The sequence below is a fragment of the Patagioenas fasciata genome, chromosome 4, assembly GCF_037038585.1.
Source record: "Patagioenas fasciata isolate bPatFas1 chromosome 4, bPatFas1.hap1, whole genome shotgun sequence".
Lineage (NCBI taxonomy): Eukaryota > Metazoa > Chordata > Aves > Columbiformes > Columbidae > Patagioenas > Patagioenas fasciata.
The window spans coordinates 74,737,900-75,026,257 of record NC_092523.1 but is presented as its reverse complement, the minus strand read 5'-3'; the positions used below and the strand labels follow the sequence as shown (position 1 = coordinate 75,026,257).

Sequence of the window (288,358 nt, the reverse complement as noted above, 5' to 3'; positions counted from 1 at the left end):
TGTAGTTCATATTTTCCCTCCCTACCCTCAGTAAATCTTTCTGCATTCATTGTAGGTCTTTTCAACTAAGTATAATTTCGTAACACCATAAAAACCCTTCATTTTCACTGTACACTTATAGCTGTGCCTTACAGAACCTATATTCATTTCATAATGTTCACCTTGAGATACTTGTTTTGGTGAACTTTAACTGGAATATCCTCAAATCTCTTTTATAACTTTTGGATATATTTCTTTTGTTTTTCTTTTTTGTTTTCTTTTTTCTGGAAATCACAGTTTCTCTTTTTACAGTTCATCAAGGAATCAAAAACCTTATTAAAAACTGTCAAAATGGAAAAAACATGTTCTGTGAAGCCAGAATATCTAAGTGTTTTTATGGGCCGTTCTTCCTTTTACACAAGATCAAAGCATCAAGGGACAAGAAAATAGGGTGAGAAAAGTAAATTCAAGCTTGCAGAAATTCTGCTCAGGCCAAATATTTACGCAGTGATTCATCAAAAATGTTGCAAAATGTAGTATTGAATTTTTAATGATTGCAGGTTTCAGTGCCAGTTCTTGTAGGACGTCCTGTTCTGGTGCAGTGCTTTAACGGAAAAATATAAAGTAAATACATTAGGTCAAACCATTATTCAAGGAGAAGTGGAAGCCACTAATGGGGTGGACGTAGCTCATTTTGAAGCAGTGGTTTTTAAAAGAGTGTAAATACTTATATTGGTAGTGGTAGAAGACTCACATTTAATTTGATCATAGAGAAATTCCTTGTAATTGAACAAGTTCCTGTTTCTGCTCCCAGAATAAAAGGATTCCTCAAGAGCGAGGCAAGTTCAGAAAAGAAGTGGTACAAGCATAGCAACAGTCATCTCTCTCCTTTCAGTTCTGCTGAATTAAAAGGTGAAATTTCTGGATTTCAGACCATGAGATGGTGAACCACAGTTTACTTTTCAAAGGTCACTGATTTAGTTTATAGGGATTCTATTTAGTTTATAGGGGTCCTTGATGTGTGGAATGAAAGGATACACAGGAGAAGCAAACAAACCATCATCTCTGTTGGCACATCAGGCATTGTTGAGCAAGACACAGTGATAGTGGAAAACAGTAGAGAAAATGAGGTAAAGCAGAAAGATGTGAGTCATATCAAAGAAGCTGAAGTACAAAATGATTGTGAATTCTAGGCAAGGTCTTTATCAAGTACTATTGGAAGATGTGTGCATGAAATCTACTGTTTTGCTGAATTTTAACATGTACAAACCACTAATACAGAAGGGTTTGTTCCAGCAGTTTTTTCCTATCAGGAATTGCTATATTCTGGCTGCTGCCCTTGTTCCCTCCGGAGGGATATAGACCTGTTCTTTTTAGGTGAGGAGTAGCACTGCAAGAGGAGCTTAGTCCATGGAGAAGATGACTGGACTTGGGAGGCTTCACGTCCTGAGGCTCTTTCCCGAGTGCCTTTCCACAGTGCTCTGCATAAAAATAAAGCCAGTCCAAACACCACTATTTTTTCAGCCTAACCACAGGTACTTATTATTGAAAAACCGTAGAGACAGCAGAACGCATGTACAACCATATGATCTATAGATTAATGAGATAAGCATATCAATAGGAAGAGAAGTAGATGCAAAGAGGTAACTTCAGAAACTCAGGCTTCTGTTTGCAGAAGCAGAACTGCTACTGAAAATAAGTTTTGCTAACAAAGCATGTAGGATGCCTGCTCTTCAAACTCTTTATAGTGTGTCTGTATGAATAGCTCACTCTACAATTTATTTTAAAACTGATCCATAACCTTCTGTTCATATGGTTGTCTTAAAAGTGAGAGTATGTAGTTCAGTGCAGTGGACCATAGTGTACAACCACATGTAGCCACAAAGGTTATATACTAATGAAGGTATAAAGTAGAGAACAAACTTGGAATGAAGTGCATGGGAAAACTTTGGCTCTCATGCTACACGGAGAAAGGCAAGGAGAATTGTCTCTTGTGAAACATGAAGGAAATTATGTAACTGACATTTTAAACATAGAAGTTTCTTGGCTTTTTCTCCGTCCAAAATTACTGAGGTAATGAAGATGGGACTCTACTTGTACTTTTCAAAATGTTATTAATAGCCTTCCTGATCACCAATGGAAATATCTCTGCTGACTGCTGATAGACTCTATTCATTTCTTTTGTAAAATGCTGACTGTTCCAAATCATCTTAAAGATGCCCCTTCTCAGTCACTCCAGGAGACATTTTCCAGTGAAAAATACTTAACACAGAGTATACACCTGTGTATGTGTAAGCAAGGAGAAGCGCCCAGCCTCTCTAATGTGACGAGAAAGGCAGAGAAATGTGGCACTCACCCCCTTCTTTGGCAGCAATTTCACACCCATCATAGAAGATCAATGAGCATTATAGCTAATGTGGCATCTTAGTTTTGTTGTTAAAGGCATCAACGCCAGCAAAACATGCATTTTAAGGAAATGTGAAATTCTTACTTTACCATAGTTTTCCACATCAGAGGGAAAGGAAAAGTATAAGGAAAGTGGCTCAGACTGGGTAACTTGGATGGGAATTGGAGTGAAGGAAGAAGAGGGCTGATTTGCTCTCTTGGGCTAATCCTTAAATCCAAAGAGTGGAGAGAAAATAGAAAAGATTTGACAGAGAAGGGAACTTGATTCCCACAAGAAAAGCTACAGCATTCTTGCATTGTTTTACTTCAGATCATGTGCCAAGAGAATTCAAGGAAAGGTTGAAGAGTTTTAGAGCTCTGGGAGGAAAGTCCCCCCTCTTCACTTTTTTTTTTTTAAATGATTTTGTTAATACTCTTACAAATAAAACAGCAGAAAGAAAAGATGTGGTTTGTTTAGAGCCGTGCACAGAGGTATTTATTACAGCTGTAAAGTATCGACAGTGATGCTGTTACCTTTTTGAACCAGCAAAAATGTGGCTGAGTGGTGATTTAGGCTTTGATTCCTACCACCTGTTCTACACAGGTGATCACATCCAAACAGAGGTGCACCTGTGAGCTGCCCGCATGCTTTGGGAAGCCTTTGTTCCCTTGTTTGAGGGTGTGTGTGGGTGAGTTTAGGTCTGCTCTGTGTGGGATTTTCTTTTTCTAGAGAAGCAGAGTAGCCACTGATTTACAGTTAGTTATTTTAATTGTTTTACACTGCACATCTAAAAGAGAAGCTGACCTCTGATGAACAGCAGCCTCTTGGTTTCTGCATTGAATAATGGAGGTAAGTGGTGAGCTGCTGGACTGTTGAGGTGTGGGAGTTAATTATTAAGTGATAGAAATAAGAAGTTTTCGAAAAGTAGGTTGGGGAAAAAGGGCATATGGATAGTGATACTGGAGAAGTGGTGGTGCTTGATAGGTTAAGTGGAGGGTATGTGGATGAAATCCTGTTCCCTGCATATAGGTACACAAGAGAATCTTTGCAGCTCTGTATCACTGTGGCTATCTCAGTATTTATTTTTCAGTACTGGTTGCTTGTGGAGGAGACATTTGTTCCTGTTTATCTTAATATTTCTGTGCCTTTTTGCACCTCTGTTGAATGAGTTGGGATTTAGAGGTCTTATTGCCTTTTTCAGGGGCATCTGAGGCTCTGAATCTGATTAGTAAAGCTAGTTCTCATCTAGGCTTGGGAGCATTTTGGTAAAGCTCTTTCTGTGCATGTCTAGAAAATTCATTCACTCTCTGATTGCTACCAAATAGCTTCAGTCTCTGGAGATGTGTCTGAACTTGTGAGCTTTCTGGGGAAGCAGTTGTCAATTGGGTTGTTAGTTGGGCTGCTATGGAGAGATGCAAGTTGTCCAAATTTGGATCCAATGTGTATATGACCGGCCTTCTGGGGGAAAGCTGGAGGAGACAAAAGGTATAAGAAGCAAGAGAGTTTAATGCTTTCTGGAAAGGCTGGTCTACCTGAGAGCCTGGCTGCCATAATGTTGAACTGAGATCAGGTAGAGAGACAGGTTTAGGTTTGCATGAGGAATAGTGATTTATTCCTCAAGCTTTACAGCTTTCTGAGGTCAGTTGTATGTGCTGTGTAGCTTTAAGCCATACATGAGTTTTTGTTTGCGGAATCTCGGATAACCTTCCCGATATAGTTAAATGCCTTTCCTCAAGTTGTAGTAATCCAGAGATTAATGCAGTCCTGGGGATATGGAGTGGAAAGGGCTTTGTGGTCACAAGTATCTGTAGCTCTGCAGTGTGCTTTGTGTTTGCTGGTGTGTAGGGAAGAGAAAGCTGGTGATGCTGTGGCTGAGTTGTTGAGAGAAAGGTAGTTAATGGCTGCCACTGCAGTTCTTCTTGGTCTCTGTCTGTCATGGCATCAGGGGAGGTGGAGGAAAGGAGCTTGTGTGGGGGGGGTTAGTACTTTTCAAAGAATTCATCCTTGTCTGTTGGTGCTGACCTTAAAATGCCATATGTGAATGGGAAATGGTTGAAATACTGTATTAACTCCTATATTCAGTTCATTTCGAATGTATGCAAATAGGCCAGCTCCATAAGTAGTTCTTCCTCACAAAAAATAAAGAATTTCACCCCGTTTAAAAGAAAAAGAGAAATATATATGGAAAGCTTCAGGTTGGAGCGAATTAGTTCAACTGTTGCAGTGGTCTTTATTCTGGATGAAGTAGCACCAGCTTGAAGACCAATGCCAGACACTGGTGTAAGGCAGGTGTGCTGGTGGTTAGAGTGTGGATGTGAAGTGTGATTCTGCTACATTAGAGGATTCCACTAACTCCAGGAGGCAGAGAATTGGCTGTTTTGGGTTCGCCATCAAGTTGTCCACCTCCAGCTGGCTGGCTGCCTGGCAAATGGCTGGGCAGTAACCAGACAGGCAGGACTTAGGGGTACATTAGGAGACAATTTGACACAGAACCGAGCAGGCAGAATGGAAGATGAAACAGAGACTTCCAGAAGAAGGCATAGAGTAAATTACCAAAGCATTTCTCTTTTCCATGTGTTTAATTTGAGGTTAGGCTTCATAATAAGTGATTCCATGTGGTGCTTCCTTAAAGTAATACTTACCTATTGTAATCCTTTAAAAATTCTGAGATGCCTGAAGTATGAGGTCATTTTAATCTGTTACCTGGAATTTACTAATCGCATTCAACAAATTTTTGAACGGCTGTTAACTATTTCGGTATCGTTTTCCCTCCTCATTCCACTACTTCCCCCTGTCCCCTCCCCATCCTGCCAGAGCTGAAGATACTGCTGTTTCTGCAGTAACCCTGGCATAGATACATCACATGTAACCAGGTTGGTGGTGAATGGTGGTTAAACAGAATATTTTAGCTGAATGTGTATGTTTGGACAATATAAATCAATGGTCTAATATAGTGACTTCTCAGTTCTGGTATTTTTTTGGAGAAAACCTGACTATCGGGGGGTAACTTCTTTTATTTATTTATTTATTTTCCTTTTTCTATTAAATTTATTATAGACATAGTGACTGTTGCTTTTTACCAGACAACTTGTATCGCCCTGGCTTGACTCTTGATAAATGTCTTGAAATCTCACTGGGTTGGTTGTACTCATTTTGGTGATGTGAAATAAAAGGAACAGTCTTCCATGCAAGGAATAGCACTGAGAATGTGAGGAATGCAGGACTTCTCCAATAAAAACATCGTAGTAATTGCGTTAAATGAGTGAATCATACATGTAATCTTTGAAATATGTTGGCATGGATTTTGTTAAGACTGATTGACTTGGTACTATTCTATAGAAACATACCTATCTGATCAACAGAATTAGAATATTTAATGACTTTTGATTGGTGAGGCTGTAGTGTCTCATTCTCCACACCGATGCATATGCAAAACTGGCACCCTCAAGGACTTTTTCAATTGAGAAGTAAAAAGTATCACAGAGCTGGTGCCTTTCAAGGCTTCAGGGAAGGCACAGGTACGATAAAATCATAGGCCCTGTAATTTACTGGTTCTCATGTATTTCTTGAAGTGTATTTATCAAAGGTAGCTCTTGAGTGCTGGCCCTCTATGCATATGGGTATGCATATGCCAAAACCTCATTCCTCTTTTCCCCTCAAACTCCACGTTTTGCTCTAGATGCTTTTGACTTGGTGAGACACATCAAACTATCGTACTGCTGACACTTGTGGAAGGAAGGAAGGACAGTTAAACACATGCCAGTGTAGGTGATTTTGCTTGTGTTGGGAGGCTTCTTTACAGTAAACCCCAAAATGTAATCTGATTCTTTATGAATGTGATGGCTACATAAATGCTTCATGGTCATGATACAAGAACATATTCCTTCTGAATCTCCACAAAGAATGTGTGGCTGGATTATAGCTTGGGCTGCCTTTGTCCCTTGCAGCGTGAACAATTGCATGTTACAACACATTGAATTGTGGCAGTTATTGCTTATTAACCTTGTTTAGAAACAGATTTAGGGTGACTTGTAGCATTTTTAAAAAGGCAGAGAGTGTATTTCTTCTTGCACCATTCTGGTGCCAAGTACTTTATATGGCAGAGTAGTTGTTGGAAATTGTTGCTGCATTATTAGCTGATGTATGCAGCTGTAGAGCAGGTCAAATCAGGGGTAGTTGTCTGTGAGCTGTCTGCTAATGTTTGGTTCGTGCAAGTACTTACTCACACTGGCTTGGTTCATGGAGTTCCCTGCTCCCTGAATAGTTCAAAGAATTTCAGTGGCTCTCTAAATTGCCTGAAAGAATGCTGGAAAAACATGTCAAAACCCCATGTTAACTAGATTGTCTTTGTTCTCTAGTCAACATTATGTTGTTTCTAAGTTGTTCTATAGCTATGCAAACAGGTTGGTGCTTAGAAAGGGAAAAAATGATGGGAAAAGTTAACATGACTTTAGCATTCAGAAAGATGGAGTTTAAACAGTTGTCCAAACTGCGCAAAGACTATTCTGCATTCCAGTGAACTGTGCAATAGCGTTTTCCTTATGCTCTTCTGTCTTTTAGCGCAACAAATTCTATTTAGATTTTTTTTCATTTCTAAATATATACAGGAGAATTAATAAGAGATCTGTCTAGTTTTCTTGTGAATAAAGTTGATGAGAGAGAAAAAGAAGAAAGTGTAACAAAAGTGTTTTCCTTCTGAAATGCCCATGACTTTGTTTGTCTTGCATAATCAAAACAGGATGTTGTTTTTTTTAATAGGAAATTACGAAAGCAATCAGTGCATAATATGATAAATTGCTTTAGGACATGTTGAGAAATGCCCTAAGAATGGGTGAGGTCCTCTTGCTCTTGAAAAGCAAACAAAAGATCTGGCCCCTCTTGCTCCAGAGAACCAATGCAATCAGTTGCTGAACAATGGAGAGCTAAGATTGCTGTAAATTATGGATTCACTAAAGAGCAGGGGTTCCTATAGCTGGGAAATGAAGTAGGACTGCAACAGCCTCCTGAGTGCAATGTGAAAATGAGCGTTGCAGAGCTGATACTGAACAAGAGGCATAGGAGGGGCACTGGTATTTTTCTGCTGGTCAGGCTGGTTCCAGAGTGCCTTAATATGTGGTAAATTAGTTTTTTTAAAGAAAATACTGTCTGGTCCTTTTGATCACCCAGAAGGAGAGTGACAAGAATCCTGCAGTTAGGTGGCTTGTAGAGACCAACAGTGAACCTTGGAGAGAGTTTGGTGTTGACCAGCATGCATGAGGGTGTCCTGGAGCTGTGTACAGAGCCCTGGAAACACTTCTGACCATCTAGTTCCTTGGGGAACGGAAGGACAGAGAAGACAAGATAGAGTTAAGAAAAATGAAATATTAACTGTGCTTGCATTTTACCGTAATGTCCTGTTGGACAAAAATGCATCAGTAGAAGTGTGAGCCTTTCTGAGTGGGAGTGGGGGTAATGGTTCCATCAACTTCATCTCTTTGTAAAAAAACACTGATTACATTTGTTTGATAATAATTTTGAGGGGAAAAAATATCCCCAAACTCATATACAGGTTTTCCTCTTTTATTTTATTTTTGGCATCTTTAAACCAGCCAAACCCCACCAACAGTAACTTGCATGAATCCAGTTCCTGAAAAAATTACTATAATCGCAAGAAAAAGAGGCTTATTCTTAAATTTGACAAGCAAATTAGGTCAATGAAAGTTTGGCCAGTGTTACACTCTTACATTTAAGACTCAGGAATGTTAAAAGTAAAATGAGCCTTTAAACTACGCCAGATGCAGTATAAAATTATCTTACCCGTTTGGCTGCTAACCTGAAATATCTGAAGTAAATGGGTATATATTTTCAAAGCAACAGAAGCGTGTTGTGAGAGTGTGTTCGTAGCACTGATACACCGGGCTGTGTGCCAATGTCTTCTGGGGGAAATGTACTTGTAACCTTTTTTGGTGGTTGGTATAGAAGGGTGGCTTCATAATGAACGCAATTAATTGGATTTTTATCAGAATCAAAAATGCTACTCAGTTTAATTTTAATTAAGTAATTGAGGTGGCTTTAACTGGTGTGTATTGGTTCAGCAATGAGTTAAAGTGGTGTTGGCTGATGAGCCAACATTTAATGGAGTGAACTGATCAGGGAAGTCACAGGTGGTGGAAAGCAGCATCCCATCAAACCGGTGATCACTTAGTGTATTTTTTTACAGCTAGGTTGAGATAGGAATCATCTTGTCAGCCCACAGTATATGTACAGGTATGGCTTGGTATTTTAATGTCTCTCTCATGTAAAAAACACAAAGAACAAATGGATGAGGTCTCCCAGTACCATTGCCTTGTATAGCAGCATTATGAGTTACAGTGGAACAGTGGGTTCCTACCTAAAAGTCACAGCAGTGTTGTGTTGCTACATGGCAGGAGTAATTCCTGAGCTTCCACTAAATTCTTGGTCATTGCCACAAGCAAACTCTTCATGTTATCGCATATGAGCTGGACAAATCTTGCTTGTGATCAACTCCTGTATAGACTGTGTCCTCGCCACAGGTGTGCTTTCTTGAGGGATTTGCGTGTTCATGGAATACATCCACTCCATCAGAAAGAAAGGAAATGCAACAGATTTTGAAGTATCCAAGCTGCTATTGAGCAGCTTCTAGAAGAAAAGGGTAGCAACCTGTGAGGGAGAGATATTTGGAGCTATTGTAGAAACAGAGATGATAATCAATGCTATTTTGGCAAACTGATCAAGTAAGAGCATGGAAAGGAACCCTACTGTAAATACCAGATCTCTGGAAACTCTCACCACCCTCTGATACTAAGACAAGCTAATTAGTTAGGAAAAACAATGCGATTTTTGATGCAGTTGAAAGCAACCTAATGTCAGCTTAAATGTTAACTATTGAAAAAAATGATCATTAGGAATAATATTTTTTCTTTATATTGATAACAAGACAGGTTTAAAAAAATAATATAGAATTTAACAGCTGTGAGTGGACAGTTTTAACCACAACTCTTTCTTGATCTGTTCAGTGGTAAAGCTTAAAGACTTGCTTTAGCAGCGTATGACACGTAGATGAAAAAGGTTTGCTACTTCAACTGAAATGTTGAGGCGTTACCAATTCTGAATATTGCTCTTAACCCTCTTGGCATATCTACTCATATCCGAGTTTCAAAAGAAATGTATGTCACAAGTAATGTTAATCCAGGCAGTCATAGCCACTTGGAGTCTCATCTGAGTTTAAACAAACAAACCCCCCCCCCACTAAAACAGCATTTTAATTTTGAAAAGCACAAAATATTTCATATTACTTGGGAGAAGAAAAAGCAAGATGCCAGTTGATTCCAAAAAAGACTGTCACAAAGACTTGAGGTTTAGTAAATATACTGAGTGTTTTCAGCAATGCCTTTGAGGTTGACCCACTAACAGTACTTCTGAAAAATGTCTTTAAAGTCTGCATCTTATTCTTTTGATGGATTACCAGAATCTCAGGCTTATGCCTGAATTTAGCGCAACATAAACTGCAGCTAAGGCAGCGAAGGAGGAAATGAGATGAGAATGCCTGAAGAAACTTTGAATGTCCTTGCTTTGATGTATTTCACAATCTTAGCATGACTCATAGCCGGCAGTATGCAATATATATGAGACTCGGAGAGCCAGCGCAGCACAACAGCCCGAAACAGAACGATGTGTCACGTATCAAGAGAAAAGTGAACTAAAGATGTCAGGAGTAATGGCAAAGTTCAAGTGAATTTGTTGTGAAAGTGCTGATTGTGGCTCCATAGTTATGAATTGACTTGTTTTTCATTTCTGAAGACAGTAAGACCCTGTGATATCTAGACAGAATTAGAGCACTTTCATTGTCTGATTATAGCAAAGGATAAATAAAGGTTCTATTGCTTTTCTGTATAGCGTGTTTACCTGCCTGGGAGTTCTTGTGCCTTCTGAAATAACACGTGCTACTTATTGTCAGACTTGGGAGATTTATTACTTCATGTACGAACCTTGATATGCAAGTTGTAGTTACATCTAAGACTAACTGGAGATCTTGCTAGACAAACATGCTATGGACAGAGATTGTTAGACATCCTAAATATCACAGGAAGAAGAGTAGCCAGCTGTAACTTATCTTGCTATGTGAAAAAGTGAAATTGCTGTGAAATGAATGTTAAACAAATGTTTTAGTACTACTTTAGGGGCTTCTTTCAGACATATGTTGCTGTGATGAGTGTTTCAACCAAGTGTTTTGCTAATGAAGTTACACATCAGTGAGCAGTAGTAATGAACCTTGAATTTATTACATAGCTACCTAATCCTGGGATGACTGTGGACATTGTGGACTGTGGCCATTTGCTGTCACTGGTAAACCTGGTGTAGTCATGAAAGGTGCTTGGAAAGATTTCTTTGTGACTTGCCTGAAGGGGGAGGCACAGACAGAGGCATCACTGCTACTGCTGCCAAGTTCAGATCTTTGAGTGTTCAGGGTGTCTAAAATTCAGCTGTTTTAACAGCAATCCTGGCACATCATGCAGATATTGTTTTTCATCTGTACTTAGATCTGATTGCTTCAGTGAGAAAAATGTTGATGTTTTAACTACTCTTTAAAAATGCTTGCAAACACTAGAGAACCGGCATTCCTAAGATGGCAAGAAGTGGCTTCTTGACTATCAGTGGCAACTGTTACAAAATCTGTTAGCTCACCTTTGCACAATAGGATAAATTCTGGGAGCAGCTTTGGAAATGGAATTAGAAGAAAGGCAATAATTTGCCTAGCAGAATTCTTATTTGGCATACAAGGTGGATGATTTTTTGTTCTTTCTGCTTTCCTGTAAAGCCAACCAGTAGAAAATACAGCTTGATTTGGCAGCCTTAGAAATCTGATCTGGGATTCCTGTCGCTTCTTTTTTACTTTCCTATGTGTGTTTTTGCTCAAATGGGTGTTTGCAACTTACCCACGAAGTAGAGTGAAATGTTTTAATGGTAAAGGAAAAGTAAGGTCTGTCCTGATGACTTAAGTAGATGCTTCTCTTATATTGAAAGACAAAGGACTGAGATCTCTGCTGGTTTTACTTTATGGCCTACGGTTCTGTTTTGTCTGTAGACAATTTGGCTTCAGGAGGGAATGCGCGGTCCTGAAACAGCACAACACAGTGACCTGCACAAAGGGCTGAGGTGCGGTCTCAGAGGCAGGTCTGCTATTGCACTGTAAAGCTGGAATCCTCTTTTGCTGAAAGATTAAGATGCTGTCTGTTACCTCTTACAGCAGTAATTACACTGTGAGTTCCAGGTTCTCAGCCAAGTATCTGTTGTCAAAAGCATTCACGACTAAGGTAAAAGAATGAAGGGTTTTGCCAAACAAATAGTGAAAAATGAAAGACAATCTGTGTTCATTGTTGCTCCAGATGAAGATTATATTAAAGACATGTTTAGGTAGCGTGGTTAAACTTAGCTTTGGTGTTTTATTTTAATTTCAAGTGTATTTGTCTCTATAATACAGCTTTTTTAATTAGCTGATCACACACTGTGTTAGTTGTTTAAGAAACAATGTATGACCATTTAAGACAAGTATATGTAAAATCTTGAATGAAGCCTCCAGTCCCCTTACTTCAAGGTACTCTAATTCCTTAGGATCCAGTATATTATACTGATTAATGGGGGAGATGCTGAGAGATGCATTGATGAGCAAAGAGCTTTCTCTCAAAGGTAAGTAGTTTAATCGATGTTATGCATACTTCTAAATTTATAGCAAAGGTAGACAGAATAGCGTTAAGCTAAAAATGTAATCAGCATGGGCAGATAGTGTAGAGGCCTCGGCCAAGGAGGAATTTCTGTTTCTCAGAGGAAGGAGGCCTTCTTCCCTGAAACACAGGTGTTCATCTTATTTAAAAATCGTTAAGAATGCACTGAACTCATAGTTTAAGACTACTGACTCACCAATTGAAAATACAGCTTTCTGCCCTGTGGCAAATGTAAGAAGTTAACTGTATTTTGGTGGCGAATATTAGATGTCCTATTCCAAGAGAACATCAGAACAGAGCTCCCTTTTACTTGCTTTCAAAACACATCGTAACTAATTCTTCTCTTGCATAAAGCCCTCAAGCTCTGTTAGGCTTAGTGAATTGTGTGTGATAAGCAAGCAGTGCTGAGGTTTTTTCATGGAGAAGATGAGTTGATTCTCTTTCCCTAGGTTACCTTGTCAAGCAGGCAATCTTGACATCTACGAGGAATGCAGAATTTTTTTCCTGTGCATTTCACAGGTTCATTGAAAAAATTACGCTGATAAAAGTATTTGGATTCATGCAACAGAAGACCTTGACATTCAAAGCAGCCTTTGCTGGAAGTGAGTGAGGCATGTCTCTCTCCTTTCTGCTTCTGCCTGTATGTCTATAGGACTTAAAATACAATTGTTTTGATAATGAACACTGCTGGGTAACTAACATCTGAGACTAAAGTAAATTATTTGATGGATCTGACGTGGACTTAGAGTACATACAAACCTGGGTCCAGCAACCCAATTTTCAGTATAGCATCTCTGGATTAATTTCTTGTCTTGATAGTGATCATTCTTGCAACTAATTTCTCATAAATCACCATAAATTCCTTCCTGAAATTTTAAGGTTAACTTAAATAATACTAAACAACAGGGGGCAATTTGTTGGTTTCGGAACATTTTGCCTGTGCAATACTACTTTAGGATTTCCAAACTGATTCAGCATCCTTTGACAAACAAAATGCAGACTTGGTAAATGAGCAGCAAATCAACACAACTATCCTTACACTTGAACATACTCTGTTAACTACTTGACACTGATGTCAAATATTTCACTGACCCACTCAATATGAGTAAAAGGAATGTGCTCAATAGTTTTGGAGAAAAGTCCATGAAAAACTCACGAGGAAGTGTTGAATTATCTGACATGCAGATATGACTTGACTGAAGAGATAAATGAAACAAATGGTTGTGTTATGAATTGATGAAATGTCAGGATACGGTCTAGAGTGGCGGGGAATGTTTGCATGTACTCAGAGAATTGTGCCAGTTGCAGTTTTCAAGCATCTGTGTGGAGAGCAAAGGGCTGAGCTGATCTCAGAGCACCCCAGTGACTCTGAAGTGATGTGTGTCAGGTCTGGAGAGGGTGTTGGGCGGATGGTCTTGGTATGAGATGCTATACTACTTTCCAAGTACTAGTAGCTGTGAATGGCATGCTGGCAGAGGGGGTTTGCAGTGACTGATCCACCAGAGAAACAAGTGATGTCAAAAGTCAACTTGGAAAGAGTGGGCGTTTGAACCTCTCTGGAAAGTTTGCAGAGTATTTTAACTCTGAGTTTTACAGCAAATTTGGGTCCCTGTATTACTATTAGCTTCCCGGCCTTCACCATAATACACCATTTTGTGCACCTGAAATGTCTTGTATCATTTCATATGGCTATTTAGTATATATGCCCTCAGTTCATACCTTGACATACCTTTGACATCTCCCATTCCTCCATGCTCGTACTGTCTGATGTCTTAATCCTGGGTTCTTTCTCTATCAAAATGTAAAACCTCTGGTGGCAGAAAACGTGCTGAAAATTTGAATGGAGCATTGTCTGACCCCACATGCAATATTTGTCAGCCTCAGAGTGACCGTAATCACAGCTGCTTTCAAACCTGCTTGCTGTCAGAGGATCTCCCACGGGCCCTGTGAAAGCCTATGTTAAGACCAGAGCAGGAGCAATAAACTTCTGTCTTCCATGGTTATAGACATCCCAAAGTCTACTCAAAGGTGTCCTTAAACTGTAGCCAAAATCGTCACTTTTCAGTTGGAGTTGCAAAGGTGGAAAAAAATATTTCCCTTGATATTGTTAATGCATCAGTGTTGAAGAAATCTACGGTGTAGTGATTTACTTACTTGGTCTAGCAGCTTTCTTCATAATTCTTGTGCTTGGGAAATATTGATTACAGCTCCACTAGAGAACTTTTTGGGAGACCAGAGATTTCTGTCTGTAGATGTTGGGCCCCCTGTTTCCATTCTCATACTTGCAAAATTATCAGTGCTGTCACCCTGTAGTAATTTCACCACGCAGGAATGTCATTATTAGACCTGTGGATAAGTAGGACTCTTGCAACATGTTAAAAATATAAAACAAACCAGTTACTTTTTTTGAAGAACTTGTAAAGTTCAGACCAGGTCTTGAGAAATGCACGCAAATGTTTGTCCTTTTTTATGAGTCTAGTTTTAAAGTTGTTTTCTTTGAAGAAATAATAATAATAATAAAAAACCTAATGAAAAGGGATCTCTTTCTTTACAAGTGGTTTATCCCACTGCTAGAGACGATGTGATCCAGATGACTCTTTTGGGGGATAGGAAGGACTTCTGCCAATATTCCTGTATTGCTGAAAGATTCACCAGGCAAGGCTTCCTAGATGGGAGAAAATGTATTACTGCATCACTATTAGTTTTACCTCCATCTTCCCCCTCAATCCCCCTTTCTAAGTCTTTTGAGAAACAAAAAGGCAGCAAGTGTTCAAGTGAAGACCTTAAAAAGAATTCGTCATTAGTTTTAAAAGGTAGCTTTGCAACCCTTTTGTAAAGTAGTTAACTGAAACGTAATGTTACACAACTTATTTTCATTTAGTGATGTAATGATGTGGTGATAGACTGTTGCCATTTTACCAAAATGTGTCTTTAGCAAGAATTCCAATAGTTTTGATTTGAAGAAATAGGTTGTCCAAACGTAACATCTAATTATAAAGATTTTGAGTAGCTGAACTCCTACATTCATGTGATGTTACTTCATGGTTTTTTTTAATGCCCCAGATTTTATATTTTTGGCTTTATTTGTTCTGCACATTATTCTAAAGGTTAGAGGGGCCTTGTGGCTTCAGAAAATTATACCAGATGTTGCATCTTTCAAAAATCCACCTTTTCTGAATCGCTTTTGTGGTTGCATGAGTTGTTCAAAACATCGTGTTTAGCATCATACCTACTGATTATAAAGCACAGTTTAATCATCAGGCATTTCTTTGCTTGCATTTGATTTATTTATCATTGAGTATTGCCAGATTTTAGTAACACTGTGAAAATGTGCCTGACTAAAGCTTCTTCTCTTTGAAACGTAGACTTTAGACTAGTTGAGCAAAATGTGAATCAATACGTAAGTAATTTTGATTGCTTCACAAGTCCTTTGCTTCAGAACATCTTCACAGTTAAAAAACCCAACCAAAATGAACAAAAAACCATTCTGGTATCATTCGTTTAAAAAGGAATAACTTCTTTTTGCTCCCTGAAAGGATTCTCCTGTGCTAGGTACCTGCTGCCATAACAGCTGACACGCCAACAGTCATCACAGCAGAGTCTGATCCAGCATCTCTTCAAAAAGAACTGGTCTTTCTAGATGTTATCTGTGTAAATCTGGGTATTGTGCTTTAAATAATCGGATTTTATTTCATTCATCTTTGTAGTGTGTATGTACTTTCTCATGTTGTACAGCATTCTTTCCTATGAGCTAATCTATTGGTTAGCAATTAATAAAAGCAGAGTTCAAATGAATGAACGCTCACAATCTGGTCCTCTGTGAATTTCAGAGGTAAGATTAGCACAGATGCATATTCTCATATATCCGTCTCTCTACAAGTAGGCATTATATGAAGTATAGGAAACAAAAATATAGCTTTTGGGTGGTTCTCCACAGGCATCAACTAGAGTAGCACTGGCGAATATCTGCTTTCATTCTGCTATGAACTTGCAACAGCTCATGGACTATTTTAGGAACCCCCTTTGTATTGCCGGGGCTGCGTTTCAAATAGTGCTGCAAAGTATTGAGTGTTTTTGGCAGGAAGAAAGCTTCTCCAACTTAGAAGTGAAATTACACTAGTGTAATAGTGTTACAGCAACAAGGTTAATCAGGTGTGGGGAAGGATCATTAAGACGTCAATGCTAGAGATGTTCCTGGACTGCACACAGTGTAGACAGTGCTTCACTGAGAAGGAAGGAATGGGAAAGCCTGTTCTTCCTCAGCAACTGGAACACAAAGCACTGCTGCTGTTGTGCTTGTACATCCTTTTTCATTTAGCAGTAAAATTCTTGGTGAAGATCAGAAAACTCTTCAAATAACCACTTCCTGGTGTGTCCTTGAGTTGCTGATAGCTCAAAGGAGAGGCTTTGTTTTTAAGTGTTAATACGCTATTCTTGATCATGGATTGTGTGGGACTTTTTGTGGCTGATTAGTATGTATAAAGTGCAAGTAAAAATCTTAATGATTTGTGTATGTACAAAACTACAACCAAATGCCTTTTTCTGCTTTCAGATATTGTCATGCACTTAGAAATGACCACCTGCCTTAGAAAGAGACCTTGGCTCTCTTTCGTCTGATAATCTGTCTTCATTTGTGACTAATACCAGACTTCAGAGGGAGATACACAAAATTTTGTGTATGTTGAAATAGTTTCAAGTTCCTGTAATAATTCTTCAGCACTGGTTTGATAATTTTATCAGGCTTTACCCCTGTGGTTTTTCACCTCTCTGGATGAACAGCTGAGGAAGAACTGTACCTGTAGCATCCATAGCCACACTTGGATGTGTCTGGTTATGGCTGCACTGTTTCTTCCTTGATGAAATTATTCTTCTGTAGTACTAAAAGTGCACCTAAACTGCAGGTCTTCGGAGTACCTTCAACCTACCATGCAACAGTGTGTAGTTAGCTGATTTCAAGTGCATTTGGGGTAGAATGGTACCATCCCTCCTCCCTCCTTTGCATCAAAGAGTCCAGGCACATGGACCAGACTTGAGGCGTATGAAGTGTGTCCAGATTTAGCCTAAAAAAAATCACAGAATCGCAGAATGTCAGGGATTGGAAGGACCTTGAAAGCTCATCCAGTCCAATCCCCCCGCCAGAGCAGGAACACCCAGCTGAGGTTACACAGGAAGGTGTCCAGGCGGGTTTGAATGTCTGCGGAGAAGGAGACTCCACAACCTCCCTGGGCAGCCTGGTCCAGGCTCTGCCACCCTCACTGAGAAAAAGTTTCTTCTCAAATTTAATTGGAACCCCTTGTGTTCCAATTTGAACCCTTTACCCCTTGTCCTATCACTGGTTGTCACCGAGAAGAGCCTGGCTCCATCCTCCTGACACTCACCCTTTACGTATTTATAAACATCAATGAGGTCACTCCTCAGTCTCCTCTTCTCCAAGCTCCAGAGCCCCAGCTCCCTCAGCCTTTCCTCACACGGGAGATGCTCCACTCCCTTCATCATCTTTGTTGCCGTGCGCTGGACTCTCTCCAGCAGTTCCCTGTCCTTCTGGAACTGAGGGGCCCAGTACTAGACACAGTATTTCCTTTAAGGAAAAAAATCTGTTGGGTACTGGTTGTCCTACAGAGGCTCCAACAGTTCGTCTGGCAGCGAAGCAGGGAGATAGACTACAATAAAGTTAGCAAGTCCTAGAATAAGAGATTAAAGCTGAAGATAAGAATAATTTTCTCGTTATAGTTCTTCGGCTTCTTGTTTATCCATTTCGTGTCTCAACTGTAAAACTGTAATATGGTAGCGATAGGGATTTATGTTCTCCGTTAATGTGAGTTGCAGTTAAAACCTCACAAGAGTTGAAGGACAGATAAAGGAAAACCAAACAAACCAGGAACCTATTAGTGTTCATAATACAGTTGATAGCTGTAGTACTCGACAGACGATAAGAAAATGGAAAGCCAGGATTGCCTTCAGCAGACTGAGCATGGGAAGGGTAGAAAGCTACAGGTAACCTTGCATTTGATTGTTTTATTCTAAATTTGTATGTTGGCCAGAATCCCTGGTACAAATTCTTAACACTGGAAGAATGTTTCTCAGGGGAATCTATCTTATTACTTTTTTATTTTTCTTTCTTTTTTTTTTTTTTTTTCATTTTGATGAAAAAATAATGATGTGAAATGGAAAATGTCAAGTAAAATTAATCTAAATATTGGGCTTGTGTAACACAATAGAAAACACATTTTGCTGTGTGGTGGTGTTATTCATTGAAGACCTGAAGCAGAAGTGTGCCAAGTTGTCAGGACAATTTTGTAGAATTGATCCATTTTCCTTTGCTAGAAAATGGCTCAGGCCCTAGGGCTTGTTCTCCCCTCAGACCATGACCTTTTAAACACTTGCTGCACAAGACCCATCACTCCTTTCCTTTTCATACCTATACACAGTCCCAAATGGGGATATTTTCCACCTGTGTAGCGTGGCCCTATTACTGCAGTGCCTGAGCATCTTATCTGGACCGTTTCTGCTTTCTCAAAGACAACAGTGTGAAAGTGAGGGACTGCCACCATAGAGCTGTGACGACTGCATTCTAAACACAGACACAGTTTGTTTTTGTTGCAAGTCTACAGCAAATCTGTTCTGTGTGTGGCCTGTCCCCCGCGTCTGGAAGTGGAGCAGGAACCGGAGCACCAGCTGGAGGGATCAGTCAAGTCTGCAGCTGGAGTCTGAAGGCCGGGCTCCCTGAGGGGTCCCCGGGGACCTCACTAGAAGAGTTGTTTGTCAATGGGAAGGCTAAGATGCTATTGTTGTACTCCAAAACAGAGGGTTTCTTATTTTGTTAACTGGAAGGTAGAAAGCATATGTGCTGATGGGCTTAGATGCTTCCAAGTTAAGCAACTACTCTTTGATGAAAATTTGATGCTAAATTTGTTACCGAGCTTGATTTTTAGATTTTTTTTTTTGAATCCCTTTGGTAATGTAATCCAAGATACACTGGAAACCCTTGTGAGAGCAAGAAATCAAACCCATATTTGCTAGTCTTGGCCAGTTTCCTAAATGCTAGACTGTCCTCCCTATTGGAGTCTATTTTTCTGAAACGGAGCACTCCTAATTATGTGCTGTTTGGATGACAGCTTGAGAAATTTGTAAGAGGAGTGAAGGGTGACCTACTTGCATCTTAATTTTTTTCTGCGTTCGAAGTGAAGATGTTCCACTTTAGTAGTTGATTTTAACTTAGTCACACGTTGCCTAAAAGCTCTTTGTACCACAAATAGCTCTTTTCCAAGTACAAATCAAATAATTCTTTAAGTAGAATATGTTTATATTAAAACAACTCTGACTGTGTCCTGCAGTGCTACTTAGCTAATGCTGTTTCTATACAGTTTTCCATTGTTTTGAAGAGCCATCTTGTCTCTGGTCACCTTCAGTTCTCACTTAAGCATCTTTTTGGGCTTTCACTCTGATGGATATCAGTCTTTCTTAAATTTTAAACTTAATCACATCTATACATACACGTATTAATTGGGGTCAATGTCAAAGGTGTATTTTAAGAGTTGAAAATAGCATTGTGGCCAGAGTGTTTGATTCTTTCTGTATTAGAAGTATATGTACTGCTTGTCAGTTAAGTTCTCTGAGGTATCTTTGAGGTCCATGCGTTTCTTCATAAATGAACATCTCTGTGTTTATTTATCTATGTCTGCAGATTTTTGTCTCCCATTGGTGAGAACAGCTGGCTTACCTTCAATATACAACAAGCAGTCAACTTCAATACATCTCAAATTTGCTTCTCTTTCTCGCAGCTAATGAGTAGCAAGTGATTTGCCAGACCTAGTTATGACATTAATGTGTTTCGAAGAGACATAGAGACAATAAATGCCATTAAATTCTACAGTGGCTTAAAGCAGTTTGATGTAACTATATGAACAAAATGAAATGCAGCCTCTCTTTATTACGTGCAGTGGCTACTGAGGTTTTTTTGTATGACAAAAAGCAGGCAAACAATGTCGGATTAGAACTGTCCTGCAGAAAGCCAAAGCAGTAGTTTATTTTTATTTGATAATTTTCTTTTACAAACTCTTCAGAAATGCACATGCCAGTTCTCTGATGGTACATGATGCTCGAGGTTGTGCAATCAACTGTATAGAAAGTAGAATAAAACTCTGAGGTTCTTTGTTGCCTACGCTCAAGTTGAGGACCACAAGGGAAGCAAAGATGAGCGTGGGTCTTTTTAGTTGGTTGGTTTTTTGGTTTGTTGGAGTTTTTTAACACACTGATGCAAAATTGTACCAACTGACAATCACATCACCTGCAACTTGGTTACATGGCATGTGAACAATAGCCTGTGTAAGTACAGCAAATCCTTTCAGAGGGCACAGCTGGCTTGAAATGAGCTGCTGGAGAGGATTGTTGTATGGGCTGTTGCATACAAAAGTCTCTTTTCCTCTTTTTATCTCTTCTTTTATTGAAAACATATTATAGGCACTGAGTTTGAGCTTTCCTTGAAAGCTTTAAAAAAACCCTTATGTTCATATAGAGCAACTTATGTTTTCCTTATGTAGCTCCTGGTGCCAGAGGAATTTATAAAGTGCTTTTAGCAACTTAAAAGCCCACAAAGTGTAGGATAATCCCTCTTCGTCTTTAACACAGTCCAGTATCCCTTCATCAGCTGTCCTAGTGGGATGGCTCCTTATGGTAGTAATACGTCTTCTCCACTGTGCAAGTATTCAGGCTTGCAGATAGGTTGAGGCTTGTTCTGACAAATATATCTTATTTTTTATCTTGCTCTTCCCTCTAGAAGACTGAAATCATAAGAATTTGTCAGATCTTTGAGACTTAGCTGGTAGTACCAGTGTGATAAAGCCATTTGAGCGTACGCACCTGTGCATGGATTCTCCTTCATTTATCTCCATTTCTCATGACAGTTGACAGGCTTTTCAAATGCATGATCTGCTGACATGTACAACGCAGAAGTACCAAGTGTGCTGTGCTCCTTTGAGCTAAGAGCAGACTCCATCACTCACTTCTTCTACAGGTGGTTTTTGCTGCTGGTTCATGTTATCTTGGTTTAGCACTTAATTCTCTGTCCTATGCTTAATAGTTCAAATATCTCTAGAAAGCCACATACTTGTATTTTTCAGTACTATAGTGTGGATGGCCATAGAAGAAGCTAATGGTAGGGTAGAGCCACACTTGAAGATTCATCTCCATTGGTTTAAAAAAAACCCTTAAGACTGGAGTTTCACAGAAAGTATTTTTCCCAGTCTTGTAGGAGTTTCTTTTGCCTCCTTGTTACATGTTTCTTTCCAAGTTTCACAGACTGAAAGTAAAGCAGGTAAGGTAAAATTCTGGTCCAGCAAACCATGTAATACTATAAAGTATCTGGATTAGGATGCGAACCCTTAACTCCACTGAAAGTTTGGTACTTGGCCACCTTTTGAGGATCATGATGTGACTGACCTGTCTGAAGATGCTGCTGCTATAGCACCAGGATCAGAAGTTGGGAGGTTCTGGTCCATCCGTATCTGTTGACAGTAAATGATAAAATCTCTCCCCTCCCTGAAACTGAATGGTGATGATGTATTTGTCACTCCATATGGAAAACCCATTTCATGTTTTGGCTTACCATGTATTCTATACAGTGGCTGGGGAAAGACTTCAGAGTGGAAAATGCAGGAAAATTGGACTCCGATAGTGATCTGAACTGCAACAGTCAGGAAATACCATATTCTAAGCTTAGTGGGCGCTGACATTTTTTTTTTTAAGAGATCCTTAGTCCTTAATATGACCCATATTAAAAAAATATCCTGTTAAATTCATCAGCTGTTCCCCACATGGACTTAAAACACTTTCCAAAAAGGTATCTATGAACGTAACTTTTTGTTTGAACAGATTATTTAGTATTTTCTTTTATACATGTCTCAAAGTTGGGTGTTTGTCTGGAAAGGAAAAAACCTTCAATAGCAGGTGGTATTCCCAGGTTCAAATAACATTTCTTGATTTGAAACTTTATTCAGCCATGTAAAATAGAAGGATATTTACCAGTGTCAGATTTAGTGAATGGAACCTTTTCCTTTTTGAAATTTAAGCATGAACCATAATGTCAGGTTTTTAACAAATGAAGTTTCGGTGATTATTTGGAAGTAGTGTGTTCTCCTTTTGTCATGTTCAGCACTGAGGGGAAAAAAATCCAGTTTCTGAAATGAAATCTAGTTTTATTTTAATAAAGGGTTGCATTTCTTTTCTGGCTCAGGAAATCTTTAGGCAACAGATACACTTCAACGAAGTTACCTCCCGTTTACAAAGAAAGCAGCGAGTCATGGCCAAACAAGTTATGTGGCTGCTTTTTCTTACAGCTGTCAGAGGCTAAAATTCAGGAATAAAGCACAAATCTCTCAGCTCCTTTGTGTGTCACTAAACCACGGAACTACTGTGTCATCTATAGCATCTTCTCTAGCACCTTCCTTTTCACTGAACAGGAACATTAACCATTACCTGATCATCTGTTTGGGTGGTCCTTCTACATATGGCAGAGAGATAAACAATGTGAAAGTTTAGCTGGTTCAAGGAACTATATTATGTTACAATGCTTGGTTAGTTTAACTTTGGCACATGATCGAATACAAGGGGTAATTATATTCTGGAGTTATTCAATATTTGAACAGCTTGGAAAGAGCAATCTTCAGGGAGGTGGAGGGCTCAGTTTGATTATAGAGCTGCCTTATTTATGCCTTGTGGGACCACATTGTTTGCTGGCTTGTCTCTGATTTGAGGTGCAGAAGAAATAAAATACTGACATAAAGATTGAAGATAGAGTAGCTGAACACCAATAAGAGTATTTTGTTGCACAATAGGTTTGATGAGTAGTGTTTAGTCAGTTCCGCAACAGAAGGCATGGTTTCGCTGTTCCACATTGTGCAGGTTCTTTATGAGCATATGTAAGAAGAGTGAAATACTGTATACTGGTTTTACATTGAAAAATGATATAAGTGTTCATTCTGAGTGTATTGCCTGCCACTCAAGGTCAGCTTACCATTTCAGCTCCTACTGTCTACTTATGACAACAGTTTGCTGTAGATCTCAGCCTTGATCCATCGCTAGGAATTTATGGCCAGCATTTGACACATCAAACATATTTGAAAATTAATGAGTTTCTAAATCATCCAGGCATCTCTGAAATTCCTGTTCTTATTGTTTCTGCACTATTCATTATCCTAGATGTTTTAGATGATTAGATGATTCATTATCGAAGATGCTGTAGTGATGAGTGCCCGAGAGCCTAAGATAGATATCTGTCATCATTTGTCTTTCATTTTGCCTACATATGGTACATTGATCTGTTTCTGGAACTGTTTAATATGTGGTAATGTTCACTCCACTCTCCCAAGTTCCCTGAGGTATTGCTGTAAAAAAACAGGTTGTCACTTAAGAAACCAAGGCAGAGGAGTGTTTGAGGGACACCTGAGCTGTGTGGTATGTCCTGCAATGAACATCTGTCTCAAGATTCCCGGCATGCTGGGAATGATTGAGTGGTTTTAAATGTATTTCACTCTAGGAGTATCTGGCTGAAACTAAATGACCATCACCTTTTGTTCAAAAGGTCTCACAGCATATTCCTGAGCTCTGAAGTATTTACCTTGTTTTTTTTTCTGTCTATCTTCTAGCAACATAGTAATTTGAATATATAAATGCATAGCATACAGCATTGTTTTTCTCCTTGGGACTTCTGAACACAAACTTTGTGGCTGTGCAGGCTTGCAGGGAATCATTGAGTATAGAATATCACTTTCCAAGAAGGTCTGACATTATTAAGAAATCAAGAGAAAAATATTAGATCATAATTTGTCCAGGGATCCAGGTTCCTGAGAAAACAGAGATGTTTCCTGACTTGATTGCAGGTAAATGAGGATTTTCCCAGCACCTGAGCAAGTCACCAGTGTATAGCTATGGGCTGCTCTTGATGTAAGGAGCTCATTGGGGATGGATTTGCATGGTGCTGTTGTGCTATCCCAAGGGCCACGGATGAGGTGAGCGAGATGGCAGGAAGATGCAGGTAAATGTTAATTATCTTTTTAGATACTAGCTAGCACCTCTGTGGCTAACTCTACAATCCTCAGCAAAAAGGGTTTTGAGCAGCAGCCTCAAGGGAGGGCTACTCTGAATGGTGGGAGTCTGTGAGAAGGCATCAATGAAGAGGAGGGGAGCAGGGCCATGAGGAAGGGAGAAAATTCAGCTGCTTTATTCTCATAGTACTGCATAAGATCCAACTGGTTTTGTGTCTCATGCTGGTTTTGTAGGCATTGGTGAAACCTGGAAGGACAGATTGGAAAAAAAATAGAGTTTGTTCAGTATCTCGCTGAAACCGTTTTCAGGTTAACTGTCAGGCAGACAAGGCACTTAAGCTTGTTGATCACTCTCACCAGCTGGGCATTCAGACAATAGCTCTTCTCATCCTCTTGTTCTGAATACATAAAACGGGGAAAAGCTTTAATTCTGTGTTGACTGTCATTTTACTATATAACAGGCTCATCTCGCTGGTCCAGTTCCACAAATCTACTACAGATCTTTTAATTCCAGGAGAACAAATTAGCTCTTAAATGCTTTCAAGGATGGAATCCACGTTCTTGCTGTTCTCAGACCCAGTTTTGCTGTAACACAAGTGTGTCTAAGCGGCCTTAGGCTGCTCGAAAAAGAGATGGGTGATGCCAGTTGATATGGCCCATTGTATTCTTCCAGTTGCTGAGCTAGCCATGCAGGACTGGCAGTAGGTGGATCCCTTTCCTAAATCCAAGGGCCAAGTCCCCTCACTGGCACAGCAAGGACAACCCTTTCCTCCCAGGTGATGCTTTGTTCTTTACACAGTGGATCCTTTTCCACTGCAGGAGACCTTTCTGTGCTGCACGAATAACATCAAGACCGAGCCATCAAAATCAGCTTAAAGCTCTTAAGCCCAGGATGTCACATCTGCTTTACAGGAATTACAACAGGGAAACAACATGATTTGAAAAAATAAAAATAATTTCAAAATAAACATTGTAAAAACTTAGTGGAAAAACATCTGCAGTTTTCAGATCATTACAGCAGTTTGTCAGGAAGGTCATGGAGAATTTTTGTTTTGTTTTTTGTGTTTTTTTTTTTTCCTTGAATTTATTATTCTTGCTTTGTATTTCTAAATAACATAATTTCCCACCAAGAAAGGCTGAATTTATGCTGATGTCAGCAACAGCACGTCGCTGTTAGACAAAGTATACAGGGTGTCTGAAATACTGGGAAGCGTGTTTGCAATACTTTGGACAGCACAATCAATATGAAAGAGGTGACATTTACAAGGGTTTGTTGTTGTGAATTGTCTTGGAGTATGGAGATTCCTTGTGGCAAAAAACCAACAAACCCAAAACAAAACACACAACCGAACACACTTTCCAAGCTGCTAGAACAGTTATTAGAAGAAGCAGCGTTGCCTTTTTACATGCAAATAAAAATAGCCACTTTTTGGATCAGAAAAAAGTGTTGGAAGTGTGGATACTGCCATTTCTAGTGCTGGAAAAAATGTAGCTAAAGCTTCCTGGGCCTGGGAGAGTTGCATGTGCCAGCTAACTATGTAAAGAACCGGAGCTGAGCTGATGACACTGAACTTGCCTGCAAATGCTTTCCCCAAACTACTTTTGGACTCGCTTACAAAATCTAACAAGGTGTTGTACCAGAAATGCTGAGTAGGATCTCCCGGGTGCTGACACAGCTCATGCAGTTAAATGTTGGCCTGGTCACTGGTAGGTCTTTGGTCCCACAGACCTTCCAAAATGCTTTATTTCTTTATGACCCGTCAGCCAGCTCTGCAGATATGATCGAATGGCTAATTATGTTGCTGTTATAACAGAAGTGTTTGCTGTCTCCTTCTATTAATAGGTGCACAAAGGGAAAGATTTGGGAAATCTAGGGTTCGCAGAGAAGCCTAAACCAGAAAAGTAAAAGCATAAGTCACCCTTGGTAGAATCTCATGTCCATTCAAAATATGCTTTGTTGTCGTTAACCCTTAAATAGAAGCACTGTTACTGCAGGAGTTGATTTAGTTGTTAAGAGACAGTGTTGTAGTGACTGGCTTAAATCAAGTCTTTAAACTTGCAGTGTAACTGAATGCAAACCTGGCCCTGAATAACATTAAGCAAACTCATCTCTTCAGTTGTGATGTCCTGAAGTATCTGGTGTAACTTCTTATGAAAACACAAAATTTGCCTACTTTTCAGTGCCCAATGTCACATATGGCTTTTTGTAGCTGACAGAAGGCAGCTGCTATTTGTACATCAACTACAAAACTAAACTAGGATTGATTGCAGTGTGAAGGACCAGTGTAAGCTTTGCCTAGGGCCAGGTTATGAGAGTGCACTTTGAGATTATCTCCAGGTTCTTCCTCAGATTTCACATGGCAAGTGGGAGGCCTGTAACAAATCTAGTAGGCTGTGCTTTAGTTATTTTGCTACAAACAAAGAAAGTGCTGAGCCATCAAGCAAGAAAAACATGTCTGATGCTAGTGTTATATTCTATTGCCCTGCAATCAGCCTACACCCACTGATGCAAAGCTCTGACTTGGCATGTGCAGAACTCATTCAATATGTATCTGAGAAGGTCCCTTAAATTCAAGAGCAAGTGGGCCTACTAGGTTTGCCCAGAGTTACCCAGGTATTGCAAATGCACTCTGCAAATAGTTTGTGGTAGTCAACTTCCATACCAAGTAATGTAAATGAATGGGAAAAGATGGTAGCTCAGTCTGGATAATGCTGCTTAGACACAAAGAAGTTTCTCAGATACTTGCAATATGGCCAAATTGAAGTAATTTCTACCAGTTATTTCGTGATCGAGATGCTGAATTTCTCTGTGTGTGAGCAGGGGGGGAATCTGTACTCTGCTATTTAAAGTAGCTATTTAAAATTAAGTTAGATAAATATATATTTAAAATCTGTGAACATGCATAGATATTTCTTTGGTGGACATGGAGTACTTTATCCATTGTCCTCTTTTCAGGTATATGCTGTAAGCATTTTTCCCCTCTGATTTTAGGTACTCAAACCTATTGTTAAGCTAAGTGGGAAACCTGTGATCCACGTTCCGAATGGTGAGTTAGAAATGCTTCCGACCATGCTTAACGCATGGACTCTTTTCTCCTTGTATTAGAGCGCAAAGTAGCCCCTTGCTGTATGTTGGAGCGGGTGATCTGTGCCGCCTGTGAATGCAGTGCCAGTGGGCTGGGGATGGAAATGCTGTACCATTGTAGGACAGAAAAAATTACCAGCACTGCTTGGTGCTAATGGGAAACTCTGGGGCATTTCCCTGGGGCTGACAAGCAGCTGTTGCTCAGTGACAAACCAACTGCTGGGAGCCTGGGCGGGATGTGCAGGGTTTGCTGCAGCGGCAACCGCGTCCAAACGGGTCTGCCTCCGCTTGTAGTGTCAGTAAATTCCAAGGCAGAAGAGCAAGAGAGCAAGTTGATGATATGTGTACATGCATGTATGAGACAGATGTGTGTAAAGGCTGATTTTGGATGTTCCATGTATAGGGACAGACTAAGAACTTGGCTTGTTTGAAGAGTCAGGCAGGAAGGCTGGGAACCTGATTTTGTTCCTACTGAAGCTGCGAGAAAGAGCCATTGAGAGGGGGTTGAAAAGAGAAATGGGGAACCAGAGGAAATGAGAACTCACACGTACTCAAAAGTACATATTCATATCGCATGTGTGTCTTGGATTGCTGAAAACATTATTGCTTCCAATTAGTTTAACCAGTGTTTACTGGTTTACAGTAAAACATTCAAGTATCAGTGCCTCAGATATCAAAATCCATCATTGTGGTGTGCGTAATGGTACAAGCAAGCTAATGTTGCTGTTATGACTGCGTTGGTTTGGCCATTAGTTCTTCACAATCAAAGATCCATGTGCAAAGTCAGCAATGCAAACAATCTCTTTCCCAAAATGGAGAAAGCCCAGAAACTGCACTGAGTTGGTCTAGTTGTCAGGAAATTCTAACACACTTAACAAAATAGTTTTGTTTATCTTGATGCTGATAATCACACTCCTGCCAAAGGACAGACGATATGATGTCTATAGGGATGAAATTTAATGACAACCCCAAATGGAATAAAATATCACTTTGTGGTAAGTCAGGTGTTGGTGAGATGTGGTTGATCTAATTTACAACCACGTCTTCTCATTAGATAACACGATTTCCCCTCATACCAAAAATGCCCTATTCAATCTCCCCACATCTACTCTCATGTTCCTTTTCAATATTTTATATCCAGAGTTTGAATGGTGTAGAAATTGGGAATGGGCATCTGCCAAATTCTCTTCCTGTCTTTTTCTCCTCTTTGCCTCTCTTTTGTTCTCTCTCCTGGACTGATAGTGCAATCCACAGTCAGCAGTAGCTTGTAATGTTTTCCATTTCTGTGGTTTGGAAGTTCCCTTTAAAGGGATGTTCTGGAAAAAACACAGTCAAGGAAGAACCTGGAAAGAGTACTTCAGCAGAGTGCATTCTTATGGGGGTAACAGATGTAGCGAGCTGTAGTGCAGGTGATCTTTGCATCTAGTGATCCATCTGAAGTTGTAGGATGGAACTCCTGGTCTCTTTGGGAGGAATCGAATATACCCTCAGACAGAAAAATCACAGGAACACTCCACAAGTCAAAACTGGTGGAGTTTCCAACCTGCTGTCTGTGAGTTATTCCAAATGGAATCCAAATTCATAAGATTGCAGTTGTTCAGATTTTTTTCCACATACAGTTATTCCAGGTCCTTCATAGCACAGACGAAGCTGAGCCACCTGAGAGTATCTACTCGAAGTGAACAGATTCAAGAATTGGAAAAAAATGTACTGGAAACAATACAGCTGCTCAGCGTTTCCACAATTTACCTTAAATAAATCAAACAAACAAAATAACAATAGTAATAAAAAAATCTAAGATCTAATTTATGGTATAGGGGGAATGTACCAGGAACAGCATTGGAAGGTTGGTCTTGAGTAACAAAACCATCTGATATGCCATGTTATGTCTTGGGAAAATTATTTTCATGTCCTCTGGGTGTAGGGAAATGCTAATATCTTAAGATTCTCTTGTGGGAACTGTGAATCTTTAATTACATTCTCTATGCAAGGCCTATTAGTTGGATCAAGCTTGCAGTAGGTGCTCAGAAAAATGTCACTGGGTCCTGTTGAACTGGTGAGCTCTTCTTGGGATAGAGGTTATTGAAACCATAAATAACATACTAGCAATAAAGTGTACCGCTAGGGACTTGTGATTGTGTGGTTGGGTCTCGGTGCATGAACAGGTCAGCAGAAACAACTTTGAATCCTTTCTTGCCTTGTGAATCTCATCGTTTGTCTCTGGCTGTAGAGCAGTTTCCACATCTGTACTTCTGCAACACGTTGTGCCAAGTCCTGTGCACTCTGCTCGTGTGAGTCATCCCATTGACCTCAGCTGGATGGCTCCTGTGAGTAAAATGAATGCAATTTGGTCCCCTGCCAGCACGATAACTAATAGCTAGTCACTGTATCTGGACTTCAGTTTCCTTGATATTTCAAGGTATCTTATTCCAGCTGCCAAACATGGAGTATCTGAAACCATGTATGTTTTTACTTGAAGGCCAACAACCAAGCAGTTCCGAGGACTGTTGCACCACAATGGTTATCCCAGAAAATGTTCCATATTAGGCAAAGGCCAAATATTCCATGACTTCTGTTGTAGGCTCTGTTTCAAAGTATGTGTTTTATTTCAAGAAGACTATGTTTCCTAAGAAAGCTTTTAGTAACATGTTTATTTGTGTCGGTCAAATGAAAGCCACGTGGCACACCTCCCTTTCTGCTGTGGTGAGCCACACAGTGTTTGATATAATCCCACTATCTTATATGGAGGAAAAAAAAAAAGCGCCATGTTACACAAGTTACCACAATGCTCTGGTTTTATTTTGGAGCAATCCTCCCTTCAACTTTTTCCACTCTTTTTTTTCTTAGGCATGGGGTTAATCCAGGGCCTTTCCTGAAGTAACTGTATGAAAAGAAGGCATAGGCACCAGGAAAGCCACCCAAATGCCCTAACTTTTCACATGTTTCTAGGATTAGGTGTACTGACTGGTTACCTGATTTTATACTCTGGAGATATATGAATGTGATTTCTATAAGGGACTGTTCAACTGTTCTCTCCAATATGGGAAAGTCAAAACTCAAGTAAAATGCCATAGCTCCAAATCAGTACTTGAAAAATTAACATAATTAATTGCCTTTGATTAAATTTTACACTTATTTTAAAGTTAGCCACTGCCTCTAAAAACAGATAATTTGAAGACCTTTGCTTTAGTACAGGTAATGACTTGGTTGGGCTGTCCAGCTTTGCTTCCCTGCTTCCTCCCTACCAGCAAGAAAACTTAGCATTGAGAAAATAAGATCCTTTTTGTGCACATGCAAATACACACATAGTTGATCTTGTCACCTAGTAGACGCATCTATTAAGCTAATGAAGAAAACTGACGGGACAAGATGCACTCTGATATGCTATGAAACTGGGTAATTGCTGGGCTGATGCTGTTTATCAGCTTGATCTGTTACTGCCTATTTTTTTTTTTTAATATGCATATTTAACTAATTCTCTATAAAGTTAGACATTCAGTATACCATTCATAGTGGTGTTGCGGGGCTGAAGAGAAGTTCTGAGTGCAGCCAAGTGGCACCAACATGAAAATAAGTTGTTGGGTGAGTAAAACTGACCAGTGAATGTGAAACAAGAGTATCCCAAAATGATGGCTGTTCCAAACGACTAAAATGTAGAGTGAGAGGGGCTTTTTTATGAGAATAGGAGAAACATGCCAGGCACGTGAAGCATAATGTTGGAGAAGTGCATGTACGCAGAGGACGCTGATGCATGTGCTGAAGGGGCAGAGAATGGCTGTAGCCTTAACCACCCAAATTGCTCCACTGGTGTCTGTATTGGAGGAACAGCAGGGGAAGGACAAGGCTTGTTTGTGGCCTTACTGCCTAAAGCATGTGTTCACAGAAGGGACTGGATGAGCTGGTCAGGCAGGAGTGACACTTGTAGATGTAGTAGCTTTGGTCACCCCAGAAATCTGCATCTTCCTCTTAGTTATTTCAAACAAATTACATCATGTTTCAAGCTCTGTACAAGTGACAAGCGAGTCCATTTAGTCTTGGGACATAGCACAATATTTATTTCTGTGCAGAATTTGTCCAATGAGGTTTATTTCTAAAATATTTCTTTCAGACTTATTGCTGTCTTGTTTGCAATGGACATCCAAGTGTGAAGCCAGCAGGTAACAGTGCTTGACAACCTAGAGTACAGATGGAAAGTGCATTTGTTTGACCCAATGTAAAGATGACTTGCAGTTAGCAAAGAAAGAAGAGCTGTGCCATCCTGCTGCTGGGAGCTTCAGAAGAATCAGATGCAGACACAGAGGAACAGGAGAAGGAAAAAGGAGGGAGATCATGGGAACACTGAGATTCTGGTTCTGAATCAAGTCTGGTTTATTTCCTTATTCAAACCATGCCTGAAAACTTGGAAGTTTTCAAGAGAACAAAGAAATTAAGTGAACTTAAATACAGCTGGTACTCTAGGTAGCATTGGTGAGTCCACATCTGGAATATTGTGCCCAGTTCTGGGCCTCTCAGTTCCAGAAGGACAGGGAACTGCTGGAGAGAGTCCAGTGCAGGGCAACAAAGATGCTGAAGGGAGTGGAGCATCTCCCGTGTGAGGAAAGGCTGAGGGAGCTGGGGCTCTGGAGCTTGGAGAAGAGGAGACTGAGGGGTGACCTTATTAATGGTTATAAATATATAAAAGGATGAGTGTCAGGAGGATGGAGCCAGGCTCTTCTCGGTGACAACCAATGATAGGACAAGGGGTAAAGGGTTCAAACTGGAACACAAGAGGTTCCAATTAAATTTGAGAAGAAACTTCTTCTCAGTAAGGGTAACAGACACTGGAACAGGCTGCCCAAGGAGGTTGTGAAGTCTACTAATCTGGAGACATTCAAACCCGCCTGGACACCTTCCTGTGGAACCTCAGCTGGGTGTTCCTGCTCCGGGGGATTTTGGACTGGATGAGCTTTTGAGTTCCCTTCCAATCCCTGACATTCTGCGATTCTGTGAATACATTTCAGTATAATTTGTTACTAAAAAGTGGAGGATGTTTTGTTTGATAGAAAACAGACAAAAAGAGAGAATTAACATCGTAAGTGAAAGAAACATGCCCCATCTTAGCCATGGCATTGGGCCCCTGCCCTGTGGATGGGACTGTTGCGGTGTGTGGTGTTCCCTGTCCTGCGCACGCCCTGGTGAGCTCTCCTGCAGCTGACCTTTGAGCCTGGGATTTTGGCGGGAACCGCTGCCTCCCTGACAGAGGATCAGATATCAAGAGTGGCCAGGTGACTGCTGCCCTTTAAACATGTTTTCTCATTATCTTATACCTGCTTAAGCCAGAAATCTTAGGTGGTTAGCAATTTGAAAACACTTTTCTTTATGGTGTTGTTGCTTTCCTGTCCTCTTATCAATCTGTGTAGGCCACAATAAGTATACTAGTTAGTGCCGGTAAAGTACGCAGGTTTCTTCTTCTGTGAGAAGCAGGTGCTGACACCTTTACAAAGACCTTACCATTAGTTTAAAACTGAGCAGCCATGGGCTTGTGCTTTTAGGACTGGGGTTTTTTTTTCCCTTTTTTCCACCTCCCTGCCCACCAGCCCCTTGTGTATGACTCCTTCACTGGGATTACTCGCTCACTGGGCTTGGAAGGTGAGGGCACTGTACTGTTTGTGCAAAACTAAGCTATAGGCTGCTTTTTTCTATTGAGCTCCACAGAGGTAGAAGTGAGCTGATATAGACTAGCTGTAATATTTGAAGTACAGTACTGAGCAGAAAGTTAACTTTAAATGTGAACCTGTCACTTGGTCACAGAGCCAGGACATCTCCTGGAGGTCCTGTGGCACTAATGCCTCACTTGTGCAGTTACTAAAAGGAGTAAATAAGGTGCACCCACAAGCAAAGTTACCCAAATCAGAGGATTTTTGCTTTTTTTCAAATTGGAAAGCTACACTGGTGCAAAAATCAAGTGAAAAGATGTTTTATAGGTGGAAACATATCCAGAGCTGGATGACCCAGCAGCTCCATGAAGTCAAAGTTGCTGGTCCAATTTGGTTAATTCTGGAAATTCCTTTTTTCTTTTCCTCCTCCTCTCCTCTCCCTGCACACTTCATCAATTTCTAATATGAAAACAAAACCATTTCCTTATTTCCATCATCCAATTTGGAACTGAATGTGACTCTTCTCTGTGTCCTCAGAATGAGGAGGGCGGAAAGCTCATTTATCAAAGCTCTGCAACGAACAAAGCCAGAGCGGAGCAGCGTAGGCATAATTAGAGGGGGAAAAATGGAGCTTGTGGTTTGGTGTTGATGGATACAGAATGTGCCACAAAGGAAACAAAGCTTTGAGAATGCTTTGAACATAAAGCCATTCTCACAGGATCAAGAATCCCATGCCAGAGAGTAAATTCGGGATAAGGTTAAGCTCCACCGATCATGATGACCAACAGCCATACTGCTGTACTGGTGGAGGATCTAGGGGCTTCCTGGACATGTTTTGGGGTTGCTTGGAGAAGGAGGAGCTGGTTTACTTATTTATTTTCCCTAGGAATGCTCTAGTTGGATTGAGCATTATTGTTATTGCTAGATTTATAATGGCAGAAGTGTTTGTCACAAAGAGATTTGTCCATAGTGAAACAGCACATATTTGTCTGAGCTGTCATCACCTTTTCTCTGTAGAAGACCCTGAAGACAAGACAGATTGGCTTAGACAGGTTCTGTTTGCTTATATGATCACAAACCTACTGCAGCTTGTCATGCAACTGAGCTCAGTGTTATGGGCAGCACATCTGTCTTCTTACGCCAATGCTCCTTAGGAAAAGAAAAAGTAAGAGCAAATTCTGTTTAACCATCTCTATCAAAAACACTTCATAAAGGATCCCAGGAAACAAGCTTTTAAAATGCGTGTCTTTCCCTGGAAAGCGTTTCTTTTACCACCGTCATGTTTTTGTTTTCCTATTGACTTAGATGTCTTTAATACTCAGGTTCTGCAAAAATGTGCTTGTGTATTCCTAACTCTACAGTCAACTGTTGGAATAACTAGTAACAGAGTTTCAGCACATATAGTGAAAATTATCTTGCATAACATTAAATAAAACTTCTGTCATGAATAATAGGACAGAAACATGGACCTGCAGAACAGAGCTAGAGAGCAGGTTGCCAGTCGTGGGGCAAACCTGGCAAGATCGGTCAGGTTACTATAAACTCCTGTGTTTTAAAGATTGGTGGAAGGATTTAAAGCAACAAAAAGGAAAGGAAATGGATCTGAGTGCTGCATCTATATGAAATACAGCTGAATGGATTAAATACAGGGCTCTTTCTTAAATGTTGTAAAAGGTGAGGGATTAAATTACCCTACACTGCCTTATTGTTGGTGTCTTATTTTATATGGGTAACCTGCCTTGGTCAAATCAGCAAAACAAACATGATTTAATGAGCCTGTTCACATCGTTATGGACCAAAACATCTCATGATAGTGCAAGCTGGTTGAGGGTTGAAAGGTGTGTACAGACAATCAGAAGTGATTCTGTTACTGACTTTTTGGGAGTTACTACTACTCAGCAGATTTTTTCGTTGGCCACGTACCTGTTCTTTGGCTAGTGTGAAATCAAGCCAATATTAATTAATGGATTTGTATTTGTAGCATCTTAGGCCAACATATTTAATTCTGCAGTTTCAGTGAACTAAATATTTGCCGCTTAAAGCAGTAACATGGCACATTATGGAACTTTCCTGCTTCTGAATGCTTCTGAAACAGGATCCATTTTCAAGATAAATCACCGGTCAACTTCTATAAATATCTTAAGCATTACAATGTTTGTGTGTTACACTTGTTGGTTTGTAAGTATGTTTACAGATTACATGTGTCATGGAACTCAAACTTGAATTCTGATTAAATCACTGAAAGGAGCCTGTGCAGGACTTGATGATTCATTGAAGTCCAGAAATTTTCTTGTTGGCCTTAATGATGTAACTGTGCCATCTTCCTGCCTTTTTTTTCCCTTAAATGCCTTTAGGCTTTTCATCTATTATAAATATTTGTGAAACGTAAGCTTTCTGTATTTATTCACAGCTATCTTGCAATTGCAAATCTGACAGTCTATTTTCTTTTGCCATGTCTCTTTATTTCCAATTCCCACCAACAATGTCTTAAAAATTTCATAATGATTTTCCTAGTGTTTATTTATGGGTTTTGAGAATCAATGCAAACCATATGTTTCAGTCATCTTATATGATAGTATTCTCTCCCTTTATGCAAAACCACACAATTTTCAATTTCAGCACATTTCCACAACTAATGCTTTGCTTAAATCTGAATTCTAATAGTTGTATTATAAAGAATATTTGGAAAATCTAAGCCAGGAAGGTGGCGGGGAGGAAGTTAGGGAGAGAGATAAAAACCAAGCAATAATATCTGTCTGGTCACAGTTATTGTGTAAGCCATGAAATGTGAACTCTTCAATTTTTCCTTCATGCACCTCTGACCTGGGAAGATGACCACCTCTTGGTGAAGGAGATTTAATTTAATTTCCATTTATGTCAGCTTTCATTTCTCTGTAAAGAAGCAGCAGAGATATGTTTCAGATTCTGTGGGATCACGTATTTTGCTTTGGCATGGGACTTAGTCTAGACCACCAGGTTTCCTTTGCTTCAGACCCTTGGGTGGGCATGAAGCCAGACAGTGTAACTTAAACCAACGGGTCTTACCTAGTAAACTGTCCAGGTACTCGCTTAGTTTTCAGTTTTATTCTTTTATAAATAAAGTAGTATAGCAAAAGACCTCAGGAATGGTGGGGACTAGAGGAAAGGTGAGCAGGGTGGAAAAGAAATGGGAGTTGCAGGTTGGGTTTTCTGTATTGTAGTCCCTGTGCAAAGGAGAGGACTAAAAATTGCTTATCTTAAAGACTGGTGTTCAATAACTGGAAGCTGTTCAGAAGTGTTGTATGCTCAACATGATCCTGAAAGAAGTGAGTTAGCTGAAATCCCTTAGGGAAATTAAGATAATTTCATTACCATTCAGAGGTTGTTTGGGGTTTTTTGTGTGGTGGGTTGTGCTGGTGGGGTTTTTTGTGTGGTGGATTGTGTTGGTGGGGTTTTTTTGGTTGCGTGTTGTGTTGTTTGCTTGTTTGTTAATCATTAGTTTCTGCAATCAGTAAACCTTGCCAAACTGAAAATACTGCAGGTTTCTCAGATGAATTGTTAGATTCCTGGAATGAATTTGTCTTTTTCTTAATGTTCATAACTCCCTCTTCAATAACCTGAAGCTTTGCTTCCCTCACTTAATAAATGTTTTTCTAAGTACAGGGAACTCTGAATTCATTTTAAGGACTTGAAACCCCTCCCCCATAACAAAAATGTCATTTTCTGCATGAGTATGATTGTCTTCGCTTTAAAACATGCAAAGAAATTGCATATCTGGAAACACTGCTGTCTCTCCTCAATGAGAGCACTGCTCTTTATTGGGCAAGTCACATTTACTTAACTATGATTCTATAATTCTAACTAGTGTGTATTCCTGTACATGTCGTTTTGAGGACGTGGAGTAAACATCCTGCACTTCGGTCAGTAAACAAGATATGTAGGGCTTTAGCAGAGGGATAAGTGAATTCCTTACTCCAAGCACCAAGTTTCTGTTGGGGAAGGCAGGAGGAACCCAGAACAAAAAGCCCCAAACATCAGTTCTGTATTGCCTCCCTGCTTCCCTGACCAGTCCTGCATCTCCGTGGGAATTAGCACATCTGCAGGTGAGAAGGATGAGTGCAACTTCTGGAGCTCACCTACTGCCTCGCAGGTGAGGCTGTAAAGGTGGAGACAGGCTTGACAAGTGTAAAATGTCAGATGTGGCCATGTGTTGGGCATCTTGCAAGTGAGCTCAGGGTGGAGATAGAAGTGAAAATATGTCCGTGGTCTTCCAGAATAGCTTGGAGATATCTGGTTTGCATTTTCCTCCAACTTAAAACCTATTGCCTCGCATGAAATATGGGCAGGTTTTGACTCTGAAGACACTTGTCACAAGGTGATAAGCAGTACCTGAATATCAGCATTGACAGATGCTGCAGCCCTGTTTTGCCCCTTTTTGTCTTTAACCATTTGGTGGACCGTCACTTCTTTAGAAAGAAATGAGTTTCTTATCTCTTGTAGTAGAGTCTTTTCCTTAGAGTCATTCATGTAAAATAATAATATAATCAACCTTCAATACATAAATCCCTGGTCATTTTTGACTGTCTTCCTTTCATGAGGCGCATTAGGTGCTTGAGTCAGTAAAGTATAGATGCTGTGAGCACATGTCAATGCAGAAGAACAATTTTCCCCAGCAAATGAGGGTCTCCTGATTGTCATCCACAGGTACCTTTGGGCCAGTATAGCTCTAATATTTAGGAGTAGTGGAGCACTAGTGAGCATATTGATGCTATATTGTATATCTGATCCTAGAAAATAATGACCTGGGCTAATTGGAACAACAGCCAAATTCTAGTTGTGGAAATAAATGTGACTGCTTCACTGTCCCAGCTTTCTGTGGGTTCTAACTCTTGAAGGGGATTTTATTCTTGTAGAAAACTCTGTAAGGTGGCCAAATTGTCATCAGCCTGCAGCTTTATCCTGGGTGAATGTTTCAGCTGTCCTGAGAGTTACATAATGTACCCTTAATGCTATATTGACAGTAAGAGGCTGAGGTGCACCTGTGGGTGTTTGGTTTTTTGTTTTTTCCCCTCCCTCCCCACCTCCCTTCCCCCCTGCAAATTTCCTGGGAGTGTCTTGCATGGTAAATTTCTTAAGAGTTCAGAAAATATGTGTAAAATCTGATTAAAATGCTGCTGGAGACCGATAACTGCCCCCAGGCACAATGCAAACGTACAGATGTATTAGCAATCAGCCAGGAAGCAATAACTTGCTACGTTTGGAATGCACAAATATGCTGAGATCAGGTGTTCAAAGCATTGGCTGTTGTCTACCACTCCAATTTCTGGCTGTACCTGAACAAGCTTGCTCTGCGGGATCATGTTTTTGAGGGCCCACCAGTAACTGCAGGGCTGGGGTTTCTTGTCCATGTTCACACTGAAGGTCATGCTGCAAATCAGTGTGGGCATAGCACTCTTCTGTTATTTGGGACAAAGGAGGATTTTATCAGAAAACTCTGCTTTGTACTGGGGAAAGGCTTTTTTTGGCTTTTAATCTGAGTTTTACTCCAGTAATTGTAAGCCACTGTCACTCAGCATTTCTCCTCTACAGGCAGAGGACTTTAAAAAATTGACTTAAGTTTTCTTTGTGTAATGTACGGTTGGGTCATTAAGTCCTGTGAAGTTTTGCTTTCAGAGTTGCCACAGAGAGTGACAGGGATACAAATAAGTGTAACTGGAGTGTTATCTTGGCCTATAGTCCCTCGGAAAGGAAATAATTGATATATACATTAATTAGGGCTGACAATACTGAAATTGGTTTAATGATGTTTCTTTGATTATACAATAGTTTGATCAAAAGATCAGATGTTTTAGTAGCTCAGAGAAATGTAGAAAAAGGATATGAGTGACAATTTGCTTTTGTTAATGTCATTACTGAGTACCTACTAAAGTTAGGTTTGACCTGTTTTGATACTATTGTAATAATCAACAGAAACTGGATTTGTCTTATTAACTTCTTAATGAATATAAAGCTGTCAGGCCAGTAGTTATTTGGGAAAGATGTCTTCTGCTGAAAATGGCCAATGAGATGCCTGATACTGTATTAGTATTAACAGTAGTGTGCAGAGCACATCTAGTTTCACTGACATTTCAGGCTGTTTTTCTCAAACACTAGATAGGTATTCTCTAAGCTAGGAAACAAGTATGTTCTATGGGTTTTTCGTTTTTATGCTTGTTTTTTAATTGGATGTCCTTTCATAATATTATTAAAAAATGAAAAGCATGGGAGCTGTAGCAAGAAGAGTTTGAGATTAAATGAACTAGCCTTGCAAAAGTATTAAACACGGGACACTTCTGTTGGGCATTTGATCACCTTACTTTGAATTATTGAGGTCCTAGACCCATTGCAAAAAGGTGGGAGTTCCCTCTTTCCCTTCTCCCTTGCTCCAGCCAAAAAAAGGACATATTGCTGAAATACTAGTTACAGCAGGAGGTCAGAAGTACTTGGTGTGTGTAAATCCTTCATATTCATCTATGTATTGGGAAATGCAAGGCTGGAGCATAAAACTTTTTAGTGCTGGCCAAGCACGCACAACACCATTGAAGATTACATATTCAGGTGTGGAATCTGCAATAAAGGGGGAAACAAAAGCACAAGTAAAACCACATGAGACCGGGCTGTCTGTGCTCCAAGGCTGGCAGGACCGCAACTGCATCAACCGAGCGAGGTGCCTTTTAAGTAGTGGGCTGCCATCCAGGTTAAGATGTAACCCTGTTCTACATTAATTGAAATGTCATATTTTTATGGGATAGAATATTGTAAGACCATCTCCAGGTTAATGACAGAAATGCATCATAGCTGAGAAATGGCATGTTTGCGTGGTTTTTTTTGTTTGGTTGGTTTGGTTTTGTTTTTAAAGTTCTTTGAATTCCACTCAAGTGCACAACATCAGTCCTTTGATCAGCTCAAGTGGTAGGAAGGTGTTTTGATTTTGGTCTTGTTAAGGCACCAAACCCCTTTCTTGCAGTCACTGCCATAGTCTCATTGATTTGGCGCATTACAAGCAAATAACTTGGATGGCTCCACTTGCTGGTTCAGTTAGGTGGAGGAAATGGTATGTGCTCCGGAAGAATTGTTAAGGGGTGATTCAGGTCCCCCACTAGGGTGGAGTGGAAGGACTGCAGGACTGGATGTGCTCCTGTGAGCACAGTTCATAGTCATCCTGCTGGCTCTGCAGAAACGTTGGGTAGTGAGCAGTACCCTGGACAGCTTTGGTTCTGCTCAAGTATTCCTTCTCCCATCTTTGTTTAACCATAATATCTTAACACCCTGAAAAAAAGATCGGTTTAGAAGCATTTGCTCATAATCCACATACTTGATTTACTTTGAATATTCTTCCATCTGTTTAACCTGTAAAAGAAAACTAATTGGCTACAGCTTGTTAGTGTAGCTACAGCATTACAGTGAGTTCATTTTGAAGATGTATGAGTGTGTGTCTACAGCATTGACTGCACAGTAATAAGGTAAATGTATAGTGAAGTTAACTAAAGGGGGATTTCTTAAACAGGCCTGAGTTTTTTTATACAAGAAGAAAAAAAATATATATATGTATCTAAATATCAGCAAACTGTCCTAGTGTGGCAAGGGACTTTCTGAGCAGCGTGAAGAAAGATCTCATTGAGACCATACAGTGTCGTGTCTTATATCAAAGAGCCTTCCCAGAGCATTTAATCTTGTGAATTGATCTCTAGACCTCACAATGTTTCTTGCTGACTGCCTCTCTTATTCCTGCTTGACAATGATGATTGAAGGGTCTGCAGCTTAACTCAGCAAAGAGGGAATTACCCGCCTTGAGCACAGTAAATTTAAATCATGTACTCCATTTATCTTCTCCCTTCCAGCAGTTTTAGGTTGGCTTATATTTTGATGAAGCCATGTGTATTTCGAGGAAGCACAAAGATAAATTCAAGTACCTAGAGAAACTACTGCAAGCAAGCATGTGTTTGACTGGAAAGTCCTTGGAAGTGATATTTATTTCTGTGTTATTGTAGTTTTATAGTCCTTAGTAAAATGAATACACAGTGATGTGATGGTGATGTAGAACTGATGATGTTCAGTCCACCACAGAAGTGGTTAATAGGGGAGAAGAGTAGTGATGTCAATAGAAGTTTTCTTAATTAAGAAATGAGGAATTAGGCTATGCAAATTTGATAAATGTCCCCTTTAATGCTAGTATTATATTGTTTTCACCTGTGATCTAATTACATGACTTCTAAATAGCAAAAGGGCATTCATTCTCAAGACAAGTGGTGAGCACAGACTTTCAGAGCCATGGATGTGTGCATATCTCAACCTCCCTGTTCTATGGGGACAGCAGGGCAGCAAAGGGAATGGCTTTGTGATGGATCCAGGACAGATTGGGCAACCACCTCAGGTGAGACTGTCCTCCTTTTGAATAAGAAACATGACTTGTGCTGTTTCGTACTGTTACTATAAACACAGGAGTCTGCCGAACGTTTTTTTCCATCCCTGTTTAAAATTATGGGGCATTGCATGGAGGCGGTGTTTTGGAGTTTGAAGTTTTGTTGTTGTAAGTTTCTAGGTTGACTTTTGCTCCAGAGGAATTGTGTCTGAGACTGTCAGTTATTGAGAAATATTGGGTATTTCTAGTCTGTCCCCTTGGACAAGACAACTGAGATTCTTGCCTCTTGTTTTGTCCATCAGGAAATAAGACTCTTGAGACTTGTTGCTGTGAAGTAGATATTTGAGGCACAGAGGGCTTGACCTTTGTATATTTTTACATACTAATGTGTCAGCTTTTATCTTCTTTTATATTCTCTCCATGGTTTCCATAGGCAGGGATTTGATAATATCCTTCTTCCATCATTGTAAAATTATATTTTTTGGTTTTTTTCTATGCTTGCAAATTAATTCTTCTCAGTAATGCTTTTGTGGTTAACCTTAGCAGTAGCAAAGCACACACAAAACCTGGTTTTTAGAACCTGTAGCTTGCCTGTTGCAGCTCTTACAGGGTGTGCTGGCCACTCTTTAAAGTACAAAAGCACAGCTGTGAAGTTCAATTAGTTTTTTGTGGGATGTACTGAAATACATAGATTGTAACCACTTGTAGCACAGTATGTGACTAATTGCTCAGAGAAAGAATTTACAAACCCTCATAAGTAATGAAAGTCACTACAGAGATGTAGTTCAGAAAGTACAAGTTTCTGAAAAATGCACCGGAGCGGATTTTAAAACTATTCACATGCTACAATTTCTTATCAATGTCACAAGCACTGTTTCTTCATTACTCTGAAACGATGCCAAGATTGTGTAGAAGGGGCACTCGCTTTTCCCCTGTCCCTCCTGCAGCTGCTTATATGGAGTCAAAACCCAAATGGCTCGAGCTTAATGGTAACTTGAGGTCTAAAGAAAGATGCACCATTAAGTTGTCTGGCAACTCCTAATCAGTCCTGCCATCCTCAGAGCTGGGAACAGGGTGGCTGCTTTCCACTGGCTGCTTCATTTTAATTCCTGAGCTAAGCCTGGGAACCAAATAACCGGTTGAAGCTGTTTTTTATGTCTAACACCTGATACGTATGTCATGCATTTTCCTCAGGGGTAATGACTCCTCCTTATTTACTACTTAGGAGTGGATAATTAATTAACGGGGGTGAGAATGTGCACGCTTGACTAGACACTTAAAAATCATGTAGGTGATCCTTGGGATTGAATAACATTTTTTTAGTGTCACGAAACAGCCTTGAACTGGAAAAGTTCTACTGTCAAATGTATGTGCTAAAAGTTTTGTGTATGTCATAATTTATTTTTATTACAAATAGTGCTTCTCTTGCTCTATTAAGAAGGATATTGAATGTCTACCAATAAAATAGAATAAAATCTATGTTTATTGATGGCACTTTATTGCATTGAATTGTTGTTTTCTCACAAGTTGTCTTAGTAACTAGTTTAGGTGCATGGAGTTAGGTACATGAATAGGTGTTAAATGCCTTTTGTTTTCCTAACTCTTGTAAGATGATCTTGCTGAAGCATGTGGCTATTTAGCCAAGTGGACAAGGCCATCGGTTTGCAAGGTGGTGTTCCCTTTGTACTTACAAGAGGTTAAAGTTGGCTATATTTAAAATATGGGTACTAGAGCATTTATTGTTTACCAGCAGAATCATTGTCTTAATTTATAAGTAAAGCATGTTATGACTGACCAACTTCTTACTTTATTTGGTAGAATGCTTTGGTGATGTTTAACTTAAAAGCTACCGTATGGGAAATCAATGGAAGGTCTTTCTGTGAACGCAAGCCTCCTTGTCCTGAGCAAATTTACAAGCTACTGGTAACTGTTAATTAATATCCAAGACTCAGGAAGTCAGAGTCTGTGGCTGAAGACTAGAGTTCCACCAGAACACTGCGAATGTTGGTTTTAGTTAATTAAGCATAGTAAAATGTTGGTTTTAAACCTCATTGTTCTTGCGTGATCAGGTTTCATTGTTGCACTCTCCAAACATTCTCCAGAGAGCTGTATAGTGAGAGCTCGTCTGTGACACTTCTCTGGCTGCGTGTTTCCAAACAGCCTGCTTGAGCACGCATAAAAAAGCCAGGGCAAGCTTGCAGGGCAGAAGGTCAAGCACCATCAGTTGTGGACTTCTGATGAGAGAGTGCTCTCTGGGTTTGGCGGTTCACGTGTTGGGTTCCAAAAGGATCTGTCGCAGATGTTGCAATGGTGTTTATGACATAATATTTCTTCCCAACGCAGTCAGATCACTGAAAGTGGCCATCAGTAAGCGTATGTGTGGGGAACGCTTGCATGTGTGATTTCATGAGGGAGGCAAGTCAACCATCACATGCTGGAGGAACTTGGCCAAGTAATATACATAACACTGGACTATGTCTCGGTGCTGTCCCAAGAGGAACTGCATGCAGATGTTAGTGGGGCATTTGCAAAATGAAATCCCATCGAAGAGAACTAAATCAAAGCTGGACTGCTGAGACGTGAAGCTCAAGTTCTTTGTGGCACGGTTTCCTCAAGCAGTTTTTATAAACACTTCCTAAACGTTTTATGAGCTATGAAAACAGTTGGGGAAACTGTGGAGCCACAGAAAGGTCACATGCTAAGTACATTGCTGGAAAATGTTCAGTAAAGTTTGAGAACCAACAATTCACTGATGTTATGGACCTCTGACAAACTTCTCTGCGTTGCCTTCTGCTTAACTATCTTTATTAAGACTTACCTATTGGTATTAATTTCTTTAAAAACAATGCTTCACTTGATACCCACTTACCTGTATTTCAAGTTCTTTTGATTTGACACCATAAAATGTTCGGAATGTGAAGGTGAAAATTGATAGGTTTCTGTCTGTGCCAGTATATGGTCTAGATTGAGGAAGTATGGTTTATTAATAAATAACTGATTTTTTAAGTGTTACTTTCTGTATTTGATTTATGTTTGCAATTTCTGTAAATGCCAACAGCTTATATTGTGGTCTCCCGCTCTTTAAGTTAATGGAGTTTCGGCTGACTTCTTCTGGTTTGACTGTGAATATTCTTTGATGTAACTGTACAGAATTTATTCAGTGTGCCAAAGCCTTCGATGTGCTCAAACTTTGCTACTTTGCTCTGCTGAACAGGTGTCTTCTTCTAGACATCTCACTGATGGTCTGCCCATATCAGACAGGTCCAGTTCATTGAACTATGAACAAAGCTGTACCAATATATCTCAAAAGACTGCAATGCTTGGAGGCTTCCAGCTTGATCTCTTTTTGCAGTGCTGTCTGTACAGCGAACCTTGGCAAACCAAGCCAGCTCACCCTAGGCATAAACTGAACTCAGCGTTATTTAACTTGTCACATTTTATTTTAATAGAGAAAGACTTAAAAGCATCCAAAGCTAAGTACTAAACAGAGACAACAGACTATGTGCTCATCTGCCCTGTTTTCTTGAAGATAAGGCTTTGAAGTGGTGGTAAGTAAACTAATGATAAATCATGAGATGTTGGCAGTTTCAGGAGCAGCGGCTGTTAATTGTACTTTCAAGAATGCTTTATATTCATGAAAAAAGTTTATACTGTGAAGCTTGTGTGGTTAGCCATCACTTTCTCTTCTAATTTTTGGCCTTACTGCAGAAGCAGTGATGTTAGTTGTGGCCTTTCTTCACCTACAAAAGAAGGGGAAAGCTGGAGGAGGGCGAATAAACTGTCTTTTGGAGTGATGTGAGGGGAAACTTAATCATCTTCAGATCCCCACATAGCTTGGTGACTGCTATGTCAGCCTGTTAGTGATTAGGACAGACCCCACTTGCCATGCAGGATAGCTTTGGAGTGCCTGCTCCCCACCCCTGAGGAGAGCCGGCGTGGGGCCTGACGGATGCACAGCCACTCTACTGGATCTTTCTCTGAAGTTCAGATCACAATAAAGGAAATATTTGGGAAGGGAGGGGGCAGAGCCCTTCCCATAACATCTCTGAGGCAAAAATGCTGTCAAAGAACTATGCGCAGCTATTCAGGAAGTCATATATTTTAGACAACTTGGTCTCAATATTAAGCCCAAACAATATTGAATTTTTCAATAAGCAACTTCTGAAAGAGTCGTGTCACACCGAGGAGAAAGATGACTATACAACAAAGGCAAACTGAGTAGAGAGACTTAATTCCCTTTAATGCATAAACCCTCTCTTTTCCTTTGATTATTCTCAAACGTGCATATGTGTGAGAAAGAAGGGATATTTGGTCGATATGCTCATAGTTGCCTTGTTCCCTGTATGCTTCCTTTGTTCACTTTCCAGGTACTGTAGTCCTTGAGACTTTTAGTCTGTGAACAAGCAGCAAATGTCACATACTGAAACAAACGCAAGCGTATTTATTATATCCTCTGACTTTCTCCAAGATGTTCAGGCTTTACTTCAGCTCTTGCCTATTGGAGAGACTCATAAATCAAAGGAAATAAGACACTCAGTGGAACCTTGCTGAGTGGTTAGAAATCTCTAGGTGAATGCATGTGGGACTGAGGCATTTGGGAAAATGATTTTTTAAGCTGTGACTGTTGAACAGAAATTGAATATTGAAGATGCGCACTTGCACTTAACTCAGTCTTCAGCATCTCAGTAAAATCAATCCATTCCAGATCATCCCTTTTGGGCCATGAGGCACCACTGATACAAACTTTTAAGAGCCCAACTATGCTTCGGCAAAAGTTGATGGGAGAAAAGATCCTTAATCCACATTTTCAGTGCAATTAATAGGTATTGATGGGAACACATGCTAGCAGGATTTTACAGAGTTCTGTAATCCTACCCAAGGAGGTTATGTACCTAATTTCTTCTGAAATCAATGAGGGATTATGTATTTATGTCCTTAAATGTTTTTGGAGGATCTGAAAAGACCCCTTCCTGTAGCCGTGGGTATCTTAGTGCCTTTGAATGAAATTCTTAAAACCGTAAGGAGAATTTATAGAAGCTCTCACAAATATTTATGGACTCTGTCTCCTGCCATGTCCACAGGCAGCTTACAGTTTGAATGTGTTACCACTACTTTTGCAAATATGCGGGGAATGAAGAAAATGAGCAAATCCTGTAGTGGCAGAAACCACCCCTGGCAAGTCCTGCTCTTCTCTAGAGTCACATAAAATTAAAATCATGCACAAGTCTGTGTGTATCTATAAAGAGCCTGGCTGCTTGGATCCCACCACACAGGGAGAGGCAGGAAGCTGACAAACATGAGAATGATTTAGTGACAATGGAGTTGCTCACTTTTATAGAGAGGGTAAAGGGGAACACAAAAAATACTGCTTGAACACTTCTCTTCATATTTGACCTAAATTGAGGCTTGAATGTGCTCCCATTGACGTCAGTGAGTGTTTTATCATTGGCTACCCTGGGAGCAGAATAGTGTCTCCTATTTACGTGAAGTGTGGAGATATTTCTCCTCACTTTATAAGGTTTCTTTGTGGTCCTTCCCATAGCAGTCTGAGCAGCTCCATCAATGAGACTGGAGTGGTTCCTGTGCTGTGCCTGTGAGTCAGATGTGGTGGTCTGCCACTTCAGAAGATGTGAAGTGAGGCACAGAAGGTTTGTGATGCTGTCTTCAGTAGATTGCACAGAAGGGGCTGGACTGGCTCCACTTGCCTTTTTGCAGATCAAAATTGGCAGATTACTATAGTTATCCTCAGTGGAATTTAAATGTGAAAGCTAAACTTGGAGGTGAGAAGCCCTGAATGTTTTCTGTGGTAAACTCTGGATTGTTCACTTCATTGTTTAACTGTTGACTTCATTGCATAAGGAACTCAGAGCTCCTACTCCAACAGAACCAGGATTTCTCCCTAAAGATTTTGTTCTAAGCCCATTGAAAGAGATTTTTGGTCTGTTCAATTAAATGTGGGTCCAAAAACCCAATTTCATTTATTAGTTGGTTATGCTGTTTGTGCTCAGGCTGACGTTTGCTTCAGCTCTTTCTTAGTATATATTAAATTGAAAAGCAGTCTGTACTTTGACCTTTATTTGAGGCATCTAATTAAGGTCATTGAGACCTTGTGGCTTGGATAGGAGAATGCGAATTTGAAGACCCAGGCTTCGGTTTTAGGTTTTGCTCCTTGTTTTAGACCTATAAATAAGTTAACTTCAGATTGTTTTCTCTCCTGTAAACATTGTAAGGTGAGAGTTAAGTTTGATGCAAGCGTTATTTTCATGGCATTTCCTTTCTCTCTGATCACTTATTTTTGTTGTGATCTCCTCAGTAGGAAAAGGCACTTGACTCTTTGGAAGTTCAAATCCTTATAAAGCATTTAGCAAGACTCAAAGGTCTAATCTCAGCTCCGAGAAGGTGTTTCATTGCTAATGGCTGTTGGAATGTGTATTCATGCAGGAGATTCAGACCACAGAAGAAAGTAGTAATTTTAGGTGCTTTGCAGAGTTCTAGATCTCAAGAGACTGAGCCACAGTGTGAATATTTCAGCATTTCCTGGTTTCCATAAAGTCAACCATAACACAAGGGGCAGTCTCTTTTTGTGACTGATTTACAAACGGTGTTTCAAAAATACGGACCCCATGGCAAATCAGTATACAGGGTATTTCAAAAGCGTGGACCCAATTTGAACTCACTATATCTCTGCAACTGTGAATTGGCCACTTGAAAGGGGAGGGCATAGAGGCAACCCCACAACTGCTTTGAAATTGGGTCCATCTTTTTGAAACACCCTGTACTTCAGCCTCTGGGTGAAAACAGTAATCCACAACCACAAGAAAATGGCTGGAAAAGATGAACAAGCTACTTTGATATTTGTGGGGTTTGGAGAATAGAGAGGGAGATAACTTGGATTTTGTTTGGTTGCTAGATGAAGAGTCTTTATCCTACTTGCTTGTTTTGGCTGAAGGGTCTATAATTTTTTATTTGTTTAGTATTATTAACACCTTGGAAATCACTGTGACAAGACTTAATGCTTATTGGATGTATGGTCAAATAGAGTGCATACATGGCAATGCTTTACAGCTCCTTTGTGTGTATCTTGACGCGAAACATTTATGACCTTTATTTACAGCTCGTAGTTACTTGGTGTTCCAGACTCATAATTCAGTTTATCTGAGTGTGAATCAGAAAGTGCAATTCACCACTGCTCAGTTCTTCTTGCCTGATTTTTCTTTTGCCAGGAAGCGTCATTGCTCAATGGTCCTTGCCAAACCCTGGTAGCTGCAGAGAAGCCATTTGGGTCAATTGAAGGGTTGTCTGGTATAATGTTGGATGGGGTAATTTTGTGTGCATGGGGATATTTTAACTAAAAATATTTACAATTGATGCAACCAATATTCTTAGCCAGTTGGTGTGGTTGTGGGTGTTCTTTTTTGTGTGTGTTTGGTTTTGTTTCCCCCCTCCCCCAGTAAGAAATGGGTGCAAAATAGAGGCCTTATAAATTCCTTGCCCTTTTATATGGGCTCTGAATGCTTTACATCCCATGTGGGAAAGTAAAAAGTGTTAAGATATCAGGATAGTAAAAAGTATTAAGACAAAGTATCCAGTTGCTCTCCAGCCCTTCCATGAAGGAAATATTGTGGCTTTCCATCTGAATGAGAGATTTTTCAGCTACCATAAACTATCAAGAATGTCAACACTTGTTTGGTTTTTTTAAAAAAAAATCACTGCAAATGTAATTTTTAAATGACTTTGAAATATCAAACAACAGACACCCCACCTCTCTCAATACAGTTATTGATTTTTACTAGGGAATTCTTTGGTTGTTGCCTTTAAATATACATATATATATATATATATATATAGTTTTATTTTTAAGCAGAGAGCAGGCTCGCCTATCCTAATCTTGACTTTTTTAACATGTTGGCCAATTAATCTCTTAATTGAAAGAAGACATTACACAGAATTCATCACTATATTATATTCACATAAGTTATAACATATGCTGAATTAGTAACAGTTATGAGTGAACACTTTCAACTCTTTAAAACATTCAATACTTAAATTAACAGTGTCTCCAACATAATCCTGCCTTACCCACAGTATTAGAAGTTTTTCTTACAAAACCATACCCCGTTTAAGACAGAGACACCATCTGTGGTCTAATCTACTTGGGTAACTTTAAAAATAATGAACAGGTTTATTAACATGGACTTCAATTACATGAAAGCCAAAAAATCTGAGGAAAAGGGATTTTCTGTGTTCTGATACTCATCTCACATTGATTGAAAGACGAAATAATTCAACCACTATCAGTAGAAATGCCTCAGTGTAAACTTGGTGCAAGTTTCAAACTGGACCTTAAATCTTTGCATCAGATGTTTCATCGAAAACCAGAAGACACTTGGTAAGGCTCAAGTGCCTTCTTTTTTTTGAAGTGAAAACTGTTCTGTGTCATAAATGTCAGCTGAGCTGAAACACACTCATTTTTTGTGATTATTCCCAAAATAAACACCAAAACATGATGAAACACAGCCTTAAATAAGTTTCTCTCAAGCTTGACAAAACAGTGAACACTCGCTATCAAAATCCCACATGAACTGAGATGCTGTCATTGCCATCTGTAGCAGAGGAACAGAAAAGAAGGAATTCCCCAGTGGAAATTGGCTGGTTCCTGAAAAATGATTGAGAAAGATGAGCAATCAGACAAATGACGCAAACTTGCAAAGACACTGGGCACAGATGTTCGTGGTGTGGTTTAGAAACCGTGTGTCGTTCTTATTGCCTACCTGTGAGACTGTTAGTGAGAGCTGGTCTCCTGAAAGCTCTATCTATCACTACAAACATGCAAGGGTAAATGTCACTAGAACTAGGAAGGAAATTCTGCAGATGAATGTTTTGGCAGAATGCCTTATGAAGAAGGTATTAGCTGAAATATTAGTCTATAGAACTTCCTTTCCTCAGCTGTGTTCAGCCTGTTAAAGTCACTGTTCAGAAAATACCCAACCCACAATTCGCTGAAATCGAATCTGGAGACCTGGTAGTTGTATCTGAGTGGGTGCAGGGGGTGGAAGCTTTAAAGACTTGAAGAAAATGGAGGATCATGTTGACTTTCTGAAGAAAAATTAGTTTTCCACAATGAAGAGCAAACTTGGATTACTTAAAGGAAGCCAGAAGCAGTAATAGAAGTGTTTTAAAAACATGCTGGGAAAGTAAAAACTAAAGACTGACCTAAGATGTAAGACAAAACCTAGGAATAATGGTCAAGTTTACTTGCTAACTTTGCTGCATTTGACTTTGTTGATAGTTAACACAAAACCTGAGAAAACAAATGTTACAAAACTCAACATTTCCAAGAAAATGCTGTGACATTGTAAAATTCTCTCACCCCCTGCTTCAAGAGACTAGTTAGAACAGAATAGTGGTGACCCTGGTGACTCTTGGTTGCTCCCAGCTCTGACAGTGTACATCGTCACTCTTCCTATGGTACAACTGGGTTTCTGAACAGTCAAAGATATTAGAGGATTAAATGATTGCTGGTTAGGTCCGGAGGTTAATTTGCAGGATCATATCATTTCCTTAACCATAAGAGAAATCATCATGGAATGCTTTCCAAAGGAATGTCCCCTTCTTTGTGCCTGTAACACCACATGCCTCTTCAGTACCCCCTGTATGGGTTTTAGTCCAAGCCTCCTCCCCATTATTAATAGCCGTATCTTTAAAACCAGTGAATACCAAGCTAATTATTTTGCTGCACCCATGGCCCACACAATCTGAAGGATAAAGGGCAAAGGGAAAGTGGGGCGGGGTGGGGGGGAGGAAATCCTACCAGGACTGTGGTTACAAGAATGTTTGTAAAGGTCTTAATAACCGCTCTGACATAAAGCATTCTCTCTGCACTCACTGCAGGTGCAGCGTTCCTGCTCCCCAGAGAAGCCTGTCTTGAAGTCTTTTCTCCTTGAGTCTTTCCACTCGAGTGAGAGGTGGGAGGGACAGACTGAAAGTGTTTTCCCTTAAGACTCCCCCGCAAGGGTACAAAAAATGTTCTGTCTTCATGTTTGTCAGATGTTTTCCTTGGGCTCTTCCTTTGCAAGTTAACTGTAAGGTAGGACACCTGTTACTATGTAGAATAGCAACATATCAGAAGGTACACAAAGTGTAATGGAAAGGGGGAGGAAATGAAGGAAGATTTGATTTGTCATCCTGGATAACTGATGGAGCAGTCAGTTGATTTCCCTCTCTAGAAACAGGGCTTTTGGTAGGAAAGGGACTATTTGTCCCTTAAAACTCTGACCTTCTAAACTTCCTGTACTGGATGAACTTTGCCAGTTCTTGGCACTCTCGTGCGGATCCTTTTTTTTTTTGCCCCTCCCGGCTCTTTAATACCAAAAAGTAACAGAACTCTTCTTACTCTAGGAAAGGCAGTGGGCATGGAAAAAAACTTCTAAAAGGGAGCAATATATCTTACAAGATGCAGAATTCTTATGATGACTCGTTAATGATAATTTACCCCAGTTACTCCTTGTCTACCACAATAGCATGCCCTTTGTGAGAGGATTTTTACAATGAATCTTCATGCCTTTTTTCCCCTTAATAATACAGAACTGCAGAAAAACTTTGTCTTGTTTTATTCAGAGTTCCTGATCTGTTTGCAGAGGCTTGCCTTGAAAAGAGGTAGAAATGAATGGAGAAAGATAAGTTAAGGCAGAAGATTTCCTGTAACCTTTGGTCACTGCAGACATGAGAAGAGAAAAAAAGGCTTAATGATTAATCCAGTAAATCACTAGTTTTTCACTGGATATTGTATATATTTATAAAAGTTCTCATATTTAGTGATGATATTAGATCACTGGGAATTCTGCCATGGGGAATTTATCCGTAATTTCTGTAAGCTACCCATTAGCTGCTACCTTTAAGGAACAAACTTCACACCTTTCATCTTTTTGTTTGTTTGTTTTTTTGTTTTGTTTTACCTCTCAGTAGAATATAAATAATTTCACTGTCCGCTTGCATGTTTAATCCCACTTTTTGTTTTATCAACCTTCAGAGCCCTTTTTAAAGTATTATTGATTAATCTCTGTTTTGAAAGAAGAATATGCTGAGTTCTTTTGCTTTGTACCCTGAATAACCTGCCTATGGATATAGCCCTCAATACCAAGCTGATTGCAATCCTGAGTGTCTCCTTAATCTGTCCATACACATGTGGTGGAAAACTCTTGCAGAGAAGGATTTAGGAAAAACTCATGCAGAAAACATGAGACACAATGGGCAACATTTTGGAAGCTGCGTGTGTGATTTCATAGGTGCTAACTTGTTCTGCGTGGTACGTTTATTTTTAAGAAAAATTGCTTGGAATAAAAGTACTGTTTTCCTGCATGGTGTGTATCAGTATCTCCAGTAGAATACAACAGTGCAGTTAAAAGGAGGGTCATTATAGCGTAGGAGACTTAGTAGTGGTGTGAACCTGTTAGTAGTGGTTTTCCTCCCTTGTGGAAGTAGAGCACAGAGAATAAGGAAGGTGTTTTCCTCCTCTCCCTGCTCTGACTGATGCTCATGCCCTGTTGCCATCGGCAGCTTTCAGGAACTACAGAAAGGGGGTTAGCCTTGAAGTACATCTCCTCACTCCTGGAACAGCAACCTTCCTCTTTGCAATCGTTTGGCAGGTTACTTCGTGGTCTTGCAGGCTAGAGGGTTTTGCTGTCCATTCTGTGGTATCAAGACTTGGAAGGCAAAGTATTTGAACACTTTAGCTTACAATCTTTAGATCTCTAAGGTATTCGTATACTTATTTTTAAAGAACACTGGTAAATAAATGGGAACAACTATAGAAGTACTTCAGGCAGAGTTAGTAGGAACTCCAAATAGACAGCAGTTATGTTAAATTGCAGCTGGGATGGATTTCTCACAAGTGTGGAAGTATCAGATGAGGATTATCTTTCACTGGATATTAACCACTTGCTTGCTTTCTTGTGTCATAGACTGCAACACCTCATTTGTTTCAACTCACTTATCCCTGCCAAGATACATGTACTCTGTGTCTCTGCTGCCTGACACACAGTAGATGGCATTAGGACTCCTTTTGTAAGGTGACACAAGCAAACAGGTGAAAAGCTAAACAGTTAATGAGCACTGATGTCCCTGGAAAACAGGATAGTGAGCACATCTCACCGTAAGTTTTATCCAGTAAAAGCTGTGCGTGGCCTTCTGAGCTACTTGCATCCCCGGAGGCTGCAGATGCAGGTTCCCCGGCCAGACACACGGCGCAGTGAGGTTAGCCAAGCCCCCCACCGCTCGCCCTGGCTCTGCTGCCTGGCGTTGTACCGGCTTTCACTTTCACAGCTTCACGCTGATTGGGGATGAGTGGGTTTTAAATGCTGCCAGCCTAGTAATCTGTTTTCCTTCTTTGCTTTCAGCCTTCCCCCCCGCCCCACCAATATAACAGTAGCTCCACACAGCAAATGCTCAGAAAGTGCATCATGCTGACATTTCAGTGGGTCTTTTCCAGGGCTCCTACATTTCTACAACAACCCAAAGACAAGGATGACAGGGCTTCAGGATGCTGTGACAAAGGCTCTAGATCTTGCTGGCCATCCAAGCATGTGTGCAGCACCACCAGCTTCTAAGCCCTTAGAGCCCCGCATTGAAGTCCATGCTGCTGAGTAGTCGGTGCAGCTGCTAACTAGATCAAGTTATTGCAGCAGCAAATTCTATACTCATCCTTCTGTTTGTCTGTATACGGAGTGGAAAATAATATTCAAGAGAGACACAGCGTGCTATCCCATGGTCGTAACATTACTCTCTTTCTACCGGTGCCATTTCATTTCCAAATTTGAGATTTTCTTCGAAGAGTTGTTATAGTCTCAGCAAATCCATAAAATATCTATAATTTTTTTTTTAACATAGACAATAACAGCAGCCAAAGAGATTATCTTCCCATTCTGAAGGAGACATTCTGAATAAATTTATGCCAGAATAGCCCAGCTGTTTCCAAAAGTAAGTTACAAGGAAAGAAAAAAGTAAAATAAAACAAAAACCACAAAGAAACCAGCACCAAAAAACCCAACTGACTTCGGATGTTTGTGAACTGGAGAAAAATTAATGACTTAAGGTACAATTAACCTGTGTTGTTTTTAATGTGTGTCTACTTAAAATTTTCTTTTTAAAGGAAAGTAAGGAGGAAATCACTACTTTTTTTTTTTTTTCAATTTTTATTGCTAGTGTATTCCTACATTCTATAGGCTTTTCTTGCATGATTTAGAACCCTGTAAACTATACATACCCTGACTTCTTCAGGCTTTTCAATCTTAAAGTAAATGTTAATGCTTTATATTTATATCTCTTTATGCCAATGATATAACTTGGATAACATTCCATGTATATGGAAATGGGTTATGCTTCAATTTCTGCCTTAAAAATGACATTGGTTGCACTTTTGGAGCAGAATAAAAGTTGATAGAAGGTCATACGTACGACATTTTGAGGCACAGGACTGGAGCATACAGCCTTCTGGATGTCTTGAAGGGGGTAATTCAGAGCAAGGCAAGTTAGTATTTTAAAAATATGATAAAAGCCAAAATGTACATATTAAACCTTGTTCTTGCTGCAGTGATCTCTCAGCACTGTAGCAAGTGATTAATTTCTCAAGCTGTTGCAGCTCGTCTGCCCCCGGCCCCAGGTCTGTGCCCTGTGTTGTGTCTCAGCCACTTCTTACCTGTTGTGCACACCCACCACCAGCAGCTCCTGATAGAAAACATGTGGCGGTGGCTGTGTCCTTGCTGGGTTGGCTCATTGTACTTGCTCACAGCAGTTAATGTGGGCATCTTGTGCTCTGACCACCATTGTTTTGGCTTCCGCTGTAAAAACAAAGAGGAAAAGCAGCCAATAACCCTGTTCCTGAGCCAGGCACCAGCAGACGTTTCTGGGTGATTTCTTTGCTGTTCCTTGGCCCCCCAGGGATCTCCAAGGCTGTGTCCTCATGTGTGCTGTGTAGCTGTGCCAGAATGGTGGAAATCTGGGGAGGTACATGTTTACCTCAGGAGATGTTTGACCACAAACACTTGAGCCTTCAGAAAGTCTGTTGGGACCATTGTCCTTTTTGGACTCCTGTGCCCGCAGAGTCTTCATACCTGATACTACTGTGTAAACTTTATCAAGGGATAGGGAGCTATAGGCTAAAGAACTGCCTATGCTTACTATTGTGCATACCCAGAAAGTCTGAAACTCTCCCCTCGCCCCCCTATCCCTGCCCCCTCAACAGGGTCTTCAAACAGGGCACTTGCCTGACAACGTAAATTCAGAGCGACAACCTATTTTTCAGTTTTACTGTTGACATGTGGAAGTTTCATTCCAAAGCTTAAAAACACATCATTCTGAAGTTGCATAGGTATCCTTTCCAAAAATATTTCTTACTGACATTAATACTTTTACCTGCATTTTTGGAGTCTCAAGATACTTCCATTATTTATTAATTAATGTAGTACTGGGATGTAACGTTTCTTGTATATCTCCCTGGCTTTCCCTCCTCCCCAAGTTCATGTAAATCTTGATGTTTTATAACTTGGGGGAATTAAATCTGCTATTGAAATGGGCTTCCATCCACCCCTAGGAGTGCCATAAAATTTCAATGTCTTAATTATTTAGTGTGCTGTATAAGTCAGGAATAATTTTCTGTTTTTCACAACACTGGACAATTTCTTCAGCTCTGTAGGATCCCTACTCCCTACAGTGTTCCCATCTCCCCTAAATAAACTGTTGCTGTCTTGTGGCTACAAAGCTATGCTTCTGGAGACAGACAGTTTCACGAAGTACACAGTGTGTGTGGTTAATATTCATGGCACATACTTCATTCATAATTTATCATTAACTTATTTTAATTTCTTCCCAGTGGGGTTTCTAACACACCAGTGTTATCCAGTTTCTTTTTCCCTATAGCTCTGGCCATCTGGAACAGTCTTGCTGCATGTCTTCACCTCCACTATGCTTTCCCATTTCTTAAAACATGTCAATAAAAATTATCAGATATAGAGTCCTAGAATTAGATACCAAATAAAAATGGATTAGGTTTCAGAGTGAAGGCACTCCTGAAGTTATCATTGAAATCCATAAACCTGCCATGAAGTCCAGTAAGCAGTGAAGATGAAAGCTGCATATCTTGTGACCTGGAGGTTTTAAGCCCTGAAGAAGGCTTAAGTTGATGCTTGTCTGTGTTTAACATTTCCACTAGTGCATTAGCAAGACTTGAAGCGCACCCCTCGCTCATCCGCACTTAAAATGCATTGGTGCACTTTGCAGAACAGTCTGACAACATATGAACTGGATTTCCTTCAGCTGCAACTGAACCAAAAAATACACTCCAACCTGCTCCTGGGCATTCAGTGCACTGGACCAGACTGCTGGGAGTCACAAGTAGAAGCCCCTGAATGCCCAACAGTTGGAATATTTCATCTTCACTACCAGCCGCCTCACTCAATGGATATATTTTTACTGTGCTGCACCACTTGCTAATGTATTCTTAATCTATATTCTTATTACTACTATGAATACCTTTCAATAGTGCTTTGAACACTGAAGAAAACTTGGAGAAAAATATTTAGCTCCCTCTTTGCTCATCTAGCTAAAATAATCCATGTTGGTGCCAAGGGCTTTAAAGCAGTACAATTTCTGCTTGCCTTCAGAGCGTGTTTGTTCAGCACACTTTCCTGATTTTTCTGGGCTAATTAAAGGGCACTTGATTTCTCCTCAGCTGGTAAAATGACCAGTTGATGACAGTGTCTTAAAGCCATAAGGCTATTTTCCTGTAGAAGCATTAGTCCTCACTTCTGGCGGGGGACCTGGAAGTAAAAAAGATGCATCAGAAACATGTTATGAAGGATAATCGTGCTTTGGCTTAGTAAAGCCTATGACAAGGTGCTGCACTTCTTCACCATCTGTAAAGCGTATCTGGTTATGTAATTACATGTTTTGCTAAACTTCCTCTATGCAATTTGATAATTATATTTGGTTCCTCAAGATCTTCCTAGGTACACATGTGTAAATCCTACTAGGAGTTGATGCCACCGCACCTGTGCTGGTTCAAAACACCCCAAAGACTGCTTGCTTTTCCTGCATGGCTCACCCTGCCTGGGTTTCCTCCCAGCCCTCCTGTCACATAGATGGACTCCAGGTCTTTCCTCCCCAGGTCTGCAGAACAAAAGATTTTCACAGACATCGTGTTGTTGAAAGTCCTGTAGTGGGACTTGAAAAGGCACAGTCACAATGCTTCTTCAAGATGAAATAAAGACTTGTTTGGATGTGTTTAGGAATGCTCTTGTAATATTGGCCAGGAGATTTCATTCTTGAACTTCTGAAATATACCCTGGACTTTCCTTCAGTGGCTAGTAACACTATTCATAAGTTGTACATAACTACCTTTTGTTTTCTCTTGCTGGCTATAATGTTGTCAGTATAGAATCTCTATTTTAGGGCTGGTTTTTGCACATGTGGAACTTTATTGGATGATGACACATCTGGGGCACACTTTGCAGTGTTTCTGTATTTTTTTTTGTAAAAATAGAGGTAAAAATAAGGGTTTCTAAAAATGAGAAAAGGAGACTTTTTCTCTCCTATCTAATTGAAAGTAGGAAAAGAGGATTTTAATTAAAAATTTCGTATGACTGTTTTTTGCAATGTGATGTGTTTCATTTTTAAGGCACTTAAAATACAATGTCGCAAAGGTACAGAAGAAAGGGAGTGTACTTGCAAGGGCTATTTCAGCCAATACAGGCAAGGGAATGCTTCAAGGATGCTGAGTAATTGTGGACCATGGAGCAGCCAAAATTTTCAAAGCATCTTCAATGCAAGTTTCCTTTCAAATTATTCAATGGAACAAGTGAAGGAGGTTGTCTCAGGGAGCGACCACACGCTGCTGTGTGAAGACACACTAAATGATCCCATTTACTTAATACAGGTTAGCCCGAACAGGACCAGAGTACCTAGGGAAGAAGAGGATGGGAGCAGTTATTGGAAACCGGGGGGGAGGACACAGCGTTAGAAAGAGAAACAATCAAATGGTGTTGATGGTACACAAATAGGGGAGAAAACGGATGACATATAAATGCCAAGTTGTAGCCAGAGGAGGTCCTCAGAGACTAGTAAGAGCAGTTGAGGCAGCATAAGGAAGAGCTATAGTGGAGTCACTCTTCTCGGATTTCAGCCTTCTAGTAATGACTTAGGCATTAGGTTAGTCTGCAGAGGAAAAGACGACCCTCTGCAAGTGGGATTAGGACTGTTTTTTAAGAGGGAGAGTTGTGGTTGCAGCTGGAAGAGGAAGTGCAACGGTTACTGGCTGCTCATCACATCCTTCCTCCCAGAGGTTTTCATCCTCTTGCATCTGCCAGCTGAGTTGGTCATGTAGATGACCCCACACCTGGCTAAGCAAAAAGGATCTAGGGCGGGTTAATTAGTTTAAATTGCATGTCTTTGGTAACCTGTCTCATGTTGATTGAAAGTAGCTGGAGAATGCTCCTACAGGCTGATCAGTGGGAGGATAACTTCTAGCAGCAGTAGGCTGGAGGAAACAGTAACCTCTTCAGGTGCTGTGCTGCTAAAAACCCCAAGCAACTAAATGGATCAACAGCTGCATGGATGTTTATAGGCAAAGCAAAAGAGATGAGTTACTAGGGCAGGCAGGGGATGTAAAGAACCTTTTGGGGTAGGATGAGACAAGAGTCATTAAAGGAAGAAAACAGAGGTTAAAAGTGGGGAAATCAACCTGTGTTCTATCAGTGTGAGGTTTTGTTGCATCCTCTGCAGGGACAGCTCCTGAGCCTGTGAAAACTGGGATGTTCTTGTGGCTCATTGTAGTCACACATATAAAATATTTTCCTTTTTGAACTTGTTATATTAACATTGTCAATACTAGCATGACAATTGAAAATACTTAAAGACTTGCTTGAAAATGCCATAAGATTTACCTGCTGTCATCATCTGAAAACTCAAATTCCAGATCAACTTCTCAGCATTTGACTGTGATTAGGAGTTACATTGCTGTCTACCTGCTCTTTTTGCTAGTTGTGGGAAGCTGTTTCTCATCCTTCGCCTGTCCTGCAAAGCCACCCTCTGTTCTAAAAAGGCACGTAATGTCATAAGTCACTTATCTAGTCATGACTGCTCAAGAGTTAATTAACTCTCAAATATAATGAGCCAAAAAGGGGAGCCAGCACTGCTTCGCTCCATGTGCACACCTTGGTGGGTTTGAATCATTACAGTGCATCACAGGGGAAATGAGCAAAGAGCTGAATGAACCTTTTCTCTAAAGCTACAAATCTTCTGCAAAGTTTTAATCAATTTCTGTTCTGTGTTTTCTCCTCCAAATACCTTATGCACTAATGGGACCTATTGTATTTATTCAAATTGGACATTTTTACAAGAAAAGCTATTAAGGGGAAGGACTCAAACTCAGTCCAATTTACCGTGTATCCAGAGGCTTAACCAAAACTATTATTACATGAAAGAAGGGAGGAAATTAAGAACAGGGCCTTCAGAATACCAAATGCCAGTACAATTTTTTTTTTCTTCATTTTCTTTCTGTCTAATTAACTCTGTCAGGAATTTGAAAACAATTAGGCACTGAAAAGGAAAACGGGTAAAATAGTCTCACCTGATTCTTTTGTGCATGTTAAATACTTCCATGCTGCATTGCAGGTACCTTCTGGACTGAAAAAAAAAAGTAATTAAAAAATGGCTGACATGAACTGTAGTGGTGATTCTGGAAAATGTTGTCCTCAGTTACTGAAAGGTGTGAAGAGAGCCTCTTAGATAATAACATAGAGGGCTGCAAAGGGTAAGGAATGATCTGCTTTAGATAGTACCACTCTGAAGAATACAGCCTTAAAAAAGAAATACTTGTTTGGGTGATTTTTTCCATGGGTGAAAAATGTTTTTAAGAGACCTAGGATATTCTCTTTTGAAAGATTAAGCAAAAGTAAATTACATTAGGTAGAAATGATAGTATCTTGAGAGCAGATAACCTCTGTGTCAATGGGTTACTAATAACCTGGTTTACTTGGTAGTGCTGTTGTGATTTTCCTCCAGACCCTATGCCATATTTGCAGTCCGTGCCTCATACAATCTCAACATCTGCACCTACTTTGATCATAGCATAAAGATTGTGGACTTAATCTAATTTAGTGAAATTGTAGGGACTTTTGTGTGGATAATGATGAGAGCTGGTAGAAGAAAAGACTGTATGTTATCCAGGAGCCAAAACCATGCAATCTGTTTGAATGCCTCTGTTTTTAAGCTTGATGAAGTAGGTGAAAAATCTCAATTCCAGCAAGATTTTAATTACTTCATGAAAATCTGCCTCTTTGTATGAAGTTCCAGCTGGATATTGAAAAGCAGAGTCACAACTGCAAAGTTCAGAGGCAGTGCGTTTAAATTTGCTTGTAACCCTGTGCTTATTCCTTTACCGCAAGAGCAGCTGAGTATTTCCAACACGACATATATGTCTCTCTTCTAAATAAGGCCCAGTGACCTCTATGACAGAATGCTTCCTATAGCAAGCCTTTTCTGCTACTGTTTTCTGGAGCACTTGTGTGAGGTTCTGGCACATGGCCTTGAGGACAGAAGGAAAATGTCAAATGCAGTAGTGTTTACCTGTCAACAGAACTTCTCTTTTGCTCTACATGTTAACTAAGCATCTTGACACAAATATGACACTTTATTTTTTGCTGCTCACAAGCTGTGTTTTTTTTGCCTTTGGTTGGCAATTTGGAGTATTATTAAGTTTTCTATTTTGGCTGGGTTCAACCTGCTGTTCCCAGGCCACAGCGGGTTGAAGGTTTCCTGTGAAGAATTCTAGGGAAAATACGAAAGACTACAAGTTGCCTCAGCTGGCAACCTAACAAGAGCAAGTGAAATGTGATGGGAAGTCTTACTGCAATGCCACTGTGTGTTGAGTGCAGTCATTTTCATCTCACTGGATGTCTTTTTCTACACACCTGCTTTTCTTGTGTTGGGAAGACTGTAAAACTTTGCTTCTTGGACTCATTTCTGCAAAGTCTTTTTATAATGTTATGGACTGAGAACGTACCCTGAGTAGATGGTGCACTATGAAACAAAACAGAGCGGGATCACCATAAGGGTCACCATGTGGACCCAGTCTCCTTGCTGGGTTCAGTGTAAAGGTACTGACCCATGTAGTTTTTTCTCTTTTATAATGAGTCTTTATTTTGATTTTGCCTCATGGCACGTCAGAGTTATGAATTTTGCTAAGCTCTTAATAAAATTAGGAGGATGGCATTCATTTCATTCTCTGAAGGGTTTTACAGCCTAAATGGGAGAGATAAACAAAGGGAGGGATAGGAGATACAAGTCAAAAGCAGATTGATGGGATGTTGACAACCATGGGAGCTCCACAATTGTTCTCTTTTAATGTTTTGGTTTTCAAGTTTTGTACGTTTTGTGTGTTAGGCTGAGGATTAGAGCAGAAAAGAAGAAATTTGGGGGAGATGAAGGGGAACTGCTCAGTTCTGATACTTTATTATTTGGCTGAGACGTGCTGAGAAAGTCTCTCCAGCTAATTAAATAGCTAATGAGAAGTGTTTATCCTGTGCTTCTACTTCAAAACACATACGATATCAACCATCTGCATATGTTTGACTTGGAAATTTATTTCAGGCTTGTGATTACAGCACTACTGTAATCTTCACAACAACAAGCCATCACTGCTTGGACTTGCTTTTGGTGCAATTCCTTTGACAGTGGAGTCCTGAAAAATCCTCTGCCAAGAATAGATTCACAGTGGTCTACCTAGCAGTAGAACATAGTCTTGGAATAAAACCAAATAAAATCCAAAACCAAACAAAAATGTCCAGCTCAGGGTGTACAAACATGCAGTGTTTAAACACATTACCTCAAAATTATTGTCTACAGCTACACACCCTTCATTAATTCAGAACTAGAACTTCGTAGCAGGACAAAGAGTGGAGATTAATGATCTTATAAGCAAAATCCTTTTAAAAAGAGGATCTTAAGGTAGCATGGTACTTGACAGTAACCAGTTTTCCTTCTGTTTTGGTAGAATCTTTGTTTTGGCTTAGCAAATAAGTATTTAAAACAATATTTCTCCATCTTCTTCACGTCTGACAAATAGAGTGTTAGTACATTAATTACATGAGAGGTTTTAGTTTGCTCAACAGAATAAATGTGACCCTGAGTGAACATTGCTATTTAAATGTCAACAATCTTCATCTAAGTTTGAATAATAAAAGAAAGATACTGACAATTCTTAATTGTCTACTAAGCTGTACATTTTCCTTTATTGTCCAGTAACATTTTTATTGCTGTTTTAGTGATCAGTTTATAACTCTGTGTTAACACAGTCCATCAAACTGAGAGCAGTGCTTTATCGTTGTGAGGTCTTTGCTGACTCAAAAGCAAAGCCTCCTTACAGATTTTCCCACTCTTCTCTCTTCCCTGTATGTTGTTTGGAGGTTGCCCTTTGAAATTTCGACTATACATAGTAGTAGCCCATATGTCTAACAGATCGATCTATGCTTTTTGAAAAATAAGGAGAAATGGTAAAAATAAACAATCAAATGGGCTCAAGAATTAAGAGAGTCTGTCATGAACCCATAGTGCTTCTCAGCTGATGGACTTAGTCATTACTGTCCTTTAACTGTTAAACCATCCGTGCTTTATGGAAAGGAAAATCTTGTCATCTTGAAGTATTTGCACATCCACATAATATGTGAAGGTTCAGAGTATATTGCCGAATTTATGATGTACCTCCAGTATCTGTTTCAAAACTGTCACCAAAAAATCTTTGCTCTTGTGGTTAGTATCCAAATGAAACATACAGTAACATTTATCGCCAAACCATTATTTTCATGGTCTATGACGTTCCAGGTTAAGATGATTTAAGGTTCTTGGAAGAAGGTCTTAATTATTGTGGCTTCTACAGTAATGATATTTATTGCATGAATTCCTAGATTCGATTCCTAAAACATTTTAGAAACTTGCCAAATCAGCTTGGGGTGGGGGGAAGCTTTCTAACTACATCAGTGCCAGCTGAAAGCTATGGCTCAAGGAATAGAGGGGCACCAAGGATCAATTATTGATGCCTGAATTGGATTTTAATTATCTTTGCATCTGAGTGTTGAGTAATTTCTCAGTCCTCTGTACAGATATTTTCATTGGCTGCTAAACAACACTGTTTTCATTTATGAACGGTCACAAAAATTGTTGCAAAGAGGTCACAAGATGTTTCTGCAGCTAATTGAATAAGAAAATATTTTCCTTTCTCAAGGAATATCTGGGAAAAGTATGCCGCAACATTTAGTCTTTAAAAAGTATATGAATATATGTGAATATATACAGTAGTGTGCATTGTGAAAATCTTCCTACATCTCACTTAGCATATGTGATTTGGATGACTTAACTATGTGCATGATGTGATATAGATTGATGCGTGAGCTCCATAAAAAGACGCAAAGGGATAAAGTGGAACTCACAACAGCCAAAAGTCTTCCTGAGTGGTTATGTGTAGAAACACATCCAATAGACTTCATTTTGCTCAGTTTCATCACCGGTATTTTGAAAAAGATCAAGGACAAATAGTGTATGCTAGTGGGGATGAATTTGGGGTATTTTTCTTTAACTTTACTCAGGTGGGTATTTCTCAAGAATAGGGATTGTGTGTGTTCTAACCTGTAAGGAGGAAAATGTGTGTTCTGTAAAATACTCAAAAGTATGAAAATTTCTCTTTTCCTCCCAGTTCTGCATGCTGGATTGCTCTTGCATGTTTTGTACCCCCTTTCTCTAAAGAACCTCCATTTCCATCAATACATTTACTCAGTAAAAGGAGAACCCAGGAGAGTGCACTGCATGATTAACATTTGCCTTTTTTTTCCCCCAGAGTTGAAATGGGTTACTGATGAAGTCCTATCAAGTTATTCCAACTCTGAGGTTCCTTTTCACTTTGTCCCCATACATAGAAAAAGAATTCAGATGCGGGTCTAATAATTTGTGCTGATATTTTTACAATAATCACAGTCCGATTGCAAAGGACCCTGGTTAAAATCTGAAATATAGAAACCTGTCCTGATCCACAAATCAGAACGTAAATAAGTAACCTATTTCTTTTGTCCTGGTAGAAAGCACTCAGCAGCTCCTGCTAAATTATTTGGCAAGTAGGTTGTTGGTTTCCTTGAAAAATACCCACTGCCTCAGGTAAATTAGGAACGAGCTTTTGAACACATGCTAAAGTTCTTCACTGTATTTGCTATTTTAAAATGTTTCCTCAAGAGCTCTCATGACAAAGTGAAATTATTTCAAATATTTTCTCTAGGAACACTTGGTTTATTTTCCCCGGCAGGCAGAGTTCAGGGGTTTACCTTGCATTAAAGTTATAGCATAAAGCATTGATGTGATGCTGTATTTTTGAAAAATAGAGGAGTCATGCCAAGTGTAGGGATGAGGGACAGAAAGCTCCTCAATCAGAATTCATCAACTGGAAAATAAACTCTGTCTGAGCAGCTCTAATGGAGAAACAATCCTTAAAAATGGAAAATAGTCTTTGTTCTTTTATTGCATTTAGTTTACAAGATGAACAAGAACCAACAGAGCAAATAAGAACTCTTAAGCGATTCCATTTGCTCTATATTTATAGTTCTGTAAAAAATACAAATCCCTTTGGGAGGATTTACGTAGCCTCTTGCCATCCCTTGGGCAGCTATAATATGTTACACACTATCTTACCCTTTCTTGGCAAAATTTGCTGTGCCTTAGTCCAACAATAAAACAAAGGGTAAAAGCAAAAAGAGTGATTTCTAGAGAATTTTATTCTGCAATTAATAAAGTCTTATTCTTTTAAAAAGCCTCCAAAATTTAGAACTCCCACTCTGAAATCAGAACTAAATCTCATGTTAGATATTAATTTCCACTGAAGTTAGGTTTTATTGTTTCTGGGGATTACAGATCCATATTTTCCATTTTTTCAACAAACTTACTTATGGATTCAACTTCTTTATTCTTTCTGCCAATGACATAACTGCAGGAATTCCACTGTTTTGAGACTTTTTAATTGGCAACACCTGATGCATGGTATAAAATCCTGGCAAAATGGTAAACCTCCTTTGACTTACTGAGCAGGGTCTGAGTTTTGAGGTGCTAGGTCTGGCCATGCTCTCTTGATGAAATAACTTCACAGGTGCTGTGTGGGATGACTGCCCACCCTGTTTTAAGGAGGCTGGAAAAATCTGATAATGATGTTTAGCCCCAAACAAAGCAAAGGTGGTGCAAAAAAGACATGGATAGGGGATGAGGCTGACCTCTCTCTTTCAGGCCCTGACATTTGTTCAGATGTGTAGCCTTGAGGAGTTCATGAGGCCCTTTCTGCTGTAGCTTGAATGTGTTGGAAACAGCATTATTTCTTTACCATTGTTCACAGTCGAAACTGGCCAGGAGACTGGTGGTTTCTCTTAGGTGTGGATCTCGTTACTGTAATCCATATGTATGATACCTTAAGACAAGATAACTCCATGTAGAACATAACCATAAACCTCTCCAAATATGAGCTGGTAGTGGTACAGTTTATGAGCACCATATGTGAATGGTGCTCTGTGATATGTGTCATCTGCCTGGGGTTTGAGTGCTGTTTGATTTGGTGCTTTGTATTGATTTAAAATCCATTGCTTTTGAAATATCACTGTTTCTGAGGCTGTAAAGCTGCAAAGAAGTTTGTGTCAAAAGTTTTACTCCTCTCAGGATCATGGTGTTTGTACTGTTGTAGATTAAATACTCTGGCTCATTGAAAACACTCTTGCTCCTTCTGCGAGGAAGAATTAGTCTGAATTTGACAAACCAGTGAGCATGTTACATTTAGGAAATTGTTGCATCCCAGTCACAGAATAGGTTCCTTGAATTGCCACTGATTTGTCACATTGTTATAGGCATAAAGAACATACCTTATATGCAAAGCCAAGAGTTTACCATTAGTATGATTGAAATATTAGCTTTCTAATTAAAGGATTATTATAATTATAGTTACAACAATACTGACACATACTTCAAAATAAATACGACTAAAATGATGCATACATGTATTTTCTATTATGTAGCCCTTTCTCTAAGGTTTTACTTCCACTTCCACTGGCACTCTGGGTCTGAAGGGTCAGTATTTGCCCTCTGGGTGGAAGGTGAAGTTTCTGGTGAGTTGTGTGCAGCCTGAGTATTCGGAGTCCATCCTTGGGAGAAGCTTTACCTCCTCACTTCAGGATCTGTTTGCGGGCATTTCTGTGTTTGCTAACGTGGTCTGCAGAAATCTCATTCTTCAGTGGTCTGTAATTCCACATTAAATTTGAATTTACTATATACGGTGGTTTTGCTGTTTGTTTGAGACTTGTTCTTTGCCCTCTTGGTTACCCCTACAGCTGGTTTTATCTGGTTTCCAAGGACTCATCCCTCTCCTGGCCAGTCACTGACCACTGGTTGCCAGCAGCTTATAGCCTTGGGACCTCATTCTGTGTCTATACTGACAAGGCCACGCTGCTGTCCTGTGGCATCCGTGTTGCTTTTTGGTTTAGGATCCCAAGCAGTACCTGTTATTGCTGTCTACTACCTAATAGTAAGCCTTGTACTGTGCTGTTGTACAAAGGTAAGCTACAGACTAAAGGCAAAGTAGGTAATAGTCACCTAATGGTTCTTAGGTAATTGCTCTTAAAACTAAACAAGCTCAAACACAGCTCCAGGCAGGCCCACAGGGACATATCCGCAGGTAGCATAGTGCAAAACTAAGAGTAACAATACACCTGTTCCAAGCAATGGTAACACCATATTTACTGGGCAACAGGGCTACAACAGAGTTAAGAAATGACAGAAGCCGTGATGTTTGGGATTGCTGAGACGGAAAGCTGGGTCAGGTGAGGAAGGAGAAATATGGGGCTGATTCAACACGTGAGGGGTGACCACGGCATGAGGAAAGAAATAAGGCATCGACTTCAGTTTGCTTTTGTATACCTTCAGATGTGAAAGTGTAAAGGTGTAAGCAAGAATTGTCTTAGTGTAGAAGCTTTTCTGGTATGACCTCTGCTTTAGAAAACAGGGGTTTTGATGTGTCTCAGTTACAGGACTGTGGGTTAGTGAGATATGGACCAAATACTGAATAACAGCTGGTTCCAGAATTTTTTAAATACTGCCTTCAGCATGGCTTGTCACCAGCCAGTGCTTCTTGGAGAGCCTCCCCTTTGTGTTTTCTGTAGGAGACAATAGCAGGTCTGTGATCTGCTGAGACTTCATCCCATCTAGGCAAGGAAAATGATCCCCACGGGTCCTGTCCCATCAATTACACCAGAAAGCATGTTTTGCTTAAGAGAACTACTTTAACCAAAGCAATCACCAAGGGCTTGAGACTTTTAAAAGTACTGTAGGTCTTTTTGACCTCTGAGTACTATTGCTCTTCACCTATTTTTTAAATTTTATTATATTTTGAACATAATACCAATTCCACTGAAAATTTGGTTAATATTTGTAGGAAATAGAAATATTTTCCTTGAGGTAGCTTGTCCACCGTCTCTCTCAGGTGAAAAAATCTGAAAACCCGCTCACCATATTGGGTAGGGAAATCTCTTCAGGAGTGTTGCCACTGGTTTAATCAGTCCTGGTTTCCAGAACAGCTTCAGCCAGAATGTGGTTAGCCTGAAGTTCTTTCTATTGCAATAGGGTTTTCTATTGCAATAGAAATTGGTAGTTTAAAGAGCAGCTTGGTATTTAGGAGACCAGGCTAAAACTCCCTGTTCTACCACAGTCTTCCAAAGTGCCTCAGTTCCCTATCTGTAATATATGAGAAACTGTACTTTTTTACAACAAATTTTTTGTAGGGAAACAAGAAAATTATTAAATATTCTGAAAATTGTGGTGGAAAAGAAACCATAAAACATATTTGATTGGAATAGCTTTCTATTTTTTAATTAAAAACAAAACAAAACAAAAAACAACAAAAACCACCAAACAAAACAAAATATCATCAACAACAAAACAAACAAACCAACCCACCAAAAAAACCCGGAAGAAAACAACAGCTTCTGATGAAATTAGTAGAGATGCTTCTTTCTCTTGGTGTTTCCTTTTTCCCCCCTCCCTCTCAAAGAGTCATTACGTCAATAGAGTTATGGCCAAACTTGGACCCACTATGGAGAAACTAATGGATGGTGGAGTTGAACATTTTTTTAGAAAACCAGGACCTGGAATTCATCATCACTAAATTATAACCCTTTCAAGAAATACTTTGAGAAACATGGGAACTGATGAGGCTGTTCTTTAATGAAGAAAATCAAAGATGATGAGTTCTATAGGCAGTATTGAGCTAGTTGTCAGTAATTAGCTTCAGATGAGATAGTTGTCTTTAATGTTTCTTGACTATTCTTGGATGAGTTGGAACATACGATGAAAGTGTAATTACAGCCTTTGATATTTTGTTGGATGTGCCAGTGCTTCCTGGAAATAGTCCAACAGGTTGTTTGACCAAGTGGTTTATGGAGTAGCCAGTTGCCTACACAAATAAAGGAAGAAAGGGAAAACTGTTTAATTGTTCGTGCAGTAAATGGTGTCCTCACATACATTTTATGATGTGGTATTTAAATGCATCTAAGGAAAAGTCAATCTAATGAAAGAACAAATGCTTTTTGTCTTTTATGTGGATTGTCTTACTTGTATGCTTATTTTCTTTTGAAAGTTCAGGCTTTTTAATGCTAATTATTAAAACAATAAGTTCAGTGTGTCTGGAGTGGGGAAAATGAACGCTTTAAAGAACACAGTATGTGAAAGTGGATTCTGATAGGATGTATGTTGGTTTTGTGCTGGTGTAAGGACTGCCACCCTGGGATTTACATCAGTATATTGCAAATGTGAATCAAGGCTCTAGTGTTTTAAAAAGAATCATATATAATTTCAATCAATGATTACAGTTTAGTGAAACTTCAAGCAGTTTTAAAACAAGGTCTTGAACTTAGAGTCACTTATAATTTTGCATTTCTCTGCGAGATTCACATTTAATGAGACTTCAAATAGGATATCAATTGGAAAGTGTGGACTAGGTCTAATAAGTTGTAGAAAGAGAAAAAAATATTTCAGAAACTGGGAAAGATAGTAGCAGATGTAAAACACAAATATCTGCTGTGATTGGGTGGAAAGGATCACGGAGTATCGTCCCAGTTTCTCTTCTACGGAAGATCTATGAAGGCACAGAAGAGATAAGAAATGTCTCCCCTGGGTAAGCTACCTCAGAACAGCATAAAAATATTTGGGATGTAGATATCCCCACCAAAACATTAAGTTGGCAGCCATCACCTCATTATGAAGGGCAACCTCAGCTCTTCAAGTGTCAGTAGATGGACATCTGGAGAAAAAAAACCCAAAACTTGGTTATATTTAAGGTACAGTAAGTGGGAACTGTGAACCCACCTGATGCCAACATGTTTGAAACGGCATTCTGGAGACCTTTACCCATGATATGTTTTCCTTATGCTTTGCTGAATATCTGTGGAGGAGATGGAGTGAAGATTGTCTGATGCAGGCTATTTTGGGGCTTTAACTGGTACACTTCTTGTAATACCCAGCACATACTGACAAGTATGCCTTGCACATTGAGCTATCCTTGCCTTCTCTGGTGGCCACACCTTACGCATCTTCTCACTTGTACAGAAAGAATAGTCAAATGCTGAAGCAACGTGTTTATAACCTGGGTCACGTAATGAAAATTTCTGCTCCTTGCTGCAATAAGCAGCTTAATCTTTGTGATAAATCCCTTGTCAATAGAATTAGTGTCGCTGTTTTGAATTATGCCTGTTTAAAACAGTTCTCCCCTAATACTTGAAGTCTAGGTCAATAAGTTCTGGAGGTTTATTTTTACAACATAAAATTTAGACAATTTGTCTTTGTCAATTTGAACACAATTGAGTGACCTCATGGGAATCAATCATAAGCCTTAATTTCATCTGTGATTAACTAAATTTTCTTTTCATAGTACCTTTTGATAATTGACACGCCTGAGCTATTTGGAACAGCAGATCCCTTCCCACAGCAATTCCCACTTCCATCTTACAATTCAGGGGGAGAGTGCAGCACCACGCATTCCTCACTTTATATTTGCAGGTGGCAGTTCGTAGCTTCAAGAGTATGGATGAGTATCTGGGGTCAACAGCCCATGGTTACATTTTCCATTCTAAAAGGTCAGAAATTTTCCAGGTCTGTTTGGTAAGAGAATTTACCTAGGGTGTGGATCTGTGGTAATGATTACTATTCTAATATTTTTAAAAGGATTTTTCTTGCATTTCAAAAACTACATCATGCCACTTTCATTGGGCAACATCTTGTTTCTTGCAGTAATTGCCCAGGCATGGGGGGAAAGAAAGAGGGAGAAGGGTTAATACCTGGAAATCTTAGCAGAAACTGGAATTTCCTGTGGACTTAAGCTCAGCACGCCTTCTCTTCCTTCCCTTCTGTACTCTACCTCTTCTTTTTCAGATAAGTTTTGAATACAGTATTTTGGAAAGTCTGTGCCCAGTATGTGCATAGCTCTGGAATGAATTATCTTTGGGTTTACGTTCCTTAGATATTTCAAGTTGTCATTTTCTCAAACGGACCCCAAATCTGAAACTTTTTGTCTGTGGGTAACGATAACAAATATAAAAGCATTCAGGTAAGATGCAGAGGGAAGAATTAGGAAGAACAATCTACAACTCAGTTTTATCTGTAGAGGCTGAATCAGTGAAACACGTCAAATGTCACTTACATAGGGAGAAGTTTGTAAAGTTCTAAAAAAACCTCTGAGATGCCATTTTCAAGCATTGCACTTCCATTGACATGGGGAGTGAAGTGAGAAATGAAAATGAAATTAATAGTTGTAACATTTTTTGTAAATATTTCAGCTAATGAAAATAGGAAAGTGTTCTATATGTTTTGCTAATTATGCTCATTGGATCTTTTGTTAAATAACATCATGTAATCATGGATAAATGTGTACTATTATATTTTTGTTTGCTCATAACTTTACTTTTCCTGTACACATGAAACAAGTTGTTTGAGCACGCAAGTTTGCTGATGAAAGAAAGACCTCTAAACTCAAATTAGTGATGAAATCAAACAGACAAAGCAATTTAAAAGACAAGACCTTACAGTATGTATAATAGTTTAATTCATAGCAAAAATAAATTCTCACAGTAGGTGCAGTCACCAACATAACATTTGTCTTTGTATGGGACTGGGAGGTCTAATAAATGACTAACTGTTTTTTCTTAGCCATGTATATGGTGGTGTCTGTGCTGGATGCCTTTCATTTTTCTTCCTTCTTGGACTGGAAGATGACAAATAATGCACCCTCTTGTATGAATTTCTATTTCTGTGTATTTGGCACAATACAGGAATCCTAGAAATGAGTGATCATTTTTCACACATCTGGAACATGTCTAAATTATCACCAATAATGTCCCCACTACCAATGGCCCAACAAGACAGTAAGGCACTGTGTCAAATTTGGTCTAATTCCTTCTGCCGTTAAATGAACAACCACCAAAAAACTGAAGGAGTGACTGTTCCTAAAGTCATATTTAAAAACAAAGCAACCAATTTGGAATAATGGCTAGATTTTAGCTATAAGTTGGCTTGATTTTAAATTGGTTTCAAGAGAGCCTTATCCCCTCTGCTCAAGCCCATACATAACAGATTACGTATTCTGTAATAACAGCAGCGTTTATACCCTAGTGTTGTTTTGCTAAAATGTGTCTGAGATCTCATGGCTGTGCTTAGTTGAAGTCATTCAGGCCATGGACTTGCTTAGAGTCAAAAAGTATTCCCATCTCCAGAAGCACAGAACCATGCCTAGTGTTCCTCCTACCCTGCGAGCAGGTGGCCAGCACATTGGTGCAAAATGTCCAGCCACGCTGCTGTCTTCAATTAGGATCTGCTCAAAAATGACTCATCTGTTACTATGAGGCTCTTGTCAACCTGGCTGCTTTCAACCCGTAAGCGTTAATGTGTATTTACCGCAGTGCGGTTGTCCGTCATTCACACCGACACCCTCATGGCAAGGATTTGCCCCATAGGGTTAGCAGTGGTGCTGTGGGGATGGGACTGCCTCATCCAACCTGGAAAACTGAGGGCCACAGTTTTGTTTTGTGCATCTGTTCCTTTTATTTTCCGTGGACTGAGTAACAGTTTACCACCCAAAGAGATGAAGGGGTATATCCCATGCCTGTTGTGTTTGGATACCAGCACAAAGATGAGATGGTCTGTGGTGAAGTCTTGTGGTTTAGGAAATTGTACTGCCTATTTTATTTTTCCAGCAGGGTAAATCAAAGAAATAAATAGAAAATAAGTTATTATTTTTTAAAAAAATTTATTTTCCGTAACCAAGGTCATACTTGGAGTAATTAATGAGCATTCTGTAATACTATGCCCTCCACCCCCTGTGAGGTTTGCTGCTCTGTCTCATTTTTAAGGAGCAGAGAAATAGGGGCTGGTTGATTTTGTGGACTTAAACCCATTCTCTGGAAGCCTTTTTACTACTGCTAGCACCCCCTCTTTCTGGTGTAGATTCATCACAGCTGTTTGTGGCACAGCATCAGCCGCTGCTCAGCCCCTGCGGTTGAAAGCATGCCCTTCTGCAGCCCAAAGGCAAATTAGTCCATCAACTTAATTCTTATGGGATTGTGGCTCTTGATTACTGGGCTCCTGCCACAGAGGTGATTTAATATCTTTTGAGTCTATGTGGACCAGGGTTGATGGAAGGTCATATCCCAACTCAGTGAGAAACATGTTTTTTTTTTTCTTTCTCCCCCCAGTTTTAGGCTCTGGTGACACTGATGCAATCCTCACCTTTTATTTTCCCTTCCTGTTCCCCACTTCTGGCTCTTGTAGCTTTGTCTAGACTACAGATATGGATGGTGTGGGAATAATGGGCAAGCGTGCATGTGCATGCATGCACACATTTTGTGTCCTATAAACTTTGTATTACCTATGTGAAGTACTCTTGCCTGAATGAATAGCGTTAAATCAAAACAGGCTGTGAGAGGGGAACAACAGGAAATGAAAGAATGGCTGAGATAAGGTATTCAGCTGCATCAACTCGTTTAATAAAAATGTCGCTGGTACCTCTCTCCATATATGCTTTGCCTTGCCTCTATCCGTAGCTCATCACAACTAGGAAAATGTGGTGACTACAAAGCACATTGGGAGGTGGATTCAGGGGGAGAGGGTTGTACAGCAAAGGAAATGTTACCTAAGCAATTCTTTCAACGTGCTGAACCCCTCAGAAACACCACGGCCCGTAGCTGCCTGCTGTACCTTTATGCTCAAGCACCATTTTTACTTCAGCACAAGTGCTCATTGTGGCTTTGCAGTGAGAGGGACTCACCACAGACAACGTGAAATGGCCTGTGGGCCACCACCGTGTGCTCTGTGCTGCTGCCGCTGAGAGCGCAGGGTTGGCCGGTTGGTGCAACGGGGTTATTCATCTGCTGAAAGCAACCAGCAGTGTTTCTGCTGGCTTCGAGGGCTTGTCCATAGCCCTGGTTTCATTTCTATGACACCTTTCCTTTACTGACTGCATGAGAAATAGCATTCAGATCATTTTGATCTTGCTAGATCACGTGTACACATGCACACACAGACAATATTGTCTTCTCATTTTCATCTTCCATAGTATCTGCCATGATTATGCTCCTGTAGGTCTAGGTCTCTCAGAGATATAGAAAGTGAGATAATCTAGTGACTCCCAATTAAACAGACAAGCTATTTTCAAACCCAGGATTTTTAGTGGTTTATACTTAGGTTAGGGCATGTGCTTCAAGTATAATTTCACAGGAACGTGAAACTTTCATAAGCCTCTGCACTTCTACTGCAAAGTTAAAATGCATTTCTTCAGCTGGTTTTGTCTTCTGCATTGTGTGCAAGGGTGGGAAAAACCAAATCCTGCTAACACAAAACATACCCTACACACTCACTTGTTCCCCTGGCAGCAGAATGAGAGAATGAACAGCATATGACTGGTATTAGTCACACTGATTACTGTGTCCTACTGGAAGGTATACTGCTCTGAAGAGGCCATTACAGGGAATTACACCCACATGGAGCAGGGCTGCACACCCCAAAATATGAGGAATTTTGCCAAGTCTAAGAGAAAGAGTAGTAGAACCAAACTAGTAAGAGCAGAGTATTTAGGACTGATGCTTGTAAGTTTTACTAGGTGCTTATGCTGGGCTTCCATTAGTTGCCTTCTCCATTTCTTCTGTTCTCCTTTCAGTAGAGCATCTCTCTACGGCCACTTCTTATTCTTTTCTAGAGTTTGCCGCTCTCTTTGGATCTACTTTATCCCAGTGTAAATTATTATTGTTTAACTGCTCTCTCTGACTTTCTGCAGAGTGCTATTTTCTGTCTAGAGCCATTTTTACTCTGTTAGTAGAATGCCTTGCACAGTGGGGTCCTCTCTAGTGGTGGGGCTCCAGGGCTCAGTGGTAATGAAAATAATAACGGCATGATACTTCATCATCATTTGCTTTTATGTTGTTGTCAGTAACAGGGCAGTGTACTGAGCAAAAAAAGTAGACCAATTGCCATGTTTTGATGCTTCGAGCCTGGTTTGTAACAATTATCTGGCAAAAGAGCTTTATTAATGCAGGTTATGTGGAAACCACTTGGCTGACAATATTATCAGACCCAAAGAAGCCAACCTAATGGTACCCAGATGCTCCACAAAATCATTGGGCGAGCTGAGTATGATTATACAATAATTTCTTCCATCTTAACTAGCCTGTGACTGAATATACTCTTTGGTGATCTTCCTTGTGGCACAGCTACGTACAAATTCCTGGAGGCTGAAAAGATTTTTCCCTTGGTGTAGGAATAAGTCGCGCACAAGCGGGGCATTATTGTGCTGTAGGTGAGTCTGCCAGGCTGGATTCTTTGCTGTGGTCTGGTTGACTTGCCACAGCTCAGTGTTGTGAAACCAACTCTTCACATGGTTGTAGCCAGGTGACCTGAGAGAGGTTTATGGCTGCCTTGTGCTCCCAAAGTGCTGTAAATCAGGCACGGTGAACTAATATAGTAGTGAATCTAACACAACACTTAAAAAGTGACCACAAAAGCCATTTTGTCATGCTGTGGGGTTTGAGGTGGTTTTATTTTTTTGTGAAACGTAGCCATGTTGATGTTTGTTCTCATCTGACAGCTTTTAGTATAATTACCACCTATAGTAGTGTAAGCTTGGTATTCTTAGCCAGTTAAATCAAAAACCTGAACTCAGTTCTGAGCAGGTGGAACAACAGGTGAATTGATTTTAATTACAGGGCTTTTCAGTTTCATTTAGGTTTCAACACTCAGACATAATTTACTGTCCTTTAGGTCGCATTTAGATTTTTAAGCAACTAATCTAGAATAGTTGATTAGTCAGAGATCTAAATTTAATCGAAGTTTACTTCTAATATTTAAAAATCTCTTAATCTCTGTGGCACTGCAATCTGGAGGGGTATTTTATTTTAGAGTTCATTGTATCGTCTGGGTTAAAACAAACTTTGTTTTAGGTAACTATGAAAGTATATGAACATGTGAGTGACTTAAAAGTGTGCATTAGTTAGTCATGTCTTTCCATCACTCTGCGCTGGTATCCACCAAAGATTTCATTTAGAAATTGGTATCTTGGGGTCTCCATTGACTCACTAAATCTTTGTTTTCATGAGTACTTCAACTGTCAGTGGTTACATGGAACTGTTTACTTATTTATTTGAGTAAAGGCACAAAAAATAGTTGGTTGTAATTGTTATTCTGTTTTGAAAATGAGGAAAAAACAATCACAGTTTGGTCAGACGCCATATAAAAAACTAGTATATACTGTTGAATTTCTTCTGCATCCCTTTGGGCATCTGAACCTGCTACTAAATGAGTAGAGTATCGTATGAGAAAAGACTGCAAAATGAGATTCCATGTATTAAGGCTAGATAGATATAGTAAGAATAAAACACAGGGAACATAAAAATAAATGGGAGGGGCAGGATGTTATGTTCCAAAAAGGGAAAAAAAGCTTGCATTTCCATAGGGCTTGACAGGATAACCTTTCCTGAGCCTAAAAAGTAAAACGATAAAAAAGCAATGAAAATATAGCCGTTTTGTGGGTTTATCTCTAGCTGTGCTGGTTGGATGTGGAACGGACTGACAGAACATGAGGAGATCCCTGAAGGTGCACAGTTTTCTTCCCAGCAGGATCTTTACCGCTTTCTTACCTGGACTATGATTACGTAGTCTTTTTGTTGTTTTATTTTTTATTTCACAACAAGGATGGTGAGACACTGGAATAGGTTGCCCAGAGAAGTTGTAGATGCCCCATAATTAGACATGTTCAAGATCAGATTGGAGCGGTCTTTGAGCAATCTAATGTATTGAAAGATGTCCCTACCCATGGGACATTTGCTGGCTTCGTAAAGATGAGGACACAGTCACATACCACGTAGAAGGTAGCAAGTTCTTCAGAAACTTGCATCTTTTCCATGTCTGTGTTTTTTTTTGGCAAGCTGTTCTTAACATTCAGTAGCCTGCAGGTGATGTGAGTAGATGAGGTTCCCGTTATGCCCATGAAGGATGTGGGCTCGCTGGTTTGCCGGGTGAGGCTGAGTTACCAGCCCTGCGCTGGCCTGGGGCAACTAAAGGAAAAATGTTCACATAGGAGTGGGATGAATATAAACTGGGAAAAGATTGTTTGCACCTATTTGTACCTATGCCAACAGGGTCCTGAAAAGCTTTTCTGCCCTGCTAGTGTTAATCTCTCTGACTACTTGCAGAGGAAAATCAATATTTTTATTTTTTAAATCAGCTGGAGAAATCACCCTGTTTTTTGACATCCTCACCCTGTGTTCTCTTATTTGTTCTGGTAGCTCTGTTCTGGTTTAAATAAATGTTTTATGAGCTCGCCTGACAGTAATTGTATGCAGTCTTCCAAAAGAGGCCTTGTTAGTGTTTTGTACCCAGACACAAATGTTTGTGTCTGCTGGAAATTCCTCAAGGTACATCCAGAGTTAGATGGCATAAACTCATGAGATTCACCCATGCAAAATGTAGCCAGATCATTCTGCCCTCTGCCATTTCAATCTGTGCAGCTATCACAGTAGAAATCTAGTTACCCTGTTCCTGATTTTCTGCTTTTTTGCCTTTTTTTTAATCTTGTCTATCCTACACCTATGCTGCTAGAAGGCTCACTAGTCAATTATTCCTATTTGTGAAAATGTCACTATATGAAAACAATCGACTCCAAGACTGAACTCTTGGGGAGTTGTACTAGGAACTTCCTTTTGGCCTCGTAGTTTCAATACTTTACAATTAGTAGTCATGTCTACTATCTCTTTACAGTGCCAATCTCCACTTTTACCAGCTGAATTAATAACTTCCCATATGGCAACATATCAAATGCTTCAGTGGAGTCCAGTGGATTAGATTTTCTGTGTCTCTTTTGTCTAGAGAATGAATTACCTTATCAGATAAGATAAAGTGCACTAGCTGTCTGAAATGTTTATGAGCTTGGCTGAGAAGCCACAGGGATGGTGCTACCACCTGTGGGATTAAGACTTCTTACTGCTTTTTGGATAAGAACTGTCTTCAAGGAAAATACTTTACATTTTTGTTATTGCTATTGCCTAAACATTACCTGTAATCTGCTTTTATTATATTGTCATTTTTTTTACCCTTACTAACATTGGTTAACCACTTGAGTTCATTTTCATGGAGTTTTATGTACTCCATGTTAAAACTGGATGTCCAGTGGCAGTATGATAGTAACTGCTGCACAAGTGGAGGAAAAATATGCAAAATGTTTAGGAGAGTTTCTCTTAGTTTACTATGCGATAGAAAATAGTCGTTATTATTATTACTTAGACTATAAAATAACTACTAAATACTACTTGACTCCATTCTTCTGGTTTAGTTTCTCTGACACCGTTTCTAAAAAGATCTGCATTGTAACTTTTGTATCATCTGGTCTAGTCATCATACCCTACTATTTACACTGAAGTGTTTATCAAGGGGCACAGTAGTTATTTGTCCTAAGGCTGCACAGTCTTGGCTCTCAGTCCTTTAACAGGCAATATCAATCTGGTAGGTCTCAGTAACAGAGACAAACTTCTATGCAAAAAAGAGAAGAAATTATTTCCACTGTATATCTGGGATTCTTTAGTAGTTGTTTGCAATTATCAGCTTGGCAGTAACCAAGGATCATACTGCTTATTCTTTGAAAAACAAGTGTTTATTCATAAAGGTCTGAACAGAGTTGCATCAGTGTAATGTGTGCAAACAATGGAAATACTGCAAGTATACTGAGCCTTCCTTCCAGGGATTGATAAAACAGTAACAACCAAAAAATCCCACAAAACATCCTATCACACTTCAGTGAACAAAACAAGAATTCCTTTGAATAAGTGACCATCAGGTAAATTACCTATTATACCAATAAAACCACAAATTGAAGTGACCTCTGTCACCAGGATTTTTCTGAAGAAGAATTGAGCCAGTTGTTATATTGGTGCAAATTAGTCTGGAGAAATTAGATTTCAGTGATAATCTGTAATTTTTTCATCCAGGACGAAGTGGTATAGTGTTGTCCAAGCTGCGAAATCATTTTTCAAAAGATTGTTACATTCTCCAACAACTTTCCAATTTTATTTTTTTTAAGATCCAAATTTTCATGGGAAAACACTAATGGTTTGTGCAGAGAACTAAAACTGGATGCAATAGAATTCTTCTTGCAAATACAGTACTTACCTCTCCATGTGCATCAGCTTCAACAATGGGAGCATTGAAAGCTCCTTGTACAAGTGTTAAGTGTGAAAACCTACTTGGCTTTTGCACAGGGTTCCCCCTACATCCACCTCCTGAGATTCAGAAGCTGACAGCTGGTTTGGTTCCTTGACGGAGTATTTGGTTGAGATACAATCAGTAAAGAATATCATTCTTTATCATTTATTCCTAGTGGTAGTTTGCTGAATACAAAAGCACATGCAGTTGTCCGTATGACTGAATGCTAAAATAGTTAAATATTGAACCGCAGAGAATCATTAAACATGAGCAGATGTAATACCTAGAGGTAGACCTGCATATTTGAGGCTGGAAGGTATCTCCTTGTGTGGATGTAGACGTATGTTTGTTGCGGGGAGGCAAGTTGTACTTCTCTGGACAGGCTCCTTACCAGATGTTTCTTACTACATCAGATGATTGAGGAACCAAAGTACATCTGGCTATTAAAATATTTTTATATGGTTACATGATTTATTCGGAAAACATGGTTGAAACTAGTAAGATTACAGCCATGTGAATAGCTCTTACCAGTACCTGGATAGAGATAGTATGCTTTGGAACTTAAATTAGACAACAGTGCTGTTCTGTGCTTACTTACGAGTCATGTTTGTTTATTTTTAAGTTTATTACATTCAGGCAGCCTTCTACGTACTTATGCTATTTTGGTATTTTTGCTGGGAGTCAAGAGACTTAAATAAACCCAGAGTCTCTATGGATTATAGTTATGTACTGTTTTATACATGCTGGAAAGCCATAACCCTTCAGGCTGAGATAACTGCATAATAAACATATATTTTATGAAATAATACCTTTAACACATGTTGCTTAAAAAAAAAAGAAGAGGAGGAAGGGGAAGACAGTTCATCTCTGTCTGCCACAACAGGCTTCTCTCAAGAATAAATGGAGAAGAGTTCCAGTTGTTGTCCTGGTTTTGGAAAAGAGATGGTTTTACTTGAGGCTTCCATAAGGTAGCAAGGAGCACTTTTGAGTATGTTTGTCGAGCCCAATGACACTGTGAGATCCAAATTCAATCAAGCTGTCACTCAGAGGGGAAAGAGGAGGTGTCATTGGGAACACAGAAAGGATGCTTTGCATTTAAGACTTCGCATTTTACCTGTCAGTGATTCCCACTGATGAAGCGTCAGGTATTACTGGATTTTTTGTTTGCAAGGATGTAATGTAATTCAGTATTCTGGTACAATTAGTGGGCAAGTATTTGATCAATAGATAATGCTCATTAACAGAGTGGCTCAGTGTTCCGTTTACTCTGAAATACTCACTGCTTCAGGTGCCAGCTCTGGACTTGCAGATGTTCAACTTCCTCAGCTTTGCTCACTCTGTTTGAAAGGAAAATGCCATGTTCTCATCACCCCCTCTGCGCAATTTTGAATATTGTTCCCTTTCTGATATCCCTATATTATCAACAAAATAGCCTATAGTAATTGTGTATGGCATATCACAGCTTGCGTGGCCTCATGTATAACAGCATTGTTGCAGCTGCAAGGGTGTTATTTTGCCTGTCTCCAGTAAATAATTAAATGAAAATGTTGACTTTTATGTTATTGGTTATCTTAGCTAAAATTCATCAAAATAAGTTGCTGAAGTTTGTTTTTCAGAGCTTAGTTTCTCCTGCAGATTCAGGTAAATCCCAGTGGGGCTGATCAAATCGACATTTTCCTTTAAAGTGCTTGATTATAAACATAATGGCCTGCAACAACTCCTTTTCTGGATGCTGGCTTAAATATCGAAGGAAAAAACTCACTTCTTTTTTGACTTTATTCGCTTTTGATATTATATTTAGCCTTTGGCATTAATATTTGCTTGTATTTCTTTCCTCCTTTCATCTTGATATGGTTTTAAGAAATTCTAAGTTTTGAAGCAGATTTCCTGTCCCGCAGATTAAATTCTACTGAGTAACTTAAGAGGTAATCTTTTCCTGAAAGAAAGGTGAAATTTTACTCTTCTGAATCAAAATTTCCTTTAGCTCATATAACATGGCCTCCAACACAGTCAATCTAGAACTATAGAAAGTAATTCAATCTGTCCAAAAAAAATGAAGTTTGTCATTTTATTGCCAAAAGAGAAAATAAAATAACAAAGCTGAGAATATTTCATGTTTTGACTAATAGATTTTTCTGAAATAATGCCCAATTCGCAAGTAGAAAAAAGTACTTTGGCTGTTTCATGCTCTCTTCTCCTTTACGGATTTGGTTTCTTGGTCATACTACAAAATTCATGATAAATCAGGGCCACTCTTGTTGGTGAGAGGAACAGATGTATCATGAGCGACGCGGCCCAGCCTGGAGAGGAGTGTGGTTGGTACCTTCCACGAGGCACAGTAACATATATATGAACACATTTAGATTTGCTTCTTGCTTTTCATTTGTTATGTGTTCTAGTGACCTATCAGTATCTTCCCTGGAAAGATGATGGTTTTTACAGAACTGTGTCCATTACTTGGAAAAACAAACTTCTGTCAGTGAGACTTTTAAGGCTGAATGAATGTTTTTCCATAAGAAATGTTGGTCTTTTGGAGTCAGTTTACCAAAGTAGATAGCTGCATTTTATGCAGACTGGAGCTTCTGTATACAGGTAGTCCCAATGAAGGCATAAGGATAACATATATTCACACAGATCCACCTTGATCTATAGCTCGCACAGCCCTCTCCAACTAAAAGAACATTACATTTGATGTAGGATTTTCTTAGTTTTAGTGAATGTTAGACTTACATTATTTATTTTCTTAAGTGACTTTTTATGGTCTTATTATTTTGTTTGGTTTATCTAGATATATAATTTTTCTGTTAGTTTGGGTTAGCAATTAAGATGCATGTTTAACAAAACCAGAATTTGAGATGCATACAAAAACCTGTGGCCAGATGGCATGGACACATCCAGAATTGTACACATCACCATTGCATCTCTGTGGCTTTTTGGCAAAGTGATTTCAGAGTGGGAAACACTTTAGGCTGAAATCTAGGCTTTATAATCTGTGTGTTTTTTCTAAAAATGCACTTTGATGGGTCTAAAGAAAATAGACACCACAACCTGTTAGTTTCTACTTGTTTCTTTATACTGTCCTTTTTCTCTTTAAGCATTTTTTACTGAAATTTTGTTTACCTCAGTGTTCTAATGTCATCTTGATTCCTGGCATAGCAGCTCTATATGATCACACTCTAGACCTGCATGCATGAGCATAACCAAAACCCCTATTTTCCCAGGCTGTCATTACTATGGAATTGTACATACTCATTCCATTCCCATTTACCATGGGCATCTTGCACTTGACGTTGTTTTTTCAGTTTTGTTTTGTTTTTCTTATTTCTTAATGGTGTAGCAATGTTACCAGTTTTGGTTCCTTTTATGGGAAGGGAAAGGAAGGACTAGCTGGACCTATACAAACATCTGTGCAGGAAAGCAGCAAAAAAGTTGCTCTTCTAAATTGTATAGCTATGTATATCCCAACTCTCCTGATGTATGCATGTATTTATGCATACATACTGAACATTTGGCCTTTTTTTTTTTTGCACAGGAGGAAACATTTGCTGCCAGTGCCACCACTGTATCTTACAAAGTTATTTCAGCTCCACCGGTGAAGAGCAACTTGTTGCCAGTGTAATTAACTGTTGGCATAGTACATCCCTAAGCTCATTAATTTTGCTTGGAAAACATTTTATGTAGACCAGGTTTCAGATGCGTAAACATTTTGTGATTGTGTATATTAAAAAAAACAACAAACAACACACACAAAAAACCAAAACAAACAAACAAATCCCAAAATCCAACCCCACGCAACCCTACAGGTTAAGATGTATTAAAATGGCTGTAAAAATGCAAAGTATGAATGAGGGCTAGGTAGTGTTATGAAATGTTGGAAATACTTAGGAAAGTACAAATTCCTTGAAGCTGCTTTAGCTCCTTTTACACTATGTGTGTCCTAATGGGGTGGCTACTTATTCAAATACTCCTATTTTGATTGGGCTGAAAAAATGATGGGCCCAGACAGACTGCCAATAGCCACAGGGAGGAGGTATTTGCACCTCAGCCCTGCACTGATGGCTTTGCCAGGAAGGCCTGGATGATGGCAACCGACCTCCTCTTCCCCACTGGCACCCCCTTAGAAGGGACCCCGGCTCTCAGCATCCAGCCATTGCCTTTGCAATGCATGCTCTGAGTTTTAATCTCTCGGGACTGGAGAAACATCACACGGCTCGCAGGCGTGGGCTCAATTTAAACAGTCCATTCATTTTGCATTGTAATAACCTGCTCGTGCCCTTGACATTTGCAGTGAATAGAGAATTGGGACATTAGCAGTGACTAGCAAGGATGAAAGGAAATACCTCACCTCAGCTGTGGAAGCACCAGCATCTGTTATATTTTAGGTGTTATCTTTGGCCGGGGGACCTATAACTGATACCACAGCTGAGACAGGAACCATATGCATAAAGAAACTCATTTTAACCCTCTCCTCACCCGTCACTCATGGGTGCTCACTGCATGTGTTAATGTGAGAGCCATTAACCCTCCTTCATCAGGAAATGCCACCTAATAGGCAAAGGGTTAATGACTAAATGCAGTATTTCTAGTGATGACGCAGGAAGAGATGTGATCACACATCTATATGTGATCACACAGCAGTTCGATTGAAAGATCTCATCCAAATTAGGTATCTGACATATGCTACGTGTAGCTATACCTGCTTCTTCCCAGCTCTGTCTGTAGTTTCACCTGATGTTTCATCTACTCTGAGGACCAATAGTAGCCAATGAAATGACCTATTTAAGGGAAATTTGGGTGAAAGGCGATTTGTTGGTTTTAATGCTACATTGGTGGTTTAGCAGGTGGCTGATGTGTTGATAAATTGGCAAAGTGTTTTAAAAATAAGAAAATCCACGATTTTCTCAAAGCCACAAATGTTGTTAGCAATATGTCGATGTTGCTAGTAATTTCTGTATGCTGTGACTGTCAAATGAGCTGTGAAATTAAAAAATGAAAGCAAAATATCACAACACTTTCCAGTTAGAGAGACTGGGTTTTGTATGGTTTTGTACTCCCATTCTGTTTATAATTTCCCACACCATATAAGCAAACAAATAGAATCTACTCACCTTAAAATTACCTTGTAATTGTCAGTCAAGGAGTTTTCTTCAGCTTTAACTTGATGTAGCCGAAGCCAACAACCAGCTCTACTAGAGATGCTGCCAAGAATTCATTTGGGAAAAAGAGAAGGGGGGGAAAAACAAAACAAACCCAAACCACCTGAAAGCTCTTTACAGGGCAAACCTGATTAACGTTGATGAGATTTTGTTTCTTTCCATTGTAGTCTGAGAGCAGCGTTGCATGCTGTCTTGAGGCAACTCTGTACAAGTCTGTCCTAAATGGTGAGGGAAAACAAAAACAAAAGCCTAAGGCAAGCCAAAGTAAATATTAATTTTGAAACTATGAACTGATATCCACAATGAAGTAACTTCTTTGGCAAACACCTGCGGTTTTACTTACAGTGTTCATGCTTGTAGTGAATAGGGAAAGAAAGGATATTTGATAATTGGGATGAGAAGCAGTGATATGAAACACACTGTAAAGAGTTTTCATGTGCAGTGAATTAAAAAGTAAACTGGTTATATTTCCAGTGTTATGATTGACACATTCTTTGGCTTGAGTGTGTAATCTCTATTTGTACAAACACCAGATTAGATACCTTCTTTTTGAATGTTCGTAGCACTTTGCTAGCTCTCACAGCTCTAAGAAAAAATTGCAATACCAGTGGGTAAAGTTGTTTCATTTAGACGGTAATACCAAGCATTCCCAATATATTGTTTCTTCATGTGGCTCTAGAAAATATCATTAAAATTGTAAACATTGTCCAGCCTATGAAACTAGTGCTAGACAAAGCAATAGCCTATGCATTGCACTAATTTTTTTAAGTTAAAGCTTAAGGCAAAATGTGCTTTCCAGGTGTGTTCCTAGTAAAGCAACAGAGCACACTATGTGGCATGCTAAATTGCTTTTTGATGATTGAAATTCATCACCGGTTCCTAGAATTTAGGAAATAAATTAGGCAGTTTCAAATGGTACAAAAGAATTCTGCTCCTGACATTCCTAGTGTGATGTTAACAGTAGTAAGGAGATGTGCCTGCCTTTCAAATAGGCTGTTCATAGCCAGTTTCTGCGCACAAGACAATAACCACATGAGAAAATGATTATTTAAAGTTACGTTTCAGTATTGGCCATATGTGAAATGTAGTGTGTCAAAGAAAACTTAATTTCTTAAAATCCTACAGGTATTGTGGATTCAGGGGAAGGAAATTTGCAGAATCTGAAGAAAATAAAACAAAACACACAAATAGCCTAAATAACCAGTTTCCTGCTTCTCTCTTTCAGTTTGCAAAGGTAAGGAGGAACAGGCTGCCCAGGGCAGTGGTGGAGTCACCATCCCTGGAGGGGTTTAAAAGGCATTTAGACAAGGTTCTTAGGGACATGGGTTAGTGCTGGAGTTTGGTTGTGTTATGGTTGGGCTCAATGATCTTGAGGGTCTTTTCCAAACGGAATGATTCTATGATTCCTATTAGAATACCCTTTTGGTAGAGACTCTTTGCTAAACTTAAGACTTCTGAGTTGACATTCCCAACCTGTTCCTCATTTCTGACCTTCCACCCTCCTTTCTCAAGAAGAAAAAAAAAAAAATCATGAAAACTAATTCATTTGTTCCAAAACTTAATTCAAGATTTTCAAGACTGAATGTTTCCAAGGTTGAATTAAGGTAAAACACAGTATTTACTTTTGTTAAAATGACTGATTCAGCTGCCAACCAAGCTGCTGAGAAGGATGATCTTTTGAGAAGCTACTAGACATAAAAAATGAAAGCAGAAGTAGCAAACATTTGCTCTGCTGACACCCAGGCAGTCTGGCAGAGAAGATGGAAACTGCTGTACTGAAGCCCAGACAAGTCAGGGGGCAGATAGAGACAGAGTCTCTGGATAGCAAGAATATTCCTTCTAAAGATTATTTTTAAATGACAGGAAATTTTAATGTGCATTTGTAATTCAGCAAGGGAAAGGGGCTGCTGTGTAGAGGTATCAGTGTTACATCATGTTATTGCAAACCTTTGTTATTCTTGCCACTATAAATGACTTTGAAAAACGGATCTAATGTAATTAAAAAGAGACTCTGAGATACTGAGCACAAAGGCTAAGGTTCAGTTGTAAAAGGTACCCAATACCTTTGAAATCAATGACAGGTATTTACAATTTCTTCCAATTCACACTCATGTCCCACCCTGATTAGTCCTAGAATTAGTCCTACCAAGGGAACAGACAAGGATTTAATTTCAGCTTATATTAAAACTAAATGAAAAATGTAACTATTATTTTCAGATAAGTTTGTTTCCTTTGGTCACTGTGCCAATATATAGCTCAGCTAAGCCTTAGGATTAAAATAAGTGATCCATGATGCTAATTAACAGATTTATAAATCATTCAGTATGATCAAGCCATTCATAATCTTCCTGTCGTATGTGGAAAGGCATGTACAGTTGCCAGAAATGTATTACAAGCGTAATGAAAACAAATAGTCCAAAATGCTGAGAAATCAAACCAAGTCTTGTTGAATAACTTCAGTCATGGATCTAAAAAAGTAATACTTCGCACAGTTCCTATACCCCACACCACCTGAAAATTAGGTAATGTTTAACATATGTCAGATTGTAGGCCCAAACCCAAAGTCAATTGTTGAAGTCTTTGCCCTGGAGGTAAACCATAAATCAGACAGGATATGAGAAATGGCGACTGACTTAATGGTGCTCAAGGATCAGGACAGACTGAGGTGTTTCTAGCTGGTAGACTTGGCAAAGTGAGTTGGTCAAAAGTATTGTGTAGAAGTGGCTTCACCACTCGTAGTGTAGATGTCATGGTGAGTATGTGCACTTGTATACAGAGAAACGACCAGGCTTTAGAGCAAGGTTTGGATTTCTTTAAAAAATAAATAATAGAATTGTTAACTCCAAATAATCTCTTGCTGAAATTCAGCCTATTACATTTGAAATAAGTGTAAGTTCATTAAAGGGCTGAAATATTTTTAACTGTTTCAGTGGGAATTTTTTGCAGTTGTTCTCTGTGATTCTCACTTTGAAGCTAGTGACCCTCGATGTTGGAACTGCTAGATTGCTTTTGAGGCAAAGACTGAAAAGAACAACTTTACTCAGCACTCATTAGACCACATCTGGAGTACTTGTGTCCTCCTTTGGGGCTTCAGGACAAGAAAGATGTTAATAGAACAGACAAGTTCAGCTGAGGGCCGCCAGGATGATCGGAGCACTGGGGCAGGTGCTCTGGGAGTGGCAGCAGAGGGACCTGGGCTTGTTGAGCCTGGAAGAGAGGCAGCCCTGGAGAAGCCCATAGCAGCCAGTGACTACAAGGAAGCTACTGAGAAAATGCCACCAGCCTCATGAAGGAGGTGCGTGGCAGGAGGAGGAGAGACAGTGAACATAAATTGAAACAGGGCAGGTTCCCATTTGCCACAGAAAAGAGGCTTTTACTATGAGAGTCAAGCACTTGACCAGAGGCGCTGTGTGGTCTCCATCCTTAGAGAAGACTGAGTTGGAGAAAGCCTTGGGCAATGTGATGTTAATTCAGAGCTGGCACTGCTTTGTGCAGGAGGATGACCTCCCAAAGTCCTTGCCAGACTGAAAGGCCCTCTGATCCTAAATGAGGACGGCAGAAGAGAGAGGGACAGCAAGTACGGGGTGAACAAAATGGCTAGTAAAACTCATGTACCTCGTTAAAACCAAATAGTTTGATCTGTTTATTTTACTTAGTAACCGAAAGTACAAAGTGACATGATTGATTCTGACCATGACAATCCCCAGGCTACCACAAAAATTGCAGCTCAACAAAGTTTTGCAGTATGTAATGTTGTAACGCCTTGCACTTGTGCAGAACTCCTATCCAGTGATCTCTAATCCTCTACAAACTCAACTAATGAAGACTCAGTGCAGTCCTTTGAGGCAAAGAATATATTGCTGCTAATTTCATTTCTGCAGATGCAGCTTGGAGAAAATTATCTTGACTGAGGTTGTACTGGGTTTGACTGTAAATTTTTGTGGGGTCAGGGGAACTGGAACACATCAGATGTACTGAGAGCACAAAGCAATGGTCAGCTCTCCACTTAGCAGGCATGGAATATATTTCTTTTTCTGTCTGTCCTGGAGCAGCTGATAAATTGACATTGAGCCTTGTTTTACTGGTGAATGAGTAGTGGATACAAAGTGTGGGTCCCTCAGCTTCCTGCCCACCGTACTTGCAGTTGGAAATAATGGGTATAACCTTAGTGTATTTCTCAGTGATTCTTGACACAGGCTGGCCAGTGCTGTGCAGAACAGATGGAATTACGTCTCCTTTTCCTTTCCAGTCAAAGAAAGGAACCAGTGCAGTTTAATCTACAGAAAGTTAACACCAGACCACACTTCCTAGGTGTGAGCTTTTACTTTAAGAACAACTTGTGCATTACTTGAGCAACAGCAAGTGAATGCTTTTTTATTTATCCACACTTTCTGTATAACAAAGACATCTACTTTAGGTATCAGTAGTTTAAGGATTTATAATCTCATGATCTGTTTAGGTTATTTTATGTCTATCTCTTTACATCATGACAGATTGTTTAACTACTTTGGGAAATCTTTTGCTTAGACCAGTGTACCCGTCTCCACACAAAAATATAGTATTGTGAAAAAGCATAAAATACTTGTGAAATATCTTCTGTTTAACTATGAAAAGACTTTAGGTACTTTATTAATATTTACCTGATAAACACAATTTGAATCTCATCTCTCTTGGCTTTCTGGTTAGGCTTAAAAGTCAAGGAAAAAGATATTCCTGATTCATCCCCTGCAAAAACAATGGGTGCATCATCACAGGTCTTCCTCTGCTGGCAGGCTCTGCCTCCATGCAACCTACCAACATTAAAAGAAGCACAACCCAAGCAGGCGTTCCCCACCATTCAGAGATACAGATCCCCACAGACAGCCATGTGAGTCCACCCAAGAGAGCACTGAGGTTTGGGTTTGGTTTAGTTTTTGTGTCTTAGCTAATCTGACTTTATTAAGCGGGGGAGGTATCATTAGATGAGCTAATAAGGTTGGAAGAAACAAACAGTTCTCCTGGGTGCACAGTCTATTCTCAGAGGCCAAGGTTGATGATAGAGGTCAAGGTTAAAGCAGAAAAGTGAAAAGTAACTGACTGAAGAGCAGGGCTTTTTTTGATCCCAATTTAAAATGCACAGAAGGCAATAACATCCTTGGCATTTGCTTAACTTAAGGACATAATAGTGCTGTTTACCTCTCCTCTTGCACCAAGCAGGAGCCAACATGGGTTGTGTTTTGACTCAACTCTCATGGACAGAATTTCTTTTGTGATTTCAGAGTCTGAGTGATTCTGATCTTGCTAAAATTACCTTGTGCTCCAGTTTCAGCTTTGTCAATCATTACACTAAAATTATCTTGCTCTTTGGCCTGGAAATGGCCTAAAGATGAACACAGGATCCATTTGCTTTATTTTTTGAAGAATAAGACTGCCTTTAAATGTGTAGGTGTGTAGATACAGGGTGAGCATAGCTCCATTTCCTGCCGATCCTTCTTCTGGTTATCTCAGGCAGATCGCTGCTTCTGAAGCTGGATCAACCCTAAGTAGACAGTGTAAGGAGCTGAAATTTGCTGTTTCACACCTGAAGTTACTGTCCTAACCACCAACCTGTTAGATTCAGTTCATTTTGAAATACAAAACCTTAAATGAGCAATGTCCATTTTGTATGTGACTAAATGAAATTTACGCAGAAATGTTCCAACTAGCGCTATTCCTTGAATGATAACACTGTGTAACCAGATTATGAAATGCTGGCTGTGTCCCTAAACTGACAATGGGAAGGTGAACAGAATCTCTTAATTGCTCTTTTATTTCCCCAGTCAACTTCCATTCCCTGAAAGCAGCTAAGTGGTTTGTGCAACTTTTTATTAGAGATGCAACTACCTTTTTAGAACATGGCTTGGGTGCTTGCTTGTTGTCTTAGTTATTTTCATGATCCTCCTTGAGTAGAAAAATAAATCAAGCATTTAATACAGTTTTAAAATTTCATTTGTTTTATAGACGTATTGTGATTTGCCTCAGTTTCCTTTTATATGTAGAAGGGTGTAAACCACTGAAGCCAATGTAACAATCCTCAAGTCTTATACTAATAAAACAGTGTTAAGCCCAAGTAAAGCCAGACTGGTGGTTTCTGTGGGTGGGCTGGCTGGAGCCTGTGCTGGTGCAACGGGGGCAGAAGTCTTTGGGGCTGTCCCAGCCGAGAGCTGTAGCTGTGTTCCCATCTTATTTCCTTCCTCTTGCTTGCCCAATTATTAGGCTTAGTCTTAGGCCTTTGAGAATAACCCTCATTCTCAGCACAAGAGCATGGTGCAGTACTCTTGCGGGGAATGTTACCATCTGGTGTCAGCAATTCTTGTTGTCCCAACTCGTGGAGCAATTCATATTTTCCGGACACACGGGTGGCAGGATTTTCTGTGGCGGATTTCTTTTGTCTCTTTAAACTCTCGTTCTTCATTGCGAGCCTCACGGGCAGCGGACTCCCCAGCCAAAGCACATAAACGTGGAGGGGGACTTTTCCACTGGTAAGCTTTTTACAATAGATGTCTATTATTCAAAATAAGGAAGGCAGTTTTATAAGGCCTGTGAGTGCACATTTCCCAGTCTGCTGCTTCTTAAATTACCAGGAATGCAAAAATAACCAATAGTTTGACCTCTTAAATCACAAATTGGATAGGCTTACCATTAAAGGACATTGTAAATGTGTTTCCCATTATTTAGTTCATTTGGTGTGTTCAGCAGTGAGCTTTTGGATGTTTTGGGGTTTTTTTTAATTCTTTACAGAAATCATATGATAACTTTCTTTCCTGGAGTTTGATTAGGTCCTATGGACCTACAATAAGAGAAACTGAAGACTTTATAATGAAGGTTGGGTAGAGTTATAATATTCTTGCTATAAAAACTGATGGGTGCATGTTATAAAGTATGGTTATCATGAATATAGTGACCTTCATAAATAAGCTCTACGTATCTTTCATATTTGGTTGCTGGAGACAATGATGATACCAGAGAACTGTCCCAAATTGAGACGTACCATACACAGTTTACCAGTTTGCCTAGGAAAGAAATAATTTTCTGTGAAGTTTCTGCAGAAGGTGGGATCTGTAAAAATTCTGCACGTTGGTCTGATCTTGTTCCCAATTTAAATTGATGATGATGTTGTGCACTCCCTGTGGAAGTCCTGTCTGAGCAATGCAAGTATGTATCTGTTTTATTGCATCCTGTAAAGTTCCTGCTTGTCATCCTCGTGTCTCTTCTCATTTTTATTCACTGATTAAGTTTTATCCTTTAGTAGATCTTCATAAGTCATGATTGGCTTCTTAAGAAGCAGAGGTCCATTCACTGCGGACATTGCAGTATGGAAGTAATGAAAGTTAGGGCATTGCTCCGGTTTTATAAAGTGTTTGCAAAAAGCTTTTTATAAGAGCGTTCACAAAATTTTTCTGTCTGACACTGGGCTTGTTTGGAAATATTTTCATTATTTTTATCTTATAAATCTTTTTGTTACTTTTATTTAGAATTTTCCTATCTGCAACTGTAATTAATTGCAAATGGAACAGGAAGGAATTTTACTGGAACAATAAAGTTTCAAATATGTTATTAAAATAAAATTCCTGTGCTTCATTTCAGACTTATCAGGCTCCATATAAGGAGAGAAAATGTGTGTCTTCTAAGTCATATCTGTATTCGGGGTGTGAGTTGGGAGGATATAAAGGTCTGTGTATTGTTCAGACTGTGGTAGGCTTGGTCCTGTGCGCACTGCTTGTGGGTAGGTTGTGATCACATTTTGACTGTAATCAGCCCTGATCCTGCAAAACCTTGAGTAGTTGCCTTTGTTTAGTCAGACATGTGCTAAAGCTTTTGCAGAGTTAGAGCCTGATGTCATACTTGTCTTTCTTGCATCTGTGTCTTGGTTGAGAGGGTAGGTATGAAGTTCCCAACTGACAAGGATGGTGATCTTCCTTACCCTTGCACCTCTCACATGGAGGAGATGTGGCCAGCAGCTCTTAGGCTTGAAAGGAAATAGGTGGCAGCATCACAGCCATGACTACACTTTAAAAATATTCAACTTACATAGCTTAATTGCTACCCAGTTGTCTAGAGGGGCATCAGTGCAAAAGGCGACCTTCTGTTGATTGATCAGGCTCTGAAAGTCCAGTGCATAGGAGCATACAGAAAATTAAGTCCTGATTTTAAAGGATGAAAACAGTTTACCTTTATTTTTCTTCTTGGGGGCATATGGAGTGGCCTGCTGTCAGGCAGAGGAAATGAAAGAAGGATGAGATAGACAACTGGAAGTGCAGGTGGTTTTACTGCTTTTGTGATGAAATTGTCTCCTGCCTTTGATTCTTGTAAGGGGAGCACACAGCACGGCAAACCCCTACTTGATTTCAGTGCATGCAAAGGTAAAATGTGTTTCATTAAAATGTGCTTCTAAATGTGTTTCATTAAAATAAGATTTTGAAAAATACTTAGATGATGACGACTAGATTCTCAAAATTGGTTAAAGAAATGTGCGGAGCATTCTGTGAACAGATAAAATGTCATCTGCAATTCTTTTGATATACTGCCTGTAATATGCACTGTCATCCTCTGTTTTAAGTCTTATCAGTAAAACATATAGAATAAAATTGTTATCAGTAACAGAACATTGTTCTAAAATGACTTTGTCTGTCGAATGAAAGGCAGGACCAGAAATAGATAATATTTAATGGTGCAGCTGCTTTTAATGGAGATATGCAAGCAAAACTCACATAATGAATGTTCCTAAAATTTTGTTGGGCTGTTTCTAACTTTTTTAAGCGAACATATTTGTAGAAGTTGTAGCATAGATAAACCTAAAGGTTCAGGATTCCACCTTAAGTGGTTCCATAGGTTGAAAAGCTACTGATATCTTATGGAGTAGACAACTCTATCTAACAGATCTGTGACCAATTCAGTCTAAGATACTGGATAGAGGAGGCAAATCTCTGAGGTGCATTAAGGAAAGTAGCAGTTTATGTGCATATACAACACAGAAGGCTGCAACAGCAAAACTCCTTTATTTGACTGGGTTTTCTCTATGTGTTTTTTAGTCAAACAATTTGAATTTTCTATTTATTAGTAATTCATTTGGCCTGTACACCCTAGTTACTCAACGTGTTCCCATTGCTTGAAGTGCAGCAAAATGCAAACCAAAAAGACAGCCTGTGACTCTAAGATTTTATCACCTTTGGAAAAGGCAAGGAAAAATGTATGTGCACAGTAGAGGAGAGTAATAAAAGCATATTTGTCTACAGGACAGCAAGTGGTCTCAGCATGCAAGCAACTTAACTCTTGTCAGATTATTTTGGAAGAGTCATCTGTAAAAGAGGGATATGAGCCTTGTGATATGCGTATGCTGAAATCCTGTGTTGTAAATACCAAGGTTTCAATGCAGCCTGGCTACTCAGGTAATAAATCTCACTGGAACACCTTTTTTAGCCTATAATAGCTCTGCCAATGAGTAGAACTAGAGTTTGCTGGCAGCTGCTGAGCATAAGTCTGTTGAAACTAATGACACATGATTAATTAATGCCAGATATGTGCATTGATTCAAATTAATCACACAAGCCTGTAGCTGTATTTGTATTAGGATGTATTTGTTGTTTTGAAACTATTTTCTCTTCGTAGGATCATTGCCTATGGGAGCTTGTGACATACCTGTCTGTGCCCAGTTACACTGCATTTCAAACAATAAGGAAAGTTATGCAGCAGGGTCCTCACCAAGCTGGTTTCCATGCAGAAGAAAAATGGTGAGCAATGGAAAACTGAATGTGCATATGTTGTTAAAATCACATTTCATTAGGGTATTGGCCAAATATCTACATAAATGTTTGCGGTTTTTGTTTGTTTGTTTAAAAAAAGCACTGAGGCAAATATTACAAAAATAATTAGGGTGGTGGGAGAAGGGCCAGGGCTGGAATTTACAGTAGGGAGCCCTAAATAAAGGCATTGGGAATTAGGTTATTGCAGCATCCAAAAGAAGGACAAATGGAAATTAGTTTTTTATGGCCACAACAGGTGAGTGCACTTCAAAGCATGGCACTGATTATATGGAAAGAGTAAAAAAGGCAGGCTGAGGGTTGTCTTCTGAAGCAGAGAATTCCCATTTCAGCCTGAGGAGACCCTTTCTGGTAATATCCCTGGTGGCCTGTGAAGCTTCTCTGTCAGTGGAAATGTCAATAGGGGTGAATGACCTACAGCATCACCTGCCTTTGCTTTCAGTAACAGATGCTAATGTGCAGCATCTTGGTGGATAGAGGGAGGTGTAATTCACACTTCTGCCTCCCAAAGTGATTTTAGCCAAATGTCTGTCATTATCAATACAGCTGTCACACTGATCCTTGTGGGTAAGAGCTAATGGTGGGTCTTCGTTTGCTTTATGGAACTTGTGGGGGGTTTATTGCTATGTTTGTTTTTTATTTTTTAAAGAGACTACTCAACAATTCCCTTTATAGCCAAGCAGCACATTAGTGCGTAGAGTAATAGTGCAATCAAATCCTTCTATGAGGCAGCGGAAAGCAATGCTGCTTTTTTCTAGGAATTTAGCAGCATCCAGTAATCACAGTGATATATGCGAGGTTCATACGTTCTCCCAGGGAGATAAGGCAAGGGAATAATAACAGATGCTAGGCTGGGTATCAGTCTCTTGTGATAATAAAAACAACATTGAAGGTTTCAAGTGGGGAAGGTCTAAATGCAGCAAGTGTTGGAAGATCTGGTTGAAGATTAGTCTTAAACCTCACGTGGGGGAAAGGGAGGTGAAATCTTTTTCATAAATCATCCGGATACTTAATTTGATATCAAACATGAACCTTAACATGTGTCATATAATCTGGTTTAATACACATGGGTCTTATTAAAATAGTGTGAGCCAAGGACTGTGCTGATTTACACAAGTTTGAACAAGTCCATCGCAAGGCAGAAAATGTACCTTAATCTAGAGTGCTTTCATTTAGAGATAGAATGTAGGATGTTTTTAGAAATTCTAGTAGTTTTCCACATTAAGGGGCTGATCCAGTGCCTGATGGTGTTGTTGGAAAGATTCCTATTGCTTCACAAAGGGAAACCCATCCCCTGAGAAGCGGGTGGTTATCTGAGGCATGGTGATTAGGCAGAAAGAGAAGCACCGATGGAGCAACTGAGACCCCTGAGTCCAAACCTGGAGCTGCTTGATACTGGGGTATAAAGCTGGATGCTGTCAACCCCTTTCCCTGTCCCTTTCTTCCCTGTTCCTTTCCCTCTTTTCCTCTTCTTCCTTTCCCCTCTCCTTTCCCCTCTCCTTTCGCCTCTCCTTTTCCCTTTTTTCTCTTTCCTTTCTTTTTGTTTTTTCTTGTTTCAGGCCAGATGTGTAAAGGGTTCGGTTCTGAGCAGGGAGAAATAGTTGATGCTTGGAGTAAGCACACCAGTTGTGTTGTAGCTTTGTGACTGGTACCAAAAATCAGCAAGCTGAGCAGATCCCCTCCATGGAATGAGGCTCCTCCATCAGGATTACCAGCCCCACTTCTCCTGTTGTGCACTCGGGGTGGGCTCCAGGCTCTACTTCATCAGTACATCATTAGTTGTCACTGAAAAGATACCAGTAATTACGATGTGCTTAATAGGCTGGCAGAGGAATAGCAACGCACAATGAAAGTGAAGGAGGCAGGCAGCAAAGTATGGTTTGAACTATCAACTATCAGGCAAGCCTTAAAATAGCAAGAAGAATAACTAAATTAACATATACATAGAGAGTCCATTTTTATCTTCCTGAATTTTCTTGCAGTAATTTTGGTATCATTATCCACGATTTATATGGTGTCAGTTAGATCATACTGAAGTCCACTGCGAGATGCGGTGGTTGGGTTTTTTTTCCAGTTAAATAGCTCAAAAGTGTATTTGGGAAGCTAAACAAATAGGCATGCAAGAAGATGTGAGAAACTTCTGAGGCTGAGTGAAAGGGGAGGATCCAATCTGCAAAACGTTCTGAAGCACAAAATGCATGTAAAGTATTTGTGAAGATATGTCAGTTTGTAAAATAGTATCTGTAACAGCTTAAAAATGAAGTGAAATTAAGGAATACAGGAACTGCAGGAATTCCTTCAGGAAGAGAATTGCTGGTTGTGGTTGAATTTAGGAATTTTCAAGCTGCTCTGCTCCACTCAAAGGACAGAAATAAACTTTTGTTATACTCTGACATTTTACAGAATTCCTACAGGAATGCTCATTTAAGCAAACAACAAAAAAAAAAGAATGGATGATGATTCTGGCACACTAGAAAAATCTTAATCTGACCTATGAGAAAAGATTCCTGAAGAAAGCTGGAAATGACAAAGATCTTAATTTAAATGCAGGAAAATTCTGAACTTCTGTGACCGAGGCAGAGGGAACTCAACACTTTTAAAACCATTTCTGTGTTAAAAATACGGATGATTTATTGCCGTTGTTAGACATACAGAAACTTTAATCTTCTGGGATACCAGATCTTTGTTTCTGATTAACCAAAACAAATACATAAAAATAAGGTTGTATCTGTACAATATACCTGATCGGCAGTATCTTTGTCCTGTTTAAACCTTCATATTTTATTTAACTCCGTACATCTTGAAAGTATTTCAGTCCTTTGTACAAATTTTTATGGCACCGAGAGAGTTGTGTTTCCCAAGTGTTAATCATAGTGAATAATTTGTCTTGTGACAGGATATGATCCCACACTTAACCTAAGGAAGGGGTGCAATTTCATGGAATTTTGCTCCAGCTGAATCAGGCTCAAAGCATTGCAAAATTGGACCTTCAGCAAACACTTCACAGTGGCTTTGAACTGGGAGAAAAATAAGAGCTATATTCTGGTATCTTTCCTCCAGCAGAACAGTTTTCTTTACTCCGCAAAACGTGGCTTTAATGAGACTTTCCATAAAGCAAAGTATTAACATCAGGATTATAACAATGTCTCATAAATTTGATCAAAACTTACACACAGAAAGAACAAAGGTGGGTTTTTTTTTTTTTTTCAGATTTAAAACCAAAGCCTTAATTGTTCTACAACAGGGCTGGAACTGCTTTAATCATATCAGTTACTATCGCAGGGAGTCTCGCAAACATCATTCACGTGACTTGCGGGGTAATAGCTCAGTGTGGTTCAAAAAGGCCTGAATGGTACCATTTGGGTAGAGCTAATTCTTCGTAGTTTCTTTCTGCTTAAGTATTTTCATTGAAGTGGTAACAAAACTAAGTGTATTGTATTTAACTGGAAGGTCACTGCCTCAAATAGCTGACTAAACAATCAGTTTTCTCCACCAAAGAGACTGAAGATGAAAATGTCAGAGCATGAGCATAATATATTAGGACACGTTCATTTTAGAAACTTCATTTATTTTGAGTTAGTAAAAAGTGGGAGGAATTACAAGTTCTCCTAAGTAGGAGAGAACATCCATGTAGTACAGGGGTGTCAAACTCATTTTCACCTGATTTCACCCTGATAGAGTAGATTGACCTTTTAAACCAGATTAAAACCCAATATAGCTTGCGTAGTTTTCTTGATTGAAGGAGAAATACAGCAGGTTACATTTCCCTTAGCTGCGTGGCTCCTTCATTCTACCTAGAGTGCTGCCTGCTCTCTTTTTCTGTCTGCATCCCTGTCCAAAATATATGCAATATATACTCTTTAATTCCTTCACAAATACTCTATTCAATGTTAGTATATAACTCCCACTCTGAATCGGTTTACCTGAGTGGCTTTTCAGACACCTCTTTTGGAGGGGTGGGACATGTGTTTGCAGTTTTGGTTTAGAGACTTAAATTTTCTGAAAACACTTAATGTTTTTTCTTATCTGAAAGCAAAGCAATCTTTACACACAGCAAGATCAATGGGAGAACTTTGGTGAAATCACAGAAAATGCAAACATTTGGAAAAAATATAGCAAAAAATAGACTGAGAAGACATAATAATATTTAAACTTGAGTTCAAAGTTCTTTATTTTTAACAGAGGATTTGTAGTACACATTATTTCCAATACCTCTAATTCAGCTTCTGAGAGGTGTTTTTTGGTTTTAGGAGGAGTGTTAAGGCTCTTTTAGTAATTATTGTCCTTGTAATATGAAGCTCACCAACTGGTGAAATCTTGTCTAATGAATATTACATATGAACATGAAAATATATGACAGCTAACAGTTGTAATTAAGGCTCAGTAATTTTTTTTTCACTTCCATTCCACAGTTAAAGATAAAAAGAAACAAATAAGATGCTGAAGGTATTCTATTTTATGGTGGCTGTTAGAGAGCAGGGAACCTTGCAGATTCCATTTCATGGGATGAGAAAACAGCAGTGATTGCCTGTTTGCAAATAGTGTGTTCAGACACTGGCCTTGATTATTTATTCATGTTGATTGTGTACCCAGTCAGGTCTGTTCAGAGGATTAATTCTTAATTTTTTTGAGCGTAAATATCTGGAGAATCAGATCCACTGAATAATAATTTTACTCCCCTAAAACTGATTTAATTGGTGACAGAGTTTAGTTTATCTAGGTGATTAATTTCACTATTGGTTGAGGGAGAGAAAACAGCTACATAGTAAAAGTACAAGTTGATCTCAATTGATCTGACTCTTATTCTTACAGAATACCTTGCACAGGAATTTGATTTGTGTAGAAATTCTGTGTTTTCCTGAATGTTTAAATGGGCAATTAATCCTAAATACATATCTCTTTTCTTGGATTTTGAAAGGAGTAGTTATGTGCTTGATGTAATGCCCATGCTTAGTTGCACTAAACCCCTGTACTTCAATTGACTATAATTTTAAGTAGTAAGAAATATTACTCAAAATTTCTTTATTTCAATATATCACTGAAAACGTGATCTGTAGAAAAAGATTTTAAGTAGTTTACTGTGTGGATTTTACAAGTTCATTACGTTACAACTGTTACTTATCACCCTAATCATGCTGTAATGAAACTTGATAAAAATAGCAGAGACAAAACAGTCCAGTCTTTAAAGATGCTCATTGTCGTAAGTGTAAAGATTTGCTCTTTATAAATCCACACAGTTACCATTTGGTACTTATTTCACATTCAAATATCTAACTTTCAGACCTTGCAATTCTTAGGCAAAATCTCATCAGTTAAAAAATCTCTGGCTACAAAATACATTAAATCCATACATATACTTCCGGTGTTTACGTGTGAAAACTACTACAAACACACACTCATACAAAGAAGATAATGCACAACTTGGGGAGTCATACTATAGAGCCATTCAAAAAATGTAGGTCCTCTTGAAGGAAAAAAAGGTTACAAAATTTACTAAAGATTAAAGAAAGTTATCCTGGAAGTCTAAGTTCTAGGGCTGAGGAGCAGAGGAATTGCTTTTGGTGGATGTATTTTTCTTAATTTGCATTCACTGTTGAAGTATTTATCAAACATAAAATCTAGATAACTCAGGAATTTTATAGCAGAGTAGTAATCTCATTGCATTTTTATTAGTGTTTCTTACTAATGCTGAAATTAAGGCGTATTAACGTTGACTTAGTAAAAATCTGCATGCGCTATTTTAAGAGATATAAAGCATTCTAAATACAAAGCTAAATAATTTGGTTTATTTTACTATTTTTTGTTACACATAATTAAAATTCCTCTCCGTAATTGTACTCTTGAACACTTCTTCTATATGCTTAAATGGTTGGTGGAGAGATTTACGTTTGTTATTTATACTCTACATGCTTTTCCTGAATTGTTTGTCTAAATTATGTTAGATGCAGTTTACTATTTTCAGTGGGGTAAGCCATATATCATCATATACATACATATATCATCAGTTCAGTAAAGTTAACAATTACTTTGTTGGTTTCACAGTGGTTCAGCATGCAGACAAGAGAACACTAGAGCACAATTTTACCGTGAATGTGAGCAGCTAAAGTCTTTATCACATAAATCCATTGCGCGCCTTCTGAGCTCATGCTTCAGCCTCTTTTCCCGCTCCAGCAACAGTTTTATTCTTGCTTCTAATCCTAAACTGAACCTCTGTTGATGGCTGGTTGTTGGAATTTTTATTTTGCTTAAAATGATCATGTTGGGGGAATACCGTCAGTTTACATGAGCTTAAATTTTGACCTGTGGTTTATGTCCCAGTGTTACTACTTCTGCTTGAGGCGTAGAACTGAGGATTAGAAAAGCCTCAATTGGGAGGGAAGAACATTCCTTTGGACAAATAGGTTGTCCGTCTTTTTGCTTCTCTTATTTAACTTGCAAAAATGTCATTGAAAGCACTTAACTCTCAAACTTTTTTCAAATAGCACTGTATTAGAACATTACTTTTAAAAAATGCAGCATTGAATCCACTTGGCCTCTGGATATGGAGTCGGCCAGCAGTTCTGCAGCAGGACTTCGCTACGAAGCCTTCCTTTACGTACATTATGTTGCAGCATAAATGAGGCTTTGCATAACCATCCTTTGGCATATATAGCAGCACAGAGCACTGAAATAAACTCTTCTCTAAACTTGGTAAGGCAGTAAAAAATACTTTTCCTGTAGCTGCTTCTGCGTTGGAGGCATTTGTAAATTTGGAACAAAAAGCTTCTTTAGGATTAGATCCAAACAGATAACAGATTATAATGTTGCTTAAAAAAAACAAACCCATTTGTAACACAGTTGCCAAGTTTGAGACAGAGCCCAGTTAAACCTATTTAAGTCCTCTCTCATATATCATTAGAGATTTCCCATTCAGAATCTCTCCATTAATGTTATTTATGGACCATTCAAAGTAATATTATTTTATGTTTGGGGGAAATAAAACTTTGGGGATTAAATATTTTACTTGTCAGTGTTCATTACAGTAAATATATTTTTCCCTAGCTAAATCCTAGAGTTCTTAAGATAATAGCTTGCACTTGTAAATACTTGTATCTGTGACCCTGATCTCTCTTTTCTCATCAAAAATGAAATAATTATATTTCACAAATAGGTCAGCCAGCCAACCTTTGCTACATTGTGCCACCAGTTCTGTTTCAGTTTTGCTGTAACCCGAAGCTGACATTTTATAGTAAAATCAAGAACACAGCTATGAAGAATTGACTCCTGCTAGCAAGTTGCTGGCTATGACTTTATAAAAGCAGAGATAGATTTGATTCAGTTACATGCCATTCACACTTGATCAAATCCTGGTGGAGCACAGGTTCACTCGTGGGTGGGACTGGTACTACTGAACACAGTTTCTCCTGGTCTTCACAGATTTCAGAGCAGCAGTGGCTGGCCTGGCTCCAGGAGTCATCATCCAGCTCAGTGTTTTTGTAGGGAAATCAGTTATTCCAGCTCCAGCCCTTTTAGTTATGGTCACCTCTGTTAAGGATTAAGTGACAGTTTTTGTTGCATTATTTTTGCCTGTTATGTATAATTATTTTCTATTTCTGTCAGAGACACCCTGAACAAAAATGTAGGTGCTTGTGTTGTGTGGGACAAGACCAGCAACCTTTGTGTGTCCAATGTATGTAAGAGTTATTGTATATGCATGAGTTTGTACATGCAGATCATCCCTGCAGGGTGTTTCTGATGAGTCCAACAAATCCAGCGTGGGACTGAGTCTCTTGTCACCGTGTGGGGTTCATGTTGATGTACAGAGGAGCCTCAGCACACGCCGTGTGTGCTGCACTCCCTGCACGGTGCATCGTGCCTGTGCATGATCCACGGTGCTGGGCTGTGTGTGAGCAGCAGGGATTTCTTTAGGGCTCAGTCTGACAGCGGAGAGCCAACTGAGCACCAATGTGCCTCCAGTTTCAAGTTCAGTTTTTTGTCCATTCTGTAGTACAACACATTTATCAAATAACAAGTAATGAATGGGTCAGAAAAGCCTTTCCAAACTACATATATAAGCAGAGAAAGAAGATATGTTTAATCCCATGATTAATCATTCGATGCAAAGAACCTGTGCTCAAAACCCAACAAAGTGCAGGTTGCTTTATTGATGTGAAGCAGATCTGTGACAGTGCACAGTTCAGGAACAGAGAAATATAAATTCTAGATTGATTTTACATTATGCAGGTTACTGGGAGGAAAAACTATTTGAGCTGGATAGAGATCTTTCATCTGTTATGTTACTATATATAAGATTTTTTTTTTTCCTTTGCATACTGTGAATGTATTTTGCATCATGACATAATACATTTGCGTTGCTGTGGAAACACAATAATGTTATTTTCGTCGTCCTAGGAAACACAGAAACAACACCTGACAGCAGCTGTCATACCCGTTTGGATGAATGATCGTTTTCTCTTCTGTCCAACAAAATCTTCCATTCCCAACCGTACCTGAAATAGCAGAAGTTCTTGTGACTATTATCGTTACCTTTAAGTATCCATTCACACAAAATGGGACACACATTTCATGCATGAAAATAGTCTCTACCATAAGGGCTTTTCAGTCTATGGCACTGGTCCAGCAAGTCACTTTTGCCCTTGCTTAACATCAAACCTGTGAGAAGTCCCACGGAAATCCATGGGACAGCTCATGTGCTTAAGCTTAACTACACGCGTAAGTGCTTTGCTGGACTGCTGCCGAACTAAGAGTAAATGACTGGTCCGTGGTTCAAAATGCATGTTTGAGATCTGAGAAAGCTTGCGGCTATTGGTTTTGCTTTTAAAATGAGAGACGATGTATTAGCTATCTGTGAGCTTCCATGTTTCGAACAATGCAGTTGTGAAGGAAAATTTTATCATTTGGGGTGAAAAAAGAGTTAGAAAGTAAAGTTGAGGGGCAGTTGTACACAGGGCAACAGGATGCCCTATACCATGGGAATAATGCATATGTGTTTGTGGGGTTGTGGTGGTTGTCTTCTGGGTGTTTCAGCAATAATTCAGTTTTTGTCTTTTCTGCTGCTGTTCTGTGAAAAGGGAAGCAACAGGCTAACATTATTACGTTATTAATTACCAGTGTAGTTCCATGTGTAATTTCTAGCTTTTTGACCATATGCAAAGGTATAGACAGAGCTTTGATTTTTGTTGCCTGTATCCCTATAAAATGTTTTCATGGAATCCTATCAGTGAATAATTATCTTAACTTTATAAAAAAACTTAGATTGATTTTATAATACTGTGTGCAAATGTCGAATGTGTAAATATAACTCCTGAGTAAAATCAGGTTCATACTCTGTTACACCTGGATAGGAAACAATTTCTTTGCTTGGACCGTAGATCTGTCTCTCATATACTCTTGCTCATATGTCCATATATACTTATGACTGTATTTGAATGCCTGTGGCAAAAACAAAAGCCAAGCATTTCAGCATGTAAGAATACCTTTAGTCTGTATTTATATATGGACCAAAGCTCCTGGAAGAAAAAGTTGATAGGTTCAACCATGAGTCCAATATAATGATAAATTTTGACTCCTTATAGATTACTTAGTGCTGAAAGAAAAAAATACCCTGAAATCCTGCTGACCTTTTTCCCAAAGGGCCTGGCCCCAGTTACTCCCAGTTACTAGCTCCATATATATTACTGTCAGGAAAAATAACTGCTTTTTATTCTGTGCAAAGCTTTGCAGTTTACCCAAAGTAAAGTCTGTGTGTGAGAAATAGAAGCAGGCAGCAGGGAGAGGGAGCAAAGAGGAGTGGCTGGACTTGTACTTCAGTAAATGGTTTCTTTTTCTTTCTGGAAGTCACTTCTTCCCTTATTATTGTTCCAGTTGTTCTTTCCCTATAACCATTGTCATTTCTTGCTTGCTGTAAGATGAGCTGTGTGTGAAATGGAAGATGGACCCATGCAGTAGCCCAAATATAATTCTTGGAAAAAATATCAAGTGTCTCCAGGAATAAGTATTTTTCATTTGAAACAGCGTTTGGTGGGGCCTTCATTCAGGTAAACTGACCTTGAAAGGGAAGAAAGGAGAAATGGAGAAAGTGGTTAATAAAACCTGTAATTCTTACATGTTTTATCTGGTGGAGGAAGGGCATAGTTGTCTAATTTTTCAGAGATGGCTTGGGTGTGGTGGACACTTCTGGCTTCATTCTTAGTGGATGCAGCATTGGGTGTCCATAGCACGCAGAGCAGCACATCTGCATTTTCTGGCCCAGGATAGTTTATTTCATGACTACATCCATTTGGGGGGAGTAGAGAGAGAGTGAATCTGCTCTTTAAGTGAGGGAATTCAATGAAACGCTCGTGCCAGAGTTGTTCTGCACTGAGCACACAAGCTGCATAATGCTCCAACCATATAACTGAGAGCTGACTGCCGTTCTCTTCCATATTAATTTATGTAGGTTTCTTCATTAATGCTTTGTTTTTTTGTTGATTCTGGATGATGTTTCCTAGTGTGGACTGAGCAGTTTGCCAGCAAGGCTAAATCCATTGTTAGGCTTATGATGCATGTACCGAAGTGGAAATCCAGACAGCCCTGAAGCTAAGGGCAAAATCATTGGGCTTCAGTCGATGCTTCAGTTACACTGAGATGAATTTAATCTCCTGTTAGCTTCAAGGGGCTTGGGGCACACATCCCTAGAGATTATTTACTTGCTTTTTCCTGCTGACTGTCAGTAACTTCTCTCTGATTTGTTTTCTCTCTTTTGTAGCTTAACATCATTACTGTGCTGTCCCACAGGATTCCAGCACTTTCAGTTTATCGAGAAACAAGGAACTCTCTTTGTGTCTTTCAAACCTCTCCTTGAAACAACTTTCTTCTGTACAAAACTTCCACAGTAAATCTGTTTCCATCTGTGGTCTTATACTCCTACTTTAGGGTTTTTTTACATTTATCTAGTGAGTGAGATGTGACAGCAGTTTTGATTGTAGTGTCTTGAGGCATAAGTCTCTATCTTGCTTCTTGCTGAAATACTAGGTACAGTTACATTTCTCTGCTCTCTTTATTTCTTGTTTCTTTGATTTTCCATAAAAGCAACTCCCAGTGTCAGATCATTATGACAATCAACACATAGTCTATAAAAAAAAAACATATCCTAAGAAAGGGTTGGTTTCCATTGTAATCAAAGGAAGTCTTTAGTGCCTTGTATGGGCATGAATCAAGATCCAAGATTTTTATGATCTATAACCTTTACAATAGTAATAGAGGATGTAAAAAAATACCATTTTAGCCTCTGTAACATTTTGCTTTTGTTTTTCTTTTTGAGTGGATGACAAAGATTATAACATTGAAAACAACGTAAGCATAAAACTGAAAAAACCCCATCATAACCAACACCTGACACATAGTTCTGAGCTGATGCTGTCAGAAAAGTGTCAGGAAAGTTTGGTATTCGTATTTTGTTCACCAAAATTACTGTACAGCTATATCACACTGAAGTGCATGCTGGTATGTTCTTTGGCTTCATGAAAAGGTGTGTTTCCTTTGTGGGTATTTATTTGTCCTTGAAGTAGTGAAAATGAAGAGTGCCTCTTGGGTAACTGATTTTTACCCAGCTGTGATCTTACTCCCTTGCAAGGTTCCTCTCATCTCTGTTTCTTTCCACACTGCCAAGTAGCGTGTCCAGTAGAAGTGGACTTGTAGAACAAACCGGTGTTGAGGATCTGATGGCCACAGTTTAGGGGGCAGAGTTACTGTGAACAAGCTGTAATTTGCTCGTATAGACTGAATGCCCGTTTGCAGCTGGAGTACATCTGCCACTTCACTGTCATCCAAAAGGAGTCCAGGTTGTTCTCAGATGTGAACTGAAGCACAAGTAAATGCTTCAAAAGCCTGCTCCTGAGTCAAACCATGTAATGGATGTGCGTATGAAAACTACGCAGACACACCACTTTTTGCCTTAGAGAAGTACTTTCTGGTAGGATTTCTTTAGTTCCATCCTCTTTCTCTTCCCATCCCCACCTCCCCTCCCATCATGTTACTGTCACCTTACTGTGTAATTCCTTTGCTGGTCTTTTCTCAACTGATTTGGGTAAGAACCTTACCCTTTACCATAAAAAAAGAGGCATTTTTAATGTATGGCAGAAGATACATGATCTGTTACATCATTGTTGCTCATGCAAACACATATTTCTAGTCTGTAAATTGATCTTCTTAATTAGAAAAGCACCTGTTTCTATTTTCCTGTGTTCACTGAATTTTTTTTTGTGATTAAGATCACCATTAATCCATACGAGAACTTGACTAGGTATTATGTTGATGAAATACAATCAATTTACAGGCATTTAAGTCTCACACGTATTGAGGACAAGGTTCTGTTATGATCATAAAGAAGGTGGATGTGTTTGCTAGGTAAATGGATTGGAGTACAAGACACCCTAAAACTTTGTTGGATATTTATTAAAATTGATTAAGTTATTAACATAACATACTATTAAAATAGTTTATTAACCTTCATGTAGTTTAATATCTTATGCATTTATTATCTAGATATTAACATAACACAATATATTAACATAGTTTATTAAACTATAGTATGTTTTATGTAGTTTATATAGTCTAAATGTGAGCACTATGCAGAGCAAAAAGCAGATCTGCAATAAAATGTAATGGTGATAAGCAAAAGGACAAGTTTAAATGAAGGAAAACTTTATGATTTGCACATGTAAGAGTGAAGCAATATGTTCAGTGACCAGAGAATATGAAGGACAGCTTAGAAAAGTGCTGTTGCTGAAAGAAAATTTAAGCAAACCAACAGACCCCAGTGTCTTCAGCCTGAGACTGGCAGGAGAGCTGCAGCTTGTCTTCATTTTCTCTGGCTATCTCTTTCTTCTACAAGGTCGTGGTTTTTTCTGTCCCTCCTGTACCTTGGGAGTTAGTAAATGAAGTATCATCTTGCCCAAGGGAGAAGCAACCTGCCATATCTAAAATGAAGAAGAGGGGATCGTGGATGAATTAGCAGTGATGAGCTGAAGGCACAGTTCTTCCAGATGAGTTTAACATTTGGGCTACTTACCAGCGTGGATGTGCATTTACAGAAATGCAGCTAAAGGCATGATCACCTGGGGACTTAACAGGGTTTTACTCATAGAAGTTTGGCCTGACAACAGGTTGATTTGGGTCAAGTGTTTGTCTTGCAGGTCATACAGGTAACTCATGAAAGTGACAATGACCAGGCTTGCTAATTGGAAGGTTCCAAATATGGCAAAGTGTGTGAAGGCATGGGTCTTGCCATTCTCCTGTCTCAGGGTACCCATCTTTGTGTTTCGCGGTACCTTGCTGGTCTCCACCTAATAGCCAGGAAGCAGCTATTAGCTTATCATTATAATGAAAATTAATGTGGAATGAGAATAAACAATACACTGTGGGACTCATTATTTGTCTTCCAGATGCAGGAGGTGAAGAAAATTTGGGAGTTACTGTTTACCTTACAAATACTCGTATTCTAATGGCCACAGTCCAGGCCCTGACTAACGCTTTTGAAATGCCGAGGACAGAAGTTAAACAGGCATCTAGATCCTGGACCCCACTAGGGAACCCCTGATTAGCACGTGGAGGGCAAAAAACAAGGGAAGTGCTGAAAATTGGAACCTGGCCAAGAGCATAAAACCCACAGGACTTGTGGCTCTTGCAGGTACTAACAAAGAGATGGTGTCTGTAGGAGGGTAAAAGAGACAGTTCAGAGAAGGCCAAGTCAAGAAAGCAGAAGACTGAGGGGGCAGATGGAGGGGTCTGGCACGGAAGGGTTTGCTGCACATTTCAGTCCTGGCTTAGGGAAGGCGGATGACTGAGCGATGGATCTGCACTGACACTCGCTGATACCGGCACCTCAAGCATCGCTGTGTAGGATCATGCAGGAGAACGATGGTCGATGCAAATGGAAGCCCTGGAGAGCTGTAAGTGCCTGTTCAGAAAGCGAATGGGTGAGAACATTACAAAACCTGGCCAGCGCTGCTGGGAGTTTGTTTTATAGCTTTAGTGAAGGAAGTTTCCCATGTTTCCAGAATGCTGTGCTCCTCTCATACAGTCTAATTTTTCATTATGCGTCTTCCAGAGATTTCTTCAACAATCTGGCAAACTCTGGTGATTTTTGGGCAAAAGCTCTGTAGCACTCTACTAATCTTTGGCTTTACTCGACATATGTTTAAAAGTAGGTTATTTTTAAGTTTCTGTAGTAGAAGAATATGCCAATAAGTGTATCCCTGGCACAACTGAGATCCATCTGAGGTGTTGCTATAATTATGTTAAAAAGATTGTATGGATCTTTGAGTAATTATTCAGTGTAAAAACACCAGAGAGCAACAACATGCAGGAGTTTGGGACAAATGAAAATCTGGGTTGTAGTCTATTTTTTTAGGTTTGTAAGAAACCCAAGTATTGTAACTGTACTATCTGAGTAGTAAGGAGAAATTCAAAGAGAAAAGGTAGTAAACATCAGAAATGGAAGCATCTTACTAGGCCAGGAGTGAAGAATTACAGCCTGTGTTAGGCATATAGACAGCTCTCCTATTTAAGTCAAATGACTAATGGTATGAATTTGCTATGTGGTGAGACCATGATACTTTCCGTCGGAGCTCAGCTTGAGGAAATATCTCATCACTGTCAAAAAAGTCCTGGAGAGAAGGTTTTCTTGCTTTTCTTCTTGCAGAGGTTTTGCCGATTGTGTTATTTATGAGAAACCGGATGAAGTCAGGCACAGTTTGGTGAATACTGTGCGAGTGGTAGGGGAAGAGGCCACCTTGCTACCTTGAAGAGACAGTATATAAATAGACAAAATGGGAAGGGAAGGAATGGAAGGGAAGACTGCAGGACCTCTTCTCCAGCTTGTTTCCACCTCAGGCCTCATTATGACTAAACAAGGTTTGCCAGTTGGACCCAAAGCTGAGCTGAGCTGGGAACTCTACTTCTTGAAATAGGTCCAAGACCACCAACCACCATGCGTGGAGAGCATTTTACCATCACGTCATCAGGACAAGCTGGAGTCCCCTTGGCCATGGCTGGACTTGGATCAGGGTGCTTTGGGTGAAAGGTCATGGGTTTTAAAAGTGGCTTGACAAAGTGCCCCGTTCTTCCCCATTTCTTAATTAACAGTCCTGTCTAGACCCTTCTCACCATCAACTCCTTCACCTCCTTAGCTGGCCAAAGCCTGCGCCTGTCCTCATGCCCCTTAGGACGCTGTTTTTAATTCACAGCCCTGAAATCTGCCTTCCATCAGTCCAGTGTTAGGTTGCTGCATTTTCCAGGCAATAGATAAAAAAATAAGATTGAAAAATGAGTTTAGCATATGACTGTCACGCATCATTTATTTAAAAAAAGAAAAAACTAACTGCAAGGTCCATCTACTGCTTGTTTGCCTTGCTCATCTGGGAAATGGAATTTAAATTACGGCATCAGTTTAGGAGCAGTTTGTAATCCCAGTATAGTGAAGTCATACATTTTTCATGGGATGGGAACAGCAGATCATAAGAGTTTCTGCAGTTAGGCTGATATCAAGTGTGATGGCAAGGTATGCTTTAAAGTATGGTTGTTGTAGGTGGGAATGTACAGCCACAGCTACAGCAGCTCTGCTGTGTCTGGGAGAAAACACTGTGGTGCTGTCATCTGCTTGCGTGCATTTGCAGCTTGAAAAGATGGAATAACTTCCCAGAGCCTGTAACAGGCTCATTGTTACGCAGAGTATGTGGGTTTTCACTCTTGGTTTCATACAGAATTTTTCTACCGTCTCTTTGATTTGCAAACTCCCATTTTTTTCCCACCTTACCCATAACAGGTATGCTTTCTACTTTAAGCTCTCTGAACACAGGGGTTCCATGGACCACAAGCTGAAAACTGTTGTGTGAGGCAGGATAGTGCTGTGTTTTCTTCTTGCTTTTGTGTGATGCTGATAACAAACAGAACGAGGAACATTACAATCAGTTTCTCATTGCCAGTGTCACCCTCCTAAGAATGGGAAACCATTTCTATGATGGAAGCTTAGACAGGGAGGGCTGCAGTCTACACTTCTTGCTATGGCCTGAGATGCAGCACTAACAGTGAACACTTTGCTATTATAAAATATATATTTTATCTAGACCTGACAAAACATTAAAAAAAAAAAAAAAGACAAAAAATGTTTTCTACCCTCAAATAGAAGCAGAGAAAGAAAACTAAACAAATTTTTCCACGGGTCTTCCTACCAGCTTTAGTTCTGATGAGCTTTAAAATACAGCATTTATTTGTGTGTCTCCACAGGTACTAATTTCAATGTCAACAGAGCTGATATAGGCATTGAACTGCTGATCACTTTAGCAGTTACTGTGTCTGTCCCAAACACTCCCACCAATTCCCCTGGATGCAAAAGCCCCAGGTGTCCCTAGTACAGCTGTCAGAAACCTCCCACTTCTCGCAGGCTGTTCTATAATGCTAACACATGCTTTCAGCAAAAAGGACAGTCATACAAAGGCTGATAAGAAGATTGAAAAGCTTTCAGTGTAGAAATAGCTTGATGAGGAGCAATTAGTAGGTCTCCTTCATCTGGCAAGGGAAAAACAAAAAAAGATAAGCCAGATATATTTAAATATGGAACATGCCACTTCAAATTCAGTTCAGAAAAGATACTGAAGTGCTGGAGCAGGTCCAGAGAAGAGCAACAAGACTGGTGAAGGGACCTGAGCACAAGACCTATGGGGAGAGGCTGAGGGAGCTGGGCTTGTTCAGTCTGGAGAAGAGGAGGCTTAGAGGTGAGCTCAGCACTCTCTAGAACCACCTGAAGGGCAGTTCTAGCCAGGTGGGAATTGGTCTCTTCTCCCAGGCAGTCAGCAATAGGACAAGGGGCCATGGGCTTCAACTCTGCCAGGGGAAATTGAGACTGGAGATTAGAAAGCAATTCTGTGCAGAGAGAGTGGTCAGGCATTGGAATGGCTGCCCAGGGAGGTGCTGGACTCACTGGCCCTGGAGGTTTTTAAACTGAGATTGGACATGGCACTTAGTGCCATGATCTAGTAAATGGACTGAAGCTGGACCAAGGGTTGGACTTGATCTCTGAGGTCTTTTCCAACCCAGTCGATTCTGTGAAATATTATTTAACGTCATGTGCAAGTGGTGCTTTAGGCAAGAGTTCGAGACTGTGTTTAAAAGGGTTAAAGTGGGTAAAATACAGTAGTTTACTATGCACAGGAGTATTGTGATGACCTACCAGTTTCTTTCTGATATGAAGAATTATAAATTTTTGCATTAGTTTACCTTCTCTCAACCTCTCATTTTTTTATAGTACTTCATCATCACCTTCACAGTAATCTTCTTTCTAAAATAGCCAACAAACCCTCGACCCCTGAACCAGCACTCTGTTAATCTTTTCCTCCGTTTCCCATTCCTGCACTGTTGTTACTGTTGATCTCTGAAGTCTCTTCAGTCCTTCATTGAGTGTTTTCTGGTTTTGCTTTTATTTTCGAGGAAAGGTGACCTGTGCCACACAGTGACTCAAGGACATTTGATAACCTGCTGCCTCTGACTTCTGTAGGAGTTTCTGCCTATTGAATCGTGTGCAAATCAGCATCTATAAACTCCAAGTATTTATGTTTCAGAGAGATATTTAGGAAATACGTAACTGTACTGAAAGAAGCAGGAATTTAAACATTTATTTCAAGCTGTTGCAAAGTTCAACTCATGTTTCCTTGATAGTTTGTCTACACGGTTTGTTAGTGCTCAGTAGATATTAGAAACAACTGTTCAGTTCTGCTTTCTTTTACATTTCATGCATTTACTTTGATTTAAATTCTGCAGTTGGGCAGTTAAGAGGTGGAATATTTCTGAAAGAGTCTGCAAATTCTAGCAGTCTATTTTTAAAAAGGCAGAAGTGTGAATTAATAACCAAAAATAGAATTAGATTTTAACTCCTGCATGAAAACTAATTCCCTGTGTTATTTCTAGGACATCTAAAATTACTCTGATAACACAGCCGAAGAGTTCATTAAATGCTTTTCATCGTGTACCAATGAACCTCTTTCTTCAGATGGGGAAGGCAACACTAGGGAAGCTGACGATTATTAAAGGTAAGACACCACTTAAGTAAGTCCATATTCTGTTAAAATGTTTGCATGAAAACACGATTTCTTCCTGTGATTGTCTTCCTGTTAACTTATTCAGAGAAGTTGTGTCACCAGTGGTGCTAATGACAATCAATATATAAATTATACAGCCAGATTTATGGCACCATGATGGAAATAGTCTGTCTGTAAACACTTTTTTTTTCAATAAGTAATTATCACAATGCATTTGGGGTGAAATCCTATTGCTGTACATGCTGAAAGGTATAGAGTGGTGCAATGTGGAGCCTGATGACAATATTGTAGTCTTGGTGTTGCTCAAGCATTGAGGTGAGTTCTACTGAAGCACTTACATATTTTTAGTTTGAATCATTAAGATAACAGTCCCTGTACCACACAAGAGGAGTGCTAAATGATTGCACTCTGTTGTGGGTGACTTTTAGTCTTCAGCATTAAACTTTAGAGAAGAAATTTCTTCTGTACTTATTCCATGCATTGCACAATATGATAAGTAATTGCAATTGTATAATCGTGTAATTCTACAAGAGTTTTTAATAAGTGAATCTCAAAATATTTGAAAGTCGGTACTTAAATAAACACAATGAATTTTGGATCCTGCTTCAAAGCTTCTGAACCTTTTGAATGTATGTTTTGAGCTGTAAATCTTATGAAAACAACCTCTGCAATGGGAATTATTATTGTAAGATTCTGTTTGTTGTCAGGCAGCAGGTAGTGTGAGAGGCATTTTCCCATCTTACTATGGCAGAACTAAAAATCCAGAAGTGCAGAGAAATGACAGTTAATCTGATAAATTCATAGGTTTTGGTACATCTTTTGATCTCACTGAGTGCCGTGGTAGCAGAGGAAAGGCCGCTTGCTTTACAGTTATTGACAGTTATCCTGATGGATTTCTAATGGAGATTGTTTATGGCTTGCAGACTGTTCCCCCCATAAACATTGATCTCCACACAGGTGAGAAGGCAGCTCCAGGATAAAAAGCACTAGCTTCCAAGTAATTATAATGTTAGAACATAACTTAATCCAGTAGTTCTCTAAATTCAATATTTGCCAGTTAACAGTGTGCTGCACTGAGAAAGGCAGCATCACCCTCTTCTGAACTTAACAGAAGAGTTAAATGTTATTTGAAAGAGAAGAGTTAGCTGTTCCTTGTGAGCACATAGATGAGGATTTTATTTTATCCTCCATTATTCTAAAGTAGCATTGCTACAATATCCTTAACTGCTCAGATAGTGACACAAAGACATTGCCCAAATCATTTGAGGTGGATTTTTCTAACACTTCGGGTGGTCATTGGGTTCATTAATGTGATGCATTCCAAAATTCCTGGCAAATTTATTCTAGAACCATATAATTCCTGACGTTGTATGTACCTATATACCTTGATGGCTCCATTAAAAATTACTGTCATTAAGGAAAGAAACTATCTGTGAGCTCTATGCTTACTATTGTACGGTATTATTGAAGGTTTGATTAATTTTTCTTTTAAGTTTGGAAACCTACTGTGTGAATATTGATGAATAACTTGTTTTCAGAAATAAAGAATAATAAAGAATATTTAATATAAATATAATAAAAATAGCTTATAAGGAATGGAAAACAAGAATATACATGCCACAGCAGCCCCACAGGTATATGTTTCTGATTAGTTGACGACTCTTTGGCCAACTTTGATAACAGCAGTTGAGAATTATGGCATGAGTTTTGCCAAAGGTTAAGTAAGATTTATGTCGGGAAAGCTTTTTGTATTAATTATGTATTTTTCCTTCTCCTTTTCTAAACATTTTTTTTCCTGAAGAGAGAAGGAAAAGAAAAGGAAAGGGAAAAGGAAAGGAAAGGCAAGGCAAGGCCTGTATGTTTTAAAATGTTATTTTCGTCTAAAAATTATTTCCTCTGTTTCAGGAAGTTGGTGTGCAGCAAACCACTTCTAAATCAAGTTGCGAGCTGGTACTGTAAAAAACAAACACTTTATTGGTACCAGACGTTTGTAAAGAAGTAATTGACACTCATACTCTAACAATAAGCAATTCCATAAAAAAAACAGGGAGCTACCAGAATAAACAAGTTTGCAATGATGTCCATCCAATGCTGCATATCAATCAGGGTCAGCCCCATCAGTGGTGGTCACAGCTCTGGGGCCAACTGCAGTTCTCCTGCTTTTGTCTCTTCCTTCTTTCTCCGCAGATAGCAGTGGGATCCCCAGCACGGGCAGGCTGTGGTCTGAACAGGGTGTCTGAGGGCTGGCGAAAAAGCCAAAGCCCCTAGAATTGCTGTGGTTTGGATGCGCAGGGGACCAAGGTGAGAGGCACGCTGCTGCCAGGGGGATGCAGGGTCAACACTTCAGCTTTTGGGGGACCAGAATCACTGAGTCAGGCCTCCCCGCTTTGGGTCAATGCTGTGGGGATGTGGCTTAGGAGCACCCAGAGCACGTTTGCCCTTCCTCCATTCTTGGTAATTGCGTGGGATACAATGAACATTAATGGTTTTTGCAACAGCAACTTGTTACATTTTGAGGTAGATTACTCCCTCTGTCCGTCATTTCAAGCTGGTTCTCTCCAGTCCACCCTTCCCACCCCACCAGTTCTTGTGTTTTACCTCCTGTATCACTGCCTTGAGTATCTTGAAAAGCTGACAGAGCAGTACGTTCAGAGGGGACATCTGGCACAGTTCAGCAACTGATAAGTCAAGTATAGTGGAAGGCAAAACACAAGGTAAGAACGGGTATAGTTTCTGTGTTGAACTGTTGAGCACGCTTTGGTAGCGGTGGGCATGTTAAAAACTGTATTGGAGAATAAGGCACTTGGGCAGAAGGTTTCTGTTCATCTCAGTGAGGCGTTATGATTTAATTGAGGGAGCAGAGACCTCTAGACTAACTCTAGTCCTTCAGTCCTGTCTCATGCGGCTTCAGAGGCCATATATCAGACTGGTGAGCTGGGTAAGGAAGCATAACTCTATTATTAGTGTGACTTAAAACCAAAATTAATGATGGTTTTGTGCGGAATGAAACTGTGCCTAGTGCAAAAAAACCCCTGTGTTCTCTTTCTGAGGGACTACAGTTTAGATTGTTGGGGGTGGGGGGGGTGTTTTTTTGTTACCCCTACACACCCCGTGGACATTTATTGACTGACAATCCAAAGAGCTAGGTTTATTTTTTGTAAATGTGGTCACGTTGTCTATGTAAACCTCTTAGCAATGAAGTTCTTGAAAGTTAGAGGAAATACATCTCGACTCCTAAAAGCCTAGAGTAGCTGCTATGTGAGTTTCTGCTGGTTTTGACCTTCAGGATATCTTTTTTTAAATGGCTTTCCTAGAAAGAAACAAAACTTGAGAAGGGGTGAAAAAAAACATACATTTTTCTTTGCTAGCATTTACCTTTCCTGTTGGAGGTGATGATGCAGGGCTTGGAAGCGAAAGCAGAGAGGGCTGGTGAATTGGTGATAAAGAAGTATTTAGTAATGTCTCTTCTCAGCCTCTCCCCAAGACAGTTCATGGTGCTTGGTGGGTTGTTTGTTTTGTTTGTTAGTTTGGTTTTGCTGTTGTAGAGACAATGAGCAGGAATGTCAGAGCACACAGAAGATGATGGCTTGAATTCCAGTGAATTGTGTTTTAGGTGTCGGATGTATGCTGTCAAAACTGTTGTTATGTAAGTAAGTAAGTGCATAAATCTATTTCATTTGCTTTCTTTAAAAAATTATTGAAAGTCATAAATATCATAGTTTGTAAGCAAAAAATAGCAAATAAGAAATAGTACAGTAATAGATACATACCTACATTTATATTGTAAATCAAAGAGACGCTGTTATAGAGTAGAAATTCATTATTTTTAGGAAAGTTCATAAGTATTTCCAAAGAGATGTTCATTGCTGAGGCTATTCTAGAGTAATAGGAAGAGTATTTGAATTGTTCAGCAATGATCTCTTCAGTACTTGTCATGACAGATTTCTGAAATGTTACTGAGCCAAAGTCACTCTTCATTCCCTTGATGAGTGAGACAGTGAGAGCAATTATCCCCAAATTTAGCTGTTCTTTTATTCTCAGTGATGTATATTTTCCCAAAATATTAACTGAATGGCTTCTAAACCATCAAACTTCAGTCTTGCGAAACTGCTTGCATGCGATTCAGTTCAGCTGTGTTGCTCAGTGTTTGTGGTGTGCAACGAACTGCCTATTGTTTTCATTCCCAGATTAAATCGCCGAAGGCTTTGGCAGTCTTGAGCTCTGTTGAAGTTGTTGGGATCTGAAGATGCTCACAATTATTATGGTGGTGGTAAAAGACTTTTCAAAGGCCTACCCACCAGATGTTGCATATAACAGTAGCAAAACCTTTTAATTTTGTACAAACACTAGTACAACTTGGAGACAATTCCGTCCTCCAAATGTACATCTGGTTGAGCAAAGGGTTACTAGAAAGAAGACACAAGGTTATTGAGACCCTTGCTCAATAACCACAGCCATTATTTTGCAATATTTATTGAGCTCTGCAGTGGTTTTCCTGGGACCAGAACTTGGCTGGTTTTAGTAGCAATATTTTCAGTTGTGTCATAGGGATTGTTCAATGTTATTAGAGCTGAATACTTTGATCTGCCATTTCAGAATTGCTAGTTATAGATCTTGCAGCTATGCATTTGCATGCTGTAACCTACAGAAAAATGTCATGTAATTGGAATACCAGCTTCACCCCCAGTGAGTCCCTCTGGTTTGTATCACCATCCAGAGAATGTGTCTGGGCACCATTCCTGTTTAACCTGGTTGACTGAACATTATGTGCTTCCACATAAACTTGTTCCTGAACGTTTAGGTGTAAACTGTCTCAAGAGAAACATATGGATAATTGCCACTTAAACCAGCTTTGCAGAAATAACACATGGGGATTTTAAGATGAACTTTCACATGTCTTACCAACACTCAGTCTACATAGTGCTTTGACATACAAGTGTACGATCAGATTCTTTTTCTTGTACAGCTAAAATATATGTATTTTTTTTTCAATAGATTTGCATATCTTTCCAGGAAGAACTGCTCTTCTTAAACAGCAGGTAAGGAAAAGAATATGGGTAAAATATTTGGGGAGGAACGGGAAAGAACATTTAATATATTTCATCTTATTATACATTTTTCTACATTGAAGTAAGTCAACAGGCTGCAAATATATTCTGCTACAAAGCTTTGTGTAAGAAATATCTCTATAAGAAAATACATCTCATTAAACATTTCCTGTAAATAAATTATCCCAAATAACTGTTTTGCAAGAGGAAAATGGGGGGTTAGGCCAATGCTAAGAAGAGTTAAAAACAGCCGAGAGCCTCTTTCTGCAACTCCCCTGCTCAGACCGGGTATCATTTTCTTTAATATAGAGTCACAATGAGAGCAATAGTGTGCCTCTGCTATGTGCTGTGTCAGTGTACGTAACACTTGGAAAGCTGGTTCCTGGTTCTTGAAATTATGCTATTTCTGAGCCTTATTCTTGTTTTGGTGACACTGGAAAAACTCTGAAATAAGCAGAGTTGGTATGACAGGACTGCAATATAAAACTCTGACTTGTAATAAACAGAAGACCCTGTCTGTGAGCAATCTCTCTGGGTCAATAAAGACTAATTCCAGCAGGGAAAGAGGCATGTGAAATACTCTTCTTATGTAGACTCTTACAAAAGATAAAAGCAACATAACTGAGGTCTGTGTTCTAATAAGGAAGTTTGAGTCAGGTGGTGTGGCTAAGCTGTAGCTTTTAACCACTGCTGGAAACACATAACTGGAGAAAGGTGGCTTAGGTATGGGTGACGTGGTCTTCAAAGTTAAACTACATACTGGTGTACCCGCATTGCTCAGAACTGACTAAACAGATAAGGCACGTGTATTACGAAACATGAAAATGGGTAATTACAACTTAGCAGTAGATCAATTATAGAATCAGACTTCTTTAAAGAAATAGCAGTCTCTTTACCAATGTCTACACAAAGGAATACTTGCAAATAAGTAAAATGAAACAAGTTTGAAAAGACCTGGGAGATGAGTGAAGGGATAGAGCCTGTCCATTTTCTAACAACTACACAAACAACGTAGAGTTTTGAGCTGTTTCCACAGTCCATGTACCTCCATCATTCCTGGCAGAACAGGCTGGACTGAGAGGACATTGAGTTCAGACTGAGTCCCAGCTGAGGCTGGTATGCTGTGACATCCCATGGTGTTTAACAACCCATTTGCGGCTGTACCATCTTCTTACCTCCTTTTCTGCAGGAGAGGAGGTACTCAGAAGAGCCAACTGCTTTTCCTTTGCTGCCTCTAAGAAACAAATCCGTTATACTTGTGCAGAGTGCCAGCAGTAGCCAGTTGCTACTAATAAAATGTCAACGTTTGAGTTTGTAGCACTATGCTCTAAACACCTCAACAAATGTCTACATCATCTAACAGCAAGTGACCCAACTTCATAGTTCTCTGTGTTAGACACTCTGCTGTTTGTTTTGGAAACATCTATAATGCAAGTCTGCTTAGGCAAAGAAAGTATATTTAGGACTAATGAGCAACTGCCTGTACATAATTCTGGATTCAGCATACACATATTTGCTTCATCTGTTCAACCCAATGTATACTAGCAGTAAACTGAGGCAAATACAAGCGATTAAGAGCCATACTATGACATTGAACTACATAAAGCATTTCAATTTACCTATGTATAGGAAACAAAATCCTGTTTAAATGCCTCCTCTTACAGAAACTGATGCTTTTTTGAAATTGTGAGATGGGAAGTTTCCACCTCTCTTACGAGGGCCTGCAAAACATGGCACTCTTGTCCTGCAGGAGTGCTTTCTTTGCTGAAGTGTCAGCCCGGAATGACAAGGGCATGTGGACATTCACAGCAACTTCATTTCCATTTCTCACACCTGCAATGCGGCCAATCAGGTGTTAACAGATGGGTCTTCCTGGCATGCACTGCTTGCTATAGGAGTACAACGTATACAATTTATTTAGCAGTCATTACCATGCTGGAAAACCCCTGCAGCCCTAACACTGAACCCCTGAAACATCACAGGGCAATGCAGCAAGGTAAGTGACATTAATTTCCACTGGACTTGTTTGCATACTAGCATTTGCCACAAAGTGTAGAAGTTATTTACAGAAGAGCTGCACAGTAGGAGAACTCCAGCTGCACTTGTTTTTACCACCATCTTAAAAAGAAATGCATTTGGTGTGACTTCTACTCCTATCCTAACTGTTACCTTAGCCATTCTGCTGTCATTTACAGTCCGCATTTCCCACCATGCCATAATGCATTAAATACACAAAGCCACAGTCACTTAATACTATTTTCCCAATCCTCGTTCAGATTTTCTGGCACACGTGGAGTCTTGATTTAGAAGAGGAGGTTGCATCTTTCCATACTTTGCAAGACAGCCCCTTGGCACAGTCACATCGTTGGAAAATCTCCAGTCCATGGGAGCCTTTCTTGCGCTGTTTGGTGCACACCTCCCCCTGATGCAACACAGGCTTGCAAATTTTGGTCCAGAAATGGCGAGCACAGCAGTGTCCCTCGATACAGTCTGATGACCGTAGGCAGGGGTCGCCTTCATGTCCTAAAAAGAGCAACCAAACCATTTTACCTCATGGAAAAAATGTGAAAGCACAGATTCAATGCAGATTGGTGCAAATGAAGCTCAGAAAAAGTAGAGATGGTTTTTGCATCTGTGGCTACATAAAGGATGTAAAGACAAGGGAGGTTATGAATTAGGCAGGTTCAAGGGGGTAATTAGTGACACCTGCCATAAGACTTAGTAAGGAGAAATTCAGCTACAAGATTGTAAGCAGAAATACAATGCTTAATTAAATGACTGTTACAAGAGGAGGATGTGTGCAATCTTGCACAACTGAAAAATGGATTGTCAGTCCACTTCTGATACAGAGAAAGAAGTAGATGCTATTTCAATCACAGGAACTGTTGGTTGATGTTACATCACCTTCTGAGTCATGCTGTGAATTCTCATGACAGACATCCACTTCCTGTGAAACTACCGCCTATTTCTGGTTTGCATTGATGTATCTTAACAGCAATAACATGATTCATAGGATCATTTAGGTTGGAAAAGACCATTAAGGTCATCAAGTCCAACTATAAACCATTTATAACATGAAGGAACAAAGCAATGTAATATAACGTGATCTTACCTTTTAGGTGTGACAGCTTGGAGCGTGGCCTCCCCAGGTTTTGCCATCCCAAATCCTTGCTGGCATAATGACTGTTCTTCTTGTTGCGTGGCCCTTCCAGAGCAGGGATGTGAGGTGTAAGGATGCTTTCAGTTACTGGTATGCAAATACCTGCGAGGCAAAAAACAGTCAAGGATTTGAACAAGAGGAAGAGCAACCGAGAGTCATAAACAGATCAGGATCAGGAGCATGGAAGTGCTGAGGCTTGGCCCCAATTCACACCTCCATCCCTGATACCTGGCACTGAACTGCTCCGCAGCTCTGATTCACTCCTCATGGTCAGGCTGTCTTGCTGTCCCTCTGGCTTTATCATCTGAGCCCCCCACCTTGAAGAGATTTCTCTCTCTGCACTCTCCAGAGGGGAGTATGGGAATGCAAACAGGATGGTTACAACACCCTCAGGCAGAACAGATTAATGATTCATTACGTCTCTTTTGCTTCCTTAAAAATGTGGGTTCTGTGCAGTCTTCCAGTGAGTCAAACCACACCGAATGTAGCACTGTGAGTTCAGGCAGCAGCATTTTTGGGTTTCCCCACCCCAAAATCAGAAAATATCTGGTAGTACACAAGTCTTAAGAATAGAAATATTATTGAAGAAAATGAAGTGGAGTGGAATGAAGTAGAAAATGATGGTTTCTTGGCTTACAAAAACAATGCAGTCACCCAGAAAAAAAAAATACTGTTGCTGGGAACACTCAGAGAAACAGATGCTATCAAAATGCTGATTTTTATGAAGGAAAACTAAGAAATGCCTGACGTACCATTGTTGCAGCGGTTCCCGGGGCAGCACATGCCATCCCTGTGGCAACGCTTCTTCTTTCTCCTGCACAGCATGCATGCAGACGTTGCCTGATGAGGACTGTGACAGTATCGCCCAACTTCACATTCTTTATCATTGGTACAAGGATAGGCCTGGTGGGTAAAAGAAAGGTTTATAGTGAAGCACTGCTTTGTACAAGGTGTGTATGCAGCCTATTAAAAAACATACCACAAAAAAACCCAACCAACCAACCAAATAAACAACCACCACCACCACTACCACCAAAATCTTCAAACAGAGAAACAGAGAGTTGAGATGCTGTTCACCATGGCCAGGAGATGCAGGAAAGGATGCTTCACTGCAGCCATATACCAATTTTAAAGCTGTGTCTGCTTAAAGAATCAGGGAGATACAACCAGCTCCCTGGCAGTTTCATCTTTTCTTGCCTCAAACATATATTGATACAAAAGAATGCGTATTTTTGTGGGTTAAGGCTTCTGAGTCATAGACAAGAGCTTAAAACTTTACAGTGAAAAATCATCAGAGCAAATAAAAATTGTGAAACACACCCTGCAATAGGTAACGTTTTAGTTTGAGGGATTTTCCTTTGATAGTTGTCAAACACACCGATAGATAATAAGTTCAGTGTTCTCAGGGTGAATATTTACACCGCACTGGTACAAGTTCCTTAGCAATTGCACCACTCCCCACACCAGTCAGACTCCTTGGAAGTGAACTAATATCCCGGTCAGCATTTCACTTTGATAACCTTCACTTAGAGGCTTTATTATACACCTTAAATTTGCCACTTGCTAAATAACACCCTACATTATGCAGCACAGAATCTATTATAGAGCACAAACTGTCTTGCGCATATAATTCCCTATAAGCAGAGACACACATATACAAATTCTCCTATATTAATCAAAACCAGTATTCTCTTCCAGGAAAACTGTTTTTTAAAAGAAGGGAGTGAAAGCACTGTATTCTCCCATAAAGAGGGACAAAGAAGAGCTTATTCCTACAAAAAGAAAAGACTCAATGCTTTAAGGAGACAAAAACACAAACTGCCACATTCCAGGATCCTTTCTGCCGACTCCCACACAGCTACAACTATGCTCCCTGTCTGCATCTAATTTTACTGCCTATTAAATTAATCATAGATTTTTTTTTAATTCCACAAAATTATACTTGAGGTATTTGTTTAGATAAAAAGATGAGAATAAATTCGGGGCATTTCCTGGAAAATTATGTTTACACTTCCTCAACTAATTTTCTCCAGCATTTTCAATAAATCAAAGTATTGCTTTTAGGGTTTTCAAAATTACTCTTGCAACTAACTATTCGCCACAAACAAAAAGCTCAACTGACTAATTTTCAATGTAGGTTGCTTGCTTTACTAGTAATATTTTAAATCAAAGCTTAATTATACTGCTATCAGGGGAAAAAAACACCAACATCAACCACCAAACAAACAAACAAAAAACCCACAAAAACAAATCCCAAAACAAACAAAAAACCCCCACCAAACTTGGAGGCTATTGAGAATTTGCTCTGAAAATTGTCTTTAGATGGTGAACTTGTTTCTCTGTGCCATTCTGTTGGGAATTGCAGAAGAAACAAGAGGTCTGATAATAAAATGAAGCAAGTTTCTCTAGTGCCATTAGTGGGAGAAAGGACCAATTTCCCACGTGATTTTATTACTTGTTTTCTTTGTCAAAAATTACTTTACAGTGGCAAAAGTGCTGGCTGGATATTCCCTAGTGCTGCTGTGCCATTACTTCTGCCCTCTGAATATGTGTCTTTGAAGAATGATTCCAGAGCGCAGCTGTTTGGAGTAACCTGACGTATGTGTAAGTCTTTCTCCTTTAAGAATAAACATTTCCTCTTGAGTTCATCCTCGAGAGGATGAACATCAAAGGCTGCCAGATCTTTTAAGCAGGAGCAGCAATAAGAACAAATGCAAGCACTGCCCTGTTCTGTATTCTTAAATGGGTTCCACCTATTCTAGCAAAGTGGAACTAAAGCCTTCTCCCCTCAATCACATCACTCCTTTCCCTCATTGTTCCAGCAAGAAATCATTAACGCTGACTTATGATTCATGATATAGTCACCATAAAAGTAAGGCTTCCCTGACTTAAATGACACCTCACTAAACTAAGGATCTTACAATACAGAAAAGTGATTTTTATATAGACCTGTGCATGGTTATACTGAGTTCGGAAAATAGTAACACTGCTAGCTGGGGGAAATGCAAATAAAAAACAGATGAACTAGCTAAAACCTGGAGATGAAGGCATTTTAGACCCTTGTCTGTCATCAAGACCTTCACAACCGCATCTTTTTTCCAATATGGGCATGTGGTATACACCTGCAACTTGTCAGCAAGAAGCCTACTTGCAGTTTTCTTTTGGTTCCTCAAATAGTTCTTAAAAAAAAAGAGTTCCTTGATCCCGAATAGTGTTAATGAATGCTCTCACATACTATTTCTAGCGTATGTTTTACTTTTGGCTTTTAGGCTGAGTGATATGTAAAAGATATTTTAAGATACGCATCTAATCGCCAACTCTCAGCTCTGTCTTTAAGAACAGTGAAAGCAACCAAAGACAATTCAATATGAAAAACTGGTAAGGAAAGTGACATAACTCAACCTTTATTCCCACTCTAGACACCCATCCAAATAAAGACAACACTTTTGAAAGGAAAAAATACACCAAAACATTCACCCACCTAAGGCAAATGACTGTATCACATCACGTTGTGTTACATGTATCTCAAACAACAACTGGCAAATCCAATCAAAACCTCAAAAGACCAGCTGCCAGCCAGCTATATGAAAAACCCTCTTGCAAATGCCTGATGCTGCCAATTGCCTTGATCTTTCTTCCAAAACCACCATCCATTTGATATCCTAGCTATCAGTCACAGAGAGCTTGAAACAAAAGCGTCTACATTGCTTTGTGTCTGTCTCTAAGTCACTTGGCATTCATTGCAAGAACTCCTGCTCCCAGTATTTTCTATTACTGCACAGCATTTAGTGTTAAAACACAACAATAAAATAATACCGTGTGTACGTAGCCCTGGCTAACAGGAGGGAAAGATGTTCCCATTGTTGGCACTAGCTGAACTAATCTATGTATAAATATGTGTATATTTTCAAAATACAGGACAAAGAAAACATACTTGTAAAAATGTACATGTTAACAATTGCCTATGCATGAGTCAAGGTTTTCAAAGTCTCTTACACTGCAGTGCCTGAAACACAGTCCTTACATTTGGAGAATTGCAAAGAACATTTCCTATATACAATGCAAAGACACAAATCAGTCCCAGATGGAGAGGGGAAAAGCAAGCTGTAAACCAGCTCTACTTCCCCAGCAATGATAACTAATTCTACAAGGCACATCATCCCTTCACATTCTTCAGCTATACATATCATTTTCTGGTCGTAAATCTTTATCCACTAAACACAGCTTTGATATTATGGGAAACCAGATGAAACCAAGATAAAATACGTAGCACTCCCTGAAGCTGCATTTAAACAATCTTATTTAATTTTTTTATCCCAGATTACAGGCAATCAAGTCACCCATAGCATGACAGAAACTAGATTTGCCTGTGATAATGAGTTGCATTTTCAGAATTCATTGTCTGATTAAGAGCATTGCTTGCTGGGATATTTTTCTTCTCAGTCGTTCCAATTACTTTTGTACCCTTGTTGAATGCATGTCCAAAAATGTACAGCAAATATGCACTGGGTTTTTCGCAATATTGGAGGATTCAGGCTAGATGTTCAGATGAGTGCTGCTCATGCTGTGCAAGGATGTTCCCTGCATCGGTCCACCAAGACGAACCTTGGCCAGCCAAGTCACAGCAACATCTAAATCTTAAACTTTTCTTTTTGAGAGAGAGAATATGAACCTTCGTTCCTGCCCTTCCTGAACTTACATTGAAAATGCTGAGAGTGCATGATAGAAATACTCAAGGAAAATGATACAGATGATAGAGAAGAAAAGTTGGGGGGGTTTTATAGTCGAACAAGCCCTTCCAGGAATACTATGGAAGCTCTTCCTTTTGCATTAACTTCACAGTGAGGCTGAGGAAGGGACAGACTCTCAACTGTTTTAAGTGGCCAACGCCATTCCCTTGATTTGAGGAATGTACAGGAGTGAATTTTATTTCGACCTTTGTTTTCCATTTTTGGCAGAGGAGATCTAACTTAGCACCTTTTCTTGGTGTAATGAGGTTTTCTTAATATTTCTGCTGGAGTCATTTACTATCCAGCATATTTTATACAGTCAAGCTGACTCACAGAGTTTCACCGCAAGCTGGAGCCACACTAAGTGATAGGACTGTTGTGCTATGGAGTCAGAGTCTCTCTGTCCAGCACGATAAAACATAATGGAGAAGCACTCCAGTGGGAGGGTAAGACAGATGCTATAATGTGCTGAAGGCTGAGCAAGTAGACTGATGGCAGACACACTTTATTGAGCTTTGGGAGATAAGGGCTTGAGTTTCACCACAGCCTTCAGCAAATACTTGAAGACAATACTCCCGGCAAGTGCCTTAGTCGCTAGGCTCTCATTTACTCATATTATCATGTGTCACTCGGTTTTATGCTGAAGCTACTCCACGCCGTATTAGCTATGTCAGAGAAAGGCAGGAAGAGCCACTGGCATTTTCGCCAAGGCTGTGTCATCACTTACCCAGCACAAGCCGTCCTAGAAACTGCTGGCTTCAGACTCACCTTCAATGCTGAGAGGAGCTGTGTCTAAATAGATGGTTTGGTGGGATATCAGTAGTGACTCCCCCGGAAGCAGCTAACTTTTCTATTTTAAAAAAGAAAACACATCATAAAGTCCAAGTGCAGAGTCGATCCTGGCAGGAGATCATGGCTGCTACCACTCCCAGCAGAAGAAACAGCATGGAGGTTATTCATTACCCTTCCACTGTGGATTCTGAGCAGCACTCAAGAAGAGAACTGAAGTCTTATATACCACATAAATGACAATATCACTGCAGTTACTGCACTGGACACTTGGCCAGCTTCTGTCCCATACAATGGGGACTGAGCTGGAGAACAGGACAAAAGCCACAGTCACTTGTACAGCCAGGAAGCAAGAGCATGGTGGAGCTACCAGGTCAGCCTTTCATCGCTCGCTCTCACCTGGCAAAGAGGCAGCAGCTATTATAAAGGTGAGACAAGTGTCTCAAGAAATGAACACGTACATTGCCCTAGAAATGGTCTTGCTTCCTAGGTACCGGTGTGTTAGAAATCAAATTTAGGCTACTAATCACAGTCTTGTACATACAGAATCCTTAGTTATTAACATCCTATGCAAATACCTTTGCCACTAGGTTATGCTATCACATCCAGCAGAAACATCTGTTTCTGCTGTCCAAGGACTTCCCTTCGAAATCACACCTTTGTAATCGTTCATGTTCACACTGTGCCTTTGAGACAGTTTACCATCAATGAATTGGCACTACAACTCAGTTTATTACTCACTACATACAGAAAAAAGGTTATTTTCTCTATTTTAATTACTTATACTTCCATAGATTTTAAACTGAGGAGGTGGAAGCTGACATCTCTATGGCCTGTGTGCTAACTACATCAAAACTGGCCTGAACTATAGGCAAGGGGACAGGAGTTTCCACCCTCCACATAAGAGATGAACAATAGAGCTTGTTTGCCCTTTAGTCTTGGGACTGAGCACATTGCTTAATATTCCACAGCCATCAGGCACGATGAAGCAACCAACTGGCTCAGTCATGGTGAGAGCCTCTCCTTCCCAGCATCCTGCTTTGGACAGCACAAAGCTATCTTTCTGAGCAAGGACTGGGTCCCCATAGAGCAAACATATGAAATAGCCACAGGGGTGCCAGGTCTGCTTTTGCTTTTCTCTCTCTCTGAAGAATTAGTTAATCCAAAGTAAAAGCATGCCAATAAATTAGGAAATGCAAACATATGCTTTAAGCAAATAGCCTGCTGTCAAGACTAATTACAAAGAACGCAAGTCATTGTTTGGCTCCTTGTTTGGGCCTGATTCTGAGCTGGGATCTCAAATTTGTTTTGGCTTTTAGAAGATCAACATTGGTGGGACAATTGCATGCAACATGTGCCTGTAGAGCTAGATGAATACATCACATGTGGGATTTGTTCCACTCGCCTCTTTGGAGACAGAATGAAGATTCTCTCGGTGAAAGTCAAGAAGAACTAACATCATCTCATAGGACACAAACCTTCGTAACAATGGAAATAAGAGCTCTTCATTCAGAACCACATAAATGTGATATGGCAAAATGGAAGGGAGAAAGGGAAAGGCAAAGCTTTTTAACAATCGAACAAACAAACTCCCAACTCTTTGTGGTTTTTACTTTCTGATAGCTTCTCAAGTGTATTCAGACAAACCCATGTCTAACTGGCAAACTTCAGCTTAGCATTCTCCTAGCAAACACATACATTAAGATGTGGATGGGAAATGACTGTCATTTACCACTACTTTGTTTTAAATCACAAATGAGAAAAGAGTTTATCAGCAGCCATCTGGAGCAATGCAGTTTTCCCACAGCACTGCTGATGTTGCTTTTTTCTATTCTTAGCTCGACACAAGCATAGATGATAGCGAGGGGTCTCACTGTGCACAAGCAGAAAGCCATGGTTAATTTATCCCATGGAGGAAATCATGCTGTGCTCTCAGACAGCTCCAGACATGGATCCTGTCTCAGACTGATCTCACCAGAAACTCTCAACTCTCAGTGACTGCTGTGGCACAGACCATTCCTGAAAGGAAAATTCACAGTAGTTGCAATGAAACAGATTTATTCTGTTCAGTTGCCATGACAAGTTTAACGATTCAATTTTTCTCACCAAGCCTCCTGCTTGTTAAAATAATACATTTCTGACCCATTTCTCTGTCAGACAGAGAAAAGCGGCATCTTCCGCCTCTAGATTAAGCACAGGCACTTTCTTCTAGCAATAACTTATTTTTAACTCTTCAACTTAAAACACTGCCGTTCATGAGATCTGATTCACAGAGTGCTACATCGTGGATATGTACATTGCAATCTCCAAAGATCATGCATTCAAACTGTGCAGCTATTAGCCCCAGAAGCCTGCATTATTGAGACAATAAATACTCGTGTTTCAAAGTAATACTCAATCCACTGCTAGACCACCAGGGGAAGAACATTTCTAAAACGTGCAGCAGTCCAGCTCTCTTGATTTGCTAGAGCCAAAGAAAACTCAGGTCTTAACAACCAAAGAACAAACCTCACTGAGGGTTGTTTCACCCCTCTGAACTGCCAAGGCTGCAGGACTCATGTGGGTCCCCACTCAGGCTTTCCTCATCCCAACAAAAATGCCACGGAAAACAACTTCCCATTCTTTAGGCTTGGTGCTGGATTTGAATGAGCATTTTAGGTCTACTGCGGAACATCTTTAATAGCTCACAATTCAACACCTTTTCTTACAGAACTACCTACATTTTGTGTCCTCCTGGAAGGAGGCAGTGTCTGTTTAAAGCTGGCCTTGGCTTCAGGAGGACATACGGAGTAGGTAATCTGAAAGACTGCAAGTGGATCAATTAAATACCCGGGTAGGCACTGTTATCCGAATTAAATTTGCATTAATTTAGTGCATTTTACATGTGTTATGAAAGTATAAACTCAGAAGTTTAAGGTGCTTAAAGTAATCCATCCTTGCGAGTTTATCCAGTTTAATTCACCTTCTAGCTAAATGATTCCTCATCTAGCTAAAACCCAGAATGAGTTACATTTACAACCAAATTACTTAAAGGGCAGCACACTATGCTCCAAATACACACAGACGTACGTTGTTGATACCACAGAACAGCATAAAAGTATCACTAGGACGCAACATTTACATGGTAGTTCCCAAGGCGGCACAGCTATTGGTGTACCTGTACTATCACACCTTTAAGGCAAATTATCAACCTGTGATCTGTATTGGTGTCACTGTCCTGAATTCTGCCATTTCCAAGGAAGCTTGTTATGCTTCCTGCCCCACGCACACTGTGCACACACGGGTGTCAAATTTTCCCTCCCCACCTCATATCATGGCCATGGGATTATACAGCAGAGATTCGTTCTCAATATTTGGACAGAGCATGAATCTCCTACACTGCTTGATTTTGCAGGAGGCTTCCCTGCTCCATGGACCTGGTGCCTTACAGAAAATGTTTAAAGAAGGTTCAAAAGTTTGGTGAACAGTCAGTTTGACCCCAAAATTTTATGGACTTTGTGTCAATGTATATGATTCATATTGTCTGGTGAACTATCAGCAGCAGCACTACAACAGAGAGCACCAAAACAACGTTAGGTGATCTTTGAAGTTGACAATGTAGTAATAAATCAATGTGACAGGAAGCCTCTAGGTCTTGATTTTATGTCATTTTTGAAGGCATCACCAAAGACTGCTCGAAGAATAAAGGTTTGTTAACATGCACTTTGTTCTATGTCCAGCCTTTTCAGCAGACTGTTCTTGCCCTTTTATCTCTGCCTTTTCCCCACCCCTTTTCTGATGGTTTAGCTTTTTAGTTTTGTCTCTAATTGACTACTTATCTTCTGTTCTGAGTAAGATTCTTCTGGCTTTTTGACCAACATGTTTACTGCAATGGATGAATAGTGAGTTACCAAAATCGGTTTGCCCCCTGAATCTGTTAACTCTAGAAGTATGGAGGTTTTGTGGGTTTTTTTAATCTATGAATACTATCCAGATGGAAACAGCCAGCAGATCCTATGGCTCACACAGCACCAAGCATAAAACCACAGGTAGACACTCAGATATTGTGGTTTGGAGTAGAATAACACTACTGGGAACTGGCAGTAAGTTACTGTTCCAACACCTGGGGCTGAACACCCCCAAATCATGACACACTTTCAAGGTGGGGCTTCTATTGGGAACTATCTCTGCAAGCTTGTATTCACAGCAAGAAAAATGAGATGACAGCATTACCTTCTGTAGTGTAGCCACTAAGGAAGTAAGTTTCTTTTGCTTTTAAACATTCACAACATCTAGAAAAAGGGATAAACCCTGTCTTATTGAAGTCAGTGCAAAAACTCCCTTTTGTCTGCTACAGCGCCTGGAGAGAGAATGCTTCCAGGTTATAAACATTTGCAGTCTTCACCCTGGAAATTACTCTAAGGTATTCCTTGCAGAATATGCTTTGCATTGCAGAATGCAAAGCAATTAAGACTCTGGCCCTCATGTTTAAAAGGACAGCCCTGAAAACATGAGTTCGTGTCAGTCGGAGAGACAGCCAGATGTCGTATGTCTGAGAAGGACGAACCACAGTCTCCACCTCAGCAGACTGCCGGCTCCAATCTAACATTGTTACCGAATGTCAGCGTTATTGTCTGTCTCCCTGATGGTCATTTATGTGAGAACACCTGGCTCATACTGCTCTTTCAATCCCCAGTTCTTTCTCCAGGCATCAGAAACCACCACTGTCATCTGATATTTAAAACACTTCCCTTCTTTTCCTGCTCTACGTAAGCCCCTCTGCAGCGTGACGGCTGTGACCGATCCATTGCAAGGGAAACTGAGAAGGACCAAGACCTTTCAACTCCAAAGCACCTACAGAAAATTGTAATCAAACAAAAATCAGCCAGCCCACCTTTAAAATCAGAACAAATAATGCCGGGGCACCTGCACCAGCTCGCGCTCCCCAGTCTCACGCACTACAGAGAATTCAGAGTCATGAACACAAAAGTTCACAAGTTTTAAGGACAAACAACAGGAATAATTACAATATGAGAGAGCGGCACCTCATCCTGACTCATTGTAGGTGCAGTGATGATTGTACGAGGAGCCAGTGAGGCTGATGCAGCGGGACCACCTGCAGGAGAACAGCTGTCCTGGGAAAGGGTTGGTCACAGCCCCCTGAGGGCACAGGCAACCTCTGTACAGTGCTTAGATTCATATTGCTATTCAGCTGACGCCTCGGTAAAAGGAAAAATTATAACAGTATGTTATTAAGGCAAATTATCACACTTTACTCAAAGAAGGTCAAAAATGGCATAAAAGAAAGGACCTCTAACAGCATCATTTAAAAAGTCATTGTACTTTTATTATACGGTTAAGTTAGAGCTGCCTGCCCAACTTCAGCCTGTGGTAAATAACGTAGCAATCAAGGTTTCAACACTATTTACCCTTTTTTTTTCCTTTTTCTTTTAAAATGCTCCTGGTTAATTTCGCACAAACAAGAAAACAGGAACAACACAGCAAGGCAAGAATAACTTGTGAGTAAAACCAGATGAACACTAATATATTTACATCGCGTAATGACTCCACTATTAATTCAAACAAACCCAGGCCCCAATTCTCAGAAGAGCGAGCTGAACACATGCAGTCCAGGAGGCAAGAACAGGGTGGCTTCACACTACATTTGTGTCTGTGGCCCTGAGCTAGTAGGGACTGCTCTTAGTTTCAGTCTGCAATAGCCATGGAGGGACCATCTCTCATTCCAGACGTCGCACTCTGACTACACCCTCTTCTCAATCTTAGGAGCCCCTTTCCATTTTCAAGCAAGACTCCCTTCAGTGCTAGTCACTGTAACGCAGGAAAAACAACAGGATTTCCAAAAATACCTAATTCATAGGTAAAACAAAACAAACCAACAAACACAACAACCCACTTAATGTCATAGAAATGAGAGAAAAAAAAAAGAGAGGGGAATAAAATCCAGACTCAGGTCCACTACCCATAGTGGACAGTCATTTCTTGATAAACGTACCAAGAAAAAAAGAAAAGGCCAAAGAAACGGGAATAATCCTTTACAATTTCTGATTCAAGCCAAAATGGACATTGTGTTGTTCTAGTCATTGTCAGCATGCATTTACCTAGGATTCTGGCATTTAACATTGAATTAACTATAAATCCGTTCTCCACCTCATAGCAAGCTGTTCTGCATCTGAGACTTGTATTTACCCTCTTCCCTGCTATGTTTTACCATATCTTCTGAACTTATGTTTTCAAGCACTCTCTTCTTGTCTGAAAATAATATTCTTTATGTGGAGTTACAGAATTTCTTCTTTGTTCCTAGATGTCTTGGATGTTGATCAACAAAAAGTCATTAAAAAGTTTAATCCTCTGTGCTTGGCACTACATCAGTCTGAGAGCAGTGGCTTTGTAACAGCCTTTGGAATAAATAGCCATTAAAGATTTTATTTTTCCTTATACGGGTCACCCACACTTTATAGTGGGTGGCCCTTTCATTTATCCCATTACCGTATTTCCACTTCTAAAGATAGGCCAGATGCAGCAACCTGATACTACTTTTGAGTTCATGCAACTTTATTGTAACGAAAACTTTGGCGTATATCTGATACTTGTTAGGAAAGCAAAAAAACCAGGAACCGTGGTAATACTGCACCACCTTCTTGAAAACTTTTATTCTGCGTGAGTTGGATTCTCCAGGGTGCTCCACGCTTCGTTAGCAAGCGTTTTTCACAGAGTCAACCCATATCTGAACTCCTCTTCTTGGTATTATATCATTTGCCTTATACCCATGCCCAGAGGCAGTGTCTAGGTGCTATGCTTTCTTATAATTCTGCGTGATCAGTTCCTTAACTGCTAGACGGGCTACATAAGCAAGACCAAACGAGGGCAGAAAATATTTTAAGGGGTTTGGTTGGTAGGTTTTTCTTTCAAACAGATGGACACAAGCTAGTGGAGATTAAATGGCTTGGCTATTCGAAAGCCAAATAAGAAGTCCAGAGTACACAAGTCATTTTCTTCAATCCTCATCAATTTAACTGTATGTCTTTCCTTTTTCTAAAGTCATACCCTTCCTTTCAGATGTTCTAAATGTGACTGTGTCTTTAAGCATTCTCTCCTCTATACAGGGATACAAACACAAATCAAAGTGGTCCCATTTACCAGACGAGCATGAACAAATGCAGTCCTATTTTCTATTCACACTCGTGGAAGCATATTTTACATAAATAAATAGATTGCCTAAAGCATGTTTTACAGATGAACTTAGCCTATTTACCAACTGCCGAACAATTCTTAGAGCATGGATATCTGCAAAACTCTCAAACCCCATGCTGAAACCAGTCATTGAGCGTGGCTATGTGATGATAATGGCAAAGGAAGATTTCCTTCCTTACCTTTTTGGTAGAGTGTTGGCTGGAAGATGTAATGAGGTGTCATTTATTGTTTTCCCTTTACTTCAGGAAGGAAGTTTTAATTAGGCATCTAAAAATATATATAACTAAGTCTCGGGTAGTTCAACTAGCAGCGGTGGAATTATCCTAATTCTTGATGTTATTTATATGTTTATGCTTCTGAGACTATAAGCATATTAGTAATCGTTTACTGTACACAAAGCATGATTTACCTCTTAGATTATTTTCCTAGTTACATCGCAAGAAGGCAGAAAAGCAGACTCAACTGACATGAAAGAACAGTACTTCATCACAGAAAAGTCATATAGAAACATTAGATGGTTTTCCTCAGTCAGGAGCAGAGTATTTCCCAAGTCAGCCAATTCTTTTCCCTTTTCCAGCTCTTCAAATTCACCGGGCGACAGGACTTTGCACTTGAAACAAGTGAGATGGCGCTTTTCCCCAGCTGGGAGCCCTTTGCACTGTGTCTGTAGCTCTGTGCTCTGCAGAGCACTTGGGCTCAAGGATTCCACTCCACCTGCGCTGAACCAACAGCTACAATGGTGCTGACCAAACACCTACTGTGCCGAAAGAGCTGCAACAACCATGAGGCAGCTCTTTGCATATGCAAGTGTCTAAGTTTACCTGCCTCATTCCTGCAGGAATTTAGCTTCCTTGGAGTCATGCAAAATGGTCACCAGAATACAACAGATAGGGGCTAAACGTCAGGTTTTGCCATCATTTCCAAAGCCAGTCCCTTGCCAGCCTTCCTACAGGCATAGAAAAGGAAGAGAGGAGAGAGTACCTAAGACCTCTGTAGTGCTTTGCTGCTGCGACTTCACATTTTGCCCCCTGCTCCTCCCTGGAAATGCTGAAATACCATTTTCATTGCTATTGGTTTTCCCTGGTGTCAGTGGCACAGAAGGCAGGAAAGTGCTCTACCTTAAAAGGTCAACAATTTGGATTTATACTGTAGACAGGTAAGCTCTTTCACTAAAGGAAAAGCATACATTTTCATCAGCATCATTAAAATGATCAGTCAAAAGTCTTGTTTTGAGGGTGTCGGGCTATCTTGAGCTGTAACAACAGGTCATATGAATTACTTAATACTTAGCTTAAGTTTTAGATAGCACATAGTGTACTTACAAAGACTTCCTTTAATTTAAGTACTTTATCCAGGTTTATTCAATAGAAGACACTTTTTTCTCAGTTAAGCCAATGCAATCATGCTGAAGCCTACAGGTTGAACGTGTAAAAGAGCACTGGGATCACTGATATCACTGTAGACACTGAGAGGGTCCCTCAGTAAGACATATCATACAAGTACTGCTCCTCAGTTGGGCCTCTGTGTACTTCAGAATATACTGGAACATGCAAATACAACTACATTGTTATTTTGATGTTTTTCTAGAACAGCCTGAGAGAACATAATCACTCTATTCCAAAACATTCTTCTCCAAACCTTTTTGCATTTTTCCTCGTCTTCTATTAATAAAATTTGCTATGCTTGATCATGAGATCTGGAAAAATAAAGGAAGAAGCACATGCTAATGTGCTTTGCCCATTTTTGTTTGAAACAGAGGACAAGTCTGTCTACACACACACCTTCACAATCATAGACCTCACTATTTCTCTTCTGTATTTTTAAGTTCTCATTATAAAACTCAGCGAATGGAAATTGAAGGCACTGACAAATATCAGCATTAGCAGCAGTGCAACAATCTGTTACACCAAGAAAACCCAGGTGTTTGCAGAGCGATGGCCAGTAGGGACTGTGTGCTAGGAGCAAAATACAAACGTCTGGATCCTCCCCAGCACCTCTTCTAGCTATTTATGCAAACCTTTGCCAACCTTCTTTCCTCCTTTCTTTTCAGAGTCAGCTTCTTTCTACTCACAGCTAAGCCACAGTTGTTTACCATATACCAAAAAGTTCATTTTCTTAAAGTCTTCAAGTCAAAGTACATCTGGATTGGAAATGAGAGTCTGTGTTAGGCCCGTCTTTCATGTAAATACACACACACACATCTGAATGGAAAAGTGCCCGCGTGTAACAGATTTACTGAGGAACGTGCAGTAGTACCCTTATCGTTCCTATCGGGTGTCAGTCAAGAAAGACTCTTGAAAAGTTCAAAAGAAAAGCAGCAAACTGTTGTTTTAATGAGACTCCATTAGGCAGAACTCTGTTCATGCCTCTCCAGGATCATTGTTTTCATTAGCGAGATACGTGAATAACAGCAAAGCTATTTGTGCGGCGCTGGTTGCTCGGGTGCCGGCTCCCGCTCTGCCAGAGGGCTGGCTGTTAGATGTTCCATCCAGCACTGCTGTTATCTGCTCTGCGAGAGAAGAAACTGATGCAAATGAATGGAAATGTTGTGGCTAGCCAACAAAAGAGCTTTCCCAGCCAAAATCAGAACAAAGGTTTTAATTTATTCAGGAAATCAAAAGGCTAAAAAGGCATGATCTTGCAATCTCTCCCTAATGTGAGTAGTCCTCGCTGTGATAAAGAATCTGATGTTTTCATTGAGCTTCACGATCGATCTACTCACTAAAGACTTAGAACATGAGTAAAGACTGGAAGAGCAGGTCATCAATACACCACAGCATAGAAATATTATGAAATGTAAATTGTGCTTTAGTTGGGAGCATTCACTTTAAGTTGGTTTAGAGCAACCTGGACAAAGTCTTGAAAAGAGGCATATAAATGGTCTGGTTTGTTCACAGAAAAGCTAAGACTGCGTGTGTCAATTTTTTTGAAACATCTCATCCACCCATTTACCCACAGAGTAATATCATGGTCTGACAATGCTGTCAAAAATCAATTTGGTACATCTGAAATGAAACTCTTTCAAAGCTTAAATAATCTGCTTTTGTAAACTAACCAGGTCTACAAATATTTAAGTCATTAGACACATTTGCAAATCTAACAACGCTTTAAAAACCATTAGTGCATTCAGAAAAAGCAGCTGCAGTAGAGCACTCCATAAATCTACTTTTTCTGCTTCCTCTGAGCAAAACCTGTTCCAATTTCAGAGTTAAGACTTCAGTTCAATACTACAGAACAAACACATGTGAGAGAACAAACCAGATTACTTTTTGATCCCAAGCCTCTCTCCACATGTAACCATGGCTTAGACAGCTTTTACACTTAGGCCTCTCCACACAGCCACCAAACCTGCTCTAGAAAACGATCTAAGTACCTATAAAGTGATCTGTACATGCACAACCCCATCAGTTCTGATGGGATTACTGGTGGTGGGTTTTGTCCTAAATGAGGGAATATAGAAGCTCTATACTTCGAATATTAGGCTGCTTGTAGTGAAACAGAAAGGACCCACAGGTTTGTAGTCAAGCCCCAGTTGAGAAGGGTGGTGGGTCTCTAAACCTAATGTCAGCTCTAACTTCAGCACACGGTGTCTATTCCCTGCTGGACGCCTTCCCATGGATCACACAGGAAGTCTCGACTACAAACCTTTTAGTTCTCCAGCTTCTTCCTAAGTTTTGTCCAAAAAAAGGAGGCCTAAAATGACTGGTAAAACTTCTGCCATTGTTTGAGAAGAGTTAAATCTATGCTTTTCCCCCAACAGGAGCTCTGGGGCTCGCACTGGCAGGTGGCACCTCCCGAGCACACACACAGCAAACATTGCTAAAAACACCTCATTTCCCCAAAAGTGAAAAGCTGTGGGTAAGGTACAATGACTTTTCCTTGCTGCCTTTCAATTAACTGCTGAATCCCATTTTCAAAATTCAGGAACTAACACACTTCAGAAAACAAATATATTTTACAAACCACACCGCTTCTTACCAAAGAACTTGCAAGAAGCAGCGCTACTGAAAGGCTACCAACAGTCCCATGTGGAGTCTTGGAGGAGAACCACCAAGCAGCACTAGCAGGAAAATAGTTGTGGTTTTTTGTGGGTTTTTTTTTGGTTGGGGTTTTTGTTTTTAAAGGAAAACCACAACAAAAAGTGCTAAGAAGCAGATTTGGGTACCATTTAGAGACTGGTGTGCATCTGTAACCAGGACTAGTGACTACCATGAAGCAGGTCATCACAGATTCTATATGAATTCTGCCATGTTCAGGATTTTAAGAGAAGGTGACATACGCTTTCATGCTTGAAAACTGTACTGCCTACTTACACCACATACACGTGCTAAAACCTATACAGAGATGTGCTGATGATTTAATTTTTAAAATTATTTCGCTTACCTAGATATATGTCACATGGCTGTATAGCAGAGATACAACACGGGACCATGCTGGCATATGGCAAATGATAATAGAATATAACAAACCTCGGTTACAGACAAAACCTGCATTGTTCTAAGCAAAGCAGAAATAGGAATTCCAGTGTAAATGCCAGAAGGGTTCAAATCCAGCTCTGTAGTGGATTTACAAAGGGCTGAATGACGTCCAAAGTCTTTTAGGATATGTCAACAAATCAAATCGAAAACACAGCTATTCCAACAAGGGATCTGTGCGTACTTACATACCTGCCATGTAAGAACTGGGTTTAGTTAACATAGTTAGGAAACTCTTCATTTAAGTTTTATTTGCTTCTCCCTTTTGAAAACAGCTTACTATTTTCTTTTTTTCTTTTATGGGCCACCAAATTACATGTGACCAAATGTACCTATTTAGTGAAAATGGGTTCCATTAGTATGTAATCTTATCCTTGCATTGTTTTCTTCTGAAGAAAAATAATGGAGAACAGGTGGTGATGCTTAGCATCAAGCTCCTGTTTCTAGAATTACAATCTACTGGGAGCCACCAGCAATCTCTGAAAGCTGTCATAAGCGCTGAGGAACCAGTATGATCCACAGCACACTCAATACATTAAAGCGTCTTTTTGAAAATTTAAGTAGGTGTGACAGGAGAAAACTGGCTGAATGGCGCAGGGATTCTAACGTGTCCCTGCAAAGGGTCGTGATTTCCTTCTGCAGCCCACAATAAATAACTCAAGCTGGCCTCCATTTCCACAGCAGAAATTAGACATTTAAAAAATTCAAATAGGTACCATATGTACTATAAACCTTTCTGGTTTAGCATTCAAATGTAGCCGCATTCACATTGTTGGAAAATATGGCATTTAAATTCTCCTAGAAGAACATTAAAAAGCTGTTCCTTTACACTTATTTATTTTCTCAGTGTCACACACACAAAAAATGCAGCGTTGATAAATATCTCCTCGATATAGTTTGAAAATACATTGATGTCACACCACACGAACATTTTTATCCAGCAAGTCACAAACCCCACAATTCAAATTGATATTTCTTTGTTTCACCATGCCACCCTTACCTTACCAAGTAGGAAGATGTTTAAAACTAATTCTATGTAACCGGCAACAGTGTTTCCCAATGCATTCTCATGATGAACAGGAGACAGAAACAACAGAAGCCAACAGACCTATAGAAGCACACAAGCCTTACGGCTGTTTTAAAATTTGGCTCCAAAGCTGAGGAGTATGACAAAGACAAAATATATTTGTGCGGCGATTTTAACTGGCATAAAATTTGACACAACTGAAGGCTGGCTGATATCCCTAACTACTGGTTTGTGTCAGATATGCCAAGACAGCCACACAAGGAAATAGTTAATGTAGGTTTGTTTTGTGGCATTATATTTCAAGAAAGATAAGTATTAAAAGATTAAGTTATTTGCCGGGCCAGATTTTCTGTTGGTGGAAATTGGCAATCTCCCACTGATCTCCACAGGAATGTGTCAAGTTGCACCATGTAGTAAGATGCTACTTCATATTCCAGATTTCTTGCACAGCTATTCGAGATCAATGTGATTATTACTCTGGTTATTTCTTTTGGGAGATTTTAGTCCAAGTGCTCCCTACAAGTTGAAATCTGCCCCAAAGCTTGTAGAAGTTAACCTTGTGTCAACTGATTTCAACTTCAGTCTCACCTGTGTTGACTTTCCTCTAAAACAGCAGCCAGCGCAATAAGCTGCAATTCTATAGAAATCATATTCTGATTCCACAGTGCTCAAGAAATTCTTTTACTGCTTCTGGTTTTCATCAAAGTCTTAATGCGGAGAAAATGCCCCACTCCAACGAGTCTCGTGTGTCCCTCCACTTGAAGCCCTGTGGCTATGACAAAGAAAATCAGAAGCCACCCAGTGCTGTGAAGATGGTACAGAAGGAACCACCTTACACGGGCAAGACGAGCCCAGCCCACAACACTGCGAGACATCACAAGAAAAAAGTATTAGGGGAAAGATAATGGTAAATATTATTTTTTCTTTTTGCCATCATACTAACAACAAAGTTTTTCTAAGATGAAAAGCACAACTGTTATCACAGGTTTGGGTTTTTGCTTGGTTGTTGCTTTTTTTAACCTAAGTAACACTGGTTTTTTTTGCACTACAAAAGCTCTTAGACTTTCCACTTGAAATCACGTTGCTGAAGTAAGGGATTGTGTTAGATTATCCCATCAAACCCATATAGAACCATCTGGTTCCTGAATTTCCTTCCTACAGTAAATATTTCCCCCCATTTATCACTCTTGTTAACTGGGATCCAGCTAAAACAACTGAGAGAGAGGAATTCTTGACCAAAAGCATTTTAGCGATGAGTGAACCAGAAAAAGTACACAGCCTGATCCCAGGAAAGGTTTCATCTCCAACAGATAAAATCATCCTCATCCTATTTGTGAACTGACTACATTTAAATATTGGGAAACAATACACATGAAAGTGCACTATGCCACTTTTAAGGAGCTTGTTTCACAATAATTTAATTCTGAATTTCAAAATCATCTCCAAAAGATATTTAGAAAAGGAAATTTTATATGCTTTGAGCAGTGAATAAGATGGAATAAGGAAAATTAGAACAATGAATAATTTCATTTTGAAGCAACCTAATTTCTGGAAGGTTTTTCCCCCCTAAAAAGAACTGAAGGTTTTGTGTGTTTATCAAAACTTCTCAAGAAAAAATGTTCTTTTACGACATTTTCCCTTTTCCTGGTACTAGGGACTGCAAAGAAGTTATAAAATCAGAATGTTGGTTAAAAACCAACAAATTATAACTTTCCTGCTTAATTGACATACTCAAAATCTTAGTATTTATAGGCATATGTGTGCAGATATATAAATCAGATACATTTAAAAAATAGCATGCAGGTCCACATTAGGATATACTGTTAAAATAAGAAAGCCAGAGACATTCTCCTTACTATATCATCCCTAAAATTATGCCCTTGTCCAAAATCCTGAAAGGCCTTTAAAGGCAGAAATGCTTTAGTTACTTTCTGGAAATCCTCTTCCACAGTCCAACTTGCTAAGCCGATTGCAGCACAAATTCACCTTAGCCTGGAGCTCAAAGATTTTGGATTTAACTCTTGCAAGTATCACAAACAAGTATTGCATTGCTGAAATTTCCTTTCAGTTCAGAGGACTTGCACAGGTGGAACAGAATCAGTGCAACTCAGGGAGAATGAGGTTTTCCAGGTTATATTAGGTGAGAGTGACTTTTTTCTATTCAGAAAGAGAACTTTGGATTTCAAATACACACGGTTGCTTGAAGAGGCAGCAGAGTTATAACACTGCATTTTAATAGGATAACTGGCCATTAAGTCCCTACATTTCTTCCCTTTCTTCCATGCTTGGATAACTTACTACTACTACTAAACTTAGCACCATAGTAGAAGCAAACTATTTTCCATGTGAAAGCAGACTATTAAGGCAATGATGATTAATTTAACCAAGGAACAACTATGTTAGATCAAAAGATAAACAGGGAACTGAATGCTTGATTTTCTCAAAAGTCTCATTTTGTGCTCTATTTTTGTTGCCTTCTAGACATAATGATTTGTTTTACCATCTTTCTTCAAAGAACAGAAAGCTTCACTTTCAAAATACTGTGCTGCCAGATGAATCTGTCCTGAACTGTCTCATTCTGAACTACCTGGGAGCTGGTACATATACATGAATTGTATATATTACATGAGGGATACTATTCATGGCGCCGTGATTTCAACAGTTCACTGATAAACAAACTATTTATTTTTTGTGCAGACTGCACTTCTCCATAAGCAGAACATTAGTACCTTGGGGCAACACACTTTGCAGACAAACTGCATTTGACACAGTTGTTCACCCTTCTCAGTTTGTAAAATCTGGATCCAATTTTCAAATGAAAGATCACTTTGCTCAACATTTATTTTTCCTGTGGAACTACTTTGCCAATGTTTGGTGAATAGGCTCTTTTCAACCTTGGGGGTTATTTATTTAGATTTTTATTCTCTTCAAAATGTTGGTGGAAAATGTTTGTCTGCTGGAGGGGCACCACATGCTTCTGATCTGAAGGTCGACTGACTTCCACTGCCTAAAAAGCAACGAGTCAGCAAGTACAAATGCAGACAGGAGGTTAAACCATCGTCAAGTATCTAAATGAACTGGGAATTACAGCCCCAGTTTCAAAAGTCTGTCAGATGAATTGAGTTCCAGTCTAATTCAGAGTCCTGGAAACTTAGATTTCTATACGTTCGAGAGTTTACTAAACTGAACAATATCGCAAAGAGATAGATAAGTGAGCACGAAAGCCAAGAAGGATCCAAATGAATGCAGCAGCAACCTGCTGACTCAAGAGCAAATGGAGGTTCCCAAAGCAAATACTTTTCCTATCTGTAATAAATGGTGATATTTTTCTGCTTAGAATTTGTACAAATTGTGACTAAAGCACTTATTTTTCACCGAAGGATTAAAAAGAATAAAGCAGCGTTTTATTTCAAGGATTTTTATGGGTAAATGGAGCAGTTCTAGTGAAATCTTGCAGATTCCATTACATTTTCTTCTTCTTCTCAAGCACTAAAAGCACTCACTAAGTTCTAATGTTTCCAGGAATTCTGGAATCAGGATAGTCTGTCAAAAAATGGAGTTCCAAAAGCAGAAAATATGTTGGATGTGCAGCTTTTCAAAACAAGTATTTCTAAGGCAGATTTAGAAAAACTACTGTTTAAAGGAATATTGATTTGAGCAGTATCGTTTTCAACCTGTATACTTCCTTTTAAACTTTATGACATTTAACACCATTCCAGATTAACTGCATTTGTCTTTTTTCTCTGAAAATACTCTACTTCCCATTGTATAAATGCATTGAAGTTATCATCTTCCAAATGTTTTGAGTTCCTTAAAACATCATATAGTTGTTTCAGAGAGAAGTATTTCCACATAATGGGGAAACTCAGATGACATACAATGACAATGGAATCAACACCGTAAAAGTTTAGCGTTAACTGATGACTTATCGGACCAAACATTAGACTAAAAATGGCAGGCACCCTCTCATGGGTGAACCAAGTGGTTCCTTCACACTTTTGAATGAGACATTAATTTACTGAATAAAGCTCTTACAGCAAGTTTCACTGCATTCAGTTTAATTTACACCCACATAACAGTGGACCATCTTGGGAAGGTAATTTCCACTCTTTCCCCAATACTTTGCGCACTTAGAATTGTTGGAATGACTTGGTCCTTCTATTTCACTTTAACTTCTGCTTATGCACCCTTTAATACTAATAATACAATGCTTTGAGGGTAATACAATACTCTGAAGGCAAGAAGAAATATTTTAACTATGTAGGAAGTCTTGATGAATCATAAGAAGAGACTTAGACAAGCCTGGACAGATACCGGATAGATAGATGTCTTTGGGAAAAATAGAGGTGAGATTCTGCTCTAAATGCAGGGAAATTTAGTGCCTATTTCCTATTTCAGATTCTGCATCATAAAAACGATATCTAAATTGTCTTTTTTTAAGTAAAGAAATGCCATTGCAAACCCAAAAACTATCTCAAAAAAAACCCTCAAACCCAAACACACAAACACAAACCCAATACAAAAACAAATCTCAAAAAAAAACCCAAAAAACCAAAAAAACCCCAAATCTATATTGTGCTCAGCAGTGCATTTCTATCAGCAACAGCAACATTGTGGCCTCGAGATGCAAGTAGCAAACCTATGTTTTTATTATTCACGTCCAGTGAACCTCTATTAGCTTGGGTGGCTGATGGTGCCCAGGCTAGAAACACGGGGAACTTCTCCATTCAAGAGCACATCAATATAGAGGAGATACTTTATTTTTTATTAGATATCTAATACAAACCCTGATTTTTTTCTTTAATGTATTTGCGCAGTGTTTGTCTGCACATTCTAATTTTATTTACCAACAATTCTTTGTTTTAAATGATACCATCTTGCATAATATCACTGTCTTGAGGGAAGGACTTGAGGAAAGAATTTGGAGGTTTTAATTGATTTTTTAAAAGTGCTGAAATGAGAACTGACACAGACAACAGGGAGGAGCCATGAGCCAGGTTCTCTCTAGATTTCTAGATAAGAGGGCCGATTTTCCAAAGGGACTAAATACCGAGTACCTTTAATCTGCAAGCTGTAAGGAAGCTGGAAGCTCACTTTGAAAAATCAGGCTACATTCCTAAAACTGTAAAAGAGACCTGACAGCTCCACATTAACCAGAAAAAACCAAAACCTACCAATGAAACTTGCACTTGTGGCCCTGTAAATGCTATGTCCATTAAAAATGCCATGAGCAATAACCATTGTGCTACATGAACAAAACCAGCAGAATAAACAAATACATATTATACAATTACTTGGGATATTTTCCTAGCAAAAATGGTGTTGAAATCAGAGATTTTAACACGCAGTCAAGTTTGGGACAGCAAGCTCCTTTACATCCTTGCTTTAAAGAGGCAACAGACTGGACTTGGCCACATCTATCAAAAAACATGTATGGCTTTAGACATAAATGTTTCAAGACTCATCATGTCAATCAACTAGTCACAAGATGTCACATCTTGCTCTCAAGTGCCGTGGAGAGGCAGCAGCTCTGCCAGACTCTGAACTGAGATTGGGTGGTTTGGAATCCAGATTTGAATGTCAAAGCATTTTAAACATTTGTACTGACCGTGGTTTTTAAATGGTTGGGAGCTTGCAGCTGGAAGAGGAGGTCAAAGGAGTGTTCTTAAAGATTTTTAATAACAATATCCCTGAAACAGAGTTGGTAACCACAGACTGAAGCTAGGGGGAGCAGCAGAGGGAACACAACATTTTTAGACTGTGTAAATTCCCACTTTTGCCTGATGTGGAGGGAGATCTGAGGAAAGACACTCCTTCCACAGCACTTGTAACACATCGACTTTTATTTAGGCTCCCTAAAATCTCTGGTTAAATAGATCTGAAAGATAAAGTAGGAGATTCTTGGGTTGACTGTAATGCTGAGTTGCCTTTTGTTCTTAGCTGTCTGTATATATTTGCAGATGGAGCTAACCAACCCTGTTCTTCTCTGATGTGAGAGTGGTTTCCATCAAAACTGCATCAACTTTGGAACTGTTAGACTTTTCAAAAAGCTGTAAGGTTGTTCTAACAGCAGAAGTGATAAATATAATTTCCACTAGTAAAGCGTTCTATTAATGCATCACTGAAACACAGAGTATATTTAAAGGAGAAAAATCTCACTTTTGTCTTCCAGATTAATGTATTTTCATCAGCCTGGGACAGACTTCACCCAGAGGCAGGAGGAGGAACCGACTGCTGCTGCTATGAACTCGCGAGGAAGTGACACCAACTCAGCTATGGGGTCCAAGCTTGCTGACCTTGCCTATGGTGAACTCTGCCTTCAAAGACATCTGTGCATATAGAAGGGCTGAGCAGGAAAAAGAAGGCAGATTCTGAAGGTAAATTTAAGTCAGTTCACAGAGTTTACCATAGAAGCTCACTACAAAATCACAGGATGTATTTATGAAGTTTCTAGAAGGTAGAAATACACAGCCTGACATATATAATGATAAGTTGGGAGGGAAGAATTTACTCAGGAGCAGAACTAAGCCTGAGGAAGTAACAAAGGAAAGCAAAAAGACCCCTCAAAACCAAAAACCTTCATTCAGAGTGATGAATGACTTGAAAATCTGACCCTTTTTTGAAAGTATTTACTAAATGGTAGCAAAATTCTTTGAAAAGTCTCCCCTGACTTGTGCGTGCTACATACTTTGTAAATCTGTCCTGAGCCTCTTTGTCTATTTCTTCGTTTTTCCATTTCCTTTTCACTATAGTCATGTTTTCCATTTGCCGCAGCAATCTCTTTGGGATATTTAACATTTTGCCTAGAAACCTCTCTGAATAACAAACCCACACTGAAGTTCCTGGGAGTATTCACACTGATTTCAATGGGCATTGGAGAGAATATGAAAATCTATGCCCACTGTCACAGACCCAAAGATTGAGTCCAGCAAAGTACTTAAATATTTGCCTAATATTTATATATGCACATCCTAACTGAGGTAAGCAAGATGACATGACTGCTTATGTTGAACCACATATGCTTAAGTTTCCTGATAAACTGAGGTAACAAGCTGGGTTGTTATTGATTATACTGATAAAATATAATTTAATAATCATTTATTATGTTGATAAAAATAATAAGTTATTGATAAACTACGTAAGTACACAAAAGTTGCCATAATGCAAAGTGGTCAGTGTCCTGCTAGTTGCAAATTCTCCAAGGAGTAAGAAAATAGGCAAGTACAGAAGGATTTCTCATTTCTCCCAGCTACATTCTCCCAGATTCAGCAAACAGCAGATCAGACACATGTGAAGCTGAAAGTTCCACCACTGTTTAGTACCTACCAGTGCAGCGTCTCGTCTCTGCGTCGCTCTCATCTCGTCTGAGCAGTTCCATATGGCTCCCACAGCATCGTGGGGAAATGAGCTATACAAATGAAAAAAATAGTGCCTGGCTGTCTGATGATTTCACACTGTTTGCTCTTGACTCTTCTTCTAGAGCAAATACGGAGTGATTGCTCCCCACTAACCCTTCGTTATTGCATATATTTCTGTCCTGTTCTCTCACGAACATCCCTTTTCCAAAGTGGGGCATTGTGTCCTATTTAATTTCTTCTGTGTTAAAGCAGTTCTGCTGCTCTGATCATCCCTGCTGTCCTCCTCCTCCATCTAATCCTGCCTGCTTCTATAGCCTTTTAGCACTTATTCAGGATGAGCAGCACCAGGAACTTAGAAGCAGTGTAAAAATGCCCCGTTTTGTTCTCAGTTCCTCATATTCTGCTTGGCTTATTTTTCTTCCTCCTCTCTCTGCTGCTGCTTCAACATTAACTGATAGCTAAAGTGACTCTAGTTTAGAAGTTATCACTGTATGTGCCTAACTGCCGGCACATTATGCCACATACATTGCTTAATACCTATAGAAATGGAATTTTACCTGTGGGTTTTATTTCTCAGGTGCTCAGTGTACGGCGATTTGCTGCAATTCTTTGTGGTCCATTTAAGTTCTTCCTGTTCTGAATACATGTCATTAAAAACTTCTGTGCCTCAGTAATACCCCATTTTCCAGATAATTTACCAACAAGTTGAACAGCATCAGTCTCTAAAACTTTGCTTATAGCCTCCCTGCATTATGAAAGCTGGCCATTTAATCCTGCTTATTTTTTCTGTCTACTGATGAGTTATTAGTTATTCTAATCAGTTATGAAATGGGTTACCCCTTGGCAATTCAGTTTCTTTAATGTGTTTTTTTTACTTGAGCTATAGCTCCATTCACACACATTTGAAGAGCAGTGGTAAATTACTCACCAGAATTGCTGCTGTTTGATTTTGTTCTGTCATTAGCCTGGTAAGAGAGGGATGGTTTGAAACATTAACCTTAATATTATCTTTAGAAATATGATTAAGGCTGAGTATTGAGAGAGGGTTTTGTGAGGCAGGCTGGAAGGAAGAGGGAAGCCTCAGCCTCACACGTGTTATCAGGACAGCGCAGCATTGAGGTTTTTTGTTCTGGAAGATATTCAGGTGAACACACTGTGAAAATAAACTTTAGAAGAAGCAAATGTTCACAAAATGTCTTCTAGTAGCTACTGGTTAAATTAATTTCCTGCCAACAGGCTCATTTAGGGCAGAGGGGGATCAAAAGTAAAAGCAGTGTGAAATTTTACTAACAAGCAGTCAAAGTTTTCCCAGCATACGATCCCAAAGACTTCCAGTGAAATCAAGAGCACCAGTGCTCCCCGTCCTGCGGTAGCACAGACACGTGTTGTGCGACCAACAGCACACAGACCGTGATCGTGGCTGGTCCCATCTGCTTGTCCTATTTCAGCAGCACAGATCACCTTGGCTGAAGTTCAGCCCCATGCCACTCAAACAGCCCTTCAGGCCCTCTAGCTGGCATACTGCAGAAACTGGTGTGTCCTTCAGTCAACAGGTAAAACTCCAATTTAAAGTGCTGCATCACTAAAGTCTTACATTTAAAAAACACCCAAACCACACAACTCCCCCCAAACCCCAAATAAAAACCACCCCCCACAGACAAACTCTACAACTTGAGAACCAAATACTGACCAACAGCCAGAGGGAGCACTGAGGGTCAAACCAGGGCAAGAGAGGAAATCAAATCCAGAAACTGAGTGTCAGTCTCTGTTGTGCAATCTGTTTTCACAGAGTCAGCTAAATCTGAATTAGTGAATTCCACTTCAGCTTTTGCTCCTACCGCTGCTCTATTCACCGTATCTGGGAAACGACTTAGACACATCTCTGGAGAACAGCATGGGTCCGGTGCTTCCAAAAGGCCAAAGTCAATACGTTCTTCATGCGTCAGATACATGTGCCAGGGTAGCCATCCCAGCTGCACAACACATGATGTGTCAACTGCTTTACACAGGGTGGGTCAGGAAGAAGTTCATTAAAGAGAAAGGCTACAGTTCTGCTTGCGACATCTCTGCATCCTTGTCCAGTTTTACACTGAAAAATAATTACACTGCTTTAAGAAATGGGTTGCTCTGGATGGAAACCAAAACCCATACAGAAGGGCTAGAGGAACTGTGTCTGGTACATTAGATACAGATCTGTCACCAATTGTTCATATCGTTCTTTCATCTTTGAGGGACTAACTTACATTATTTTAACTTGTTCTGTAATAATAATTACAACAAAGTATTCTGATGACCACATTCTGACTATCTTACACAGGTGACCAAAACCAAGAGATCTTCTTGTCCCTGAGCATGCTCTGCAGCAAGGGAGTCTGAGCTGAACTATTTCCTCGGAGCTGCATTTCTCTCCTGCATGAAAAGGGCCACGATCCCACTCCCTAAAGGCCTGCAGAACCTAGTTCTCACTGAAAACATTCCAGAGTTAGGTACATAAATACCCTTCAGATTCATCCTAACGGTAAAACAGGGCCTAACCTTTGAGATGGCTTTCTGCACAGTAGCATGTGGCACCTCCTGGATAAGACAGGCGAGACAGCACACTTTGCAGAGCGAGGAGCTGAAGTATGGCATTTCTGGTGCATCTGCGGGGAAACAGTGCTGGATGGGAGTGACTTAGATCACTTCTTTGGGTACTGAATTGCCACCACCATTATGGACGTTTCCCTCACTGAACCTGAAAGCTGTTCCTAAATGAGTGGAGAAACCATCACGTGGCTGTTACAGAAGACAAGAAGTTTTCTCTCATTTTTCCCCATCCTTGACCCTTCCATTCTGGCCATTTAGCTACAAAACAGAGTTCAATCCCACCAAATCCAAGAGTGACAACTGCACCCCAGACCTGGAATTCATACACTGCTTATCATACTTGTTCGTACAATGTGTGCACCGGCTTCTATTCCTGTCAAATCTTTAAAACAGAGATCAGGCAGTGCTATGCTGCTCTTCGTCTGTGTGTTCCTATTGGAGGGGGATTTTGTGGGTAACTCACTGAGACAAGAGCCTGAAAGTGGATTCCCCTCCAGTGCTGAATGGCATCTTGGTTAGACGAGCCTGTCCGTGGGACATGCGAGCTCAGAAAAACACAGTGCTAATCCTTGTTACACAGACAATCTGCAGCCCATTTGCTATTTCTTTTTGGCTTTATTTTTAACAGGGCCTTAAAACATATTTTTCCTTAAAATGACAACATTCTTTTCTGCCCTCTTTGTTCCTGGGGCTCTGTGTGCTCATAAACAGTTTAAGAGTTCCCTTCACACCTGTGGTGCACATGTGTGCCTGTAGTGAAGACTCTCTTATCTATCCATTGCTGATAACTTAAGAGAACAGTGTTTAAGAAAAGGCACCATCCTTGCAACTGTAATGAACAAAACCAAACCCAAACCCCAAACCTACAGCAGCGACAGTAAGGCCAGCGTGCCTGCGGAAGGAGGGAACCTGACACAAGCATCTCATTAGAAATCTGCTTTCCCAAGAACTGAGGAGCGTCTCTGGTTTTGCTGTCCGATATTTAAACCCTCCATAACCTGAGTCCATTGAAGTGCACCGATAACAGACAATGCATTTCAAATTAACGTCTTCTGCCTATCAGGCATCTCCACGCATGAATGTCTTTCAACATTTTACAAATGTTTGTTGATAAAGCCATTGGAAATCCCTGTCAAGCACAGGGCCAAATACGTACTTCCCAGTTTGGCAAACCAGGAAAGCAAGCGGGGAAAAGCTAAACATGAAACTCTGACTTTCAAACTTATTCTTCCAACCACCTGATAGCCTCCCCCCTTCAGTACTCCAGACAGTTGTTTCTTCTACACTTCCAATGAAATCAAATGATAAAAAAAGCTGTTGCATTTTCAATAATAATAATAATGATGATATAACGCATTTTAATTTATTATCTCTCTACTACTGTTGTTGAGATACTTAAACCAAGATTTTCCTATGCATATAGACAAACATAGGCTAAGAAAGACTGAGTTCCTCTGAAATCCTTAGAAAATGTTTTACTATCTAGTACATTTTACATATTTGTGCAATACCAGAACTTAGAAGCTCCTATTTCTCACGTAATAAGAGACGCATCTTTTTTTCCCATTCTAGTCACTTCTCTAGAGAAATAAAGGGACAGAGTCTTTATCCTCCATGCTGGCCCTGAACTTGGAGCAGAGAGGCTGAGTCACCTTTCTAGCTGGCAAACCCTGCTCAAAGACACAAGGAGACAGCCTGTACCAACCCATGGTTTTGCTCCATCCTTCCTTGACCTCCCTGGGCTCCGCGTTGCTTGTTTGGAAAATCGTGCTAAAAATGCTTTCCAATTAGCACAATCTGAGCTATGCTAAAGCTATGCTGCTACTCAACAAACAACTTGCTCAGAAAATGCCCCCCCGGAGACTTGTTTACGCAGCAGGGAGTGGATCAGCACGCATGAGACTGCAGGGCTGAGACTTCTCGGCTGCCTCGTGCTGGTTTTACTCTGCTTGCGCTGACTTCGCTGGCCGGGGCCCGGCGCTGAGGTCTCAGTGGAAGGAAAACCCTAAGCCAGCCTAACCACAGGACAGTTTGGGATAAGCATGACTTTCCAGCTTAAACACTGGTACAAAGTCTGAGAGATATTTCCCTCCACAGAGAAAACCTTAATCTTCTGGTTAGACAACACCACACACTACAATCTGATACTTAATAAATTGTCATGAAGCTATAATACAAATATTCACTTGGTCACTTATCCTTTTAGCAATAAAAAACAACTGGGACTGAAGTTCAGTTGCAATTTGTTGCAGCTGCTGTGGCAAGGACCCCCTCAGAAAGCAATTTCCAGAGGGTTCTCCCTGTTAAAAAGCCATTTCCTTGGCGAGGAGTGGGATGTCTGGAAGATAGCAACGGGGAAAAACCAAGCACAGAAGTTTACAAGCATTCCTGAAAAGCATTTTTAAAACCCTGTATTTATTCAAACAATTACAAAAACATTTTATACAGCTAAGCAGTTTAGCCTCTCTAGCAAAATATAAAGTACACTTTTAAGCCTAACTTTTGATAAGCAGCTTTCCTCATTAGCCCTAAGACAACACATGAGGCAGCACCACCACCTGGATCCCCCCTAGAGAAGGTGTGGAGAGAGGATGACAACCTCCTCATTTCCCAGCCCATCCACAGCTCCCAGGATTTTTGTTCTTCAGCTCTGACCCACACCCACTCTCTCTCCCCACCACAGGAGTTGGTTGAACTACTTGGTTATGAATAATATACATTGCAAATTTAGCTGTGTTGGGAGTATCATGAACCGAGAGGGCCTGGAAGAACAACTTTCAGTCTCTCTGGCCAACCCCATAGTGTTCAGCTCACACATGTGGTTGGTGATGTGGGTCAGATGGTATCATTATTACTACCTGAGTGGATATCAAACTGAAATTTGAGAATGACAAGTCTGGTAAAACTTACAGGCTACACTAAATATGTGAAACAGTCTTCACTTTTACTTGGTGGCTCCCATCATCCCAGGGAGTTGAGATATTCCTCTCGCAAAGAGAAGACTAATGATGCCAGCTTGTTTATCTCTGTAAACTTTCATGAATTTATCATCAGATCACACACCAGCCATGTCACCTTCTCTAGGCTGCCAAGTGGTCACCCTGATCCCTGATGCAAACACAGGATAGTAGCCAGCTTTTTCTTTCCACTTCTTCCATTATTATTTCTTCATGTTACGTGCCATATGGTCTCTCTCTATGTGAAAACTCTATGTTAACTATTTAATCACAATTTGTAACTCCTTGGTAAGGAATGCAACTGTCCCATCTACCTCTAAAAGAGGAAACGGCCCTTTGACACCTCTCTCCTTCCCTCCTACCTGAAGAATGACAGGGAGATGATGTTTGAAAAAGAAAGTGTCTACCCAGTACTCCTGCCAAAGAGGAGAAGTAGGAGACTCACAGCTCAGTCTCTGTGTCCTGGACAACTTAATGCCCCACAAGACAGAGAGAAACACAAGCTTCTATTTTTTGAGGTAGAAAATGGTATACTGAGTCTCTCGGGAAATTAATGATGTACTGGGGCACAGGCTCTGCTCTCTTGTTTTCAAGCCAAAAGAGAAGGCACGAAGAAATTTGGCAAGTTCTGCAGGTCAGGCCAACAGAAGCTTCATTTGGCCATTTCTCACTCAGCTGCTACTGAAGACACGCTGCAAAGACAAACCGTCTGCCAAGGCCGAGGCTCCTTAACGCCATCTCTTGCTTGCAGCTCCATATCATATTGGACAGAGCTTTTTCTCCTTTTAAACCCATGCTTTATGAACACTCACCCTGAACAGCGACCCTATAAGGCAAAGCACCTCTGGGTTACACCCCACGTGAACACACCCAGGGTAAGAAAACCACAAAATCCCTCAGGCACACCTGTAAATCCAGCCATAAAAGCAGGTGGAGTCTTCCTTAGAACTTGCAACATTGGGAAGCCCAAAAATCTATTTTTAGTAGTGGCTTCAGAAAACAACCTAAACTATTTGAGGTGAGACCCAAGGCCCAGTTAAACACAGGACTTAGATTTCTATGGCTTCTTTTGAGTTGACATGGATACTTAGCACTGGCCATCCAAAGTACCATGGCTGTACTTCATGAAACACTAGAGTTTTGCTGTAAAAATACTAAAAGGAGGGGATAAAGTCCCATGAAAGCAAAAACGTGAAATGGAAGACGGTAGCACATCCATCAGTACCTTTTTTTTGGCACAGCCTAAATCTTTCAAGACACTTCTGAAAATGAATTGAACTAACTTAACCCCAACAAGATTAGCTAAGTTTAGCATTTTGTGTTTCTGTTAGTGGTTTCACATACGGTTATCTCCCCTGCCTTCCAGAAACCTTGTTTGACAGCAAAAGGTCCAGCTTGTGGATCTTTTCAGACTGTAAAGAAGAGGTGCACCATTTTCTGTAGGAATACATAGCAAAATAATCAATTCTGGAAACTACCCCGCTCTATACAGAAGGAAAAATAAAGGAGCTTTTCCTCAATCAGATGCATTACTTTTGCTGATGCTGTTCTATAGCTAAGAATGAGATTCCAAGAAGAAAAGTTTCGTGCAGCAACACAAACATATTCTGTTTGCAATTCCTTTTAAGAGATCTCTACTTCAGGCATTTCAGACGTGCAGAGAAGAGATCACACTGACAGCAAATCACTGCTTCGCTCAACGCACGCTGCCAAAACACGTAGAACTGAACCTTGTCCTCTCTTTCACTGGACCGATAAATACGCGTTTAAAAGCATGCACGGCCTGGTTCACACTTACATGATGCACAGAGAATGAGGCAGAGGGCTGTCAGAGTGAAGCAACACCTCATTCCCGAGCATGTGCAGAGCAGTCCACCTTCGCTTGCTGCTAAAAATGCTAAACCCCTGCCATTTGCACTACATATGTGTAACTTGCATGTCTCCAAGATTCATTACTGAGCACAGGAAAATTCAATCGTATCAAACTTCAGCTTTAAGAAAGTCCCAAGGGGCTGAACCGTGTGCTTGTGCACTTTGATGGGGAAAAAAACAACTCGTTTTTTTCCTTTTTTTTTTGTAGCATTGCCCCAGTATCTCCTTTAGTAAGAAGAAAATAGCTGCTAAATGAGTGAACCCCATATTCCCACTGTGTGCTTATAGCCATTCATTTTCACAACTCAAGTTTTCTTTGTGTGAACATGAATATATAAATCACACATGGATTTAGGGTTGATCCTAAGAAAACTGTAACTAAGATGAACAAAAATCACTATTTTATTTGAAAATTGCTGTGCTTTTGTCATTTAGTATGACCACATGTGTCCTTTTATGCCTCTAACACTCTTTTCTGTAGCTCATTAGAGAGCAAAGGATTCCGCAATGAGCCTGGAAGTATCGCAAATTCACCTATTTTCACACCTCATTGCAATTTGAAAATTGCTTTGTGGTCATGACATTTTCCATTAAAATAAATCTGCAAAAATCTACTGAAGAAAAGTGACAGTTTGGGAACACAGATGGTCATTGCACATCCTAGACTTGATCAAAAAAGAAGAGATGAATGTCCATGTACTCTAATGAAAATAAAGGCTTTTGCAGGCAAAAAAAGTAACAACAACAACAAAGTAACAAAACAAACCTCCTGCTCTTCTTGGCTTTGGTATGGGCCTTTCACATCCATGGATATGAAGATCATAGAAGCTAGTTTCAACTTAAAGGTATCAGAAACACGACCTAAAGCACAGCACTGAAAGACAAGGATTTCTAGAGAATCATCCTCAGCTCTCTACAAAACAATATCTAAATAGACTTGGATTTTTACTGACGCGGGAAAAGAAGAGAGGCGGCTTCATGGGCTCCAAGTCTGGCCCATGGTGCCCTGACCCTTGCCAACCATGTGTTGGCAGGGAATTCCCCAAGCCAAGCAGTAAGAGAGGGTCTCTGCTTTGAAGGTGTTCTCCAAATTAACACTTTCACATGTGTATAAAGCTTGTTTGGATATACTTTTAAAAAATCCTCAGATATACAGAACCTGAAGAGGAAAGCAACGCTTGAAACAAACAGAAGCAGGAGCTTCACGGGACTGCTTTTCGGAGTTAAATTCCTCCTGCACAACATTTGCAGGGTGAGGCATTTGTAAGTACAACTGTAAAAGGACCAAAGGCTTGACTGACAAACCATGAGATATGAAGTGCTTGCAAGATACATCCGGTGTTGAGATAATTAAAATCAAAATTTAGCTTGTGCTATATTTGCATCTGCAAAGCATCAGTTAATCAAACATAATGAGTTAATCAGACTCCTTTTTTTCTGAGGGCAAAATGTAATCATCCTTCATCATCTTTTGTCTTGTCCTTAGATTCTGACAGACTTTCCAGACTCTTCCAAAGTATTTGCACACCCAATAGCAAATCAGAGTCCTGGAAGTTTTCTGGGCATTGTTGCAACATTAATAGGAAATTGTTGTAGTAAAGCCACTTCATAGGAGCTTTTGCTCTATATTAAGAAGTCAAATAATAATAACAAATTGAAGAGAACACCAAGCACAACCCAGGAAGGAGATAATACTCTGCATCCCATTTTTGCAATCGAGAGACAAGCCACTTGGCTATTTTGCAAGACTGCTGCCAGTAAACCAGTGTGTCTCCCAGATTCCTTACAGCAAACAGCAAGAGCAAAGAATACATTCTCTGGTAACCTCTGAAGATTTAGCAATTCTGTACTTACTATTTATTTCATTAGAAAAAAAAAAAAAATAAAGCAGCTGTTGCTGGATGTAATTTCTAGGTATTGTAATTAATTTATTTTCAATCACATGGAAAAATAATTTATGCTGTTTTGGTTGCTAGCTATTTGAGATATTGTGGTTACATTTTTGGTGTCTTTTGTACATTTTATTGTAACATTCTCAGGGCATTGCAGTCAATTACTACAGCTCATGCTGTTTTACTTGCTACAAAAGCATCATCCAAGCATTTTCTAGCAAGTCCTTGCGGGTAACTGTGTCTTGTTCAAGAAACACATGCATGTCCATACACTGATAGGTATGAGATCAGAGTCAACTGAGCCATTTGGATTAATACCTTTTTAGTTTGGCTTCTGTGGTCTGAAGCCTCTTAGCTCAAGCTGGAGTTTAAAAAAAAGATTAAAATGCATCAAATACATCTGGAGAACAAAGGCTTATCTGAGATGTGTCTATTGTGCCTCTGCAGTGCTAAAACTTGTTGCAGCTTTTCGCTCCTCTCTCCCTTTTCCAGACCTTGTTATCTCTTCTTCAGTCCCCGAGTTGTGCCGGTCCCCTCTCTTGGCTGTCCCAGTTCTTCCCTGCATTGCTGCTGCTCCTGTTGTGCATGTCGGGGAAGAGGGAGGGATTGTCCCAGCGGGGAGCACAAACCCAACCAGCTACGCAGCAGCGAAGGGAATGAGAGACACGTCTTACTGGGGAAAGAGCCAAAGCAACGGCTTGTGGCCAGGACTCAGAAAGGGCAGAAGATAATAGTGCCCACAGATTAAAGAATGAAAACGGCTGGAAATAAAGTTTGGTAGGTCTCAGCCTACCAGGTTGTTCAAGGTGGTTGGTGTGAAGGAGTGCAAACCCCAGCACTAAAAGAGAGGACAAGTCTCAGAGAAGAGAGTGGACTACAACCTAGGGGCAAGAAGTCAAAAAGACAGTGAAGTAAATTAATGAGGCTACAGAGCTGTCATGCAGGAATCTATGGAATGGCTATGCCTTTCAATCACAGATACCATACGTGGGATTTTCCCTTTTAAGTTGCATCTCTATAGTTGAGTGTGAGCACTCATGTGGGAGAGCTTGCTCTACCATAGTGGAAGCTGTAGCTAACACACAGAAAAATTAATTCACCGTCATTGCTAATCTGGCTTTTTTCATTTACGACTCTATTCACTGTGTCGTATTTATTTAGAGAGATGATATATCCAGAACAATTTCCCAGAGAGGCTACAGTACTGAGGTGTTAGTTGTTCCTAGAAGCCATTTCTCTAAATCAGGTTTTGAAAGGAAATTGATGGCAGACAATATATAGTACTGACCCCCAAAAAGTAACCTAGTCTAGCATGCACTGCACAGTCCTATTTCTGAGCATATTTTCCCATTGCGCAAATGCTGTAGATACTTTCGGACTCTGTGAAAATGGGAAAACATCACCAGTCTGCAGAAAGGGGAAAACAGGAGTGACAGTGAAGAACAGTGAAGACAGTGAAATCTCACCGATTTAGCACGTCAGTGTTTCTCATTCTCTGCTGATCCAAGGCAGTAAAGGGAATAAGAACAGAAAATAAATAATGTTCCTCGGAAAGATATAAAAATGTAAGTCTTACTAAGATCCACGTTTGCCTCGCCAGTCCCTCCAGGAGCCGATCAGCTTGCTTTGCTCATGTGAGTATTCTCATTAATTCGAACTGGAACTTTGCCTGCCAAAGGAGCGCTGGATCTTCCCTTTCTGGGCAGAAGCACTGTAACTACCAGCTGAAATACATCAACACTCTAGATAAGCCATGAACTATTGTATCCGTTGATTTATTGCTGATTGAAGACTCCCAAGTTGCTGCTAGTCCCGAGAATTAACATAATTGAAAGTGTTGCATTAACATATTGGAGAAATATGCTTAAAGTGCATTAGTTTACCAAGCTGAATAAGCAAATATGTTGCTGGCTGATGGTCCTTTCATCAGTTTTGGTGAGAGCCCCCTGATTTCTACCACATACATCTGCAGAGAGCTGAATGCACAGCTTAGAACAATCACAACAGTAAAATTCTGTTCATTTTCCTTTAAGTCACCTATCCTTAGTCCTTACTAAGATTGTTTTCTAGTTGTAAACAAGACACTCAGCTCACAACTTAATGTTACCAAGACATAAAAGGCACTCCTACTTTTGACACATCATAAGTTCCATTAATGCAACAGATTACTTTAGAAAGAAAAGCACAGGCCTATTCTTTTAGCAAATAATATGCAAAACCTCAGCACAAAGTCCCATTATCTAAACAAATCAAGTACTAACCTAATAAGAGAGTACTTTAAAAAAATCACGAAAATGTTATGTCTTAATTGGTTGAGATGTGTGACGCTGCTGTTAAAAACCATAGCGGCTTACCAATCCTGCAACTAGAACTATTGCCAAAGATAAAACATTATCACAAAAGTCACTTTTCTTTTTATTGTGATTCTGTGTTAATTGTGTTCCTTCAGGCAGATGGTTGAAAGTAGAATCTACAATTACTGATAGCAAATCTGAGTCATTTTGAGGGACTACATCTTTATGAGACTGTGCAGGAGCCAGGGATGGAGTCTGAGGGAGAGGGGGTGAAATCAGCACCGACGGCACTGACGGGAGGTCCAGCTTTGCTCCCTTGAAGCCAAAGTCATTGATTCTCCAGGGATCTTTGCTTGTCCTCCAAAGAGGACGTCTTAATGTGCATGCCATCTCTTCTGCCATTACAGATACTTACAGTGTTGTCTCTAACTTGAAACACACCTTGTGAGTTCATGTCATTAATGAGAAGTCCCCAGCCAACAATGCAGGTTGGCAAGTAAGGGGCAAATCTTGCAAATACAAGTGGACAGTGCAATTTGTTTTCCAGGAACTGGGCGAGTTATAATCAATCATTCTCAACATTGCACTGAATATACATTGAAGTGCTAAGGATGTTGTACATAGGGAAATGTGGCAAGACTTCCCCAAAAGGCAAAAACTGTATATTGTGTTTGGAGCTTTACAGCGCAGCCCCACAAGTACCTGCACTGAAACTCATGAGACTGAGATAACGCTCAGTGGGAAAATAGGTCCTATAAATTACCTTTTTGCAAATACACAGAAAACAAAAACCCAAGGAGAACATAATAAGAAAGTGTATCATGCTCCTATATTTCCTCAAGGTGATTTAACATAGTAATTATTACAATGTGCACTAGGAAAGAGCACAGTACTTTAGTAATATGAAACTTCAGCACAGCATCTGTTACTAAACTTTGCTCAGAGGTGAGGAGAGGCGACCAAATTCTGGGTAAATTATAGAACAATTGAATGACTAGAGAAACAAAGCTTGGAGAAGTTTAAAACCAAATTTCTCACATGCAAAACCCAAAACTACCACCACTGTTATTATGCCCGCACACAAAACCAAATTATAACATTCAATTATTAGGAAGCTGATGCGAAACACTTTAGCAAATACAGTGGTTTGCTTGAAATTGCAGCTTCTCTGCTGCTTTAAGAAAAATGTAGGGAAGATACAGATCCTTCAGGCTCTGGGTTTTTTGCCTTTTTAGTGCTAAATGGTGGTAGTTCCCTTGCTGCTATGCTGTTTGTTGCTTATGAAAAACAGCTGTATTTGGAGGTACTAATAATACCCAACCATATAAAATCTATATTTTCTGAAGAAGTCTACCTCTTTCAACACCACAACGCACAACATTCATACCATCTGAGACTTGATAGGGAAGTAAAGGACTGATGGCTTACAATGCTGTTTTATAGTTTACAACAAAGATAGCTAAACGAGCATCATTTTCTATAAGACTTTGAAGTTTCCAAGCAGGATAGAGAGGAAAGAAGACTGCATAAGTAAGTCAGGGTCCTTTTTTTTAATAAAATATCTATGACCTTTTATTTCTTCCTTGCACTCAAACTTCATATTCAGGGCTGTTACTCCCAGTTTATCTCAACTGGATGTAACCAAACAAAACTTCCACAACCACCGCACCGTATTCTGGACAAGAAACCTAGAGTTTGTTTTCTGTCATATTAAGCAAATGAATGTGCCTTAAACTATACCACTGGGACAGAATGCTTTTTTATCCTCACCATGGAGAAAGATAGCAGAGATCAACTTGCTAGGTGTGATTTTTAAAACCAAGTTTGTTTCAGTGCTGTAAACACAGTTTTTATTCAGGCTCAAATTTTCCTCACTTATTCAAATTCAATTAATTTAATGTCTGAGAGTTAACAAGAAATGTCTTCCTTTACTTCTAGCAGCCCTTTGAAGAAGTCAAACAAAGCAATGCTGAAGATGATATATTTTTAGATTACTCTTTCTTCCACCACTTATTAATCCTTCAGAGAAAAATGAAGTGTTTAAAACCTTCCAACTCCCACTTGCACAATTCTTAACACCAATTATGAGATTACATTGTCCCAGACAGCCCTGATGAAGTAAATTAATTAATTAAACACAGTAAAGCTTTGAACACAATATGTGGGGAAGACTAGCAATTATTTGCATATGACATGCAGACGGACAGACACTCAAGCAATGAATGAAGCGACGTCCTACCTCTCCTTGGCGGTGATAGTGCTTGGGAGGCTTTTTTCCCATCTGCACTAGCATTTTGCCCTTCTTGCTGCTAGCAAGAGTCAGTCCCTGGTGGATGCCTGCGGATCTGTTGGTTGCCTGAGTTGGAGCCTCCCCCATCAGGGTGGACTTGATGGAGTTCACCTTGGAGCTGGCGCTGTCTAGCTGGGAGCTCTCCACGATCAGGACCGCGGCTAGTAAGAGGAGACAGCAGGAGCACTTATTCCACATCAGCACGATCATCTCCCCTCCCCCCAAAAAGAATTGGGTTTTTTTTCTTTTTTTTAAGGCAAAGAAAACAAAAGAGAGGGGGGAAAAAAAAAAGTTTTAAAAAATATCTCCCAAAGTTGTGAACAAATCAATGGATTTCAATGCCACACACTCAAGGAGCTGCTGTTCTGAGAAACACGGGAGAAAAATAATTTAAAAAAGAATCCCCTAGACAAAAAAAGATGTCAAGTCTAGAGGCACTGAGCATCTATCGGGTCTGTGAAGTCTCCTCCGGGTCCTCGGGAAGTCCAGGCAGTTCTTTAGTAACTGAGAGCAATAAGCTACGAGACAACTGCACCCGGGGCAGCTCCCCAGCAGCACGTTTCTCCAGCTTCAGAGGCAGAGCGAGTGAGTTACTTCCCCCCACTCCTCCTCTCTTGCTGCACAAGCCAGCAGAAAGGAAACTCAAACCAGATCCAATCCAAGCAGCACCGGCAAAAGCTGGGCTTAGTTTTCATTCACTCTCTCCCCCCTCTTTACTTTTTATTCCCCTCCTCCTTTTTCTGTCTTTTGCCTCAGCCTCTGCAGCCAGAAGGAGTGAAAGCGCCCGGTCTCCTCCTCCTCCAGCTCGGCCAGAGGGGCAGACCCCGCGATCGGCTTCCCCTGCTGCTCCCCTTGCACTCGGGGTCCCCAGCAGCCTCTCGCTGCCTCTATTATCGTTTATTTTATTATTATTATAGCTGCCGGCAGTGTGTGTCCCTTTGCCCACCCCAGCCCCATGGAGGGACACGCTGTGCAGCGACTCTCGCCCCCTCTGCCCGCCACCTCTTCGGGGCCACTCTCTCCCCAGCCTGGAGGGGACATCCATGTTCTGTCCCTCCAGCCGGGCCACGCACAGCCCTGGACATGCACACCACACTTTGGGCCGTCCCTTGCTGCCACTTCGGTGCCCAGCTCGCAGAGGGAGGTTAAGTCTCACCAAAGGGGACGGGGACCGCAGGCTTGCACACAGGCTCCCCAAATTGTGCTGCCGGAACAAAGCACGTGTCAAGGTGCTGCAGCTCCCTGAAATGCTCAGAAGCGCAAAGCACATTAGTCCCGCAGTGCTGTGAAAGTACAGGGCTGACGAGGAAACCCTGCCAAATCTTAGCCTGAGATTCCACATCCCACTGCCCAGGCAAAGAGGACGTTCAGCCTCTAATGCTGCACCACACTAGTCCTAAATGTGACAGTTCTGAGTGCCACAGTGCCACTAGCAACCCGAGAGACTTGTTTTGTATTTATCTTCCCAATTTCCTTGGCACAGGCACACATCAAATTGCTGTGAAACATCCAGGTGCTACCAACTACACCCATGCTCCCAGGTACTTCCAGCTCCCTGCCGCAGCACCAAACCACTGTGTTTCAGAAAACGGAAGGTAAACGGGGTCACGGAATGCAAAATCAGCAGAACTGGGGTAACCCCAGCCCTTCTCTTTTCTCTGTTACCTGCAAAAGATTTAGTGCAGAGAGTATCACCATGGGGCACTGCAGTGCAGCAGCTGCAAGCCCTTGTCCTTCCCCTGGGCATGTGAAAGTGGGCTGAAAGGAACAAAACGGGGTGAGAGGAGCAGCCCTCTTGCAGTCCCACATGTTCTTGTACAACTGATACCTTGTCAGAGAAGATAACAGGGAATTTTCACGTTTGCCCCCTCTCTCCTGAAGGGTCCCTCCTCTAAGCTACCAATCCTTTCCAGTTACTCTACCTCTTTACACAGCAGAAGGGGTGAAGAAGAAATGCATACTTGAAATTTCATCGGTTAAACTAACAGCTGTGCAAAAGGAAGTAGCTAAAGCAAAAAAATACCAGGGAGGAGTAGCGTGCTCTTTTGGCCCCCAGCGCTCCCAGTCCCAGTGAGCAGAAGCCCTCCTGGGACACAGGAGCTCTCTGCTGGGAATACCCTGTGAACCACACCACCTTGGATAAGTGTTTTTAAATACTGTCTATCAACATGTGGCTGCTAGCAGTGTGTCCTGTACTGGATTAAACAGAGCATCTTGCAAAGAGTGGTTTAACTTAAATAGTTTTCCGCAGCTCAAACCTTAGACTTGTTTGGGAGGACTTAATCTTGTCTCACAGGGAAGGTTGGTTTTGGTTGCTGTTGTTTGTTGTGTTTGTTTGATTGTTTTTATTAACAACTGAAATGACACATCAGCCCCCAAGACTGGATTTTAAACTGTTCTACAGAGCATGGCATTTGCTCTGACTTGTGTTCCATATGAGTCCATGTTTACTGATTTTGAAGTTGGAAGCAGTTTTAGTAGCACTGAATTTCAGCCTTAAATGGATAAAATTAAGTAGCACTTCATTTTAGTCTTAATTTTACGCAGCCTTAAAGGTATTAAAATTATATTTCTGTCCTCATCCCTGAGAATTCCTGAAGACATTTCTAAGGAATTGCTAAAAGATCAGAAAGCAATCTGCTGTTTCACAAGAAACTGCTAAAAGCCAGTTCTCTTCGATTGCTTTGGACACCGAACCCCTCGTGGTGTTTCATCGCTCCCGAACCCAAGAGCAAACAGCTATCAGGAACACAGGAAAAGCTCTAACAGCTCATTTCATAGAAAACTGGCAAAAAGCCATATTAACACCACATACACAGAGAAAATGGGTAAAATCACAGCCATGGAGAAACACACTGTCCCCTCAGATGTTATACGCAGTGTATGTACACATGTGCATGGGCAGCCTGGTGCACAAACACAGGAGGGCTGACGTCCACCCACCCGTTCACATCGGATCAAGCTGAGATGGAGAATCACAAACTGGTAACAGCTCCCTGATTTCTAATAAGAAATCAATGCTGTGTTGCCTTTTCCTATTACCATGGGCTGCCCTAGTCACATTTTGTTTTCTTGCTGGGGATAAATGCCCTGCAGAGAACACTTAAATTACAAATTCACAGCTCTCTTCCTGGTATTTTCCATTAATGCCACCACGAAGCCCAAGCCCTGATCTGTCCTACTTCATGGATGGTACCAAATTTGTAAAAACATGAGGTCAGCAGGTTTTGAAAGATGACCACAAAAATTGCACAAGCAAAATGTCATTTTCTCACCCGTAAGAGACTGGATAAAATTATAGCTGGGCCTGGACAGTTGGTCAAAATATAGGGGAGGCTCCATTAATTCACACTTCAAACAGCTCCCTTCTCCAAAATGCTTTATACAACTCAGAATTTACAGTGTGTTTAATTGAGCTCTGATTCTATTAACTGACTTGTTTGTTCACTTTGGTGACAGCAAGAGCAGCCCCCACTCAGCGATAACTTATCTCTCATGTGCAATGAAGAAACACCTACACCCACTTGTCTTTTGCTTCACTGAGGGCTATAAGTTGGTGCATTGTGTTAGTATGTGGCTATGACAGATACTCTCTAAAAAAGCCCACAGAAAATATCCACCTGTGTTTCTCTTACACAGGAAGGAACAGAAATTTATAAGTCATTAATGGAGTATTCTCCACCAGAGTTGCTTTGAATAAAGGGAGAGAACAAAATAAACTGATGATACATGCAAAGAGAATCCATGGCAATAAAATACACAATATGATGATTTCATGCGAATATCATTCAGCTCTTCTTGAAATAGAAAGACGTGTAGTATTAAAGAGAGACACACAGCACCTAAAGGACCAGATTGTAAGTAGACTCTATCTAAATTAATTAAATGTATATCTATGAAAATATTGTTAGAATAATTACTTACTAAAAGTAAAAAGCGAGCCGCATTCCAAGCCCTTTGACATATAACGAAGTCCCCATGTATTCATAACCTCTAGAAATTTGAAGAAAACTAAGGAGGAATGCTCAAAGCTTTTCAGATATTTAAGCACAGATGCCCAAACTCATTGTTTAAGATCAGTCTGGATTCAGCTAATACGAAGTTTATCAGTCAGCTGGATTCAACTAAGTTTCCAGACATTAATTTAAATTTGGTGGGAGTACAATTGGATATCTTTCCAACAGGGCAAGATCGACCTGGTCACTCACTGAACTAAAGGAAAGACAGTTTGCAGCATCCCTGACAGATGTTTCTCTCCAATGGAAGCAACAACCCACTTCACTGCAGGGCAACTGCTGCCAGATGGACCTGCTGCTCAAGACAAATGAAATCTGAAGTAGATGGACAGAACACTAAACCTCTGTTGGGGAGATTTAAAAAACCAAACCACCTTATTTAAATAATCCTGATATAAAGATATACTTCTAGAGAAAAAAGACTGATTGTTTGTTCTGGTTTTGTTTTTTCATCGCGCCCTTCAAACTGATCAAACACAGACTTCCAAACCTAGGTGCAGATTTCCTATGCTCCTCATTGCAGCAACTCTTAGGTCCTTTAAAAAACACGTATTTACTTCACAACAGATGGTATGGAGGCAAAACCACCAGGAACCATCTCTGGTTTTCAGATTTATGACTGTGCCACTGCAACCTGGATGCTGAAAGACACCAAGAACTTCTAAAACACTTCAGTGCCATGGGGCATCTAGCAGAGGAACCAGCTACAAAACGCAGTGGTTGTTAAGTGCCCAAAGTGCACTAAGCAGAGTCTGTCACGTTGCTCGAAATCAGGCAGAAATAGAGTTTACCACTAAGTTCACCACTATGTTTGGGTGCCCAGTTTGGAGAAGCTAAGTCAAACATTTCGGAGCAATACAGTATTTAACAGCTAACCATGCAGAATAATGGAAGAAGAATTACCCCAAAAACCACAGTCGCTGGCAAATGCCACCTAACACACGGGGTGGTCAGTAGAAATCTCTTGAGTACCATATTGCAGAGAACAAATCTGTTCCAACCCATGCACACCAAGCGCCACAGTCAAGAAGACAAATGCTCATTAAACACCAGTGAGACCTCCAGCTGTAAACACTGAGAACTACATCAGTGAGCCGCAAGTACTCAGTCCTCATTTCATCTTTAAAACATATGTATTTCAATAGAGAAATATACACCTCGTTGGGTCTAAGTTAGCATGCTTTATGTAAAAACAAGTAGGTTTTTCATTTGTGTTACTTGCACTCATAAAGAGGGGATAAACAATGGAATAAAGCTTGCATTGATTTCTAAATCAGGTTTCACAAATGTTGGACATTTAAGTGCTCCGAACACATATTTCTGTTTTACAAATGCTTTGGCCAAAAAACCTCAATTTGTCAGTATTTTAATTGAAAAATATCAACATTTTAATTTATTTTCTCCTATCCCTTTATTTTTCTGTCTACACTCCCCCCCTATATTCTTTGACAGGGAGTTCCATTAGATTAATTGTAGCCCTTTTTTAATTTTTCTTGGAGGAGAGGGGATTTTATGGAGGCAGGAAAGGCATGGAAGAGTAACCTTTTTTATCTTGCCTTTTTTGTTTTCCCCTTTGTCTCTGAAACGGAAATGTTTGGAAAAGCCAGAGTCCAGCACAAAGCAAGAAAAAAAGCAAGAAATAAAGGAACACAAGAAATTAATATGAAAAATTTAAGGACAAAAAGGGTAATACAATGCAAATGGGGAGATGCTTTATCTAACTTTCTCCAAAGGCCACAATTACATACTGTAAATGCAAAATATTATGGAGCAGATTACAATCCTGTGTATTTTACAGCATCTATTAAGCCCCTTGACTTCAGTTGAGCCGGTTTTGATTTATACCAGCTTTAGTCCAGTCTAATCTCCTATGTTTTTCTTCCCTTAAATAAACAAAATTACCTGTTCTGCAAATTAAATCTGTTTTTAATTTTATATAAAGCATTTTAGGATACTTGTTGTATGAGCGACATTCTATAACACAGAGGTGTATTGGGTTTTGCTATTATTTTTTAAGTTCACCAGCTGCACTGAATTTCCATTGCCCTTTACAGCAACTCTTACAACTTGGATATGGCCACATCTCCCTTAGCACTGCCCCTGGGGCCTACTCTGTCTTTTATTTAAATTCTGACCAAAAACATTCAATCAGGTCCATCAAGCAATACCTAGTTCTGCTAAGGTTGCAGCTCAACAATCCAGCATTTTCTTATAAAAAAGCATATTTAAGGAGTTCCTTCCTCCCTTCTGCCCTCTAGTTCTCTATAGGGACACATTCTGGATTAGCTTCTTTCTTTTTTCACCATTTTTGCATTCAACTCACATCCAAACCCCCTCAACCAACTTCTCCCACCACCACAGAGAAGGCTTTATGTGGCGGTACAAGGGCAGGAGAGATCAGGCACTGCTTGTAGGATGGGGACAGAGAACAAGGGAGTCCCCTCACTCCAGCATTTCCACCAAATACTTCATGTCCTGGGGCTGTGGTCCCAGCAAAGCACCCAGAGGACAGGTTCAGGGATGCGATACCCAAAATCAGAACAGGCGGGTGTCAGCTCCAGAAATCCACACTAAGGCAGTCTACGGCCACCGCAGAACTCTCTGCACAGATAATATGTCTATGTTACCAGCAGGAGAACCACTCAAAAGAGCTTATGCCATGTTTCTACCAGCACTGAAGTCTGTAGGTGTGACCGCTGCCGCAAGAGCTGGACACATGAAAGTTGCAGCCATACCCCTGCAACCCAAAAGTGTCAGACACCCCTTGCTGCAGCTGCTGGGGGGGGCTGCCAGGTGTGTAAGGCTCTTCCTCCTCCTCAGCCTTCATCCCTGCTGCCAGCACAGCGTGGGGTGGTGCAGCTTCGCTCCTGGGGACTGCGCATCCCCTGCAACCAGAGCCAGCCAGCGCCACGCTCGCCACAGACAGCCCTGCCAGGGGTCTGGCGCTGGCTGCAGAGCATCCCCACGCTGACATCGCGCCTGCCTAGCCCGGCCACATCAAGAGCTTCCAGCCCACCTCTCCCTCTAAAGGTTTCCCTCTCCCCAAAACTGTCAGCAGGCACAGCCGCTGCTGTAATTGCCGCCTGGCCCAGCTGAGCCGCCACGGGTGCACGACCGCAGCGCGGGGAGAGGCAGGATCGCAGCGGGCAACCCAGCCATGGAGACAGGAGAAGAAATGTCACATCCTTTGATTTCTGTTTTTGGGTCTAGTTCCTAATGCCATGCTCCCTCATGAGCAGGAAGACAAATGATGGAATAAAACTGTTTTGAAATCCATATTTATGATTTTTCTCCTGCTGATTTTTTTTTTTTTCAAAAAGACGAGTACTGAATGTTTGTGTTATTCGTCATAAATAACTCCTTTTCCTGATTAAAGCAGTCCAGGATGGTGTCACAGTTAATTAACAACACTGTGTGTCAAATGGCTTGGTTGCTCACAGTTCATGATTTGAATCAGCCCCTCTGACAACAATTAACCCTTCGGAGTGGGAATCACCTACTTCTCAAGAAGAACAATAAAAGCAAAGGGAAACACACCTAGCCCACCATAATTAATAACCACTGACAAACATTGCTTCAAAAGCCAAACATCACAATCAGTAAATTTAAATTACTTTCAGACGCTTCATTATTTTCTACGAAACATCCTCACTGTGTCACTGAACTGAACTCAGCCTGACCACGCTCCCAAAGCAGGATACATTTCAGTATAAATCAGAGAAAGAAGTACTTTCCAAAAGGAAAGGTTTCAGCAAAGGTGCAGGTTCCATGCCCAGGAGGCCACATGTTAAACCCTGTGGTCTCCCTGATGGGAGTGAGGCACAAGTGCAGGGCGAGAAGAGCAGCGATGCTCAGGTGGTATTTTCTCCTCCTCCTCCCGTGTCCCCGCACGAAGACGCACGTGAGCTGCGCTGGGTGTGCACAGCACACAAATCACAACACTCAAACCAAAACATGAATACGCGGTAGCCCAGAAGGATGGCCGACTTGATATGGAAAAAGCTGGAATTTCAGCCTCCCTCCCCGAGCTGCCTATGTTGAAAAGTTGTTAAAACAATAAAAGTATTTATAATTAGCAAGTCTACATACACCCATTTTCTTTGCAGTATTCTTGGCAATATTGCAGCCAAGTTACTCAAACTTTCCAAAGAAAAATAACCGTAAGGAAAATTCCCTTCTCAGGAATGAAAGCAGCAGAAAATTATGAGGCTGAAAAGGGAGTTAGAATGGAAACCATTGTGCAACCTTAGCTATAATAAGTACTGAAAAAGCTGATTGCTGTTTATTACATTTATCTTGTGTTTTCTGATAAATGCTGTCACATCTGAAGAATGTATAAAATAGCAAATGTAAAAATATTTTAAACCATTTGCTTTGGTTTGCAAACCTACCTTAAACAAATGGAGCTACAATGGTGTATCTACAGGCTGTAATAAATATCCCGCTCTCAGAAAAGAGCAGAGCCTCTCTTTGCAAAAAAGGGAGTTAGGGAGGTTGTTTCCTTCACTGTATGATTCCTCAATTTTACTCCCTGTCTTTATTTAAGAAAACAACTAAAAGACAAAGAGTGGGGTTTTTTTAATACAAGTATATTGCTGTAGAATCAGGAGATAATATGACATGGCAAAAATTCCTTATCCACAATCTAAGAACATAAGCTAAATCATTTGTTTATTACATAGAGTCAAAATCTGTCTTACTAATAGGCTAATATAAGTGCATTTGATAAAACAAGAATCTGCTATTGATCACCTGGGAGCTGCCTCTCCAATTGAGCTGTGTTCTAAAAAAAACCCAAAACTGTAAACTTCATAAAAAACTGTCCAAAAGAAGGGACATCACACTTCTCTTCTTAATGAAATCATGTTTAGAATGTGATTTCTGATCAACCCAGTCCTTTCATTCCAATATGCTTCCTTGTTCCTTTAAAAAGGAACATTTTGGTTTTCAAATGGATTTCATTTCTGGGACTTTTTTAAAATTCTGTTTTGTTTCAACTGAAACAGTTTTTCCATTGAAAAGCCAGCTTAATGACTGCTTTGTGATCACCCACAAAGGTGTGCTTTGCAGGGGACATGATATTTGTGGTGACAGAAGAAAAATGACATTCCATATGCAATTTTCATAAAAGTGGGAAAGGAACAAATTAGTATCCCCACTCTTGCATAGCAGAGAAGAACATCATCAAGCTAGCACCAAAGATACGCTATCTCTTTGCTTGATCTGTTGTTGAAAGCTAACAGAAAAAAAGAGGATCAGTCCATATTGTTTTAAATACATTGCCTACGTGACCGCTAAGTAAAGTAGGAGCAAAATCTGGAGTTATGGGTCTTTCTCCCCCCCGAAAAAATCTTAAACTTAAGATAGGCATTCCACAAGCTATGCAGGCTGCATTCCTGGCTATGGGTACAGGTGATGGAGAGCAAGTGTGAAGCTCAATAGTTACAGGCAAGAATGACGTGTTGGAGTTTTCCTCTTGTAGGTGTTTGCTTACATGCTGTTCCTGGTTGCAGTTGTTTCTTCATTTTTCTCTCAGTGTAAGAAGATGACAAAAATGACCAGAAGGGGAAGAAAGGGGTGGGAGCCTCTTTTTGCTGAGCAGCCGGTGTGACAGAGAGAAGGGAACTTGCTTCCCTGCTCAACACACAACTACCCCAGTGAGAATCCGAATTTACTCCCAGTCTGGCATTTGGTAACTCAGCCCCACTCTGGCCTTTGGTAATTCAAAGCCAATAACTACATAAACCTCAGTTTCCTTCCCAAAGCCTGGCTTTTACTAGCACTGTGCTCCAGGGCCTGCAGGAAGAGTTAATCGGACCTTTCTGCCAGCTGTACTCAGCAGCACTTTTCTGGGAAGAAGTTACCACTTGAACCTCAAGTGGTGGCTCAAAGACCCCTGTCAAATGAATTCCTGCCTTAAGTCCATTGACACCGATGGAGTTACATGAGGAACAGAACTGGTCCTTCGCCTTTTTTGCCCTTATCCACAATAGGCAACACTATTTTTCTGCATAACAAGTCCCAGAATACTGAATGTACTGGCTGCCAAGAAATGCAGAACAAACAGAATTACATGTTTTTCCCTTTATTTCCATCATCTGACCTTTGCTTTTTATGTCTTAGGAGCAAGCTGCAACTTTATTTACATGTATAATCTAGATGAAATGCTAGTTCGTGTGCAGAAAGCTATGTGGACTTTGATCTTTGAATTTGATTTTCCATTTTTTTTCAAAGCAAACAATAATGAATTAATGGAAACATGGAAATGTTAGGTTTTAGAATGGTTCTCATTTCATGTTTCCGATTCTTTCAGCCCCGGCTAGATCTTTCAGGCTTCCCTAGAGGCTTGACGCTTTAGTTCATAGTCCAAAATTGTAACTTGCATTCTGACGTAGTAGGTACTGAAATCACTCATATTGCCAATTCAATAATGACTTTGAATCCTTATAGAATTACTTGACTGCAACAAAAGGTGCTACTAGCCACCGTAAAATTGTATAAAGTACCAGTAGTAAGAGAAAGAATGATTAAATTATTAAAACAGTGGAATTCAAATTATGAGAAAGCAAGCAAACAATAACAGGGAAAGGGAACAAACACTAAGAGAGTCAACAGGAAGATGTAAACCACATAATAATATAGGAATATTTTATGGCTATTTTTTAATAGGTTTTAACTCAAGGTTCCAAACCTGCAACTTACTTCATTGACTGTTTGTTCATTAACCAGTCTGGTCAATTTTAAACATTACATTTATACTTTAAAATCTCAATATTTTTACTTCTGTGTATCTGTCTAGACTTGGCGCCAACTGTCAATGTGCAAAGATTACCTCACTTCTACCCCATACTGTATGTTTGGGACATGCAATCTTCCTCATTTTATATTCCCCAGGAAAATAAGTTGTTACTGATACGTGCTAAATCTTAATCTTTCTTGGTCAGGAATTTTTCACAAAAATACAGTAAATAGCCTGCAATATTGAGATGGATGGGAATGGAGAAGAAAGAAAAACCGCTAACTTCTATGTGTGGGTTCTTATTAAAGAAATGCATTGATTCTGCTATTTATTTCAAAATTCTGTATAAATTTACTGAAAAAAAATTTCTATACTCATGTGTCCAAGCATCCCAAGAATACTATTGTGATAAAACCATAACACTTTATCTAAAACTCTAAGTGAGAGAAGGTTCTTCACAGACATTCTGTAAGGAAACAAAGGGAAATTAATATGGGATTACTGTTACAATATCTGCTTTATTTTTTTAACATAACAAAAAAGACATAGTTAGACAATCTGTATCTATGTCTCCACTGGTTGACAGATGATCATGAACAGCATCACCGGGGCAGGAGTATCTTTGTGGAAATAACTCCCTCCCAAGTTGCATGGTATTATTTCATGAGCCGGTTAAAGCCTAGGAGACTATTCTTTTTATTTGCCACCACACACAACCCACATTGTCAGGAACAACCCATCAGAGCAATCCAGAAGGTTACTATCAGAGCTGGGTCATCTTCAGGAAGAAAAAATAATAAATAAAAATAAAAGGAGCGAGAATCTAGGACACCATCTACAACTCAAGAGTTTCCCACTGGAGCAATGGTGAAAATAACAATTAACTGTAAGGTAAGTGCCCAATGCAAAGCAGCTGGGAGGTGGAGTTCTGCTGCTTCAGTGAAAGCCACTGCCTGTTACCATACATTCATTATCAAAGAGACAAAATTCCCTCCCGAAAAGAAAAAGATCAAGACAATTAGAAGCTCACTCACACACACACGCTCCCTAACTCCGACTATAATATTATAAAAATTACTACTCAGTTACTAAACATCAAATTTACAGATGAACAGCCAATCACACCAGCATTTGACAGCATTTAATCCTATGGCAACATGGATACCATGCCTGGTTTTGACTTGGAGGTTGTGTTATTTTTTTTTTTATTGTATTGATTAAACTGAGAATAAACTTCATCTATTCTAGTTCTAATTCTTCATATAATCTTAGGAAATAGGGCTACTTTGTCAAGACTATGTTTTAAATAAGTTCTAGAGGACATACATTCCTACTGTTCTATTGTTCTTTTCCTATTCCACTGTCCTTTTCAAGGTGGGGAAAATGATTAATGTTTCCAGGAGACAAGTGGGGCAGCTGGCGATGTTTTTACAGCAGAAATTACAGTTCAGAAATTAACTTGTTTTTCAAAATGCTCCTGGGATGAGGAGAGCAGTCTCAAAAAGCAGCTCCCTCTCAAAACTGAGGGAGAGAAGCGCATGTCCCTGTCTCTTTTAAAACCTCTCAGAATTGCTGAACAGACCCCCTTGTCAATCTGTCAGATACCAAACTTCCCAAGACAAATGAAACTATCTCTGTTTCACAGAACTTGTAAAGCAAGAACGTATGTAACCCGCTTTCTCAAAACACACGTGCTGCAAATAAAGATATCAAGTGTACTGACATTTCTGCATTACAGCTTAAAATAACATCCTGTGTGATGCCTATATGCTGTGCTGTTAGGTCAGTTTTGGATTTTCTAAACACTGGGTTTGCTTTCAAAGAATAACGCTCTGGTTCCTGTACAATACATGAGTATATTGGCTCTTCAGCTGGGAAAAAAAGTTAAGAATGTGTGGGGTTTGGCTTCAAAATTAGCCATGCTTTAGTAATCTAGTATGCTAAACTGTTTCTTATTAATGTATCATGCAAATACTCTCCAGTCCTCCCACAAGTCTGACACTTTCCCAACATATCAATAGCAAATGTTCTGTGAAATGCAACTTTTCTGATGTAGGCCACCCTGACTTTCAGAGTGATCTCAACCTACCATCCAGATCTTCATGGCAGACGGAGAATGGGGCTCTTCTTTAATAAGGGAAGCAATACTAAAAAAAAAATAATAATAATAAAAAAAATCTTGCTAGTTTGATGCATTGAGTTTGTTTTTCTTCAGTAAAGAGCCAGCTGCCTTTCTTTTTTTTTTTACCTTTTTCTATTTTCCCCCTAATTATGGCTGAACAGAGTTAAGTGTGCTGTGATTACCCAGTCAGAATGTAAGGTAATTTAGGGGGTTGGTTGGTATCAGTCCCTTATTAATGCAACTATTTGATTTAAAATTCAATTTTGAAGTCCCCCAGCTGTGTTCACTCTTAATGTAGATAAGACAGAGGATGTACCCAGGGACTTGTGTTAGATGATGAATGAGCTTTGCAGAGGCTCTGTGACAACTGTCCCCATGTCCCAGAGGAGGGTTTTATCTAATGTTGCCAAGTCACCTGGCAGCACCGGCCAGGTTCACATCCCTTCTCCAGAGGGTGGATGTGACTAAGCAAACACAGGGTAGCATCACATCAAGCTACAAGAGCTATTTTTAAGCGAGTTGGTTGCGTGCTGGCTGCAGAAGACAGCAGGTTAACCTGCCCTGCAATTCAAGCGGTTTCGTGGCTTGCCCTGTGCTGATATCTGCCTCCTCCATTGCTGCCAGCACCGCAGTGACACTGATGTTCACCATTTCAAAGCCACCCCCGCACACTAGACTGCAATCTGCAGCACAGACATCATCGTAGCTTCTGGCCCAAACAGGAGATCAGTTAAAACTGCAAGTGAAGGGTAAGGGAGGAGTATATAGCCATTTATGTTTAATTTTCATATACTTCGGTTTTACATCTCTTGCACTTAATTAAAGCCATAGTGTTATTTAGCGTCCTCTGTGCCTCAGCCATATAATCTTTCAGAGGCTTTTTATAGGCACAGTTGCAAAAGAGAACCTTGAGGAATGATTAAGAAGGATAACTTATTCTCATTTTTAGCTACTACATGCCTGATGTGCAGCTTTTTATCTCTTTCTGTTTCGAAAATTATCTGCATACACGTACTACATCTTTTACCCCATAAAACATACAGTTATCAGTTCCCAAAGGGAATCCTAACAGTGCAGGAGAGAAAAGCCATGTGAGCTGTGCAAGGGCTGATCAAGGGTGTCTCAGCAGCTGAGCAGAGGAGCAAGCTCAGAGAAATAAAGGTACATGCATCAGGGGTGGGATGCAAAGTGAAAAGCTCTGGTAGCTCAGGTGGGGCTTGATGCTGACCAGACACCGGTGCCCGGAGCACGCAAATGAAAAGCTGAAAGCAATGGCACAATCGGTGACATGAGTCAGGGAGAAAAATTCAGCAGATGTGTTTCAACTGAACTACATGCCAGAGAGGACCCGGCAGGTTTCAGCGGCCACTTTTGGACCACACAAACATTTCACCTCTTGCCTCTTTAGGTATGGATGAAAGATGCAACAAATGACCTTAACAAACAACGAAGTTACAGAGTCCCTCTGGGGCTCATCACTGCCAACTCCAAGAGAATTGCTGCACTTATTATTATTATTATTATTATTCATTATTATTATTATTATTTTGCTTTGCTCTCTTAGATGTAGCTCATGAAGATAGGAGATCATGAACAATGCTTAGGAAAAAAACAAGCTACTGCTCAACCAAGTTCTGTTTGTACCAGTAAGAGTTAGAACTAAATCAAAATCTAAGTAAAGAAGTCTGGAATTTGGCCCAGGACTCCCAAAGCAATGTCTTCTGCCACATTTCATTCACCATCTATTCTTAACCAACCACTACTATACCTTTGTCCTCTCACTTCAGCAAACAAAAAGTTGTTACACAGCTGTAAGTCACATAAATGGCTTTGCATTCAGGCATATGAGACATGATGAAAAAATAAGGGGGGAACCAGTTTTGCTAGATTTATTTGGATTCTGCATTTTTTTAACCCCAAAATTGAAAGCAACTGGAAATACTTAGGAAATTCAGGAGATTTAGGGGTTGTTTATATAGCACATGAAAACAACTGACCTGAATGCCTTTATATTTTAAAGCTCCGAGGTAGGGGAATACTTTATATATTAAAAATAACCAGGTCCTCTAGGTTCTATTGCCTACAGAAAACTTAAGTCTAAAATAATTGTTTTTTAAAATTGATTTCCTTTAACATGTGTACAAGATTAAGTGGTTACAAACAGAAATGCTAGATATTCTGAAAAATTTATTGTGAATGTCTGAGTTGCTTATACTGGCACCTTCCATAAGAAAGGATCAGTACAGTACCTATATTTTTTTCCCCCACAGAAGCATTCAGAAAAAAACAGTAAGAACAAAGTTGATAAAATGAATTCAGAGTAAATTACAGGGCATACCTCTCTGCCTCAGTTCCCTTGTAAAGAAAAAGCACTATATGCACACCACAAGACTAAGCTAGACTTCGTTTGCAAACAATGTACTTGAATGAATAACTGAAATAAGTGGGCTGCAAGTCTAACATTTTCTATTTGCAAAGCGGCTATATCCGATTTATACCTTTTTTTTTTCCTCTCTCTCTCTCTTAAGTCAGAATTTCTTAATCTTTGGGATTATTATGCACTGCCACAGGCCCTCTAGTGAGCTACACAGCAACTGCATCTTGCTAGGTGAGGAACTATCATCTTATTTAAGAAATGCTTCTTTACACTACCACGTGCTATTTTTCTCTCAAAGGTATTCAACACGTTTTGAGCCTTCTCATGTAATTCCCCATGAGTCTTTATTTTGAGGATAGGAAACAAAATGTCCTGACTTAGGGAACACAAATACTTGGTCCAGGGAGCAGTATTTAAGGCTAAACTTTGGAACTACAAAAATCCTGTTGCTCCAGTTAAGTATCAAAGGCTCAGCTTATGAAGAACATTTTCATTAGAGTTTTCATATTGCTTGGGGGAAAGAAATCCTAACATGAGAAATACATGCAGAATATGTTACTGATTCAGAAGCTGGAATAATTATACTATTACACACTCTACTGTTATGGCGTGGATGTGCTTTTCTGCGTTTTGGAAGTAAGCTCACACTACCTCCACAGCACTGAGTGAAGCAGACTGAGAACCACCTCCCAGCACGAGGCCCTGGGGAAGGATCTTCTGCATCATGCCCTTTTACACTGGATCATCTGTCCACTTTTAGGCAGTAGATATTTGGAAAGTGAGCCACAGGCTGGCAGCACCCGCTTTAAAGCAACGCTCTCATTCTGGCTGGATAATTCAGGTCTCGGTCAACAGCTTCACCATTCACACAAGTGAAGTTTAACATAGACTTAAAGCTTTACAGGGTTGGACTCCAACACAACACTACTCGAAGCTTGACACAGTTCCTTTTTGCTCATTTGTGCCCCTCCCACAACGCATCTTTACCCACATCCTTAAAGAGACTGACTCTGTCATAATACATAGTGTTTGGCCTGATAATAATCAAACCTGATTCATATGAAAAGAATAATCATGGTTGTTGCTATTGCTAACGGTAATAATGAAGCATCCTATTCACTTTGTACAAATTACAGATGCACAGAACATGTGATTCCTATTTTATGATAATGATTATCATTCTCCATAATTAATAAAAATTACACTACAATTATTCTGAAAGTAACAGCAAAAAATACAGAGAAGTTTAGTATGAATCCTGTTTAGATACACTCAGAAAATGACAAAATACATCGGCAAAAACAGCTGCCGACATACAAATTAAATATTACATTTGGAATGCCAATGTCATCTGAAAAGTATAAAATAGCTTTTTCAAATTTTAATTGAATTTTTGGTGACAAATGAGGAACTGTTGTGTTCAGGTTATGCACTGTGACTGCTTTGCTATACTATCAGCTTTAAAACCAAAAAGCAGTATAGCAAATATATTTTCCAATCATTAGGCTTTGGCATATTTTCCACCCAATAACTCTTGATGCATACACTTCCATGAAGTCCTTCTTCGGCTATGCTAGGTTCAGCTGTGTGCTTAGCTGGTGGCTTAAATCTATTTCAGCCTGATTTTATGGGCGCACCTACCTAAAGAGACACATTGGTCCTGAAATCTCTTTTCCATAGGGAATAGCTGCAGATTATAAATATGTTTTTAATGTAAGTCTATCTCCTCTATGTAGGAGTTTATGGAGGAGTTACTACTTTCTGAAAACCTCATCATCCCAACTGGAATAGTAGTTTGAATTTGTATATGTTGGGCAACAACAAATGATCTTCATATGAAGATTCTTATCTGGATGCAGCAAGGTAGTTATTCTAGGGGAAACTGTGGCTGACAACATAACAGAGTCTGGTTAGTAATCCATGTGACATCTTGGAATATGTGAAAGATTAAGTAAAAATGCCTGGACCGGACCAGATCAAGATAAATCAGACTCCAGTGGGACCTTTAGTGGCTAAAAAAGCACTGAATAATCTCAGGAATCCATCTAAAGATTCAAGATAAAAACAACACCATTCATTTGCTTATATCCGCTTGGTCTGGTTCATAGTTTTGTTGTTGCTGGATGCCTATGTCTTTAGCCAATGTCTAGCCTGGATTGTTAACCAATAGTTTATAGCAATAAAATATATTATTTATAAGAATAAAATCTATTTGTTAGAAACAAAGCCTGATTCTTACCAAATATGGTCTCCTTTCTTTATGTAGCCCATCATGGGTCATAACCAAATGAAAAAACCCACAAAGTTTTACTGTTCACATTAGAACCCTTTATAATGGATGAATGTTTATTTCCAAAGCTTTCACCCAGAAGTAGAGATCAGAACGTGTGGGGGGAGCTTCAACTATGTTTATACTTGGGAAGAATGAGAACCAACCCTTCTGTATTGACAGCGGTCTGCTGAATTTCCTTACCTACCAGGTATCCCTACCAAACTAGAAAGTTCACGATCCTAAGATAACTCAGTGCATTTGGAAATCTGGCCAAGAAAGCCTCGATCTGGTGTATGCACACATCGTTTTTATGAATATGTATTTATTTTTAAAATCTTGCTGTCTCACCTTTGCACCCAAGTGAGAAGAGCAGCTCTGGAATTTGTCACTATGTCCCTATTAGCTCTCTGAAAATATTCTTCCCATGCTAATAAGGCTTTACTGAGGACAATAATCTCACCTAAACCTTCAACGAAGCAACATAATATGGCAAAATAACTAATTTGTAAACTGCTAAATAAAACAGCACAGCAACTACCATTCATCTCTCTGCCCTCTAAAACCTTGTACCCCAGACTTTCTCATTAATTTAATGTTTAGTAATCTGCTAGCACCATCTCCCCACTGTTGCAAAATACTTTTAGGGATGATAATTCTCAAATACCCTGAGCCCAGTAAGCACAATGATCTTGGTAACTAAGGTAACTTGGACTCAACTTTCAAAAAAACCCAGATAGATACTTCCTCTGAATTACTGTGGTATTTTTGTCCATGTCCAAACTTAAAGAATTGTGCATGGAGGTTTCAGAGCTCCTGAGGAAAAGCTCAACCTGCTTTCAAGAAGGTCTTTCCATAGCTCTGACCTAAACATATTGGAGAAAAGCAATAATAATAGTGAATCTGAGTGAAGATTACAATTGGAGTTCCAGTAGAAGATAGAACTTACAGCTCATCCTCTCCTGAGATGACTAAACTATGTTGCAGCCTGTGGTCGAGTCTGTACGTATTTAAACTGCTTAAAGGTAGATAGGGGTTTGTGGATCTTATGGACCATCACTTGGTCTGTACAAGAGACATTTTCTGAAAAACTAAGGGAAATATTAGAACCTTTGTCCTCTCGATCAACTCTTTCAGGAACTGTTGTCCTGATTAGAGATGATGCTGGCACAGGCTCTCATGCTGCGTTCTGGATAAGAGAGATCATAAGGGCAGATCCTGAGCATCTCTGAATTAGGTCTCAAGAGCAGTCCTACCAAAGTCTTGCAGTACAGGACAGGAAAGTCTCTGAAAACACCCTCCCAGGCAATAAATGATAATCAAACATACTTCAAAAGAAGTTAAGCAGAGCTCTGAAGACGGAACAAGAAAGCAGTCTACATACACAGAATTCGTACTGTGTCATAAATCTAATCTATGTCTCTCATTCAGAATTAACTGCCCTGCTCTTGCTCTAATGAAGTACAAGGCCAACATATTCTACCCACCTTCACTGAAAGTCAGTAATAAAGCTGCGTGTGTCTCTGTGCAGCATCAAAACAGATTTCACATGATTGTTTTAAATAGCAAGAGGACTGCATGGAAAGACGTCTGTATTTTCTTAATAGCTGTAACCACACTACATAGCACATGTCAAAATTCTGAAAAGAGAACAGATTCCCAATGCTTTGTACAATGTATATAGTTTCTTTGCTTTGATGTCTGCTTCTTTATTGTATTAAATTATCTGGATTTAAAAAGACAAAAAAAAAAAAAAAAAAAAGGTTGTCTTTTGTCTTATTACTCAACTGTCAAACATCATTTGAGCTAAGAGAACAGCCAGGGCCTCCAGAATAATTTGGGGAGTGGAGGAAGGAAGAAGGAAAGTTGTGAAGTATCCTGCCTCTTTGCACAGTTAGGTTTTTCAGCCACAGAGATTGCAGGGGGACTACATTGTTCTAAAAGTTATTGCGACTTGTAAAACCTACACAAAAATGGATCTACCCTATTACTCTCTAGGGGAGTCCTGTGTCCCTTCCCCACTTCCCTTTTCTGCAGTTTTTCTATGTTCTCCAGAGGGGCTTTTGCACTGCAGGATGAAGCAGCGATGGCAAGTGTGCCTGGTCATTGCTCTGGGGATGGAGGTGAGATTTCTTCGTGCTTTTTCTTCTAACAAACAAGCCTGACAGAGAGAAAAGATCCATTTCTCTTTTTTTAATATCTAGGGGAAAATGCCTGCCAACAGGAATCATATTCCTTCCACTGGCCTTTTTTTTCTTTACCTGGAGCATCTTTAAAATCAATACCAGCTGTTGCAGAGAAGGATTTTGGTGCCCTAAACAGAGATTTATGACTTCAGGAGAAGGAAGAAGAAGAGGAACACAGGAATCTCATAGAGAAAAGATACTGCTGCCATGGCAGAGAGCTGTACATCAAATAGAACTGTTTCTGCAGAGGAGCTGAAAAAGTGCTCCTTCAAATCACCCATGGGATTGTAGACCTGGCTAAAAAGTGTGGCCCTTTGAAGGCAAAGGCAAAACTCCAGACGTTTTTAGTCTGGCCACAGTTTCAGCTTTTGACTCATAGAATCATAGAATGTCCTGAGTTGGAAGGGACCCACAAGTATCAGTCCAATGCCTGTCCCTGCATCTGACAACTCAAATTTGAATGCAAATTTAACAAATCACCAAGCATAACATGGTTCTGGCTATATTATAAAATAGACGCAGGAGAACTGTGGCAGATCAGCATCCCATGTTCTGGAGTGGACACTTCCCTTGCCCTTTGCTCTGGCTGATTCAGTGGGAGTTTTCACATGCTCTTCTTGCTGCGTAGCTCAATAGAGGCACAAATCCCAGCCTGTAACCCTGAAAATACGAGTCAGCTTTCATTGAACTGAATGGTTCCATTTGTAAAAAGAGCCCCTAAAGTTCACATTCAAGAATCTGAGAGACTGGGATCTGCTGACCTGGCTTGAGATCATCTAAGCCCTGGACATGCACAATTTTCAGAAATATTCAAATGCTAGCAGATGGCAGTACATCACTATTTCAGGTCACAAGAGGGAGAATTAAGAGTTTAAATGGAAAAGTGTTAGTGGAAGTGATGTGAACTTACAGGTCTGCAGCTGATCTTTATTAAATAAAGGTTCCTCACATGTTTCTTGATCCAGAGCCAATGGCTAATATTAGCGTGAAGAAATGTGAGCTCCTCTACCCTCCATGTGCTGCTTCTGAGCCATAAACAAGGTCTAACAAAGAGTGGAAATGGCTAAGGCCAATATTTAGTCCTGTAGCACAAGCTCACCATAGAGTATAGGCCAGGGAGTGCAATTTCTTGGGGCAGTGCAGGGTGAGTCAGGTCTTGGATGGCTCCACACAGCAACGGCTGGGCTGCTTCTTATAGGTCAGCTGCTTATAGTTCAGCTGCTCTCCTCAGTGCAGACAAAGCATACATTTGTTTTCTAGTTTCTTATGTAAAATCATTGATATGTAAATAAACAGAGCTAGAAAGATGACCTCTAGGCAACAATATCCAGGAAGCTCTAGAATTTTTTCCTTTGAGTTCCAATACTTACAAGAGTTTCATTCAAGATAGGGAATTCACATATAAAAATCATAAGAATGTAAACCAATTTTATGTTTTATATGCTCTACTTTAATGTCTACAAGCAGAGTAGAAATGTCATTAATAACAGTTGGAAATAAGCTCAGATCATACATGAGGCAGAGGAAGTCACTGAATGTTGGTGGGCCAAAGCAGGAACAAGGAAACTGGAAATTGTGACCTATACACCCAAGCTCCAGTTCCAGCCTTTCATAGGTTATTATCAAGGCCACTTTAGGCAACTCTTTCCTCTTGCTCCTTTCTTCCTATGCCACCTCTCAGCTGAGCTTGGGCAGCTGTCCATAGGACCACACAGAAAACCAGAGGAAGGAACTAATCGTAAACATAAACATGCACAAATGTTTACAAAAATAATCTTAGACAAATGAAAGCAAAAAGGGTTACTTGCACCCAGAGCTGGCCAGTCATGTCACTTGCTGTGCCACACAACAGCATTTCTGTGGACCAGCATGGGACTGGAACAAACTGCTGAGTGGGAAGAACAAGCAATGGGTGGCACAGAGAGGGCTGTCTGCAACCAGGGGCTCTCAGAAAGTTAATACTTGTTTCCCATTGATAAATCAAGTCCCATGAACACCTCTGACAGCAGAGCTGGGAGTGCTGTGAAGGTCTGATGTTGGGCACTGCTTAAAAACCACCCAAGATACCTTAAAAGATGAAAATTGTCAGCTCTGACTTTAAGAGGTGATGGCCAGTGGTGGTTCCTCACTCTGGTAGCAACTCTGACTGCACCTATTACATGCTTCGGTGTATCAGATCCCAGTCACAGCTGCATGTATAGACTAATACTACATTTAATCCATTATGGAAAAAAAAAATCAAGGTAGGAAAAAGGTTTAAATGCACTTCTAAAGGTGTGTTAGACTTGCACCAGAACTGACAATATACCTGAGAGCTATCATTTGCCAGGTTGGAATTATGAATAATTTTGGAGCCTGCTTTAGTGTAGGAACAATTTTGCCAACAGTAAGTGTGTTATTTAAATACTGTGAAAATAGAATGACTTGACTAGATTTCCTTCTAATGAGACCAAGAATTATATAATTTCTCTTAGTAAGAAGCCTAATTAAACAGAAGCTGGAGAAAGGTACATGTTTTTTCTAATCTTCTTTTAAATTATTTTGCCTTCTTACTTGCTGAAGCCCCTACAATCTAATGTAAAAAGACCTGTTTCTATGCAAAGAGTAACACTTGCGAGGTCTCAACTTTATTTGGTATCAGAATAAAGTCACCAATAGATCCATTCACGTTAAGAAGTCACGTAAATACTGCCTCATAATTCCACATGTAACTTCAGTCTAACTTGTGGTTTAACAAGCACTTCATTTGCCATGGAAAATTGAAGGACAGTGTATGGCAGCTCACACAGTGTCTATCACCTGAATATACATATGACACAAAAAGCTCTTGGCCAAAGCAGCAAGAATTTGCTCAGCAATCAGATCATGGTGCATCATTTCAATGTCCTGAAGCTGAGTTCACAGCAACAGCCCTTAACAAAGGCAATTGCTGAGACAAACACTTTTCTTCTGCCGTACATAGGAGATGGACACAATAGCCATGGGGAAATTCCAAGATGGAAAATCACCCCTCGTGGTTTTGGCTTCGGCCACATCCTGCCCCAAGGTATAGGATGGGGGCTGAATGCTTTTGTGGAGGGGAAAGCAGGACACAGCTGGGGAACATACCATCTGTTCTAACAGGGAGGAGCAAAACCAGAAGTGACACCACATGGCATGTTCTACCATGCACGTAGGTAAACTGGTTGTTTTTTAATGTACAAACAGAAAAACAGCACAACAACTGCCTCTGCAATTTCAAATATCAGGAAAGAAACCAAACATGAATTGTCTTTGTGTCTCATGATTCGTGAAATTGCAACAGTAGCAATACCAGCAATTTTGCCCAGAGCTCGGCTCCAGTTTATGACAGGATGTACGCAACTGTGGGAGCTCATCTCTTCAGGAACCAAACAAAGCAACACACGGCATCTTCCCACCCTACCATCCATCCCCAGACTCAGTAACCTCAACATCTAACACTCTGGCATAATGGGGAGAGAAACTAGGAACACATTTGTTTACTTTTGGATGTATCTTCAATATCAAGTGATGCCTCATGCTTAATGCCTGAGACAAGACCATTACCCTGAGCTGCAGACTGGAAAACTGACAAGGGAAAATTTGAATTCCGTTCACTGAAGTGATGAATTAAAATCTTATTAACTGTTGACTAGTAACCCTCACCAAATCTAATATCTACAGAAGCTCTCTCTTCCTGGCAGGATCCACCAATGAACACTTTCTGCCTACCACAGTGACCTTTCAGAAGACGGTTTTTACCTTTTAAACTGACTTATTTTTTCCTTTGGTGATGAGTTCAGCACAAAAAAACATCACTCAGGCAACATTATTTAAAGCAACCTCTAACTTACATCTCTTACTTGAAATCTCCTCTCTTTACAGAAAACACCTATCTTACTCTGCAGTAAGGATCTCCATATGATAAATGTCTGTCCCATTCCTACTCAGTTATTTCTACTCCCACTGTTCATGCTCTGCAGTCCTTTTAAATAAATACTTCCATCAGATATGGGTGAAAAGCATACATTCTTTTATAAACGGAAGTGACAACAGAGATCATTATATGAAGAGTGCACATGGAAGTCTTTCCTTCCTATTAAGATCTTCCCGTATTTTTTTTCTTAGCTTTATGCTTTACCTCTTCTTGCCTATTTGATTCTGCCTGTGGTTGTACTTATTGAAACAGTGTCAACGCTCTGATTTGTCTGTGTTCATTCTACTCCGTCACATCTCACCTGCAAAACACATCTCTTTGGGAGAGCTTAACTCTCATTTTGGGACTCAGAGAGCTATCTTACCCACAATATTTTCCTCTATCTTGCTCTGAGCTTCCATCTATTATTGTGACTGTGTTTTGATGCAGCATGATGGAGAAACGTGACCTGAAATATGAATGCAAACGTGACAAATTTTCCCTCAGAAAGAAAAAGCAGTCTTAATTACACCATGTAGATTAAAATCTAATTATTGGGACTGTGCACACATTTTATAACAAGACCCTACATAGGAGCTACACAAGAGCTATGCCCCCAAAAGAAGGCATGCATTGCTAGCACCAAACCTTGGATTGTGGGGGTTTCTCAGATTTCTGTGGCAGGTTTCATTTGATCACAAAAATGCAAATACACACCTCAGGTTTAGCTCAACACACTTTCAGAACGGCCTAGGAATGTCACATTCTGAAACCAAGGTAATTCTATAAAGTTAGGACTTGACAGCTGAGCGTTTGTAGAACTGTTTTCAATTATGACATTAAGTCCGACAGTTTAAAGCCAAGACTCCTAATTTACAACAGTACTTGTTAATTTACAACACTGAGCTTGTATAACATTTAAGTAAACACTGCACTTCTGGATGACAGAAAGCTAAACAATGAAATAAAACTTCAGAAACATATCTATTCCTGCAGTTTTCAAAGAGCTTCCAGTTCTCCAAAAACAAACAGCTCCCAGCTGCCCAGCATTTATACTCATGCATCTTGTACCACTAAATATGTAGAGAGAAAGGGACCAGCAGCCTCAACGTTTCTCATTCAGAAGATCCATCAAATCAGATTTTAAAGGTAAATTCTGCTTTCACCCACTGTATTTAGTTTTGTTTTGTGAAGGGAGGGAAATGTGGAGGAGAAAATAAATAATAAGGATAAATACAAAATGTACTTTATTTTTACAACCGAAGAGCGAACACAGTCCTCAAGTTTTTTCTTTCTATTAAGTTAAACCCTAGTATTTTTAGCAAGCCTTCTAGCTGAAGGCAGCTCCCTCACATTCCAGCCTTCTGTGGCTGCTGAAACAAGTCACATTGCAAGCTCTTCTTCTAACCATCCATTGCCTCACCTCCTCTTCCACTGAAAATGTTTCAGTTGCCATTTCTTTCCCCTGTAAAATGCCACTCTCCTTTTCTCACTCTTACCAAGATCACACTCCTAGGGCTGATCAAATAAGCAGAAGCTGTACAGAATGTCAGTTTTTCACAAAAATTCTTCAATAGATGCATCTAAAAGCCCAAAGTGAGATGGCGCTGGAAACACACTATTTTTCAATGAATTATTGCCATTTTCTTTTCATTTAAACAACCATTTAACTGATAATTTAAAAGTTCTTTGCTTTGGTTTGGTTTTTGTTATTAAATCGTTCCAAAAGCCTGCTGTTTCAAAAACTGCAGAGGATGATCCCCTTTAATGTCCTACTTGGTTTTCCCTTCGAGTCTATAAAATCAGAGCTTTCAGAAGTTTGGAGCTTTATACTCAAAAAAAGCAGTTTGGAGAACATTTCAATATGGAAGCCCTCGAAGGGACAAGAATGCAGAAAATGTGTTTCACAACAGTCTTCCATGGTACAGAGTATGAAGAAAGGACTCCGAGACTGGAAAAGCTGAGGCATGTTCAAAGAAGTCGAGAGCCTGAGGGCAGGTTTTGCAAAGCCTAAGTAGTGACTTGAATAACACTGGTGAGCCACGGAATAGGACTAAGACCATCAAAGGCTCTTAAAGAGAAATGGGGTAGGACAGTGGCTGACAGTAGTTTTATGAATATGCACTATTCAGGATCTATAAGACCATAGCAAATTAAAAAGTGTTTAATAGACACTATTCTTTGGGGGTGGGTGGGAGGATATGTCACGTTACCAACAACATTTAGTCCTTTGGAAGTGTTCTGCGTATTTGTGAGCAAAATATTGTGTAACAGCCTAGGAAAATGCCCTCTAGACTCTTTGCCAGGTCTCTGGAGCAATCCAGCAAGAAACATATACAGCATGGTCTAGAGAAAGGCTGAGAGCGATAATTCCCTCTCAAATTAGTGGGATTTTTGAGCATTCAGCATCCGACAGTTGGCCAAGTCCTTTATGTAACAGTAATTGCAGACAGATCTCTGACTTGGATGGGGAGAGAAACTTGGGGTCGACAACCTGAGCAGCACTGTCCAAGTGGCCATTCAGCTACTACCTTAAGACAGAAAAATCCTGACATCAATTGCTTGTTCATTTTTGAAGGCAAAATTCCCAAGAACGCTAGTGGGATTCTGACTGCTTTAGCAAGAACTTCGGGCTTTGAGTTATTACTGATTATTACCAATAAAGACATCAAAAATAACAGGGGTACTCTGCAGAAAGATCAAATATCACATGTACAGCTTTAAACTTTGAGAGCTTTGTCTTTTTTAGGGTCTAGAACAAAGATGAAGATATATTGCATTGAAGTCCCCTCACAAAGAGCTGAAACTCATATTCTGTTATAACTCTGCAAGTAATAAATGTTTTCAACATAGTAACAGGAGACAAAGTCAATCCCTACCAACAAAAAAAGGCAAAACTAAAACAAAACAAAACACACCCCACAACCTAGAAACATGATAGGAAGAATATTAGCTCATCACAACACTTGAACAGGAATGAAAAGCAAGCACCGAGAGCTAAAACAAATACTGGAGATGAGAAGTTTGAAGCAGAAAGCTTAACATGCACTGGAGAAAAAGAGGGAAAAATTAGTGTTTTAGAGAAATAAATTAGACTACAAGATAAGTACAAGTCACATCACTATTATAACAGGATACATGCCTTGTAGATAGTAGAGATGCAATAAATGTCGCACAGTTTGAGCAGAGCAAGTTTATTAATGCTGCCTTTCCCTTGACATTTTCATAAGCCCCCTGTGGAGACACAGACTAGATGAAACACTGTATTCAAGGAGTTGTAATTAATAGCTTACTAACTGGACGTACATATAAACATATGTGTATGTATATACAGACATTCACAAGGAGTCTGTCCTCAGATAGGTATTTCCAGTATTTTTAATTCATAGCTTCAATTATAATACTATCCAGGGAATTAAATAAATGCTCTAAGCGGAAAAGGGCTGCAAGTACAATGAAGACAACAGTTACTTTTCATAATAATACTGGTAACACTGAGAAATAATCCATATTAAAAAAAAATAAAACAGTCAAGCAGACTTGTAACAAAATGCATATTAATATGCCTATTTTTTTTTAATTTAGCAGAAATAGAAGGCACATGAAAGAAAATACAGCTATAAAATCTACCCACAGTGAGACCACACAATGTAAAGAGCCTAAAAAGAATTGCCAGAAAAATAGATCATATTTTTAATTAGTGAGAACTTGTAACAACCCATGGGGTTTAAGTGGGACTAGAGAAACACAAATGTGAAAGCATAAGTTACAGCTAAAATTATACAAATAAAACAGGCATAAAAAATACATCTGCACTCTTTTTCTCTTCCTTGTTTTCAAGTCTTCCAAGTTCAGGAAGAAACTGTATCATCCAGCTCCAGTTACATTTCACCCAGGATTGCCCCAAGGTCACGCAAAAGAGAGCGGTGTTGGCAAAGAGCTGGGAACAGATAACACAACATTGCGTAGGGATGCCACTAGCAAAACAGAGCAGAGGCTCGGCATGAAAGTGGGGCACAGCAAATTCCACTGCTCCTGGTTGCCGTCCACCCATCTCTCCGCATTTGCCCTTCCCACTGGGCTCAAATGCCCTGTCAGTGTGCACGTTCTGCATTCCTCCAGCCTATCAAAGAGATATTAATACATTCCTAGCATGGCATTCAGAGGAAAAAGTATGCCCCAGAGATGTAACTATACTCCCAACTCTCTCAAAGTGAAATACGGCCCATTGTTATTAGGAGATACAGGCAACACATAGGAAGAAACATATTAACAGGGAATAAAGATGAGGTGTGGCTCATGAAACTGGAACTGAACTTGGTTTGTTTGAATGGCTGTTTTTAATTTACACCTCCTGAAAGGACCAACAATCTTTGGAGACATGCACCAGTGCCGAATCCCATGGACGTCAATGGGACTGGAAGTGCGTACAGGGCTCACCCAGGCTGCACGCTCGGAGACTAAAGCACGCCTGAGTGTCTGGCTGCATCAAGCACCTACGGACCTTTAGTTTATACTAATTGACAGAAGAATGTCCTCTTGCAGTAAATCAAAATGCAGTTTGTATCACTTAGTAGATAACTTGGTTATCGAGTATTGGACACAGGCCCAGACATTGCACTGAGAGCTAAGTAGTGCAAGGGTTTGTCATCACAGTTTTCAGAGAAGCCATAAATCTGCTGAATTGCTCTATGACTCTTATAACACCAAACTGAAGCGGACTGCCTATCCTAGCAAAATAAAACATTTCATACAGATTACTTTTATAGTGTATTGCCCTATGTTGCAATTTGCACAATGAATATCAAATTTTGCTGTTCTATAAAGCCATGTAGGAAGGTTTGAGGTCATACCCAGAAATGCATAAAAACTGGTTTAAGGAAGAGAATTAAACCCCACAGGTTATGAAATAATGCTCTGATATGGTACCTTCAAAATCTTCTGGAGTTTTGCTATTGGACATAGTACAAATAGGATTTGGACTTGAATGAGGGGATTTTCTACAACACCTGTGGACGCTTTTAATTCCTGCAACACATGTTAGGTCCCCAGACTGCATCTGGCAGTGGTCAGAAGGATTCTTCCTTTCCTGTCTCACTAGTTTCTTTGGTAGTAACTGCTGGATCATACTGACTTTCCATTGATATTTCCAGATAACACGGTGTGATAGAGGTTCCCACATCAGACACCTCATGCATCTTTCCCTTTTCATACAAAAGAAGTTTCTTCTAGACTGCAATAACAGCCTTTTCTTAATGGAATGTAAGATGTTTCTTAGAAAACACAAATACAGAAAATGGCTTCAAAAGTGCAGTATATTTAAAAAAAAAAAAGATAAAAATTGATAAAACTGATGTAACTATGATATATCTTTCATGTTTCAATATTTTATAACTGATTGGAAAAGCCTGCTTGTTAACAGCAGTTGTTCTAAAAACACACAATATTTATGAGTTAACAAGCATATAAATAAAAGAACTAGAGATCTTTAGAAGCAAGCTTTTGACTTTGTGGATTCTTTAGTAGTTTTCTAATATTTAAAATAAATAAATACATAAATAGAACTACTGACCAGTTGTTAACTCTTCTTTAAAGAAAAGTAATAGCATTCAAACCACATAAATACAACACCCTTCTCATCTATGAAAACATACCCCAGATATATTCCCTATCAAAATATACTCTAGTATATACTTCAACATACACTGTATGAAACAGCACAGCTGCTTGTTCCGTTTATTAATTTTGAGTAAATGTTAAGAAGATAATGGGGAAAGTGGGAAAAAAGGCACAGAGAGCCAATGGAGAAAGTAGGCGTATATGATATGACGCTAGTCCACTCATTTATTTAAATGCATCCCAGTCTGCGTGAGAAAAGCCTTCTGAGGCTCCACAATCAAAACTTTGTGTGATTTCTCACTCAGAAAACCCTCAGCGCTACAAAACGAGCCTCGCAATGTGACCCAAAGGATAACAAAGAAAATTGTTGGCAAAATGATAAAAGAATCAATTTCCATAGCTATGGCCCTCTACTGAGTATGTCCCTTTTCCATTAAACCAACTATGAGATCATGTCCAGCAGAGAGCAAACAACTGCTATACTGTCATGCCAGGAGTATGTTGCTGTTTGCACTAAGGCAGGAAGACTTTCTACTTAACACCTAATTTATTTTTATTTAAACATTACATAGCTGTAACATAAAGCAACAAGAACCTGGTGCTGCTGGGTGTGATCATCTCTGCACTCGTGTGCTCCACATCCAAAATGACTTTTGGTTCTTTCAGGCATACGTAACAAACATGGTCACTCCACTAAAGGAATGAGGTGATTTCTCAGACTATGTATTCCCAAAGTATTCAAAACTAGTTGCACATAAAATTTGCACTTAGTTCCCAGAATCAATTCTTCTTCATGTTTTTTGTTACCTTGATTAAGATCTCCCTTAGGATAGATATTTCTGAATAAGAGTGGCTTATTTTTTAATAAAGGGTTTTATATAGAATATGTGTTGAAGTTTTCTTGCTTTCTGCTGAGAAACTGGCATAGGAGATAGTGTAACAGTCATTCAAGAAATCACCCAAGTCAGTTGTGTAGATGTAAGGAAGAATGTGCTTCACAATCAAAACGATGACTAGTTGAGTAGGGAAAAGCTAAAGTCTTGATGTCTTAAACAGAATAGAAGATATAATGTGAATGTACCTGGACTAACTTATTCTTCTATATTCTTCCAGTGCTGCGTACACATCAGCAAATCAAGTGTGATATGATTTAAGACACATAATAACCATTTTTCCTACTGTTTATTTCCAAGAAATAGTGCTACTGGTTCAGAAAATGAGGCAGCAATAATCCAAATAAATAGTTACACATTTAAAACCCTATAATTTCTTAACCTGGTATCTGCTGTTAGATCTAAATTTTACAGAAGGGCTAGAGAATCTCTGTTTCATTATACTGGTTTTTTTCATTAATTTTCATCCCAAGTCTTAAAAATATCCTTGTCCAGCTCAAAGTATGTCTGAAGCAAAGGCAGAGGCATCTCTGAGAGGTTGTGTAATAAATGCTTCCAGTGAATGTTCTCAGAGTTGCTACCCACTAATCCTATTGCAAAGTTGTGTGAATGGAAATGGATTTAGCAAACAATTTGCTCTAACAGACATCCACACCCTTATTATAAAGGATATTTGTCTCCTTCCAGAATGTCTTGTCTTAAACTTGTTGTAATCACCAGCTATCACTCTACCATATAAGAAATGCAACTTCAACTAAGAGCAAACTGCAGGTGAGAACCTAGGGGAGTATCCAAATCGCTGAACCTCTTACACCTCAGCTTCTATGAGATTTACATTGGAAAATTTAAAGCCATGACACCCTTCACTTTGAAGAAGAACACAGCAATATTAAGATTCTGTTCAAGTGCACAAAGTGTCCTACAGCTGAAAAAAAAACCAGTTCATGATCCAGTTATGAAAAGGCAATAAAGGATATTGCAACTTGCCCAACTCCACAGAGCAGGAATGCAGCAGTATGGAAATAGCTTCCAGGCCACAATCAGGCACCAGATCTTGAGCAGCTTGTGTCAGGTACCCCGAATAAAGTTTTGATTGCCTAAGAGTGACTGACAGGCCTTTGATGACTTGAAATATATGCTGCCTCATCAGCGCTTAATACCATTTCCAAATAACAAAGCAAAGGAGGAGAATCAAAGCCGAAGAGGAATTGAAAAGGGACCAGTGATGATGTCAGTGTTACTAACTGCACTATATTTTTATTTGATCCCTTTCCCATAAGTAATCTGGGCTGGCATAGAAAAGTTTTGTCGTATTTCAAGTTGTGGTACTTCAAAGCTCTGTGCAGTAGCAACCGGAGAGCATAAAACCAGTAACTTGGATCAGTAGCTTCAGCTCAGAATGACAAACCGGTTGCCAGCAACATGCATCAGTGGGGCTTGACCCCAGTAACTATCTTCACCCTTGCATGAAAAGCCCCTTCCCAATGGCCTGAGCTCCTGCAGATGTCCTTTAGAAAAGTCTGCCAAGATGAAAATCAGTTCTAATTCTTGTTTTAATGGTGCTTTTTCTTGCAAATTACCTGGTGTCTGTGAAAAGACATTAATCTAATTCTACTTACCACCCACTCCTTTGGATTGACTGCTGAATTAATCACATACAAATGTTAAATAGTATTGCTAAAGCAAAATGCAAAAGATGGAAGTCTTTAATCAAAGCCTCACAAATCAGTAAAAGAAATGACAAAATAAAAAGTTCAGTTGCAAATATTCCTCTTCCAAGTGTTGGCTGTAACTCATTTGAAGTGCATGTTAGAAAGAAATGTATCATCTTGTTTACTAAGAGCTCAAAGACCAGGGCAAATGAATGGCTCCTGAGAGGGTGATGCTCAGAGATAGCCAGTAATTCTCTGTTTTAATCCATCAATGACAAGAAATGTACCAGAATAGTCATCTCTCCCTTTTACTCATTATTTTTCATTAAATGGACTGAGCAGCTTAAACCAAACATTGTGCTGGTTCCCATTAGCAAACAGAAAGCATGTCTAAGGATGCTCTCTGTGTAAGATTTCATTGCTAATTACAATTAATTTGATATGAAGTTTGGAAAGTTTGTGTTTTTAAATTAGGGCTATTTTGCTTTCAGAAAAAGACTGCCCTTAAGCCAGACCTATAAATCAATGTATAACAATTTTGAGCTGGTTTTGAAAACTTGGCCCTGTGGACGTTTGTTCCGAAGGACAGCGGTGTCAGGACATTGCCTATGTGAAATTTCTGTGTGATAATGCTCCCACCTGGCTGCAGCTACTGCTCCGTGCTGTTGTTTCCATCCTACACCATTCCTACATGAACAACATGAATTACCATGTAACATTTTACTACCACCCTGGATTACTTATGGGAAAAGAACCCAGTAAAATTTGCTCTTCTATACATGGCCTGCATGCTTTCTGTGAAAGTTTTACAACAACCAAGGTTTTTTTGTATTCTGATATTTTAATCTATATTATTTCCAGTTAACAATATTAACCAAAAAGACAGTGATATTTTTTTTAAGAGGCCCAAGGCTCATATGCAAAGGAGGTCTACAATTTTGCATCTAACTTTGTATGGAATATGCCTACCAAAAAATATGGCAATGGATCAAGGGTTAAAAAGATGCATGAAAACCTTTGAGAAAAATACATGTAACCACAGGTTACTACAATTCAGGTGTGAGATTACTTTCTTCTCAATATAGGTCACTGTTAGGTCACAGTGAAAAACAAGTATTAATGTATTTGTATGAATCAAATAGTAAGTTAACCACCTCCATGGTTAACTTCTAATCAAGAAAGAGCAAGTACCAGAAGTAAAAGTAATTATAAAGTATATTTTACTAATAAAAAGATCCCTAGAGGAAGGATTTTGCTGAAACAATGCTATGCATTTTTGCACAGTGTAAATAAGTATTCAACTATAAAATAAAGGAAATGTGAAAATCCAAACCTCACCTGTTGGCTCCACATCATATGTTGAAATTCAATGTACATGTTCCCAAACTGGCTGGAAGGAGCAGAGTCATGCAAAACCAGACACATACACTCCTCATGGATGAAACATAACACTTTTCAAGCGCAAAGGCTAAAGATAATAGATATTTAGGCCTTTTTCTCCACATACTTATTTGGACACCAAATGTACAATTTCACTTCACTCAAAGAAACAAATACCTCTATCTTATAGGGAATTGTCCCTTAATTTCCTCAATAGTGTCTTCATTCTGTAATTTTATTTTTGGGGTGGTTTTTTTAGTTCTTCAAATAGGAATATATTACAGAAGCCAGTGAGGTTTTTTTTTTTTTTAATTTTGGCTCTTTTAGGACTGCAAAACTCTCTTACAGCTGTTGCACGTCCCTCAATGGGTCTGGTTTACCTTACTTTGGCCTATCTGCCAAAGGATCACCTTCTCCAATCCTCCCCAAACCTTTTCCTGCACTGAGGAAGCAGCCAGGATCTGGTGTTACCTGTGGCTCTCATTGGCTTCGCTTGATGAGACTTGTAGCTCTCCAGTTTTTCTGCTCTACAGAAGGGCAAAGGGATGCTGGTTTTTTATTACACATCAGATGGAGGCTGCGCTTATTCCATATATTACCAGAAGATCTCAGCTAGATCACCACAGTAGGTCCAAATCCTCATCCAAAACAAGAGAAACCAACTTTTTAATCACCAGGAAGCTCCATTGAGAGGTGGGGTGTTGTCCTGCCACACTGTTGGCCTGGGAGCACTAGTACTTGTGCACAGTAAACACTGGCATCTGGTGGCAGCCGGGCGAATCACAGCTCTGCTTTCCTATAGGAAACGTAAATCCAGCTATTTATTTAAAGATAGTAGCATCTGACTGAATTGATACTCAGTAGAAAGGTGTTGGTCTCTTCTCCCAAGAAGAAAGTGATAGGACAAGAGGAAATGGCTTCAAGTTGCACCAGGGGAGGTTTAAATTGGATATTAGGAAAAAATTCTTCATGAGAAGGGTTGTCAGGCATTGGAACAGGCTGCCCAGGGCAGGGGTGGAGTCACCATCCCTGGAGGGGTTTAAAAGGCGTTTAGATGAGGTTCTTAGGGATGTGGTTTAGTGCTGGAGTTCAGTGGGTTATGGTTGGACTCAATCATCCTGCAGGTCTCTTCCAATCAAAACGATTCTATGATTCTATCAGCTACATCAACAGCCTTGCAAGCCCATCATGATAATTTATTTATATTCCTGGCAGGAAGCTTGAGTCAGTTCAGCAAGTTTCTAGTACCAATCTGATATGAATGGTTGATCTGAACTCCAGGGGAAAAGCTCTAAAGATAGTACAGGTGATCAGGGCTTCTGCACGTGGAAAACTGGATGCTGGAATTTGATGACGCTGCAACTTCCCCTAGATCAGTCTCAGACCAAAGCCAAGCCATTTGATCAACTTCATATCATCAGTATAAAGCTATTTGTTGACACAGATTTAGGCTGTAAACAAGTGCTCACAGATTAGTACATGCCTTTTCAATTAATTCCTAGCTAGCACTTAGAATAACTCTTTGTTTCTCTTTCAATATGCTCTAAGACTTGCAAGATGTTACCTGGTCTCAAATGCTGGTAGTAAACACAGAAGTCATCAGGACTTAAACCTTGCACAACAGGTACTACTCTCCTCATTAAAAAGAAGTACATGGTTTGAGCGTGCAACTGTCCTCATTCCCATATATTTTGTTGTCCACTTCAGTATCTTGTATTACATCTCTGCTGCAATATCAGGAAGCTTTTTTCCTGCAGAGCCTAGATGGATTCTGCATACTTGAAATAGCATGATGAGTTTAGAATGATGTTTATTTATGAGTCTGGAGTTTTATGTCCCTATCTGAACTAAACTGCTTGTGCTTCTGAGTGTCACTCATTGTTGCTCATCAGAAAGTTGTCTCTCCAGACAAGGCACATTGCTCCCAATTTAGAAGAGTGAGCAAACACATCTGAAGTGTAACAAAATTGGAAGGGGCTGACAAAACAAGTACAAGAATGATCCAAGGTCTCAATTCAGTTAACTTGCTTTCTTCCCAAGGAAGATTAGAGAGGAGGAGATTGATATCATTGCATGCCTATCTGAGAAAAAAAGGAGACTGATAAAGGCTGTTGAAACCAGGCAGATAACATACAAGATCCAATGGCTGAATCTGTAAAAATTCAGATTAGAAATCAGAAGTGTGTTTCTTCTGAGGGAAGGTTAACCATTCAACCAGCCAACACAGCGCTATCATTGACTGTCCATCATTCGAGACCTTTAATTCAAGATCGGTTGTTCTTCAAAAGTAAATATTCTGTCCCAGACAGCTCCTGAAGCACTGTAGAAAACATGGATTAATGATCTACAGCCTAAATTGTGCAAAGAGCCTGACTAGGTAATTTTAACAACATTTGGCCTCCAAAATTTATTAATATTTAGGATCACCTTAAGCAAGTGATTAATTCCTTCTCCATTTGCTAATTTCAGTGACTTCAACAGGACAACTGAATGGCTTAGATTTGAGCATGAGATTACATGTAATACTGACACAGACTGCAATTTTAATCTGTTGGACGTAACAGAAGTCTCTCTAAATAAAGCTGATCATACAGCAGCTAGATATCCTACCGCATTTTCAAGAATAAGGAACATTTCCCAGTTCTCACTGACCTTTTTTGTCCCTTCTCAGGAAAGTCTCCTTGGAGATTTGGATCTGCTTATAGCTGAGAGTCAACTACACTTTACAGAATCTGTTATAATAAAATATTTAAAATACTTCAAAAGTAAAAGAAACTTGGAAAGTTAAATTATGTTTCTATTCATCTGACTTCATTCCAAGTCTGTAATGCCTATTACATATCAACTGAGTTATATTTTGAGACTAAGCAGTAAGTAATGTTCTGGAGGTCTATATAATTTTTGACCTGATGCATCACAAAAGGGAGATTTATATTGACGAGCTCATACCTAAGACATCACATAAAAACTATGTCACGCTCTTTCTCAAATTCATTCTTGCTTTCTTAAAGTCTTTTAAAGAGTACATCATTTTATGCTATATAAGTCTCTCATTAAGAGCCTTGGAGTTTTCTATAGGTTTTCCAGATTCTCCAAAAATTTCTCCCATAAGTAGGAACTAACCTGCCTCAGGCTGGGTTCCAAGTACCATGTTTCATGCACCACATCTAGCAGGTGAGTCCCACAGTTGACACAATGGCTTTCTGTGCATAGTATCACAATGTGAATTGTCTGTCCTTTTAGGACACTGCACACTGTACGAAATGGCTTGCAACTGCCAAAAAAAGCCACTGCAAAGTTAAACAAACCCAAGCGCATACTTAAACGTCACTTCACCGAGAAAATGCAGTTTTCAAATGTGTGTTTTGGTTTTCTAAATACTTCATCATGCAGTTTACAGCACCTTGCAGGACGTAGAGGAACAGTAGGAAGGCAAGACAGTGAATATGGTGGGTATAGCCATGTGCATGTATTTAAATATATAAAAGCCTCACACCAAAAATGTCAGGAAGGCTGAGAAAGGTCTTCAAGTCCTCCTTGTAAGCGAAGCGTGAAGAAAAGACTTCACTCAACTCATAGAAAGATCCTGCCTAGTAGTACAGTATCTGAGGTGGATTTCACATTCAAAGCAAGAATTCAAATCCTTCGCCTTATATACATATACAGGCATGTGGGTGCATGAGTGCATACAACACATACACATCATGTGTGCTTTCTTTGCACTCTCAGGGTGTTGTGCATGGATTTTCTGCTCCCCTTACCCAAAAGCTGACAAGGCACCTGGGATCCTCTACACTGACCTCAGCAAACTCTGCTCCGGCACCTCAAAAAGCAGCAGGGGGGCAATCTGAACTCCAGTTACATGGCTTCCAGTGGCTTCCAGGAAGGCAAACGAGAAACTATATTTCTTTTTTTTTATTTTTTTTCCTAAATGCAGAGCCTTCTGAACCTTTCAGGGAAGCCTTTGAACTTCCATTAAACGAGATCTGTTTAATGTTCGGGTCTGTTTAAGGAGAGGCAGTCAGATAAACCAGGCCAATGTTGAATTTACTTGCTTCCAACACCTCTACAAATAATCACATCTCCCTGAACACCTCTGTAGATAATTATTGAATTAGACATTGAAAGAGATGACTGACAAAGAGAAATAAGGCAAATAAAGACAATCTATCCTTTTTCTAGGCAGATGTAAAACAAAGGAGCTTTATGTGTTCTGCTGCCTACTATAAGCATTAAACTCTTCATGGCTGACATGTCTCTGGAGCTGAAAACTGTTGGCAAAACATTGCTTTCCTTTTTATTTTTTGTCTCAGCCTAAGAAAATGAGATATGGTTTCTGTATTAAAGTACTTTGAAATGAGTCACCTACAGCAGAGTAATCTGCCATATCCATTTGGTAACAATAGAAGATACATCAATTTTCATTCTTATCAGAAGTCACCAGTCCGTAAGTATTAGTGGCGCCTACTGAATTTTATCCAGACACCTAACAGAAAACATCTGTTCTTTTACTTCACAGCAAATCAATAGATTAAATCAACATTCTCTTTTCTCCTTTATTCTGTTCATTAAAGGCATAAGTTTTGTTTCATTTTTCTTCTATTTCTTTTAATAACTCACTTCTTCTTGCAAGTAAAATCCTAGTATATTGCAGAGATTTCTATGTCTCTTTCTGGGCTTACCTGGGGAGACATATATCCGTACTCTAGCAAGAGACAAGCAGAATTATTTCTGAGGCACATATTTACAAAGAGTTTGGTAAAATTATACCTAGTATTTGGATTGAAGCCCAGCAATACTTAAAAAAAAAGGTATTAAGCCAAAAACATACTAGGACAAACAATGCTTATTGCCTTTTTCCAAGACTATAACTCATGCTACAAAATCTGGTGCTATTACTAAAAATCCATCTCTGATCTCATACATTTCACCAATATGCTATAACATCACAACTGCCACGTACAATGTGCTTTGTGGAGTCACCCACATTATGATGCTGGCTTAGACAATTCACGACTAGATTCACAACTGAACTATGTTTGTACACATTGTATCATCTCACCTGTACTGTACAATACGGCCTAATATCCAGTCTAATGTGCTTATAAATGAAAAGCACTCTTCGCTTAGAATCATAGAAGCATAGGACCGTTTCGGTTGGAAGAGACTTTCAGGATCATCAAGTCCAACCATAACCTAACCTAACTCTAGCACTAAACCATGTCCCTAAACCATGTCTAAACACCTTTTAAACCCCTCCAGGGATGGTGATTCCACCACTGCCCTGGGCAGCCTGTTCCAATGCCCGAAAACCCTTTCTGGTAATAATTTTTTCCTAATATCCAATCTAAACCTCCCCTGGCGCAACTTGAGGCCATTTCCTCTTGTCCCACCACTTGTTACCCGCGAGCAGAGCCCAACCCCCTCCATGCTCCAAGCCCCTTTCAGGCAGTTGCAGACAGTGATAAGGTCTCCCCTCAGCTCCTGTTCTCCAGGCTGAACAGCCCCAGCTCCCTCAGCTGCTCCTCATCACACTTGTGCTCTAGACCCTTACGAGCTTTGTTGCCTCCTCTGCACTCTCCCTAGTACCTCAATATCTTTCTTATGACGAGGGACCCAAAACTGAACACAGGATTCAAGGTGCAGTCTCACCAGTGATGAGTATAGGGGGACAATCACTGCCCTGGTCCTGCTGGCCACACTATTCCTGATACAAGCCAGGATGCTGGTGGCCTCTTGGCCACCTGGGCACACGCTGGCTCATGTTCAGCCACTGTCAATCAACAGCCCCAGATCCCTCTCTGCCAGGCACTTTCCAGCCACTCTTCCCCGAGCCTGTAGCACTGCCTGAGGTTGTTGTGACCCCAGTGCAGGACCCGGCACTTGGCCTTGTTGAACCTCAGACAACTGGCCTCAGCCCAACAATCCAGCTGGTCCAGATCCCTCTGCATGGCCATCCTACCCTCCAGCAGGTCAGCATTCCCACCCAGCTTTGTGTCATCTGCAAACTTACTGAGGGTGCACTCAGTCTCCTTGTCTAGATCATTGATAAAGAGAATAAACAGAAGTGGCCCCAGCACTGAGCCCTGGGGAATACCCCTCATGACCAGCCGCCAGCTGGATTTGGCTCCATTCACCGCAACTATTTGGCCTCAGTCCTCCAGCCAGTTCTTTATCCACTGCAGAGTACACCCATCCAGGCCACGAGCTGCAGCTTCTCCAGGAGAATGCTGTGGAATGCAGTGTCAAAGGCTCTACTGAAGTCTACATGCATAACATTCACAGCCTTTTCCTCATCTACTAGGTAGGTCACCTTGTCATAGGAGGACATCAGAGGTTCAGCTTAAATAATAGACAAAACTAGATACTTCTGGACTAAGAGGGAGAGATATTAAGGTAGAAGTGATCAAAAAACAAAGGCAGAAACTGTCTTTCTGCTATACACAGCAAAATTAGTATTATAAGTTATTACCAAAATAGCAGAACTAAGAATTTTTCTACTTGTGTTGGTGTTAAATATGCATAAATGTAGCCTGAATATTACAATATTTTCCCTGAAAAGACAGCTCCATGTAAAGATCTTTATAATTAAGCTGAGAACGAATTTGAGTACACAGCTTGCACCTTTTCTCTGACCTGTTCAGATTCCACAATGCTTATGCAGTCTGATATGAAGCTGAAATATGATGAAATGTAAGTGATCACATCTACTTTTCCCTCTGATAGGTAGATGCAAATAAAACACAGGAGAGGCATGTTTGACTTGAGTTGAAATTATGTTATATTCACAATACACATTGGAAAGGTGATATGAAAAGTGTATGATAGTTTTATTCCCTTACGTATGAGAAGTTCATAAATATAAACACAGCCAGTCTATAATGAGGCAATATATATAAGTATATAAAATGCTTTACATCATCCAGCAAAGATAAATCACTGGCTGATCTAGATAGCAAGTGTTCTGCTAGAAAACTTCATAGTACATTGCATACGTACTACAACCTGGCAGCAGCTCCTACATAAAACCAATAACATGGAACAGGGTAGGAAAGCATCCGCTGCCTTACAATTATTTGGATCAAGCTTTTTGCCCCACGTCGTGACTGAGTTAAGCCACAGTAAATCAAATTTGGTTTTGGCTTTGTGACTTTGAAACACGCCATATAGCAAACACAGAAACACATCATTTCAAATTTTTCCTTCAATTTAGTGCAGCACCATGAGAGCCTTGCCAGTGCCAGCGAACTGAACTCCCCACAGCTTGAGTTTTGGTTGAGGAAAAGAAATTAGTGGAAATTAATTTAGTATGGTGTCAAGGCAAAAAGAGGTGGAAATAAAGAAACACCTCTTAGGACAAGAGAAGAGGCAGAGAAAGGCAAAAAAAACCACCAGTGAAGCGCCAACCCAGAGCCAAGCAAATGTTAGTTTGGAATGGTGCAATGGCTGAGCACCCCAGACTTGGGATATCTTGCCAGCCAGAAAGGGAACTGATTTAACTGTCATCTGATGAATGACAGAACAGCGAAGTCAGTCTACAAGTGAGATATTGTTGCTTTCTATCTCAGTTCCCATGAACAAAGCAGATTTTTTTCATTTGAGATTTCTCTTTGTTAGCTATTAAAATAATAATGCATCACTTGCTACTGAATAAAAACAATAAGAAACGGGAGGACCCACAACAACTGAAATAAAACTCTATAAAATAATTAAACCTCAGACCTACCCAAATGCTGACATCAAATGTGTAGAAGTCATTGATAGTTCTTTGTCTCATTATGGGAAACAGAGATTGATGAAACACAGCTGTGTTCACAGCAATTGATGGCATACATCATCATCTCCACAACATTCACATTAAATTACTTAGCAGCTATAGTGCCAGTATAGATTATGGGATAACCCAGTCTTTTCTTTTAATCTCAGGCATCTGGAATTTTGGGGTCAGATGAACCTTTTTTCCTTCCTCTTTTTTTTTCAGCCAAGATAGACGAAGAATACTGAAGACATGAGAATACCAAGTCTCATCTAAGGAATATGTATTCACATCATGCTCAAAAATAGCTTCTAATGTAATTCTTAAATTTTAACAGTTGGATATATTAATATCCAACTGCAGGAGCACAGGAAAAGTGAGAGATGTTTAGACTAACAAGAATTTTAAAAAAATCTTGTAAAAGTATATGAACCATAGCTATGTGAATTGCACATTTTCATTGCATTAGATGAACTAGGAGCATTGTACTCTCAGAAACACAGCTGAAGTCACAGAAAGTCCAAATTATCCCTTCTAACCAAAACTAGATGGAAGACCTAAAACTAAATGCAAAAGTAAATGCAAGACCATTCTAGACCATATTAAGTTGATCCTGGAATCACAACCAAGATGCCTAAACACAGGAACCTTAAGCACTGACAGATTCAGCTGAAATCCAGCTGATGTGATTAAAACTGGGCAAGTGCTTTATTTGCCAGTTCAAGGATTCACAGGCAGGTTCTGTACCTAAAGGAACTTTTATTTTGAAAGTAGACTGTGATACTACTGTGTTAAAAACAAAAGGCAGCAAATGAATGTGAGTTTAAACAGGAGGCCAGACTAATAATGAGAAAACCCTGTATTTGCAAGTTATTGTTCTCAAAAATTAAACTCACCATCATATCTAATAGAGTAATAACACAAGGAAACAGCAAGGTAAAGAGAATGTCTTCTAATACTGGCAAGCGGTAGTTCAGACTAAACCACGGTGTAAAGTGTGAATAATAAAAATAAGAAATTTGGGATCACCGGTGGACTACTCTCTATAAAAAAGCAATAGCCCCAGGAAACCATAAGAGTAAAACCACTTGACCATGTTATTGATTTTATGAAAATGTGTTCCAGAAAACCCCCAGCTCAGACATGTACATGTTTTCGTGCCATAAAGATCCTGTATGTTCTACAAAATTTGAGTTTCCCACCATTTCATTTTACTAAACTTTGAGGTCATTGTTACATTACAGCTTTTTTTCCTGGTGTGGGTCCTTGGGTTATTATCAGCTCCATTTACAATCCCATTTTTATAAACTTCTTAGCAAATACTATAAAAACCCTAATGGAACTACTAGCAAGTTCAGTAATAAAGAAATAACACAATTTCACCTAAAGCAAGTTAAAATGATCAAGGTCATTAAAGCTGCTTAGCACTCAAATTAGATTCTGGTTTGTTGTTTGGTCATCATATTTCTGTAGAGGCAGTTTAGATTTATGAGCTTCATCACAATATCTTAAAAAACTACAACTCAGCTGGACCAAACAAACAAACAAAAATCTGTATCTATATATCTCCTATTTCTAGAAAACTTTCCACTGCTATTGATGATAGCAAATGTCTATGGCCTACCTGGATACAGGTTGTGTTATATTTGTTTCCCCAAAAAAATAAAACACTGTGCATACCACAGCTACTATTTTAAGCAGAGCAGAGCCAAGCTGCTCTGTTTGCACATCTGATCCAAGTGTTCATTCTGAACTGAGAACTCTTAGGCGCTTCAGTACATCAGCTAGAAAGATGCAACAGTTAATCCAACACAAAGGGATGATATTCCACGTCAAAGCATATCCCAACAAACACCCCTTCCAGCCTGCTGGAAAGACATGGCCAGACAGTACCTCCTTTGCAGAAGTCATCACCTCCCATAGCAACACTGCTTGTAACAGGACAGAAGCAGGTAGCAAATAAGAACAGGCGTAGAGGAGCAAGAATTGAACATTGTCTTCTAGCATCTCTCAGAGACAAACGAATAGAACCATTGAGCACATGTCATTTATTCCCCTTAGTCAATCTTGCATAGCAAAGTGCTGTAAAACGGCAGGACTACTCAGGGAGAAACAACAAGTGATTCTTTCACACCAGATGAGATTTTCTCCATGTAGGAAGACATTGCCTACCTGGAAAGTACTTTGAATGTTCTGTTGGTTTGTTGGTTTTTTTTTTTTTCAGTCTTAAATACCTAAACAAAATCATATGCTGCAACTAATAAACTCAAGGCAATGTTTCATCCGCTTTAGCCTACATCTCAATTGCCCCAGGACATTCACAAACCCCAATGATCTAGGGCAGCCAAAACATAGCATTGAGCAGATCATTCCATCATTTCTTGAGGAAAAAAAATAGACTCATTAACCTATTGTATATATTTGTAGACACAGAAAAATACAGCTGCGCAGAGTTTTCCTCAGAGAGAGGAGAAGCAGCCCAGACCATTTTCCAGGCTGGGTGCTAAGATTTCACACTCCCCAGTTTTGGCAGTTTGCTACATGTCACAATGACATCTCTGTTTTCTGTCAAGGCCAGATCCTTTTTTTCTTTTTTTTCCCCTTTCTTCTGTATTTTCTATGTTTGGGGAAACACCTCTCTACCCTATGAACTTTGTCTAAAAATATTTCCGTACCTCAAGTATTTGTCCTACCTGAAAAAGCACTTTGCAAGTCCCTAAATCCTCATTCTAATCAGGGGTCCCATGGTCTGACTTTTGCAAGCAGTAACCGAGCCATATTGCACTGTGATAAAGCCACTCAGTAGTCATACAACTCTGTACCAGTCTGGCATAGGGCCGGTTCTAATGTGATTGTTTGTTCCACTGGCCAGATGCAATTGCAGAGCCTGGGGAACAGTGAAGTATGGCAGTAGACTATATCTTCATTTTTACTTCATTTTTGATCCTCTGGTGAGCTGTAGTAGAATGTGTATTTGCTGCTTTAGCTAGGTTGGGCTGGAATCTAGCATGACGCACATTGATAAGTAAGGAACAAATTCTGTTCTGAATCCATTTTTGCTGTGCTCTCTTGTGCTGTTGAAAACAACAGAATAAAAATGCAGCATAATTGCTGATGTTTGATGCCTCAGAGTAATTTCTCCATGCCTTGCATCTTCACTGCTGTTATTCTAAAGGCTGAAATCACTGCAACTAATTCAACCTACATTTGAACACCCTGTCAGAAAACTCCTTTAAAGATCTGCACAAAAGGTGCCAGGCAAACTACAAAGGCTGTTGCCTTTCTTCATAGCACCAGTCACAGTGCCTTTCCACGCTCCCCATGATCAAGTACTTCTCTAAGAGCTTACTGTATTTCTTAAATAGCTATATTTTTAACTCCAGCTGCCTACATCATATACTTACTGTGTTATATATCTACGTACATCAGATGAGTGACTCATAGTACCTCCTGCCCTCCTGCTGTCCACAACAGAGCACGAAAAAGGGATGTCTCCTTGTTGATCACCATTGCTATGAGCGACCACAAGTAGCAAGTTTTCTCTCCTGACTCCATATTCTCGCATACCCCAAGCTGTGTTTGCGACAAGTGAGCCATTCAGGGTTTCAGTGTGTCTTGTTCTTCCTTCTTAAAAAGCACTCTGTCAGTGCAGAAGCAGGTGACACCTTACAAGAGTATTTTTGATGCATAAACGGCTGCAGGGGCCACTCTCTGGGTGGGCTGTTTCCGAGACGGGAAAATCCCCAAGACTAGCTCTGCAGAGGCCAGCAGCGCTTACACAGGGAGCAAGACAGCAGCAATGGATATCACAGTAACTGCGCTGGCAAATTCCTCCCTCCTCCCCGAGCATCTGTTCTACATGTGTTGAACAGATATTCTTTGTCTCTTGTCCAGCAAACATGCGAGTGAACCCGAGTTCCCCCAGGGAATGAAGGGATACAGGAGAAGTCAGCATAAAGATTTGTGCTGGAAGGATAAAAGATAACAGCCTGCCAAACTGTAGACCTTTAAAGCTTAACACTTTCTTTCAAATTTGCTCTCACACTGCTATCCACTGCCAAAATATAAGAAGTTTGTGACCCCAACTTACGTTTACTGCTTCTTATCAAGACATTTCAGATGAAAGGAAAATAGAAAAAGTACAGCGTATAAACAGAAAAATCTAACTGGTAGCTATTTGTATCTTAAAATCACGGAGAGATCTATTCAACTTTTAGCAATGACAACTGTGCAAGACAGCCTACAGACTCAGGCTAATGTTTTCTTTGCACAGGTGACCTCATTTCATCCCACACACACACCTTCCTTCATCCTCCTCAAAAAGTTTCAATTCACATTTTAATCCTGATAAACTCAAAATGCCAAGACATCAAATCTTGTGTAGTTCAATGCCCAAGCCACCAAATCATAAAAACCTAATGCAATTTCATGTAGAATCACAGAGTAATACAAGATCACTCAAAAAAGCACAAACTAAAATGCTGGGGGAGTGTTTAGCTTAGGGCACCCCATTAAAGCATTGTGCAAAGGTTTCCAAGCTCCCTGTGACAGAGCTGGATTCAGAGAAGTACAGTTAAGTCAGAAAAGGACAATCCCTGGGGGAAAACAATATTGACAACTAAAACATATCAGCATAGTATGATAACAAGACTATACTGTTTTCAGGTCCCAAGTCCCTAGATAAGGTATTTAGTTGGTAACATCGGTCTATACTGGTCCTCCTGGAGTCAGGCCCATGCTTCAAATTCACAATGTAGACTAATTTGCCTCAGTTTTCAGACTGTAGCACATGTTAAAACACTAGTATTTCAGACTGTTTTGAGTAATTCACACATTTTATGAAAAGAATTTCCATTAGAGGAAGAAAAGGTGATCTGAAAACCATGATTTTGTTGCTCCCTGAACAGAAAGACTGCAAATGATCATCCTGAGGGATATACATCATGTTCTGAGGTAAAAATCTTCAGCTACTTCACAAAATAATTTGGGAAACTAATATAGGTGCCCGAGGTATAAAAATGATGGCCCAAATTGTTAACAAATTAATTGAGTCAATGAATATTTTAAATTTTGCTCTGTAGTACTGCTGTCAAAAAACGCTGGCCTACACTCCTCTCAGGAAGCAACTTAGAAGACCATGAGACAGGATGAACATTATTTTAGAGACTGGTATTTACTTAAAGGTAAAACAAATTATCAATACAGGAAGCAGACAAGAAAAGCAAAAAAAAATTGAGTGGCAGTGGAGACAAGGGGGAAATTTGGGACAAAGACCATTTGTAGAGCTGAGATGGCAGGTCCCGCTTCCACAGAGAGGCAGGAGGAGGAAGCTCTACCTGACTGCTGCGCCAAGGAAGCTCTTCCCCCTCCATACTTTTATTTCTGGCTGCCTCTAGACACTCTAACATCACCTTCAGGGTTTCCATGAGCCTGGTGCAGGCAGATAAGACACAGTGGAAGTTGCTGGAAGTCATCCCATGCCTTGTCTGCACCTGGAGCCAGCCCTGCACAAGCTGAATGAGAGAAAAGATGGTCGGCTGCTTCTTCACACCCCCATTTCTGGCAGAGAGGGGTGTAGTACAGTAGCACCAGTTCCTACAAAACAACCTGTGACCCTCTGGTCCACCTACAGAAGAGCACACAGCAAGTGTCAGAGATCACCTGGATCCTCCATCCTTCAACCTGTGTGTTTGCTCGTTACAACTCCCTTCTCACAAAGGCCACCCAGGAGCTGACTAAGAGGAAAATCCACTAGCTGCTGCTCACCTGGTCTAAATTTTAAAAGGTGAACAAAGAGGGTTCATATCCTATTATGAATCCCCCATGCTCTCCTGCCCCACAGACTATTCTGTTGTTGCATTTCTTGTTGAGTACAGATCCACGTTTTGACATTGTGCATGGTGGAAAGTCTCTTGGTTTTCTGGAACTCATTACAACCTTGATCCATTCCAAGCATACTGGAAAGCACAAAACAATAGAAAGGGCCTTCCAACTGTCACCTTGGATTTGTCATAAAATGTGGAATATTATGGGAAAACTTATAAGAGGTGAAATATATCCCTTCCAAACTGGCAAAATAAGCAAAACAACACTTCATTATGTTTAACTGGCTCTCAGGTGTTTCCGTATACCTTTTAGCTGTCATTGAGTGGAAGTTACCTACAGTAATTCTGGGTTTTAAGCTTTAGCAAGGGTCAAAACCATGAAAACAAAAATTCCAATCATTTTAATATTATTACAGTGTGATAAAAGATATATTTTAGCAGTAAGACTCTACTGCCTGCGTACATGCCATACATTCAGCCCACAGTGCATTTTTTAATACACTGTGGAAAGTTAAATTATTGAACTGTATCAGCTCATTTCTAAGTACAAATTCACTGCACACCATCAATGAAATCTGGAAAATGGAAACTCTCAGGTCTGTTGGTCCATCTATGCAAAAACCTACTGTGGCTCCTCCACAGTACTATCAAGACTGCTCTCTGAAAACTCAAAACACAGCCATTGACTTCTGGTCTGAAGCAAAACATAGGCATTGCTGCAATTTAAAATGTCTTAGTTAATAATATTTTCTTCTATGTTTTAATGCAGCAGAGTGTGGGTTGGATGAAACCCACCAGGGAGTTTTTGACAACTTCTGCACAGTTTGAATCACCAGAACAATTATAAGTGACCTGTATGATCAGTTGAATAAAATTGGTAATACAGGAGCTACACAAAATAGTCAAGAATTGATGCAGCAACTGTTCCTCATGTAGTCATTTTTGTCATTTAAAACAAACAAACAAACCAACTTAAAAAAATGAATGCTACAAGCCTTCTGCTGTTGGCTGTTTTTCCTCAGTATAGAAGCACTAACATCCACATATCCACGTATCAATACTATAACATTTGAAGATTCTGAATCTCAACTAAAATGAGTCCATCTGTTGTGCTCTGAGTAAGATATTCCCATAAAATACAGATGCAATAAGAGATGTACACTTGCAGTCTCATGCTTTGGTGTTTAGGAAAAAAAGCTAAACCTTCTGTCTTAAAGAAAAAATATCTAAGGCAAACCAACTAAGCACAAATGGCTTCATCTTTTGATGTTGCTGGATCAAGCATTCTTTACTGGCATGTTCAGAATCAAAAGAAACATCCTGATAATGAGACATAGTGTTTTTGTGATCTTTTTTGATTTCCTGTATTAACATTAATGAAATAAAGAAGGGAACATCTGAAGTCTAAGGTCTTCATACTTGCTTAGCACATTGAAAAAAAAGTCCTTTGTGGCCAAAAGAGAATAAAAAAAGTTACTTATACATCCCTTAGACAAATACCATATAAACTTGTTTTGTGATATGCAAACTTATTTCTCATGAAGTTTAATGCTCTCTACTCACTTTCCTCATCTGTTTGCTCATGCTCCAATTATGTGAAAATTCACATAAACGTTCAGACCACTTACATTGCTCCTCATATCCTCAAAATAGGGTTTACCTGAAACTACCATGGCACATAGGTACATACTTGGCCCATACACAGCAGGAATATCACATGTTGCTTGTGTATTTATGATCCTCCTATAGAAGGAAGACTTCTTAACAACACTCTCACTCCCTGGCTTCCCACTATAACAACACTGAAAATAATCTTCTCTCAAGTAAAATAGAGTTGGAATACAGCTTTGGCAAGTCCCACTGCTCTGTATATCACCCCTGAACTAATTTCATGGGAGTCTTTATTTCTGTTGTTTGTTCATTCCTGACATGATGAAAATACAAGTCCCAATTTAAAATACAGAAACTAAACACTAGCAATTTAAAAAATGTTCCAACTACATGTATTTAGAAATATTGAAAATTTTGAGTTCACTGAGTTGTTTAAACATGTACATAACTTAAAGGATATGAGTTGATTGTATTGGCTTCGAACAAGATTATCCCCAAACTGGAATTTTAGGTATATACAGATTTCCTCTGCTGTGAGTTAGAAAAACACCTTATTTGACTCTGATTTAATAAACTATAGCAAATATGTGCTTAGGGATGATAGTTTCTCAGTTGGCCAAAGAAGGTAAAGTCAGCCATTGCACAGAAGCATTCCTCATTGTTTAAGCTGTTTATCTGTGCTGTATAAAGAAATCTCTGCTTTGCATGGAGCTTTGAGAACAAGAGTCTTGGGTGAAAAAATGGTGCCATGGGCACCATCCAAGAGTGATTTCACCTGTTCAGTCAGGAAATGAAACCCACTAGGGCAAAGTTACCCTCTCCAAATACATTTCAACTAGCAAAATCATTCAGGGCCAGTTAGATTCTTCATTATGCTTACCAATGACATATTTGAGCTTGCCCTGGGCACCCTACAATTGGATTTGCCTTTTTATTTAACCAAACCTCATTTTGACTTCTCCTTGGTCTCCTATGTATGTCAGTTTTGCAGCAGAGTACAATCTTCGTAACACTCAAATTGGGGGGGAGGGGAAGGAAGAAAGAGTTCCCCTTGCATTGTTTTATGATTATACAAAAAGTTACCCCCACCTAGGTTTTTCTATTGAAGTACAGGAAAAAATTAGGTATGATAATCAATGTTGGTTACAATTATTTCTTTTAACTTGAAAAATAAAGTACTTTTAAAGCATCTGCAATTTTTTCATGTTACATTCACTACAAAAAGTATCTTTCACTTAGATATCAAAATAGTTACAGCAGTAATTCTGAGTGGGCCAGAACATGCCGAGAAAGAGCCTCATTCTTTGGACTTTCAGTCTAGTTACTTCATCGTTCCTATTAAAGCCTTATTTTTGGGTATCTGATTTCTCAAAGCTTATGCCTGCATAAACATTTAAGCTTCTTATTAATATAGCTGAGCTTATTTCTTTTTATCTTAATATATTCAGTACCTCAGAAGGCGCCACAGCTGGAATGCAGCTCTTGGATATGATCGTAAGTGCTTCAAAGGGAATGGGAGAGGTCAGCATGCCTGAAAGAAAAGATATTGCCACTGCCAAGGACCAAAGAGGTTGTGACAAGACGCGAATACAGAAGGAAAGACAGCTAAGAAAACCAGGGACAGAACCATCAGGTTGTAGTGGTAGGGAAGTTAAAATACTTTGCTTTCTGAAAAACAACAACAGAGTAAATTCAACAAACAAAAAAAGCCTTCACAAGAGGCAAGTGAAGGCTGATAACCCATTGCGGGGCTAAGAAAGAGAGATTCCTTACAGAAACCTGAATCAACTTAGGTAAAACAAAAGCACTCTAGAAATCTGTATTATTTCTGAAAAACAATCCACACTTTTTGTCAAGCTAAAACATTGTGAGGTTCTCACATATTTGGCTGTTAATTTGGTTAATTTGGCTGTTTGTTTGTGCACATACACACACACACACATCTTTAATTTTTGGCTTTCAGCCATACTGGAAGTAATAAAGTACCGGAGGAAAACGCTTGTTGCAAATGAAACAAAATGTATCAGTTTTGCTCAAAGTAATATTAGTAATCAGTGTAACTGAAATCAGCTTTTGCCCCCGGTTGGCTTAGAGGGAGCAAAGTTCTAAAGTTATTAAGAAACTTCAAAGGAAATATGAAATGGAAAAGGTTTAATGAAAAGGGACATTTATATTGACTTTCAAGTAGTTTGTGCCCATATACAAATATTTGTTCAGGAATGATTTCTAATGAAAATTCTTCTTACTCAGTTCAGGCTTCATGGCATCTTTCAATTTTCCGAAGTTAGCCACATCCAGCACAACAAGCACTACAGATGTTGCGGTGTTTTTATGATGCAGACAGATGTGGTGTAGGTAAGGTCACCTCAACCATTTCAGTTGTGTATGTTTTGAACCATATTGTTCTTGTCCCATTTGTTTCACTACACACAAGAACATGAGCTCCTCGTTCCTCTCAGGTAAACGGTACAAAGCAAAGAAGAAAACCCCAGATTTCACACATTCATACTTTACATGGTCCAAAATATCCAAGCACTCCCACATTAACTCACCATCCTCAGCATGTGCAAAATCAGCTCTCATACCTCTGTGAAAACTTCAGGTAACAAATGCTATATTTGATAGCCAAGCGCAATGACAAGCTGACAAAGATTGGTGAAGGACAGACAAGACAAGAGTCACTTTGTCCACCGAATTAATCAGGATAGCATCAGTTGAGAGGGTTTAACGCGTGCATGAATCTGCAACTTTCAATGACCCAGGCACATCAGTAAATTTAATCATTTTTACAGAAAAAAAACAAACAAAAAGTTTTACAAGAAAAAGGGGAGAGACTACAATTCTGGAAGACTAAGTATTCTACTTTCCCCATTGTCTCACTAGTGTAGTCTTTAAATGGGTCTATGGTATATCATCCTCCAACTGTAGGTATATATCTCTTGGCCCTTGAACTCAAACCCATCTGAGTTTATTCAATTATGGATGCAGACCATATCCACTGCACCTGGATGGTAGATGGAAAAAGAAAATCAGCTAAAAGGCTGTTTCTGTTCACAAATTGTGTTGGCAAGTAAAGTTATGCTAGCAATGTTAAAGAAATATATCCAAGACCAGCACACAGAACCAATTGCTAGCATACATTAAGTACGAGAATAAAAATATGCAATTTAAAAAACTTTGCCCACACACAAAAACTTTTTGTTTAAATTAAAGCTTCATTGTTGTTCTACATGAAATTGTTTGTTCATTTCCTACAGATTAGCAATCGCAGCTACAGATTCCTTGTGTTAGAGACTCTCAACAGTAACACAAAAATGTATACACTCAAAACATCTCTTTTACAACAGGTCTTAAGAGCTGTCAAATATTACTTATTTTGGGATGTCCATCCCCAATAGTGATGCACTGGTGGCAAAGCAGTCCCACACATACTCCAGATTCACGACAAATCCGAAGTTTCTGGTAAAGTTCTTTGCATCATGACAAATCAATACTTGCTACTCGCATCATGACACTAGAGACACTGAATGGACACGTTTACCCTTTATCCTGCTAAGAGAGAGAAACTACAGCCTGAGCAAAACCCAGACACAGCTAGGTGGTAAACGAAGACTGGAAAGCATCCACACTATAGATAATACAGATATTACCAGCGATGGTTACTTGTGCCTCGTTACTGTCTTGTAGGGGATGGTAAATACTGGAACAGGCACTGAACCATCGCAACAGATGAAGTCTGGAAACAGCCCCATCAGTGATCTTTGTCAGCCCATGCAGATCACCCTCCTACACACAATTTCTGTGGGCAGAATTCTCCAAGGGCCACAGGTTCATGGGCCAGGTCCCTCTGAACTCTGTGACTGGTAAAATGAATCTGATCTTTCACCATAGTATATTTAATTTGTTTTTCCCTTTCTAGGTTTTGAACCTGAAGATAACTGGAAAATGCAAGTGTCATTTGTCATTTATGCCATAGACCAAATTTTTCCTACAATGTATCTTGAATTGCCCTTTTAAAAAAACAACTCTAAAGACTGAGGGTTAAAAACTAGTATCACTAAATATCACAGCATTTAGCATAAAAATTGCAAGGGTTACCAATCTTTGTTTTTTGAATGAATTCAGACAAAGTAATTCAGCTTTGGTGTTACAGTTTTTACAGGTTTGGTGTTAAAAGTTTTTTACACGCTCTTAAACAAAAATTTGCAAAGCAACAGTTTTAGTTTATTTTATTTCAATTAATTGTAACCTAGAAGCCTGTATTATTAACAATTTGGGAGGGCCCACAAACAGCAAAAATCCCCCCAAGCTTCTGACTCTCACACGGAGAATCAATACATCTATGCTCTTTCCTGACTTACATTAGAACTGTCTGGTGATAACAGACAGTTATCACAGGCATTACAATTACTATCATAGTTCTGAAGCCAGCTTTAGTAAATAAGAAAGACTGCTGTGAACAAACTTGCATCCTCTAGTTATAATTACTCAGTTGCTTCACGAAAGAAAGAGCCCCTGACAGCAGAGTGCCTTCTAGCACAACAGCGGAGCAAGAAGTTGACTCCCAGATGGTCTAACGTCCTCTACCCATTCATTAGAAATGCTTTTTGCAGCATTTGAGTTTTTCTTGATGACTCTTCACCCACGTATTGATCACAGTTGACTCCATTTAGTTCACAGGAGGTTGACCATATAATGTGCTCAAACTGTCCCTCTGCTGGTCTGCAGTTTAACATACAGAATGATAATATATTTGAATTGACGACTCCTTTGTAAATTAAGCCAAAACACAAGACCAGAACACTGTGACTGCATAGAAGGGCAACAAGTGACACGGGTTATTTACTGATTGATACCTCCCTATAGTACTAACACAAGCTTCTATTGGAGAACATCTGGAAACATTACAGCGTGATAGTTCTTTAAAAATAATGAGGTCTATCAATCATTCACATGACCACTGAATATAAAAGACCTTCACGTTGTCTATAAAACAAGCAGACTTGATGCTACTCACTCATGACTGGTGATTTCACTTTGGCCAGGACAAATAGGTATCTGCAGAGCAGCTGCTGTAGCCACAATATAGAGTATCTTCTCTGAATGGATTCGTGTGCCAAGACCGGGGAGTGGATGATGTAGAAAATAGCTCACCAAAGAAAAGAACAAAGCCACAACTACAAAGGTAAATAAGTCAGAGAGACTTGGCTCAATAAGATTTGTAGGAGTTACCGAATCTTGACATGACTTCAACCATCCAAATGGTAACAAAAATCAGAGCCATCGGTTGTTTAATTTTTTTTTTTCATTGTGTCACTTCAAAAAAAATAGTATAAACTAGGTAATACTAATGTGTAAGAAGGACATGTTATCATAAAGGGTAAGCAAAGACAGACCTGGGAAAATAGAGGTGGAATTCGGTTTCGTAAGAATTTACTGCTCACTAGTGGCAGTGTGATTTCAGAAAAGCAAGCCCAAATGCTTACACGAGTGACTTGTGCTATTCGTTATAATATCGCTTAGTTCTGCAAACCCAAGCAAACTGAACTGTCAAGTCTTCCCAGTTGTTTCTACTCTCCGGTGTTGCACAACTGGTCAATCCCACATGTCCTGCTGACTGTACACACTGCAATGCATTCTGGTGAGCACAAGCAGTGCGTGAATGAGAAACCACAGAAAGGGAGAAGAGGAGGAAACAACACAGATGACAAGGGGGAGAAAATGCATTGCTTGAGGTGAGTAGAATACACTTGGGTTTTTTAGTTTGAGAATTTTCTAACATCTGCCAAAAGACTGAGATTCAATCTCAGCTTTCACAGATCAAATCCTTAATCCAAACTACTAAAACCTGGGCAACTAACATTACACACCTCTATCCACATGAAGGCATCAAATCAAAGATCTGAATTTCCTTTACAGCTCCCACCAAGTGGAATTATTTCAAACCACAGGAAGTAAATGTATATGGAAAAGCAGTTACTTAAATCTGAAATATGACTTACTCCCTCTTTCAAAACATTTTTCCCAGGAAAAGTGATGTAAGGCAAGTAATTCCCATTTACTATCCAAATCATCATTTCAGGAGAACATTTTGCTTGGAACTTTGAGTTCAGCCAACTTGCAAGTTTGGTGTAAAGCCCTTTACTATTTCAATAGTATTTCCACTACTGTTCAGCTGCTACCTGTTTCACTAGCTTTTCCTTTCTTTGTTTTCATCTCTTTGTCTAGGTGGGGAGGAAAGAATCGGCTAGCCAGCCACATTTCCAAAATAAAGGTAACAGAAGCAGAGAAATCAAAGCTGGGGGAGAAATGCATTGACTTCTCTCCTATCAAGCATCAATCTACCCTTGCAGCAACATTGCTGTCACACTGCTTCCCTCACTATCCCAGTCATGTAGTGCTTTCTTTTTAAAAGTTATGCTGAGAGGGCCATGGAAGTAAATGAAAAGTTGTATAGAACAGTACAAATTACAAGTGCTTAATGAAGATGTGGAGAATACAGGAACCTCCTAGATGTGCAGGAGGTCAAAGCATTACCCACATTACTAGAAGTAAAAATCTGATTGTTAATTTCTCTATTTTTTTTTTTTCATCCAATTTGGAGGTGAAAGAAAGATCTGCTATCATCCATTTATACTAATAATATATGATACTACTGCACTACTACCACCTTAGGGAAATCTAGCCAGGACCATGACGTGATGTATCTTCTGATAAAGAACAGGCAGCACTCTGTGAGGCATAGCCTGGCTTGCACAAAAACCAGCTCTGGACAAGGTATGGAAATCACAGAGTAAGAGCAGCCCAGAAAGAAGAGTTTTTGAGTCACGGTGTTTCCTGGCTACTGTTAAACAACACAAGGGCTCCTTGCTGTTATCCAAAGCCTATGCTTTCTGAAGACTTTATTTCTGAGACTCTCTTTGTGGGAAACCTTGATGTAATACATGCCCTCTTGCACTGGCTGGAGCATGATCACTGTCCCCTTTTACTTCAACCAGAGTAGAAATGACGCTAAAAGGACTCTCATTTAACAGCAGATGAACTTGCAGCAGGACCCATGCTCATACCACCCCATGGAAGACTCAGTTACCCTAATGTCAAGCATCATCAGTAAAGAAGGGCAACAAGAGTTTGCAAAAGAAGGGTTGGTAATAAATCTGTTTCTCGAGCAAGTACCTGCTATACAAGTATATGCACTACAACTCAGTACTTGGAAAACAGCTATTTATAATCATAGAGAGGGATTAGGCTCATTTTTCACATTCAGTACAAGACAGTTTCTCAAAACCAGACTGATGAAAAGGGTGAATGCTGAGTGTGAGGCCAGATGGAATATTGCCCTTTCAGATCAATGTAGAAAAATGGTCTTTTGCCAAACAAATAAACAGAGGGGGAAAGAGAAAGCAAGCCTAATTATAATAACCTTTCTAAGAAACATTTCCAAAAATACTTATTGGCCTTATCTGGAGTGGAAAGTTTCAGAAGGAGCACCAGAGGTGTTTTATTTTAGCTTGGCATGAGTAGGGAAATTATAGGAATTATTTCTAAGTGTGGCAAATGCAGCTGCTTCTCATAGACACAGTTTAAGGGTTCTACATAAAGCCATAAAACCCTTGAGAGACTTGTAAAGAGCTGGCATGGTTTCATTTGAATTTAAGAACTCTTTTTTTTTAAAGAACCACTTGGATTCTGTTGTAACAGAGCTCAAAGCAACATCATTAAGACAATAGTGGGAATACAGTGATCAGTTGCTCCAAAGTGTCACCAGGCCCTCTAAAATTCCTATTAAAATTACAACAATCCAAAGATTTCAAGTAATGAGAAAATTTGCCAAGGATTATAACCTCTGTTACTTCTAGCAAATCACAGTTACTGTATAGAAACAGAGAAAAACAATGCAGAAGAAAAAAGCTAAATGCCTCATTAAAGCTTGTCAGACTCATCTTGTGACTACAGAAAACATTACTGTTGTGTGTGAACTTTGGGTGGGAAGAGAGAGATACGAAGGCACAAAAAGAGCTTTGAACCAGGCAGAGGTAACTTTTCCCTGTAGGGGGGTCATGCCAGCCAGGGAAGGAATGGGAGGAACACATGAGCAGAAAGTTTCTCAGTTTTCAGCATGAAATTCTTCATAAAATATTAAAAAGGAGAAATGAAAAATTAATAACTCCATTGCCAAAATATTTTTGTCATTCATGATGCTGACACAACCAACAACCGCACCAGGCAGTGCAGTAAGATACCAGTTTCCTACGAAAGCTGGGTTTTGACAGGATAAACCACAAACTTGTGCTTTAGGTGGAAATCTTTATGTGTTTGCCATCTACATTTTTGAAAGGCAGAGGTTTTCCAGGAAAAGAAGGTTTATTTGACTGAAATACTTTTACAAACAAGGCCCAAGCTGGAAAGCAGCAGTAGGGCTACAGGGGTCGTTCTGCCTCTGGGGTAAGTGCTGGGAGCTTTACCTGACCAGACACCAGGTACATTGTAGACTCACACTCAGGAAGCCCAACCTCCTTTGGACCCTTTGGTTCACCTTATGGCTCACACCAAACATGCACATAACTTCTCTCACTTTCTCCTTCATCCATTTCTTTCCATTGCCCCACAGGAAAGCAGAACTGTTACAAGTTTGTTCAGGTCCATTCTGTAGATCTACAAAGTGCTTGCATCAAGGGTAATGGATGAGTATTTAGCATTTGAGACACTGCTGAAGATGGGACTTTCCCAAGGTTCATTCAGTGATCATCTGACATACTTCAAAAATCTCAATTCCTTCCCTTTAAACTTCTGGCATATATTTTAAATTTCACTTCCAGTGCGCATACACCCCACATTTATGATTTACTAGGAAAATTCCAACATGGCATTCAGTAAGAATACCAATTTCTATTCTATGTATCATTCTTATGAAACCTTGTTGACTGTAGTTGCAGTTTCCAAGACTGCAGGAACTATTTTGTATAGTGCTAATCTAAAGCTGCAAACATAGTTCATCAAGAAAACATAAAAGGAGGCTCCATACATTTTAGAGATCTATCCCAAGCCAGAATTCCCGCATAATGCAGTTGAACCATTCATCCTAATATTTCATACAAAGATGAAAGACTGCAGTTTCAGCAAAGTGTGGATGTCAATAAATGGCATCCCTGGCAAGCAGGAAATCATAGCTCTTGAACATAAGATATTTCACTTAAAATATTCTCTTCTGTATAAAGCAAGGATATTTTAGTTCGAGTATGTCAAACAAGCACTAAAATCATTGCATTTTTGCACAAGGGTTGTGAAATGACCAATAAAATCAAGCCACTTTCACCCCGTACAGATTAAAAGAAGCACTTCAGACAGGACAGCATTCAGCAATAAATTATAAAATAAGCACAGCATGTGGAAGTGGAGCTTTTATCAGCAGCAAATGTTATCAAGATGAAGAATTACTATTTTACAGTTATATTGTCAGGTACATTTCAAATGTCCCTCACTTTGCATCAGGTCTTTAGGCAAGGAGTTGGCTGTTCCAACAACAGATTCACAACACTGGTCATCTGATGATTCTGAATATAAACAGTTTGATCATCACATGTGATAATATGAGAACAGAAAGTAAATATTCACAGAGTACTACAACTCTGCCACTTCCCACTATTTGCAGTTCTTCCTTTGGTTTCGGCAGGCACTGGAGCTGCCTTGAAGCTATGGGCAGCCACTGACTGTCCTCTATTTTAAGAAAGCCTATAATTTCCTTACTCTACAGCAACACAACACTATATAATAATCAAAAGAATAATCTGGATCCCACCTCATTTTTTCTTGAAAGTAGAGAAAACAAGATAAATGAACCATTAATGAATTTGAAAGCATATATTTCAGTGGTAAGGATGATGATTAACTCAGATTAGGTGTATCAACTGCTAAACTTGTCTACTGTAACCCCAATGAGCATGCTGAGTCTTTTACTTCTAATAACAAGTATGTGATTTTCCCCTTAAAATTATGTTTCTACAGATAGAGGACAAGCAGTCTAACTATATTTTATGCTAACACTCAACCTCCAAGTCACCAGTTTTATTTTCAGCCTATTGGTTGGAGACTTAACCCTCTCCTGTTTTTCTTCAGAACAGATAAGTAACTGTTCATACAATAGTGGTAATGACAACCAATTTCTCAGAGTCTACCAAAATGAAATATGTCTGCAATTTCCTATTTTCTGGGTACCCTTTTTCTCCTGTCTATCCAAAGCATCAGCTTTATTCACTGCTTTGTTTTACAGCTGAGACTCTGCCAAGATTCATAATTTCCTGCTTACACAGCAATCTAAACCAGACCTTTTAATCAGATTCTCTATTGTGAATCTCTTTCCTTTTCACTTTTACCTAAGACTCATGAGCCCTGAGAATTAGAGAAGTGATGGTTTGTTTCCATCTTCTCCTCTCATTTCCTTTCTTTTATCACATATTCAAACATGATTTAAAAGGTGAATATACACAAAAATACAGAGATTGTATCTGAACTCATACCATATTTTATGCTGAGGCCACCAACTAAATCTAAGACAGCTTACATCCACAAATTTCTAGGCAAGGATCAGTTCAAGCCATCAGTTTAATATAGAACATATCAGATACAGAACTCAAACCAAAAGACCAATATTTCATGTAGAAGTATTTTAAAAACTGGGCCCACACTTTTTAGAGAGCATTTTTCCCAAATTATTACTCCTTTGCAATTAAGACCAAGGAATGTGATTTCCCCATAATTTAACTGTTACAAGAATTATCAAAGAACAGGAAACTAAATACAGTTATTTCAAGCCATAAGCATCAGATTTTCTTAGGAAAGAGGAAAGCAATTTTCTGTATTTAACATATAGCAGTTTTAATGCAAACAAAATAAGAAAAAAATCATTGGAATACACCCTCCCCTGATCTCTTATGTAGGTTCATGTTATCCACAGTAAACACTGTAACAGTTTTACTGACAGTTTATGTCTTACATTACTGATAAACAGATATCTATTCAAATAAGCTTGCTAACACTAGTAGTAGAATCTTTATTAAGCACAAACTGGTATACCTGTCATTAGCCCAACGGGTTTGGTAGATATGATTTTTTACCGCTAGGATGTTAGTCCACAAGTTTATAACTAGTCATTTTGTTAACTACAGGCAACATAGGGTTAACAGAAAAGTCCTCTAACAGCCTTCATTTTCTACAGTTACATGTTGGCAACTCCATCTCCTATTAACTTCTAAAAACTCCAAATCATTTCAAAACTTCTTTCATTAAAGATATTAGCGATTGAGTGGCTTAGGGAATTGGCTAGAGCCCAGTGTACAGTCCCTTCGATGCAGAACAACCCTACCTCCTCGCTCAGAGTATTCGTTGTCTGAAGGTTAACTTCCTTGTGGCACAGTCTGATGGACTAAAAGCCCTAGCACAAAATGGGCTGAGGGGAAATTCACACTGCATTCAGGATCAGACTACATTCCATACACAAACTACCTAATACCCATTCTTAGAGCTGCATGACCAGGAGCAGGATGTTAGATCCAACCAACAGGCTGGGCAAACGGTTTGGAGATATCTCAGACTGTTATACTGGGAAATGACGAGCTCACAGGTTGTTGTTATCTTTATCCTTTGCCATAAAGCAAAACTATTCAATTCCTTACATATCTTACTCTTGTTAATAACTATGAGTTAATTCCTGTTAACTGTGTAACTGTTTCAATCTTCTATTTTTTATCGTTTTAAAAATATGATGCCCCTACCCTTCACCTGCGAGTTTCACAGATATTTTTTATTTTTTCAACTTTGCTATTAGAAGAACTCCATGGTCAGAAGATGAGCATTTGCAAGGATCTGGAGCCTAAATTATTTGTATTCCTCTCACAGCTCAGGTTTCTGGAGGAAGCTTGGAAGAGGTGGTGCTTGTTAAATGCTAAATGCTACAGAGAAGGCTTCTAGGACTCTCTTTCACTGGCACCACAGTCATTTCTTAACACAGAAAATCCTTGTGTATCACAGACTCCATTCTCTATTTTCATAGTTCACTCCCTATCTCACCAGAGAAAGAAAACATGATAATAACTCCACATTTTCAAAACCAATTTTGCTTAATACTTTCATTGTGTGTGTATGAATAAGCAATAGTTTTTGCATTGAGACATCTCAAGCTTCTGTTCTATGTCTACTGAATGCTCTTTGAACTATGGCCTTTTTGTTCATAATAATTTTTGTAAAGCACAAAAATACTGACTATGGGTTTTGTCCTCACCCTTTCCCCCACAGATTATTAGCAATTAGTATTTTAAACAATGTGCATTTCTATGGCATGTTGTAGTAGCATTCTGCATCTGACCCCATAATACAATGCACAGTATGTTCCCAGGGGCCTGGCAGGGACATGAGACCAAAAAAGGGAGGGGTTGGTCACTGGAAGGCTGATAAATATACTGGCAAACATTATAAAAATATACAAACTATATTAATTATAGAGCTCTTCTTATGAGTGCATAGTTCCTTGCTCTTTTTAAAACACCCAAACTCCTCAAGACTTGCTCACAAGAGTGGAAAGAAACCAGTCCTTTCTGAAACATCTGGCTTTCCCAGCTGTTGGAATTGAATCGTCCATTTCTGCTACTCATTTGCCCTCAGGGTTTCTTATGTTCCTTCAGTGCTCTTTGGACATCACAAATGGAAAAGCACTACTTTGAAGGAAATAATAAAGCAATAGGACATAAGCAGTTAAACTAAAGGTTCTTATCTACATCTAAATAGGACTTTTGTAAGAGAAAGGAGATTTCAAAATATTATTGCCAAACTGAATTATTTTTCCAGGTTTCCTTTTAAGCGACAGAGACCTTCTTATGGTAGTTGGAGCATTAAATGGATCAACATATAAGATTAGTGTCAGGATATATATTCTTTATAATAAAGTATCACATCATAAATATACCAAATGGGTACAAAAAGGTGAATGATTCTTAAAAGTATATTTTCTTTTTCATATCAAAGTCCAATATGCTCTGTTCAGTGATGAAGCAGTTTAAATTTGCAGACAGTGACTTAAAAACAGTCTCTTCCACAGCTCTAGCCCTGTTGTCAGCTTGGGCTGGAGGTGGAAGATCTTATGAAGAGATCAGCACAGAATGAATATGTTCTACATGTGAGCCTTTTTCTATAGAAGGTAGTGTTGATGGTGCTCCAATCCACACAATGTCAGACAGATTGCCATGTTACGTACAGCTCCCAAAGAGACTAATACAGGGCAAAAATTGCTCACGCAACTACATTTTATTTTGCCTACAAGAGGCCTCAGAAAAGACATGCAATAAGGGAGGCTGTCCAGAAGGTGCCTGCATATAAACTGGATAAATCATTTGATTAGGTATTAACAACTGCAAAAGAAAAGTACAGAAAGCCAAATAAAGTTCAGTATCTCTGGGAAAAGTAACACTTGAACCTCTCCTATCTTGACCAATGTGGAGCTCATAGGCTCACAGATTTATGACTTCTTTGTTATAATAAAAACAACTTAGTATGAACATATTGCACATATGAACAGCAGCAATTACAATGGAAGCCGATAGTTCAATTCCTAAAAAAAAATTAAGGTATTAAAGAAACAAGGCTGCAAGAGTACCTAGGCTTTGACAGGCTCCCATATTGCATCCTTCCTCTAACTCCTATGGGTACAATACACACTCAAAGTAATGTTCTCCACCATAAGTGATCCAAATCAGGAAAGATGAAGGAGTGAGTGGAAGGAACTAGAAACATATTTGCAACACTAAGCAGTATGGCAAAGATAAGCTGGAGGCAAAACTCTAGTCCCTATTCAATGACAAACATTTCTATGGCATAGATTCCCTTCTGAGATCTCATCCAAGGAAGGTCCTTGAGATAACCTCATCATTTTAAGAAACTTTCTTTCAGAACCCTATGCCTGCTGGATAATCTGCATTTTTTTTATTCTGGGCCATTTAATTCTTTGGAGGGCATTGCATGTGTAACCAGCCAGATGTTAAAGCTGGTTTCACACAGGATTCAAACACCATTTGTCTTTACTTACTATGCTGCAGTATTTTTGAGAAAGTCCCTAGAGAATGTGAAATCATCGTGAATACTTTGGGATTTGTTCTCAGAAAGAGAGAGTTGTTTCAGCCCAGCTTAGCTCACAGTCTTTGACCCTGGTCAACAAAACCACCTCCCATCATATAAGCATGCCTGCATTTTCTCTCTTCCTGCTGAAAGTATTTTGTTGAATCTCCTCTAGTCCCTCTTACAACATCTGGCTTCTTTGTTCTGCCTTTATTAATTTTCCACTACTTCAAACCTCCTGCCTGCAGATAGGAAGAAAAAAAACCCTGGCTTTCTCAGCCAGCTATTGTCACAAGCTATTTCCATTCTCAACAACTAACTTCCACAAGGTATCCCTGGTCTGCAAGGAATGTGGTGAAGCCCTGGTCAGCAGCATGAGAAACACATTTGAAAGGGATTTTTTGAAAATTAAAAAGTCTTATAACTCCATGAAGTCATCCAGAACATATCAGCTACACACAGATTCTGCAAAGTTATCAAAATCACTCGTATGTGGGAAAGTTCAACCCCTTGGGAAATGCCACTGATTTCTCTCCCAAACTTTATCGAAGCTTTATCCATGTGGGCATGAATAAGCACCAATTCCTGAATGATGAATACGCAAAGACAACCTAAATACGTTTTTGCAAACAACTTATGAGACAAAAGTTTTTGCTTGAAATGTTCTCTCAGCAATTTCAAAACAAGGAACAAATTCACAAAAATCTAGGTCTTGCGCTTAAACAGACTGCAAACTGGAAAAGGGCAACATTTGCATGTATTATTTACTACAAATGGACCATCCTTGTCTTGACAAAACTCTTAGGATAAACTGACCTTTTGTGTCTTTTCAGTTTCTTCCTCCATTTCACAGAACAAGGGAACGTTTGTTCATGCTTCAAGCAAAAACCACTAAGGACCAGATTCCCAAAAGAATGCTGAAAAAACAGGCTGTGTGCATACAGCCAGAACGCATATACGCAGAATATCTTTATGGTAGGTTACTCAACAGTCTGTTAAGTAGAAACAGCTACATGTCTGTAGGTACACACCTGTGTTCATGCCAGTGTGACATCAAACTAGAGATGTATGTACCTCACTTGGTTTCAGCATAGTATGGCTATAGGAAACAGCCAAATCAGGCACATGTGCCTGGTTGTGGCACTGGAATGTGGACAGTGATGAATCCTGATGTATAAAGTGTCTGTTCAACTCCCCAAATATGCATGTGGAAGAAATATGTATTTTAAATCTAATATATTATTGTTGTATATTAAAAACATATTTCCAGCATTTACAATATATTGTAACTATAATCAACCTGCCACTTTTAAATAATATGAATAACGTATGAGATAATGCTATATGGCACATGTGCTTCCTAGAAATGAAAACAAAATAGGTTTGACAAACTGGCTTACCTGTCTTCCTATTCTCTCACTACCTGGCCAAATAATGACCAAAATTGGTAGGACAGGATTGGGCCAAAAATAGAAGTATGTAGGTAACAGTACATGGGTATATGTAGGTAATAGCATGACAAAAAGCGAGCAGAACATACACCCCTTGTTGCAAGAATTACATGGGTACTCAATAATATTAATGTAATTGTCAAAATGTATGACTACATACAAATATTCTATCTACAGTGCTTAGTACTGACAGTGTATAAATTTTAGCAAAAGGAGACTCTGAAACAAAATCTTCCGTGCTTTTCAAGAAAATCCCCTATAAATACGAATCTGGAGAAATGTGATATTTCTATTTCTTCTCTTAGGGGAGAAAAAGACAACCCCAGGAAAAAAAAAAAAAAGCTATATATATTTTTTTCTGGAACAATGGGAAAACTATTTGGGGCAGAGCCTACTTTTATAAAGATGAATGAAAGAGTGGAGAATGAAGTGTAAAACAGATTAAAAATTTTATAAAGAACATAAGGCAGACAAAGGAATATGCTCTGAATGATAAAGACCATACAGTTCACCAACACTTCTGTTAGTGTTGAGAGAATATTTGAAGGAAGAAATATTGGGAAACATATAACTGGAGTGGTAAACTACACTTTATAATCCACATTATTAAGTAACGATTAAAAATACATGAGAAGAGCAAAAGCTGAGCACCAGTTATGATGCACTATTTACACCTACATCTTTGTAAGCTCCATGTCTTCTTGTTCATTAAAGAACTTGTTTCTTTTAGGAACCAGCTGCAGCTGGTTGCTTGTAAAAGTAAGAACAATAAAAATTGCTAAGTAAACTCTTGTTCTTCCTCTTTTTAGAAAGAGATGATTTTCTGATTGTCAACATTATTTTTATGTGCCAAGTTTTCTATCATTTTATATCATTGACATTTCTGATGGGTTTTTTTTGCTTTGCAACCTACCCAATGACCTAAAGTAAACAAAACAACACCAAGAAATATAACACTAAAATGGGTGAAGACTGGAATACAGACAAAAAGTGGAAAACAGATAACTTGTCTTTTTTAGAAGAGATAAGAAAGAATAAGGACTGTTGGTCAGATATAATTAAATAAAAAAGGTAGAATCCCTGCTATACTTTTTGCATCTTGGAACATACCATTTTCTTCATTAATGTTTAGATTTGAAGAACAAAGCCAAAATGAACTGGATAATAAGCTCATCAAAAATAAAGCGTTACTTGCTGAATATTCTGCACCACAGCATGAATTTTGGCATGGGCTTTTTTTTCCCCCACTTGATTTGCTGCTGAGCTGGTGGACAATTAGAAATTCTGAAATCTGACTACGAATCATGGACACAAGCTCGTCCACACTGTTCTTGATGAATCTACAACATACTCTTTATCAGCAAAGCTGATAAACACAGAGCTAATCTTGGCTGAGCACAGATAGACATACAAGTTTATTTGAAAGAATTTGACGTATAATGTGCAACAGAATCATCCAGATAAAATATCTGAAGTTTTGCATTTCGCTTCTTTACAGGAATATGGTCCTAAGATTATGTGTTATCATGCACAACTGTGTAACTGCTACATCGTTGTACCAATTACACTATGTCAATGCTATTTTTCACATAAACAGTGTTGACAGAAATGTATACTGCAGCCCTGAGGCTGTAGAAATGTGCAAACTCCCAAATGGAGCTTTTATTTTATCCACATTGCTGTTTGATAACTCTGCTATTTGGTTCTTTTTGTTCTCTGTCTCTAGCCTGTATTTGTGCTTAAAGTACAACCTTGGCCATTAAGGAATATTGTTACACAAGAGAATTATCATCTCGGGGAGGAAGGTGATCATACAAAAGACATCATTGTTGTAAACTGAAGTGTTTGATTGAAGGTATTTTATTAATACAGCTAGGAGTTCTAATTTTCATAGCTTAAGGCTAACTCTAAAAAATTAATAAATCTTCTAGGAAAATGTAATAAGAAAACAGAATCTCAATTCACTTTTTTTTCACTGTTGCCTTGTCCATGATGCAGGAAGCCTAACAAACAAGCATCTATTAAATTGTTCATCTCTGTAATTGCTTTTGTGTTTCTGTGAGACTGGAAAATGTTAAAATATGGATTTTATTTTCTTTTTAATTTGGAAAACTATGTAATTTTTTCTGTATGTAATTATGTAATTATTACTGTAGACCTAGGTCCTGCAAGTATCTCTGAAACCAACGAAATACTGTAAGTACATTGAATGTTGGATCAGATCTCACATGAAGGACTTCACCTTCTTTGATTTACATTAAGAGGAAACAATTGGTTTATGACTTCAGTTTCATATGTGGTTTTAGTGTCATAGCATTTGAACATCAAAATGCTAACTTCAGCTACATTGCAGCATATACCTAGCAGGTGACTTTGGAATGAAGGATCAGTCCCAAGATCCAGCAGATCAGTATCCTAACAGTTACAGTCACTAGCACCTGATAGAGCAGAGTGGGGAAACTTTCCTTAAATCCACTCATTAAACTAAGAGGATTCAAGCTTATACTTCCTAGCCTCCAGCAAAGTGTCATAACACCTGCATTGGGAGACACTGGGAGAAAAAGTGCCATTCAGCATCCTTTTGAAGCTGGACCTCTGTCTAGTAAAGAATGCATCCAGAAGGTTGGTATACAAAAAGGGCATACAGACAGCAGCACTGTGTCCTGGTCAAGGTTCATGCTCCCAGGATTTTTTCATCCATTTACTGTTTCATACAGAACTGTAAATAATCTTTAGAACAGGGAACAGAACCTTTACAATTACTGGAATCAGTTCAGATAACTCTGAACTCATTTTGTTATCCACATAAAACATGCCCATTCTTTTTTTACTCTCCACTTCTGATTTCCATGACTTATTATGGTGGAGTTCCCAGTCCAACCACACATTTTGCTGGTATTTCTTTTCATCAGTTCTGAATTTGCTTCCTTGAAATTTCATGAATATGCCCTTGTTGCGCTACCCTCTCAGAAACCTTCTTTCATTGTTTTATTGTAGTTATTTCCCTTTTGTTTAAGGCAAACAATTCTAGCCTTTTCATTTTCATTTTTTACTTGCACGAGTAATTTTCCACAGGATAACTGGCACAAAGCATTATTCTAAATGATACAGCATAGTAGATTTCTATAAAGACATTTAATATTTTCCATATGATCCTTCACCCTTTTACATTCTAGTGTATAGCTTATATTTTCAAACACAGCTGCACAATAAACTGTCTATTGTGACATCTTGACGTCCCTGGACCAATCAACACAAGCTATTAATATGTATATTGAATGCAGTTACATCGTGTGATAATTCTTTGAGAGCAGGAAATACCCAGTATTTTATCAGATTCATTAATTAATCCATTCATGCCTAAATTTCTTATGTTTTCAGGTTTTCTCCATCTCTCCAGAAATTCATTTTTACCAGTCTATATAGTACCACTACACTCTGCCTGTTGATCCCTGTCATCAAACTGAATCAGAAAACCAAACTGTCAGCTCACTATATTGAATATAAATCCATTAGGAGGTGTAAATGGGAAGGGAAAGGCAGTCATTTAATCCTCTTCTATGTCTAGGTTGCAAATTTCTGATTAAAAGCAGAAGTTTGCTACGGAATAAAGCTGCTTCGGGAAACAGAATAGCTCGATTGCAGAATAGAACTGTGTTCCTTTTGCACTGGAAACACACAGACTAGGAGCATGCAAGGGATGAAAGAGCATGGTTTGTGTCACTCGGGAATTATTCCATCGTCAAAGAAATTCCTCAGGAGCCACTGCCATTGTGTTCGCAGACCCTCTGTGACAGGGCAACTAAACAAAGAATCAGGCTAATAAATTATGTAAAACGCATTCAGCTGAAATTGCATGTTCAAAGATATAGGAAAAACACAGACTCACACATTTGATAGAAAATGATGAAGGACGTGAAATCCAGTACAAACAGGGAAGAGCCACATGTTCTTCAGCTGTTGTTACCTGCAAAACTCATTTGGAAAGGGTTTCTGATCTAATATCTAGGAGGTGTAAAATAAGGATATATTCCTACAGTTCAGAAAAAAAGAAACAGAAGGAACTAGTGCAGAGTCTGCCCTTCCGAGCGATGGACCACCATGCAATAAACGCCTTACACAACGATCAAAATGTGCCCTACGTTACACTGCCTGCTGTGTTTGTAGGTGGTGATCAATGAGAGTTCTGGGTTGAATTTGATAACTGTGAAATAAACGTGTGTGTATTATTACAACAGCTAATTTTACAAATATTTGTGGAAAAGCTTTGAAGAAAGTGAGGGATCTGCAGGTCTCAGTCCAGCTGCTAACACCAGTTCTCAAAATACCAGCCGGCCAGAGCCAGAATTTTACAGAGGATGTACCAGTTCTGAGAGGAGCCAGAATTTTATGGAGTGACTTTTAGGAATCACTCCTATTAACCATGTGTACTGTTTTAATATGCTCTCAAAAACAGAAATAAAGTTTTTGTTTGCAACTAATTTTTGCAATAATATGCACTCAAGACAGTGCCCAAAAACTTTGTATCATTAGAACAGCCATCATACATGAGAATTCTCTAAACTCAGCGCAAGATGCAGTGCCTATGTATTCCTGACCTACCAGAAGAATTGTGAGCTCTCTGAAAATTTATGGGAAAGATGTGTAAAAGACAAGTATATAGCCAACTGGTGGAATTTACAGAGCTATAAATGCTCTTGAACTCAGTAAAATGAGAACCTTAAACAGCTACACTTCAGAACAGTACATGTGCTGCTTTGGATCCTAAAGAAATCATTGATACAGAATAACAGTGAGAATTGTTGGAAACGCATTAATTGGGTAAATTGCTGAAACCAGATTCTACCTTTGTTATTTTCTATGTGAAATGTTTAGTCACGTGACATATAGACAAGCTATTCCACAAATAAATAAATTAAACAACTGAAAAACATCAATGTAAGAAAAACAAGCCTAAGGGGCCAAAAAAGATAAACCAAAGATAACACACTCAGACAAATGCCTAGACATAGTACAAGATCACATTCAATTTTACCTGAGCTACTCAATAACAATTTGGCTGGGATAGAGTTAATTTTCTTTATAGTAGCTAGTATGTGTTTTGGATTTGCACTGAAAACAGTGTGGGTAATACAGAGGTGTTTCCGTTATTGCTGAGCAGGGCTTACACAGAGTCAAGGCCTTTTCTGCCTCTCACACCACTCACCAGCAAGTGGGCTGGGGGTGCACAAGAAGCTGGGAGGGGACACAGCTGAGACAGCTGATCCCAACGGACCAGAGGGATATTCCACACCATATGACATCATGGTCGCATATAAAGATGGAGAAAGAAGGATCAAGCGATCAGGGATAACTCCAGGCTTGAAAATGATCCAAGAGCGACACATACTGGTATGTAACCCTGTATTTTCTCCCTGAGGTAAATTTGCCACTGACCTCAGGGACAGATTTTTCCCTGAATACAAGGGAGAACCTCCTATAAGAAAGATCCTTTGTTGAACAATTTGTCTAGGGACCGAGATGTTAGCAAAGGTTCCCCATGAGACCTCACCCAAATAATACGTCTCTGATATTTTAGCCCTAAGTAAATACCATACTTATTTTGAGAAATAGCAGCCCTGTGATATTACTGAGTTGCTTTTTTTTTAAAAAAATTGAAACAAATGCTATTAAGGATTCAAAATTATGGCTACTTACATTACAGGACTAGCAAGAACATAACCCTGTGTGTTAGTATACTATTTTAAGTCATAACTTTCAAAGATGACCATTTATTGTAAAGTGTTTATTGTGACATACTTAAAGCATGCATGAAAAATCAAGCAAGAAAAATACTTAACCTTGAACATCATAAAACTAGCATGAAAAAGCTCTCCCTCAAACTAGCATCAAACCCAGTCTGCCAAGCAAGCATCTCCAAAAGCAGAGTAACACCCCAAATTATTTCTGGAAGTCTTTGCCTGAGTGATCTTCCTTTGCTAGATTCAAAGAAAACACTTCAATGCATCAGAATCTGTAACAAAACATGCGGAACACCAACACTTAAGCAATTTTAGCAGGAAGAGAAGTCACAGCACCTGACAGGAGGAGCAAAGTCCATTGCTGCTTTGGGATACTTGATATGTACTTCACATAGCTGTGAAAGTAGGCCTGGGTAGTTTGTACACTCAAGTCACATTCTTGTCTCTTCTGTTTTCAACCTGATCACCTCCTTATGGACCTTTCAGCTGGTCATGCATTTTACATTTAACACAGCCTGGACTGTTCCTACATTGTCCCATTTAGCAAAACAGTGTGCAATACCCTGTGATAAAACACCAGAGATTATAAAACTTACTCATGATTTCTAAATATAAGGGATGTTAATCTGGTGGAAGAGGCTCCTATCCAGAATGCTACCCCTAATGAAATTGTTCTAAAATCAATTTACAATGCAAAGCTCACGTCAAAGAAGCAAAAAGACAAAGAAAAACTGTCATTATAGACAAAAAAAAATTAAAAAAAGGTAACTCACCACCATCTGTCACTTGGTTTCCAGGTGTTGTTTCCTTTCCTGTTGAAACAAAAATGTCACCATGTCAGACACCTGACTTGACTGCTACACAAAGCATTCAATGGCTAAACATGTCTTGCTATTGATCTATTTCCAATTTATTGTACTGCTTCTGTCCAGATTATTCTAGAACAGCTACAGAAGTGTGTTGTCATCTGTAGGCAAACACTGCCATGGTGGACAAAGCCAATAGAGCTAAAGACATGATCGACCAGTATCCTCAGATAAGCATTTCCAGTTCCATCTCTTTCACTCAGTCTTCACATGGAGCACTCTCAGATCTTCCAAACTTTCTTGTAAAAAGAGCTCTTTCTCAGTACTGCACTGTTGACAGAATGATGGAGCCTAATAAGTTTTTATTACAATTTGAGCATTTTCACCTAATGAATTCTGTGCAGAAGATTGGTGGTGCCATGCTGTGTTCTTTTTCTGCCATCTTAATTAATACAGAAGACCAACAAGCTAGAAATAATAACAGGAAAATTATGGGTCTTTTTATGCTATAGGACTCTAGTCCACTGCCCTATCTGTGGCCACACAAGCAACAGAAATTGGTTTGTTTACTTGCTTGGTTTGTGTTTTTACCCTGACAGATGTTTCACATACAATAAAAATTCTTTGTAGAAATGTGCTGGTAGAATAATTCTTGTAGTCTTGGTTTAAACACCAACTGTTCAAACTCAAATGCAGATCTGCACAACCCACCCCACATTGTACAAACTACCAAGCCTTTTACATTGTTTTACATTTCCTTTATAGTTTTCTATCATCATTTGTTCAAATTTCTACAGTCCTTAACGATCCTATTTTTCACAGGCATATCAACAGAATATTCCGAGGAAAATATATACCCAGATATACAGCTGGACATCCAGGTTCGTAGAGTGGATGCAATTGAAATTTTGGTCACAAACATGACTGAAAACTGAACTGCAGAATACAGGTATTAGTAACAAGCCAGTTCATTAAGAAGTGTATTTAGCTCAGTAGTATCTTTGCTGACAATTGCATCAATGCCTTTCAAGACACAGGAAAACTTTCCAGTGGAAAGATTCATCCCTAGGTAGAGAAAACCTGCTCTACAGTGTGATTGATGAAAAGCAAATGAAAATTGAATTCTGACAAGTGCAGACCAGAATAAGAAAGCTCACTGGCATCTATAGTTGTGAATAATACCTGACCTACGAGGTTGTTTTTCCATGAGCCAGGAGGATAGCACATACAGCTGAGACGGGTTAAAACAGTCGCACATTTCCATCTCTGAAGGTTTTAAAGAACTGTCTGGGTCTGTAACAAATGCTTTAAATAGAGCTAACCCTAGAATCATGGAATCATTTCGATTGGAAATGACCACCAATAAGAACTAAGCCCCTTGCTTGTCATCAGTAGGATGACCCAGCTGATACTCCCAAGACCCTCCTGGCACACCCAGACTGGTATCTTGCCTGAAGTTGATATTTGCCTGTCACCACCACATTGTGTTTTCCCCAAACACATCATACTTCAATACCTGCAAGACTACAAGAAAGAAGTGGCTCTGCTACCACTGATCAAACCTTCCTACCCAGGAAGCCTGGGTAGAACCCTGCACCCAAGGAGCAATCCTGCCCTGCTGAAGAACTCTAGCTGCAGTTCTTCAGCATCTGCAGCCCATTCACAGTATTCCCAGAATCACAATGAGACTAGAAAACTCACACCACTTTCAACAAGTCTCCCTGGAGTAATTATATAACAAAAAAAACCAGCAACGCACAAGATAAACGGTCCCCTGTTCAATTCCTGGACAATTACCATTGCAATAATCAAATAGAAGAACTGAGATTTGTGAACAATAATATTCAAGTCCCAGGAGATAAAGAGGAGGGAAACATCAGATAAGTGCATTAGACTCATTCCCTACACTCAGGGAAGCACCCACATTTGTTCTTGGCTTTTCATTAATCATATGCTCTGATGTATTCTCATCCAAGTAGATTTTGTTCTGAATATAGCATTTTTTAATGGAAAAGTAGAGACATTCTTAATAAGTGAGGTTTCACTTCTTCCTGAATCTCCAAGTGTTATATTTGCACATAGAACGTTCTTTGAAAAAAGGAAATGGAGCGAAACAACAGTTGCCAGGAAAATGAAAACTTTTGGAGTTAAGCCATTGCAATGTCTTTATTTTCCTAAAAATCTTTGGATGAATCATTACTAGTTTTAATTGGCAGTGGCACTGATAAAAATTATGTACTTTGAACAGCAAAGTATATCTAGAGTCTTCCATCAGGGACCAGGTGTTTTAAAATATATTCAAGGTGTATTCCATATGTAAGCTGTTCGCTGTAGATTAATAAAAGCATTCAAGGGGTAAAGGTAGGCAAGCACTATAGTGCTAAGAGACTATTTAAGAAAAAAAAAAAAAGAAATTGTAATTTCCACACACTTATGGTGGTGTTCAATCAAACTGTAATATCATTTTATCCAACATAATAATATGAATTAGTCAAATGAATTAAAAAAATATACAGGCAGTTATGGATCTAGTCACTGGAGTAATCAAGGTCATTTGACCCAGGGAGCCTTAGAACAAGAAAATTATTAATAGATTATTTTTTTTTCAACTAAAAGGACAGTAAACCTGGTCATTTTCTGTACTGCAGATTAAAACAGTTTCTTAAAAATGCAAATGGATTCTTGTTCTTTCATGAAATTATGTAATACTATTAAAAAAAAAAACAAACAACAAAGGATAAGAGATTCAAACTATTCAAACAATAGAAGAAAAAACTCTGGTATCATGTTGTTGTAAAACCTCATGTGGGCACTGTTTTGACTTTTTCATCACATTGTATGTTGCACATGGGTATTCGCAGACATATATTTTCATCTACAAAAATATTCTAAGTTACCTTTTCTACCTATAGGATTTATTTGTAGGCTCATATAACTGCCCAAAGATATCCAACCAAGAAAATAAGGTCACCTCATTAATTTTAAAATTCATATTAAGCAGTTCACACTCTGATGAGTGAAAATCCACAAAGAGAAATGAGAGACAAACGTGACAGTGGGAAAGACATGCTTAGCTCTAGCTTGTAAAGTTCTGAAACATATGAATTGGCCATTTATCTTCCGAAACTCTTCATAGAACACCAGAAGACTCTTAAATTACTTGAAGCACTACTTCCATGTTTTCCATTTGGGGTCTGTACAGCATACAATACCACACATGCAAAGTTTCATATATGCAACCAAGGAACAATAAAGTCATCCCAAAACTGTCTACACTCATGTTTGAAAGTTCTAAAGTAGGCAGCTACAGTAAGAAAGAACAAAATAAAAGAGGCAACAAGTTGTCCTTTTTAATGAACTCAAGATCCTTCCCACTGACTATTCAGGCTCTTTTTTCCGCTACAGCTTCAGTTCCAGCAGAGAGGAGAGAATCTGAAGTAGGAGAAAGGACCACCATCCTGAAAGCTGGAATGAGACGAAAGATGAAAGGCATGTGAAATTGGAAAAGGGCAGAGGAGCAGAGCAGCTCCTGAGTCAATGGCTATAGTGGCAGAAGTTTAGACTCTCGATTTTCATTTCACAGGCATAAAATCTTTACTTTCTTCCTTAAGTCCATGTTTTAGAAATTGTATTCAAAGGGTAAAAACTAACATTGCTATATTTTATGTAAGAGGAAGCAGTGTCTAGAAGAGAATCCAAGAAGCAGAAAAGGTCTCCTCCTGGCTCTGAAGCTGAATAGCCTTTGTACCACTGTGCTACAATACAATCCTTTGACTTTCCCTCTCTTTGAAGCCTTAATGTGTCTCTGTGACAGCCTATGAATGCTGCAGGTATGAATTTGGCATTTAAAAATTATTGTGCATAACTTGCATATTGCCTCCTGCACTATTATCAGAGCTACCATAGAATATTACAGTAGCCAAGCTATACAGCGAAAGAGCTTCTGGAAATAACCTCCCTAAGGGACCACTGTTATCGGTTCACAGGGCTAGACCATCCTAGAAGAACCAGGCCCATTATTCCACACATTGTGGGTTCATTTTTCAAGTCGGTTTAGTTATGGATCACACCAATCTGCAGCTTTACCTAAGTGCAGGGTACCCAAGTCCTCACATCTGTGCTGCCACTTTCTCCTACAGGGAGAAAAGAGAAGACAGCCAAGGAGTGAAACTGATATGGCTCTGAGCTACCACTCTTAGAATTACTTTGGTCCCATTCCCTGCTCTCCTAGTCTCTCATGACCTCTCTGCACCTCTTCACCTTCTTAATGAGATTAAGTATCAAAAATAACACCTCATTATCTCTAGGCATGCTTGGGAGGACAAACGTACTAAAGGCTGCATGGTAATTAATAAAGCATTGGGAACCAAAAAGTTCCAGGCTGGCTGCTCTGTATTTTGTAACAGTGGGCTAAACTCTGTATGGATTTCGTCTTACCCTAAGCAGGTTGTTTCAAATACCTACACCCTACAACAGGCAGCAGAGAGGATGACTCTGGGTTTGCTCCTAATCGCACTTGTGTGTTCTGGAGAACAATGGTTGTGAAATGTTTTCTTAGTAATACTTTCCATTTGATCTGCCACTGTTAATAGAGGGACACACTATTTCATTACGATTCCCTTCCTGGCAGCCTGCTCAGTAATGGCACACAGTAGCTAGAGACAAGTGGACTAGTGGTTCTGGAATTGTGAACAGGAAAGATGAACGATTTGTAAATTAATCTCTTCTTCTTGTGGTAACAAACAACTGAACTATTTATAAAAAAGCAGTTCTACAACAGTTCCATTTTGATGCACACTGAATAATGGCAACCTATTATGAAAGGTTTTGTACTATTCAAATAGTAAATGAGCTCCAGCTCCTTCCTGGAGTTCATTAGTCCATAAACTTGACTTTCATGGAGGTCCAAAGGAAAATAAAAATATTTTTGAGGAAGCAATGCCAATTTCAGCTTGAGATTAATGTGTTTTACTCCTATTGTAAATGACACTGGAGAAGGAATTCCTAGATTAATTCCAAAATGTGGTTTGTTAGTGAGGTTGCACTGCTTACAGTATGTAGCATGAAAGTCATGCCTCTGAGAGGAAAAAGAAAAATATAACCCACAACATGTGGACACAGAAACTGTTTTTCCTTACTATAAATGTCAATCCTATTCTTTCCATGACAGCTACTTATTTTCTTTTGTTTTCCTGAACCAAATCTTCAGAAAGAGAATACTACTGATGTTTATGTGCAGGTGTCTTTTTTGTTTGTTTTCCTCATGGAATAAAGCCCTCACGTTAAAATGCAGAAACTAGTTCTCACTTCAGCATCCAGATCAGTAGATGGGTTAATACACGTGAGGTGCCAAGCTCTTCAGGAAAGCCAAGTCAGATAGGCAGCACAAAAGTCCTTTGCAGAGGAAGAAGAGAAAAGATGGTATCTTAAGGAAAAGACTGATGGTATCTTAAAAAAAACAAAACAAACAGTAAAATAAACCTGCTTCTTATTGTTTTAAGCATCCTATTTGAGCACAAAATAATACGCATTTTTATCAGTGTTTAAACCTTGACAGAATAAAGGACCAGCAATACAAAAGAAAGTATTCCAAACATGAGCCATAAGATGTAGAGTATTCTGGATAAAGGCAATCAGCTCTTCCTCTCTCCAAGACTCCATAATTGGACCTGTTACAACTTTCCAAAAGGCAGAAATTTAATCCTTAATAGTATTTTTTTTTCTTCAGCATTTTGCTGAAAGTTCTATCTATAGGCATATGAAACTATACCTTCAGTTACTTAAAAGAAAACCAGTGCATGGTGTAAAGAAAAGGATGCTGTTTGTGCTTGAGTGTTACGCAGGTTTGATGCAACCTGGAACCCCTAAACATCTACAAAGTAAGTGATAAATCACAACAACAATATTTAATTTTTTATTTTGTAAATATGCTATAAAATTTCAGAACAGGTTGGAACTCAGGTCAATGTATCCCCAATTGTGCAAGATTTCTTCCATACACATTCTATTTTTTACAACCATTATTAAAAAAAAAAAAAGGAAACCTCAAATGACGGGGTTTAATCAGGAGAAACTATTCCACAGTATAATATATCTCACCATCAGGAAGTTTTTCTCCACCCAGATATTTTGGCTTGAATTTTTCAACTCCACTATTCCCAGTTATGGTTCTCTTTTTTTCCAACACTGAGTTCCTTGCCCTCTCTGGAATTTCCATGTAATAAATACAAAGCCATCATGATCTGTCTTGGAAATTGTTTGGCCAAACTCCCATGTTTCATTGCTTTTATCTTAGTATGTTCTTCCACCCCCTTGAACATGTTTAATTCTTGATGGGCTGAGATAAAAAAATGTAAGGAAGAAAGATGGTCTAAGATAACATCAAATTTTTTCCAGCTAAGTCCATAATTAGAACTTGTTCAAAACTGTCCTAGAAAAATGTTTTCTTAGATAGGAAACCATTGGTTATGAGGAACAACAACCAACATAAAACAAAGCAATTTATCTCTTTTGTTTGAAGCACTTCATCCTAACTGCTTCAGGTGATTTCCACATGGCTGGCACATAGAAAACGGATGACATATTCTAAAGGACTGTGTGATGGAGAGAGTCAAAGGAAAGGGTCAGCACCACAGCAGTGAGAACTGGTATCTTAAAGATGGAACGCATAGTAACAGTTATTCATGAGACAGAGGAAGAGCAAATATCTTGAAGACAGATCAAATTATTTGTAGGGGGGAACATTAAAAGCACTGAACCTCAAGGATAAGTCCAGTGTTCAGTGTTGTAAGGATTAATACAATATTAAGAGTTTATAACATAGAAACTTCAAAACTACATGTCAATACTGTGTTGTGACAGATGTGTTTTAGATGTCCCTGAAGCAGCCAGCTTTATCCTAGCCAGGGTAGCAAAGCATAACGATACAGCACACCGACAAAACCCCAGCATATATTCAGCAGCTAAAGTCCACTCTGCTGTGCATGTGTTAATCAGTTTAGACATGTCATGGGCTGTAATCATTCCTCTGATCACAGGAGGGCATACAAATCTATCTGAAGATACAGATTGTTTTAGTATTTTCCTCCTATAGTTTGAGAATTGCATGCACCTATATAGAATTACATAAACTCATACATATATATATATATACATATATATATATGGATTTAGGGTTCAAATTTGTGACTCTGAGCCATGGACTTTTAGATCCAAATCTGGATCCAGATACTTCATTTGGGAAAGTGGGTGCAGTGAACAAGAGGATTCAGAGCTCTAATGTGCAGCAATATGGGTGGTAGTTGTGAAACTAACATGAGTTTCATGCAAACAAAGAAAGAATGTAGGTATATTTACATTAGAACTAAAGAATAATAATTTTGATCACTTTAACAAAGGAGAAAAACTTCAGAGCAATGCTGTACAGATGCCAGGTGTGTTCTTATAAGAGCCATCAGTTTAGACTCAGAGCTGGGTCACCTGTGAAAAGCTGCTCTTTCGATCAAGCCCAGTAGAACCACAACACACCCTTTGTGTACTGATGGGCACAAGCAGCATTCCCATACTGCAGTTCATTTCCTTGAATACAGGGATTTCTCCTTCCTAAACCTGAACTGGGCATCTCTTAGAAATGCTAAGACTACCAGGAAGAAAACTGCACTTTATGCATTTCTCACACAGTAATACATCAGGCAAACATGATGTAGGACTGCTTTGCAAGAGGGCAGAATTTATTTCCAGAGTAACAGGCCACATTACACTGTTAACCTAAGGCAGAGCCAACGTCTGCAAAACATGAGGTCTCAGCATGATCTTTCGTATTCCTTTTTCCAACCTGTTATCTACATTAAAAGAATTAAGGAGAGATAAGAGGACTGTACCTAGGAATACACAATATAGTATGTTCTTTTGAATACTATTCATCTTAAGTTTCCCTCTCTCTGGGCACCAACCTCGGAGGTTCAGCACTATGACAAGGATTACTTATGCTGAAGCAGCAGTCCATAAAGATAAGTGAACTTGAAGTCTTCATAAATAATTTTTTAATGGTGAGTTCCTGAATTTGAGCTACTGATATACTGATACACTATAGACACAGTCTCAAATACATTAACGCTTCTTTCTCACCTGGAATATATGTTAACAATTGGCAGAGTGTATTAATTCAGTATTTTAGCCAGTTTATTCATTAGCTAAAGCAGGAACCAGAGTTACAAAGTAAGGCAGAGGAATAATTTCAATATAGTATATGATCTGCAGTCCCATGAAGCAGTAAAAATGTCTCTATATTTCTCCAGTGACAAGATTAGGACCATCAGCAGGAGAAACACATGGGATCTAAGTTAGGAATACAGTCTTACACAGGAACTGATCAAATACATCAATAAAACAGGTGAGATTTGTGAAGAACAGAACACAGACAATATGCTTATTTACCAAGAACTATTATAGAAAAACACTTTAGAAGGAAATGCGCTACTAAATACATGGGCATGGGGATGCTCTGACTTATCACATCAGGCTGTTGTTTTTAAAAGCCAAGACACAGCTCTGTAAAACCATCACAATACTTGAATGCAATTACTGGCAGGAGCAAAGAGATTCAGGATATAACCTGGATTTGAAAAATATCCCTATAAACCTACAGAATGCTTTTAGCACCTTTTTACATATTGGGGTGGTACGCAGGACTGTAGTGTTACGGGTACATTTGAAAAACCTTTTCAGTGCCACTCAAAGGTCCTTATCACTGGCCATAATATCTTTTACCAGTTCTTTATTGAAGAGCTGTACATAAAATGGCCTTGAATCAACTTGCACCTCCCTTTCTATTGTTGGAGTCATTCGCTAAAAAAATATCACAGTGTCAAAAAACCTAAAGACCACCCTATTATTCAACCTGTGCAACTTTCCCCCTCCTCCCTAATACCTCCCCAGTGCTTGGTGGCATCTTACTTGTAAGATCAGACAAGCCCAGCGAAGGATTCATAAAACAAACATAACATGTCTTACGCAGCAGTATGAAGCCATTCAGTAAAAGCAGACGCATCAATAACATAAATGTGGCTGTTTGACAAAATAAGACAGATTTTTCTCATTTCTGACCTGTTAGTTTTACCCACCAAAAGATACAGCATTGTAAAGCACCCAAAGAACTAATGGACACAGCTGATCAAGAGAATGATAAAAGGACAGAGCAGGTAGAATCTTCCAGGTCATGGGCATACACAGAACTGCAAGTGGAAAACTAAAGAATCAAGAGTCTTCTCTCAAAACTGAGCTGAAGCTGTGACTACCATAAAGACTCCTTAATGTAAGTTTTTCTGTATTAATGAGATCCAGCCTAATTTCAGCAAAACTTGGTGTGTTGTGTTTTTTTTTTCTTAGTGTAACTTTGATTCAAAGAAATTGGAAAAAACACTGTGGTTGCTAGAGTTATTTAGTCTAACCAAATGTGGGCAGATCATGCTGATAAAGGAATGATTTAACTGAAGTGAATTTCTATAATCAAAAATAAACTAGGCTAGAGAGCTCCAGAGTGGTCTGAATTAAAGAAAACTTTAAAAACATCAATTATTTGTTGCCACACAGTTAAATATTAATGCATTCTCTTTAAACTCTGTCCAGTCAATCACTTAAAAAATGACAAAACATGTGGTTAGAAGGGAAATACAATGTAACGTCTGGCTAACTTCCCCTCTGCGTTCTGTCTAAACATTGGAAAGGCCCAAATAATTCACACAGATGTAATAAGACAGAACCCAAACACAGAAAAGCCCAAGTTCAGTCCCTTTTCGTGCCATCCTGCTGGATTAAGTCTCAAAGACAACTTTTTAATTCAGTTTCATGGTACAAAAAAAACACAGGCACCTTTCTGTCACCCCCCAAGAATCACAGAAGTAAACCAAAGCAAAAATAAACCCCAACAAACCTCTCTCAGCATGCTCATGAAGCCTCTCCTCACAACTCAGCTTCCACACCACACTGCTGGCTGCAGCTGCTCACAGCTGAAAGCTGTGAAATGAGATGGGGAACACCTGGTCCCCCTTCCCAGCTGAAACCTATTCAGGCTTACCCAAAAGATGCCCTGCAGGGCATTGGTTGCTGTCCTGTAAATATTTTAGATGCTCTTTGCATGTTCAGACTAAGGTATTTTCCCCCTTTCCTAACCCAAATGCCCAAGTTCTGGGAGTCAGCCATTCCCAACAGTGTAGAGACTGAGTTAAAGGGTTAAGCAGGTCACAGTGAGAAGGTAGTCTTCCAGTATTACCTGATGGGAGGTATCACAATACTCTTACGGTTCAGAAACCTCCAGAGTTTCTTAGAGCTCTTTGTTTGTAACTTGGTCAGCCTACTTCAGCTTCCTGGTTACATCACGTTTGCAGGAGAAAATATCTTCAAAGCATTCCTTACCCTGAGAGCTATTTGGCAAAAGGAGAATGATGACAACTCTTCCTTCTCTGGCTCATCTGAGAAAGCCTCTGTTTCCTTTGCTCTTTAGATGTCCTGACAGAAAAAAAAAAAAAAAAAAGAAAATTTCCAAACTTCTCTTCCTTCACCTGCAAAATTAGGTTAAAATCTAAAGTCTATGAAGACATTAACAAGACATTTTCAAATACATGTTTTTACATATGTAAGATAACATCATCTACATACATGTATTGCACAGATTACCCTATACTTTCCCAGTTTTCATGTGCAGGATCATGTGTCTCAGCAATGTTCCCAGTAACTGCCACTACCCCAGAAATCCTCCCACAAATGCAGCAGCCAGCTTGTCCTTCCACAGGCAAGTCAGAGGAAAGGCAGCAGCTGTGCCATGAGCTTTTTACTATCCCATCCATCTCTCGCTTTCTGCAAATTCCTGTTGTCTCTGTATGTACTTCTGAGAGGCACATGTAGGCAGCAGGTACCTCAAGCCAACTCAGAGGCCATTCTTTTTCCTTAACCAAGAACAACGCTTCAATTCTTGTCTTCCGTCTGCCTTTGGCCACTGGGACAAGCTTCAATTTTCTTCTACAAAGCATACAGCAGTGTGCCTGCACCAAATAGCCAGGGATGCATCCGGGTTGGCGACTACAGTAACAACATAACAGGATTTTTACCTCCATCCGCTACCTTGAGCAGTATTGTCCTCACAGAAACCACTGCCTACCCCGTCATTCGCTGCCTCACAAAACGAAAAGGGAACACATTTCCCTGATGTACGTCTCTGACTGCCATTGTAGTAGCATCTCCAGGACTCAAACAGATGCTCTAGAATAAAGGAAAATACTATTTAAAAGTGTGCAGAAATACAAAGCAATACAAGAAGTAAGGAATAAATTAAAAGTAAAGATGCCTGAAAGAGGTCAAGTGTTCCTCCATGCGCAGTAAGAATCCTTGGACTAGACCATTGAAACATCACCTGCCGTGCAGTGGAAATACCTGTTCTCTTTTTTCACAGACTGAAGTTTCCTGAGTCAGCATATATATTCAGTTTTCCATGGCCATTTGCAAGCAATAAACATCCCCTTATCCTGAAGGCTCTTCTGACATAAGAATTTCATTTCTTGAATCTCAGTTAACACCTAGGATGGATTTGCCTTCCAGATCACATTGAAATTGTGATTTCCTTCATTTGAAACAATGTAAAACATTCTTCCCTAAATGCCATTTCTGGAAAATTACTTTTTTTTTTTCCAAAGTGAACAAACACTTGAGCAATATTCTCACATTAAGCAGCGAGGACTAGTTACGTCCTTATAGATACACAGGTGCTCACTAAGAAATGAGTAATTATCTTCTTTCTATGTTTCTAATGTCATCTATCATCCTTAATGATTTTTCCCAAAACCATTTTTGTGCAGATGTTACCATTAATTATAAGTGTCCTCCTAGTGCAGTTGCCCGGCATGCAAAGCCATTTAACTACATGTCATTAACATAGGAGACTACATTGGTGTATAAAATTGGAGCTGATCTAAGCTGACTTTGGGCTTTCCATCGTTTCAGTGACATTTTCCTGAGCCAGACTAAAGGGGTGTTTTACATTAGCAGCAGGAGCTAAGTAAAAAAAAAAACAAGTAGCCTTCTCATAATGTTATGCTGTCTCAGCACAGACTCTTAACAGTGCGTTTTGTGGAATGATTTATTCATTTATAATTGGATGTTGCTGCCAGTTGTAAATTTTTGACTGAAATCTTTATTGTGTTGATTATTATGAAAAAATTTCCTTTGGGGATTTTAACTATTTTTTTTTTTATTAACTCGGAATTGTTCAAGCTATTTTTTCACACTCTTTTCAAATATCACAGCAAACATAAAACATCCTCAGATACAAATGTCTACACTTTTCTAATACGTAAAATCAGTCTTACAGTACAGTCTATGCAACATATAGACAATTTAATCAGTTTTGCCTCATTCCTTCAATGTCCACAGTTTACATCTTACAGTAAGGCAGTTCTGTTGTTATTTCTTTCCACAATATGCATACACCTCCACAAATAAAAACATTCATTCCTATCAGAAGCAACAAAACAAATAAACATACCTCCATTTATGGCCAGTTTACCATATTTATTAGTCACAACTGACACAGAGTCACCATAATGCTAACGTCTATTAAGTGGTTTGAACAAGATGAACCTCGTTCCTGGTCTGCCTGCCCCAAGTCTTCAGATGCATTTTCCTTTCTTGTAGTTAATCGTCATTTTCAATGTCAATTTTCTTAGTGTAAAAGAGAAGCAAAACTTATTCTCCCTGGCTTCTCAAAAGAACAGCCTGCTAGCGATGAATATGAAGTATATCTGGCAACAGTGCATTAAATGTACCAGATGTACAGAAATCCCACCTTGCTTCAACCAGGGGGTTGGTCTCAGGACTCTCTCCGGAGCTTCTGATGTCAATGGCAAAGCCAGAAGACAACCAAAGTTGAACAACAGTTGCCAACATGACATACAAGTCTTCATTTCCCTATGTTATACATTCTTCCATGTATATTTTAATAATGCAACAGGAGCAGGACTGTCACCCACTTTTGATCACAATAAAGGATTGGCTTGGGGTCAACTCAGCTGAAGATTCAGTATTAGTTCCAGCAAAGCCAGAATCTTTCAAGGTCTTAAAGTTCAAAAGAAAATTAGCAGGAAGATAAGACTTCAAAGTTTCTTACTGATGAGATTACTGATTATTTTACTCAACTTCTTTGTAAGTTCTATTAAAAGATGAAAAGTGCTGTTTCACAGAAGAATCATAGAAGAGTTTGGGTTGGAGGGGACCTTCAAATGTCATCTAGTCCAACACCCCTGTCTTTAATGGGAGGAATTTCAAAGCTGCCTCCTAAATAAGTTAGAGACAATGACCTTGCTGAGAGAGAATAGAGAGGAGACTGAAAGTACATGATGTGTTCAAATAACTTTGAGAAAAAAGAGCAGCTATAAAACCTCAGTATTTCACCAGGAAGGGTTGGTTTCTGAGAAGCTCAACCTGAGAGACACAAAATCAAGGGAAAGAGAATTCCTAACTACTTACATCAATCTGTTCAAATTAAAAAGACACTTCATAGTTTTTATTGTGGTGCAAAATACTTGAGATTTTCTTACATTTCTTAGCCTAATCTTTTTATAAAAATCTTTACTTGTGTTGTCTCTTTCAAATATTCTGCTTACATATTACTATATCATAGTTTGAGTTAAAAATAATGGGATAATAACCATTTGTTCTTCAATCTATGGTATGGCAGATGTCAAAACAGGTGAAGCAGGACCTATTATCAAGTGTTCAGCTCCCCTCCACATCATCCCAGCCTGTCCAAAACCTGTAGTAGCCTGTAACAAAATAGTATCTGTACAAACTGACTGTAGAGCTCATATCCCAAGACTCATATGCAGAAAAATAATCTTCTAGTGACCAGCAATAGCCAAGAAAGCCAATGAGCACATGGCAGAGATGTGAAGCACACCTGATGTTATGGACTCAAAAGGAAATTTGTAACATTTGTATTCTCAGGACCAAGGAGACCTCCAGGTCAGATGTCATAAAACCATTTTTTTCCACAACTTGGACTGTGAAAGACTCTGTGGGAAAAATTCTTCTGCCTCACAAATCACTGAGGAATATAGGACCTACTTGGGTTGCTGTCACTACAAGAGCTTCATATATTGCTCTTTTCTGCCTTGAGTTAATCTGCTCAGTCTCAATTGCATTATACAAAGTATTCAGTCTTGAAAGGGATATTTGGGTGAGTACATCTCCTGTGATACAGCAGATTTATGTCAAAATACTCTAAAATTTCCTTCTGAGTTGGGACCCCCTGAAATCCAAGCTACCCACTATGAATCCATGAGACTATATAGAGCACTAAGTCTCCTCATCTTCCTTTTTCCAGGTTGCTGCCAAATTGTGATTCCACCTTTATTCAGCCATAGCATGTGCCCAGAATTGTTGTTGTTCTGAGATGGCAGAGATCCATATAAACAGCTTCAAGTCCTATTGTAGCAGGTAGTCATAAGAGAGGATCATGGTCACCAGTTATTTAGAAGAATGGACTAATCTGGGAATGGAGCCTATGTGCCAGCACTTGCCCTGAATATAACCTACCTGAATGTTCTAGGTTAACTTATGTTGAAATAATGTAGATAATATGACAGAGTTAAAAATGAAGCTGTCTTGATAAAACCCTGCTAGCTTAAAATAAAAACAAATAAACTAAAGGACTTGCTTAACACTATTTAACAGTGGAACGATTTCTGTGCAATTGTTTTCTTAGATAGGATGGATGCTTTACACTTCCTCAAAAACCCTGATAGCTTAATGGTTTAAGCATTATTCATTCCTTTCTGGATTGGGCTGGTAACAGCCTTGGAATGTGAGGTCTATTAAGATTCTCAAAAAAATCCTGGATTTTGCTTTGTTCAAACTCTTCATTATGTATTCATTTGGGCTGAATAATATCCACGATATGCTTGGAGATTTTGCTGTGGAAAATCCTTTTAATAAAGATCAACATCTGAGATCTTAAAATATGCAGAAATATTTTTGCAGTCCCTAGAGTACAGAAAGCCTTGAATGCTTACCAAAGAGGGTGATGCATGTCTATTCCATCTCCTAAAAACAATTCTTCTTTCAGATTTACAGTCACTAAGAACACAGAGCAATTTTGATCAAAGCAGCAGCAGCTGTAAGGGAAAAGTGTTCATTTCTGATTGCCTCATCTGGACTAGAAGTGGGTAATATTGTAATTTTATTACACCAGCTGCAGTGAAAGGCTTTATTTCCTTTAGTCTGGAGAACAGAGGAATTTGTCACATAGAGAAAATGAAAATAATCTTGCTCTTGTAGCCACCATCCAGGCATGACAGTTAGTGACTGAGTTCACAGAAGAAGCTGGAGTATATGATGAGTATTTACTAACTTCTTTCTGCATCACTGTCCTAAGAGAGCTGGTATTCTTTTATGCTCCAGAGACATCTTCTGTTGAAAAGTTATTTTTGTTTGGTATTTGGTGAAAAGCATTTGTTCTGGGAATGTCTGCTTCTGAGATTTGTGTCAGGCTTGAAGCTTCAATGCCACACCATAGCATACTATTTGTTCCTTGGTACAGGCTTTATATTTAAGTTGGAATTTATTAACACTTATTCTTAGAACCTTCCGTATGCTGAAGCCATTCTCGACTGGTGATGTACACTAAGAACAAACAATGGCCACAGATGTTTGGGTTTGGGTTTTTTTTTACTCCATATCCTTTCAGAGATAGGACATATATCATGTCATTCATTTGTTTGAACTTAGTTTTGAGGGTTTTATATTCTGTAATCATATTTATAACATTAATTCAGTATTATGGTTCTGGGTGAAGTCCTTTTTGAGCAGGAGATTTGAGCATAGTTAAAAGATATGATCCATCCATGACCCATTTTTTTGGCAAATATATTTTAAATGCCATTGTTTCTGACATGTTAACATATCATGACTTCTTAAGACAAGGGACAATATCTATACAGAGTGGAAAGCAGGGGATAATCAAGCCCAGTATTTATCAATGAAGGAAGTCCCGGCAAAAGTATTAAGTGTATTTTCTAGAACACAGAAAAGGAAAAGCAAAAGTTATTAGTTCTTTTTTCCCCTAAAAGTAGAATGATAAGTAATAACTTGTTTTCAAAGGACTGGCAGGTCCATTAACATATATTTGGCCCACAATGCACCCAGGAAATTAAGATCCAGATCATGTCCCTTCAAGCAGACTGTCCAATGTCATGATACCAGGTTGCTCCCATTCCAAGTCACGAGAGAGTACATGGTGGGCAAGTACTTCAAAGTTAGACATAAAAGTATAGTTGCGTGTCTCCGGTCTAAAAGTACACAGACATGAAGTGACAGACAATAGACAACTTTCTGGAAAAATAAGCAGACTTTATGAAGACGAGTGTGTAATGGCCATAAATGGCTCTCACGCAGAATTAATGACACAATGCTAGGAGAAAAGAAGGATTTTGACAGACAGGCGATCTAGCAGTTAGACACTTGCCTCAGTTCAGCCCTGTCACCCATCAGCAGAAATTCTCGTAGTACTTAGACACTCACAAAACATGGTGAGGCGTAATTCTTTCCAACACCCTCTTTATATCTCAATTTGCAAGAACAATACTGCCTCAATGCACTACTTATGGTATAGCTGGAATCCCACTTGTTATTATGGCTAATGACATAGGAGCCACTTCACCTTTGGTATCTTCATAGCACTTACAATCTTCCCAATCTATTTAGTTTCCAAGGCCACAGAGGTGAAATTTGATTACAGGGGCTTCATAAGTATTCGGACAGGAGGGATGCTTGATGGCCCCATAATGATCTAATATCATTAGAAATCCCATCATGTCAGTGTTTTTGTCATTGACTCTGCTTGCAAGTTTTATTTTTAGACACAGAAAGATTGTATCCTCTTCACCCTTTTTCACTGAAATTTCTAATTTCATTCTCCTAGGCTGTCTCTATTATTATAGAATTAACTCTTTATCGCTAGTTACTATTTGAAAGAAACAGAACATCTATGTAGAAAGATGAGAGGGGTTAACAAAAGCACTGGGAGGCACTGGTTGCTAGTTCAGATAACAGAGAAGTACAAACCAAACAGCTTCTGAAATATCCATCCATGGTGCAGTGTCCTTTGCCTGAGGAACTACATCTACTTTCTCCATTGACTGCACAGACAGTGAAGGTCTATCAGGTATGCATTATTAATGCTTCAAATCATACATTAGGCCCTAAACATCAGAGTTGCCTGACTCTGTTTTAGTTACTAGAGTAGGTAGTATAAAATCACTGTCAAAATCCCAGTGTTAAATAGTGTAAAATGAAGTCATGCTTTTGCTAGATTAAACTGAAAAGTTAGGAGCATGTTCTTACCCGAAATTATTTTGTACTTGGCATAGGAGAACTGAAAAACTTTCTTAAAAAAAAAAGATTAAAAGCATTTAAAAAGTAAGTCTGCAATTCAGTAACACTTTTGGCTTTTGTATAAAAAGCACTGTCTGCTTCTGCTTGTCCATAAACTAGTTATTTCCTTGTACTGATTTCATTCACATTGGCATAAAATTTTGTTATATTTGAATGCATTTGTTAGGTATGCACTTCCCAACTCTGGAAGGTGCTTCCTACTGAGAATAAGATGTTAAGAACAGTAATCACATCCTTTCCTGGATCATCGCCATTCCAAGGGAACTAATAATTGTCCTTATACCCAACCTAGCTTCACTGATCCCAAATCTTCTTTTCTTATTATTATTTATTCTCCATCTCCCCGGTTTCATGGGCTATTACTCTGCTTTTAATCCCTGTGTATTAGAAGACGCTGATGCTACCAGGGCATCTTCCCCAGCTTACACAGATCCTGTGGTGCAAAACCGCATCAGTGGTGACTAAACAGTGTATTTCGGGGATTTACACAACACCTGCTGCAGAGGAGGGCAATAGGCACAGTGGGAGCATCGAGCAGGCATTTGTCAAAGCTGAAATGCTACTTTCCTTTCTGAATGTAGAAATATCCATACAAGCATGGAGTTGGAAAAGATGACCTCCTGCCAGCCTGTACAACTGAAATTATTTTATCACTCTAGGAACAAACTGTCAAAGCAAAAGTATTCAAAGAATGACGATGTCCCACCCCCTAATTGTCAGTGCTATAAAGCCTCAAAACTTGCTCTAGATCTGAACCTCTAGTTCTTTGTTTCTTTCTCTATACTATTGTGGCTAACAAAGATTTTGAAATGAGAATTTAGTAAACAATTGATGATACATAAGCCAAGAAAAGATCAAATTAGGTATGTTCCATGGATTGCAGTTCTTGAGGACAAACTTCTGCTGAGTACCACTTATCCAAAACTGTGTTTCTGGAAAGAACAACTTTAATATTAATCTCTAACTATGATGCCTCAGGCTGGGTTACCAGTTTCATGAGTGAACAGAGCACCTTCAAGAAATTTCTCGTCTTTCCAGCTGAGACAACTGGAATTACTCCATGCTGAGGATGTATTTGTTTTCCACTTTCATTTCTGCTGAGAAACTGAATTAATCTGATGAAGAAGATACATTACAGAGTCAGAAAAATTGGTGGATGCCCACGTGCCTCCAAGAAAAAGAGAAGTTCCACTGAGCCTGTTGAAGCAGAGGAGCATCAGGTAGAAGGTAAGTCCGAACTAGTGATGAGAAGAGAGTAGTCCTTGCCTAGGAAGGACTCTGCTTGGAAGAGGCTCTCCCAGGGCTGTGATGCACAAGTTCCCATGTCTCTAATTAGCCATATCACCCAGTGAGAGCAAAGAAGTGAAAATGATTAACATTTGAGAGAATAAGCAGTAGACTGAGACAGGATTTTCCAGTGGTTCTACAAGCAACAGAAAGCAGCTGATGATAAATAGTTTTAAGCACTGGAAAAAAGCTGGAAGAAGCAACTGTGGAATAATTTTGAATTTTCCAATTGATATGCTCATAATTCTTTAATCTATGGTCAGCAGGCTAGTGCCTGAGCACAAACACTAACTCACTGCCATTTCCCTGTAGGCAAGGGTAATACAGTAAGACATGGCCACAATGTAAAAACAGTTCCCAATCAGAGAGCCAGAATTCTATCACTTTGTGTTTTCACCTCAGATCCTCTTCTGAGAATGGAAGAACCACGTACACCTTGCTTCAGTCTCCTATCCATGGATAAACTTCATTCTGTGAAAACATAAAAATGAAAATGAGTAACACAAACCTGCCCAGCAAATTTGCCTTCTATACTATGCACGTAGAAGCTACTTCCACAGTTGCCTTGGAAAGAGTTGTTTGTCCTTCCTTTTAGGTTATGAAGAAAATACCTATTTGGCTAATTTTTCTCCAGCCCCAAAAGATACATTGTCAATCCTCAGTGAGTGAGCAGCGGTGGCTCTGACTAATGACAGCAGACCCCAGGAGCTTGCAGTCCTACCTGCTGGAGAGCTCTTGCAGCAAACCACTCATGGCTACAGCGAGTGCTAAAGCTTTACAGCCACATTAATTCTCTGTCCAGCAGCAAACTCACACAGCGTGCAGGTCTGGAGAACAACGGGGCACTGGTACATGAAGAGTGCACAGGATACCATAAAGGATGTCCAAAGTCCTGCTGATGTGCTATTCAGCACCACGCTCAGCCCAGCCTTCTGCACACTCAGCAGTTTCATGGCCGCAGGCCGAGAGAAACACACTAAAGAAATGCAATTGTTGCTTATTTTCCATTAATTTAACCAAGGAACTAATTACCATTCACTGTTTTTCAGCACTGATGGTGTTTCATGTTTCTGAAAATGCCTTAAACACTTGCAAAGTAATCTTTTGGTAGATGGGCTGGGTTTATGCTACCTTATACAACTTCACAACTAGAACATTTAAAAGCTTTACAAGATAGGAAGGTGAGAGAGTCTAAAAACACAGACCCTGAATTACGGTCACTGGAAAACAAAGTGCACAATTTCTTAATGATATTCGACTTCTATTAGTTTTAGGTGGATTTGTGTTGTCTTCTTCACAGTTCACTTTTCATTGATACTCTAGCAAAACATTTAATGGCAGACACAGCCACCAAAACAAGGATTTCCAAACAAGAAGTACAGAAAGTATGCCTACTGTATTTTAAAGTGGCAGTTCCAAATGTCAGTGCTGAAAAATTTATTCTAGAGTTTGTTCTGAATACCACTAAAGTCTGTGGAGATCATGATGGAGGGTTTGAAGTCAAGCTATAGAAATATCATGATTCGTGCTGTTATTAATTTGCATCACACTAACACTTAGAGGCCTTGTTTGTGATCCACGGACTTTTTGGAGTGAAGTATCATACACAAAAACCAAAATTTGATCCCCATATTAACATCAAATAATCTTCATTTGAAGTACATTTTAAATACTGAGTACAAATTGCTTCCGAATAAACTACAAGTCAAACTACTCTGTAAACACTGTTTGGTGAATAATGCTGAATAATGAATAAATTCTAGAAAATTGCTAACAGAAAGGCACAGCACAGATCAGATAATGTTTTCCTCATGCTTTGTTCATCCATCTCTCCTCAGCAGGTACTTCTGGGGCAAGTTGCCATGTGTGGTGTTGATTTATTTGATTAATAAATGTCTGTTCACTTCCTAAGCAACCAGTGAAATAAATTCTCCCTGCAATAAAAGTATTTTATGTATTATAGTGAATTAAATGGGGTCTTTCAATGCCTCAAACAGTAATATATTTTTAGTAATCATGTTCCCATCACATAATTTTAGCGTAACTAGTTCCATCTTCAAATAATTTCGAAAATAAAATGAGATAGAAGTATAATGTGCTACAGCTGGTAAAAGAAAAGTTATTCTATTCCTCCCATACTAGGTCAGTACTTTCAGGGCTTGAAGCATGATACAGGGCAATACTCCATATCAGCTAAGCATGATACAGAAGTCAAGCCATAAATCCAGTGCACTAGTTTGTTTTAGCATCAAAAGCACTTCCAGGTTTATTGTGAACCACACTAAACTTTAGCAAAGTCACCTCAAAATCTTCCACTTTTAAGTGTTCTTTTAATAAAAACACAGTGGGATATTGCAGATTGGAGATTAAATAGACATCATCATTTTAAAACCAAAACATTTTAAAGAAGGAAAATTGTATAGAAAATAATTTGTTACACATGTTTTACACATACAACACAAAAAGGGGTTTCTACAACAACATATGGAAAGTATCTGAATCATAAGACAATGACCTTCATAAATCACTCCAGGTTTCAACTCTAAATTATGTCTTGTTCACTCTCTCATGGGATATACATTGCATCTCATACAAACTCATAGTTATGCGTACACAGTATTCCTAGATTGATAGGGAATGATGTCATATCAACACATACAGGGTATGTAAAATGAAGAGTGAACACATTTTTACATGACCCTGACCAGATGAACCCACATACTCCACTCTACCACTTCCCTTTGCCTTAAGGGATTTTTTTTCTTTGTACATGATTTATTAAATGGACTCACCAAAACTTTTGGGGATACCTCTTCAGATTTTATTTATGTAGCAGCACACTGTGGGTGGCAATGGCCAAGAATAATGTGGGACAGAAACCCCATTTCCCTAACCCCAGGTATGCGAAGGCTTCAGGTTCATGCAAGCCAAAATACAATTGCCCGTGAATAAAATGAAGATTTATGGGATTTTGATCAAAAGCATGTTACAATTCAGTTAAGACAGTTGCTTGTGGCTAGTCTTACCTTTCCTTTCTGGTCACAGATATGTTTACTGCACAAATGTAGTCTATAGTATTAGCCTTCTGTTTTGTCTTCAAAAGCTACAACCGACCATATTCCTCTCCTAAAAATAATGTAAAAAGACAGTATATAACTATGTTTTCAGTAAACGTCTACCTGTTCATCTTGTTTGCATAGTGTCAAATGACCACCTCACACTAGCACAACCATGCTCAGTGATTTTAGATAATGACAATGTAGGTTTAATTGCCTGTTCAGAATGCTCTATTTCTTCCCTAGAGTTTTCTTGTCCATAAAGATCTCCATAGAAAACTTGTAGTAATTTCAGTCAGTGATAAAGCAGTCAAGTTGTTGGAACTTAGAGAAATGAGGTGTCAGTCTGCAGTACAGAGATTATTCCGGTTTCTAACCTGAGACCAGAGATTCTCATAAAATAGCATTTGTCCTCCCTTTCAAACCATATTCCCAGAAAAAGTTAAGAACATCAAATACCAAACAAAAAGAAAGCACGATATTCAGAATCAAATGAAGATATAGTTCGGACGCACAGGATATAGGCAAAGCACAGCCACACTGCAATAAAGACAAATTAATTAACCACAACTATACAGTGCAGGTAGCTGTGAAGAGAAAGAAAATACTACCAGTGCTATTTCTTAAGCAAGATAGAGTGTTTTTTACTTTACAGGTGGCAGACAATTTTCCTCCAAGGGTGGCAGGATCTCATATTTTCAGAAACACAGATCAGCTTTCTGGAAGTAACCAACAGAGCTTCGGTGGAAATGTTGTGCCCTCTCCCAACAGGACTACACAGGTGAGCGGACAAACACTATAAACAACTGGTGGGTGCAAAACTAGCCACTTGGAAATGAAAATTCTTGTTCATGTAGGTGGGTGTTGATGATGTTCTGAAGCATAGCTTTGAAATGCACGTTGCAGGTCTGCCTCTCTGTTTTTCTCCATGCAGAGCCAAGCTTAATCCCTTGGAAAACTCCCTTGGCCTCATTAAACCATAGAGAATGAAGTAAGGAACAATTTTCCTCTTTTTAACCTAACACAGATGAATTTTTCTATATATAATATCACTCAGCTAAATATATAAACTGATTAAATAGCTGAAATGTAGAAGCTGGATTTACACTGCTAAAGGGTGTATATATATAAAAAAGAACATTTTTTAAAATGCATTTAACTTAATGGAACTACAAGATTCTTCTTTGAGATTCATCATGACTAAATAAGGTAGTTCTGCCTTTCTGATGTCTGTTTCCCTTCGCTGAGACAAGTCACATGAACACCACTAAACTTCCCCTTCTTCTTGGAATGTCTCATTTCTATCCTTTACTGCTCATGCATGTGCCAGAACAATGGGATCAGGACTTTCCCCACCAGCTTCTGCACTGCAGTCATCAGCTTTCCTGAGCAAACTGACTTCCTCCCCTAATGTGAAGGGACCAGAAAAATTCCTGAATGTAACTACTAGTAAAAACCCTTTCCAACACACTATAGTGAGGCCATGCCAGGAATTCCACAGTCAAAAATTAAGAGTTTCCTTTAAACCAGAATTCCCATATTGAATTCTTGTAACAGAGGAAAGAAGGAAAGAAGGAAAGGAAAGAAGAAAAAGAAAGGAAATAGGAAAGACAAAAACGGAAAGGGGAAAAAGGGGAAAGGGGGAAAGAGGGAAAGAGGAAAGGGGAGAGGGGAAAGGGAAAAGGTGCATTTTGACTTAAAACATCTCCTGTCTAGATAATATTCAGAGGATATTTATTGCAAAGTAATCAGACAAACCATTTTTTAACCATGAAACAATGAAAAATCTGGAAGTTTGGAGATGGGGTGGGGGGTGATGTTTGAAAATTATAGTCTTTCTCTCTTTCTTCTTTCCCCCCACCACCCTCTATTCAAAGGCTGAAGAACTTCAGAGATTAAAAAATTTCTACGTAAACCAGTCCTCAATGAGCACAAAGGACTATTTCCAACAGAAAGAATGATTTGGATGTATGTGAAACAATCGGCACAGGGAACAAGAGCTTCCCTGTCATAACTGACAAAAGTTACAGTTTTTGCCATGCTTTATGTAGATTTCTCATATTTGTGTCTTACCTGTCTACACTTTATCTTCAAAGACATGCTTGCTTACAAAAACAGTAGTGTGTTTGGTCTGTACAGCAGCAGCGCAACACCTGCATCACTTAAATGGCAACAATTTGGATATGCACCATCTTTGAAAAAATACTGTTGCTTGTGTATTTAGGGGCCTAAATTCAGGCAAGTGATCTGTTAACTTTTTATTATGCAAGTAAATCATGGCATATAACCAGAAGCTCAACTTGTAAATCTGTCACAGATTCATTTTTTTTGCCCCCAAGACTCAGAGATGGTTCAAGTGACCAAAAACACATTTACAGTGTGAAGGAGCCCAAGTTCTACAGCTTTCTTACAAACTGGCAGGGCAGTTACCACATGTTTGGAATTCTCCGCACAGTGGGTGTGATCAGAAGGATCTGGACCCATAGACACAAACTCTTCTTTCCCAATGAGCACCAACCACCACTGCCAACAACTTCAATGCCTCCACCAGCTAGGTAGGTCTGGTAGGGAGAGTATTTTCTTAAGCTGTAGACACCCAGAAGTAAAACTGCTGCTCTATAGACCTTTTTACTTCTTCTGGACTGTCCAATGGCACGTGGTCTGTAGTGCTGAAGAGGAACCAATGACAAATATCAGACGATCATCGGTCATTTTCTCAAAAAAACCCCACCAAATAATTTTTCCTGTAAAAACAACAACCCAAAACAATCAGGGGCTCTCCTAAAACAAACGTGCAACGCAAAATATCATGTTGCACATTCCAAAAATAACCTTCTTACTCTAGCATTTCTACCCTGCTTCAGGCTATTGACAAGAACCCTCATAAAGCACCACTCGCCGGCAGCATCTGGCAATTTTTAAAGTTCTGTAATAAAAACAAGAAAGGGTTGATCAATTTACTTGACAATTCAAAATAAATCTAATTTACTCAGGGATTACCAGCATAATTTTTAGGCCAAATAATTTGCCAGCAAGAGTTATACAGGAATAAATACTGACAAGTCAGATTTCTAATGAACTCCTGGTCCTAATTTTCATTTTACAGAAACTACAATATCTAAATAACACAGATTTCCTTGAGTGTCATAGAATCAAAGAGAGTTTCTTCTATGGGTGCTTTAGGGAGCCTGGCTTCTGACCATGTGCAATTTATTTTAGGCTGTTTTTAAGTACAGGTTTTGCCAAAAAGTTAAAAGCCTCATTAGTTAGGCATGAAACTTGCTTACAGAAGTTGCAGTCTTCACGGGTCATGCCAGAAAAGCTGGTAAACCTCTGTAAGGCCTACAGCACCTCTTTTGCTCATGCTGGTTAGAAATTTGTGAGGTCCTGAAAACTATAAATGGTGCCTCATTGGACGCTACCACTCTTGGCAGCCTTTTGGAGAGCTGTCAGTCTCAGGTGAACTTATGCAATGGAAATCTCCCTAAACCTAGAATTGCAAACTGTTCAGTCATTTCTACCATTTTAGTAAAGATAAAGGCTTTTCTTAATAAAAATGCTTACGTAAAACTGAATTAAGGCTGGTGATACATTTTCCTTTAAAACACATATCTCTTAAATGTCAGATAATCTGGAGATTTGTAGGTAAGCTCCTTATCTCTGATCCTGTAACTTCACTGTTCTTCTTTCTCAAACCGTTTATGCTCAAGAAGTAGGACAATGCAAACCTCATGAGGTTCAACAAGGCCAAGTGTAAGGTCCTGCACCTGGGTCGGGGCAACCCCCAGTACTAATACAGGCAGAGGGATGACGGGATTGGGAGCAGCCCCACAGAGAAGGGCTAGGGGGTACTGGTGGATGAAACATCGTTCATGAGCCAACAATGTGCACTTGCAGCCCAGAAGGCCAACTGTATCTTGGTTGCATCAAAAGAAGCATGGCCAGCAGGTCAAGGGAAGTGATTCTGCTCCCCTGCTCCACTCTGGTGAGGCTCCACCTAGAGTCCTGTGTCCAGCTCAGGACACAACAGACATGGACCTGTTGGAGAGGGTCCAGAGGAGGCCACAAAAATGGTCAGAGGGCTGGAACACCTCTGCTATGAGGACAGGCTGAGAGAGTTGGGGTTGTTCAGCCTGGAGAAGAGAAGGTTACAAGGAAACCTTATTATGGCCTTTCAGTACTTAGAAGGAGTCTAGAAGAAAGATGGGGACAGACTTTTTAGCAGGGCCTGTTGCAATAGGACAAGGGGTAATGGTTTTAAACTAAAAGAAGGGAGATTCAGGTTAGTCACGAGGAACAGATTTTTTACAATGAGGATGGTAAAGTACTGGAACGGGTTGCCCAGAGAGGTGGTAGATGCCCCATCCCTGGAAACATTCATGGCCAGGCTGGATGGGGCTCTGAGCAACCTGAAGTTGAAGATGTTCCTGCTCATGGCAGGGGGGTTGGACCAGATGACCTTTGAAGGTCCCTTCCAAACAAACTATTCTATGATTCTATGTCAACTCTCTCTGCTATACTGACCCACAGCATCTGACTTTCACATTGGATTGCAGATTACTTTCCTTTGGTGCCTTCAAATATTGAAGGGAGTGTGATGTCTAAAGGCAGACTTTCTCCGGTGGAACAAGTATGGATGGGAACAGATTACAATTTGACATTGGACTCTCAGTTTGAAGACACTGGTTTCTGCTGAACTTCCTTAACTGCAGGCATAAAGCATTTTCAAAGAGATGAAGAGTAAATCTCAGACTGCTTGGATGTCTTGATCTACACGTCAAAAGACTTCAGAGCCAATAAGAAAAAACATGCCAGAGTTAAACTGAAATGAAACTGGCTACATTACTTGTGTAGCTTTTACATTTCTCTCTGGCTGTCTTGCTGCTGATTGCTACCATTTGGTTTCAGCTGCCTTGGGCACTGCTCCATCCAGTTCAAAATTAATTCTCGTGGTGGCCAAAAAACTTAGGAGACTTATTCGGCAGTCGGCTCTCCAGTCTGTTTCAAGAGATCTCATAGGCTTAGATCAGCATCTGTACTTCTTACTGCTATCCAAACTAGAACAAACCTTTGAATATTTTGAGATTCACACATCACCACTGTACTATTATTTCTTAGATACTCAGTGTTGTAAGTAGAAATTAAACAAGCTTTGTAACCTATAGTTATGGCTATCCTTGAAATACACAACATAAAGTGCAATGCAGGGAATACAGATGCACTCACTTTAGTTCTACAGGTCTACAGATTTTTGGCAGATTCTATGAACTCCAATTACATTGAAGTACCTTTCCTCTTGTTCATGGTCAGAAGTCTTCCCCTATGTGCATTTGTTTCTGTAATACACTGCACCTAGGGGACAGAAGGAGGATGACTGTCCCAAGAGCTGAACAATGGCTCGTATCATACTGCAAACAGCAGTTTCATGGAAACAGGGTGACCCCCTAGCCTAGTAGTAACACACTATTTACCTGAGGTTTCTCAGGTATAAAGACTAAATCCAAAAACATCCAACAAGAACCTCTTCATTTTCTACTATTTTCCCACACTGGGAACAACTTTCTGGTTGACATGTGGGACATGATACTAGACAGCTTCAGTAAGGAATGTTACACACATAAATGCAAAGCAAAATGTGATGAGTAAGTAGGACATGGATCCTGATCTGGTGCGGAGAAAGCAGAGCTGAATACCCATCAGCTTACTCTTGTCTCAAAACCAGAACAAGACTCCAGCAGGGAGCACAGCTATTAACTCCATAAGCTGATCGTGTTGTCTTTCACCTACCCACCACCACACTTTTAACTTGGCTTTTGAGAATAAGGCCAGGGGAAAAGAAAGGGGTTCCAGCTAGTGACGAAACTCACCAGCACTGAAACACGTTGGCTTAAAGCACGGAAGGCTGGTCACTACCCAAAAGCACTAAAATTGTCCTCCCACCATCTTCCCTCTTGCATGTGGAAGCAAGGTGCACCGGGAACCAACAGAGGTCATGGTTTGTCCCATTCCTTGCTGTTGATGGGACAGTTTGTGGAGCGATGTGGGTAGCAAGACTGGGAACCATGCACATGTGGTTGGGTCAGAGACCACCCAAAAGCTTGTTCTCACACTGGAGGTAGGTAGAGAGCAGCCAGTACATGACATGGGCCTGATGAACACTTCTGAAGTAAAACAGCAATTTAAAAAGGGATGGGGGGGAAGTTATTTTGGAATAGGGATTTTTTTATTTTTATTTTGGTGTGCTAATGTTTTTTAAAATGACATGTCATATATAGAAAGCAATAATTTCCTATTCTTGTATTAAGGAAAATGGTCTAGATCTGTTGACTTCAAAGCAGCAGCATCAGTTTACACTGACCAAGAACTACTTAAAACTGTTTGTATTAAAACCGTCATAGTTTGAGCTACAAACTTCCTCATTTTTCCTGTGATCTTGTTCTAATTGCTCACTGATCGCTAATTTAAAGTGTTACCAGTCTGGGTTTTGTTACTCTCTTTCCATTTCCAATCAACATGATAAAAGCAACTGCAGTTGAGGAGAATATTTTTACAGTAAGTAAATGCAAAAGGTTCTGAAAGGCTCTAAAAAAAAGGCTTTATAAAAGGTGAGGTAGACATTTCTTTATCATTTAAAGTACTCATGGCTCAGAAGTTGACATATTTTTATGTGTTACCTTATTGGATCAGACATGGAAGCGATTGTTAAAGAAAGTGGAAGCAGATTGTGGGAAAGAATGTCATAACTGCAGACAAAAAACCACATTTCACTCTCACTGAAGTTTGTGTTAGTGATTGGTCTGACCCCACGGTGTTGCATGTATAGTAAAAGTGGACTGAAAGCATCTGAGACTGGTTTATACCTAAAAAAATAGGAGATCTTCACTGGACCAGAAAAAAATAGAGAACGAGACTGAACCTTATTGTGAAGGGAACATAACACAATTATCATTACCTTACACTAGCTTCATGCAGATTTCACAAGTCAGTATCTTGTACTGATTTTTCAGCAAAATTAAACGTACAATGAATAAAAAAAAATATTTCAAGGCACTTGTATTATTTCATGGATTTATACATTAACAGCATCTAAAAAAAAAGACAATTTCTGGTTGCAATTCATCCTATGAAAGCAAAATTCAACAATTTATAGGCTTAGCATACCTTTTTCTCAACTTCTCATATGATCTATGATAATAAGAATAACAAAGCTTACCCTCATTTTCTTTTGCTCCTCCAAAATAAGTGAAAGCTTTACATTAGCCTCCTCCTGAACTCTGTAGCTGATGAAAAAAAACCCAGGAGACATCCCTAAAATTTCATTCCTTACAACTGGTGCACCAATAGTACTTCTGTAGTTGTAATAAATTGTTTTGGTTGAGACAGTTTTAATAAGAATAGATCTCCTTCCAATTTTATTGTGGTTAGTGTAAAGAAGAACTCTCTCATTCTATACAAATTAGGTTTTTATAATGAAGAAGCTCAAGGCTCCACAAAGAAAGGAAGGCACGTTCCTCCACATAGTCACAAGACCAAAGTTTTGGAACAATACCCACATAAAACTGGGAACATCTATTTCTAAAGCAACTTTATAGATACAAATGAATCTGCACCATCTGAATTACTTATGCATTCTATATGATCTTTGTCTAATTTAAAACATAAAAATCACTAGTACTTCAACTCAGCTTTTTTTTCTATTCCATTTAACATAGTATCCTGCTCAACTAGTCTGAAACTCAGCAGGAGCAAATAGCAGTGACTCATTAATGATTTCTAAGACATAACTGGCAAAATAGTTTTAAAAAATAAATTTAAAAAATTAAAAATCACAGCAAAAGTCATTGTCAGAGGTAGACACAGGAATTCTTGTTTGTTTCAGAAAGCTGTGGTTCATACTAAATCTCCTTCAGCAAAAGATTTGTTCCTTTTCCCCTGTTCTGGATAAAACACTCATTAGAACCAATAGTTTTTTCACAGTATGTACTTACATTAAAGAAAAAGAATCCTTTCACAAAAAGCAGGAAAAAGTGAAGAACTGTTTCCAATTTTGATTCCTTCAGTGTGCACGCAGCCTGGAATAGACATGACATGGACCCGATTGCCTGAAAATGAGAAAAGAAATCAGATTCTTCTACATGTCTCACATTGGAAACTTGTAGACTCTTTTAGCAAGACATTCAAAATCGCTAATCACTTTGGCAAATCAATGACCCCTCCAGAGTAAAACCATACGACAAGCCAGTGCAACTGCAATCAAACTGAGACACCATGATTGTTCTTTTCAAGTTGCAACCTTTCCATCCAAGTTCCTAAGTGGGATTTTTTCACGAGGATGGATGCAATCATTTTTCGCTATTGGATTGCAACAACCTGACAAGCACTCCATGGTGCCTACATAGCCAGATATTTATCTGCAGTATAATGACACAGAAATGATAAATCTGTCCCTTTGCGTTCTAAGAGATGCAACAGATTCACTCAAAGGAAGAAAACAATTAATGAAAATAACTTTTGGCGTTTGAATTTTTTTTTTATGTTTAGTTAACAGGGATATTACTTTTTATTTACATACATATATCCAGAAATATTAAAAAATCACTAATAGGGTCATCTTGTCATAGGAGGAGATAAGGTTGGTCAAATAGGACCTACCCTTCATAAACCCACGCTGAGTGGGCCCGATTGCCTGGCTGCCATAGACTGTTTATTATCTAAGCCAACAAAATTAGTAAGTAAACTTTATGACTTCCAACATTAAAAGAAAATAAAAACTGCCACAATAAGCTTTGTAAATAGCATTAGCAACAACTGCTACATCTCATTCACTAAAGAATCACAGGTTTCCAGATTTCTTTTTTCCTCCTGTACACATAGAACAACTGTTTCCTTAGTCCTTAAATAATCTAACCTTGAACTAGATTAAAGCATCACTAACGGATAAGCAAAAAGTAAGACCCCTGAAAACAACACAGTGTACAATGTCATTCGTTCCATTTGAGAAAAAAATGGCCACTGTTTCTGCAAACCTGTTATTTTATGCCCATTTGTGAAACAGAAAATAAGTTACCTGAGTATCTCAAGCATATTTCTGTTCACACCACACAGGGTATGAGAAAACAGGCAGCTTTTCCCTGTATTTCCAGCTCAGTGACTGCTTTATGGGTTGGCTCTATCACAGAAAAATTTGAACATTTCCAACAAGAACACTCAAAAAAAGGGTTTTCCCTTCTCAAATCAAAGGTGATTTTTGCATGAGTACGGTTAACCTTTAGGACTAAGCCATAATGAGGCACAGATCACAGCATCACCCATGGTTAGAGTTGCCTCTCTGTCTGCACTACAACTCTTGAATACAGCTGAATTGCAAGGGAACACCTACCGAAATGAAATAAAGATGCTTCTGCAAGCAGCTATCAGCAAGCTCTTTTAAGAAGCGAGATCTTCCTGAGAAACACTCATGACAGAGATGATGACTAAGAGGAAACCTCATGTGACACCACAGACAATGCCACACTTCTGCCATCCACCGTTTGCTTCCATTTTCACAGGTGGTCTAGAATATGAAACAAAATAATTCACAATGATCGCTTCTCATCCATCTTGTTGACAACGGCTGTAAGGAAGGGGACCTATCGCCTTACCTCTGCCCTCCATGCAAAAGACTAATAAAGATAAAGAAGAAAAAACAATTGCACTACTCCACAAAACATACTTTTATAGCTTTCTACAAAGGCAAATCTGGGAGAATAAATGCATATGCTAGCTATACAATGCACGATCTCGTTTGCAGTGCATTAGAGAAAATATGCCCAGCAGCATATTGTTTGGACATATGGGTCACATTTACTTTTGGCTGCTTAGCATTAAATGCCAAACATGGGCATGCAGAATAACATTTGCTGCTTTTATTTTTCGTCTAATGAAAACCATTTCCTATAGGTACTTAAAATATACGGATCTTAAGGAACACTAAAGGTTTCTCCTACTGCAGGATTTTCTTTTAAATGTTCTTTTTTTCCCTAAAAGGCCCAATTCCTGACATCAAGAGAGCAATGGAAAAAAGAACAGAGGCCTCATTTCTGATTAAAGATGTACCAACTAAAGAATATCCTATGTAGCAAATGATAAATTATCTGGGGTTTAACAAAGACAGTCCTATTTTTAAGATTAATTTTTAGACTCTAGAGTGGACAGGTTTTGCAACATAAAATAGAAAATGCTGGTTGCAGATCATATGCACGGTTTGGCATCATTTTTTCCAACCTATGGCCTGACTTGTGTTAGGATATGCCATCATGTCAGTGCATTCAAACAGGATAAGAGGCAATTCTTGCCATTTTTCAGCTTCTCTGATATTCTCTTTTGAACCTGTTACCTTTCAATTTCATTATCTGTGAACAGAAATATGTTCATATAATACTGGTGGTCTTCCAAAGAATACACCCAGTGCTTTCAATATGTAGCACAGATCACAAAGATAGTCAAATGAAAGGGAGATACAATGGTTCCTGTTTTTTTCCTGCCCAGTTGAAGGAAGCAGGAGTGACTGCAGTCCAGCTCTTCATGGTACATATGTTTCTTCTTGTTGGTTCAGTTTCTGACATTTAAGGAGAATTATTATTATTTTTACCATGCCTTAATTTACCGAACAGGCCATTTATGACAGTTTTCTACATATTACAATCGTAATATATGAGTTATGACTAAGAACTTCAGAATGAAGTGGTAATACTATGTAAGACTTTCTTCTTCAAAGCACAAGCCTTTACTACTCCAGCTAATGAAGAATCCCCGTAGCCTCTGACAGCTACACAGTTACAACAGAATCTAGCCATAATCTCTTCCTGTTTAACAGGATTTCAGTCTCAAATATCACTGATGCTGTGCTTTTATGGACATGATGAAACGGATTTAATTAGTCATATAAGAAAACTTTTGGGCTTTTGCTCAACATAAAAATAACCTCCAAGCCTGTCTCAGGGCATTTAATAAGGATCTAAGCAATTCAGTTTAGATACTTAGTACAGGAAGATCCTGTATTTTCTTTAGATTCATTTGCATCATCTTTCCAAATGACTTTAGTCAAATTACAACAACAAACTTTTTATCCCTCAGATCCCATCTGAGTTTTCTAAGAAAAACACTATCAGGTTAGTCGGCTGTGACCTACACTTAGTAAACCCATTTTATACTTAATTCCATACTCCAGTTGCCTTCAAATTATTCTTTCCTTTGGAATTTGTTCCAAAGTCTTGAATAGTATTGCAATGAAGCTCATAATCATCTCAAGTTTCCTTTCTGCCTTGCCTTAAATATGCATACTATCTGAGATTTTCTTGAGGGAGAACCAGACTAGACAGACATAGTAAAAATACTTGGTATTGTACCTATAGTTTTAGAATCATACAATCATTTCAGTTGGAAGAGACCCTCAGGATCATCGAGTCCAACCATAACCTAACTGAACTCCAGCACTAAACCATGTCCCTGAGAACCTCTTCTAAATGCCTTTTAAACCCCTCCAGGGATGGTGACTCCACCACTGCCCTGGGCAGCCTGTTCCAATGCCTGACAGCCCTTTCCAGGAATAGTTTTTTCCTAATATCCAATTTAAACCTCCCCTGGCGCACCTTGAGGCCATTTCCTCTTGTCCTATCACTTGCTACTTGAAAGAAGAGACCAAACACCCTCTATGCTTTTAACATAAGCTTTTTCAGAACTCTGTGAAACATATAATCTAATTCTCCTCTTGGTTCATTAAGATCCGAGTTTCACTTTTTTTTTAATTATTGGAGCTTCTATATCCTCAATTCTATTTTTTCTTTCTTGCTTTTATCCCTTTGTTTCACCTGAACTTTGATGCAAGCTAAGAAAAGTATACTCTTGGGAAATTCACCCATACTATCTGTTAAACTCCTCTATCTCCTTTGCACAGATGCGCAGATGTTGGGCAATTTATGAAGCTGGTAGAATGTAAGAGCAGCCGTATGGGGTCACATCAACAGTCCATTGAGCTCTCGACCCTTTCTCCAAAAATGGTCAGATTCATGTTGAGAGAACAGCACAAGAACAAAGCAAGCAGCTGGGGACACTGTTCCACTGTATGCTTTCAGCTGCTAACATCCCTCAACTTGAGAGACTTCACAGGCAGTGTCTTCATAATATGTTAAATTACTGTTTGCAGTAAATGATGAAGATCCACTGACCCTGTTGACTAATACAATAATCTGTTCTGTGACCATGCCAAGAAAAATGTTGTCCTGTATAACTTACATGGTACAGACTTCACAGGCTTGGATTTGATGTAGCTTCTTCCATGTTAAGAGGGTAAAGTTACTCTCAGGCACATAACCACCAACCTAAATGACATCCTAAGCAAGTCTCTATTACTGTAATCAGAAGTTTTCCAGGAAGCAGAAGAAAAATAAAGCCAGAACTACATAAAGTATCACAGCTGATAAGAATGTTTTATATCCCCATTTTATATTTTATAACCTATTTGTCTTTGAACTTGCTAATAAGAACAAAGAAAAAAGCTAAGATTATATTGATCTGGGATATACTCTGAACTTCATTAACAACAGAGAAATCATTTACAAAAGACTTAGCGGGGTTGTAAATGATGACATAAATACAGAAGGGAGGAGAGTGATGGAAGCTAACATCATACAGTTGGAGTAAAAATAACTGGAAGAAGAATGTATTGTCAAAGACAGTTACTGTTATTATGTATTGCTATTGCAACAGTGCCTGGAAGACCTGCTGAGAACCCTACTGTTTCAGTTGTGTAAAAATGAGAACAAAACCAAACCAAAACAAGCAGCTCACATCCAGTCCCCAAAGACTTCTTTCTGTAACAGCAAGTCAGGAAAGCATGGCTTAAAGTCACATCATGTCATGGACCAAAGAGGTGGTCCTCCACTGTTAATTATGTATAAAGTCACCGCTGTCAACCACGCACACTTATACTGTGCCCTTCCCAGTTACATTACTAGAAAAATATGATTAAATGGGAAAGAAATGTAAATATGAGAATTACAAATAATTTGGGGCTAATTCATATTGAAAAATTCAGAGTGCTAAACATTAAGAGTAGAGTATGATTAAAAGATCTCTTCGAACACTGACATTGAAAACTTGGAAATTTGAATGGAAATAAATTTCTGAAGTGCTTTTGAAAGGCAGAGAGAAAACAATTAATGTATTATTCATGTGAATAGACTGCAACCCTCAAGGACAAACATCTACAGTACTAGGACACCACAAAGCCATTAGGTTGTTTCTCCTTGAGTAACAAGATCAACTGCTTCATATCCAAGAGTAGGAAATTCTAACTGCTTTAGCAGATAGGGAGCAATGACTTCATCATTGAAACACAAACAAAAAAAAGGAAAAAAAAAATCACCAAACGTTACAGAATCTGCCTCAATTCTGCATGACATCAAGCAAAAATTAGCTTATGTTAATAGAAAATTGCATTTTTCAACCCATACTATAGATCCCTTCTAGTATATTTACGTATATTAAAGCAGATAGTGAGAAGCTTTGCTATTAGCTATTATGCAAACAACGCAGTATCATTTAATGCTTAAGTAGCTTTGACTCACTTTGCAACGAGGTATTTGGGTTTGGAATTTTGCTGATCATAGGTTTGGAAACTGATTTAAAGAGAGATGTTTCTCTTGAGTTTTACCGCTGTGTCAGTTTTCACCCCTTTTAAGCCAGGCCTTATTTATTCCTGCCAAAACGCGCAGTTTCGTGATAACTAGCAGAATCTGACAGACTTGTATCCTCAGTGCTGACTTCCCAAGTGGCTATCACAAATAGGCACTGGAGGATGATTAAACCAACAACATTGCAGCGAGTGGAAAGCTTGCTTATCTTGTACTTGTCAGCATGTATATATCACAGCTTTCCTCTCTGCCAGAAGCCCCTAAAGCTCCGCAAAATTGGAACCTCCTGCTTCAGCTGATTGTTTGGCAAATTGTTCTTGTGCTACAGCTGAGCGCGCTTTTTGTTGTTGTTGTTTGCCACAGACTGTTTTTACAATATTTTTAAAACACAAACCACTGACATAGAATTTTTTAAACATGCCATTTCCGTGCACTGTTGGCTAGTTTTGTGTCTTTATGCAAAGTCCATTCCAACAAAAAGAGCACTGTTTACTCCAACAGTTTGGATGTGGACTGAATGAAAATATTTATTTTCTGAATCACCAGTCATTCAAAACACTTCAGTGAGGTCCATCCACTGCTATAATCTTTCATGAATATTATGAATTCTCCAAAAGAAGCTGTCATGCTGTTGCAGGCCAGTTTTTTAAAGGAAAATCTGTTAGAACCAACTCTAAAGTCAGTATCAAAGACAGGGGAAGTGATTTTTAAATGTTGAATTTAATCACAAAAAATGTCACATCCTCTGATCTTCACTCAAAGAAACTTCAGTGGAAGTTTTGCCTGAGAAAGCAGTTCAGGATTTGGTTTATTACTGGTCTTAGGATCCATATAAAGTTAAAAGCTAGTGGGGATTATCTGCCTTGTCTCAAACACTGACAACACTATTCATGGCTTTCTGGGGTTGCAGACAGTCAGCTTTCTGAACAGCTTTTTAATATCTGATAAACTTTCAGATTTTTAAATGGTATCTGCTTTTCATGTCCTTTATTAATACTCTAAATTAGTGATTATTAGGCAAACAGATTAGAAAGCTAAGTATCTGGCATCTATTCTCACCTTCAACTGTTTGCTATGTATCATCAGTAAATCACGTCTTTTCATCTATTTCCCACTCATTCACTTCAACCGTTAAGGTATATTGAAGAAAGCAAAGAACTGTTAACTATTTAAAATTATGTTTGTATGATAGGGTTTTAGTTTTGCTCTGGTCATCTGCGTTGTACTGTTACACAGTGACAGCGCTGAAGAGCTCTGTGTTTGCATCATGTTCACTATTTCTTTGCTTAAACAAGAGCAAATGTAGCCCAAATAACCTCATATTCCAACGTGTCAGCGAAGACCCCTGGGTAGGTTTGAAAACTGTCTGCATTTAGGTACAGTGATTACAGGTTCATGTTTTTCATTAGATTCTCTGAATAAACACATATATTAGGAAGTTATACTGAGATAAATATACCTGATACGTGCAGCAATAATTTCACAATGGTCTTGATCTAATCATAAAATCATTATTGGTGGAAGAGACTCTCAAGATCATCTAATAATGCAATTTTTCATGGCACTGGCTTGTAATGGTCACCAGATACAACAACAAGATGGCAAATCAGGTGGGAGATATATTCACTAAGAAACTTAAATTTTCTAAAAAATAACAACCGCATTGCTAACAATAAGGGCTAACATCACTGCTAAATTTATATTGACCCTGATAAACTAACAACCAACTACTGTCAGTGGAAAACCTCCAGTAAATTCAAAAGACATTTCTGAAGATAGGCTAGATACCAAGGAAATCTTGTTTTGACACCAATACTGCAGTTTCCTATCCCTCTTAAAAGTTTCCAAGGCAGGATTAATAGTGCTTCAGGTATATTAGGGAACTTCTTTTCTCTCTATGCTGCCTAGTCCCATGTCTGTTCCCCAAAACTATCCCTGAGGAACATCATATACTTTGAAGGTTGTAGGGGGGGCTGATCCTGTGCCCCTTAGGGATACACAACCCCCTACACTGACACAACTCCCACCAGCAGAATTGCACTGACCACACCAACGGAGCAGCTCTACTCCAAGTCTTTACCAAAGAGAGAGGAGCTATGCCAGCTGTGGTTGTAAAAACAAACATGGAAAATATCAACACACATCGTTTTGGGAGGGTTTTGGCATGAGCACAGAGAGGAGTAGGGGCACAATAGTGCTAAACCAAGCTCTAGAAAGCAAAATGTGTTGTAAATACTGTACTGTTATGCAGCTACTACATTAAAGCCACAATACCACTGTGGTGCTGATGCACTATTCATCACTAGTTTGAACTTGACAATCCTGTATATTTAGTGAAATAGAGTATAGAAGAGTTAAAAATTACTGAAGAGGCAGGAATAGTATAGTCATTTATCCTCTGCATGAGCTTTGCCAGATGCATCTTTTAAGTCAATGACATTAAGTGATGATCATTTGTATTACAGCATTCAGTAGCAGCTACAGAAAAGTGGGGTCACACCCACACTGAAAACTCAGTATTTAAATAGGGAGGAAAAGATTCCTTCTAGACAGAGGATGAAGAGACAGATAATGCAAGGCTAGGAACAACGAAACCAGTAGGAGATAGGTGCCTAAGGAAGGATGAGTTCACCAACATGGCAGAAGCAATAGCTGTGGTAGGACAGAGCAGCAGGAGCTCTCCGTCCCATGGGACAGCTGCTTTCCACTCAGCCAGGCACCTCTGAACATCTGGCCACACTGCCTTGCTCCAGGTCACATGCGAAAGAGGCAGCAAAGCCAAATCCATTTCTTTCAAGATCCAGCCTAGTTCTTAGTCATAAGACAGCCGTTCTTTTGGGGGTTGACTTTGTTTAGAATAAGAACAGTGTACCCAGAACACTGAGACAAGAATGACACAGGAATGCTAGGACACATATGTACTTTTTTTCCTCTTGAAGCAGTTGCAATTGCAGTCAAAAGGTTTAGGGTTCTTCTGTTTCAGGACTTTTGTTTGGTTGAAGAGAGAAGATGCTGAAGGGATGAGTGGGAGTTGTTAATTTGTATTTTAACTAATGCATCTGATCTGAAGTTTTCAGGCATTAAAAGGTACAGCGAGCCAGTTCCAGACTTATCTCCTATGCCACAAATAACAAATGATACTTGTTATCAACAAGTAACCCACACCAAACAAATAAAGCACTGTAGAAGGACCAGTTCTGGTGGATACACAAGACATTCAGAGACATTACACAGACAAAAACCCCAGCCATTCAGGCACTTGATGCAAACTCTTCACAGGGTTTAACGTTCATTCTCCAACAAATAGGTTACTAATTTATCAATATACATCGTGCCAGTTGCAGAAAATCTCCTGTAACTATAACTTGGACAATAACTTTATGAACTATATGATTCATTAAATTCTGTCAGTATTTTCATGTAATAATTCTCCATATCACTTCCAAAGTAACAGGGTACTTGGTGTGACTGATGATGACAGTGCCTTGCTATTAGCAGAAAAATAATCTTTCCATTAACTTGAAGGGGTTTGGGAACGATAGGTCTCCTAGCAAAATGCAAAAACAAATGGTTTGATCCCTGTCCTCTGGAAATTCACTGTGGAACAAGTGAGAGATTTTGCCAGATGAGCTTAATAACTTCATTTGGAATTATTTATCAGCACCGATCTGAAAAGCTTGTTGACATGAATCTGTATGTCACTGCTCAGGAGATTATCTACTTTTCTCACTTCCCCTGTTCCCTCAGATCTCTTGCCTTTAAGCCATATTGAAAAGTTTATCAGCATAACTTCTACATTTAGATCGTTTTCCACCAGCAGCATGCTTTCAGTCTCTATAATAGCCTCCCAGTAAAATGGTGGTTAAAATTGTTTGCAACAGGATTCGCAAGCTGTTCTCATTGCTTCCTTCCTTAATGCCAGAATAACTGGTAGCTGAAATACCATATTCTCAGTCTTCATATCTAATATGAATTTAGTTTTGCCTTCCTTTAAATATGCCAAAAGCTGAACAGGTGGTTTCGATCCATTACACAATTTATACTTTGGCTCACTCAGACAAAATTCAAACAGAAAGGTAACGGACATGGTATATTAAAATACTCGATATTAGGAAGCAACAGCCAAACCAAGAGTAAAAATATTTTGCAAATTAACTAAACTTCTCTCTAAGCTTTAAGATAGTCTCAAGTGTGACCCTGGCCCCCTTATTTCAGCATAAGCCTAACTGGGTATTTGTCACAGAACAAAGTTTAGGCCTCACTTTACTATGTTTAGTCAAACAACACAGCAAAGAATCAGGCCACCAAAGTAAAAGAAAATAGATGAATCACCAGACATACGCTAAGACAGAAGAAGGGATGAGATCATACTTGACTCCATGATTCTACAACATACTTCTCTGAAACAATGAACAAGCAGGTTTACCTTTTCTGGTAAAGTTTCCTGAAAAAACAGTAGCAATACAGTATCTTACATCCCCATTCCGGAAAAGAATGTTTCTAGTTCACTTGGTCACCTTTAAAGGTTGGAATCTGGGTAATGTGAATGTTGTCAAGAGAGGAAATTCTCTGACATTAAGTCTGGAACTCAAGTCTGCCTTTGATCTCGGAATCCCCTGTCTCTGCACTGCAATGCAACTCCATGCTTTTCAAAACAAAAAAAATATATAGTTTTGAAAAGGTACATACAACTGTACGTAGCACTATTGCAATTAGTGTTACATCTGATTATCTACTGTCATTTTTATTACCTTCTTACCCCAGGACTGAAGTGTCACTCAGCCATGCTGTTCCTATTTCAAGTGAAGCCTTCTTAGGCAAAATTCAATCTTCAATTCACCAGCTAAAAGAGAGTTATACTCACATGATCAAAACAGAATTAGGGAATCAAAAAGTATTACTGCTGTTCAATATCATCGTTTGCCTAAAAGGTGAGACAATTGGTGGAAGGTGCTTTTTTGCATGGCAAACACGGAATCACAGTATATTTGAAGTTAAGAAAATTAATGGCTGAGGAGCTAGAGCTGGAAGAAATACTAACAAAACTATGTCAAAGAGACAAAGGCAGATGAACAACACCTGAGAAAGGACAGGCACTTCAATGAAGAATTCTATACCTATTTTAATGTATAGAGGTTTCACTTCTACAGTCTCCAACGTATCCAGATGCATTATTCATCCATTGCTGGTTAATCTTAGTCAAATTAGTCAAAGCAGCTTGATTTCCTTTGGAACTTATCAGTTCTCCTGTGTCAGTTTGCATATAAGGCATATATTGAGCTATAGACTATTACAGAATAATTATTGTTATATCATTTATTATACTATATAATCCTTATAATAACCAAGAAGAATAGACAATATTTAAAACATAGGACCAGTTTCATTATTCTGAAGCCATTTTTGTCCTTCTGAATTTAAGGAATTATAAAAGTGTTCTCAAGTCTGTGAAATAAATATTGTTCAAATGAGTCAAATAAATTCACACTAAGAACTAAATTAGTACTGTTCATGGTATTTTCTTAATTGTTTTTCTGTGTGAATACTTTCCGGGTTCCACCCAACTTCAGGATCTGGCAAAGATATTGAAATAAAGCCAGGAATGACACTTTCATGCTTTTTCCAGCTCCCACCAAGCTCCTGGCATGTAACCTTTTCAGCTGTCTGTGGGATGAGAAGAAAAAAGTAGCAGTGAAAAGAGAATATGCATGACAGCAATTAATCAAAGTCAGCCCAATGACATTCCAAGTAACAGGAATAAGTGGAAGAGAAAAACACATCCTAACCAAGCGCAGTCATCCTAAAATGTGATCTTTCTGACTTGCCTGTTCTGTAACATCAACTGGGACAAGACCTAAGCCTTTGGCTGCTTTGTGCAACAAATGTGTCCATAATTGACATTTTGAAGACACATTAGCAAAGATTCATCGTATATACCTTCATAAAGCTGATTCTGCATGGTGTTGAGTGCTTTAGCCACCCCTGAGTTCATCAGAAATCAAAAATATCCAGTGCTGCTTTGGATGAGATGCTCTTAAGAAACACATCAAGAGCTGAGAATTTGATTGAAAACAGGTAGTAGCCTGACATAGCTGCTATGTAACAGCTCATTAGTGTTTTCTGACTGCTCCAAGACAAGTTGGTAGATATTTGTTTGGAATGGATACATGTGAAAACAATAGAATCATAAAAATGGTCAAGAGAAAAAAGAAATAACAAAACCTCGTGTATACAGTTGTGCTCTGGTACAAAATACACTTGATGTTCCCTTTCCTGTAAAAATAAGAATATAGGTGACAGGAATTATTTCTCTTCTTTCCTTTCCTGAATACAATGAGTTTATAGTGGAAAACAAGTAGCAAAATATTCATTATTTTTTTGACTTACAGGTGCAGAAGAAACTCAGCTGTCCAACAACCAAAGTAAAACCCTCCTCAAATTCAGATTCCTTCCTGTGCCCACAAAATGAGATGATAGTTTAATGTCCATTTTTCCTCTTCATGCCTCTTGCAAGCTTCTCTTTACAGAAAAAGCTCATGCCAAGAGAAACTGGATTTATGCCTAAACCCTCTGTGACAGACAAGATGAGGGGTTTTTTTTCCTAACATTCCATTGCTCCTCTAAGAAATCAGGTGGACAACATGGGGAGGGATGTAAAAGACTCTGCTTGGCAGACACAAGGCAAGATTGGTGGAAGAAAGCCAGAGGGATTACAAGATGCAGCAGGCCAAAGAGTTGCAGGAGGAAGCTTCATATAGGGGACAGAGTCACTGAACTGACAAGGGTCAGGATGAGCCTGCAAAAACAGAGCAGGCAGGAGATTTGGGGGGAGTGGGAGCAGGAGAAATCTTTAAACCTGTCATGCTTCTCCCTATCAATCAGTTTTGAATTACTCAAAAAGTTATTTTTATTGTAGTAAAACCTAGCCTTGAGCTTAAAACCACTTGAGTCCATTTTATGGAAAGCCTAGGTCTAAGGCATTGCCAACACTGAGCAACATTTGGCCTCAAAGCCTTTTCTTACAGTTTACATGGATAACTTTCTTCCCTAAAGTAAGAGAAAGACTACAGTGATAAAACAATTAAAAGTATTTTTTCTTGTTTTTTCCTGAAGTTCACCTTTTGTTTTCTTCCTTTACTTTTATTTTTGCCTTTTATTGCCCCCTTTTTTTGCCACCTGAAGACACAGATAAACAGAGTTGGTAACGCCTATGGAACAGATGTTCTTCTACAGCTGAGGAAGGTGATACAGTAAAAAGATAAATAATTTTGTTGTCTTATAAGATGGGGAAAAAAATCATACATTTCTCTTTGTTAGAAAAACAGAATCAATTCTTTTTATTCCAAAACATATCCCTCAAAGCGTCCAAATTTTCTTCCATGGGTCAGTTGTAACACTACAACAAACAGTTTTCATAAGAGCAAAAGATTATTTTCTTTTCCTAAATAAACCCTTTTGTTCTTCCCTCTTCACCCCCAGGGTTCCTAGAATAATCTGGGTTAGAACGCACCTCTGGAACTCATCTGACTCAACTCCCCTGTTCAAACCAGGTTACTCAGGACCTTGTCCAGTTGAATTTTGAATACCCTCAAGGATGGAAATTTCACTTCCTCTCTGAGCAACCTTTTCTAATATTTTACTATCCTTGCTATGAATTTGCTTCTTCTAATAACAATTTCATTTGTTGGCACTTGTGTCTCTTGTCTAAATACCTCCAAGAAGAGTGTGTCTTCATCTCCTCTCAACCCTCCCATTAGGTGGCTGCAGACAGACACAAGGTCTCCCTTTTGCCTCCTCAAAGGCTGAACACAACCAGGTCTCTCACCCTTTCCTGGTGCTTCACGTGCTCCAGTTCTCTGATGATCCCACGCTTGCTCCAGGATGCCAATGCACGGCCACAGTTGCCTCATGTCCTTCTTGTCTCCTAGGAATCCCAGGTCCTTTGGGGCCTATTTGTCCCAGATCTTAACCCTAAAGCAAAAAAATTGAGTTAATATTCATAATTTTAAGTAGGCATTCTAGTGAAAGATCCTAGTGTTTTACTTTACCAGGGTCTTAGAACTCTATTGGTTCTCTTCCTAAAGAGATTGGATTCAGTCTTAAATTGTGAAAAGATGACTGGGCAAAGATTCAGAGTGTGTTACAAATGCCCTTAGAATTAAAAACTACAATTACAGCACTCTTGCATGTGTTATTCAGGCTATTCTACTGTAACCTTGCGTGACGAATAATGAATCAGGTATCTTTACTTCTCAGTCCCATGTTGCATCTTAATAAAGAATTTTTATGGAAAAAGGAGTTGACTCAATGTGAATAATAAATAAAAGCAATAATTGCATTTTCTTCATTTAGAAATAACTTTGGGCTGAAACGAAACTATTTAAACTCTTGTTTAAAAAGGTTACCTAACCAATATTTATTATAGCTAAGGGACTCTTAGCTTACATAATACCAAGACACAGGAGGAATTTATGAAGAAACTCTTTTGAAAGAAAGGCCTTCTGGGCAAAGAATTTTGCTGTCCTCGTCATACTAAAAAAAAAAAAAAAAAGTCACTATTATTAGTTAAAGATTTAAGCAGCCTTTACAACGTATCTTTAAAACATTTTAATTTTTTGAAAGCCCTGTATCAGAGAAGACCACTTCTAGCAAAAATAATGAATCCTAGTGGCGTTTGTGTAAATCTCTGACCTTCTCCCACAATTGTATCTAGCATCACTTATCAAGACTAATCAGATGACCTCCTCAGACCTTGTTCATGGGGTAAATAACAGTACAGTTTTCTTTCAAGCATGGAAAGAGACTAGAAATACTTCAGCAGACTGCTTCTCAGTTAAATACACAGCATGCATTTCAGCACGCATGTGCAATGTATGCCAGCAATAAAAGAGCCATTGAGATATCTACAATCCCTATCACCTTCAGCAATCTGAAGTAATAACAGCACACTTTGTACCGTAAGATTATAAAATGTTATCTTCAGATGTCAATTTAAAAACATAAATAGATACAATAGCCCATACGCTCTGAATGGACTTGCCAGTATATTGAGTACAGACATGAGAGGTAAGTATACTCTATTTTTATAGAGATTTTTATAGAGATTTTATGTAGATTTTTTTTCAGCTCTTTTAACATAGATTTTTAGATGTATCCTAATAGTCTGCATTTCTAACATTGCATAGAACATTCTGTGCCAAAATAAGGGTTTTTTTCAGAATTCACAGCACATTTAAAAAATTATAGTATTCTATACAGGACAGTTGATATCAATTTGTGTGCAAGACAACTATATAGTGGGCAGTAATCTGACACATATGTCCATTTGATATAAATATCAATGAGATTTTATACATATTTCATTTTTAGCCTGCTAATGATCCAGCCTTCAGATGGCAACTCTGTCATGATGAGTGTGTGCCTGTATGTCTGAATACAAGTACATACAAACGCCTTGAAACCATCTGAAAAATGGCCACCTTCAACCTTGGGTGTTTTTTTGACTTCACTCTCCCCTGGACTTTCCCTTTGTACCTGTTAGTAGCACTAATGGCGACATCCAAACTCATACTTCAGAACCTTCAGGATTTTGATGAACAATTGTAACCGAGGCTTTATTCAAAGTACAGTGTTAGGTTAGCAATGGAAATACTTCAATTCTTTGTAAACAGTGCTCGCAGCGCAGAGTTTTTGCTTCGATCAAACTGGAAAGGTATTCTGATCGCAGCAGGGAGTTATTTTATTTCCCACCTCTGTCTCCTTGCACATACTTTATACTGTTAGAACTCTGTGTAACAAACAGTAACATCACACTGACATAAGAGTACATAGGGCAGAGGATTTATGTATACATAAAATTATTTACTTTCTACAAATTTTCCTACCACCAGATAACAAAATGACCTTGGTTGGGGCTGGAGTGTGCGGTTACAACAAGCCTGCTGCTCCAAAAGAACTATGGATGTACACACATAACTTGCGTTACTCCTTTCAAAAGAGAAGTAACTTACCACGAGGCAATAGAAGTAAGAACTTGCACACACAGGCAATTTCCAGAGGGCAGCTTGCTCTCTCGCTGTTAATATCACTGCTTTCCACCACCAGTTTGTGAGTGTGCACCGTTGACCTCTGTGGGTGAATCAGCCCTTTCCTCTTGAAGACACTTTGTATAACACAAGTTGGCATGCAGCAGTTCCACTTAAAAACATTAGTAAGAAGACTATGCTAAGAGGAAGAGTCACACTACTTGATAGAAAACACTCAAGGATTTTTATTCTTCTTTCAACCACAATGAATAATAATTTGCAGTTTATGAGCAAGAATTTTCCAAAAATGAAGAGTTCCAGCCCTCTCCCAGCAAGAAAAATCACAGCAATCAGGGCTGGCAGCTGGCATGCTAAATTTCAGCTGGGTAAAATTAGAAATGCCTCACATGTGGGAGCTTAGGAATTGAATTTGCCCAGCAAAAATGCAACAAATCTGCATACAAACACTTCTGTTCTAAGAGGCTTTAAAGTCCCTCAGTACAACATATGTTTATTTCCATCTTTATAAATGACAATGTACTACTTTTTGTACAAGGCTTGTATTAATATCCTGTTACCAAAAAAAAGAATTGTCCTAAAGTAATTTTTTCTTTGCTATTACAACTTCTGTTAGGATTAGGTAAACATCTAAACTAAAAGTACCTTCCATCTTCATACATTTCTTGCTGAAATACAGGAATGCCTCTCCTAAGTACTCTTGTTCATCTGACATTCACAGTAAATGGCTGCTGACACCAGTCACTGGAAACTGGCAAAAAAAAAAAGCAGGTGATTAACTTTCAACACAAAGCCAAAGCAGTGTATTAGAACCATCCATACATGTGCATTTCACACTTGCCAAACACAAATGCAGAGTGAATAATACTGGTTAATAATAAACATATTTTCAAACTTTTAACAAGCTATTACTAACAACGGTGGGTAAACAAAAATTTAAACTTGACAATAGTGAGCAGCATTGTTTTTGAAAGAAGTCAAAAGAGCTAAAACACAGTTTAGCAGTTTTAATCATGAAATGAGTTCTCACTAGAACTGCCTGCCTGCCTTCCTGCTGTTTATGATTTCCATATTCCGAGAGTTTTTCTGCAATGAAGCCGCAAAACCACCAGGCATTTACCCCTATTGGCTTTTCTGGAGTTCAGAGATCCACCAAGCAGCACATTCAGGAAATACGTTGTTCCTCTTTTGACATCATTACCCCGCTTATGTTCCCCTCAGCCTTAAAAGGAAGAAGAATCTGGTGACAGCTGAAGAAGTCACATTCCTCTGTCCTGGGAACATCTTGTTCAGGGCAACTTATAGTGCAGATGAACATATTCTGGAGAGGAACCTTCCTGTGGATCAGCTGTATACCTTTGTACAGCACCTCCACTTACCTATGGTATTTCACCTGGATACTTCTACATCGTGCCCAGTTTTGCCTACAGCACCTTTCGAAGGCGTATGGCCTTTTTATTAAGTAAGAAGAAGAGAAACTATCACATCTCTATGTAATTTCTCCCAACTGGTAATCAGCTCACTACAAAATCCAGCCTTATTTCTCACCCGAATTTCTTCAACCAGCCACTCTGTAGATCAAGGATCTCTGTTCCTCCACAACTTTAACCTAGCTTGGGCACTTCTCAGTTTCCTTTGGAATTAATTGAATGAATGGAGCACTTCAAATGTCTTTCTGTAAAATGTTTTCCATTCTAAGTTTATTTTGATCTTATTCTGTTTTTGTTGGTTGGTTGGTTTCAGTTTTGGTTTGGTTTTGGTTTGTTTTGTATTCTTCCCTCCTGTGCTGACCTAAGATAGAGTCTGATGCCAGTCGTCCCAGGTCTGTAGAACAACAGAATCCCTCACCCCATCCTACTGTTGCTCCCGTTTATAAAAATCAAGAACCACAATAGCCATATAGTCTCATTGCAAATAAAGTTTCAACATTTTTCTCACTGCAATGCTATGATCCCTTTTAGCATTTGCACCCTACAGAATTTGCATGCTGTATTGATCTTTCAACTGTTTGAACTGCAGCCCTTATAAGAAATAAATGATTAATGTACTGGCTCACATGAAAAAACAAATGTACAAAGACACCAAAAAAACCAACCCAAACATCAAAAAACCCCATAAGATGAGCCTCAGAGAAGGTTTAAAGAAAGTTCACTGCTCCTCCTGAACTTGGTAACTATCAATTATGAAGCATTAAGGGCTATTAAAGAGTCATTTCCTGAAACATAAGAATCTTGCATTTTGCCATTGCTCTATAGATCAGCTTTATTTTTAGAAAGTAAAAATCTAAACAAGGGCAATGAAATAATTTAGTAGAGCTCATAGTTTTGCATTGCAGCAAGGCCACCTTCCAAGGCTCACCTTGTAAGTTACATCTCGTTTATTCTGAGACAAAAATCACATTAGCTCTCAATGAAGCTACATGTTGATACTATGGTCAACTAGAAGACAAACTACAGCAATGGTGTTTAAAAAAGAAACCCAAACCACCACACTGAGTCTCTGATTCCCTTCCCTATAATTTTTCACAATAGGAATAGAATTAATATCTTCTAATCAGACCCATATTCTGTAGCCTTGAGCAGTACAGGTACCCAAAATGCAAATGAAACTTAGAGTTCATACATGCTTTCAGAGGTCATGTGTTTCAGCGGTTGTTCCTTTTTTCTTATTTCTAGTAATCTACAAGACTCCTGGCTATAAATTGTTCCTTCTAGCAACCACATGCCATGATTTTGCTGGCTATTTTTATTCATTAATACCAGCTGCTTCACAGTGCCTGGAGGTAACAGAAAAAACATGCATATGTGTTTTAACCATGTGGTAAAAACTGATGAAGGCCTTTTATGTAGGATAACCCATATACCCGGGGTAAAATACACACTTATGGAAAAGACCCGGTTAAAAGGCCTGTTCTCCATTTGAACCTTCAAGGACCAAATCATTTCAAGTTTCCAAGCCAAATCCAACTGTGTAAGTTTGCATTTGCTCCCATGAAGTCAGCAGAGCCATTTCCATCAGTGCGGATTTTGTGACCAAGTGGAAAGCAAGTCTCTACTAGCCCACCATACAGGGACAGATTTTACCATTGCGCCTAAAGCCCCAAAAGCATAAGGCTCCCTTCTAACAGCCATTAGTCATGCTCCGCTTTGGTTCCAAAAGTGTTCTGTTGCTATCATTGCTAAACAAATAAGGTTTTCTCTATCAAGTTTAACATATAGACAAAAATTAAAATGGGGATGAGAAAGCTGCAGAAATAATGTATTGAAATGACATGTTGTAATCGTCAAAAGTATTAAATAAAATCGAGGACATTAAGTGCCAGCACATAATCAAGTGCAGAAGGCTTTACTTGGGCACATAGTAAGCTTGTGCACAATAACAAGTTTCGTACTTCTTAACCACAATAGTCCCAAACACAGAATCATAGAGCACATCAGAACAAAATACAAGAAGATTAAAATATAGAGGAAAGGGAGGTTGACAGAAGAGTAACAACAAAAGCAGGTGGAAAAGAGTAATGGACGGATTTATCCAGGGGTCCTATTAGGACCCCAAGTTAAACAAATTCCAGGAAACAATCTTGATTTCTTTTTCTAGAGGTTACAGACCCTATGTGACCCTTTTTCTTCCAGGATGATCTGCCAGTTCAGTTAATGGATTATTTCTAATTCATGACATTTCTGTTACATAGCAATAAAACAGGGTGTTTTTTGTTTTTTTTTTTGTTTAAAAAAAGACTACATACAATTGTGAATTTTCTTTCATATCAGTCTCCTATTTTCTCCTTTACCACTGCTTTCAGGTATAAGACATTTTCTTGTTAATGTTGCCAGCACATTCTCTGGTCTAAGAGAAAAGGGCAATGAAGTCCTATGAAATCTTGAGCACTCATTTGTGCTGCAACCTGATTAAAAAACTGGACACAGAGAAAAATACCCTTATATCATCAGGGACATAATGTCTTCAAGATTTGCCATTGGCTTAAATAGAAAAAAATTCCTAAGTGTGGGACACTTATACCTACTTAGAAACTTAATTCTCACAGAACTCCTCAGCGTTATAAAGTAGAATTAATCTCTTAAAATGACACCAAACTGAATTTTACTGACCAATTCTCTCTGTGATACTATTCTTTCTTTCACATTGTACATGCATCACTAAGTTAAAACAAAGCATTGCAAAACCAAACTGAGCACGCTTCTCTGAGCAGGGAGGACACCACCTTGAATTCTAAAAACCCTCCCTGTGTGTTGGATGTTGACTTTGTTCTCTAATGACAATATTAAGAAGCCTAGGAGGTATGTTCAGGTAACTTGACAACTGAAGTAACCTAGAAGTGCTTACATAATATTCTGTATAATCCCTTAATCTGCAAGAAATATTCCAACACTGGAAAATATACTGTTTGCTCTTCCTCATTTTCATACTACTGATTTTCAATATTCAAAGCTTGGTTGTATAGCATATATCTTTTTCCCAACTGTCAGCAGAGAAAGAATGACAGGATTTTAAAAATAATGTTCTATTATTTCTGCCAGAAGCTAAGCATCTATCCTCTGCACAAAATACGCAGACTAACCAACCACTTGGGTGATTAAACAATATGACATCCAGCTCATTCTTCCATATCTGTATCAGTCTGCAGTCCCAACAGGGGTAATCATGTGGCTTTGTCACTGAAGAAAACAGATGAAACTCAATAGAAACATATGTTGTGGTTAAGATACTTTCTCTTTTCATATCTCTCTATATATTTATCTATACATGTATATTTACACTTAAAAATACCTTAGTATCTCTTGAATGCGAACAACATTGAACAAAAGAAATATACCTCCCAATTGTCACTTCATCATCAAAATATATTACAGGCAGAGTTTTATGTGTTTCCTAATAAATAACACTTAGCACTAGAACTCTACAGAACCAATTCAGAAAGCCAAAAAGGATCGGTAACAAACTTGCCCCTCGATCGTAAGTTAGGATAAAACTCATCTAGTTATACAGTTTCACCCCTCTGAGTACACCCTGCCCACCTGTCAGAAAACTAAGAACTTAAAACTTTGATTGAACTTGTTAAGTCACAAGTAAAAAAGTCTGGTTTATGGGTGATAAAGACAAGTATAGTTTAGTATAAATCCAGAAAAACCAAGACTTTAAAAGTGACAGAAGTTAGATTGGGCAAGTAGTGAGAAGCAATGAAAAGCCCTGTCAAACAGTACAAATATGAATCCAGCCTACGTCTATACCCCTCAGACTTGGATGAATAAGAATTCTTAAAGGTGAAACTGAACCCTATAAAACTACATACCCCAGAAAAGAATATGCAAATATTATTGCTTAGGACCTACAGTGAGAGAAAAAAGAATAATTTAATCCATTATTTTCTTTATGACAGAAGTAGCTTGATGTCATTACACTAAATGTAGGCTTCCATAAGAAGGAAACAAAGCAAAATAAAACAACAAACCAAACATCAGTGGGCATCTCTTTCTTAAAAAGAGAAAATGGACAGCAGAAAGGACCATGTTTCAGAGTTCTACTTGGATAAATACATACTCCACAACTGTCTGCGTAAAAGAAAGCTTGAATAAGCTTGTAATTAAATCCTATTCAGTTCCTGCTTTTTATTTGGGCAAAAGATCAGAGCAAATGCAAATAAGTGTGTCACATATGAACAGCAGGTCTGGCTGGTATTTAATTCCGAGGAAGACCAATGCAGTCCTGTTTGTTCAGCAGAACTCTGCAAAGGGAAGACTTTTTATTCTTCTACACTTATTTACAGAGAATGTTCAATTTCACCAAATAGGACAGAAGAGGAAAAAGAAATCCCTCAGCAACCGCTGAAATTTTCGACAATATTCCAATCTTCCAATTAAGTCATTCGAATATACAAGACCGCAAGGCCTGTTCAGCAGTGTCAGGAAAAGATCAAGCACCGACTCCTGCAGTGAAACCGCAATGCCCTTTTTTTGCACTTACAAAATGACTTTTCCAGGGATGAGATTCACCTCTGAACATAAGAGGGCAACTGCCAGCACTGACTGCCACAGAAAGAAGGTCCAAGTGGCTTGAAAGTTTACCAAGGCAAGAACTTGCTAAGCCAGCTGTTTCATAGCAGCCTGTTCTCACCGAAGTCTGTAGCTTTTTGCACTGCATCCATGAAATCAATCCCAGAGCGTGAGCAGCAAGGACAGATCTACTCTCATCCCATGGGGAATGACACCTTCTAATTAGTGCAAGGTCAATAGACCACAGAGTGGCTGTCACAGAGCTCACTGACATGCTCATGTGTAACAACTATCAATCTGCAGATTCAGCTTTATATTTTCAAGTTGGGCTGAAAACACTCGTAGTACCAGAGACGAGGGAAAAAAATCTAAAACACCAAGAAACTTACCACTTTCCAAGTGCACTTTTCTGCTTGCCTATGATTTAAAAGTACTATTGATTAAAACAAATTTAGCAGCTCTTGGATAATGGAAAGTCAGTTTAAGAACAAGAAATGGCGACAGTCAGTTCTTTGAACAAGCTTAATCTTGCAGCTTTGATTCAATGAGCTCTTCAGTAAAGAACCCTGCTTAAGACCAAGATCAGTGAAAACAAAATACTGAATTCCTTAGTATTTCTCCTGTGCTGCTCTGAAGTTTGAATATTCACCGTTCCCCTACTCATGGCAGGATGGGTATGTTTCAACTCAGAGACAATTTGGCCTCTCTTCTGCTATATATTTCAAATGAAGCCTGTAACAAATACGCCTTTTCGATTATTATCCAGTTTGTGCATCAGGACCATGGATGGTGTCACAACAGTTCTGTGAATATTCTGCAAATGAAGCGCTACCAGATGCACCTTGTAATACTGCAAACATGGAGGTTTTCCTCACTACCATTATTATATACCATTTTACCTTGAAATACTGAAGAATCGTGGCCTTTATGTCAGATTGGTAGCAAACAAGGTTTAATCTCTTTGGATCTATACCGGTCATCATGGAAGTATAGAGAAAACAAAACACAGAACAATGGAGAGATAAGGTCAAAAGATTAAGTATGCATTATTAAGATACATGAAGAGAAAAAGGTAATTCAGAGCTCCTCACTTTCTTAATTTCAGTTCAGAATTTCAATTGTTTTCATGTTCCTTAAGTTTGTGCTGTTTTTCCTCATTTTTGAGGAGAAACCATTCTGATTGATGTAGTAACAAGGTGATCTATCATGGCAAGAATAAAGAACCTCCTACAAATAACTGCAGTAGTCTACTGCCAGATCTGGCACAAAACCTTTCAGCAGGCTTCGAACTTACATTGCCACTTAGTGTTCCATAGATAGAAACAGAAGTAGAAGCTTATAGAAGTAGAGCAGTTACAAGCAATTGCAACTATCTTCACAATCTCTCCAGCTACATCAGAAGAGCAATATCTGCCCGATACGGAAAAAAAAATCTCGGGATTTCTGAAGCTGCAGCTGCTCCAGCCTTCACAGCACAGAACCAAAGGGTTACCGGGTTTGGTTGGGATGGAGTTAACTTTCTTTACAGCAGCACATATGGTACTGGGTTTTGGATTTGTGACTAAAACAGCATTGGTAACACACCAGTGTTTTGGCTATTGCTGGACAGTGCTTGCACAATATCAAGGCCTTCTGATTCTCAGCAAGTAGACTGTTGACTAGAAGCTGTAACATCACAAGAAGCAGGAGCAGCATAGAGACATGGTGAACTAGAACAACTTTGTTCATACTAATGTAACTGTTGCGTTCAGCTCCACAAATATGAGGGAGGAGAGAAATAGACAAACAAACAATAAACAACCACCAAAAAAACCCCACAGCCCCAAAACCACAGACAATTAAAACATGTTCCAGAGACAGTAAAAATAGCAAAGCTCACTGAAAAGCACACTCAGGAAACCCAAAAAATGGCTGTGAAGGAGATGTGGCATCTTCTGCAGTGAGAAAACTGCTGAGGTCCAAAGAGAACCAACTCCTGCAGCCTTATAAAGATAGCTAGAGGCCAGGTAAACCCTGAATATGAAAGGTTCAGGCTGTCAGGACCAAGAAAATAATCCCACAGCAGCCAAGGTTAAGGCAGCAACCACATGGCAGACAATGCTTGCTTTGCTAGTGAGAAAAGCAAGTGGGAGAACCTTAGTAGTGTACTTGATTTCTTCTTACATTGCAAGGTTCAACATTCTGTGTACACAAGACTCTTCTAGTTGAACATTCCACCAGGTAAAGTAGTGGTAGCTGTCTTGGCTCCAACTCCACATCTAAGGTACAAGAGATCCAGTCCCAAAATTCAAAGTCTTGGGTCCCCTTTTGCTCCACTTTAATAGGAAGACAAGAATCATCTTTCCTTTGATGCTTGTCTTGGTTGGTTTGGAGCTGTTGTCTTGGCTTTCGCTGGGTTCTTACCTGCATTTGTGGTAATGCACAAACCCAGAGAGCCAATATATTCCAACAACTTTATTGTTTGTGGTGGATGTAGAAGGGAGTTTGGCCTAAATGGAAACATGCTAATTTACTCAAATACTGCCTACTCCATTTATAATCATCTTTTCTTGTTTCAATTTATTTTTATTCTTGTTCCTTCAAATGCTTCTGTACTTCATAATTTTATATAGACAAAGTTCATGAAAACTTATTAACTGCTATTCTAGAGCAATGGGTTTAAATTTGTGAGCTTCAGTTTCCAGAAAGGCTCACAGACTAGCATTAAAAGAACATCAGAAGATAACTAAACAGTAACAAGCTTACAGGTTGACTAATGCTTACTAAAACAAAACCAACCAACCAAAACCCTACACACCTGTAGTAGTCTGCAAACCAAAATGAGATTGGAGGCCCCTGTTATACTGGCCCTGAACAAAATCAGAAACTCCATTGTCACAGAACACTCTCCAGCACCTTCTCTCACAGTTTTCACAGCTGACCAGTGAAACCGTAAACTGCAATGCTGCTCTGGCACACACAAGTCAAAAACATTTTCATCCTGAAACAGTAAACAAAATATTTTATGAGAAAAGGAAGAAATAGATACAAGAGCAGAATGTACTACGAGCACATAATTTACTAAAACTGAGGAGACATTGAAAATTCCACAGGAATGCATAATAAATTCGCATAATAAATTCATACTGCATAACATCCTCTTTGATGCTGGAATTCTTTGCAGTAGTGGTAGCCTCCCTGGGGATATACACAGGCACAAATCTCTGGGTTTTAGTGGACAGGCCTTCTATAATTTGTACTGATTATTTCGTAAGTCACTAGCTAAAAAGTTCCTAGTTTACATTTTTTTGTCTTTATTTGGCTAGTTAAGTCAATTTCTTTGGAAACCCCCATTGCGTCACACTTAGGAAAACAGTGATTTAACTCTTTTCTATCAAAATAAAAGGCTCTGTGTATTCCAACATTCAGTCACAGACTTGAAGAGAACTTAGCATGCAGTCTTCAGGCTGCTAATACAATCACGTGCATTTCTCCATAGGCAGACAACTCTTTCTTCAAGTTCACACTGATGAACATCGATGATGTCTTCCAGTTATCGCCACAAAAATCAATGATGAAATGCACCTAGCTCCTTAGCATTAGTTTCAAGACCTACAGACACATGTAGGACAATAATCAAAGCAAAAATGGGTGAAGAGGTTTAAATTTATTTCCTTAGTTACATGGTTATGTAGAAAAATCTGAAATGAGGAATTGTTGCAAGTTACATACAGGTGAAAAAAGTTAATTATGTCTACATGAAAAGATGTTCGCTTGTTCAAAACTGTCTAGTGTATAACTGGTCTAGATAGACCACAATTTTCAGTTCATTGCAAATATTCAGCAAATATTCAAACTGAAGACAACGCAACAGTCTGAATAAGAGAGAGAAACCATGTTGGTCCCCCATCAAGACACATCTTTAAGTATGGAAATGGAAAGATCAGGATGTTTATGTTTCATTTTTCAAGTACATCAAAAGTGTGAAAAGGAAGCTTTTTTTTTTTTCCAGAAAACCACTGACTGAAGAATGTTCATTTCTTTCTGCACATCTTTAGATGCTGCTTTGAACTTGCATTTATACGCCAACTATGATTATAGAGAAGGCACAATATTCTTTTGAAAGAATTACATATTACAAGATGTGATCTATCGTCAGTGCTTGAGTGGGGCTATCCCGGAACTCTTCACCATCAACTCACCATCTTTCAATACACTTTCCTCAAGCACATGAAGTACTTCAAAAGAAATCCTCGCAACACAAATTAAGGGAATCTCTGAACCAAAGGTTTGTATGAGAACGAAGCAAGCTATATTTGTTTAAATAGTTGATGAAAATTCTGTACCCAATCTCTGCATAAGATTGACCTTTATGAGACTTTATTTTTTATTTTGTATAGAGGAAAAAATGACCAAACTACTATAAGTAAAATAGTTGAGAACATTTACAAAGAAAAAAAAATTAAACCTTTAATTTCCTTTGCAAAGCCATTTCATTGTGAAGTTCAGAAGTGTGCATGTATTTAAAAATACTCACAGCAAAACAGTAAAAACTCTGAAGAACCATTGCCATTTTGAGTGTCTCTAACTACCAAGTAAGGCAAACAGATTTTCAGTTTTCAGAAAGAAGCAGTATTTTCCCTTGAAGAAATAACAAGAGTTATAAATAACTGTCTCTAACAAAGAAGTGCCAACAATACTTCGCATTTTGCACTGTATCTGATGTTGACTCTTGATGGCACATTTACTGCTCTGCTGTCACATTGTGTGATAGGAAATTTTTACTCACACGATTGTAATACTGGACCTTTCAGAGTTTATTCTAGTTTAAATATAAACTAGGATAGTGCTAAACTTTTTCCCAGTGGAAAGTTATGCTTAAACATGATCTTGTCTCACGATAGTCTTCACTGTCTGGAAACAATTGAATCAAATTATCAAAATACTGGTTTTCACAGGTGGTAGGTGAAGTAGAAACAAGGCAGAACTCCATGACACAGGAGCAATCCTGCAAACAAACTTTGATGGACTATTCAGCTGCAGTTTTCCATTCTACAGCGGGAAACCCATTTAAACCCAACATTTAAGGGTCAAGGACTCTCTTCTACTTCCATTTAAGTCTTTGAGAAAGCTGTTGATGAAATCAAATTCATAGTACAAAAGCCTAAACATTTTATCTTTCTCTGAGGAACACTCCCAAAAATCAGATAAATACTTTTATGTTAGAGTGCCTTAGTGTAGTTTCCGTGAGGATGTGCTTCATGATCTTGCCAGGCACAGCAATGTGACTGACTGGCTGTTGCTCCACAGGTCTTCCTTTTTTCCCTTTTTAAAAATGGGGCTTGTGTTTCCCCTTTTCCAGTCATTGGGAACTTCACCAGACTGCTACACCTTCTCAAATACAATGAATAGTGGCTTAGCAACTTAATCTGACAGTTGCCTCAGGACCTGTAGAAGCATCTCATCAGGTCCCATGGACTTGTGCACCATCATCTTCCTTATATGGTCTCAAACTCCATCTTCTCCTACAATGGGTGGTTCTTCATTTTCCCAGTCCCTGCATTTGCCTTCTGCAACTTGGCTGGTATGGCTCGTTTCTGAGCTTGAAGGAGGTGATCCTTGAATATTAACCAGATTTCTTGGGCCACTCTTCCCTCCAGGGCTTTATCCTATGGTAGCTACTAAGCAGATCTCTGAAGAAGCCGAAGTCTACTCTCCTCAAGGTCAGGGTGGTAAGCTTGTGGTGCACCCTCCTCGCTTCCCTAAGAATCCTTAACTCCACCGTTTCATGGTCACTGCAGCCACGGCTGCCATTGAGCTTCACATTCCCCACCAGCCCCTCCCTGTTGGTGAAAACATAGCCCAGCATAGCACCTCTCCTTGTTGGTTCCTCTATCACTTGGAAAGAAGTTATCATCAATGCATTCTATGAACCTCCTGGATTGCTTAGGCCCTGCTGTGTTGTTGCTCCAACAGATACCAGAATGGTTGAAGTTCCTCACGAGGACCAGGGCTTGTGGACACAAGGCTAGTCCTACCTGTCTATAGAAGGCTACATCCACTTGGTCTTCCTGGTCAGGTGAGCTGTAGCAGACCCCCACTATAATGTCACCTGTCCCTGCCCTCCCTTTAATCCTGAGCCATAAGCTCTCAGTCAGAGCTCCATGTGCTCCTGCTGGTCATTCATAGAGGGCAACAAACCCGCCGTGCCTCCCGTGCCTGTCCTTCCTGACAGAGCCTGATGTGGCCAAAATGTTTGTAATCTTCTCATACAATTCAATTTAGAAGGATGAGTGTAGGACTCCACAGACCAAACAGCTTTGTTTGCAGAGGATAAAAGCAAGATTTGGGCACTATTTACACCTTGCTGAAGTTTATACTGAAATGGATATGTTTTTTTTTTCCTCCTTTAATTCATAGGCAAGTAGCATTCTGACTATAATCATACTTCAAAGCATTGTGTAGCTGGATTTTAACATGAAGGTCGGGCGACTGTCCTCATACTAAATCCAAGCCTCCTTAAGTTTTATGGCACATCAAGATCTCTGTATTCTCTGTTTAAAGTTGGAGCCATTTACTGTCTAAGAATTCCACATGTGGAAGCAGCGTTTTCTAGCATGCAGTGTAGTTGCCTTCCCCTCGAACTTCAAAATGATATCAAGATGAGGTTTCTATGGCAAACAGCTCTGGAAATGCTGAAGGCATGATTCTGG

At 39.3% G+C, this 288,358-nt stretch overlaps 1 protein-coding gene and 2 long non-coding RNA genes across 3 annotated transcripts; 1 reads left to right on the top strand and 2 right to left on the bottom strand.

The window, feature by feature from the left end:
- The first annotated feature begins 93,798 nt into the window (after positions 1-93,798).
- LOC139827849 (uncharacterized) lies at positions 93,799-114,359 on the top strand. The gene is made up of 3 exons (XR_011738917.1): positions 93,799-93,922; positions 111,896-112,017; positions 114,214-114,359. It is a non-coding gene; the product is annotated as an uncharacterized lncRNA (long non-coding RNA).
- Positions 95,485-100,167, bottom strand: LOC139827949 (uncharacterized). Its single transcript, XR_011739091.1, has 2 exons — positions 100,038-100,167; positions 95,485-95,737 (listed from the first exon to the last, which is right to left on the bottom strand). It is a non-coding gene; the product is annotated as an uncharacterized lncRNA (long non-coding RNA).
- Positions 114,360-118,514: 4,155 nt separating the features above from the next.
- DKK2 (dickkopf WNT signaling pathway inhibitor 2) lies at positions 118,515-274,090 on the bottom strand. Its single transcript, XM_065837078.2, has 10 exons — positions 273,438-274,090; positions 270,364-270,455; positions 259,928-260,041; positions 251,910-252,009; positions 249,268-249,354; positions 230,125-230,163; positions 159,645-159,856; positions 120,987-121,137; positions 120,187-120,336; positions 118,515-119,597 (listed from the first exon to the last, which is right to left on the bottom strand). Exons 5-10 carry the CDS (start codon positions 249,338-249,340, stop codon positions 119,347-119,349), a joined length of 876 nt encoding a protein of 291 aa, XP_065693150.2. The 5' UTR covers positions 249,341-249,354; positions 251,910-252,009; positions 259,928-260,041; positions 270,364-270,455; positions 273,438-274,090; the 3' UTR covers positions 118,515-119,346.
- Positions 274,091-288,358: the final 14,268 nt, after the last annotated feature.

What these genes read in the sequence shown, in the direction of transcription:
- DKK2 (XM_065837078.2), bottom strand. Translation starts at nt 249,340, where the DNA reads ATGGATAGGAGACTGAAGCAAGGTGTACGTGGTTCTTCCATTCTCAGA. An exon ending in AAACCAAGTGACAGATGGTG is followed by an intron (nt 159,857 to 230,124) that starts GTGAGTTACCTT and finishes TCCTCTTACTAG; the next exon opens with CCGCGGTCCTGATCGTGGAG. An exon ending in CGGGAACCGCTGCAACAATG is followed by an intron (nt 120,337 to 120,986) that starts GTACGTCAGGCA and finishes TTTGCCTCGCAG; the next exon opens with GTATTTGCATACCAGTAACT.